The sequence below is a fragment of the Oncorhynchus nerka genome, linkage group LG10 (assembly GCF_034236695.1).
Source record: "Oncorhynchus nerka isolate Pitt River linkage group LG10, Oner_Uvic_2.0, whole genome shotgun sequence".
Classification (NCBI taxonomy): domain Eukaryota; kingdom Metazoa; phylum Chordata; class Actinopteri; order Salmoniformes; family Salmonidae; genus Oncorhynchus; species Oncorhynchus nerka.
In genome coordinates, this window is record NC_088405.1 from 76,566,871 (window position 1) to 76,790,296 (window position 223,426).

General features: G+C 42.9%; 2 protein-coding genes across 4 annotated transcripts; one reads left to right on the forward strand and one right to left on the reverse strand.

The window, feature by feature from the left end:
• The first annotated feature begins 38,695 nt into the window (after positions 1–38,695).
• On the forward strand, positions 38,696–160,930 carry LOC115136013 (roundabout homolog 2-like). 2 transcript variants are annotated; one of them, XM_029671338.2, is made up of 27 exons: positions 38,696–39,268; positions 65,149–65,475; positions 105,007–105,164; positions 107,344–107,464; positions 107,670–107,808; positions 107,962–108,089; positions 117,215–117,339; positions 121,444–121,615; positions 134,844–135,046; positions 138,196–138,277; positions 139,757–139,925; positions 142,741–142,907; positions 143,202–143,323; positions 143,806–144,022; positions 144,654–144,778; positions 145,463–145,640; positions 145,951–146,187; positions 147,089–147,128; positions 147,514–147,653; positions 154,342–154,629; positions 154,981–155,131; positions 156,774–156,998; positions 157,388–157,584; positions 157,879–157,995; positions 158,238–158,384; positions 158,760–158,908; positions 160,156–160,930. In XM_029671338.2, exons 1-27 carry the CDS (start codon positions 39,205–39,207, stop codon positions 160,165–160,167), a joined length of 4,200 nt encoding a protein of 1,399 aa, XP_029527198.2. In that variant the 5' UTR covers positions 38,696–39,204; the 3' UTR covers positions 160,168–160,930. The 2 variants fall into 2 exon arrangements, with proteins under 2 accessions (XP_029527198.2, XP_064879827.1); XM_065023755.1 differs by having other exon boundaries at positions 154,345–154,629.
• A 5,040-nt stretch (positions 160,931–165,970) lies between these two features.
• Positions 165,971–218,788, reverse strand: LOC115136014 (roundabout homolog 1-like). Of its 2 annotated transcripts, XM_029671340.2 has the most exons (19): positions 218,462–218,788; positions 188,702–189,034; positions 186,317–186,474; positions 185,755–185,875; positions 185,327–185,465; positions 184,632–184,759; positions 184,047–184,162; positions 182,514–182,745; positions 182,175–182,296; positions 181,385–181,556; positions 177,152–177,352; positions 175,437–175,479; positions 175,139–175,254; positions 174,444–174,746; positions 174,239–174,340; positions 173,781–173,928; positions 171,212–171,436; positions 170,550–170,911; positions 165,971–167,886 (listed from the first exon to the last, which is right to left on the reverse strand). In XM_029671340.2, exons 1-19 carry the CDS (start codon positions 218,661–218,663, stop codon positions 167,633–167,635), a joined length of 3,477 nt encoding a protein of 1,158 aa, XP_029527200.1. In that variant the 5' UTR covers positions 218,664–218,788; the 3' UTR covers positions 165,971–167,632. The 2 variants fall into 2 exon arrangements, with proteins under 2 accessions (XP_029527200.1, XP_029527201.2); XM_029671341.2 differs by lacking the exons at positions 165,971–167,886; positions 218,462–218,788 and adding an exon at positions 213,688–213,998 and having other exon boundaries at positions 169,558–170,911.
• Between the last annotated feature and the right edge of the window lie 4,638 nt (positions 218,789–223,426).

A 223,426-nucleotide genomic window follows, 5' to 3' on the forward strand; every position in this document is an offset into this window, starting at 1 on the left:
CACTGAAGCTATGTTGCGCTTGGTGACCTCTGACTGTTTCATCCTAACATCGTTGGTGCCGACGTGGATAACAATATCTCTATACAGCAGGGTAGCCTAGTGGTTAGAGAGTTGGACTAGTAACCGGAAGGTTGCAAGTTCAAACCCCCGAGCTGACAAGGTACAAATATGTCGTTCTGCCCCTGAACAGGCAGTTAACCCACTGTTCCTAGGCCGTCATTGAAAATAAGAATTTGTTCTTAACTGACTTGCCTAGTTAAATAAAGGTAAAAATATACTCTCTACACTCGCCAATTTTAGCTTTAGCCAGCACCATCTTCAGATTAGCCTTAACGTCGGTAGCCCTGTCCCCTGGTAAAGAGTGTATGATCGCTGGATGATTTGTTTTAAGTCTAATACTGGGGGTAATGGAGTCGCCAAATGACTAGGGTTTTCAATTTATCAGAGCTATTGGTGGGAAGCTTCAGCGTATCAGATCCCGTAACGGGAGGAGTAGAGACCAGAGATGGCTCGGCCTCTGACTCCGACTCGCTGCTTAATGGGGAGAACCGGTTGAAAGTTTCTGGCGGCTGAATGAGCGACACCGGTTGAGCATTCCTACAGCATTTCCCTCCAGAAGGGAATGCTCCAGGTCATCTATAAGTCTATGCTAGGTAAAGCTCCACCTTATCTCAGCTCACTGGTCACGACAACAACACCCACCCGCAGCACGCTCTCCAGCAGGTATATCTCACTGGTCATGCCCAAAGCCAACACCTTCTTTGGCCACCTTTCCTTCCAGTTCTCTGCTTCCAGTGACTGGAACGAATTGCAAAAATCGCTGAAGCTGGATACTTATATTTCCCTCACTAACTTTAAACATCAGCTATCTGAGCAGCTAACCGATCGCTGCAGCTGTACATAGTCTATCTGTAAATAGCCCACCCAATCTACCTCCTCATCCCCATATTATTTTATTTACTTTTCTGCTATTTTGCGCACCAGTATCTCTACTTGCACATCATCATCTGCTCATTTATCACTCCAGTGTTAATCTGCTAAATAGTAATTACTTTGCTACTATGGCCTATTTATTGCCTACCCTCACGCCATTTGCACACACTGTATATAGACTTTCTTTTTCTCTATTGTGTTATTGACTGTACGCCTGTTTATTCCATGTGTAACTCTGTGTTGTTGTTTGTGTCACACTGCTTTGCTTTATCTTGGCCAGGTCGCAGGTGTAAATGAGAACTTGTTCTCAAGTAGCTTACCTGGTTAAATAAAGGTTAAATAAAAAAAATGTTCTAAACAATGTCAGAGATTTTGTTTATTTATGCAACAGATTAATGTATTATGACTGTGCTTCATCTAATAGTAGAACCAAGCGGCCTGGATTGCAGTTGAAATTACATTAAAAGTACATGGTGCAAGTGATCAAAACTGTTTGAGATTCTGCAGAGATTATTACAGCAATTGTAAAGATCTCCACAGACCTGTGATGACCTAGGTATGCTATCTTGAACATGCACACTCTATATGACAATGCAACCAAATATCAACATTCAAATGATTTGTATCTACTGCTTAGATTGAGCCACTGACTTAATCACATTCTTTAACTTTTATTTTTGGTTGAGTTGGAGATGTGAATCCAACATATACTTTCTTAACCTGTCAACAAGTTAATAGGCTATTTATTATAATTGAAAAGTGATGTTGAATTGTGTTTGGTTGTCATCACAAAAACAGCTCAAATAATTGAAGAGAAACGACAGTCCATAGTTATTTTAAGACATGAAGGTCAGTCAATATGGAACATTTCAAGAACATGGAAGTTTCTTCAAGTGCATTCACAAAAACCTTCAATCGCTGTGATGAAACTGTTCTCATGAGGACCGCCTCAGGAATGGAAGACCTTTTCTGCAGAGGATAAGTTCATTAGAGTTACCAGACTCAGAAATTCCAGCCCAAATAAATGCTTTAAAAGTAACAGACACATCTCAACATCAACTGTTCAGAGCAGACTGTGTGAAAAGATGAGACATTAGATGGACATTAGACTGGTGGAAATGTGTCCTTTGGTCTGGAGTCCAAATTGGAGATTTTTGGTTCCAACCACCGTGTCGTTGTGAGACGCGGTTTGGTTGAACGGATGATCTCTGCATGTATATTTCCCACCGTGAAGCATGGAGGAGGAGGTGTTATGGTGTGGGGGTGCTGTGCTGTGCTGGTGACACTGTTTGTGATTTATTTGGAATTCAAGGCACACTTAACCAGCTAGGCTACCACAGCATTCTGCAGCGATGCGCCATCCCATCTGGTTTGGGCTTAGTGGGACTATGATTTGTTTTTCAACAGGACAATGACCCAACACATCTCCAGGCTGTGTAAGGGCTATTTTACCAATACGGAGAGTATTGGAGTCCTGCATCAGATGACTTGGCCACAATCCCCTAACCTCAAACAAATTGAGGTGGTTTGGGATGAGTCAGACTGCAGTCAGACTGAATGGGTAGTTTTCTTTGGACCGGTGGTGTACATGAGCTGGTTAAGCAGCTAAGATTTAAAGTGGGTTTTGTCTACAGAAACAGATGGTGCCTTTCTCTAAGCAGTAGGACCAGATTATTCAGTCAACCTTTTATCTGTTCTTGATTGTGGTGATATTATTTATCTAAGTGCAGCTGCTACTACTCTTAAACCCTTGGATGCCATCTACCATGGTGCCCTTCGTTTTGTTACAGGTGACAGTTTTGATACTCATCACTGCATCCTTTATCAAAAGGTTGGTTGGACTTCGCGAAAGACCTGTAGATCACTACATGACTTATTTTTTGTTTACAAGGCACGCACACACACACACACTACCCTCGGAGGACGGCAGCCAGTCAACTTATCATTCCTTGGACTTAGAATGTATTCCATCTTGGAGAGACAAGAGTGAGAAACGAGTAGAGAAAGAAGAGAATAATGAATAAAAAATATTACTTTTTCCCCTCGGTCGGTGACCTTACAAGACCGTCCAACACGCCTTTACATCCGGCCGACAGCTCCAGCAATTGAAACTGAGGAGTTTGTCTCTTGTCCTCCTACAAATGAAACTGGGGACGTCATGGCACTTTGTTACATGGACCTGGTACACAATATTGGATGGGGGATGGAGGTAGGGAGGTATGGAGGGAGGAAAGACAGAAGATAGGTTTTTACGTTATTTATTTGGGTCTGGAGGGATTATCCACATGAGTTTTCAGTGTCTTGAGATGTGTGTGTGTGTATGTGTGGTGTGTGTGTGTGCGTGAGTGGAGGTGTGAGTGACTGCCGACATGTCTGCGTGTCCCATCTCCCCAGTGAAGGATAGACATAATCAATAAAGGCCATTAATATTGCATGATAGCTGGAGAAGAGGCAGTCACCGAGGTCCCTCCTCCTTACACCCACCACACACCCACACACACCCACGCACACCCACGCACACACGCACACACACAAAAAAGTTGTTATTTAAAAAAAATTGGGTTGAGTTTGATTGTGTCCCAAATGTAACCATATTCCTTATATAGTGTATTATGCCCTGTGGGCCCTGGTCAAAAGTAGATCATAGGCAATAGGATGTCATTTGGGACACAATCAAACTCAACCCACATTTCTAAAATAACGACTTCTTAAGATCCTCTTAATCAGGGGCCCTGTTTCGAAGACGACGTGTTTACGAAACGTCTTTACGATCGTGCTTAGTATCCTTTGATCTGTCTGTCTCACATTTCCCGCTCTACCAGCCAACAATGCCGTGTAGAAAAGCATAGTTTTTCTCCATCTTAACACGTTTCATAGCAAGCCTGTTCCACTTCAGGCAATGTGCACAGACAGCTATTTCTATTCCTTGCCATTTCAGGCAGGCAGGGCGGAGGGAGGCTGAATGGGGTCCTTGGTGGAGTCACACTTGGGAAATGCTACTGGGAGACTGTGAGCTCTGATGTTTAGTTCCGTGTTGTGAAGCTGACACTTATTGGATTTATTTAGAGGTTTGTTGCTTACTGGCTGCTTGAAAGTGGGGCAGCGCGCATGATGAGCTGAACATCTCACATTAGACTCACAAGCAATTGGCGTGATTGAAGAGTAGCACTGACACGAAAGAGAGAGGGGAAGAGAGGGAGAGAGAGACAGAGGGAAAATGTGTGTCTCTGGGTGGAATTGGAGATTTAACCCAAAGGGGAAACTCACACTGAAAACACACACCCATGCGCACACATAAAAGCATACATGATGCCTACACAAGTGAGCAAACACACACTTCAAACACAACACACAACAAAACCAACTCAATCAGACTAATCATGTCAGACAGACAAAGACCACAGAGACATACAGTGTACATTCCTAGGCTACATGCAAATAGAGTCAGACAGATGCACGCTCGCACGCACACACACACACACACACACACACACACACACACACACACACACACACACACACACACACACAGCGCTCAACCCAAATGATTATTTTTATATTCCCCAGTCAGTGTGTACTCCCTACTCCTCTCAGTGAACTCTTCTGAGCGAACAACCCCTTCTCCCTCCCTCTCTCCCTGTCCCCCTCTCCAACAATGTCTTTCATCTGTAGTACCTGTGTGCACATACTGAAAGAGGATCCCCTGGTCATTGGCCAATAGCACAAGGTCACCTTCTTCCATCACGTCTTCCATCGCAGCGGTTTGTCAAGCTGCAGTCATTTTGAACCATACCGCTCTTTTTTCTCTCTTCCCTTTTCCCTCACACTGACCTGTCTTTTGATAGACTTGCCTGTAAGAACTCATTAAAGAGATTGTCTAAGAGCTGACATATTGAGCAGGTTAAAGAAAAAGATCACTGGGTCTAGACTACTCTGTAGCAATGGTATAATTGAGCGAGCAATATATTTGCCGAGGAGACAGACTTTGTATACATAGCTTTGTAGAAGAAAAGCATGCTACAGTACAAATGTGAAAAATAAGCATATGCTCATGTCACGTTCTGACCTTAGTTCCTTTGTTATGTCTTTGTTTTAGTATGGTCAGGGCGTGAGTTGGGTGGGTTGTCTATGTTCCGTTTTCTATGTTGTGTTTTTGCATTTGGCCTGGTATGGTTCTCAATCAGAGGCAGGTGTCGTTAGTTGTCTCTGATTGAGAATCATACTTAGGTAGCCTTTTCCCACTTGTGTTTCATGGGTGTTTATTTTCCGTGTTAGTGCCACACGGGACTGTTTCGGTTTGATTACTTCACGTTTATTGTTTTGTTCAGTGTTCATATCTTTATTAAAAAACATGAACACTTACCACGCTGAGCTTTGGTCCTCACCTTCTTCTTTTATTGCATGACATAAGTATATTAATATTTGCTTCAGAAACCTTTGTTTGCAATTACAGAGATCATACGTTTCCTGTAGTTCTTGACCAGGTTTGCACACACTCCAAAGATTTTCTATTGGGTTCAGGTCTGGAGACTGGCTAGGCCATTCCAGGACCTTGAGATGCTTCTTATGGAGCCACTCCTTAGTTGCCCTGGCTGTGTGTTTCGGGTCGTTGTCATGCTGGAAGACCCAGCCACGACCCATCTTCAATGTTCTTACTGTGGGAAGGAGGTATTTGGCCAAAATCTAGCGATACATGGCCCCATCCATCCTCCCCTCAATACGGTGCAGTCGTCCTGTCCCCTTTGCAGAAAAGCATCCCCAAAGAATGATGTTTCCACCTCCATGCTTCACAGTTGGGATGGTGATCTTGTGGTTGTACACATCCTTCTTCTTCCTCCAAACATGGCGAGTGGAGTTTAGACCAAAAAGCTATATTTTTGTCTCATCAGACCACATGACCTTCTCCCATTTCTCCTCTGGATCATCCAGATGGTCATTGGCAAACTTCAGACGGACCTGGACATGCGCTGGCTTGAACAGGGGGACCATGCGTGACCTGCAGGATTTTAATCCATGACGGCGTAGTGTGTTACTAATGGTTTTCTTTGAGACTGTGGTCCCAGCTCTCTTCAGGTCATTGACCAGGTCCTTACGTGTAGTTCTGGGCTGATCTCTCACCTTCCTCATGATCATTGATGCCCCACGAGGTGAGACAGTTGTTGCCTTCTCACCAAGCTGCTTGCCTATTGTCCTGTAGCCCATCCCAGCCTTGTGCAGGTCTATAATTTTATCCCTGATGTCCTTACATAGCTCTCTGGTCTTGGCCATTGTGGAGAAGTTGGAGTCTGTGTGATTGAGTGTGTGGACAGGTGTCTTTTATACAGGTAACGAGTTCAAACAGGTGCAGTTAATACAGGTAATGAGTGTAATGAGTGAAGAACAGGAGGGCTTTTAATTAAAGAAAAACTGTGAGAGATGGAATTCATACTGGTTGGTAGGTGATCAAATACTTTTGTCAGGCAAATAAAATGCAAATTAATTACTTTAAAAAATCATACAATGTGATTTTCTGGATTTTTGTTTTAGATTCCGTCTCTCACAGTTGAAGTGTACCTATGCTAAAAATTACAGACCTCTACATGCTTTGTAAGTAGGAAAACCTGCAAAATCGGCAGTGTATCAAATACTTGTTCTCCCCACTGTATATGTATATTCTCATCAATCTACACACAATACCACATAATGACAAATCAATAACAGTTTTTATACATTTTGCAAATGTATAAAAATATTTAAATATTCAACCTTTTACTCATTACTTTGTTGAAGCACCTTTGGCAGTGATTACAGCCTCGAGTCTTCTTGGGTATAACACTACAAGCTTGGCACACCTGTATTTGGGGAGTTTCTCCAATTCTTCTCTGCAGATCCTCTCACGCTCTGTCAGGTTGGATGGGGAGCATCGCTGAACAGTTGTTTTCAGGTCTACTCCAGAGATTTTAGATCGGGTTCAAGTCTGGGCACTGGCTGGGCCACTCAAGGACATTCAGAGACTTGTCCTGAAACCACTCCTGCATTGTCTTGGCTGTGTGCTTAGGGTCGTTGTCCTGTTGGAATGTGAACCTTCACCCCAGTCTGAGGTCCTGAGCACTCTGGATCAGGCTTTCATCAAGTGTCTCTCTGTATTTAGCACCGTTCATCTTTCCCTCGATCCTGACTAGTCTCCCAGTCCCTGGCGCTGAAAAACATCCCCACAAAATGATGCTGCCACCACCATGCTTCACCTTAGGATGGTGCCAGGTTTCCTCCAGGCATGATACTTGGCATTCAGGCCAAAAAGTTTAGTCTTGGTTTCACCCGACCAGAGAATCATGTTTTTCATTGTCTGAGAGTCCTTTAGGTGCCTTTTGGCAAATTCCAAGTGGGCTGTCATGCGCCTTTTACTGGAGAGTGGCTTCTGTCTGGCTACTCTACCATAAAGGCCTGATTGATGTTGTCCTGCAGAAATGGTTGTCCATCTGGAAGGTTCTCCCATCTCCACAGAGGCACTCTGGATCTCTGTCAGAGTAACCATTGGGTTCTTGGTCACCTCCCTGACCAAGAACCTGGATGGCCAGCTTTAGGAAGAGTTTTGGTGGTTCCAAACTTCTTCCATTTAAGAATGATGGAGGCCATTGTGTTCTTGGGGACCTTCAATGCTGCAGAAATGTTATGGTACCCTTCCACAGATCTGTGCGACACAATCAATTCCATCAGCCTCATGGCTTGGTTTTGACTCTGATATGCACTGTCAACTGTGGGACCTAGTATAGACAGGTGTGTGCCTTTCCAAATCATGTCCAATCAATTTAACTTACGACAGTTCTACTCCAATCAAGTTGCAGAAACCTTTCAAGGATGATCAATGGAAACAGAATGCAAGAGAGCTCAATTTCGAGGCTCATAGCAAAGTGTCTGAATACTTATGTAAATACGGTATTTCTGTTTTTAATTTTTAATACATTTGCAAAAAATTCAAATAACCTGTTTTCACTTTGTCATTATGGGATATTGTGTGTCAATTGATGAGGAGGGAAAATTATGTAATCAATTTTAGATATGAGGCTGTAATGTAACAAAATGTGGAAAAAGGGAAGGGGTCTGAATACTTTCCGAATGCACTGTATTTCCCAATGTACAGCATATTTCCCTTTAGAGATAAGACTGTGCATAGTGAACAGTGGGGATGGTATGTTGATGTAAGTTCTCCCAGGTGTCTATTTTTTTAATCACCCATTTAAAGTGACTGGGATGGATCCATTCCCTTTAATTAGATTTAAACAGCGACTGCCCCTAAAAAGCAACTTCTTGTTTTGGCTTAAATGGCATCGATATGAGTCAGAAAAGTATATTCTCGTGTCAAAATTGTAAATAGGATAAAACTGAGATTTATGAGATGATAGGAAAAAATTATTATGTCACAGAATTACGGGTAATGTAGAAGTTATCATCTCTCTCTCTCTCTCTCTCTCTCTCTCTCTCTCTCTCTCTCTCTCTCTCTCTCTCTCAACCACTCCTCCTATTTAGCTGGAGGGGGAAAGAAAGGAGGAGGAAAAACTGTGAACAAGTTAATTGCATCTTTTAATTCAATCCCAGGAGCATTTTGAGGCCCGAAGGTGATTGGAATCAAATAGCAGAGTTGCCTGTGTTTTTCCATTCTCCTAAATGCTTCAGAAAACCAACGGCTGGAGCGAAGGATTCAATCAGTTATGAGGTTGTGTAACAAAGTCACAGCACCCTCCACCACCTTCCAGCTCTATGAACCTATTTCTATTTTGCTCCAGCCCTCTCTACCTCTATCCATCACTATCTGTATATCTCTCCTTCCCTTACTGTCCTCCATGCAATCCACTTTGCTCATTCTCTCTCTCTCTCTTCTTCATCAAAGCCTTGTCGTTCCTACCTTCCTCCCACCGTCTCTCCACTCTCTTTCTCTTCATCACAGCCTTGTCATTCCTACCTTCCTCCCACCATTCCTCCTCTCTCTTTCTCTTTTGCTTGTGTAGCACAACTTTATTCCCCTCACACCTCCATTTCTTTTGGAACAACATATTCATTGACCAGCCCGCTGTGCCCTACATCTGCTGTTTCCCCTCTCCCTCTGTTTTTCTCTCTATCTGTCTTTGTGTTCCCCTCCCTCCCCCTCCCCCTCCCTCTCCTCTCCCTCTCTCTCTTGGTTCGGCCTAATTAGGGAGATGCCTTCCTGATCAATAGGCCTTCCTCTCGGGAGAGGGAGCAGCCCAGCCAGTGTGGAGGGTGTGTTTGTTTGTGTGTGTGTGTGTGTGTGTGTGTGTGTGTGTGTGTGTGTGTGTGTGTGTGTGTGTGTGTGTGTGTGTGTGTGTGTGTGTGTGTGTGTGTGTGTGTGTGTGTGTGTGTGTGTGTGTGGAGGAGTTGGAGCCAAGGGGGTGGCATGTAGACAGTCCACCTAGGGGACAACAAGGCTCTGTACACACATGCTTGCTTTCATTTGTACTCGACAAACACACCCCACTTCACGGTGAGGACAGACATACACACAGAAACACGCATACAATGGTGTATTCGTTTCTTATCTCCCTGGTTCTCGGTCTCTTGTTTAGTACCAGGTGTAAGACAAAGAGCTAGCATTGATCGGCTAAAGTGACACCATGCTATCTTATCAGTAACTTATGTTTTACAGCTGCTGTCAAATGAGGGGTCAGGGGTTATCAAGCTGATGACCTTGTGGCTTTGTTGGTTCAAGACCTGCGTTGTTCAATTGTTGTAGTGTCCTAGAGAAAGGTAAGTTAAGAACAAATTCTTATTTACATTGACAGCCTACTGGTGAACAGTGGGTTAACTGCCTTGTTCAGGGGCAGATTTTTACCTTGTCAGCTCGGGGATTCAATCTAGCAACCTTTCGGTTTCTGGTCCAACACTCAAACCACTAGGCTACCTGCCACCACTGAGAGCGAGATAGTGTGTGTATGTGTGTACATGCATGAATATCTTCCATGCAGACAATCTGTGAACAAGTGTGTCTCAGGGTAAGTATTATTATGGTCATATTCATGTGTTTCACCATCAGTATTTTATCCTGTATTTACATGAGAACATAAGTGTGTGTGGGTAGCCTACACAACTGATGGTGCAGCCTCTTTAGACTGATTACCCCACCGCCTGGAGGTAGAGCGCTATCATTTGGGTTATTTAATGAGCAAAGTTTAATTGGACTGAGAGCAGGGTGCATGGCCAGGGCGTGTTCCTCCTCTTAGCTACTGTAGTCTGGAGGCACCGGAGGAGATGGCCAAAGGTGAGCAATTAATACAATTAATTTCAATGTGTCACCTTAAGCCTCACAGTAGGTGGTGGAATTTCAAAAGATTCAAAAGATCCCATTGGCACCTCACTGGAAGACATTCAAGTCTTTGAACCGTTTATCAATGCCCTTTGAATATGGAGGGACAAATATTCTTGGTTGATATTGTGTTTTTTATATGTTTCTACAAAATTAAGGACAATCCCCTGAGCTTTGAGCTCATTAAAGGGATACTTCAGGATTTTGGCAATGAGACCCTTTATCTACTTCCCCAGAGTTAGATGAACTCATGGACACCATTTTTATATTTCTGTGTCCAGTATGAAGAAGGAAGTTAGAAGTTTCTTTTGTGATACAATGTTAACTAGCGTTATTGCAATGACTGGAGGTATAAGGGTATTTACTAGCATGCTAGCAGATACCCATGGAATTCCATAGTCATTGTGCTAACGCTAGTTAGCAATTGCATTAGCGCTAGTTAGAATTCAAATAACTCAGTGGCAATTACACGACCAATACCGACCTATTTATTTATTTTATATTTTTATTTCACCTTTATTTAACCAGGTAGGCTAGTTCTCATTTACAACTGTGACCTGGCCAAGATAAAGCATAGCATGTGAACAGACAACAACACAAAGTTACACATGGAGTAAACAATAAACAAGTCAATAACACAGTAAAAAAAGAAAAAAGAGTCTATATACATTGTGTGCAAAAGGCATGAGGAGGTAGGCGAATAATTACAATTTAGCAGATTAACACTGGAGTGATAAACGATCAAATGGTCATGTGCAGGTAGAGATACTGGTGTGCAAAAGAGCAGAAAAGTAAATAAATAAAAATAGTATGGGGATGAGGTAGGTCAATTGGGTGGGCTATTTACCGATGGATTATGTACAGCTGCAGCGATCGGTTAGCTGCTCAAATAGCAGATGTTTAAAGTTGGCGAGGGAGATAAAATTCTCCAACTTCAGCGATTTTTGCAATTCGTTCCAGTCACAGGCAGCAGAGAACTGGAAGGAAAGGCGGCCAAATGAGGTGTTGGCTTTAGGGATGGTCAGTGAGACCTACCTATTTACAAATAGAAATATCGGGTCTCACTATGGGCAGAAAAAGAGATTAACACTACCGGTCAAATGTTTTAGGATTTTCCTTTATTTTTACTATTTTCTACATTGTAGAATAATAGTGAAGACATCAAAACCTACGATATAATACATATGGAATCATGTAGTAACCAAAAAAGTGTTAACCTGTCTGGGAACGGGGTTCTGCTCACCGTTCTGCTTTTAAAGATAACATTTGTGTTAATCCAGCCACAGTGTCTGATTTAAAAAATGCTTTACAGCGAAAGCTCCACAAACGATTATGTTAGGTCACCACCAAGTCACAGAAAAACACAGCCATTTTTCCAGCCAAAGAGAGGAGTCACAAAAAGCACAAATAGAGATTAAATGAATCACTAACCTTTGATGATCTTCATCAGATGACACTCATAGGACTTCATGTTACACAATACATGTATGTTTTGTTCGATAGAGTGCATATGTATATCCGAAAATCTCATTTTACATTGGCATGTTATGTTCAGTAATGTTTTGCTTCCAAAACATTCAGTGATTTTTCAGGGAGCCACATCAATTTACAGAAATACTCATTATAAATGTTGATGACAATACAACTGTTAAGCATGGAACTTTAGATATACTTCTCCTTAATGCAACCGCTGTGTCAGATTTCAAAACATTACGGAAAAAACATACCATGCAATAATCTGAGTACTGGGCTCAGAGCCAGAACCAGCCAAAAGAAATATCTGTCATGTTGCACAGTCAACATTAGTGGGAAATAGTATTATAAATATTCACTTACCTTTGATGATCTTCATCAGAATGCACTCCCAGGAATCCCAGTTCCACAATAAATGTTTGATTTTTTCGATAAAGTTCATAATGTATGTCCATATACCTCCTTTTGTTAGGGCGTTTGGTAAACAAATTGAAACGCATGTGCAACTTCCAGGGAAAGGTCGGAAGAAAATTCCAAAAAGTTAGATTACTGATCGTAGAAACATATCAAATGTTTTATAGAGTCAATCTTTAGGATGTTTTTATCATAAATGTTCACTAATATTCCAACCGGAGAAATCCATTGTCTGTAGAAAAGCCACGGAACGAGAGCTACCTCTCATGTGTCAGAGTTTGTGGCACTCTGCCAGACCACGCCCCTGCTTTACAGTAGAAGCCTCAAACAAGTTTCTAAAGACAGTTGACATCTAGTGGAAGCCTTAGGAAGTGCAATTTGACCCCATAGACACTGTGTATTCAATAGGCCAAGCTTTGAAAAACTACAAACCTCAGATTTCCCACTTCCTGGATGGATTTTTCTCAGGTTTCTGCCTGCCATATGAGTTCTGTTATACTCACAGACATCATTCAAACAGTTTGAGAAACTTAGAGTGTTTTCTATCCAAATCTACTAATAATATGCATATATTAGCATCTGGGACTGAGTAGGAGGTAGTTTACTCTGGGCACGCTTTTCATCCAAAAGTGAAAATGCTGCCCCTTATCCCAAAGAAGTTAAAGAAATATTTATATTTGAGATTCTTCAAATAGACACTCTTTGCCTTAATGACAGCTTTGCAAACTCTTGGCTTTCTCTCAACCAGCTTCACCTGCAGTGCTTTTCCAACAGTCTTGAAGGAGTTCCCACATATGCTGATCACTTGTTGGCTGTGACATATAAAGGGCAGGTAATCAAGAAGGTGATGGAGTCCAGGTGAGTGTCATTATGCGCGTAACGCTGGTGACAGGTGTGTACCCTAACGAGCAGCCTGGTGACCTAGAGGTCGGAGAGGGAGCACACATGACAACAACTGATTGGCTCAAACACATTAAGAAGGAAAGAAATTCCACAAATGAACTTCTAAGAAGGCACACCTGTTAATTGAAATGCATTCCAGGTGACTACCTCATGCAGCTGGTTGAGAGAATGCCAAGAGTGTGCAAAGCTGTCATCAAGGCAAAGGGTGGCAATTTGAAGAATCTAAAATGTCAAATATATTTTGATTTCTTTAACACTTTTTTGGTTACTACATGATTCCATATGTGTTATTTCATAGTTTTGATGTCTTCACTATTATTCTACAATGTAGAAAATAGTGAAAATATGAAAAACCTTTGAATGAGTAGGTGTTCTAAAATGTTTGACCAGTAGTGTAAGAACATGAGAATATGAGAGCAACTAAGTTCAGTCACTCACATCATCATATCTTTCTGAGATCAATATTGACAATCAACTCCCAGAGCCAGCTCCCCAACAGTGAGGCAAACAACACTTCTTTGCTGGAAGCAATGTTCTATCTGTTAAAACAATTTCCTTTAATGACTTTCCCCTGGATCAGTGTTGAACAAATCCCTCTTAGGTATTTCTATTAATTCCCTCCTCTGGCTCTAACCTCTTGATAGGAGCTCAGTGTGTTGTAGCTAGCATAGCGCTAAAGCCAGGCTGGCGAGCAGAGATAACAGCTATTGTTCACATTAGCTTAGTTACTGATGCCCAGACAGATGTCGACCCTTGTCATTGCTGTCACTCCTCTAAACGGTTGGCACACGCCAACCCTTTCAGTGTCATCAAATCCCTGACTGTTGGGGGGTTTAGCATTAGTGCCAACTAATGGTAACTGAGACCCAACCCCCCACGGTTTGCAGGTCAACCGGTGGCTACGCTAAGAGTTAAGCCCGTGCAGATGGACAAGCAATTTTCCATCTGGAAGCCTGTCAGACAGTTCCGGCCCTCCAATCAGCACCTCTCCTCCATTTCCTCTCTCCCCACCCCTCCAATAGAACTTGCTCTGGAGACAACCGAAAGACCTTTGTTTATGACTAGTCAACTCACCAGCCCCTCGCTTTTCACCATCCAAAACGGAAACTGGCTAATTTCATAGCTGGGATGTTTTCTGTCCGGTGAAGAAGAAACTCTGTGAAGTGTGTTGAACAAACGAGCCAGATGCCAGCATGTCTTTGTGATGTTGTATTCTGAGAAGAAGCCGGAAGCTAGTGAGGCTCAATGGAGTTAGAGGAGCTAGCCGTTAGCGATGAACAGATCAATGTGATTCGATATGACAGTGCAGTCCTTCTCTTGAGTGAAGAGGCCGGTACTGAACTCAATATTGGTTCCAAGTTCCTAAGGCAGATGTCCCTTAGGGTGACGCATTAGAGTCACTTCATCCCAACTCAATGTTCAATTGACCTCAAACAGACTCTGTGGTCATTTTAGGGCTCGCTGCCCGGCTGTGTTCAATTGTCTTGTCTATGTCAGAGTTCAACTGGCATGAAAGAGCAGACAGGTTCTGGGGCTGTTTGAAAGACACTAGAATTCTGTTTTTGGTATTCTGAAGTCTACTCTGCAACAAAATTGTTATTAAAAACAGTCATTGAAACCCAACTCAATATGTTCTCACATAGTGCAATTCTAATGATCCATAATGGTTTGAACTATGGGGATTCTATACTTTTGTCACATAATGGAAGTATATCTGGCTAACAAATGCTTGAGTTTACTGTATTTAATCCATTCTAACCATAGGCCATAGGACTCAAAGGGAGAGCTGTCAGTACCTAACATGGTCACTTTGGCTGCGGGTAAAAGACCTAGCATTTGTTCTTCTTTTGGCGAGGTTTCAATGAGGAAGCACTGATGACTGACCAGACCAGGGAAAGATGACACACAAGCAGAGAAGCAATGTGTTCCGGCTCCTGCTCGACTTTGCTTTTTTATGGCTATTGTCATTTCCTTTATGTTCGTATTTGTATTTTTGTTATTATTTTTTATTGTTGTTACATTGTCGAGAAGGAACCTGCAAGTAAACATTTTATTGGACGTGGATGTGTGCCATGCATATCCAGTACATAAGACTAATAAAACTTGAAACTTGTGTGTGTGTGTGTGTGTGTGTGTGTGTGTGTGTGTGTGTGTGTGTGTGTGTGTGTGTGTGTGTGTGTGTGTGTGTGTGTGTGTGTGTGTGTGTGTGTGTGTGTGTGTGTGCGTTTAGTGTATCTGTTTGACTGATGTGTAGCCAAGTGTAAACATGTGGGTCAGTGATGGGCAGTGGGCAGCTGGCTCCCAGGGCCCTGTCTGTGTAAGTGGACTGAGGCTTTAAGAGAGACAACATGAGGGGAAGTCTGGAGACACACAGGCCAGACAGCTGAACATCTCAACCACTCACTGACCCACACTGACAAACACAGCAAATCCCCCAAGACGCTGTCTTCAAGACCTCCTAGTACCCCGACCTAACCGCTATGTCCTTTTGCACTACAGGCCATTTATTTTGTTCTAGCAGACAGCATAGAAGCAGTGCAGACCACAGTTTCCTTGCAAGTATTCTGAGAAATAACTTTGTATTTGTATAGTAGCTAGTATACACTAGCATTGAGAACATACAGTATGTCTGTTTTCTTTTTTTTTGTGGCCTTCAAGGACATAGTACCTATGAGCTGGGCTGTTGCCATCAAATTGAAACTTTATAACAATATTCATATTTACTTTACACAATGTTCCCTGTTCTCCAATATATGTGTCACAAAGCTCACATTTGCTGAAATTTTCCTGATGCATTTCCAGGTATTGAATGCCATATAATGTTTGATCGTGACCCACTGAGAATTCTACTGGGTAGCAATTCGAGGAACATCCTCTGTTATCTAGGCCCCCACTGCCACCCACTATCCCAGCCATTCAAACTCCCACAATACCTTTCAGGTAAAAACATGCCATGTGTTTAGCTTACATTCACACCTCTCAAGATGCACCTCTCTTTTCACAAGGACCGTCAGAAAAGATGAGATTGTGCAACTTGTTCGTTTGAATACATCCGCACCCACACAACTTGTCCTTGCCGCCAAGGTTGAACTAAACTCATGACTTATTCAAAGATGTGGCTGTCTGTTTCTCGCTTGGTGATGGGGTGATGAGGTTTTGTGCTTCCCCAAGCCCTGGCATTTAAAATATTTTTCCCTCTCTCTTGTTCATTTCTCACTTTCCCCCCGCCCTGCTAACTTTCGCTTTTTTGTTGTCAGGTTTCTCTCCATCAATGTTGACCCACACCCAGCTGCCTCTTCACGAGGTAGTTTGTGCTGACTGATACCCAGTAAACTGTTGAGTGCAGTTCTGGTTCCAGGCATAAACGACATACACATAAGCGGTCGGGCCCCCAAACCTATAAGCAAAATTGGCTAATTTCAAAGGTAATTGTCACAAAAAAAATATATATTTATATATATATATATATATATATTTCACTGATTAAGCTAAATTACTTGTCTTTCCCTTGCCGAGCTGAACTGCTGAGCCAAACTGTCTGGCTATATGACATACAAGTGGTGTATTTTCTCTTAAAGAGACAGCACACATTTTTATGATAGAAGACAATAGCCTACTACTCCTATGAAAATGTTGTTAATCAGTAGTCCGAACATGTTCCCAAATGAAAGGGAACCAGATTCTTTGTCATCTGTCGCTCCATAGACCACTGAAATCAGACAAAAGGAGCTCAATAACTCAATGCATGCACATAGTCCTATTGAATATGAATTCACCTGTATTGTGAATAGGCTTATGCCAACTTGATTTAACCAGTTGATCAAGAGATTTACCAGTCAAATAAATTATTACCATTATGTTGTTGTGTAGTTAGCTAGCTAATAATATTCACTTATACAAATGTTTTACTTGAACCCAAAATGGTTCTCAGGTAGATTACTAAGAAATGCTCATCCTTTGTTTAAAAGTTCTGGTATTGCCCTATAAATAGCATTGTTGGGAGATTTGGAGAGACCTGGTCAGTCAATTACTAATATACTAATACTCTTAGTAAAAGTACTTATCTTCAACTCTCAATCTGTGGATTCTATTCAATTAGATAGATTCAAATTGTATGGTAAACATTACAGCATCATTATCTACCTAGAGAGATATCATCTGTATTTTTCGGAGCTGTCTACATACCACCACAGACCGATGCTGGCACTAAAACCGCACTCAATGAGCTGTATACTCCCTGTTCACTCATGACTGTACGGCCAGGCAGGACTCCAACACCATCATTAAGTTTGCCAATGACACAACAGTGGTGGGCCTGATCATTGATAAAGATGAGACAGCCTATAGGGAGGAGGTCAGAGACCTGACCTTGTGGTGCAAGGACAACAACCTCTCCCTCAATGTGATCAAGACAGAGGAGATGATAGTGTACTACAGGAAAAGGAGGACCGAGCACGTCCCCATTCTCATCGACGGGGCTGCAATGGAGCAGGTTGGGAGCTTCAAGTTCCTTGGTGTCCACATCACCAACAAACTAACATGGTCCAAGCACACCAACACAGTCGTGAAGAGGACATGACCCAACAGGTAACGATTTCAAACAGGTGCAGTTAATACAGGTAATGAGTGGAGAACAGGAGGGCTTCTTAAAGAAAAACTAACAGGTCTGTGAGAGCCGGAATTCTTACTGCTTGGTAGGTGATCAAATACTTATGTCATGCAATAAAATGCAAATTAATTACTTAAAAATCATACAATGTGATTTTCTGGATTTTTGTTTTAGATTCCGTCTCTCACAGTTGCAGTGTACCTATGATAAAAAATTAGAGACCTCTAGATGCTTTGTAAGTAGGAAAACCTGCAAAATTGTTCTCCCCACTGTACATGTACATATTACCTCAATTACCTCGACACCGGTACCCCCTCTATAAAGCCCCGCTATTGTTATTTACTGCTGCTCTTTAATTACTTGTTATTCTTATCTCTAACCTTTTTTGGTATTTTCTTAAAACTGCATTGTTGGTTAAGAGCTTGTAAGTAAGCATTTCACGGCACATGTGACAAATAACATTTTAATTTATTTTATTTGATCGTTGATAGAAATCTGAAGAGGGTGGCCAGCAAAGATAGGTGGAATGGGCTGAGGTAAACTGAGGGTTGGAAGGTGGAACAGGAGACAAGTGGGAGTGAAGTTGCTGGGCGGGGGGTAGAATGACGGTTAAAGGTATATACAATGCATTCGGAAAGTATTCAAACTTTTTTTCCACTTTTTCGTTATGTTACAGACTTATTCTAAAATGGATTAAGTACTTTTTTCACCTCATCAAACTACACACAATACCCCACAATGAAAAAGCGAAAAACACATTTTTAGAATTGTTTCAAATGTATTACAAATAAAAAACAGAAATATCTTATTTACTCAAGTACTCAGACCAGTTGCTATGAGACTCAAAATTGAGTTCAGGTTTCCATTGATCATCCTTGAGATGTTTCTGCAACTTGATTGGAGTCCACCTGTCGTAAATTCAGTTGATTGGACATTATTTGGAAAGGCACACACCTGTCTATAATATGGAACCGAGGACAACTAGACCCTTTCTGTATAGACCTGGTTGGATCCGGACCTGGTCCGATCCGAGTGAGGAAAGCAACATTAACCAGAGCTGATAAAGTGCGAGAGGAGGGAGAGACATGGGGAGGAGGGAGGGAGAGACAGCAACTAACAAAGCCGACTTGCTGCCATAGCTGCCAAAGCTAGGTTATTTATCATCAAATATGATTATGCAGTACCTGTCTTAACTGCATCAAACCAGGAGAAGCGGATTACTTAGTACCTGTCTTGACTGCTTCAAACTGGGATATCTACTTAAGCTAGCTAACATTAGCTAGCTAGGCTAACTGAGGCTGCAGTGCATGCACTTTCTCTTCCTACTGTTACAAATAACTACAACTCCATTCAGAATATTAAGTAGCAGCCTGACTCCCTGTTGGCTCTTGGTCATTGTAGTCTATCCTTTTCCTTTAACTTTTAATTCTGTTTATTCCATCGATTGTGAGGCTCTATTTCTGTACCCTATTGCCACTTTGATTACTTACAGTGCATTTGAAAAATATTCTGACCCCTTGACTTCTCCACATTTTGTTAAATTACAGCCTTATTCTAAAATATATATACTGTATATATATATATATATATATATATATATATACTGTATATATATATATATATTACTAATCTTCACACAATACCCCATCATAACAAAGCAAAAACAGGTTTATATATTTTTTTAACCAATGTATATATATATTTTTTAAACATACCTTATTTACATAAGTATTCAGACCCTTTGCTATGAGACACGAAATTAAGCTCAGGTGTATCCTGTTTCCATTGATCATCCTTGAGATGTTTCTACAACTTGACTGGAGTCCACATGTGGTAAATTCGATTGATTGAACATGATTTAGAAAGGCACACACCTGTCTATATAAGGTCCCACAGTTGACAGTGCATGTTGGAGCAAAAACCAAGCCATGAGGTCGAAGGAATTGTCCGTAGAACTCTGAGACAGGATTGTGTCGAGGCACAGATCTGTGGAAGGGTACCAAAAAAATTCTGCAGCATTGAAAGTCCCCAAGAAGACAGTGGCCTCCATCATTCTTAAGTGAAAGAAGTTTGGAACCACCAAGACTGGCGGCCCGGCCAAACTGAGAAATCGGGGGAGAAGGGCCTTGGTCAGGGCCAATAACCTGATGGTCATTCTGACAGAGCTCCAGAGTGCCTCTGCGGAGATGGGAGAACCTTCCAGAAGGACAACCATCTCTGCAGCACAACACTAATCAGGGCTTTATGGTAGAGTGGCCAGACAGAAGCCACTCCTCCGTAAAAGGCACATGACAGCCTGCTTGCCAAAAGGCACCTAAAGGACACTCAGACCATGAGAAACAAGATTCTCTGGTCTGATGAAACCAAGAATGAACTCTTCGGCCTGGCACCATCTCCACGGATAATCATGGTGGTGGTAGCATCATGCTGTGGGGATGTTTTTCAGCGGCAGGGACTGGGAGACTAGTCAGGATCGAGGGAAAGATGAACGGAGCAAAGTACTGAGAGATCCTTGATGAAAATTGGCTCCAGAGCGTTCAGGACCTCAGACTGGGGGTGACGATTCACCTTCCAACTGGACAGCAACCCTAAGCATACAGCCAAGACAACGCAGGAGTGGCTTAATGACTTAGTCTTTGAATATCCTTGAGTGGCCCAGCCAGAGCCTGGACTTGAACCCGATCGAACATCTCTGGAGAGACCTGAAAATAGCTGTGCAGCGACACTACGCATCCAACCAGACAGATCTTGAGAGGATCTGCAGAGAAGAATGAGAGAATCTCCTCAATACAGGTGTGCCATGCGTAGTGTCATACCCAAGAAAACTCGAGGCTGTAATTGCTGCCAAAGGTGCTTCAACAAAGTACAGAGTAAAGGGTCTGAATACCTATGTCAATGTGATATTTCGTTTTTTTGTTTTTAATAAATTTGAAAACATTTCGAAAACATTTAGAAAAACCTGTTTTTGCTTTGTCATTATTGGGTATTGTGTGTAGATTATTCTAAGATTTAATCAATCTTCAATAATAAATCAATCGTAATAAAATGTGAAAAAAGTCAAGGGGTCTGAATACTTTCTCAATGCACTGTGTGTATATATATATATACACACTGCTCAAAAAAATAAAGGGAACACTAAAATAACACATCCTAGATCTGAATGAATGAAATATTGTTATTAAATACTTTTTTCTTTATATAGTTGAATGTGCTGACAACAAAATCACACAAAAATGATCAATGGAAATCAAATTTATCAACCCATGGAGGTTTGGATTTGGAGTCACACTCAAAATTAAAGTGGAAAACCACACTATAGGCTGATCCAACTTTGATGTAATGTCCTTAAAACAAGTCAAAATTAGGCTCAGTAGTGTGTGTGGCCTCCACGTGCCTGTATGACCTCCCTACAACGCCTGGGCATGCTCCTGATGAGGTGTCGGATGGTCTCCTGAGGGATCTCCTTCCAGACCTGGACTAAAGCATCCGCCAACTCCTGGACAGTCTGTGGTGCAACGTGGCATTGGTGGATGGAGCGAGACATGATGTCCCAGATGTGCTCAATTGGATTCAGGTCTGGGGAACTGGCAGGCCAGTCCATAGCATCAATGCCTTCCTCTTGCAGGAACTGCTGACACACTCCAGCCACATGAGGTCTAGCATTGTCTGGCATTAGGAGGAACCCAGGGCCAACTGCACCAGCATATGGTCTCACAAGGGGTCTGAGGATCTCATCTCGGTACCTAATGGCAGTCAGGCTACCTCTGGCAAGCACATGGAGGGCTGTGCGCCCCCCCAAAGAAATGCCACCCCACACCATGACTGACCCACCGCCAAACCGGTCATGCTGGAGGATGTTGCAGGCAGCAGAACGTTCTCCACGGCGTCTCCAGACTCTGTCACGTCTGGCACGTGCTCAGTGTGAACCTGCTTTAATCTGTGAAGAGCACAGGGCGCCAGTGGCGAATTTGCCAATCTTGGTGTTCTCTGGCAAATGCCAAATGTCCTGCACGGTGTTGGGATGTAAGCACAACCCCCACCTGTGGACGTCGGGCCCTCATACCACCCTCATGGAGTCTGTTTCTGACCGTTTGAGCAGACACATGCACATTTTTGCAGGGCTCTGGCAGTGCTCCTCCTGCTCCTCCTTGCACAAAGGCTGAGGTAGCGGTACTGCTGCTGGGTTGTTGCCCTCCTACGGCCTCCTCCACGTCTCCTGATGTACTGGCCTGTCTCTTGGTAGTGCCTCCATGCTCTGGACACTACGCTGACAGACACAGCAAACCTTCTTGCCACAGCTCGCATTGATGTGCCATCCTGGATGAGCTGCACTACCTGAGCCACTTGTGTGGGTTGTAGACTCTGTCTCATGCTACCACTAGAGTGAAAGCACTGCCAGCATTCAAAAGTGACCAAAACATGAGCCAGGAAGCATAGGAACTGAGAAGTGGTCTGTGGTCACCACCTGCAGAACCACTCCTTTATTGGGGGTGTCTTGCTAATTGCCTATAATTTCCATCTGTTGTCTATTCCATTTGCACAACAGTATGTGAAATTTATTGTCAATCAGTGTTGTTTCCTAAGTGGACAGTTTGATTTCACAGAAGTGTGATTGACTTGGAGTTACATTGTGTTGTTTAAGTGTTCCCTTTATTTTTTTGAGCAGTGTAGTTGCAGAGAGTCCCTGTAGTCCTAGATTCAGTTCATTCAGGCGAGAAAAAACATCACCCAGATAGGCCAGTCGTGTGGGAAACTCATCATCATGCAAGCGGTCAGAAAATGATTGTCATTAAAGAAAAGGTTAATCTCGTCTCTCAATTAAAAAAAAAAAACGTGTCAATACTTTGCCCCTTGATAACCAAAGCGTTACATGGTCATTGACCATATCATTGCATAATGCAGAAAATATACCCGAGTTCAGTGGCCTTGCTTCAACAAAGTGAACCATTTTCACTGTACAGTTGTGTCCAAAACGTAATTCAAGCTGTCAGGCATTCCCTTGGCAGCAAGAGCCTCTCGGTGGATGCTGCAGTGTACCCAAGTGGCGTCGGGAGAAACTGCTTGCACATGTGTTACCACTCCACTATATCTCCCTGTCGTGGCTTTTGCACCATCAGTACAGATACCATCTTGACTGCCAAAGTCCATTTTATATCACAAAGCTGTCCAGTAGTTTAAAAATATCCTCTCCTGTTGTCCTGGCTTCCAGTGGTTTGCAGAAGAGGATGTATTTCTTAATTGACCCCCCATAAACGTAATGGACATATACCAGGAGCTATGCCAGGCCCACCATGTCTGTTGACTGATCCAGCTATAACGCATGGAATTCACTGGCAGGTATGCGAAGCAGTAATTATTTCAAAACATCTCCTGCCATGTCACTGATGCGTCGTGAAACAATGTTGTTTGATGAAGACATTGTCTGTATAGTTATTTTGGCCTTTTCCCCCAGCATTGTCCCAGCCATATCTGGGGCAGCAGGAATAATTAAGTCCTCCACAATAGTGTGGGGCTTGCCTGTCCTAGCCACTCGGTAGCTCACCATATAAGACGCTTCTAGCTCGTTCTTATTAATTAACCTGTCTAGGACACAGGTCCGGTAACGGAACCCCCCCCAACATTCCGCTGAAACGGCAGCGCGGGAAATTCAAAAATATTTTTTTGAAATATTTTACTTTCACACATTAACAAGTCCAATAAAGCAAATGATAAATAAACATCTTGTTAATCTACCTATCGTGTCCGATTTTTAAAATGTTATACAGAGAAAACACAACATACAGTATATTTATGTTAGATCACCACCAAATCCAAAAAAACACACAGCCATTTTTCCCAGCCAAAGATAGAGTCACAAAAGGTGAATTAGAGATAAAATTAATCACTAACCTTTGATAATCTTCATCAGATGATACTCATATGACATCATGTTACACAGTACATTTATGTTTTGTTCGATAAAATGCATATTTATATCCACAAATCTCGGTTTACATTGGCTCCATGTTCAGAAATGCCTCCAATATATCCGGAGTAATTACAGATAACAGAAATAGTCATCATAAACTTTGACGAAAGATACATGTTTTACATATAATTAAAGATACACTGGTTCTTAATGCAACCGCTGTGTCAGATTTTTTTTTAAACTTGACGAAAAAAGCATACCATGCAATAATCTGAGACGGCGCTCAGACGTAAATATATTTCTCCACCATGTTGGAGTCAACAGAAATACGAAATTATGTCATAAATATTCCCTTACCTTTGATGATCTTTCATCAGAATGCAGTGCAAGGAATCCTAGTTCCACAATAAATCGTTGTTTTGTTCGATAATGTCCATTACTAGTGTCCAATTAGCTACTTTTGCTAGCACATGTCCAAAAGCTGGCGCCGGTCCAGGCGAACTCGGACGAAAACTTTAAAAAGTTATATTCCAGGTCGAATAAACTGGGCAAACTAAGTAGAGAATCAATCTTCAGGATGTTATTATCATATATGTCCAATAACGTTCCAACCGGAGCATTCGTTTTTGTCTAGAGTAATGGAACGCAAGGCGGTATAATAAGTACTGTGTGTAACCAGGAACTGGAATTCTGCCAGACCAGTCACTCAAATAGCTGCCATCCGGTCCCACATCAAACTAGTGGCTTCATTCTACGTTCTACTGACTGTTGACATCTAGTGGAAGGCGTAGGAAGTGCGAACAGATCCATATCTTATTTGGATGTGAATAGGCAATGAGTTGAAAATCAACCAGCCCCAGAATTTCCACTTCCTGTTTGGACGTTTGCCTGCCCTATGAGTTCTGTTATACAGACATAATTCAAACAGTTTTAGAAACTTCAGAGTGTTTTCTATCCAATAGTAATAATAATATGCATATATTAGCATCTGGGGCAGAGTAGGAGGCAGTTCACTATGGGAACGCAATTCATCCAAAGTGAAAATGCTGCCCCCTTGGTATCTGTTGCTTTTATACATGTCTTACTAGTCAAAAGTCATCTTATTTCTGCTCAAAAAACTGCTGTGGCTTGCTTGGCTACATACGGACCGTTAGTGGAATTCCCACGAGAGAGTAACGGTTAATGTGATCGGACGTTAATTATTTGACTGGACTACCTGAATTTGACATTGTGTTGTTAATTCGCTTAACACTAGATGGTTTCATTTTATTTTTGGCAGTGAAGCTAGGCTACCTAGGTGAGAAAAAAAACTCACCCAAATGTATAGCCCTGTTGGAAAATATAAATGGACTGTTTGAAAATGTGAAGAAAAAATGTTTTTTTAAATGTTATTATTATTTTAGACTTTAAAAAAGTGTGGATCACATTTGTATTTGGCGTACCTCCAACGGAATTGCGAGGAACCCCATGAAGAGCACACTTCTCCAGCATGCCTGTGGCCATCAAAGGGGAGTATTTGCCCACTGGAGTTGGTGACGACGCCAAACTGCAGTCAGGTCATGACTCTGGTGAGGACAACGAGCACGCAGATGAGCTTCCCTGAGACGGTTTCTGACAGTTTGTGCAGAAATGATTTGGTTGTGCAAACCCACAGTTTCATCAGCTTTCTGGGTGGCTGGTTTCAGATGATCCCGCAGGGGGAAAAGACGGATGTGGGGGTCCTGGGCTGACATGATTACACGTGGTCTGTGCTTGTGAGGCCGGTTGGACCTACTTCTCTAAAATGGCTTATAGTAGAGAAATTAACATTCAATTCTCCGCAGAACAGCTCTGGTGGACATTCCTGCAGTCAGCATGCTAATTGCACGGTCTGAGGGACTTGAGACATCTGTGGCATTGTGCTATGTGGAAAAACTGCACATTTTAGAGTGGCCTTTTATTGTCCCCAGCACAAGGTGCACCTGTGTAATGATCATGCTATTTAATCAGCTTCTTGATGTGCCACACCTGTCAGGATTATCATGGCAAAATTTGAGAGAAATAAGCTTTTTGTGCTGATGGAACAATTCTGGGATCTTTTATTTCAGCTCATAAAACATGGGACCAACACTTTACATGTTGTGTTCATATTTTTGTTCAGTATAGTTTCTACTTGACTATTGCTTTTCAAATCACCTAGCAGTGCTATTTGAGGTTAGTTTAAGGTAAATGTGATTTTTCAGCCATTCCTGAACCTTCAACAAAAATATCTACTTATGGGCAGTACCAAAATATCTAATGATTCTGCCTCTTCACAGCAAAATCTGCAGAGCTGGGATGATTTTATGCCCCATAACATTCTAATTAAAAAACTAAGTTTTGAATCAGGTGTTGTTTTCTCTATCCGTTCATAAACCATGTGCCATGGAATCGGCAAAAAAAAAACTCTTCCCAACTATTTTACAACCGTTATGGCGCAGCTGTCAATTTTTTGGTCCATAAATGGAACTGGTATAATTTTTTATTTATGTTACTTACTTTATGTTTACTTATTACTGTTAGATGTGGACTGGGTCTGGTTATTTTTGGGCTCATTGTGGTTTGATTACTTAGTATTAAAACATCACATGGTTCGAAATTAAAATATCTCTCGATTCATTCCTTAATTTTTGTTTTTTACAATGAAGGTGAATTCATCAGCATTAATAAACAATCAGAGTTCATAGGGAAACCATGTCCAAGCCTAGGCTGAGATGACTATTGCTGTGTCATCAATACACTTTTAATTGCCTTGTGGACTGGACTGCAAGACCAAGATGTTTAACATGCTGATTTATGATTTATTAGCAGTAATTAAAGATTCAGGACTGAAGTAGCTCTCTACCAAAGTGCAGAGCTGACTTTTGGCCCAGGACATGAGGAGGGAACATGGGATTTGACGCTTTCCCTTGTGTGGAGGCCTATAGGGAGGAGGTCAGAAACCTGGCAGTGTGGTACCAGGACAATAACCTCTCTCCCTCAACGTCAGCAAGACAAAGGAGCTGATCGTGGACTACAGGACACAGAGGGCCTAGCACGCCCCCATTCACATTGACCGGGCTGTAGTGGATTGGGTCGACAGCTTCATGTTCCTTAGTGTCCACATCACTAAAGATCAATCATGGTCCACATACATCAACACAGTCGTGAAGAGGGCACGGCAATGCCTTTTCCCCCTCAGGAGGCTGAAAAGATTTGGACAAAAGGCCCTCAGACCCCTAAGAAGTTCTACAGCTGCACCATTGACTGGCTGCATCACCACTTGGTATGGTAACTGCTTGGCATCCAACCGCAAGGCACAACAGAGGATAGTGCGTACGGCCCAGTACATCACTGGGGCCGAGCTCCTTGCCATCCAGGACCTCTATACCAGGCCGTGTCAGAGGAAGGCCCTAAAAACTGTCAAAGACTCCAGCCACCCAAGTCATTGACTGTTCTCTCTGCTACCATAAGGCAAGTGCTACTGATGCAAGTCTGGAACCAACAGCACCCTGAACAGCTTTTACCCCCAAGCCATAAGACTGCTAAATAGTAGGTCTGGTTAGCTATTTGCTTAACTATTTAACTATCTGCATTGACCCTTTTTGCACTAACTTTTTTGACTCATCACATACGCTGCTGCTACTGTTTATTATCTATCCTGTTGCCTAGTCACTTTATTCCTAGTCATATCTACATATCTACATATCTACATATCAGATCAGATGCACACACAGATGCACACACAGATGCTTACTATATCTTTATCTTTAGCAGATTTATCTTTAGCAGATTTGTTCAAGCAGATTTTGACCATTTAATTGTGTCTTGTCAATGAGAATAATTGATTGAAATAAAATACACAGTGTGTCCCTCATTTGTCAATGCAGGTCAGGCTCTCCAGAAAACATAACCCATGTCTAGTGGTTCATTCCATGACCTTCATCACTTGAGCAAAATTCCCCTATGTGCACATACTCATGATGATGAAATGACCGCAACAATTCTGGAGTTTAAGGGGGAGATGATGGGGTGGTCTGCACAACAGTTGATAGAACAGGGCAGCTGAAAAGTTCATTTACATCTATGACAAGGCCATTGGTGTTCCACAGGGTTCTGTTCTGGGCCCCACTGGATTTGCCCAGTACTCCACAACAACTACTCCCTAGCGATTGATCTCTATGAACTCTGGCCTGATAGACGCTGACCTTTGACCTCAAGGTTGTACACCTGCTCTAAAACACAGCAAAACAGGTGTGGGGGCCAGTTAGTGTTGCAGCCACTGACAGTCTGTCTGGGTTACAACTCCAATACACTATTACCTGTTAGACCTTTGCTAGGTACATATCCAAACTTACTAACATATACATTTTTTACTCCCAGTTGCTCTATCATAATATTGTAAATATGTCTGGTGTTTGTTTTTGATATATATCCCATTATCCACCCTGTTGACCATTCATTCAACTCAACAGATGGCGCAAATTTTTTAACAAGCATTTATTTCTCACATCATGTTTGATCGGAAGTTAATCCCTCTATCCTCTAACTCAATCAGGAGTACAGACATCCTGCTTTGAGGAACCATTAGTGGTCTTATATCCCAACAACACCACAGAACAACAATACCCAACATTTGACGCATCCCTGAGGGACTGTGTCAGACAAGCTAGCAACGCTCATTGTCATGCTCAGTGGGCCAACCCTCATGCCCCCAGCCCAGAATGTAGCCATTATTCAGTTGAAAGTCCTGATAGACCTTGTGTGCTTTCTCATGATAGACCCATTCACCCTAGGTTCAACCCAGCTGACTCCCTCAGAGTGATAGGCAGGGGCCATTGTCTCCTGAGCAGCCGAAGCCGCGACGCGCTAACCGCTATCCGCTAACTCTGCCTTGGGTTCCCTCCAGGGAGAGACTTTCCCTCTGTCTCCCAAGCCAAGACTGTTCCCTCGGGCACCACACATCCCTGGCTGAGCTGAAGGTATCATAAATACTTCCCCCATCTCCCCCCCTCGTTTCCATTCCTCCCCATAGGCCACTGGGGCCATTGTAAATCAGGGACAAACCCGAACCGAGGGGAAAAGAAAGGCAAAGCGACATTAAAGTGAGAACCAGGCCCAAGACCTGATGTAATGATTAAAAGGACAGGGGCAAGGACATGGGGAGTGTGGGAGACAAAGGCAGGAAAGGACAAGGATTAAGAGGGAGAGAGAAAGAGATACATACATGTGCATGCACACAGACCTGACAGTCTCAGCTGGGGGTAGGTTTAGCTATGACAACACTAGCACAAAAATTTGGGGAGAAAGGCTAATGAACAGGTGATCTTTTTCATTTCCCCCTGTTGCAGAGGAAACACAAAGTTATTTGCAGGGACTTTCTGACTATGTGCCATTTCATAGCAACCCCTTACTGTACCTACCTACCCCCACCCACCAACATCCTTGTATTCACAGGAATAAAGGCCCCTCACTCTCCTGCAGTACAATGACAGAAAAATGTATACGAGAGGTGATATGTGAGGTGAAACAGTGATGAGGAATGCTTTGCTATTCTTCTGTGTGTGTGCGTGTGTGACTTATTGGACTCTCCCTGTCCCTCGCTAAGGGATTGTCATACCCTCCATGCACAATTAGCAGTTACACACAAGACTACTGCATGTGTGTGTGTGTGTAAAAACACCAGCCTGCAACATAATTGGCCCAACCGTACCCAGGTGTCCCCTGGTACGCTGTTATCCTAAAACCCTGTTGGACTGGTACAGTATATATACAGTGCCTTTGGAAAGTATTCAGAACTCTTGACTTTTTCCACATTTTGTTACATTACAGCCTTATTCTTAAATGGATTTCATTAAAATCCTCAGCAATCTGCATAGAAAATAAAACATTTGCAAAGCTGAAACAGGTTTTTAGAAATTATTGCAAATATATAAAAAATTCAAAACAGAAATATCTTATTTACATAAGTATTCAGACCCTTCGCTATGAGACTCAAAATTAAGCTCAGGTGCATCCTGTTTCCATTGACCATCTTTGAGATGTTTCACACACCTGTCACACACCTGTCTATATAAGGTCCCACAGTTGAAAGTGCATGTCGGAGCAAAAACAAAGCCATGAGGTCGAAGGAATTGTCCGTAGAACTCCGAGACAGGATTGTGTCGAGGCACAGATCTGTGGAAGGGTACCAAAACTGTTCTGCAGCAGTAAAGGTCCCCAAAAACACAGTGACGTTTGGAACCAGAAGACTCTTCCTAGAGCTGGCCGCCCGGCCAAACTGACCAATCAGGGGGGAAGGGCCTTGATCAGGGAGCTGACCAATAACCTCATGGTCACTCTGACAGAGCTCTATTGTTCCTCTGTTGAGATGGGAGAACCTTCCAGAAGGACAACCATCTCTACAGCACTCCACCAATCAGCCCTTTATCATAGAGTGGCCAGAGTTTGCCAAAAGGCACATCACGACTCTCTGGTCTAATGAAACAAAGATTGAACACACACACCTAAAGACTGACGTCTGGAGGAAACCTGGCACCATCCCTGCGGTGAAGCATGGTGGTGGCAGCATCATGCTGTGGGATGTTTTTCAGCAGCAGGAACTGGGAGGCTAGTCAGGATCAAGGGAAAGATGAACAGAGCCAAGCATAGAGAGATCCTTGATGAAAACCTGCACCAGAGTGCTCAGGACCTCAGACTGTGGAGAAGTATCACCTTCCAACAGGAAAATGACCCTAAGCATACAGCCAAGACAATGCAGTAGTGGCTTCGGGACAAGTCTCTGAATGTCCTTGAGTTGCCCAGCCAGAGCCTGAACTTGAACCCGATCGAACATCTCTGGAGAGACCTGAAAATAGCTGTGCAGCAATGCTCCCCATCCAACCTGACAGAGCTTGAGAGGATCTGCAGAGAATAATGGAAGAAACTCCCCAAATACAGGTGTGCCACGTTTCTAGCGTCATACCCAAGAAATCTCGATCCTGTAATCGCTGCCAAAGGTTTTCAACAAAGTACTGAGTAAAGGGTCTGAATACTTATGTAAATGTGATATTTAAGTTTGTTTTAAATATAAATTAGCAAAAATTCTAAAAAACCTGTTCTTGCTTTATGACTATAGGGTATTGTGTGTAGGTTGATGAGAGGAAAAATAACAATTTAATACATTTCAGAATAAATCTGTTACGTAACAAAATGTGAAAAAAGTCAAGGGGTCTGAATACTTTCCGAAGGCACTGTATATAGCCTAACCTCTCCTCTCACGTTATTAATCCATTCTGCCATGGCAGTTTGACTTAGTAGTAGATTACTTTGCTCTCGCTCTCTCTCTGTGACATTGTTTACCGTCTCTATGATGGTCTCACACACCACTAAACAAGCTTTTGCTATGTTTTGTCCTCCACCCCGGAACAATTCTTACTCGCTCACCCATCATCTCACTCATCATCTCACATCTCACATTTTCCCCCTGAGCGGTTGAAGGGGAATGTTGACAGCCTAGGTAAGGAGGAGAAATTGTAGTGTTGCTTTCAGAAGACTTGCCACATTTCTACACCTGACATTCAAGTAGAGGGAATGCACTGAGATACCTTTGAAGAATATAGTAGAATAGTTGGCTAGAAATGATATTCAATTCAATACATAAACCTTGAATGAAAGGGATTTCCCTGTTTGTGCCGAACCCACCCTTTTCAGTGTCCTGTTAAAGATTTGACAATCTCAACATTCATGAATAGCCTGATAGAACCATCACTGTACTGTGTTCACCATAGCCTCCATAAGGGTAATTTACAAAAGCAATGTATTGCTAAAGCAACGGTTTCAAACTATGGTTTGAAATTGCCAGTATTAAAACCAATGCCAAAAAAAATACACTTTAAAGGGACCATCTGAGATTGGACAAAGCAAAGCTCCCCTCCACTTGTTTTGGTAAACAGCTGAGGGATGGTGCTGTAGAAATGTACCCGCTTTTAGATGCATAGATACTGTATGTAGAGTTATGGATGCAAGAACTTTCCACCCATGAGACCAAAATTATAGTTTCAAACATGATTTAAAGTTATACAGTTTTGGTTCACAATGACATTATTTACAAACCATGGAGTAAAACCAGCTTATATTTTGGGTTCTGACAGGGTACAACAGTTGAACTAAGTTCATAAGGCATTTCACAATGTGAATTCTTCCAGAATCAATGACTATACTGTATAGCCTATCATTAATCATTAACCTTGCCATCTTTTTGGAAGTGTTTAAATGACAAAAGTTTAGAGGAAATTGGAGATAAATGAACAGCTATTCCAGTTGATAAAAGCGCTCATTAACTCCTATTGGCTTTTTTTTTGTATTGAAAGGAAAAAAACAGGGTAAGTTTTAATTTAATGCTTAATCACAAAGACCAGGGCTATGTGCCTGATTCATTTAAGAAACACTTTTATACAAGCAGTATCTAAGAATCATGCAGAGAACAGCTTTGCAGTGGTTTACTACTGAGAGTGCAATAGTTTGGTTTCTATATACTGTTATATACTGTTTTCAATAACCTTTCAAATTCTCCTGGCAAACTCGATGAATGAATTCACGAAAACACTCATTATTCTTTCACACAAATTCCCAAGCATAACTTGTTTTTGTTTATGATACAGATTTTCATAAGAAATATCAATGGACAATTTGCATTATTGAGCGTGGCTGAAGTAATAACCGGAATAACCAACATTAGCTCTCTTTCTGCAGTGCGTTAAGAAATTAAAGGGGCTAAATTCAATGTGGGAGAATGCAGCCTCGGTTGCTCGCTTCCAACAATCAGAGCCCAAAACATTCAATTGCCAGATCCACGTGCAGATAATTACTCGCCAAGTGATTGTGATGAACACCAGTGTGTGGGGATGAGTCATGGCTATATGTAATTTCCACTCCGATTTCAGCCTCTTACTGACTGTCTACGTCCCAAATTGCACTCTGTTCCCTATTTAGTGCACTACTTTTGATCAGGGCTATTAGCGCTCTGGTCAAAAGTAGTGCACTACAGTATGTAGGGAATAGGGTGCCATTTGCAGCCTCTGTTTGCATATTTCATACTGCTTGACCTGGACCTGAAAATGGTCAGAGATGTACTTTTACTCAAAGTTATCCATAGGAAACATTGTTGCATAAATGATTGAAAATACTAGTATTAGGTGCAGACATTAGATAAATAGGTGTTGAATGTTATTCTTTGGTGATACTCATATATACATAATATTATGGAACATTGACATTAGTGCTACATGTACACATTACATATGTGTTGTGGTGACAGAGTGGGTTAGATATAGAAGAATACTCCATATCACTGCTTTTAAAAAAAGGCTACGTTGAGCACCAGCATGCTTTCCTATAGCCTATAGCCCAGTTAAAGGTCTTGAAAGGGCCAACCATCTTGAATGGCTGTGCCCGAATCGCACCCGACATCCCATAATCAGAAGCCTAGAAAACCAGGGCAGCCTGTTAACACTGGGAGAGAATCAAAATCAAGTCAGGGCCTCAGTGTAGCAGTCAGACAAAACACAGGCAGCTTTGTGGGAGCAACTTTCCCCCATCACTGTTAGGATAGTGTGGGGCTATAATTGCTGTCATCTCGCCTTTCGGAGCCCAGGCACAGACTGTGGGAATTGGAAGAGTCATTTAATCACCAGGGAAACAAAATGATGGGAGCTCCAATTTGGCCAGCAGAAGTTGAGGGAGGGAAAGAGGGGATGTGGAGCGCGTCATTAGAGCCTAGGACCTGCACACAGTCTGGGGCCAAATTACTGAGCATGCAGGCGCTTGCTTTGGTCCTAATACCCTCTGTGACTGTGGAACCAGGCAAGGCGTCCATCTTGAGATAGATTGACATTCAGGCTTGACCATCACTGACGTCAACCACAATATAATCAACAACACGTACTTCCTGTAACCTCAAATACTTTCTGAGGGATATGCACATCTTGAATGGTCTGCTCAGTCATGTACAATCACAAATTAACCAACGCTGTGTTTGCATGCCAAAATGAATCCTTCATTATACAATTAGCGGTTGAAACCAGTTTAATATCTGCCCTTTTAATGGTTAAATCCCATTGGATCCCATTGAAAGACAAAGAGTTAATGTCGCCTTTGGCTCTCAGGTCGTCTGCCATATCATCATTTGGGTGTCAAACAGAAGGCTGGGGTCTCAGCACCTTTTCTATACACCAATTTCCTTCCTATTCACAGAGAGCACGGGAGAACAGAGGGATGTTCTCGCTTCACAGCCCAACAATTAACGTTGGGGCCTCACAAAAAAAGGCTCAAAAAGAGAGCGAGAGAAGGAGAGAGAGAGAAAGAGAGAGAGAGAGACAGAGAGACCAAATCAAGAGAAACAGGAAATTGGACGTCCTCAGAACAGCATCCCTTGCTTTCTCTTATTCTCTACCTCTCCTTTTCTCTCCCTCCCTTAGGGTGGTTGGGTAGCAGCCAATCTAATTGAAAGGCAGATCAATGAAGAGATATGTTGTCATTTTCCAGCGCCACCCTCTTAATCAATTAATCTATAATAGAATCCGAGGAGCCCCTTAAAGGGCCAGCGGCTCCATTAACAGGTGCTGACAGATATGGGCTTGATTATTAGAGATGGAATAGTGAGAAACAGAGAGTAAGAGATTTGCACGGGATTCATTTCAAGAAATTTCCATAAATTACATGGAAATATGTGACTTACAAAACAATACGCTTTGTGAGTTATTTTCGTCTTTTACAATGTCCGGTCAATCAGATAATGCACTTCAGAAAAATGACTGGGATTGGTTAATGGCAACATACAGTAGAGGCTTGATGTACTTACTATATGTTGCTGACGTTATCTTAATGCACTTGCAATTTTGTGTTTCCAAGCCATTTAGAGTAGTGCGGTGGCTAAAAGAACCACATAATAGACTTCCCATTATGATCTGGAATGCCAGTAGTTTAAAGCTACTTTAAAATAAGAGTCATAAAGCGACAACTCACTCACACAATAAAATGTGTGTTTGTGAGGAAGAATGGATAAATCAAGGCAACAGCTGGGCGAGTGTCGACTTCCGACCAGGGATCTATACCTTAAAGGCACTGTGTTCTCTCTGAGGAACCACAGATCAAAAATAACTACACCCCAAAGATATTGGGTGGGTTAATGAAACGAATGGGCCCCGTGTTCGCCAATTATATGCTTTGTAAATAAGGGAATAGTTATAAATGTGTATAAATGCTTTGGAAAGCTATTATCAACATCTTCACAGAGAGATGCTAACTTTACCTCAGAAATGTTGAATAGATGTGCAGTTACCACCTAAAATACAAGTTATTAAGTGTATGTGTGCTTTTGTCCTAAACCACACCAATGTAGGCTCAATTAAAACTTGTATTGTAGTATTTATGCAGTAGCAGTAGCATTTGGACATACCTTTTCCCAGAAGTAACGTAAAATCCATGAACAGTTTTTTGATGCTATAAAAACAGCTGGAAGAATCCCCTCACATGCAAAAGCTTCCAGTTTTCAATATATGACAGGTAGCTAGCATGAAGCGATGGTGTAAACAAAACATTTGTTTTATACATGTTACCCTTGCAGAGTCATGTAGTAAACACATAAATAAAATGGCAGGTCATTTGGAAAATGAAACACTGAAGAGTGGCTCATGACATTTGCATATAATATACTTAACTCAATGGCATTAACAGAATTTCCAGCAAACGTTTAGAGCAGTTTGTGAAATGCAGTCAAGTACTATTCAGAGGCAGCGTTTTTGATCAGTCTCCATGGCAATCACAGTTTGATCCCTCTGCAATATGTGTGGACACTTGAGTTGTTGGATAGCAGTGAAAAATAATGAAATGGCAAGGCTTGACAGAGGCAGATATGCAGTATTTACAACAATGAGGCCCATTGTGTCAACGGGTGTATAAGAGGCGAAGTCAGGTGCAGGAGAGTAGCGTGAGGTAAACAGGCACACTTTTATTTTAGTTCCAAAACGAGAGCATTACATAAATCAAATGCGCTCAAAACATGGAACATAACAAAAGTAAAGCGCGTAATAAGACACCACAATAACATGAAACAATTACACACAAAAAATGATGGGAAACAGAGGGTTAAATACAAGTAGATTGATTGGGGAAATGAAAACCAGGTGTGTATGGAAACAAGACAAGGCAAATGGATATATGAAAAACGGAGCGACGATGGCTAGAAAGCCGGTGACTTCGGCGGAAGTCGTGACACTTTGTGAAAGGGTGAACATTTGCAAGCTAAAAAGACACAGCTCAAATGAAGATGAAATAGATTGTGCAACAGAACTTCAATAATTTGAATAATTCTGTATTATTGCTGTGTCATGCAAAACAACTATTTTCCACATTCCACATAGCATGTGATCTTGCTTTGGCGTGCCACAACCAAGGGGCTATATGCTCGAAAGACTTGCTTGGCCAAAGTCCAATTGGAGCTGTCAGCTTTAATGGTGAGTGGTTGATCTGGGGCAATAAATCATGATACACTGGCACATGTTGAAACCCAGTCCACAGTCATTGGATTAATTAGCCATATTAGCCATATTGTCACTTCTGAGCCGGGCCATGTGATGGTCATGTGTGTTGTGTGATGTCCTGGGGGTTGTATGGATGGTTCATGTATACGGTTCCAAGTTCTTGTTGACGATGTCTGTCTTTCCAGCAATCATTATGTATGGCTAACCGTGTTGCGCAAAGTAATTAACGTTAGTTAAGCTATTTGCATTCTGATCACAGTTCACAATATTCTGAGAATATCTTTTCCAGTTTACACTTTCAAGGCTAGAATGAACTTTCAACCAGATCTCAGGGCAATTTGTAGGATTTGGTATGTATGACATATATGTTAGGTTAGGATACATTATGAATGGAATAGTGGTTGGACAATATCATACGAATTGGATGACGTAACGTATCATACATCTTGGAGGATGTATAGTATTATTCGTCTAACTCTGTTGCGTCTTTCTCTGTTACCAACAAGAGAGAATTACTGGGAGAATTGGTGGTTAGGAGAACTAACGACAAAGGTTAGGAGAATTTCCATAAAAGGATGCTAATGGCGAAAAGAAAGGAGGGGAGAGAGAGAACCCCCAAAGGCGTCTCGTCAAATATTCCAAAAAGGTCATGCTCATCCGTTTCAGCATTTGTAATCCGCAATGATAATTTACTTCAAACAGCAAGGCGTGACAAATGAAGCAGAGGCACAGCAATAGAAAGATCACCCGCTAAAAACTGAAGTACCTCTAGGGCCGAGACACAGCATCCAACCATGTTGATAAGCTGTCAGCCATAATACCACATCTAATGCCGGATAATTCATCTAAATTCATTGACTGCACCATTTCGCTGACAGCTTGGCCAAATGTTTGATGGGGGCCCCAAACTAGCGGCATCCGTCACAGATGAGCTGAAATGTATTTAGGGACTGCATCATCATGTTTTATTCAATTACGCACTGGAGCTCAATGAATCAGTTTTTGCAATTAAGTTAAACATGCACATGCATGAAACATGAGGGCGATATCAAGGGTATTCAAAGTTAGGGTTGCTTTCCTTGGTTTTGTTGTGCTTTAGGAGAAGGATGCATTTCAAGCTAAATGTTGTTAGATTGTTTAGATTGTGTTTGAATGCATGGATTTGTAAGTTAGGAATTTACAACAGAAACACTTTTTTTGAGAAATCTACAATGGTGGCCTACACCAGAATAGCAAGGAATTCTGATAACATCGCAGTCCCTATGCACAGGCAGATCAGTAAATGCCATCTCCAGAAGCATTTCTATGAATGTCAAGCACCGCGTTTACTTGGGTATTTTGCAATAAGTCATATTTATTTGGCCAAGCTGCACTCTATCAAATCACTCCGTATTATTGTCCACTGTGGCACTTGATGGGTCCTACTATGTCCTGCTCTGTTGAGTCTTATACTCTGCAGTTTCCCCCTGTTCAAGCACATGTAATATTGCCTTTCACATTCCATCAAGTCAAGACACAGCCCTTGTTCAGATAGGTATAGTGACATTTTCTCAGCACGGTGGGGTTTGTTAAAATTCTAGAATGGTCTATTTTTATTCCCTGCTCTGTGTAAATAACATCACATCGGCCTAATGCCTACTCAATGTGATTGTGAAGCCTGGTGTGTGTCTTTTCATATAAGGCATATGATACGTTTACATTTGAATTCATTCCATGATCACGTGATTGATGCCAGTATCTCAAGGTAAATGTTATGGCAGGCTAAATGAAATGCACATGTTGAATAATGTATGCATTTTCATGGGAATATTTTGAATCAACATACCCCATATAGATAGAAAACTATGATTATAGGCCTAGCATTCTGAAAGCATCTTATTTGAACCCTCTAACTGGCAATACAAAATATCCCTACAACCTTATTAATTAACACAAATTGTTCGACTGATATATGACATTCATACAATTTCAAGTGAAAATATTATCCTGACACTAACTGACCTATTTTTGTGAAATTAGTTGAGACCAGTACACTCTACTGATCTGTAGACCATATTTTAAAGGTGCAATATGCAGAAATCACTCTGCCATTTCTTGGTTGCTAAAATGTTAATAGTTCACCTAATTCCAGTTTATGTGACAAAACAAGCAGTCATTGTGTAGAGAATCATTGCACCATCTAAACCGCTGTATTTTTAGCTGTTTGAAGCTGGTATACAAAACTGAAAGTAAAAGAAAGTAAAATGTAGACCGGGAAGCATAGAAATAGTGCACATAGAACAGATATACAGCTTCTTAGACTTGCTTTCAAGTCTGGTTGGGTCATGGAAAAGTTTTAAGGTTATTTCCCATACCTGATTGATTTGTATACACTGAATTTTCTTATACAACTATTTGGTCTATTTATTGAAACATTTTTATATAAATGTAGATTGAAGTAAAGGCATTGGCGTAATTATACCTACAGTCTCGAAATGCGCAACATGGTGTGTGAAATTTGTGTGTAATTTTGGTCAGTTCTAAAAAAAAAAGTCATACAAAAAATATTTATTCACTGTCTCTTTAAGTGTTCACTGTTTCGACTACTATACATAAGAGCTAGGGGGTGGGCTTTAGCCACGAGAGCGTTTTGCAGATAACAGGACTTCTGTTCATTCAAGAGTGAGGAGGAAATGGGAGACACAGAGAAAGGATGAAAGTCTCTATCAAGAATTAAGCTGCACATACTCTATCAGAAGAATACATTTTTGATGAGGAAGTTGACTCTCAATACAGAGGGACGGAGTTATGAAAAATTCCCATCAACAATACGGGGACAGTGGCAGAGAAAACTAAGAAAATAGCGCCGACCATATCCAGACGCGTAATTTTGCCATCCTTCCGCGCCTGTTGCAGGACATTATCAGAGGAATACATGATATAAAGTAGAAGCCGAAAGGAACGAATTCTTCAGAATGTATTATGTAGGTTTTTTTAATCAGTTGTAATGCTGTGTGGTTAGGTGGTGGAAATTGTCCGAAAATGTGGGGCTGACTTTCCAAAGTTGTCGGATGCCACTTCTGTAGACTTGACCGACCATACCCACATTTGGATAATTTAGATTTTTTGGGGGGATACCTTTGAAGACAACTTTATCATACACCAGAGGGTAATGGAGTTTCGCCTCACGTTGGATACCCTATTGGTTTTTATTGTGCTTATTGGTTTGGTTTTTGGTAAGTTCAATGCATGATACAATTCTACTATTTCTTATATGTTATGCTCAATGTGTTTGACTATAAATGTGTTATCCATTGTGATGCATTTGTTTTTGGTGACACTCTCGGTCCATTAACCAATTAAATGAAATGTGGGGTTTATTTTTGCGCGCAAGCCTTCTGTGACAGACGCGCATTCACTTACACTCCTCTCGGTATAGGCCAAGTAAAAAAAATATTATGGAGTGATCTTGAATAAGAAGATAATATGACAAATTGGTGTATTTTGCTCAAAACATTGACAATTGAGAAAGTTGATTAAGACATTATAAACAATGCCCTTTGATGCGCATCCGTTTCTCAGCTAAACGCAGACGACTGGCTGTACCTATAAATGAGGAAAATATATCAGTGTACCTTTTTAAATGAGGAAAAGATATCCGTGAGGGGAAAAATGTTTAGGTCTCTGAGGCCACCTTGACAATACTTGAGCAATCACAGAAATAACTATTCAGTGATGCCACTGGGTTCGACACCACTTAAATTATGCAAACGAGTTTAAGAGAGGAAAAATGGATGGCATGGGGACCTTGGCAACATGTTGACCTCTGTTGTGACTGTGTCTTCTTGAATAACTAATGAGAGGAGATAGGGCCAGAATTCGAACAGCTGAATGTTGCAGTTGTAAGTAATACAGATAGTAACAGTATGTCCCAATCACAGTATAATTTCTTATTCGAAGTTTCACTGAGTTTTGTAACAGAAGGTGGATTGTTCTCAAGGGAACTCAGCCTGTTGATTAATACAACTAAGTTACCATAACTCGCTATCCCCATTGCATGTCCTATGGCCACAGGGAGGATTCCCGGTCGTATGCTGGTGCCAATTTAACAGGAATTACTGGGATTTTGTCATTTTCCGACAGCATGGAGTCTGGGACCCTGCCCTATACTGCTGAGCTGGCTTTTACGAGGCTGTAAACATAGGCTATGAACCCAGACCGTGACAGCATCTGCGAAAGCACTCCTTCAATGACTCTAGATGCTCCAATGCGGCCACAAGGCTACATTGAATGCACACTCATTCACAGCTTTGTCAAATCTTCCTAATTCAATGTTCCCATAACCTCAAATCGAATCAATGTCATTTTCCACCAGATTTTCCTCTCTAAGTCCAAATATAATTTTTATCCTGTGTCCATGTTAAGATGCAAGCTGTTTTCCACTGTACATATCACCTTTCAACAAAAAGTCTCCACCAACCATTCCCGCTATGCGGTGAAGGTCCATCCTGCTATCGTCCATTACTTTTTCACACCTGATAAGAGCCTTAAATGGGGGCCAGGGTTGAGTTTCAAGGTCTGGCTTCAGTTTGTCAGTAAGGTGACGTTCAATCAACCCAGTTGCTAGTTTGTCCACCCTGTTTTCAGTCTCCTGAATGACCGAATGGGAGAGGGCCATGTGTTTGCTCAGCTCCTTTTAAAGTCACTGGAAAATGGCCTCAGAACAGCTGTCAGTTTTCTCATGACTGTCCCCAAACAGGCCTTTAATGAGGCCAAAAAGCCAGGATGAAACCTTTGACGTAATTACAGTACACACATCCCAGAACAGGCCTGGGTGGAGAATGGCTTATGTTATTGGTCTAGAGTGCGTGCAGCTACAATAGAAACCACTAGCTAAGCTATGCATCTCTCTGTCATCACCATTACTCAGTGAGTCATTTCCAAAATGGTGACGTGAATAATGGAGACGTTTGATGGGTAACAGGGATCCCTCACTAGGCTACCATAGACCAGGCTTTTCCTGTTTGTCTGTTGTAAACACTGTCTAAGACGTCTGACTGTCACCAGCCCATAAAACATACAGTAGACAGAGAGCTGCATCCCCAAGTGAGGACACCAGACACCTTAATCATCTCGGTTCTGATCTAAAATCGTCACTTTGATAAGATCTAAAAAATTGTACAGACAGCGAGACACACCAGAGAGACAGACAGACAAACAGTCAGAGAGAAGACAGAGGGAGAACGTTAGGTAAGACACAGTCAGAACCCTCTCTGTCAGAGGCGTCATGCCCATAGGGCAGGGCACGTGCCCCTCAGATTATTAATATTATATTTTATTTTTGCTTTTGTTGTTTCTCTGTAATAGTACTAGCCACCTAGCAATTTTATGAAGTTGGCTTTAGCTAGCCCAGATAGGTTCTCAATCTCCCAACCTCATAACTAGCTGGCATCTTAGCTGGCATGCCTGCTGGCAAGGTTGGTAGACTTTAGAAAAGCAAGACATGACTAAATGTACTGAATAAAACTCGCATTCCTTTCAATCTTTTACCCAAGTCAGGAGTAAACAGACAGCTCAAGATGTATGCTTAGATATGCAGACAAATACACTTTTTTCCCCTTATTTTTCTTACATAGAAATAAGTATAATGATTAAGGCTGTAGATTGCAGGAAAAAGAAAAGCTGTTTCAGGTGTTTGAAAAATGCAACATTCTCCAACAAGGACCGCCCCCCAGCCATCCTCATATACTTTGTGCCCCGTTAGATTTTTGCGGTGAATGGCGCCCTTGCTCTCTGTTACCTCTCAGATAACACACACGCACACAAACACACACACACACACACTGGGGCCAAGCTTCCTTCCATCCAGGACGTCTATACCAGGCAGTGTCAGAGGAAGGCCCCAAAAATAGTCTCCAGCCACCCTAGTCATAGACTGTTCTCTCTGATCCCGCACGGCAAGTGGTACCGGAGCTTCAAGTCCAAAAGGCTCCTTTACAGCTTCTACCCCCAAGCCATTAGACTGCTGAACAGTTCATCAAATGGCTACCTGGATTATTTGCAATGACCCTGCTTTTTTTTACGCTGCTGCTACTCGCTGTTAATTATCTATTCATAGTCACTTTATCCCTACCTACATGTACTGCACATATTACCTCAATTACCTTGACTAATCTGTACCCCAACCCATTGCCTTGGTACCGGGACCCCCTCCATATAACCTCCTTATTGTTATTTTATTGTGTTACTTTCTTTTTTTACTTTAGTTTATTTAGTAAATATTTTCTTAACTTTTATTTTTCTGAGAACTGCATTGTTGGTTAAGGGCTTGCAAGTAAGCATTTCACAGTAAGGTCTACTTACATCTTTTGTATTTTCCGCATGTGACATACAATGTGATTTGATTTGACACACTAGCAGTCCCCCTCATCGCTCCTATCTTCGTCTGTTATCATGCAGATCAAAGAAACTGTCAATAACTTGGGAAGCGTTGGCATGAGCTGTAGAGTTGATCCATCACCCATAGCGTGACTCCGCTAACCAAGCATAAAGACATGTTCAAAATCTAAATCACTCACTATTAAAGACGATCATGATATTCCTCATGTGTCTGCTATTTGTCATCAGCCAAAGTCCGTTATCATAAGCGCACACTAAAATACCCATGAAGAGGCACAAAGTAATTTGAAGGTCGGACACATTCTTATTCCGAGGGCTAAAAAGAGGCACTCTAACCTGTTTGCCACTGCCAGATAGGGCTGAGGTATCCAGTTCATCCGGTCATCAAAAGAAACAAACCAAACCACAGGGGACATTTTTTTAACAGTGACTGCTGACAACACCTCTCTCCAGACTTTGAAGAGTTCCAGCGCGGCTGTCCGAAGTGAAAAGGGGCCACAGGGCCCTCAACAATACCAGCGTGGCATAAATCTGACGGGCCCCTGGGCCCCAAGTCGCAGACGGCTTAATGGCCGGGGGCATTAGTTCCAGTAGTCCAGTGGTTGTATAGACGTTGATAAAATGTTGCGTGGACGCTGACCCCTAGCGCTGGTCACGCACTAAAATGGGCAGAGAAAGAGAGGGAAAAAAAGAGAGCAAAAGTGACAATGTATGACTGTTACGGCTTTGTGTTTCTCTGTATTTTTTTTCAGTTTTACCATAAAATATATTCTATGCATTGTATTTCTATGTCCTGTTGCTGTCGGCATAGGAATATAATTAATATAATGTTCTGTCTGTCTGTCAGGAAGTCACACAAAGAGGCAGCATGTCTAGGGTAGTCAAATGGAAGACAGTTTGTTTGGTGTAGATGTGTCTGAATGCACTGTGTGTTTGCTCTGTATGCGTTTGTCCATGAGTGTATGTATGCCAATTTTATGTGGCGTTGTGTGTTTTCAAATTCAATCAATACTCTTGGTGTGTTTCAAGTTTTAATGTCACGTGCACAAGTACAGTGAAATTCCTTTCTTGCAAGCTCCAAACCCAACAATGTGGTAATCAATATCAATGTAGCACTAACAATAACATAAGGTAGAACAAAAACACACAAGAAATAGAAATAAGAAGAACACGAGAAGTAAGAAGCCATTTCCAATACCATATTTACAATGTGCAGGGATACTGGAGTGATAGAGGTAGATATGTTTTGGGATAAGGTGACTAGGCATCAGAATATATGATAAACATCGTACCAGTAGCGTGAATGATGATTGTATGTGACTGTGTGTAGAGTCAGTATAAATGTGTGTGCATGTTATGTGTGTGCTGGAGTGTCAGCATGCATAAGTGTGTAGAGCCTTCTGAGTGTGCAAAGAGAAAGTGCAAAAATAAAATACAAGGGTGAACTCAGATAGTCCGTGTAGCCATTCTGTTAGCTATTTATCAGTCTTATGTGTTTGTGTGTGTGGGGTTGTGTGTCCACCACTTCAGCCCGATATCATCCTGATGTTATCTCGTGAATTGAATAACTTTGTGAATGTGGGTTCCACTCTGACAAAGAAAATCAGAAGAATATATGGAAATCCCTGTGATCACGTTAAGGGACATTTCCCTTCTGCTTCAGTTTGATCCACCTATTGTAATGGAGGTGATGGAGGTAATTGATCATTTAAAGAGGCAGGTCATGATGAGACTGGTACCTCTTTGGTGAATTCAGTGTCTTCCTCGATTAAAGTACAGAATATCTTCACCAAATCAATGCAAACTGATATCGTTCCTCAAGATTTAAAAAAAAAATGCCAAAGTTAACCTCACTATACATCTGGGGATCCAAGATCTTTTACAAATGATCGACTAATATCTGTACTACCATGTTTTTGAGAAACTGGTGTTTGTAAAAAAAACTACACTGATATGGCTCTTTTACAACTTGTAAATAGACCTTTCTCGATGTATCCAAAGTGTTCGACATTGTTGATCATGAAATATTACTTGCTAAATTGCATTATTATTATGATTATACATATAAATGGCTACGTAATTATGTTTATGATTGAGAACAATTTGTATACGCAAATGGCCCTGCATCTACCAGTGCATCTACCATCTACTAAGATATCCTGTGGAGTTCCACAGGGTTAAATCATTGGACCTTTGTTATTCCTAATCTCCCCACTGGCACACCTCACATAGTCAATTCTCTATCAGATACAGAGGATCTATACTCTGGAATTCCTACCTTCATATTGCCAAAACATGATCATCCCTCAATAGCTTCAAGCGTAGACTAGGGCCTGATGAACCAAACAACCCAGTAGTCTCCTCCATGTAACCTAACTCTTACACTCACACACAACATGCGCACACACACATATAAAAACACATGTTTTCGGCATTCAGATTTTCATATCGTCATACCGTCCGTCTCACCCTGGAATTTACGGTATTACCTACTTAGTACACAAGGGCGCCAGAAAACACAAAAAAAGACCATTGGGCGTCTATTATCAGAATGCTAACAAAAGTAGCGCAAGTATGAGCAAATGTCCATAGAGGCTGCTAGCTACAGTTGAAGTCGGAAGTTTACATACACTTAGGTTGGAGTCATTGAAACTCGTTTTTCAACCACTCCACACATTTCTTGTTAACAAACTATAGTTTTGGCAAGTCAGTTAGGACATCTACTTTGTGCATGACCCAAGTCATTTTTCCAACATATGTTTACAGACAGATTATTTCACTTATAATTAACTGTGTCACAATTCCAGTGGGTCAGAAGTGTACATACACTAAGTTGACTGTGCCTTTAAACAACTTGGAAAATTCCAGAAAATTATGTCATGGCTTTAGACGCTTCTGACAGGCCAATTGATTAACTCAGTGCCTCTGCTTGACATCATGGGAAAATCAAAAGAAATATTGTAGACCTCCACAATTCTGGTTCATCCTTGGGAGCAATTTCCAAACGCCTGAAGGTACCCCGTTCATCTGTACAAACAATAGTACGCAAGTTTAAACACCATTGGACCACACAGTCGTCAAACCGCTCAGGAAGGAGACACGTTCTGTCTCCTAGAGATGAATGTACGTTGGTGCGAAAAGTGCAAATCAATCCCAGAACAACAGCAAAGGACCTTGTGAAGATGCTGGACGAAACCGGTACAGCAAGGAAGATGCCACTGCTCCAAAATCGCCATAAAAATGCCAGACTACCGTTTGCAACTGCACATGGGGATAAAGATCATACTTTTTTGAGAAATGTCCTCTGGTCTGATGAAACAAAAATAGAACTGTTTGGCAGTAATGACCATCGTTATGTTTGGAGGAAAAAGGGGGAGGCTTGCAAGCCAAAGAACACCAACCCAACTGTAAATGGATATATTGAAGCAACATCTCAAGTCAGGAAGTTAAAGCTTGGTCGCAAATGGGTCTTCCAAATGGACAATGACCCCAAGAATACTTCCAAAGTTGTGGTTAAAATAGCTTAAGGACCACAAAGTCAAGGTATTGGAGTGGCCATCACAAAGCCCTGACCTCAATCCTATAGAAAATTTGTGGGCAGAACTGAAAAAGCGTGTGCGAGCAAGGAAGCCTACAAACCTGACTCAGTTACACCAGCTCTGTCAGGAGGAATGGGCCAAAATTCACCCAACTTATTGTGGGAAGCTTGTGGAAGCCTACCCAAAACATTTGACCCAAGTTAAACAATTTAAAGGCAATGCTGCCAAATACTAATTGAGTGTATGTAAACTTCTGACCCACTGGGAATGTGATGAAAGAAATAAAAGCTTAAATAAATCTTTCTCTCTACTATTATTTGGACATTTCACATTGTTAAAATAAAGTGGTGATCCTAACTAACCTAAGAAAGGGCATTTTTACTAGGATTAAATGTCAGGAATTGTGAAAAACCGTATTTGACTAAGGTGTATTTAAACTTCCAACTTCAACTGTATTTGCACGTCTCTGATAACTCTATTGAAGGAAAAAAGCAGGGTTGACTTTCAATATAAACCGCGACCACTGTCAATACACAGCTGGACTCACCTGCTCCCGCTTTCTCCGGTTGTGCTATTTATAAACAAATATGTGACTGGCTCAACTGTTCTGGGGAATATGTAACCTCTTGGGGCTAGGGGGCAGAATTTTCACTTTTGGATAAAAGGCGTGCCCAATTTCAACTTCCTGCTACTCATGCCAAGAATATAAGATATGCATATTATTCATAGATTTGGATTGAAAACACTCTGAAGTTTCTAAAACTGTTTGAATCATGTCTGTGAGTATAACAGAACTTATGTAGCAGGCAAAACCCCGAGGACTAACTATTCAGATTTTGTTTTGCCTCTCTCTGTTCCCTGACTTGTCATTGCCAAGGGATATTTCTTAGGGACTGTTTTCAGTTCCTACCGCTTCCACTGGATGTCACCAGTCTTTGGAATTTGGTTGAGGTTATTCCTTTGTGCAATGAAGAAGTAGGCCAACTAGGAACTGGGTACACTTTAGTGAGTTGCGCAAGACGTGAAAAGTGGCGCTGGTTTGTTTTCATTCCTGTATTGAACACAGAAAGACCCGTCTACAATTTGATCGATTATTAACATTTAAAAATACCTAAAGTTGCATTACAAAAGTAGTTTGAACAAACTTACAGTATATTTGTATATTGGTTTTCGTGTCATAGTTTTCATATTATTATTCCAAGATGGCGTAGCAGTCAGACGTCTTTGTCCTTCGTCTTGTCATGTCCCATGTACAGTGGGGCAAAAAAGTATTTAGTCAGCCACCAATTGTGCAAGTTCTCCCACTTAAAAAGATGAGAGAGGCCTATAATTTTCATCATAGGTACACTTCAACTATGACAGACAAAATGAGAAAAAAAATCCAGAAAATCACATTGTAGGATTTTTAATGAATTTATTTTCAAATTATGGTGGAAAATAAGTAGCTTGCTAGCCCCGGTCTGCTAGCTGTCTGAATCGCCAACCAGCCCAACCACTCACTGGACCCTATGATCACTCGGCTACGCATGCCTCTCCCTAATATCAATATGCCTTGTCCATTACTGTCCTGGTTAGTGATTGTTGTCTTATTTCACTGTACAGCCTCTAGCCCTGCTCAATATGCCTTAACCTGTAGTGACACCCAGCCCGTGAACGGGACCATTATCATCATCTGACACTAATTAGCATAACGCAACGGACATAAATCTTCCTAGAAAATCTTCCTATTCATGAAAATCACAAGTGAAATATATTGGAACACAGCTTAGCCTTTTGTTAATCACCCTGTCATCTCAGATTTTCAAAATATGCTTTGGCTGAGAAATCGCCCGGAAATTGCGGTCACCACAACGCCGAAAAATATTCCAAATTAGCTCCATAATATCGACAGAAACATGGCAAACGTTGTTTAGAATCCATCCTCAAGGTGTTTTTCTAATATCTATTCGGTAATATATCCGTCGGGACAATTCCTTTTTTCTCTAGGACCGATTGGAGTAATGGCTACCTCTGTACTTTACGCGAGAATCTCTCTCGGAGCCACCATGTGACCACTTACGCAATGTGCCCCCATACGGCTATTCTTCAACAGAAATGCATAAAACGACGTCACAGTGCTGTAGACACCTTGGGGAATACGTAGAAAGCATAAACGCGTTGATGGTACATTCACAGCCATATAGGGAGTCATTGGAACGCAGCGCTTTCAAAACCTGGGGCACTTCCGGATTGGATTTTTCTCAGGCTTTCGCTTGCAACATCAGTTCTGTTATACTCACAGACAATATCTTTACAGTTTTGGAAACGTTAGAGTGTTTTCTATTGAAAGCTGCATATTCTAGCATCTTTTCCTGACAAAATATCCCGTTTAAAACGGGAACGTTTTTTTCCCAAAAATGACAATACTGCCCCTAGAGTTCCAAGAGGATATTATTAAATAAATTGTGAAAAAAATAAATAAATAAATATAAGCCCTTTTGGGTTTCAACCTCACCTGCAGGCTGTTTTTTTAAACATTTTTTTTATCGGTTCTGTTTTGTCTTATATTTGTTTTCTTTGGTGCAAATAAATACAACCTAATCATGGTCTTCTTATATGGTGTTGTATTTGGATAGTTCCCCGCTAAGTAAACTAGTTGCCAACTTAGACCCCTCTGAATGGCACTTCAAAAGTGCAAAGCATTGGCCCACTGCCATGTGTACACTCCCATCAGGAGATCTCAGTCTAATGACTTTGAGCACAGACACACTTCCTCACCTCCACTGTTGACTTTGTCATTTAACTAAACTCATACTTTCTATCTCCTGTCACTCTATTACTACTACTACTACTACTATTAGGGAATAGACTCCTAGCTAGTCTTACTTGCCAAGAACAGTAGTCTGTATGTTGTACTGGTAGTAGCTTTATCTTAGTTCCATTTCCATTAACAGCATAGTATTCAGTGGACAGTTATAATTGCTAAGCATTCTGGTGAAGGTCAGATGAAAATGTTACAAATAAACAATACATATATGGCATATGATAAAGAGGATTGGAGATGGAGTGAAGTTATCAAGCTTCTGTTTCTCTCTTCCCCCTTAGCTATTCTCTGAAGTCTAACAACAGAGATTTGGTTTTCATTAGATGAGACAATTTACTTGCGAAAAAGTGTCTATTCATTGACGGACTTGTCTGCCTGTCATGCAGCTTTGAAGCAGCTCAGGTAGTGGTTCCACAAAAGTGCAGCTAAATTTTCAAATTGACTGTCAACAACCAAAATGATATGCGTAGTAAAAGTGTGATTCCTCCCGATGTCTAATTGTCACCCGAAGCAGCTGGCAGAATTCTACAAATTGGCTGGGAGACCATTTGGTATTTCTCAGGTGCCAGACATTGCAGACTTGAGCACTTCGAAAGGCTCAGGCAATTGTTTGATGATTCATAATTTACCGTCCTCTGTTTCTCAAGGTGACTGGTTTCCTGTCAGTGTAGGGTATAATTTGTCAGCTGCTGTCATCGATTTCTTGACTTTGGCATCTGTCATTAGGATAAGTTCCTGTCAGATTTCCACTGAATATTCCTGTCGTCTCAAATAGGAATGTCAATATGGGAGAGGTAGTGAGAAGTAGGTACAGACTAGAAGGGAAGATCTTTCTCCACATAGAATTCCTCCCCTGGTTGTTTGCTCCATTTCCTGTTGTGTCCATCCCTTATCACTCTAGGACACATCCCTAGTGCCTTGTATTGCCTTCGTTTTGTAAAGCAGTATTGACAGTTTATAAGAAACTCTAAGGAGTACATCTCTAATGTGAATTTTGCAGAATGAGTTTAAAACTAGCTATGTTGCATACTTTGCCTTGTTACCTTTATTCTTTTGTTGTTCAGGCAGGCGTTAAGCGCCAAATGCACAAAGAGAGGCCTCTGACTGAGCATAGGGATGTTAGCCTGACTTAATCTGCTGCGGATAGCAGGAACAGGCTCTGCAGCCAGACATTTGATATCCCCCCTACTACACCATTCAACATATGCCTTGATAATATCCACCAAGTTCACTTTGGGCCCCTTTCCTCTTCTGTGGTGATATGTGGGGTCTGTGGGTCAGACAGGATATGAGTTAGGGGCAGTTTGTGTGTGCACACGTGTATGTCTGTGTCTTCAGTTCCGGTGGGGTCTCTAATCCAGAAGAATGTTGAGACTGTGCCACTGTGTGTAAACTGCTGCTATCTCCCCCAGCTGTGGTGGTGGGCTGGCCTCAGTGGAACCACCAAACCAGGAACTCACTCTGGGATACAGTCTCACACGCCCCAGTGATATGATACAGCTAAGCAGGGGCTCCACTGTTGCACTCACTGACAATTTATTAGTGATCTGCCTTTTACACCCCTGCCTCTACGCTAAGTAAAATTACTGCCTGTAGTCTGAAACAGACCGCTCTTTGTGAAACGTGATCGGTTGCAAAGTTGTTTTCCAGATGTCGCTGTTGTTTGGTTAATGATTATAAAGAAATAAGAAAATACTTGTTAGCATCTCTCTGAATTAGTTTTCAGTGGGATCAAATGTAGAAAGAGTTAAGCAGAGGTAAAACTTGAGGGTGGCTTGTGCATCGCTGTAGCCTTCATGCAAAGTGACAACCCCTGGAAAACTCAGCACATGAAGCATCAATATCTTGCTTATGATTCCACTCTCTATTCTCCCCATCCTCCTCCTCCTTTCCCTCTCTCATGTACAATTGACAGTGTTAGTAGGGGAGAGTGGGGCATGTTGACCCATTTCTTTTTAACATTCAGCATCACTACTTCAAGGAAAATATAGTATTATTTCTAACAAAGCTGTCTACGTATATTTCAGGATATAATCAGAATTCATGTAAACATTACTGAAAACAAAGTGGTCCCACAACTTACCCCAGGTATGGGGTAAATTGAGAATAAGGATAGGGTAAGTTGAGCCCCCTTGGGGTAACATGTTACACTTCTACTAATTTCTGTACTGAATTGTGTTTATTTCACAAACACAATCACAATAACATTTTTGGCTTTTAGGCAGTGACCCTTGCCAAGGATGTGACCTCTGGTGTCCAACATGATAGATGTTGCGGTTTCTTGAATAACTTGAACCAATAAAGCCCTAGAAAAAGGATGATGAGGTTAATTCATGGATGGGGTTGTGGTATATTGTACATCTTAAATGTATGCCTACATTCATATTCTTGCTGTTCAATATCACTTACCCACTCCAATTCGTAGGCAAGCTCTCTGCATTTGAGGCTTCTAAAGGTACGGACATGCTGGTAGTGTTTGCCGGCCGAGAGTACTTAGCACCTCTGAACAGAGTGCAGGTAATTTGCAAACCAAGTGCAAACCGATTCTACATGTCTCTGTGAACGAACAGCAGATGAACGGTAGACCGTCATTAGGTGCAATGTGTTTTCTCCTTAATACTAGAACGGCTGAGCCTCGAGGGACCCCCATTCAAGCTAGTGAGCAGTCATTCTTACTGCAACATTCTAACAATGTAATTAATAGATGTAATATTTGCTATCGCAAAAAACATAATTTGGTCATGTTTAGAATACGATTTTTTATGTTGTTCAAAGAACACAATAGTATTTGCCTTAGTTTATGTTACTGTAGGCTATATGTAAAAACAAAAACAAAACAAAAAATATATAAGTTCAAGTGTTCAATCAATTTTATCCATGGAGTGCATTTGGTACAACTTTGAAACAGAAAGCATATGTTAGAACATGGTAACAGATTATTTTTTATAATTACAAAACAAAATAAATACCCCAACCACCAATATGCACTGTCAGCAAGACGTGAGGTCAAATTATGTATACGGTAAACTAGTCTTGCTAGCTACATTTTCAGATATTACACATTTCTAATTTTGACAGAAAGTTGTTTTCATTTCAAGTGTACTGTTAGCTCACTATCAATATGTATGTATGTATGATCTTATTATTCGTATCTCAGAGCCATTTTCTTTGCTAGTTATAGCCTAATGTTAGCTAGCTAATATTGAACCTGGTTGGTTAGCTACCTGCAGATTCATGCAGGTTATGGTTCATTGTTTACCTATGTCTTGACGAAAGACTCCACTATGCAAGTAACCATTTCAATAGAATGTCACTGGGACAGCTGTTGATAGACGTAGCTAGTAAATTCGCCCTGTAAATTGTTGCCAGCAGCACAGTTGCAGTCACCAACGCGCTGGATAACATAAAAACAGCCTAACCAGCTCTGCTAGGGTGAGTAAAATGTTAATTGATCTGTTCTCTCATTTGTGTCTGGAAGTAGATAGCAAGCTATCCAACATTGGCCAGTTAGCTTTGGTACTTGACTGCTGTTGTTAGGACAGAACGCTCAGATCAACCCTTAAAGAGATGGGTGGGGCTAAAGCTTAAGAGGGTGTGAACGAATGGGTCCATTTTCTCAAAATGTGTTCTTCAAATGCAGTGTATGATATGCCATTTTGTGTCTCTGCTTTTATCCAATGTAAAAAACACTTTTTCAAATTTTGCTACATAAGACCGAATCAAGGCGTACACTTCCTCAAAATAGTCAGAAGTAATCTAAGATAACTCAAGAAATCTGTCAGTTAATTTTTCCTGAAGAGATCGTAGTCACACAATTTTATATCTAAGTAAGATGTTTGGTGCAGTATTTCTCAAGTGCAAATTTTGGCATGAAAACTGAGTTGTCTATCGTTGAATGAAAACAAACACTTCATTGAAGAAACCCTACTGTTGACCAATGACCAACAAAGGGGAGTATACTTCGGCTACTGACTTCGGCTACCGACTTCGGCTTGCCTCGAAAAAATGTGTGCACGAACAACCCTTGCTGAAGACCAAAACAAACATAACGTCACAAAATGTTTTCATAATAATATGCACAAACTGTTTGGAACTGTTTCGGATGGGAAGCATGCAGATGCCTTGAGAAGTCCCCTCTCAAAGACAGAGAGAGAGCCTCCGGTCATGATCCCTCTAGCCCCAAGAGCGAGAACGAAACACCAGAGCAATTTCCTTTCCAGAGTTGACCCTGGCTTATTTAGTCACTCACAACCAACAGAAGCTCAATTTTGAAGACCACTTTTTGTTGTACCCCGGGTCAAAGAGTAGGCGGTTGGAGAGAAAGCACCCACTCTCCGCCCCCTTCCCTCTCCCAATTTAACATAGGGAAAGGATTGCCCATTTGCAAATAAATTCCCAGGCTTTGGCGAAAGAGAAGAGGAGGAGGTGGAGGAGGGCTGCTGTAAAGCAACACACTTCAGTGTAGAGGGAGGGGAGGGCAGTCTGGTAAAAATAATTGCAGATGAGGGAGTAATAAGAATGTTGGTGGTTTTCTCTTTCTCTTTCCCCTCATGCCTCTCCTCTTGTCCTAATACCTCTGGTTGATAACCCCCTTTAAACTCTCATATGGCGGTCACTTCTATAGTAGCCACTGTACTGGAATTACAATGTGAATGGCTCCTTCCAGCCGTGGAGACTTGAAGTCAGAAGTTTTATTTGAGAGAGTTGCGGGGAAGCGGGGCTGAGTTGAAGCAGGGGGTTGATTTAGCTGTGATTTCAAATGGTAAGCCAGTGCATAGATTAATCTTCCCTTTTTAGACTTTTGAGGATTTGAGGTGCTATGTTCTGATAGGCAGCCCATGCCTGATTAAATCTCAAGTTCCTCAGGTGGAAATGAAAGAGATTTTTCACAGTGTCAAAATGTCTGACTCCGACTCAGCTAAGATGTCATCAGTGTTTTATGCTCAGGTTTGCCCCGCAGGGAGATGAAAGCAGGGTCTTCTCACATACTTTACCTCATGTGTCATAACTGCCATGAGAGTACTTTGGAGGTATGTGGAGGGGTGGTTAGCAAGCTAGCTAGTTGTGTGGGGGGATGTTTAGCAAGCTAGCTGTATCAATTAGTCTTCTGTACGTTGGTGAGTGTTGACCTCAAGGCTTTCTCATGTGCTTTATTTTCAATTATTCAATTGACCTCTAATGTCTTAGGGGGGTTGAGCCTGTTGAAATGAAGATTTGAAATTGAACTTTTTTCCCAGGTCAAACCAAGATAGAATTGCCAAATGCCTCCAGGGACCACATGTTAGTTGATGTGGTGAATTTGTGTGGTAAAAGTGTTTATCCATTATTTAATTATATTTTGACTACTAGAAAGCACAAAGAAAAGGTTTAATATGATCTTCGTTCCATTTGTGAGAAGTTACGCTAAATAGCTAGTGTCTCTTTTAAATCTTGAACAATGTTAGCCCTGTGCAAATTATTTGTCCCCCTCGGCCCGTCTTTCATCAGAATGTCAGTCAAGTCAGTACTTAAGTTATTTGTGGGAGTTGGGTGATGTGCAGATTGAGTTAACTTCCCCAGAGAAGTTGATCAATCTGCTTAGCGGGTTAAAGCCCACCAGGATAGACATTGTGAAATAAATAGTGGGGGGAGATGGCATGGAGCTGGAATCCACTATGGATGCTGGTACCGTCTCTTTTTTCAGATGACAAGGTCAAACCAATCCTCTCGCTAACTTGAAGAAGAGAAAAACGGACAGCCACAGCAGTTTTTCATTCTCCAGTATAGAATGATATTTGAAGTCTGAACAAGACTATGTTCCTGTACTAAGGCCATTGTGTTACTTTCTCTCTCTCTCAATTCACTTTATTGGCATGGGAAACATGAAATGGATGTGAAATGGATAAACAAAAGTGAAATAAACAATAAAAAGTTACAAGTAAATATTACACTCACACAAGTTCCAAAAGAATAAAGACATTTCAAATGTCGTATTATGTCTATATACATTGTTGTAGTGATGGGAAAATTCTCTCTCTCTCTCACTCAGACTTAGACTTAGATCTACTCTCCAGCTCAGAAAGGTCTGTCTAAGATTTGGAATAAAGTATTTTTTCTTGTGACTGTGCATTTATGCCTATTCACTCTAATAACATTGACACAGTCCTGATGTTTCGTGCTGATGCTGATCGTGCATCAGTTTATTAGTTTAGCATTTGTCCCTGTCATTTTGAGGCTTACCCGACGAACATGTAATACTCAAATTTACTCTCATCCTTTGCTGTTAATCAGTCACGGTAGCTTGCTGTGGAGTCTTAGTGGGTATGACAATATTGTATAGCATGTTCTTCTCATGAGGCTATTTGTATGTTTAAAAAAAAAAGTTGTAAAAAAACGATACACATAGCCCACATTGCAGTAGCCTACATTGCACTTCAAATGCTCCTCAGGTCAGTTAAGGAAACCCAAACCATTGCACATCTTTCTGCCTTTGGACTAGGGCTGTAGCGGTGACCGGATTACGCCACACCAGCAGTCATGAGTCATGACCGCAGTCAAATTCAATGTGACAGTTGAGTCACCGTAATATCCTCTTATACACTCTGGACATGCGTTGGTAGTACGCAACTTGCTAATGACGTTGCTAATGGCTTGGTACTAAGCACTCTATTGTCCCTCTAACCACTCTGACATCAATGCAAATGCAATCAAAAATCACATCAAACACTTATCATCAAAACAGAATCATGCTTTTAAAACTCACCTCACTGTGATGATCAATTTGAAGAAAGAAGTTCAACACCAGGTTAAAACTGAGTGGAAAAAGCATAGGACTATATGAGCCCAAGCTCCCCCAAAACAGAAGTGAAATAATGATTGTGTTGTTATACAATACATAGCCTAATAGCCTACAGCATATAATACATGGCAGAAAAACAAACAAAAAACTGATTTAAGATGTCTTTGGTACACAACGGGTATATAATCCAAAATGTAACAAATTCTAGTAGTAGCCTTTGAGTGTGGACTGTATTATTAGGCATACAGGATGGACTGTTACCTTGTGCTACGCTTCCTTGAGTCTGGGGGAGAATGTATAAGCCTAGGTGATGCTGTTGGTTCATTGATTGTGCAGGGCGGCTCACAGAGTTAGCCTATCATTATAGTGAGTTTGTACTTGATTTTGAATAGCCTAGTAATAGGGCCTTTTTATATTTTCATAATGAATAGGCTGTCATATTACCGTTAGCTACAGAATATCTCACCACTGTGTGTTTCCTTCGCTTCTCTTCTCTCTCCTCTTCATTCCTTTCTTGAGAGAGGGGCTGTCAACAGTTTAATGAAATATGTTTAGTTGTGACAACATGTTACTTTTGATGTTCCTGAACAGATTTCACTTGGTTTCCCAAATTAAGCACAGTTAGCTGCAGGAACAGGTTTGGCGAGCCCATGTCATACAGAGTTTGGATGGAATATCACCTGCCGCGCAGAGAGAGGCTGCATGTTCCTCAAACAGTGGTTGATTCATGGGGTGAAATATTCAAATTATGATCAAGTTTATTGGTCGCGTACACAGATTGGCAGATGTTATTGCAGGTGCAGCAAAATGCTTGTGTTTCTAGCTCCAATAGTGCAGTAATACCTTGCAATAATAATCATTAAAAAACTATACACATATAATCCAGAAACAATCCAAATAAAGAAAGTACATACGGATGATATGCCTTTTTCCCTTGACCCTTTTCCTGCCCATTGTCATGTTCTGACCTTAGTTCCTTTGTTTTGTCTTTGTTTTAGTATGGTCAGGGCGTGAGTTGGGGTGGGCAGTCTGTTTGTTTTGTCTTTGTTTTAGTATGGTCAGGGCGTGAGTTGGGGTGGGCAGTCTGTTTGTTTTGTCTTTGTTTTAGTATGGTCAGGGCGTGAGTTGGGGTGGGCAGTCTGTTTGTTTTGTCTTTGTTTTAGTATGGTCAGGCGTGAGTTGGGGTGGGCAGTCTGTTTGTTTTGTCTTTGTTTTAGTATGGTCAGGGCGTGAGTTGGGGTGGGCAGTCTGTTTGTTTTGTCTTTGTTTTAGTATGGTCAGGCGTGAGTTGGGGTGGGCAGTCTGTTTGTTTTGTCTTTGTTTTAGTATGGTCAGGGCGTGAGTTGGGGTGGGCAGTCTGTTTGTTTTGTCTTTGTTTTAGTATGGTCAGGGCGTGAGTTGGGGTGGGCAGTCTGTTTGTTTTGTCTTTGTTTTAGTATGGTCAGGGCGTGAGTTGGGGTGGGCAGTCTGTTTGTTTTGTCTTTGTTTTAGTATGGTCAGGGCGTGAGTTGGGGTGGGCAGTCTGTTTGTTTTGTCTTTGTTTTAGTATGGTCAGGGCGTGAGTTGGGGTGGGCAGTCTGTTTGTTTTGTCTTTGTTTTAGTATGGTCAGGGCGTGAGTTGGGGTGGGCAGTCTGTTTGTTTTGTCTTTGTTTTAGTATGGTCAGGGCGTGAGTTGGGGTGGGCAGTCTGTTTGTTTTGTCTTTGTTTTAGTATGGTCAGGGCGTGAGTTGGGGTGGGCAGTCTGTTTGTTTTGTCTTTGTTTTAGTATGGTCAGGGCGTGAGTTGGGGTGGGCAGTCTGTTTGTTTTGTCTTTGTTTTAGTATGGTCAGGGCGTGAGTTGGGGTGGGCAGTCTGTTTGTTTTGTCTTTGTTTTAGTATGGTCAGGGCGTGAGTTGGGGTGGGCAGTCTGTTTGTTTTGTCTTTGTTTTAGTATGGTCAGGGGCGTGAGTTGGGGTGGGCAGTCTGTTTGTTTTGTCTTTGTTTTAGTATGGTCAGGGCGTGAGTTGGGGTGGGCAGTCTGTTTGTTTTGTCTTTGTTTTAGTATGGTCAGGGCGTGAGTTGGGGTGGGCAGTCTGTTTGTTTTGTCTTTGTTTTAGTATGGTCAGGGCGTGAGTTGGGGTGGGCAGTCTGTTTGTTTTGTCTTTGTTTTAGTATGGTCAGGGCGTGAGTTGGGGTGGGCAGTCTGTTTTTCTAGGTTGGTTTTGAGTTTGGCCTGGTATGGTTCTCAATCAGAGGCAGGTGTCGTTAGTTGTCTCTGATTGAGAATCATACTTAGGTAGCTTTTTTTCGCCTGTGTTTCGTGGGTGTTTATTTTCTGTTTTTGTGTGTATTCACTAGACAGGATTGTTTCGTTTGTTCGTTCTTCCTAGTTGTTATTTTGTTTAGTGTTCAGTTTTGATTAAATTAAAAATCATCACCTTCTTCCACCGACGACGGACGTTACACCCATTTGATAATGGGCCATTCTAAATCAAAATAAATGTTACATATTAGTAAAGACAAGATTAAATTGAGGATAGTCTGATTGGTGGAAATATGATCACTTGATGAGAGAACAGAGTGTGCAGCCTGAGGCAAGGAACAGAGCGCAAGATTTTTTTGCAACTTTTTCAAATAATCTCAGCCTATAGTCACATCATGCAGCCCATACTGTATACAGTGCATTCGGAAAGTATTCAGACCCCTTCCCTTTTTCCATATTTTGTTACATTACAGACGTATTTGAAATTGGATTACATTTTTTATTTTTATTCTCATCAATCTACACACAATACCCCATAATGATGAAGCAAAAACAGGTTTATAGAGAGGTTTATAGAAACCTTATTTACGGAAGTATTTAGACCCTTTGCTATGAGACTCAAAATTGAGATCAGGTGCATCCCGTTGGTGGCAGGTAGACTAGTGGTTAGAGCGTTGGGTGAACCGAAAGGTTGCTGGTTCGAATCCCCGAGCTGACAAGGTAAAAATATGTCGTTCTGCCCCTGAGGAAGGCAGTTAACCCACTATTCCCCGAACACATGGATGTTGATTAAGGCAGCGCCCAGCACCTCTCTGATTTAGAGGGGTTGGGAAAAATGCAGAAGACACATTTCAGTTGAAGGCATTCAGTTTCCACCCCTTTCCATTGATCATCCTTGAGATGTTTCTACAACTTGATTGGAGTCCACCCATGGTTAATTCAATTGATTGGACATGATTTGGAAAGGTACACACCTGTCTATATAAGGTCCCACAGTTGACAGTGCAAGTCAGAGCAAAAACCAAGACATGAGGTTGAAGGAATTGTCCGTAGAGCTCTGAGACAGGATTGTGTCGAGGCACAGATCTGTGGAAGGGTACCAAGAAAAACGCTGCAACATTGAAGGTCCCCATTAACATAGTGGCCTCCATTGTTCGTAAATGGAAGAAGTTTGTAACCACAAGACTCTTCCTAGAGCTTAAGCCTAAACTGAGCAATCAGGGGGGAAGGGCCTTGATCAGGGAGGTGACCAAGAACCTGATGGTCACTCTGATAGAGCTCCAGAGTTCCTCTGTGGAGATGGGAGAACCTTCCAGAAGAACAACCATCTCTGCAGCACTACACCAATTAGGCCTTTTTGGTAGAGTGGCCAGATGGAAGCCACTCCTAAATAAAAGGCGCATGACGGCCTGCTTGGAGTTTGCCAAAAGGCACCTAAAGGACTACCAGACCATGAGAAACAAGATTCTCTGATCTGATGAAACTCTTTGGCCTGAATGCCAAGTGCCACGTCTGGAGGAAACCTGGCACCATGCCTACGGTGAAGCATGGTGGTGGTAGCATCATGCTGTGGTGATGTTTGTCAGCGGCAGGGACTGGAAGACTATTCAGGATCAAGGGAAAGATGAATGGAGCGAAGTACAGAGAAATCCTTGATGAAAATTTTCACCAGAGCGCTCAGGACCTCAGACTGGGGCGAAGGTTCACCTTCCAACAGGACAACAACCTTAAACACACAGCCAAGACAATTGGGACACGTCTCTGAATGTCATCGAGTGGTCCAGCCAGAGCCCAGACTTGAACCCGATTGAACATCTCTGGAGAGACCTGAAAATAGCTGTGCAGCGACTCTCCCTATCCAACCTCACAGAGCTTGAGAGGATCTACTGAGAAGAATGGCAGAAACACCCCAAATACAGGTGTGTACTGGCAAAAGGGTCTCATTTACTTATGTAAACGTATATTTCAGTTTATTATTTTTAATAAATTGTCAAACATTTCTAAAAACCTGTTTTTTCTTTTTCCATTATGGGGTATTGTGTGTAGATTGATGAGGATAATTAAAAATAAAATGTTGAGTAAGGTTGTAACGTAACTAAATGTGGATAAAGTCAAGGGGTCTGAGTACTTTCTGAATGCACTGTATGTTTAGATTTTTTTGACATTCTAAGATTCGTATCATTCAAAACTATGGTTGCCAGATAACTCTAAATCTAGTGTATAGGACCTGTTTCAACTTATCACTTTTATGGTCAACATAGCCACATCACATGCGCACTCGCTCTGGAATGTGAAAAATATCCTTTCTGTTTTATTCAGCAATGTTAAATTATGTTTTTCTTACTATAAAATCAAATAATATATACTGAACAAAAATATAACGCAACATGTATAGTCTTGGTCCCATGTTTCATTAAAGATCCCAGAAATGTTCCATAAGCACAAAAAGTGTATTTCTCATGTCTCTTTATACCTGTCTAAAATAAATGATGGATTCATTGTGATGGTGTAATTTAAATTGATTTAGTATACTTTTTTAAATGGAGATATTCCAAAGGAGAGCATCATCAACTTGTATGTGAAGAGGCCTGGAGATGCTAAACATATTTATGCTAATTAACAGTCAATTACAGCACTACTACACAAATACAATGCCAGCATAACGTTCAGCCACACAAACACTATCTAGATACTATCCAACCCTGTTTACATGGGTAGGGTCAGAATTTGAACTGGCTTTTTTACACACACAGTCCTTCCTATCTACAGTTGAAGTTAGAAGTTTACATACACCTTAGCCAAATGCATTTTAAACTCAGTTTTTCACAAATCCTGACATTTAATCCAAGTAAAAATTCCCTGTTTTAGGTCAGTTAGGATCACCACTTTACTTTAAGAATGTGAAATGTCATAATAATAGTAGAGCGAATTATTTATTTCAGCTTTTCTTTCTTTCATCACATTCCCAGTGGGTCAGAGGTTTACATACACTCAATTAGTATTTGGTAGCATTGCCTTTAAATTGTTTAACTTGGGTAAAACGTTTTGGGTAGCCTTCCACAACCTTCCTACAATAATTTGGGTGAATTTTGACCCATTCCTCCTGACAGAGCTGTAACTGAGTCAGGTTTGTAGGCCTCCTTGCTTGCACACACTTTTTCAGTTCTGCCCACAAAATGTCTATAGGATTGAGGTCAGGGCTTTGTGATGGCCACTCCAATACCTTGACTTTGTTGTCCTTAAGCCATTTTGCCACAACTTTGGAAGTATGCTTGGGGTCATTGTCCATTTGGAAGACCCATTTGCGACCAAGCTTTAACTTCCTGACTGATGTCTTGAGATGTGCTCCTTTAAGAGTGTGCTCCTAATCTCAGCTCATTACCTGTATAAAAGACACCTGGGAGCCAGAAATCTTTCTGATTGAGAGGGGGGTCAAATACTTAGTTCCCTCATAAAAATGCTAATCAATTTATAACATTTTTGACATGCGTTTTTCTGGATTTTTTTCTTTTTATTCTGTCTCTCACTGTTCAAATAAACCTACCATTAAAATTATAGACGGATTATTTCTTTGTCAGTGGGAAAACGTACAAAATCAGCAAGGGATCCAATACTTTTTTCCCTCACTGTAGCTAATTTAGCTTAATCAACAACCTGACTCAAACAGAGGAATGCTATTTATGATAGCTAGTTGGCTAAGGCTATCCAACATTGGATCTCTTCCAAGTCAAGGTATGCTTTCAGTTTTATTAAAGTATGTGGACACCTGCTCGTCGAAATCATGGACATTAATATGGAGTCGGTCCCCTCTTGGCTGCTATAACAAACAGCCTCCACTCTTCTGGGAAAGCTTTCCACTAGGTGTTGGAACATTGCTGCGAGTACTTGCTTCCTTTCAGCCACATGAGCATTAGTTAGGTCGGGCGCTGACGTTGTGCGATTAGGGCTGGCTTGCAGTTGGTGTTCCAAATCATTCCAAAGGTGTTCGATGGGGTTGAGGTCAGGGGTCTGTGTAGGCCAGTTAAGTTTTTTCACACCGATCTCGACTAATGATATCTGTATGGATCTCGCTTTGTATACAGGGCATTGTCATGCTGAAACAGGAAAAGGCATTCCCCAAACTGTTGCCACAAAGTTGGAAGCACAGAATCATCTAGAATGTCATTGTATGCTGTAGTTTTAAGATTTCCCTACACTGGAACTAAGGGGCCTTGCCCGAACCATGAACAACAGCCCAATACCACTATTCCTCCTCCACCAAACATTACAGTTGGCACTATGCATTGAGGCAGGTAGTTGTCATTGCAGCCGCCAAACCCAGATTCATCCGTCGGACTGCCAGATGGTGAAGGGTGATTCATCACTCCAGAAAACACATTTCCACTGCTCTTGAGTCCAATGGAGGTGAGCTTTACACCACTCAAGCCAACGTTTGGTATTGCGCATGGTGATCTTAGGCCTGTGTGCGGCTGCATGGCCATGGAAACCCATTTCATGAAGCTCCCGAACAACAGTTATTGTGCTGAAGTTGCTTCCAGAGGCAGTTTGGAACTTGGTAGTGAGTTTTGCAATCGAGACAGACGATTTTTACATGCTACACACTTCAGCACATTTCCACTTCACAATAACAACACTTACAGTTGACTGGGGCAGCTTTAGCAGGGCAGAAGTTTGACTAACTAACTTGTTGGAAAGGTGGCATCTTATGACGGTGCCACGTTGAAAGTCGCTGAGCTCTTCATTCTACTGCCAATGTTTGTCTATGGAGATAGCATGGAAGTGTGCTCCATTTTATACACCTGTCAGCAACGAGTGTAGCTGAATTAGCCGAAGGGGTGTCCACATACTATATATAGTGTAGCTATGTTGACTATGATGGTAACAACAATGTAGGCTGTGTGTAGTGGCTAGTGGTTATGGTTTGAAGGTTTGGGTTACCAACTCAGTGGCCTCAGCGGTTAGAGTATCCACTCTGAGATTGGAAGCCTGTAAAGATGGGACCTGATGTGTCTCTGCTTGGCAATCAACATTTAGGAGGTAGATTGGGGGTAAGACCCTGCGATAGACTAGCGTCCTGTCCAGGGTGTGTATTTCTATGTCAAGCTGCCTCATGCTACAGAAACAGAAGATAGGCTCCTGCCCTATGATTAGTTCCGGATCGCACAAGGGAAGGCAACTTAGGAAGGTTTGGAGAGGTTTTTTCACCTGGTCACAGACTGCACTGAAGTCCACAAGCAAAGGGAAAAGGTGAGAGGAGGAGGACGCGTAGATGCAAGAAGGAATTATACAACGAGCAATGTGATGATGCTGTTTGTATGTGGCTGCTATGAAAGTGAACTGTGTGTGCGGATGATCAGGTGTGTGTTCATTCTGATTCCGATTCTGTTGGAAAAGGTTTCTTAAGTGGTGCAGTGGTCTAAAGCACTACAGACACCCTGGTTCGAATCCAGGTTGTATCACATTTGCCTAATATTTAGCTAATTTCAAGTTGAGCAAAATAATGTATTCTTCTCCTTTAAAAACCTTTGCATAACATTTTGCTCCATTTCCTGTTAGGTGCTTGGTTGCTTTAAAAATGCCCACATAACATTAGCTCAGTCTCAGACCACAGTCCCTTCCCCTTTAAAAACCTTTGCTTAACGTTCCCACATGGGCTGCTCTGACAGGCCTGGCCTGTAATATTTATGAAGGAGCTCTTAAAGCCCGGTCATGCTGTGTTTCCCGACAACCTTCCACCAACCCCCTCAACGTAAATCTGTCCAGCTTTTCTACACCCTAAAAGCTATTAGCTGAGTATCAGTTGGTCCTATACTGTTCTTCTGCAGAGTCTGCCCTAGAGGGAAGACAACCACTCTCCACAAACAAATGGAGAGTAGTTTCTTGTTTAGTAGACCGTCAGATTCCTTGTTATACTTGGTTATAGGCATGAGTAGACCAAGCTCTGCTGGAATACAGGTTATTTGTGCTCTTCAAGAGACAGTATTCAAGTTATGATTTAGCAACCAGTTCAAGGATTTGCTTAGAAAGGCCTATCATTCTCTATGATAACGATCCATGATACTCTAAGATATTAGCCACTAAATAAGGTCAAGCTATCACATTTGCTGTTTAACATATGATTTGAAATTCCATCTACCACCATTTCCTTTACATCAAGATTCCACACATTCCTTCTATAAGAAAGTAATAGGTTTGAGCGAGGGTCCATCACTCAACACAATCATCATGTATCTCCTCCATCAACTAAAAGCCATCTACATTTGACTTGTTAATCCTATAACCCTGGAGGATTCGACCGTGGAGGGAAAGGCATTCGTCCAGTGGATACGAAGCCGCCCTCTTATCAGTTGTTATCAGACATAATTTGAACCTACATTCTCACACCTAGCTCTGCGGAGAGGTCTTGGTGTCAGCCAAGATGGAAGAGATGGCTGGAGAATAGCACTGTATAGCACTGATAGAAAATAGAGGCAATCTTCCTGGACTGGGTTCATTATTGCGAATAAGTGACAGCTCCATCTTGGTTTGCTGACAAGTCAACTCGGCTCAAAAAACTTGGGGTTTCATCAAAAATCGGCATCGGGATGCATCTCCGTAATTATTCTGACAAATACAGTGAGAAAAACACAAAAAAAAAACACTCTCGTGCTAGTGTTTCTGCTCCTGTTGCTATTCATCCATAATTGTCCCATCAACACACTGTTATTAAAACTTGGGGGAATGACAAGGAAGCAATTTCTAAGCACTACAGCATCAAAACCTGCTGGAATTATTCTCTCTCTCTCTCTCTCTCTCTCTCTCTCTCAAAAACGCTTGGCGGTAAATTCTAAATATAGAGCATGTAATTTCTCAGCCATCAAGTTGATATGATTACGGAATAGTATCACGAGAACAATAACTCAACATGTCCCAGTTTCCTCGGGACCTATGTTGTTGTTTTTTTTTTTTTCAAATGTTGTTGACATTTGTTTGAGCCAGAATTGAATGTTTATGTTGACTTGTTTATTCTGTTGTTTGCAACCCTCTTCCATCCTCTCCTGTAGGCGTGTGCATACTGAAGGAGCCCTATCCCCTCTCCCCTCCAGAAAGTTAGTGCATACTCAAGGAGGCCTATCCCCTCTCCCCTACAGAAAGTTAGTGCATACTCAAGGAGCCCTATCCCTCTCCCCTCCAGAAAATTAGTGCATACTCAAGGAGCCCTATCCCCTCTCCCCTCCAGAAAGTTAGTGCATATTCACAACATAGAAGAGTATTCACCCTCTTCAATCTCTCTCCTGCTTTTTCCTACTTACTGACAACAAGTCACACAACACTGTACACTTTTAACCCGTTACCCCCTCTCTCTCTATTCCAGGATCCCGGCCCAGGTTAGAGGATGCCCCCCCGCGGATTGTGGAGCACCCCTCTGACCTGATCGTGTCCAAGGGCGAACCAGCCACCCTCAACTGCAAGGCCGAGGGGCGTCCCAGCCCCATGGTGGAGTGGTACAAAGATGGCGAACGAGTGGAGACAGACAGGGAAGACCCGCGCTCCCACCGTATGCTGCTGCCCAGTGGCTCCCTCTTCTTCCTGCGTATTGTCCACGGTCGACGGAGCAAGCCTGACGAGGGGGTCTATGTGTGCGTGGCACGCAACTACCTAGGCGAGGCCGTCAGTCGCAATGCATCGCTGGAGGTGGCAAGTAGGTGCCTTTGCTTTTGTCTGCCATTTTGGCTCTTGGTGTCAGCCAAGATGGAAGAGATGGCTGGAGAATAGCACTGATAGAAAATAGAGGCAATCTTCCTGGACTGGGTTCATTATTGCGAATAAGTGACAGCTCAAGCGAATAAGTGCCATTGGAAAGGGAAAGTGTAACAAGAACAGCCAATGGTTCCTGTTTCCAGGTGTTAGCCCCCGAAATCATCTCACACACACGCACCCACTATAGAAAACCCTGTAAGAATGGAAAGCAATGGAAGTTGGCGCCTAGCAACTTTCCACAATAGGACACTGCTGATATCTGTTCTGCTGTAATGAAATGTGGACGGGCCAATTTGATTTCACTATTAGATTAGCCAATGCGCTATTGCATTAGGATTTCATTATGTAATTCCGTTCTACAACAACACGGGTCATTTGAGTATTTCAGTACTTAAGCACTTTTATTACGTACTTCAGTACTTTTATTACGTTTTTCCTGATATGAGTTGAGGATGGTTTCTTCGTATGTATTGTTGCCTGTGAGGCTACAGTTACCCAATTCCTCAGAATCTGTTATAGGATGATGTAAGCAGTTGGTTGTATACAGTATTGATAGCAACATACACATATCTATTAGAGCTAAATTCTTGTGAAGGCTGTCTTTACCCCATGACTAACTGTCCCCCCTCAAATTAGCCCTGAAACACAGAAACTGTTTTTACTAAGGTAGCAGTGAAAGTCCAACGCTTTCATCCATCCTTTTGTGGAGTGTATATTGGAGCCAATATTGCTCACCTTAAAACTTGCAAACATCTCAGGAATTTCTAAATTCTTCTGCCCTTTGCTCAAACCCCCCATAACATGAAACTCACCTCCCGATGCAGTAATAAGAAACAGCTGAAGAGAAGAGTCAATGAAACTCTAGACCCTCTTACAACACCTCAGGTCCTGCGTCCTGTTTTGGAAGGCTCCAGCCCTATAACCTAATCTTCAAGCCTAATTTCACCCTGACTGCTTCCACGGAAACACTAACATAAATTAGTCCAATGCTTGTTCTTTGGCGGGGTCGTTAAGGCTTACGTCGGTCACCTGAACTGAGAACATAGCTCCAAGGATTATCTTTTTACTTTGTCTTGCTCTCATATCCCGATGCCTCAAATAGCTACATGTTTTATGGGATTAGCTGTGAGCAAGCAGATTGGAGTTGTGTTCTTGGCCATTCAGAAGGGTGTACTTTCAGCAGTAAAGCCTTAGGAGGTAATCGTTTGAGCTAGGGGAAATGGAGTAGGCTGCAGAACACAGGACACTTTGGGAGCTGAGGAATAAGGCAATGTGTAGTGGAAATGTTTTTGTTGGAATCATGATTTGTCTGACTAGTATTTTCAGCCTTATATGCCATGATGGTATTTTTGAGGCGGGCTGCTTATGTTAGCTCTAAGACTGGTGCTGGTTTTACAGAAGACATGCCCTTCTTTTACCAGGGTAAGTTGATTGAGAAGACATTCTCATTTACACTGTATGGTCTAAGGAAGAGTTGCAATGGAAAGTGGTTGACTGAGCCACAGATGGCTCTCAACTTCTCTCATCTCTATTTGATGCTGGTCTGGTTTCACTAAGTCAGTGCTATACAGGTTTCTCTCTTGCTTCACTGAGTCACTCCTAATCCAATGGCCCTGAGGTACTGGCATCCTGACCTAGTCTCTGGAGCCCAGTGTCTCCGCTGGTCTCTGAAGCTAGTATCTCTGAGACCAATGCACCCTGCAGCTGGCTTTCGACTGAGAAACACACACACGCACGCACCGAACGCCTGCTCCGACCCTCAGGGAGAGGACACCCCTCCCCCTCACCAACACACACATCCCTTACTACAACACACACCCCCACACACTGCCCATTGTGGATCAGTTGCTCTGCTCATACCTCCCATCCCCTCTCCCCAGAAGATAAGGATCCCATGTTTCCTTTTTCTCTCAGTCTGCAACCTCATGGTTATATGAGTGTGTGTGCGCACACATCTGACTTTTGGATCATTGGCCCCAGGGCTGGCTCATGGCTGGGGTCGCCTAGAGAGGAACTGCTCCTCTCCATCAGTGGGCGCGTGCCAATGGTGCCTGCATGATGATGGTGATGCTTGAAATACGACCCTGGATGCCAGGACCCTCTGTGCCGCTTTGCCCATGCCAGGGGCACAGCATGGCATCGGTGTGGCGCGGGTATGGGGCAGGCATGGCAGTAGCCTTTCAATGGCTCTTTGCTATTTAGTGAGCTGGGGGTAGGAGCCAGATTGCTCGGTGGGACGGCTCACTCACAGGTTCAGGGGGTTTAACCTCTAGTTGCTCCATCTGCTACCAGCGGAGAGGCACTGAGCAGCACAGATGAGCGGTGGTCTAGAGACCAGACAGGCACTGTTCATACTGTGAGTGTGTGTGTGTGTATGTGTCATTGTATATATAGTACATTAGTGTGTCTGTGTTGAATGTGTTCGCCTGTGTGTGTGTTTCGTGGTTGGCATCCACATCAAAGACCATATCACATTTTACGGCTAAAAATGCAACGTAATAGCCATCGCTGTACAATAGACCCAACTGAAAAGAAGCTGTTTGAAATTCAGACTGCCTTTCCCCAGGTCGCCAGTCCATTGTTTGGGGTTTTATATTGCTCTGAAGGTTTTATGACCCTGTCTCTGTCTCTACCGCTGCTTTTATGGTTCATGAATATGTTTGAGGAGACGAGGCATGGAGGTGTACCAGAGGGGGACAGGGTCAGTCCCTGAGATACATTTGAAATAGGATTGCCTGGGGTAACTTGGGAGAGAGGGGGGTCCAAAAAAGAGCCTGAAGGTCATGTGGAGGTCAGCTTTGGTTTCCAGGGGAACTGGTGGGGGCAGGATGGAAGCTGCCGGGGGAATTCTGGGATTCCACAGGTGAGGGGAGGATCTGACGACACTGTCCTCTCTCCTCTATCTGGTGTGTGTGTGGTTCGGTGTGTGTGTGTGTGTCTCTGTTTTTTATGCTTGTGTGTGTGTCTGTGTTTGTATGTGTGTGGCAGGAGCAGGGCCAACTTTATCACCCGTCCTAATCCAGGACGGCAGTGTCTGAGAAGCAGCTGAAGCACACACACACACGCACACAAACACACACCCCCACCCATCCTCCAGAAAAAAATATTGAGGTTTTAGGGGATTAGGAACTGGGAGGAAGGGGGGACTTGGCAGATAAGGGTGTCTGAGTTGCCTCCCTCCATTTTGAAATGGCCAAGCTGCTACAGGGCACGCTCTCCTCGGGCAGCTCCAGGATGGTTTCCCTCTTTGTTATTAACCCTGGTCAGGGCCAATATGGGGCACGTTTCTCCATAACTGCTTCACACTCCTGACTGAGCTTTTTCCAACCTCATGTCTAGCTAGGAGCAGAAATCCTGAAATATAGGCCTGGGCCCATAGTCGCCAGCAGAGATTAGGGACATCAGTGGTTCCAAGGGAATTTGCCACTGTATTTGAGTCAGACTGTCTCTGAGTTGGTCAGTCTCTGAGTTGATCAGTCTCTGAGTTGGTCAGTCTCTGAGTTGGTCAGTCTCTGAGTTGACCTCTCTGAGTTGACCTCTCTGAGTTGACCTCTCTGAGTTGACCTCTCTGAGTTGATCTCTCTGAGTTGACCTCTCTGAGTTGATCTCTCTGAGTTGACCTCTCTGAGTTGACCTCTCTGAGTTGACCTCTCTGAGTTGACCTCTCTGAGTTGATCAGTCTCTGAGTTGGTCAGTCTCTGAGTTGACCTCTCTGAGTTGGTCTGTCTCAGAGTTGGACTCTCTCTGAGCCCTCCTGTGTGTCCAGGCTTTACTAATGAGATCAGTGGGCTGGCGGCCAGGCTTGTGCAGGCTGAGGACGGGGCAGAGGACAGGACCAAGGGGGCTAAACACAAAAGGAGGGGTCAGATGGCCCGAGGTGAGGCTGGGACTCTGGCTGGCCACTCTTGTCCCCCTTCCCTCTGGTGGTCATCGAGCCGGCCCCAACGGCCAAATCTGACCTCCTCATAGGATCATGAATTAATTAGACCAGTTAGGGGCTAACGAGACCAAGACCTGTACTGGTGGCCTGGGGCCAGTGATGTGTGTGTTGTGTAGAGAGAGGGATGATGGGGGTCAAGAGGAGATGACAACAGGTGGTGTGAGGAAGAGCTTTATAAAAGTACTCTCTCTCTCTCTCTCTCTCTTTCTCTTTCTCTCTCTCCATCTGCCCCATGCTAATGAAAGTGGGGCATCTGCAGGGCCATTGTGTGCCCTGGGTTATGGCAGAATCACGCAGACCATCGTGGAGAACAATAAAAGCCCGCTCCGACCGTTGTGACTAATCACACTACATAATGTCTCATAGCTACAGATCACTAGCACCGTCGGCTACACCGCCACACTGTCAAATCCACCAGACCCTCCCACTGACCTCCACCGTCTGTCAGATTCTGTTAGTTCCCAAACTGTTATGCAATAGTAGGAGTGCTAATTGGAGTCCTGTAACCTTGTTATACTGTGATCACAGAATTCCTCAAATTTGTTCGGATATATTTCAAAAGCATGTTGTTCGGGAATAAGATGCGGTTCAAAAATAGATCAACTCCCATTCTTGTCCCCAAGGTGACTCCTGTGGGGTCAGGCTCGTTGAATATATTGCTGTTTTTAGGTTCTACCAACGGCTGCTTTATTATTCCGTTCATTTTGTTGCATCGTCCTCTTCCCCGGGAGCCTTCTGCCTGCCAGACGAGAGGCTGATTCAAAGTCAAGTTTTCGCTTAATTGACTCTGTTTTTAACCCACCACAAATGGTAAATGACCAAGCAAATGACCGTTTAAACTCTCTAAGCTGAAATTCACCTTAAGATGACCACCGCTTCAGAGTTGGAAAGGTCAGAGAAGAGCTTAAGTCATTTGACTGGATCTAAATGGATTTAATCTCAGATGGAGTTTGTTGGAGTTTGTTGACGTGGGGAAAATGGGTGCATTTGAACTCCACACCCTCCTTTATCTGCCACGCTTGAGGGAGTTGTTTGGGAGTTTTCATAAGCAGAGCACATGAATGGGCACTGGATAAACGACACTCAACACATTTGACAGAGCACTGGGCACCGCGGTTTGCAGAAAGTCAGTAAAAAGCGCACCTTCGCCATCTGTTCCTGGACCAATTGTTCATCGGGAGCTCCCACACTGCCCCTACGTCATGAATGGACAGACACAGTTGGACACTTGTCCGCTTAAACACACAGTCTTGACCGTCTCCGAGATGAGACAGAAGTGTCAGCAACCGACAACAACCACACAATGCACAAAATCAGGAAAGCTGACATTGCCAATCTGACTGACCGCCATGTGGGCAGTGAGGACACATGCAATCGTACCCTGTCAAACTCACCGTCCCCAGCCAGAATGAGACAGAAGTGACCGAGGCGTGTATGTGTGTGTTCTCTGTGGAGATTGCTGACACCGAACACACACAAACCACCTCCTATTCAATTGGCCTCCTATCCTATCTCTATCCAATATAAAGAGCTGATAACATGACATGTACCTCGATTACAGGAATAGCACAAAATTGAGAAGGAACCAACAGTGTAATAGTTGGCGCATGCCAGTAGATGCTACAACAATGTGGTGTCTGGCATTGTCTCCGTCCTTGCCGTGTTTGAGTAAGCATCTATTCTAAATCTCCCGACTTTTCTCCTCTTGTCCAAGACAAGTTAAAAAAAATTGTCAGACAAGAAGAATATAGATTTAATAAGCTGTCCGAATTGACAATTTTTACAAAATCTGATAAATCACAATATCAAACAATTAAGGACTATTCCGATCAGAATTGGATGTTGGTGTTGGTGATGTTGGTTGAGCGAGCAGTGTGTCAAGCAGTGTGTCAAGAAACAGCGTCATGTTTCAGAGCAAGCAAGACTGTTGGGGAGTTGCAGCGATGAGACAAGATCGTAACTACCAATTAGATGTCATGAAATTGGGGAGAAAAGTGCTTAAAAATATATATTTTTCCATGTAAATCAATTTTAAAAAACACGTGTCAAAGTGTAGGTGATATGCATATTGTCTACAGCCTCATGTCCAGACCGATCCTGACATGAGGGAGACGCCAGAAAATGTAGCCAAACTTAAATGAGACTTTTAATTTCATAAATATAGGCAAAACGCCAGTCATGTTTGACAAATTGATAATTAGCATCTAAAGACTTGATTCTGTTGACATAGCCTACTGAGGCAACATTCACCCAGATCAACTGGTCACAAGACCGGAGAGTGAAGGGCCGTGCCTGTTGCGCACCGCACATCACCCACTTTGAATCTAAGCGGAGGCGGTCAGTATTTTGAAACTATTTAACCATAAACGTAATTGTTTAAAACCTGGACATTTTATGTAATTTTATAAAGCATGTCTTACCTTGTTTCAAAGTAGCCTAGCCAATATATGACCATATAAACACGTAATAGGCCATTGAAACCAGCATTCTTCTCATGTTCTATTGGTTTTCAAATCAACATTATTTTATTGTCCAGCAGCCAAAGGCATAATCATAGTGATTTGAGCTTTTGGACAAGTAAAAAATCTGTCCTACATGTCCAAAGGACATGGACCTGGAAATGAGCACCGATAAACAGATTGAAAACGGGCCTGGTTTTTATCACCGATGTGTGCACCCAATACAACTCTCGCTCTTGCTCACTGCCCAGTCCCAGTCCAGATTTCTGCATTTCAGTCATGTCTCTCTGCTGTTGTGTGTGCATGAGTCATTTCGACTATGTTCAGAACTAACCCCGCATTGGCTCCTGAGGGAAGGTGGATAAAGAGGCGTATGGGATTTGGCAAGCTGTCCCACATTGTAAGGTGGGCACCAAGAAAGCTTTCGAGGTGCAAAATAGAATATTTCTCTTCAGGATACTAGATACTACATACTATATCTACCATTTTGGTTTTTGGCAATGCTGCTGCAAAATTCTATCTTTCTTCAATTAAGCTTTTTATGTTTTGTTATTGTCCATTTTATGGTAATTTTATTGTCATACAGCTTTTAGAGAAAAGGCTGAGATATTTTTATGTTTGACCACTCATCAACTCCTTGTTTGTGTGGAACGACAATGCCTCCGGGCTGCATTCTCAAACTAAACATCACACCGGCTGAACCCTAGCCCCCCTATACCTATTTTACACCATATCTATCCCCAGGCTGTGATGGTTGGTTGGTTGGATGGTTGGTCGTTTTTTTAGAAAGCCATAAAACACTCTTCAAGAGATCAGTTGGGAATCTAACTCTTAAGCACCTTTTGAAACCTAATTTTCAATTATTCATCAGACTTCGCTTAGTATTCAGAAATCTTCATTATCGTACTGAGATACGGTACCTTAAAAAGAGGGCTTGGGGGAGGTGGAACCAGAACTACCCATTCTAATCTTCCCTTCTCATCTCATTGTGATAGTGTGGGGACATAACAGTTTCTCCAGATGGCTGGCGTACAGTAGACAGACTAGAGAGGGTCAGTGGGGGGAATTTGGGAGAATGGGGGCAATTGCCCCTCTAGACAATGGGGTTCCTTGTGGCCCTATGCTCCCCTTCCATAGTGCAAGCAGACCATTACTAGATTAAAGTAACCCTCTTCCAGGGCAAACAATGTTTCTATTAGCTGGGCACACGCATGGGATTAGACCTACATCAGTAATGGATTTATTGTTGGAGGAATCTGCATACAAAATGACTATGCTTGGGGGCTGAAAGGGACAGGACTCTCCCCCCGTCAGCCCTGCCATCAATACTGCCCAGTCCCCTCGTTCTTCTCGTCCCTCCTCCCTCTCACCATGCTTCCTCTCTTTGTTTTCACCATTCAGTTGTTTTGGGTCAGACCTTTATTCCAGTGGCGAAGGGGTGTATACACCGCTCGCAAACATCAAGTGGTATTTTAATATGGCCCCTCTTGACTTGAAGTACTGTATGGCTGTGTTTCAATCAAACTGGCCCACTATGACTGTTGGGGTGGGGTGGAGATGCACGCAAAAGAGGGTGGAGGCCAAGCCAGCCCCTGTATAAACGACCCTCCCCTTCCTCCCTCCAACTCACTGTTATGAAGGAGTATACTGGCCTTCTCTACACACATATACTGTAGGCTGCACGTTAGGAATTGTATTCATTTTCCACTCTTTGCTGGCCTTTATATAACATAGTCACTCATAAGGAGCTGTTATGAAACAAAGTGTTTTCATTGTTATTCATTGTGGAAAGAAAATATATTATATAAGTTAAGATACTTTTCTTGGACCTATTAGTTATTTAGGTAACATCTAGCCCTCCGTTGGTGCTGTTTTCACATTCTCAGACAGAGACATAGGATGCATCCCAAATGGCACCCTTTTTCCTTTATAGTGCACTACTTTTTATTAGGGCCCATTTGGAACATGGCTTCAAAACTGGCTTCAGTCAGAATGCTCCAGTGTGACGGCAGAGATGTTGGAGAGGGCTTCTTGGCTGGCAGCAGACATGTTTCCCTATCGTACTCTCCTTGAATTATGGTGCTCAGCTAAGCCTAGCTGCCTGGGGGACTGTAGCCCAAATACATACATATGCACACAGGCACGCACCCCCCCCCAAAAGACACATACAGGAAAGGTGTGTGTGGGGGATTAACCTCTTGCCCCTGGTCGGATGAGCACAGCCAGAGCAGGACCACCGTTATAGGAGATGGGAATGGGCCATGGAGCGAGACACTAGGTGAACACTTCCCATGGTATGGGGGATTGGAAGGATTTACACCCCAATGAGGTGTGTGTGTGTGTGTCCACAGGCTGCTTCCCAAGGCTGAAAGAGACCTGTGATGCTTTTGTGGGAAGAGGGCTAAGGAGAAGGGGAGAGAGGAAAAGAAAGGCAGAGGGGCAGAGGGGAGTGTGATAGTGTGATGGTGAGAAGTAGTGGGTCGGACTGGTGTCAGAACATTCCAGCTGTCCAGTATTTTAATAACGCCCCTCTTGACTTGAAATATGTCTGTGTTTCAATCAAACTGGCCCAGTAGGCCTGAGACATGGGGCAGACCTTTGGGGGGCGGAGGTGCATGGAGGAGAGGATGAAGACCAAGCCAACTACTACATAAACTAACCTCCCTCCCTCCAACTCACTGTTACAAAGGAGTTTACTGGCCTTCCCCACACACATATACTGTAGGCTACACATACAGCGGGGAGAACAAGTTTTTGATACACTGCCGATTTTGCAGGTTTTCCTACTTACAAAGCATGTAGAGGTCTGTAATTTTGATCAGAGGTACACTTCAACTGTGAGAGACAGAATCTAAAACAAAAATCCAGAAAATCACATTGTATGATATTTAAGTAATTAATTTGCATTATATTGCATGACATATGTATTTGATACATCAGAAAAGCAGAACTTAATATTTGGTACAGAGATCATTTACAGAGATCATACGTTTCCTGAAGTTCTTGACCAGGTTTGCACACACTGCAGCAGGGATTTTGGCCCACTCCTCCATACAGACCTTCTCCTAATCCTTCAGGTTTCAGGGCTGTCGCTGGGCAATACGGACTTTCAGCTCCCTCCAAAGATTTTCTATTGGGTTCAGGTCTGGAGACTGGCTAGGCCACTCCAGGACCTTGAGATGCTTCTTATGGAGCCACTCCTTAGTTGCCCTGGCTATGTGTTTTGGGTCGTTGTCATGCTGGAAGACCCAGCAACGACCCATCTTCAATGCTCTTACTGAGGGAAGGAGGTTGTTGGGCAAGATCTCGCGATACATGGCCCCATCCATCCTCCCCTCAATACGGCGCAGTCGTCCTGTCCACTTTGCAGAAAAGCATCCCCAAAGAATGATGTTTCCAACTCCATGCTTCACGGTTGGGATGGTGTTCTTGGGGTTGTACTCATCCTTCTTCTTCCTCCAAACACGGCGAGTGGAGTTTAGACCAAAAAGCTCTTTGTCTCATCAGACCACATGACCTTCTCCCATTCCTCCTCTGGATCATCCAGATGGTCATTGGCAAACTTCAGACGGGCCTGGACATGCTCTTGCTTGAGCAGGGGGGGACCTTGCGTGCGCTGCAGGATTTTAATCCATGACGGCGTAATGTGTTACTAATGGTTTTCTTTGAGACTGTGGTCCCAGTTCTCTTCAGGTCATTGACCAGGTCCTGCCGTGTAGTTCTCGGCTGATCCCTCACCTTCCTCATGATCATTGATGCCCCACGAGGTGAGATCTTGCATGGAGCCCCAAACCAAGGGTGATTGACCGTCAACTTGAACTTCTTCCATTTTCTAATAATTGTGCCAACAGTTGTTGCCTTCTCACCAAGCTGCTTGCCTATTGTCCTGTAGCCCATCCCAGCCTTGTGCAGGTCTACAATTTTATCCCTTACACAGCTCTCTGGTCTTGGCCATTGTGGAGAGGTTGGAGTCTGTTTGATTGAGTGTGTGGACAGGTGTCTTTTATACAGGTAACGAGTTCAAACAGGTGCAGTTAATAAAGGTAATGAGTGGAGAACAGGTGGGCTTCTTAAATAAAAACTAACAGGTCTGTGAGAGCTGGAATTATTACTGGTTGGTAGGTGATCAAATACTTACATGTATGTCATGCAATAAAATGCAAATTAATTACTTAAAAATCATACAATGTGATTTTCTGGATTTTTGTTTTAGATTCTGTCTCTCACAGTTGAAGTGTACCTCTGATCAAAATTACAGACCTCTACATGCTTTGTAAGTAGGAAAACCTGCAAAATCGGCAGTGTATCAAATACTTGTTCTCCCCACTGTATACACACATCTATACATATACAAATATGAACACACACAGGCAAGGTTTCGCTCGCTCTCATATGAGGCCCTGCAGGTCACAGTCACCCTCCACATTGAGTAGTGCGGTCGCCACACACTCATTTATTACTCCAATTTGTACCCTGGCACTTCTGTCTGTGAAAGGCTGCTGAGGAGGGCCAGGCATGGCCATTTATGACCACTTAAAAAGGCCTGAAATGTTGCACCTTGACAGCTCACCTCGTCTATCTGTCCCCCCCGTCTATGCTGGCCTCCCCCAACTATTTTCATGGCTGTCTGAGATTTTTATGTCATATAAGGTTGAATTACGAACGTTACAGTATTTCTACATTGCGTTGTTATGAGTCGTGCTATGAGTGAGTTTTTATGAGGTGCTTCGACCAAAGATGATGAGTTTTGAGAATCTTTAAAGAAGTGTATGTTTTCTGTCATGCATCCCTGGGTAGAGTTGGAAAATGGAAGTGAAACCTTATTTGTAAACAATATTACCTCATATAGTTGCCCAAACTGACACACTACTTTAGCAGACATGCAAACATTGTTTGTTTTATTGTTTCATAAAAAAATACATTTAATGCAACGCAACAAAGACAAAAGGAAGAATGCTTAAAAAGCAGTATTATAATGCATGGTGGTGTATCAGAACTCCAATCAACCTGGAGAGTCCTATGCATTTTCTTTGTCATAAAGGAAATCATTTTTAATGCCCTGTCACCACCATGGTGGGGCCAGCTGCCTTTCACCCATCAGTCGCCCAAAGGCCAGAGAGGTTGGCCTAGGGATGGGGTTCTGTGAGGGGAAGGGGAGGAACCCCCAGCTGTTGTGTGTTAACAGGACTCAGGTGACGGGCCTAACCAGGGGAGACAGCTTCTAAATGAGTGGTGCGACAAGGACAAACACGCATCATAAACAAAAGAGGGGGAGAAAATTAGGAGAAATGAGGGAAGGGGAGAAAGGAGAGGAGAAAACACGCCATCAGGGTCATATGGCTGGGGGGGTGGAACCCTCCTGGACTGGACCCTCCTCCCCCCAACCTCCCCTGCTCCCCCCTTCTCATTTCCCTATCATCCCCAAGGCAATATCTGTCTGGGTCCGTCAGTGGTTGCCTCACCATACCAGTCCCAGTCTTCCCTACCACCATCAACCAGTCTCATTATCCAGAGTGGGCCTTTCTTTGATCCCTATCGGGAGTTTGGAGATGATGAAATGTCAAGGAGAGAGCGTGGAGGGAGGGGTGGGTGTGTGTGTGAGGGGGCTCTGGGTGGGACAGATGTCCTGGCCGCAGGTGTCTCTAAGCACCAAACAACTCCCTCCTCTCTTCGTACACACACTCACACACAAACCTCCCCTCAAACCACCCGTCCAGCTCATGCCACCAACCCCCCCAACACCAAACACAACACACACACCCTCCATGACAGCTGTGGTTCCAGCAGTAGGACAGACAGTGCTGTCTGTCTGAGTCCCAACACTAATACCCTCTACATTATGAGTATGAGGGGTAACTAGAGATCATCTGCCCCTCAGGTACACATTCTCACACACACATGCGTGTGTGTTTTTGTCAATGTCACTCAATGTGTGTATGTGTGGCCACATGTGTGTTCGTGTTTTAAGCGAGAATTTATAGGCCAAACCACAATTTTCTTATCCTAGTCTCATCCTAGTGAAAGTATGGGGCCCCCATGGAGAGGCCCCAAAGGCATACCTCCTCCATCCCCCTACCTCCCCTCCCCTCCGCCATTAATGAACTTTTATTGATCACCAATTTGGGGACCCACCAAGACACTCAATCCCCCACCCCCTATACATCTGCCTATACATCTGGTGTCCAAGGCAAAATAAATATACAGTCGTGGCCAAAAGTTTTGAGAATGACACAAATATTCATTTTCACAAATTCTGCTGCCTCAGTTTGTAAGATGGCAATTTGCATATACTCCAGAATGTTATGAATAGTGATCAGATGAATTGCAATTAATTGAAAAGTCCTCTTTGCCATTCAAATTAACTGAATCACCCAAAAATATGTCCACTGCATTTCAGCCCTGCCACAAAAGGACCAGCTGACATCATGTCAGTGATTCTCCTGTGTTTTGACGAGGACAAGGCTGGAGATCACTCTGTCATGCTGATAGAGGTCGAATAACAGACTGAAAGCTTCAAAGAAGGGTGGTGCTTGGAATCATTGTTCTTCCTCTGTCAACCATGGTTACCAGCAAGAAAACACGTGCTGTCATCATTGCTTTGCACAAAAAGGGCTTCACAGGCAAGGATATTGCTGCCAGTAAGATTGCACCTAAATCAACCATTTATCAGATCATCAAGAACTTCAAGGAGAGCGGTTCAATTGTGGTGAAGAAGGCTTCAGGGCGCCCAAGAAAGTCCAGCCAGCGCCAGGACCGTCTCCTAAAGTTGATTCAGCTGCGGGATCGGGGCACCACCAGTACATAACTTGCTCAGGAATGGCAGCAGGCAGGTGTGAGTGCATCTGCACGCATAGTGAGGCAAAGACTTTTGGAGGATGGCCTGGTGTCAAGAAGGGCAGCAAAGAAGCCACTTCTCTCCAGGAAAAACATCAGGGACAGACTGATATTCTGCAAAACGTACAGGGATTGGACTGCTGAGGACTGGGGTAAAGTCATTTTCTCTGATGAATCCCCTTTCCGATTGTTTGGGCATCCGGAAAAAAGCTTGTCCGGAGAAGACAAGGTGAGCGCTACCATCAGTCCTGTGTCATGCCAACAGTAAAGCATCCTGAGACCATTCATGTGTGGGGTTGCGTCTCAGCCAAGGGTCACTCACAATTTTGCCTAAGAACACAGCCATGAATAAAGAATGGTACCAACACATCCTCCGAGAGCAACTTCTCCCAACCATCCAGGAACAGCTTGGTGACGAACAATGCCTTTTCCAGCATGATGGAGCACCTTGCCATAAGGCAAAAGTGATAACTAAGTGGCTCGGGGAACAAAACATCGATATTTTGGGTCCATGGCCAGGAAACTCCCCAGACCTTAATCCCATTGAGGACTTGTGTTCAATCATCAAGTGGCGGGTGGACAAACAAAAACCCACAAATTCTGACAAACTCCAAGCATTGATTATGCAAGAATGGGCTGACATCAGTCAGGATGTGGCCCAGAAGTAAATTGACAGCATGCCAGGGCGGATTGCAGAGGTCTTGAAAAAGAAAGTTCAACACTGCAAATATTGACTCTTTGCATCAACTTCATGTAATTGTCAAATAAAGCCTTTGACACTTATGAAATGCTTGTAATAATACTTCAGTATTCCATAGTAACATTCTACAAAAATATCTGAAGACACTGAATCAGCAAACTTTGTGGAAATTAATATTTGGCAAAACTTTTGGCCACGACTGTACAACTTCCTCATACAGAAAATGGATATGCAAAACCATAAGGGGGGCTAGGCCTACTTAATACAACACACAGGAGATGAGGCATAGATTGCATACATTGACCTTATCATCATAGGCACTGGCCGCTTTCATTGAATGTCAAACACACGCCATCAATACAGCACACATTCATAGTCAGCTATGAATAAATTCAAATTAAATTATATTTACATAAGTATTCACACCTCTGAGTCAATACATGTTAGAATCACCGTTGGCAGTGATTACAGCTGTGAGTCTTTTGGGGGTAAGTCTAAAAGCTTTGCACACCTGGATTGTACAATATTTTCCCATTATTATTAATACAATTCTTCAAGCTCCATTATATTGGTGGTTGGTCATTGCTAGACAGCCATTTTCAAGTCTTGTCATAGATTTTCATGCAAATTTAAGTCAAAACTGTAACTAGGCCACTTAGGAACATTCAATGTCACCTTGGTAAGCAACTCCAGTGTATATGTGGCCTTCTGTATTAGGTTATTGCCCTGATGAAAGGTACATTTGTCTCCCAGTGTCTGTTGGAAAGCAAACTGAACCAGGTTTTCCTCTATGATTTTGCATGCACTATTCTGTTTCTTTTTATCCTAGAAAATATCCCTAGTCCTTGCTGATGACAAGCAAACCCATAACATGATGCAGCCACCACCACCATATTTTTTATTCCGTACAAGCTTCCTTCTTTTCACTCTGTTATTTAGGAGTAACTACAACGTTGTTGATCGATCCTCAGTTTTCTCCTATCACAGCCATTTAACTATGTAACTGTTTTAAAACCTCATGGTGAAATCCCTAAGCGGTTTCCTTCCTCTCTGGCAACTGAGTTAGGAAGGACGCCTGTATGTTTGTAGTGACTGGGTGTATTGATACACCATCCAATGTGTAATTAATAACTACACCATGCTCAAAGAGATATGCAATGTCTGTTTTTACCATCTACCAATAAGTGCTCTTCTGAGGCATTGGGAAACCTCTGTGGTCATTGTGATTGAATCTGTGTTTGAAATTCCCTGCTCGACTTAGGGACCAGAACGATAATGGTCCTGCTTTAAATTATGTTCAGCTTATAAAGGCTTCATAAAGCCTTCATAATGCGTTCATAAGCACTACATAAATGTGTTACAAAGCATCTATGACCATATGTCATGCTTTACAGAGATGTGGACTCAAATCAAGTCTTGGATGCAAATTGTGCAACTTGAGACTTGACTTGGCAAAAAGAAAAAACACTTGCGACTCGACTTGACCATATATGACTCGTGACTTAACTTGGACTCGTTTTGTCAACTAGCGCACTATGCACTATGTAAGCCTGTCTGTCTTTTATATCAGCGCTGTAGGTTCTGTGCGTTCTGTATCTTGACCAATCTGATTCATGGAAATCACAGGTTGTGCAGGCAGGGCAAATGCATGTCATCTAGCAAAGCGCAAAGTGCGCGCCATGCCACTGTCCTCTGGTATTTATTTAGCAAACTTGATGATACATCACTCCAGACATACAGTATACGAGCAAGAACTCTTCACAGAAATGTTGCAGCAGCCTACACCTAAACTGTATTGAACTTCTCAGTCTGATCAACTAGGCTACTGATAACAACCGTAGCCCACAGCTGCATAGGCTACAGCCAATGCGCCCTGTCCTCTCTTGCCCTCTGGCCAGGGTAATGTTAATAATGCTAATAATGTTATGTAGCCTATTTATAGCACATTTATTTGTTAGGGGAAAATGTGATAAAATGTAATTTGGCTATATTCAATTTTGGCTGGCTAGGGCTACCTTGACCTTTTCAATCCAAAATGACTGAAATTACTCAAACAATACCGATTACATAAATATATTGTGTGCGTTACTTTTTAATTGCAGTTGCATAGGCCTATACAATGCAAACCTGCATAATGCAAACTCAGCCCTGTGAGTTCTATTGTCCAATTGCAGTGGTTGTGTCTGTGTAAAGGAAAGTCTAGTTTTAAAATATAATTAATATTAACACGTACTAGGTTGCTGCAGTTTGACAGGGTTTTCACCCTCCCTAGAGCCAGATGTTTTACCAGAATAAAAAAACAACAACATGTGACCTGTTTAGAAAATATCTGTATACCAGGTAGCCTAGTGGTTAAGAGCATTGAGCCAGTAACTGAAAGGTGAATGGTTTGAATCCCCGAGCCGACAAGGTCTGTGTTCCCTTGAGCAATGCACTTAACCCCATGAATCTGGTCCCACTCCCACCATTGCCAATATAAATACCATTTTACAACTAGTAACGAATCACTGTCAGACCCAATAGGGTCCTGATTTATACCTGGTAAGGTTACCAAATTAGGAAAAGCTCTGGGCCCCAGGGAAAACAATTTGCTCCACCACTCTGGGACCTGTGGTGTCACCTTTGCATCAGGGCATCATCGGATCCAAAAATCATTGCTATCGGTTTCAATGAAATTTCAATGAAATTGGCATAAAACACTTAACCATTGACTTGAGGACTCGAAACCCAAAATTAGGCACTTCTGACTTGACTCGACCTGAGCTGTCGAATTTAGGACTTTACTTGAGACTTGCCCATTATTACATGGGACTTGAATCGAGACTCGAAGGTTAAGACTTATAAAAGGTTACATGTTGTGCTGAAGGATGACTTATAAAGAGCCATACCATGGTGGGCTGGGCCCAGTGGCGTCATTAGGCCTTGGCTTCCGGGGCTTCAGCCAGATGTTTTTAATCCAGCACCGAATCTTTTGATGTTATTTGTTTGTTCTTACATTTCAGTCTGATATGATTTTCCATAATCACACATCGCAAGCTGGATTGACCAGCTTGTTGACTTTCTTCCTCTTGAAAAGCTCACTTAAGACCTCCACAAGAGACAGCCCAAGTTTGATAGACTCTGGTCTCCACTACTCCATTACACAAATTGGAAAGAGTGAATGGGCAGATGCATGTGCCACCCTAGTCATAGACTGTTCTCTCTGCTACTGCACGGCAAGCGGTTCCGGAGCGCCAAGTTGTTACTCTCTGTTGTTATTATCTATGCATAGTCCCTTTAATAATTCTACCCACAGGTACATATTACCTCTATTATCTCAACACCGGTGCCCCCACACATTGACTCTGTACCGGTATCCCCTGTATATAGCCCCGCTATTGTTATTTACTGCTGCTCTTTAATTATTTGTTATTCTTATCTCTTACTTTTTTTAAGGTATTTTCTTAAAACTACATTGTTTGTTAAGGGCTTGTAAGCATTTCACTGTAAGGTCTACACCAGTTGCATTTGGCGCATGTGACAAATACAATTTCATTTGATTTACGACTGCACTTGAAGAAACTTTTCAAAGTTCTTGACATTTTCCGGATTGACTGACCTTCATGTCTTAAAGTATTGATGGACTGTCATTTCCCTTTGCTTATTTGAGCTGTTCTTCAATAATATGGACTTAGTCTTTTACCAAATAGGGCTATCTTCTGTATACCACCCCTACCTTGTCACAACACATCTGATTGGCTCGCATTAAGGAGAGAAATTCCACAAATTAACTTTTAACAAGGTACATCTGTTAATTGAAATGCATTCCAGGTGACTACCCCATGAAGCTGGTTGAGAGAATGCCAAGATTGTGCAAAGCTGTGAAGAATCTCAAATATGATTTGTTTGACACTTTTTGGTTACTACATGATTCCATATGCATTATTTCATAGTTTTGATGACTTCACTATTACTCTACAATGTAGAAAATAGTCAAAATAAAGAAAACCCCTTGAATGAGTAGGTGTGTCCAAACTCTTCACTGGTACTGTAAACAAAAGCATTCACTGTGAAAGTTGATAGGCTACACGTAGGCCGTTCATATATAGCTTATTCACAGCACTTAGTTAAATTTCTCGAATGAGTTATTGTTTTTATACGCAAACCGAGAGCAACACCTGTCAAACTCAGATATTTCTCTTAAAACACAAGGATGTCGATTCGCACGGGACTAGTATTATCAGATGACTTTGGAGTTTGCCAAAAAACAGTAGGTTATTCTGGTTGGAATTGTTTACACTCTTGCCATTTAAAAAATTACTGAAATGGCAGGTTCGGACGGGACAAAAATGACAGATGTAAAACTGATCCCGTCCGAATAGGGCACAATAGGGCCTGACCTATAGTCAGGGTTGCTCTTTGCCGTTCTGCTGCCATAGACGAGCCCGAAAATGCTGCCCCCCAGCAAAACTAGAATAGTCCCAGTAAGTAAAATTACATTGGAAAGACGTCTAAAATACGTATTTTCTAGACATTTAAGTTCGGTTCAATTTAGGTTCTGAATGAAAGGTGAAAAGGTATTTTCCGTATGTTTAAAATATATATTTTCCAGCACACTGAACATGCATATTTTCCGGACGTTGAAAAATACGTATTTTCTGGATGTTGAAATCAGGCTCATTTTGTGTTCTGAATAAAAGTTGGAAAGAAGTCATATATAGACATTTATGTTTTTACCAAATGTTTTTACCAGATTAAGGCTGGTCCAGTCCGGATCGGACCAAAAACCAATGTCCGTGGATGTGGAAATCAAGTCCGGATCTGCACCAAAAAAGACGTCTAAAAGGCTTTGGCGTCGGTCCTTGCTTACTGAGGTGTAGCCTACAGTGTTGCTTTAAATAGAATTTTATGAAAGCCCATCTATGTGGTAGGTCTACCGTTTGTAAAACACCAAAGAACTACTCCAGGACAGGACCAAAAAACACGTCCAAAAGACATTGGCTCGTGCTTACTAGGGCATAGCCTACCATGTCCGCCTGCAATGGGATTTTATGAATGCCCCTGTACAGTATGTGGTAGGCCCACCATTTGTAAAACAGGCCATTGCATTGTCTTAATTAGTCCTGATTCCTGTGACTAATCAATTTGGCTATTTATGCTCTGAATATCAGTTACCCAACTTTATCAGGAGCTATTGCGAGAGTATGTGTTTACACAGTGGGAAATCCAAAAGTATTAACTTTTTCGCTCTATATGATCAGCTTGTGAAAAAATGGTAGGATACAAACTTTCCTAAAGAAAAAATATGCAGTAAAGGTGCAGTAACTGCAGTTGACCGATGCCAGCACCTTTCAGATGTCTTTTTTTGGTGCAGTTCCGGACAGGCCTTTATTTGGATGCAGTAATTGCGGAATAACAGCAGTGTACTGTAGTTGTATTGCACTTTAACTGCAGTTACACTGATAAATTACTCCTGTGAAAAAAACAATGTTATTTTGGATGAAGTATTTTCAGGATACTGCAGTGTACTGCAGTTATACTGCATTCTGACTGCAATCTTTATCGCAAGGGTTGAAACCACTGATCATGACAATGGGTTGAAACTCCTGGACAGCAGTTGTGATTGTCCATCTTACTTTGACCTGTCCTGTTTGAAGGATATGTTGCTTTTCTAACATGACAGCTCCTTTTTTTATTTGATTGAGTGGCATTTGGGTTGGGCTTGATCGGAGAAACCTGCATGATGTAAAACGTGTCCATCTCATTACATTGTCATACATTTTATCTCCAGCCTGTAGGCTTCAGAAAAGGCCACATACTCTTTCTACCATATCCTATATCTGTTACATGATTTATGTTAGATATTTTTTTGGGACTGAATGTTGGTGGAGCACTGCAGAAATGCATCTTTCCAACAGCACCCTGGAGAGGAACGCTGGGAATGGACAAGCAAAATATTTTGCAGCCCTGCCTTTGACAAATGGAGCACCTTAAATTTAATTTTGGGCAAAAAGGAAAACTCCTCTCCATCGTTCATTGAATCAGATGGCTCATTCATCACCAAACCTACTGATATTGTCAACTTTCATTGGCAAGATAAGCTAACTTAGGCATGATATGCCTGCAAAAAACGCTGACACTACACCTCCAAGTATGTCTGACCAAATTATGAAAGATAAGTATTGTAATTTTGAATTCCGTAAAGTAAGTTTGGGAGAGGTGAAAAAAAATTATTGTTGTCTATCAACAATGACAAGCCACCGGGGTCTGATGACTTGGATGTAAAATTACTGAGGATAATAGCGGATGATATTGTCACTCCTGTTTGCCATATCTTCAATTTAAGCCTACTAGAAAGTGTGTGCCCTCTGGCCTGGAGGGAAGCTAAAGTTATTCCCCTACCTAAGGATAAGTAAAGCCCCCTTTACTGGCTCAAATAGCCGACCAATCAGCCTGTAACCAACCCTTTGTAAACGTTTGGAAAAATTGTGTTTGACCAGATATAATGCTATTTTACAGTAAACTAATTGACAACAGACTTTCAGCACACTTATAGAGAAGGACATTCTACAAGCACAGCACACACATGACAGATGATTGGCTGAGAGGAATTGATGATAAAAAAGATGTGGGTGATTTTTTTGTTCAGGGCGGATTTTGACATTATCGATCATAATCTGTTTCTGGAAAACATGTGTCATACCTTTACACCCTCTGCTATATTGTGGATAAAGCGTTACCTGTCTAACAGGACACAGAGGGTGTTATTTAATGGAAGCCTCTCCAACAAAATCCCGGTAGAATTAGGAAATCCCCAGGGTAGCTGTCCCCTTACAATTTTTATCTTTACTAACAACATGCCACTGGCTTTGAGTAAAGCCAGAGTGTCTATGTATGCGGATGACTCAACACTATACACGTCAGCTACCACAGCAACTGTGTCACGAACTTCGTCAGGGAAATGAAATGACCGGACCAAGGTGCAACGTGGTGAGTGTACATTTCTTTTTATTAAGAATGTTGCCAACAGAAACAACGACGACCATGACGCTTACTAGGGCTATACAGGCCACCAACAAAGTCAACTACCCACAACTAAGGTGAAAAAAAACAGGCTGCCTAAGTATGATTCCCAATCAGAGACAACCATAGACAGCTGTCCCTGATTGAGAACCATACCCGGCCAAAACATAGAAACAGAAAACATAGGAATAAAGAAACTAGAATGCCCACCCAAGTCACACCTTGGCCTAAACAAAATAGAGAATAAAAGCCTCTCTATGGCCAGGGCGTGACAGACTGAAATGACTGCAACACTTAACAAAGAGCTGCAGTTAGTTTCAGAATGGGTGGCAAGGAATAAGTTAGTCCTAAATATTTCAAAAGCTAAAAGCATTGTATTTGGGACAGATCATTCACTAAATCCTAAACCTCAACTAAAACTTGTAATGAATAATGTGGTAATGTCACGCCCTGACCTGAGTATTTTTTGTTTACTTTATATATTTTGGTTAGGTCAGTGTGTGACATGGGTGATGTATGTGTTTTTGTACTGTCTAGGTTCATGGGGTTGTTTACCATCTAGGTGTTTATGTATGTCTGGTTGCTTAGATTGGTTCTCAATTAGAGGCAGCTGTTTATCGTTGTCTCTGATTGGGAACCATATTTAGGCAGCCATCTTCTTTGGGTATTTCGTGGGTCATTGTCTATGTGATGTTGCATGGTTTTTTTATTTTTATAATATGTTTATTATTTTACAATAAAAAAGACAGCAATACTAACAATGACATTCATTGTACTGTTGAATGGGATGGCCAATTTAGAGGACAAAACAAAACTTAACTCACACATACACAAAATAAAACAAAACCCTATTAGGTGGTGCATGTATAAGAAGACAGCATATAGTCATTACAAGCAGTGTAGTTAAGCCAATAATAAATATTGAGTGGAGTACAGCACAGAGTAGAGGCAGATCGTCAACCCAGTTATGAAGCGGGACTAGACCATTTATCCAGTATCCGCTGACATATTTTGTAAAATATTGAACATCTATTGGAGGTATTGTATTGAATCTTTTCCATATGTATTACATTCCCTAAATCCCGTAACCACATTTCAAAGGTAGGTACAGTCTCCAATTTCCAAAATTGCAATATGAGCCTTTTGGCTAGTAGAGTACAAAGAGAGACAGCTTTCCCTTCGTGGTTATTCCCATCAACTGTACCAAACAGAGCGGTCAATGGGTGTGGGGCTAGAACTCTATCAAAGGCTCTAGATAAGTATTCAAAAATGAGAGCCCAGTAAACATGTAATTTAGGACATGTCCAGAATAAGTGGGTCAACGTCCCCTCATCCTGCTTGCACCTCACACACAGTGGTGAGGTGTCCGGGAATATTTTATGCAGTTTTACTTTTGAGTAATGTAACCTGTGTATCACCTTAAACTGTACAAGGTTGTGTCTGGCATTCACTGAACTGTGGTTTATATTCCTGAGAGCTTCTACCCAGTCCTCATCTGAGATTTCCGACCCAAGTTCTTGTTCCCAAGCCCTTTTAATGGTGTCTGTGGATACCTCTATGTGGGCCTGTAGCACTTTATACAGTCTAGAGACCGACCCTTTTGAATGGGGTTTGACAAGGATGAAGCTATTTAATGTAGGACTATTTGGCTTCATGCCATACTGTGGGATATGTGTCCTTACGAAATTCCTGATTTGGAGGTATCTGAAAAAATTTGTTGTTGGCATGTTGAACTTTCCCTGTAATTGTTGAAATGAAGCTAACTGACCATCTATGTATAGATTTTCCAATTGTTGTGAGCCCCTTCTCCCTCCACTGTGAAAACACCACATCATCCAATGCGGGGTGGAAAGCATGATTCAGGCAAATCGGGCTGTCAATGTATACAGTGGGTATGTTAAGGAAATGCCACACAGTGTTTGCGGGAGTTTGGCATTTTCTTTGGAGTGTTTAAACATTCGCAACATAAGTGGAGATAGACTGGCGCAGTACTTCTTATAGAATTCTATTACATATCCACCGGGCCCAGGGGCCTTGCTGTTTGGAAATTGTGCTATTGCTGTGTTAAGTTCCTCTAAAGTTATCCCTGCATCGAGTGCAGCAGCTGCCCCCCTGTCTAGTTTAGGAAGTTCACATTCAGCGAGAAAGCGTTCCATCGTTTGTGGATCAGTTACATCGCATTTTGATTGCTATAGCTCTGAGTAAAACTGCGCAAAGCATTTATTAATATCCTGCGGATGTGTTACTATTTTACCCTTCTTGTATTTTATTTTGTGAATAGCTCTAGATGCCTGTACCTGCCTTAGCTGTCTTGTTAATAATTTATGTGGTTTGTCACCCAGTTCAAAATAACTTTGTTGCGTTCTAGCAAGGAAAGAGCCCACCCGTTTCGAAAGGATGGTAATTGAATTCATATTTTAACTTTGTGATCTTCTCAAGGACTGTATACGAGGAATTCGTCCTAAAAACGTTCTCCTGTTCCCCTACCTCTCTTTCAATTTCTCTTAGCCTAGTATTGGCGCGTTTCTTCCTCTCTGATGTATAAGAAATAATGTGACCTCTAATCACAGCCTTTAGAGATTCCCAAAGAGTGGAGTCGTCAACATCCCCCGTGTCTTTAGTTCTGAGGAAAAAGGCAATCTGCTCCTTCAAATACGGACAAAAAGCCTCATCTTTCAGCAGGTATGCCTCTAAGCGCCAAGGTCGCCAACCTGTTGACATATTGTCGAGTTTCAGCACCATGGACACAGGAGAGTGGTCCATAATTAGAATAGGGTGATAGGTAACCGACTCAGCTGCTGAAATTAGTTTGGAGTCCAACAAAAAATAGTCAATTCTGGAATATGATTTATGAACTGATGAAAAGAAAGAATAATCCCTGTCTGTTGGGTGCGTCAGTCCAAATATCGACAATGTTAAGGTTTGTCATCAATGTATTTAGACAGACACTGGCATTTGATTGTTGAAGTGACCTTGATAACTGTTTATCTAAAAGAGGATCTAACGTACAGTTAAAGTCCCCTCCAACAATAACACTTGTATCTGAGATATTTGGTATGTCCTTAAATACCCTTTGAAAAATAATGGATCATCGAAGTTGGGTCCATATAAATTGACCAAGGTTACTGGTTTCGAATTCAGTGTACCAGCCACAAAAATATACCGACCATTGGGATCTGAAATCGAGGATGAGTAAACAAAAGGAATGTTTTTCATTATCAGGATTGCTACCCCTCTCGCTTTTGCATCAACGTTAGACTGGTATATCTGACCGATCCAGCCGAATCGTAGCTTGGCCTGAGCGGAGCGTTTAATATGAGTTTCTTGAAGAAGCACTATGTCAGCACTCGTTTCACCACATGCCCTAAGCCATTACAGTTCCAGCTGACTATCTTTATTCCACCTGGTCTACTCTGTGCTCTGTTACTATGTGGCATTTCTTATTTTAGAGCAAATTGTTGCTGTCATACAAAACTCAGAAGAAAAACGTCCCGCCGTGCGGGAGCTTGTCATGCCACCTGTACTAATAGTAAACGTGAACATAAAACACAGACCCCATCCCCCCTCCCGTCCCTTTACTGAGTGACTTCCCCAAACGAAGCACTCCTTGGCTAACACACTAACCTTAGGGTGTCTAGATATACAGCTTGAACTAACTCGTCATCTATAGATGCTCTGCATATACGCTAATATTAAATAACACTTAACACTTAACTCTCCTGTTAGGGGGTGAGTGGCGCTAAAACATGATGTGCTAAACAATGCTATATTAGCCACAACATCTCACCTATCATATAAGTCCCAATTTCTGATCTTCTAATCGAAAAGACATTGGCCGGAAATCCAAACACATTCCTGGCCTGTATTTGGTCATTTAGCCGACTGACACAGCCGTTCTGTATCCTCAGCCAGGGAGCTTGCTTGTCAAGAACAGTTCGGCCTCTTTTGGGTTGTCAAACGTACGTGTTGATCCTTCGACTGTCACCTTAAACCGGGCTGGGAAGAGGAATCCATATCGGATGTTGGCCGCCCTGCATTGGTTGCATACCTCATCATACTCTTTCCGTTGGTTCCTCACCTCCAAGGTAAGATCTGGGTAGGAAGCCACCCTGGCTCCGTTGAAGTTAAGGGGGAACTTTTGACTAGCCAGCTTGAGGATGAGATCCCTGGTCTGGGGATAGTGCAGCCGTACAATGAATGGCCTTGGTGGGCAGCCCTTGGCCGGCTTCGTTGCCTGAGATCTGTGTGCGCGGTCGATCAGGATGGCCGTTTTGAAGTGTTCACTCCCCAGCAATGCCTGTATCAGCTCTGAGACAAATTCAGTGGGTGTCCCTTTCTCAGTGTCCTCCTGGATCCCACATATTCGAATGTTCTGGCGTCTTGAATGCAACTCGAGCATTTCCAGTCGGGCTTTCAGGGTTTTGTTGTCATTTTTGAACGTTGCGCACTGTTTCTCTATGTCCTGTAGCCTGGCCTCGTGATCGACTGTCGTCTGCTCAACCTCATGGACCCTTCTCTGAGTTGCCTTCACAGTTTCGGCCAAAGTCCCAATACTCTTTGAGATATCAGCCAGCCTTGTGTCCACCTTCTTGCTTAGCGAGTTTATGGCAGCGAGTATGTCACTTTGCGTAGGCTCTGTGGGGATCTCTTGGAAGCTAGCCTCTTCAGCTAACTCCTCGTGGGTTGGCGACGTTGAAATTGGTTCGTTGTCTATCTCATTCAAATTATCTTGTTTAGTGCTCCCTTTTTTGGCGCCTTTTCCCTTTGTCATATTTGTTTGAAGTCGTGAGAGGTTAAGATATATACTAATTTGTTTCAAAATGGAGCGGAGCTCTAGCAAAGCACGTCTACTCCATAGCACGCACTCTAGCGCCCCCTCGATGTTGCATGTTTGAACTCAGTTTTGATAGCGGTCATGTTCGTCTTGTTATTTTGTTTGTTTGTTTAGTGTACTTCGTGTTTTTTCGTCTTTCATTAAAAATATGTATTCATATCACGCTGCGCTTTGGTCTCCTCACTACAACGATCGTGACAGAATAACCCACCAACAATGGACCAAACAGCGTGGTAACGGCCAGCAGCAGGAGCGGCAAAGAACGTAGGTCTCATGGACTTGGGAGGAGATTCTGGACGGCGAAGGACCCTGGGCACAGCCAGGGGAATATCGCCGCCCCAAAGCAGAGCTGGAGGCAGCGAAAGCAGAGGTGCCGGTATGAGGAGGCAGCACGGCAGCGTGGCTGGAAGCCCGAGAGGCAGCCACAAACATTTCTTGGGAGGGGGCATACGAGGAGTGTGGTGAAGCCAGGTAGGAGACCTGCGCCAACTTCCCGTGCTTACCGGAGAGAGAGAGGGACCAGCCAGGACCCGCCAGAGCCGTCAGCCTGCCAGGAGCCGCCAGAGCCGTCAGCCAGCCAGGAGCCGCCAGAGCCGTCAGCCAGCTAAGAGTTGGCAGAGCTGTCTGTCAGCCAGGACCCGCCAGAGCCGTCAGCCAGCCAGGACCCGCCAGAGCCGTCAGCCAGCCAGGTCCCGCCAGAGCCGTCAGCCAGCCAGGACCCGCCAGAGCCGTCAGCCTGCCAGGAGCCGCCAGAGCCGTCAGCCTGCCAGGAGCCGCCAGAGCCGTCAGCCAGCCAAGAGTTGGCAGAACTGTCTGTCAGCCAGGACCTGCCAGAGCCGTCAGCCTGCCAGGAGCCGCCAGAGCCGTCAGCCAGCCAAGAGTTGGCAGAGCTGTCTGTCAGCCAGGACCTGCCAGAGCCGTCAGCCAGCCAGGAGCTGCCAGAGCCGTCAGCCAGCCAGGACCTGCCAGAGCCGTCACCCAGCCAGGACCTGCCAGAGCCGTCAGCCAGCCAGGAGTTGCCAGAGCCGCCTGCCACGCCGGCGATGCCGGAGTCGCCCTCCTGTCTGGAGCCGCCAGAGTCTCCCTCCTGTCCAGTGGTGCTCTCTACGATGATCTTCAGTCCAGGGCCTGCTGTGAGGGTCCCCGCTCCTGAGGCGCCACCTAAGTGGCCCAAGACTGAGGTGGTAGAGCGGGGTCCACGTCCCGCACCCGAGCCGCTGCCGTGAAAGAGGCCGACCAGGACTCTCCCCTTTAGATGAGTTTTTGCGGCCGGAGTCCGCACCTTTGTGGGGGGGGGTACTGTCACGCCCTGACGTGAGTAATCTTTGTTTTCTTTATATATTTTGGTTAGGTCAGGGTGTGACATGGGTGATGTTTGTGTTTTTGGACTGTCTAGGGGTTTTGTAGGTTTATGGGCTTGTTTGCCATCTAGGTGTTTATGTATGTCTATGGTTGCCTAGATTGGTTCTCAATTAGCTGTTTGTCGTTGTCTCTGATTTGGGAACCATATTTAGGCAGCCATCTTCTTTGGATATTTCGTGGGTTATTGTCTATGTGATGTTGCATGTTTGCACTCAGTTTTGATAGCGGTCACGTTCGTCTTGTTATTTTGTTTGTTTGGTGTACTGCGTGTTTTTTCGTCTTTCATTAAAAAGATGTATTCACATCACGCTGTGCTTTGGTCTCCTCACTATGACGACCGTGACAGGTAATTGAGCAAGTTGAGGAGACTAAACTGCTTGGAGTAACCCTGGATTGAAACCAATTGATACAACAGTAGCTAGGATGGGGAGAAGTCTGTCCATAATAAAGAGCTGTTCTGCATTCTTAACAGCACGATCAACAAGGCAGGTCCTACAGGCCCTAGGTTTGTCGCACCTGGACTACTGTTCTGTCTTATGGTTAGGAGCCACAAAGAGGGATTTAGGAATATTGCAATTGGCTCAGAACAGGGCAGCACGGCTGGCCCTTGGATGTACACAGAGAGCTAACATTGAAAATATATGTCAATCTCTCTTGGCTCAAAGTGGAGGAGAGATTGACTTCATCACATGTTCATTGCACCAAGCTGGCTGTTTGAACTACTGGCACACAGCTCGGACACCCATGCATACCCCGCATGACATGCCACCAGAGGTCTCTTCACAGTCTCCAAGTCCAGAACAGACTATGGAGGCACACAGTAATACATATAGCCATGATTACATGGAACTCTATTCCACATTAAGTAAATCATGCAAGAAGTAAAATTAGATTTAGAAAACATGCATACAAAACACACGATAACATACGCGCTATACACACACATACACATGGATTTTGTGTTGAGGATATGTGGTAGTAGAGTAGGGGCCTGAGGGTACTTTTTTTTGCAGACATTTACTGACACTGGCCATATTCAACAGGTGTTGTACACAGCCAGCTAACATTAGCTAGTTAAACAACAATGAACAAAGTGGCAACAATGCCACAGTGCTGGGTGATAACAAACCAGGTCCAATGTTAGCTAGTTAACATTAGACTCTAACTAGAAAAGCAAACGGCTCTGGGAAAGAAATAATATCAGCTAGGGAGCCAGCCAGCTAACGTTAGCTAGCTAGCTAAGAGAGCACTTTAGCTTGAAATGAAACCACTTTCTGTCAAAATGTGAAATGTGTAATATATAAAAATGTACAGTAGCTAGCTAACGCTAGACTATCTCACCTGCATACATCAACATGCATCATGGACGTATCTCCCTGTCAGGAATGCCATACCACAGTTGCCCTTAGTTTGAAGATGTAATTCAGAGACTTTAGCTATCATACTCTAATTCCACTGATTTCAAAACTTGATCCTCCAGAAAATGGAGAGCAACAATTATGCAGCTCCACTACACAATACATTTTTTTTAAAGCCACATTCGATAGGATTACCAACAGACTGACAAGCTCAAATAGACAGATGCCTTCAAAATGGCAGACCAATCCGAACTTCTCTCTCGGCATGTCCAGCCCACTCATCTCAGCCAATCATGGCTAGTGGGAAGGTTGCTGTCTTCTCTGTGGCTTAATTAACAATTGTATTCATATTTACAGATGGCATACAAATGTGTTATTAAGAAACATGAAGGTTCACATGGTCGAGAAGGCATTTCTGCCAAAAGAAACGCATTTTGTTAAAAAAATATTTTTTACGTTCAAACGGCTCTCCTGTGAAGTGGTGACTTGCGACATACGCCTAGTTTCCTGAATTGGGTCACAATTGGGGATCCATAATAAATGCAAATACAACTACAAACTGGAAACAGAGGCAGGATCTGTCTTATTTCTGTAAATATACTGATGATTTATAAAGCCAGGGCCATTTAACAGTTAGGCTATTGATTATAGACCTAATTAAGTTTGGGTTTCCTTTCTCCTCACTTTTCTTAGACAATAAGGCAAGAGCTGTTTTCTCATCTCCTCATTCTGCTAGTGCCTCCGCGGCATTGCTCTCAACAGCTGGTTAACATTCCTAATGTGCACATATCAACATGGTCTAGGAAAAGGTGCCAATTCAACAGCGCGCTGATGTGTTTTAGAACCGTGGACAGCAGCCACTATCCAACGAGGGAGAAAGTGCATTTGTTATTAAATAATATAATTTGTATTAGTTTAGTTTTGCACTATTGTTTATGTAATACCACCATATACAAGTTCAGTATCACGTCTTATACTGATGGACTGTGCCATCCCTACGGCCTACAGAATTGATCAGTCCACTCAACGCGAATCAGACTGTGTCTTGTACACCACAATATAAATATATTTTTTTGGGGGGGGCTACTGCTCGACTAAAGAAATCTCAGTCGACCAACAGCCTATCGACTAAACAATCGACCAGTTGACTAAATGGGTGTCACGCCCTGACCTTAGTTATCTTTGTTTTCTTTATTATTTTGGTTAGGTCAGGGTGTGACGAGGGTGGTATGTGTGTTTGTCTTGTCTAGGGTTTTTTGTATATCTATGGGGTTTTGGTATTGTCTAGGTAAATGTAGGTCTATGGTGGCCTGAATTTGTTCCCAATCAGAGACAGTTGTTTATTGTTGTTTCTGATTGGGGATCCTATTTAGGTTGCCATTTTCCATTTTGGTTTTGTGGGTTATTTTCTATGTGTAGTTGCATGTCAGCACTCGTTATTATTAGCGGCATGGTCATTTTGTTTTAGTGTTCTTCGTAAATAAAGAAGAATGTATTCAAATCATGCTGCGCCTTGGTCTCATCGTTACAACAAACGGGACTTGTTTTTCTGTTTTTCTGACTGAAGCACAGCCAAGTGACACAGTGCCCCCCTGTGGACTGAAGCTGAACTTAACAACATTATATTTAACCCTATTTAAAATTAGCAATGTTGAGGTGGTAGAACTGACAGTCTTCTAAGCTATTCCATACTTGGTTCATGTTTGTTATTTCCATATATAACAATTTGTATTTAAAAATATATATATAAATAAATGAACTGCTCATTATTAAATTGGTGAAATTACTGAATTAAGCTTTTATATTACTATTTTTATTTATTTAGCTACATACCTTTCTTATTGTTGCTACATTGTCAAGAGGTTAACCTGCAAGTAAGCATTTAATTGCACTGTGTACTCCAAGCAAATCATGTGTATATGACAAATAAACAAACTTGAACTTAGAAGGGAAGGGGGATGGCAGCCAGAAAGAGAGGGGAAAGAATTGCCAGCTTTGTGGTTAGACTGTTTGTGAACAAAACATAGAAAATACGTAATAAGTCATGTTTCCTCAAGTGTTATGTAATCTAAAAACCTCACATTCGCTGACAAAATGAATCATAAAGGTCTTATAACTTAATACATTTTTTAGTTTGCAAGCCCTGCCACATTCGACAAGCGTCGGAGCCGGTGCAGTAAGATTCGATCTTAGTCCTGTATTGAAGCGTTGCCTGTTTGATGGTTCGTCGGAGGGCATATATAAGCTTCCGTTTTAAAGTCCCGCTCCTTGAAAGCGGCAGCTCTACCCTTTAGCTCAGTGCGGATGTTGCCTGTAATCCCAAAGGTGTTTGATTTAGCTAATTTAGCTTAATCAACAACCTGACTCCAACAGAGAGGAATGCTATTTATGTTAGCTAGTTGGCTAAGGCTATCCAACATTGGATCTCTTCCAAGTCAAGGTATGCTTTCAGTTTTATTAAAGTATGTGGACACCTGCTCGTTGAAATCATGGACATTAATATGGAGTTGGTCCCCCCTTAGCTGCTATAACAGCTTCCACTCTTCTGGGAAAGCTTTCCACTAGGTGTTGGAACATTGCTGCGGGGACTTGCTTCCTTTCAGTCACGTGAGCATTAGTTAGGTCGGGCGCTGATGTTGGGCGATTCGGGCTGGCTCGCAGTCTGCGTTCCAATTCATCCCAAAGGTGTTCGATGGTGTTGCGGTCAGGGCTCTGTGCAGGCCACACCGATCTCGACAAAACCATTTCTGTATGGACCTCGCTTTGTGCACGAGGGCCTTCTCCAAACTGTTGCCACAAAGCACTTGTATGCTGTAGCATTAAGATTTCCCTTCACTGGAACTAAGGGGCCTATCCCGAACCATAAAAAACAGCCGCAGACCAATACTCCTCCTCTACCAAACTTCACAGTTGGCAGGTAGCGTTCTCCTGGCATCCGCCAAACCCAGATTCGTCCATCGGACTGCCAGATGTTGAAGCATGGTTCATCACTCCAGAGAACGTTTCCACTGCTCCAGAGTCCAATGGCGGCGAGCTTTACACCACTCCAGCCACGCTTGGCATTGCACATGGTGATTTTAGGCTTGTGTGCGGCTGATCGGCCATGGAATCCCATTTCATAAAGCTCCATACGAACATATATTGTATTGAAGTTACTTCCAAAGGCAGTTTGGAACTCTGTAGTGAGTGTTTTAACCGAGGACAGACAATTTTTACAAGCTACGCTCTTCAGCACTCTGCTGTCCCGTTCTGTTAGTTTCTGTCCTGCCACTTTGCGGTGGAGCCATTGGTGCTCCTAAACGTTTCCACTTCACAATAACAGCACCTGCAGTTGACCAGGGCAGCTCTAGCAGGACAGAAACTTGACCAATGACTTGTTGGAAAGGTGGCATCCTATGACGGTGCCCATTTGAAAGTCACTGCGCTCTTCAATAAGGCCATTCTACTGCCAATGTTTGTCTATGGAGATTGCATGGCTGTCTGCTCAATTTTATACACCTGTCAGAAACAGGTGTGGCTGAAGTAGCCAAATCTGCTCATTTGAAGGGGTGTCCACATACTTTTCTATATATAGTGTAACTTTTCTATATACTGTATAGTGTAGCTTCTTATCTGTCATGTTTGTGTAAAGGACATCACGCTGCTTGCTTTGTGAGGACCTTTTCCTCCCAATTTCTCCCATACCTGTCGCAAACTCGGGACCTCTGCCTTGCTAGCACACGTGACCACCCTCCTGAAGCATCTTACCAGTTGGCTCCACACGAAAAGCTACCTATTTGCTGGAGCAAGTAGGGACAGTTCAGGCTGAGTAGTAAGTTTTACATCCGCATGTGTTACATTTGGAGTTGTGTTGTGCAGACACCTGCATTTTTCTTTACAGTGGATTTGATCTGGTCGTGTCAGTTTACAATAACTTTAAAGAGCAACTGACCCTAAAAACAACTTCTGTAGAAAACAACCTATGTGGCATAGATTTGAGTCAGACACATTTATTCTACTGTCAAATAGGATCATTTTGGTCATAAAATCAATCTCGTGCTAAACTGAGTTTTGTTAGACTTGTGGTTGTGACTGCATCACAATGTAAATGAAGGTTGGGTTTGTTTAAATCCTGCCCATGTAACGGATGTTTTCAAGCATGGTGGTGGCTGCATCATGTTATGGCTATGCTTGTCATCGTCAACGACTAGTTTTGACGTAAATCGTCTTCGAAGTCTCTGGCAAGACTTGAAAATGTCTGTCTAGCACTGATCAATAAACAACTTGACAGAGCTTAATGGGAAAATTTCAAGGTCCATGTGTGCAAAGCTCTTAGAGACTTTACCACCCCCCAAAAAATTACAGCTGTAATCGCTGCCAAAGGTGATTGTAAAATGTGTTGACTCAGGGGGTTGAATACTCATCTAATCAAGATATATTTGTGCTTTATTTTCCTTAAATAATGTTTTTGCTCATTGGCAAAATATTACACAACAGAATGTGGAAAACATCAAGAGGTGTGAATACATTCTGAAGGCATTGTACATAGGGCAGCAGTCACTAAGGTGCAGGGTAGAGTATCGGGTGGTAGCTGGCTAGTAACAGTGACCTAAGTTCAGGGTTGGGTTCTGGGCGGAGGCCAATGACTGTGTGGCCATACACGTCTACAACTCAAGTCATCAAGTTTGCTGATGACACAACAGTGGTAGGCCTGATTACCAACAATGACGAGACATCCTACAGGGAGGAGGTGAGCCCAACAATGACGAGACATCCTACAGGGAGGAGGTGAGACCAACAATGACGAGACATCCTACAGGGAGGAGGTGAGACCAACAATGACGAGACATCCTACAGGGAGGAGGTGAGACCAACAATGACGAGACATCCTACAGGGAGGAGGTGAGACCAACAATGACGAGACATCCTACAGGGAGGAGGTGAGACCAACAATGACGAGACATCCTACAGGGAGGAGGTGAGACCAACAATGACGAGACATCCTACAGGGAGGAGGTGAGGGCCCTGGAAGTGGTACCAGGAAAATAACCTCTCCATCAACGTCAACAAAATGAAGGAGCTGATCGTGGACTTCCAGAGAAAGCACGACCCCATCAACATCGACAGGGTCGCAGTGGAGAGGGTGAAAAGCTTTTAGTTCCTCAGCGGGCACCTCATTGATAACTGGAAATGGTCCATCCACACAGACAGTGTGGTGAAGAAGGCGCAACAGCACCTCTTCAACTTCAGGAGCTGATGAAACTCTGCTTGACCCCTAAGACTGTTACTTTAGGTAAATCCACAGTCGTATAACGTATTAGAATTTCAATCTCTGGAATCATTTCACAGCCGTCTGGGGGGCTTGTAAATGTGTGTGTTATGTTTTGTTGGTTCTAAATCAGATCAATGTTTGAGGTTGATAAAACGCAGCGATTAGTGTGTGGAGGCGTAGATGACCTGTGCGTGCGCACATGTGTGTGACAGATTGCCTCACATCAGCTTGAGATGCAAGTGGACAGATTGACAGATGACCGCCGCAAACCCCCACACAATAGAGCCTGAAATGGAGACCTAGTCTCTTTCTCTCTTCCCTCCACCTTACTCTGTCCCTATCTTCCCCGCTCACTTCTCTTCCCTCTCTCTCTTCATCTCCCTCCTTTTCTCGCTCTCTTTTTACCAGTCTGAGATGATCTGTCATTCTCTGTCTCTCTTTCTCTCTAAACTCTCCGTCATCTATATGAAAATGTATTCATGAATAGAGCTGCTGTAAATTACTGACGCTTGTCAGGTGGAAAGAACACACACTAGCCTCTTCCTGAACATCTGATGAATGTGATGAACGTTTGATGAGCATTTGATGATGACAATAAAGTGGACTTTTAATTAAAAGTGAGCCACCTGTCTGCCTCAAGCGTTTACTTCAAATCAGGAGCACAAACGATGCACATATATATTAGTGAGGTCCTGACATTGAAAAGTGTTGTTGTAGTGGGGACATATTAGAAGCATGACATTGCAAGAGTAATTCGCTGGTCACTGGGGAAAAGTTTGATTCCGTAAATACACAGCTGATATTGTTGATTATGTTTATATGCGTGGCTTATTATTTTTGTTAGATTCAATGTAATGGACATGTTTGCATGTAGATGACAGAGTGGTAAGCTTAGACTTGCTATTTGTCATTTTGTGTGACTAGTATATTTGTCATTGGTGTAGACAAACAGCTACGTTGGATGAGAGACGCGCATTGACAGCTAACTCAAACAGACGTGCTGCGTGATTGTTGACTCTGTAAAAGAGCTCACTTAAAAACAGAAAAGGCTTCTGAGATGAGAAATTGATTCATGGTAGCTGATAGATGGAATAGTGTTGCCTTCATTAGGGTCTACCTCTCTCATGAGATGTGTTCGTGTGGATCTGTGTGTGTTTATGTGTGTGTGTATGTAAATAAAAAATATCTGTGTGTGTGCATGTCTCTCTGCATATGTGTGTGTGTGTGTGTGTGTGTGTCTCCCCCTCTTATTTGAAGTGGACCATGCAGGCCTGGTGGTAGGGATTATGCCTGGCTTTTTTGAGGAGCTTCCCCCGAGGGGCATCAGCACTGGCGGGTCAAGGTTCACCTGCTTAATCTGGTCCCCCAAGTGCTTTATGGGTAATTGCCAGTGCCTAATCAAGTTTCTGTGGAGCCCCTTTTCTCAAAGATGCTGGCCAGTCAGTGGCTGGGTCCCAAAGGGCACCTTATTCCTTATATAGTGCACTACTTTTGTCCAGATCTCTATGGGCCCCTATTAAATGTAGTGCACTAAATAGGCAATAGGGTACCATTTGTGATGCATCCAGTGAAGCAGAGGCAAGTGAGAAGAGGGATCCAGGGAACTAGGATCAAGGGCCCCTGGCATCGGGTGTGACAGGTCAACACAAGCTTTCCTTAACCTTGTGGCACTCCAATCCGGACCCAGGATGTAGCAAGCTAAATAGGTTCCCTGAAACCACATGCCATGACTGGACAGGTCCCTGAGTGATTTTGGTAGTGCACTGTTTTGGTCTTGATTAATGGTGGTTGGGGTAAGGTTTGAATGAGATTTATATAAGGTCAAGGGCTGTGTGTGTGTGTGTGTGTGTGTGTGTGTGTGTGTGTGTGTGTGTGTGTGTGTGTGTGTGTGTGTGTGTGTGTGTGTGTGTGTGTTTCAGGCCCTCAGTTGATGTGCCGATGGGAGAGTGTGGGTCCCAAAGGCTGTGTGGTCCACTCCAATGATTGGAGTCTAGGGAAAGGGGTGGTAGTATGGGATCTAACATATACCGTATGGGCAAGTAAGCACACACATGCCCTAGGCAAGGGCTTAGAAATAGCAATGATATACTCATAACAAAGGCACTACAATTTACTATCCTCAAGGAAACTGAGATGTGGAGCGTTTTAACATCAATCTCAACAGTTCATTTACTGTTCATTCATCCCAGAAAACATCTCTTCCAGCATATACTGTATCTCCGTGATACTGCTACTGTTGAAGGAAATAAAAAAAGATCCCCCATTCTTTCTCAATCAGACACTTCGATCTGGCATGACCTTGCTTATAAACTAAACAGGCTGATGTATGGAGACACAGACACACACACACACACACACTGAACGCCACGCTATCTTGACATTTGGAGAAATGATTACAAACATAAGCGGGATGAGAGGGCCCCATTGACAGAGATGTGGAGAGTGAGTCCTCATAAGGAACGTAACCCATCAGTAGAGATAAGGTGTCCTCATAATGGATGTTAGCCATTGACAGAGATAGGAAGTGCCTTCATAAGTTCCATAAAGGATGGTTATGGTAATGTCCTCAGGTTTTGTTGGCTTTTCTCAACCTTCATTATAGGAGTGAGTTGTCATTAACCAGATAGACTAAGCTCAGAACCACCCTGCTCGGTTGACATTGTGAGGACATTAGCACTGTAATTCAGCCCCTAATACCCAGTTAATGGATAGTGGTGCTTTTTGGAGTGTGACAAAGCTTTTCATTGGAATATCTGAATAATAGACAATATAATGAATCAGTGCTGTTGCAATTAATATAGGGTAAGGACTTCCATTTTTTGGAGGAAAACCTAACATTTGACTGGAAGATTTGAGAGTTTCACACTTTCCATACACTCATGAGAGAATGTTCAGTGAGAATGTAGTGAGAACGTCCAAGCATTGATATTACTAATCAGGTCATCATAAGATATGCAACACATCCACCCCCATAACACTCTCACACATCAATAAATCATCCACCATCATTGATGTCCGAATCTCAATTCACTCTAAACTTCAAAGATGAGTGGCCGATTTTGTGTAGAAAGTTGAGTAACTTTAGAAGCCGAAGACACCCAACATTTTCACAAGTTTCCCATTTGGCTAACCGTGGGACAGAAGCTGATGTGAAAGGGAATTTTGGGAGGGTACAAATATGGGGCGTTATTTGAGGATAGGATCCTGGGGTTGGACAGTGATCCCTCTCAAATACCAACTCCACTATTCTCATAGTTATTTCTAACGCAATGATACAAGCTACTGCCATTTTCCAACTGACTCCATTCAGTTTAACAGCAGTCTGGTATTTCAGTAGATCAGTGCTTAATTTGTAAATCGGGAGGTTCCGGAACAAAAAGTGAGCAGGAGAGGGGGGTGACCTGGGGAGTTCTAAGGTACCGGAATGCATGAGGGGGAAAAAAGAAAATCCCCTTTACAATAAAGCATTGCATGCACAGCATCACATTTGTGTAGTGACATAGAGCAGTAGAACAGAGGCCCTTAAAAGAAGTTGCACACATTGGGAACATTCTATTAACCTAGGGTCTTTTATAAATGCATTACATGCAATTCTGTCATTTTACATGACTGGAGACTTTTTTAATACATCACAAATTATTAAAATGACAGGCTTTGACATTGACAAACTGAAAATCTGAGCTCAATGAAAACGACCTCGTCTTGAATCCATCAATAGCCTAGGCCTAGGTGTGTGGAGACATATATTGTAGGCTACAATGTGAGGAGGAAATTATAGTCCTAAAAATGCTTTCCAGTTTCTCTGACTCGCCCAATGATGCGCAGCACACTAACTGATGATGGCAAATGTGCTCGTGCCAAAGTATCTCTCTTTCTTTTGTAAAACAATATTTGGAAGTTGATCAAATATTTTGGTAGCCTACAGTAAAGAGTCTCTGCTTTTCAGCAGGAGCCATTTGCTTTCCAACCTGTGTTTTCCCTTGATTTTATTTGAAATTTTGAGAATGGCCTGTTTTGTCTACATTATATTCTTTCACTGACAAATTTGCCACACGTTCCCAGGTGTAGCCTATTCCTTTATATTGGGCTACAATCAACAGCTGGGCTATTTTTTTAAATAAGCAAATGATCCTCTGGGGCTAAATTATAGGCCTTCACATGATGTAGTAGGCTATTCTGAACGATTTCATTAACAGACAGCAGGAATTCTATTATTCAGGCAAATGTATTTCAATTGATCAGGGGTGCTGCAGTTCCTTCAGAACCCTTCGCACGGCTATGATTCTATAATGAAATGAATGATGAAGTGCAACACTGGATAGATGACAGTTGCAGGCTCATGTCTATCAGAGCAGAGAGCTCATACAAGTTGAATTCATTCTAGTTATGTGAGAGATACTGGTGCACTTCTCACACAGCCACAGCCTTGCGTTGATCTCGAACATACAGTAAATTACAATGTTGAGCAGACCATAAACCCGAGCCTGGCCCAAACCAAATCAGCTCTTAGAATATTAGGCCCTGGACGAATATTTTTTTTTTCACATAACATTTTTTGTGGGGGCAGGATAATTAATGAAGAGGCAACTCGAATGAACTTTGATCGCTTTTATAATAATTTTTACATTGAAAAAAGTTAATTATTTTTCATGCCACAAGAGGTACAGGAGTCCAAAACAAGAGTTCCAGCTCAAATTAAGCACTGCAGTATATTGAATCGAGTGCAAAGCAATATCACAAAGCCCTTCTGCTCATAAACGTAAGGCCATATCCAGGCACCAATTGCAGAGTGGCAGAGAGAGTGAAATAAAGAGGGGGGGTGTGAGAGTGTAAGTGTGTTTGTGCGTGATCGTATATCAGTAGGCTTTTGTCTCATGTTCTGTGCGCAACTATGTGTTTTAGTGTATGTCTCTTTAGTATTTTCAAGTGTTTGTATTTCTGTCTCATGTACAGCACGTCTATATCGTGTGTGTGTGTGTGTGTGTGTGTGTGTGTGTGTGTGTGTGTGTGTGTGTGTGTGTGTGTGTGTGTGTGTGTTCGTAGTGTGTGGGTCTGATTGAAGAACTAATCCACTTTGTGCCAGAAAGGAGCCGCAATAACACACACAAGAACACACGCACACTGTGTCAATGAAGACCATAGGGAGGAACCAGACGCACACGCACGCGCAAGCAAACACAGTCATTTCATTATCCCAGTATTGAAGGGCTTTGGGTTATAACATTAAATCACACATTGAGAGTTGCTCTTGCTTTCTGAATTTCATCTGTTTTGCATTCATCTCTTATTTAGACTTGAGACTTGATAGTGGAGGCAGCACAAAACTTTATGGCATACAGTTCCTACTTACAAATTAAACTTAGCCTACATTATAAGCTACCCTGCACAGTGAAAGATGTGCTAGACTAGCCTTACTTTAGAATTTTGATGTGGACTTCCACGGCATCTATGTCTCTCCCTTACAGAGGAAAAGGCAGAGCTATTATGATCTTGCTATTACCTATCAAATCATATTACATCAACAAAATGCTTAGGGGGTTAGGGGTTGATTTGGAATTGGGCAGTAGGCGTAGTGCTCTGTATCTCCCTCTCTCTATTCAATTCCATCTGTGATAGTGCTTTTTTGGCAAGAAATACATGTGTAAAATGACCTAGCAAATGATATTGAGGAATCATTGCTGTATAATAACCCCCCTTCACCTCCCTCTCTCCAACCTCTCTCTTACCTCCAGTCCTGAGGGATGACTTCAGGCAGACACCCAGTGATGTTGTGGTGGCGGCAGGGGAGCCAGCTGTCATGGAGTGCATCCCCCCGCGGGGCCACCCGGAGCCCACCATCTCTTGGAAGAGGAACAACATGAAAGTCAACGACCACGACGAGAGAATCACCGTGAGTCCTTTCTGTCTGTCTATAGAAATATGCCTCTGTTGCATCCTTCAATAATTGTATTGTTGTGGCTATCCAAAAAAGACCTGCAGGCCTGCATATTTGTCTATCTATACCTGCAGTACCACTCAAAAGTTTGGACACACCTACTTATTGGATTTTTCTTTATTTTGACTATTTTCTACAATGCAGAATAATAGTGAAGACACCAAAACTATGAAATGTCACATATGGAATCATGTACTAACAAAAAAGTGTTAAATAAATATTTTAGATTTTAGATTCTTCAAAGTAGCCACCCTTTGCCTTGATGACAGCTTTGCACACTCCTGGCATTCTCTCAACCAGCTTCACCTGAAATGACCTGAAATGCTTTTCCAACAGTCTTGAATGAGTTCCCACATATGCTGAGCACTTGTTGACTGCTTTTCCTTCACTCTGCAGTCCAACTCATCCCAAACCATCTCAATTGGGTTGAAGTCGGGTGATTGTGGAGGCCAGGTGATCTGATACCGAACTCCATCACTCTCCTTCTTGGTCAAATAGCCCTTACACAGCCTGGATGTGTGTTGGGTCATTGTCCTGTTGAAAAACAAATGATAGTCCCTCTAAGTGCAAACCAGATGCGATGGCGTATCGCTGCAGAATTCTGTGGAAGCCATGCTGGTTAAGTGTGCCTTGAATTCTAAATAAATCACCAAGAGTGTCACCAGCAAAGCACCCCCACATCACCTCCTCCATGCTTCAGTGGGAACTACATATGTGGAGATCATCCGTTCACCTACTCTGCGTCTCACAAAAACACGGCGGTTGGAACCAAAAATCGCACATTTGGACTCATCAGACCAAAGGACAGATTTCCACCAGTGTAATGTTCATTGCTCGTGTTTCTTTGCTCAAACTGTTTTTTGGCCCAATCAAGCATCTTCTTCTTATTGTTGTCCTTTAGTAGTGGTTTCTTTGCAGCAATTCAACCATGAAGGCTTGATTCATGTAGTGTCCTCTGAACAGTTGATGTTGAGATGTCTACTTGAACTCTGTGAAGAATTTATTTTGGCTGCAATTTCTGAGGCTGGTAACTCTAATGAACATACCGTCTGCAGCAGAGGTAACTCTGGGTCTTCCCTTCCTGTGGCGGTCCTCATGAGAGCCAGTTTCATCAACATGGTTGAACATTTCTGCATTGACTGACCTTGATGTCTTAAAGTAATGAGCTGTTCTTGCCATAATATGGACTTGGTATTTTATCAAATAGGGCTATCTTCTGTATACCACCTCTGCCTTGTCACAACACAACTGATTGGCTCAAACGCATTAAAAACAAATGAAATTCCACAAATTAACTTGCATTCCAGGTGACTACCTCATGAAGCTGGTTGAGAGAATGCCAATATTTAGCAAAGGGTGGCCACTTTGAAGAATCTCAAATATAAAATATATTTTGATTTGTTTAACACTTTTTTTGGTTACTACATGATTCCATATGTGTTATTTCATAGTTTTGATGTCTTCACTATTATTCTACAATGTAGAAAATAGTCAAAGTAAAGAAAACCCCTTGAATGAGTAGGTGTGTCCAAACTTTTGACTGGTACTGTATATGCAGATAGACAGACGGACGGACAAAAAAATCATTTAATTTAATCTATTTGAAGGTGTAATGACCAAAAACTGAACCCACCAGTACAATAGACCACCTCTCTGCTCTCTCTGAGGCCTAAAGCACTCAGATACACACAACACAACACAAACTACAGTCACTTATCTGTATAGAAGGCTTTGGGTATATGTATTCCACATCTGTCTGTGGAGGTTCTCTCAATGTCAAATACAACCACATGAATACGAGGAATAGTCAGAGGGGGGATGGGAGAGAGAAAGAGAGAGTGGAGTGGGGTGAGGTTGGAGAAAGAGAGAGGGACAGAAACAGAAAGAGATAGTGACAATTTGATGCTAGGGGTATGGAGAAAGAGAGATAAACAGACACAGATGCCTAAATGTGTTGGTTGCTTAATAAACAACATGATAGAGTGAATAGGCTTGGGGACATGACAAGCACATCACCATGCTTCTTTCCCCCCTGCTGTGTCTTTTAAGGGGACTTAATGATTTAGTCTCTCTCTCTCTCTCTCTCTCTCTCTCTCTCTCTCTCTCTCTCTCTCTCTCTCTCTCTCTCTCATAGATTCGAGGAGGCAAGCTGATGATTTCGAACACAAGGAAGAGCGACGCAGGCATGTTTGTGTGTGTGGGCACCAATATGGTGGGGGAAAGGGACAGCGACCCAGCAGAACTAGTGGTGTTTGGTGAGTGGAGTTTACATTCAGATGACCTTGCTTTCCCTGGTTCTGTGTTTTCTCTGGTCCTCTCTATTTTCTACTGTGTATTTATCATATTTTCCCAACTTCTGTCACTCTCCAATCTTGTCCTCCTTTTCTTTTTCTCTCTATCTCTCTCACTGTACGTTGTTTTCTCTCTGACCATATCGCTCTCTAACTCTCGGTCTGTCAGAGCGACCCATGTTCGTTAAGCGTCCTGTGAACCAGGTGGTGTTGGCTGATGACACGGTGGACTTCCTGTGTGAGGCCCATGGAGACCCCGCCCCCACCATCCGCTGGAGGAGAGAGGAAGGAGAGCTGCCCCGTGGCAGGTGAGGAGAGAGAGAGAGAGAGAGAGAAAGAGAGAGAGAGAGAGAGAGAGAGAGAGAGAGATTAGTCACCAGACATCAATGAGAGTGAATGGACCCCATGTACAGTAGGATATCATTCTATATATTCACCCTGGTCTGTTGTTGTTGTTGCAGGTCAGATATCCGCAGTGACCACAGCCTGCGTCTGACCCAGGTTCGGGCTGAGGACGAGGGCACCTACACCTGTGTGTCTGAGAATAGCGTGGGCAAGGCAGAGGCATCGGGCAGCCTGCAGGTCCATGGTAAGACCAGGCACAACACACATGAATATGGGCATGAGTGACACACAGTTTCTTATGTAAAGCTGACAGGCAATTTCAATTTCGGTAGCATTTGACTCTATCAGTAATGACTTAGGTCTCCTGCACTTTTTGACAATTTACTTTTGGAACCCTCCACACACACACATGCGTGTGCGCATACACCCACACAAGTAAAGACACAGGTGCACACACACGCACCAATAGGAGTTTATGGCATGGAATTGCATGGAGATTGTTCTGTGTGAATTATGGCAACATTATTTAGTTTGGAGAGTGCAGCTGCAAAATTAATGGGGTATGCTAGTGTGTGTGTGTGTGTGTTTTTTTTAAGTATAGCCATCAAACCGTAATACCTAGCCATAGCAGGGGATGAGTTCAATTTAATTTAAATTCACTCAATTCAGAAGATGAATAGAAATTCTGTTAGAAATTTTAAAATTGCATTTATTTATTTCTCACTTCCTGAATTGACTAAATTGACTCCAACCGGAACCATACTACAACCCTCCAACCAGAGCCATACTACATAAAGCATAATCTAATGATGATACACTAAATCTTGAATCTTGGTTCACTGGACTGCACTGCCCATTAAATCAAGTCTCAACTCAACCCATCTCATTTTCATTCATCTCTTTGTTTTTTCTCTCTGCTCAATTTTTCTCCATCTCTCCATTCCAGTGGGTCCATTCAGTAAGTACACCATTTCATCTTGTGTGTGTGTGTGTGTGTGTGTGTGTGTGTGTGTGTGTGTGTGTGTGTGTGTGTGTGTGTGTGTGTGTGTGTGTGTGCGTGTGTGTCGGGAGGAGGGCAAGGAATTATCTGATTCCATGTGGTTGTCATACAGATGTAGGATCTTAATTTGAGCCAGTTAAACCCCTCGTTTGCTTTTATACTGTATGATTGGGGGGGAAAAGTCAATATTCATTAAGTCCCCCTGGCAGACATGTCAAATCATACTCTGACAATACCATATGTACTGTATGTTGTTGTAGGTGTACAGAAAAGGCTAGCTTTACGTGCATCAATATCATGGACCAGTTTGATCCAATTGCATTCTTTGGCATTTTAATGTTTATGGTTGAGGTGTCAATGGCTGTTGCTGTATTTATAGTGCAGACTATCTATATCTATCCCCATAACATGATGCTGCCACCGCCATGCTTCACGCTAGGGATGGTGTTAGACGGGTGATGAACTGTGCATGGTTTTCTCCAGGCATAGCACTTAGCATTCAGGCCAAAGAGTTACATATTTGTCTCATCAGAATCTTTTGCAAACTCCAGGCGTGTTTCATGCTCCTTTTTTCTCAGGAGTGGCTTTTTTCTGGCCACTCTCCAATAAAGCCCTAATTGGTGAAGTGCTGTAGAGACTGTTATCCTTCTGTTGTTCTTCCATCTCAGCCAAGGAACTCTGTAGTTCTGTCAGACTGGTCATTGGGGGGCCTCCCGAGTGGCGCAACCGTCTAAGGCATTGTAGTGCTTGAGGCGTCACTACAGACCCGGGCTCGATCCCACAGCCGGACGTGACCGGTAGACCCATGAGGCGGCGCACAATTGGCCCAGCGTCGTCTGGGTTAGGGGAGGAGTTGGCCAGCTGGGATTTCCATCGCTCTCCAGCGACTCCTTGTGGTGGGCTGGGTGCCTGCAAGCTGACCTCATTTGCCAGCTGGACGGTGTTTCCTCCGACACATTGGTGCTTCTGGATTAAGCGAGCAGTGCGGCTTGGCAGGGCGGTGTTTTGGAGGATGGATGGCTCTCGACCTCCCCGCTCCCAAGTCTGTAGGGGAGTTGCAGCGGAGTTAATCAGCTACTTGCATATTACCTCAGTTTACTTGTTGAAATGATACAGGTGAGTTCAGTTATGGGGGCCCTATCTGGGATAGACAAACAATCTTAAATGATATTTTTTTTATCATGCCCGCAGCACGAATAAAATCATGACATAATCTCAATGTGCTATTTCCTAAACTGCCCTGTGTATTAGCATGACAATAGAGGGATAAATATGCCGATGGGTGAGTGAGTGAGTGAGTGAGTGAGTGAGTGAGTGAGTGAGTGAGTGAGTGAGTGAGTGAGTGAGCGAGTGAGCGAGTGAGCGAGCGAGCGAGCGGGCGGGCGGGCGGGCGGGCGGGCAGGCAGGCGGACGGACCAGTAGCGATTTGGTCTGTTCTATCAGCATCTATTATCATTATTTTTTTTAAACATTTTTATAAATGTAAAAGATGGCATCCATTTTATCAGCAAAACATCAGTATGCAATGATAAGTCCACTTTCATCTTCCAAATAAAATGTGGATAAAACATGTTGTGGACTTCAACATGCAAGGGTTTTCGTATAAACATCTGTTTCAATTGTTTTCTTCTGGGAAATATATTAACAGCGTTTGGGTGCGTTTTTAATTACAAGTGGGTCTACTCCAGCGCATGTGTATGTGTCTGTCTGCGTCACTGTGTGACTGTGACAGCTGCCTGTCACTCTCTTCCCCTGAGGAGGCTCTCTCCGAGGACACGGCTGTGCTTTGTTACTGTGTCTGTGTGTCTGTGTGTGTGCATATGTAAGACAGCTTGAGAAGGAGAACTGACTGTTCTTGTGTGTATGTGTGTGTGTGTAAGATAGCTTGTTTGCATTTGTCTATTTGAGTTTGTGTATGAACATCACAAGAGCAATGACAAGCGCAGATGACTGCTCGACAGACTATTGTCTAATTCGCTCCACTATGTCCATCTGACTCATGTGGAAAAGGAGGGTGCAGAAAAAGCTGAATCGGCCAAGGTTTGACATCAAAAGTCTGGGTGATGCCAGAAAATGACAACATCTCCAGACTGTTATAAGTGCAGAACTGTTAGAATAATATCCTAAGGATATTGAAACACACTGGAGCATGCTCAAGTCCACCATCCTTAACGCTTGCAAGGACACCCTCGGCTATAAGACCAAAAAGCAGAAGGACTGGTTTGATGAGAATGACTCTGAAATTGAACAGCTCATTGAGAACCTTCTGTGCCTGGCAGAACGATATCAACTGCAGGGCCACAAGAGAAGCTCATGCCAGAGCGAAGGCAGTTGTCCAACACCAGGTGAAGGAACTAAAAAACAAATGATGGACAGAAAAGGCCCTGGAGATCCAGCAGCTGGCAGACACTGAAGATTCCAGACACTTTGAGGAGCTCCTCAACAGAAGTACAACAGTTGAGATAGAGGTCAATGATCACGTCCCTCAGCGACCAACAAAGGAGAAATACATGGGAGAACCACCTAGCCTGCAGGAGGTGAAAGATGCCATCAGGAAGAGGAGGAACAACAAAGCCACCGGCCCTGATGGGATTCCAGCAGAAACCATGAAGGAATACATACAGTACCAGTCAAAAGTTTGGAAACACCTACTCATTCAGGGGTATTTCTTTATTTTGACTATTTGCTACATTGTAGAATAATAGTGAAGACATCAAAGCTATGACATAACACATATGAAATCATGTATTAACCAAAAAAGTGTTAAACAAATAAAAATATATTTTATATTTGAAATTCTTCAAAGTAGCCACACTTTGCCTTGATGACACCTTTGCTAACTCTTAGCATTCTCTCAACCATTTCTTTCCTTTTTAATGCATTTTAGCCAATCAGTTGTGTTGTGAAGGAAGGGTTGGTATACAGAATATAGCCCTATTTGGTAAAAGACCAAATCCATATTATGGAAAGAACAGCTCAAATAAGCAAAGAGAAACGACAGTCCATCATTACTTTAGAACATGGTCAGTCAATGCGGAACATTTCAAGAACTTTTACATTTCTTCAAGTGTAGTCGCAAAAACCATCAAGCGTTCTGATGACACTGGCTCTCATTAGGCCCGCCACAGGAAAGAAAGATCCAGAGGTACCTCTGCTGCAGAGGATAAGTACATTAGAGTTAACTGCACCCCAGATTGCATCCCAAATAAATACTTCACAAAGTTCAAGTAACAGACACATCTCAACATCAACTGTTCAGAGGAGACTGCATGAATCAGGCCTTCATGGTCGAATTGCTGCAAAGAAGCTACTACTAAAGGACACCAATAAGAAAGAATCAAGAACAATGAACATTAGACTGGTGGAAATCTGTCCTTTGGACGAGTGAGTCCAAATTAGACATTTTTTGTTCCAACCACCTTGTCTTTGTGAGACGCAGAGTAGGTGAACAGATGATCTCCGCATGTGTGGTTTCCACCGGGAAGTATGGAGGAGGAAGTGTGATGGTGTGGGGGTGCTTTGCTGGTGACACTGTCTGTGATTTATTTAGAATTCAAGGCACACTTAACCAGCATGGCTGCCACAGCATTCCGCAGTGATACGCCATCCCATCTGGTTTGTGCTTAGTGGAACTATCATTTGATTTTCAACAGGACAATGACCCAAAACACACCTCCAGGCTGCGTAAAGGGCTATTTGACCAAGGAGAGTGATGGAGTGCTGTATCAGATGACCTGGCCTCCACAATCACCCGACCTCAACCCAACTGAGATGGTTCGGGATGAGTTGGACCGCAGAGTGAAGGAAAAGCAGCCAACAAGTGCTCAGCAAATGTGGGAACTCCTTCAAGACCTTTGGAATAGCATTCCTCATGAAGCTGGCTGAGAGAATGCCAAGGGTGCAAAGCTATCATCAAGGCAAAGGGTGGCTACTTTTAAGAATCTTAAATATAAAATTATAAGATAAAAGTTAAAGAATGGATTTTCAGAAATATATCAATATTAGGATGAGCAATGTTGGAGTCTGGAGTATATATACAGTATATTGAAGTCGGAAGTTTACATACACATAGGTTAGAGTCATTAAAACTAGTATTTCAACCACTCCACAAATTTCTTGTTAACAAACTATAGTTTTGGCAAGTCGGTTAGGGATATCTACTTTTTGCATGAAACAAATATTTTTTCCAACAATTGTTTACAGACAGATTATTTCACTTATAATTGACTGTATCACAATTCCAGTTGGACAGAAGTTTACATACACTAAGCTGACTGTCCCTTTAAACAGCATGGCTTTAGAAGCTTCTGACAGGCTAATTGACAGAATTTGAGTCAATTGGAGATGTACTTGTGGATGTATTTCAAGGCCTACCTTCAAACTCAGTGCCTCTTTGCTTGACATCATGGGAAAATCCAAGACCAAGACCTCAGAAAATAAATTGTAGACCTCCACAAGTCTGGTTCATCCTTGGGAGCAATTTCCAAACACCTGAAGGTACCACGTTCATCTGTACAAACAATAGTACGCAAATATTAACACCATGGGACCACGCAGCCGTCATACCCCTCAGGAAGGAGACGCGTTCTGTCTCCTAGAGATGAACATACTTTGGTGCGAAAAGTGCAAATAAATTCCCTAACAACAGCAAAGGACCTTGTGAAGATGCTGGAGGAAACAGGTACAAAAGTATCTATATATTATCCATAGTAAAACGAGTCCTATATTGACATAACCTGAAAGGCCGCTCAGCAAGGAAGAAGCCACTGCTCCAAAACCGCCATAAAAAAAGCCAGACTACGGTTTGCAACTGCACATGGGGACAAAGATCGTACTTTTTGGAGAAATGTTCTCGGTCTGATGAAACAAAAATAGAACTGTTTGACCATAATGACCATCTTTATGTTTGGAGGAAAAAGGGGAAGGCTTGCAAGCAGAAGAACACCATCCCAGCCGTGAAGCACAGGGGTGGCAGCATCATATTGTTGGGGTGCGTTGCTGCAGGAGGGACTTGTGCACTTTACAAAATAGATTGCATCATGAGGAGGGAAGTTTTGTGGATATATTGAAGCAACATCTCAAGACATCAGTCAGGAAGTTAAAGTGTGGTCGCAAATGGGTCTTCCAAATGGACAATGACCCCAAGCATACTTCCAAAGTTGTGGCAAAACGGCTTAAGGACAAGAATGTCAAGGTATTGGAGTGGCCATCACAAAGCCCTAACCTCAATCCTATAGAAAATGGGTGTGCAGAACTGAAAAAGCGTGTGCGAGCAAGGAGGCCTACAAACCTGACTCAGTTACACCAGCCCTGTCAGGAGGAAAGGGCCAAAATTCACCCAACTTATTGTGGGAAACTTGTGGAAGGCTACCCGAAACATTTGACCCAAGTTAAACAATTTAAAGGCAATGCTACCAAATACTAAGAGAGTGTATGTAATCTTCTGACCCACTGGGAATGTGATGAAAGAAATAAAAGCTGAAAGAAATAATTCTGACATTTCACATTCTTAAAATAAAGTGGTGATCCTAACTGGCCTAAGACAGGGAATTTTTCTAGGATTAAATGTCAGAAATTGTGAAAAACTGAGTTCAAATGTATTTGGCTAAGGTGTATGTTAACTTCCGACTTCAACTGTACATGTACTCTAAACAGAGTAGATAGGGACGGCAGGTAGCCCAGTGGTTAGAGCATTGTGCCAGTAACTGTATATGTGTGATTGGATTTTTTCTACCTTCACTACCTCGGGGCGGCCCGGCCTAGGTCCAGGACCCAGTTGCACAGGGCGGGGTTCAGCCCTAGTGCCCCGAACATAATGATGAGCTTCACTATGGTGTTGAAGGCTGAGCTGTAGTCAATGAACAGCATTCTTACATACAGTGGGGCAAAAAAGTATTTAGTCAGCCACCAATTGTGCAAGTTCTCCCTCTTAAAAATATGAGAGAGGCCTGTAATTTTCATCATAGATACACTTCAACTATGACAGACAAAATGAGATTTTTTTCTCCAGAAAATCACATTGTATGAAGAAACTAATGTAAGCATTAGTTTCTTAAAACGTGTAGTAGGCGGAAGGCATTTCTTATTTCTTCCTTATGACATCTGATACGTTTTCTCAATTCTGGTGTTATGTATATTTTAGATCCACCATTACAGTGTGTTCCCCAATGTGCTATCCCATGTGAGAACATTAAATCTTCTCCATTTTTCCTGCCTCTGAAGCTCAGTGCGGTAGCGCTGTGCCCTTTATGGCTAATTATTTATTGTAGCCATAGGCGATGTGTGAGTGAATGTCTCTTCAAATCAAGCATCGACATTGTTATTCTCAAGATGGAGCTTCGGCGGGGAAAAAGACCCAGTTAAAAAAAACACTACAACTAGCTGGGTTTGTGCTTAGTCAAGTTGTCTTAATCAAACCCCTTGTCTAGTGTGGACTGGATTTGTTTTGTTGGTATTGTTGTCGATATATATCTTTTTTATTTTATTTATTACCTAGGCAAGTCCGTTAAGAACAAATTATTATTTTCAATGACGGCCTAGGAACACTGGGTTAACTGCCTTGTTCAGGGGCAGAACGACAGATTTGTACCTTGTCAGCTTGGGGATTGGATCTTGCAACCTTTCGGTTACTAGTACAACACTCTAACCACTAGGCTACGCTGCCGCCACATACAAGTGTGTTGTCTTTGTGTGTGTGCGCACAAGCCTAGGGTGAGGTAGCATAAGATGTGGTTATTACGCTGCGTTTCTGCACTACTTCAGTGCTTTCATCAACCGTGACAATGGGATTTAATCAATAGGAGCGCATGCTCCAGAGATAGCTACGTAGACAGAAAAGAGGGATACATAGATTGTTGTTTTCTGGTGTTACTTTTGTTTGCTAGCTAGCTAGCTCTTCTGCCTCACAGCCCCTAGCTCAAATGACAGACAGTAGGGGATGTGTTTCAGATTTTAACTTGTTGACCTTTGGGGTCAGCATGTGGTGCCTCATTTGACCCCTGAACACGACCCTCAGCGACCTCTGCCCGGGGTCTATTTTGCGGATGATTTATCCGGTTGTTGACATGCCGACCACACCCGTCCCACTATGTGAAGAGCGAGTGTGACAGGAAGAAGGGGTAGCTTTGTCTATGGTGCGTCGATAGGGAAAAATGAAAGCTTGTGGTAGGCCTACACACTTCAGAAATAGAGCAACCATCCTGAAATAAACACACCTCCAATGTGAAAATACTCACAGGGCAGTTAACTAAAGGTGGTAGCTTTTCTGTTAGACTAACTGCTCTAGGTGGGTCGATAATGATTGCTGGGGTCTGGCTCCACTATTGGTTTGATGAATTGAAAGGAAATGAAAGAGGAGATAAATAGGATGCAACCCAAAGGCACTATTAATGTGCTCTGTCAGGACCTTCTCTCTACCCATATTCCTCTCTACCCCTCCTTCTCTTCACCCCCTGGCCTTCATCTCTGTCTGCTCTCTAATTGAGAGTGAAATAAGAGAGGTGGATCAGCCAGAGAGATGAGAAATCAATTAGGCACTGCAAGGCCAAAGGTGACATCATTACACAATCAGTCCCTCTGCAATAATAGACAATAGCTGGTTGTGTGATCAATAGCAATCAAGAAGCTGTGTGTGTGTGTGTGTGTGTGTGTGTGTGTGTGTGTGTGTGTGTGTGTGTGTGTGTGTGTGTGTGTGTGTGTGTGTGTGTGTGTGTGTGTGTGTGTGTGTGTGTGTGTGTGTGTGCGTGTGTGTGTGTGTGTGTGTGAGAGAGAGAGAGAGATTATGAGGATGAAGTCTCATTCTCCTCACCCCCATTGTATTATTTTCCTCCTTCAAAGACATCTGAATACAAGGTTCTAGATCAAGAAGTGACCTCCAAATCTCCAGATGTGTGCCCCAGTTTAAGGTGTACATGACTGGGTAGGATGGAGAGGGAGGGTGGGCTCCTCTATATGCACCACTGAGCATGTAGAAAGCCAAAGAACCCTAAAATATGTAAGTGCTAGATTGGTAGAGTTGTCAAAGTAGTGGTCTGTATTTTATTCACTCTAAACAGAGGTGTGTGTGTGTGTGTGTGTGTGTGTGTGTGTGTGTGTGTGTGTGTGTGTGTGTGTGTGTGTGTGTGTGTGTGTGTGTGTGTGTGTGTGAGCACAGCGTGCTCTGGTGGGCCTCTAAGCATTCCACGCATGCACAGTGTCAATGGTGACAGCTTGGTGGACACACACACCGCTTGCAGACACACTCACAAGAAGACAGGATAGCAAGTGCACACCAAACACAGGCATGCACACACACACACACGTGCACACACAAAGAAACACAACATGAACATATTCTGGATGTCCTAACATACTCTTCCCTCTCTCTGCAGTGCCCCCTCAGATTGTGGTTCGGCCCCGGGACCAGATCACAGCCCAGGGTCGCACTGTAAACTTCCTCTGTGGAACCAAGGGCAACCCTCCACCTGCCGTGTTCTGGCAGAAAGAAGGCAGCCAGGTAAGGCACCCACCATATAATACTGTATCAGGTCAACACAGTTGTTCTGTATACACCAATATGACCACTTCACTGTGGAAACTGATGTTCAGTCAGTGTGGTTCTGGCACAAAATGGCTGCCATGTCAATGGCAGGCCATTGGTCGAAAATGGGTCATTGGTGAAAGAGGACAGAGGAGGCTGACATGAATTGTGCAGAGCATCAGACAGGCTAGAGTTAGTCAACTAACAGTACAATACAACATTGGTGACCAATTAAAGAATTGGAGTTTACACTACCATTCAAAAGTTTGGGGTCACTTAAAATGTCCTTGTTTTTTAAAGAAAAATAAAATTGTCCATTAAAATAACATAAAATTTATCAGAAATACAGTGTAGACATTGTTAATGTTGTAAATAGTACCCACAAAACACCAGTCTCAACGTCAACAGTGAAGAGACGATTCCGGGAGGCTGACCTTCTAGGCAGAGTTGCAAAGAAAAAGTAAAAAAAGAAAGATTAAGATGGGCAAAAGAACACAGGGTATTGGACAGAGGAACTCTGCCTAGAAGGCCAGTATCCCATAGTCGCTTCTTCACTGTTCACTGACGTTGAGACTGGTGTTTTGCGGGTACTATTTAATGAAGCTGCCAGTTGAGGACTTGTGAGGCGTCTGTTTCTCAAACTAGACACTCTAATGTACTTGTCCTCCTGCTCAGTTGTGCACTAGGGCCTCCCACTCCTCTTTCTATTCTGGTTAGAGCCCGTTTGCTCTGTTCTGTGAAGGGAGTAGTACACGGCATTGTACCAGATCTTCAGTTTCTTGGCAATTGCGCACATGGAATAGCCTTCATTTCTCAGAACAATAATAGACTGACGAGTTTCAGAAGAAAGTGCTTTGTTTCTGGCCATTTTGAGCCTGTAATCGAACCTACAAATGCTGATGCTCCAGATACTGTAAGTCTAAAGGTCAGTTTTATTGCTTCTTTAATCAGGACAACAGTTTTCAGCTGTGCTAACATAATTTCAAAAGGGTTTTCTAATGATCAATTAGCCTTTTAAAATTATAAACTTGGATTAACTAACACAACGTGCCATTGGAACACAGGAGTGATGGTTGCTGATAATGGGCCTCTGTACGCTTATGTAGATATTCCATGAAAAATCAGCCCGTTTCCAGCTACAATAGTCATTTACAACATTAACAATGTCTACACGGTATTTCTAATCAATTGTATGTTGATCAAATGTGCTTTTCTTTCAAAAACAAGGAAATGTCTAAGTGAGCCCAACTTTTGAACGGTAGTGTATATTATAAGCTCATAGAAAGTAACACATGTGTTATCCTTTCTATGCGCTTATAATGTAAACTCCAGCGCAAAAGGTACTGTTTACTTGATCATGTCAACACGATGTAACAGCATTTATTTAAAAAAAAAAGTTTTTATTCCTCTCCCCCAGTTAACATAAACTGTTTTGCTTTATTTCCCATGGGATTCACCTGAGTACTCCCTAGTGGCTGGAATACAACTGCAATAAGCCCCTTACAACACCAGTATCACCAGCAGTACATTTACCTTTAATTCCCATAACTTCTAATCTACATTTGTTTGGTTACGGTATTTTCCGTTAATAATAATGATATATTGAATGCATTACAGTCTTACTGTTGTCTATGTAGTAGTGGACACGTTGTTTGTAGAGCGCACAACCTAAGCTACACATGTTTATTTCATTCCATTTACAAGTTGTCAATTTATTCATTGTCTTTTGTTTGGAGTGCTCCTGTCAATCTTGAGTAAGGACACACTTAATTACGTATAGAACTAGGCCTAGGCTACCTGGCCTGTGAGCAAATGTAGGCTTATAAATGTGCCCATTTGGGGATCTGATACCATTTCTCATTGTCTTAACTCACCGTCACTGTGTAGATTCTCAAACTCATTTTTCTTTGACTCAAACAGTAAGTAAACAGTATTTTTCACATCCATTGAGATTGTCAATAGATCCTCAACGTCGCCTATTTGAAAAATATTTCCAGCTCCCTCCCTTTCGATAACCACTCAGCATGAAACGGAAAGAAATGTCATGCTCTGGTCGGCTGGAAACGTCATAAAATAGGCCTACCTGATTACGTCTTATCCCTTGCACAAAAAGTCTACAGCGGTGTCTGTCTGTCTGGAGCTCATTGGCACAGGAAACTCTGAGGGCCCAGAATATTTGATACAATGTTGCAAGTTTGTTAGCACCAGCTTCTGGCTGACCAGGTTAATGGTTGATACAATGTTTCAAGTTACTTACAGACAGGCCATGCATAGCCAATGTGGTTTATAGTATTTTTATTTTTATCAGGATATTTTCTACCTGCGGGCTGCAATGTTTATTTTTATTGGCTTTATGTAGGCTATTTTTACCCATTGGCAATGGCAATAGAAGTTACTTTTAGATTTGTATCATTTTCATCTAGATAGTTTTGATTAACCACATGACATTGACTTTGAGATAGGAAGACCTTTTTATAAATAAAATGAAACCGTTCCATGAAAATGTGCATATGAAAATCATAACTGTCATGCAGATCAGTAGAAATGGTACGATAACTTGGCACTCCAAATGGAAAAGGATGCCGACCACTGGTGTAGCCTATTACTGGAACTTCAGGAGTTTAAAGGCAGAATCTGCAAAGCAGCGGGCAGCAGGAGGAGGAGGATCGGAAACAGTTTTTTTCCTTCTGGTTAGGTTATATCGATCTCTGGCTCCCTCTTTAGTAATTTGTCCTCACACGCACATGCGCTCAAGTGCACACACACATTTTGAGGCAGTGGGAGGTGAACCCTGGTGTTAGTCTATGGTGTAAATGTGCAATATACTTCTCATTTTAGAGCAGATCTCACCAGGAGTACACAGGCTCTTTAAGCAAGATAGAAAATAAGTGTGTGTATGTGTCTGCGAGTCACTGTGAGAATACAGAGAACTCTGTGATGCATCACAGTCTGCGGCAACATGCTGTAAGGCTTGATGGGAGTGTGTGCGTGGGAGCCTGTAGCACCACTCTCAGGAACAGAAGGAGGGAGGGGGGTGATGGAGAGAGAGATATGAAGAGAAGGTGGATAGAGGGAGAGAGTGGTTGGTATAGTGGGTAGAGGGAGAGGTAGAAACCGAAAAGGGAAGATAGAAATGGATAGATGCTAATGTAAAAGAGGGGAGAGGAATGAGAAGTTGATGTAGAGAGCAAAGGATTGTATGTGAGAGTAGGAGGTGCAGAGAGAGAGAGAGAGAACCCATTTGTAGCCCTGCCATGGCTGTTAGATAACACCAAACTGCCTGGCTCTAAATAGCACAACAGAGGGCTTCTCTTTGGTTTAACTAACTATTCCCACTATACCTTCGTCTATCCCTCTGCGCCCCTCTCCTCCCTCTTTCCCTCCCTCTGTGCCCCTGTGGCCCTCTCTTTCTTCCTTCTTTGCCCTTTCCCTCTATTTTTCCCTCCCACTGTCCCTCTGTGCCCATTTTCTCCCTCTATCCCTCCCTCAATCCCTCTGTGCCTGTGTCCTCCCTCTCTCTATCACTAAACGCGACTGTGGCCCTCTCCCTTTTTCACTCTTTCTCTGCCTCTCACGCACACACGATTATCCCTTCATCTTTTACCTCTAGCCATGGGCTGTCCACCAACCAGCTTTAAGCCTCTTAGAGGACAGAGTCAATGAGCACCGCACCCCTGCAACCCCCCAAAATACACATTAGAGGTGACGAACACCACACACACATACATACACTGCATGCATTTAGCAAACAGCCATGCATGCACACACAGGCATTTTCTCTCTCTCTCTCTCTCTCTCTCTCTCTCTCTCTCTCTCTCTCTCTCTCTCTCACATGTGGCTGAATTATCTTAAGTGTATCCACTGCTTTACACTTTCAAAATTCCACTCGCAAAATACTATTCAGTTTTACACAGCCAATTTCTATCAGGGTGGTTAATTAACATTCATAATAATGTGGTGTTGTGATATGCTTTACCTATTGTGTGACAACAGTTGATGTAATGTTTTGTCCCCCTGTGCTGACTGGTTTCAGCCTACTTGTTATGTGACAGTGTGTTGTGTCATTTCCTGCCCCCCCAGATCCTGCTGTTCCCCATCCAGGAAGCTGCCCAGTCGGGACGGTTCTCTGTGTCTCTGAGCGGGGAGCTGACCATCACAGACGTCCACAGTGAGGACTCGGGATACTACATCTGTCAGGCTATCTCTGTAGCTGGGAGCATCCTCACCAAGGCCCTGCTGGAGGTCGAGAGTGGTGAGTGTCTGTGGGAGGAACACAAACTCTAGAGGGCTTCACAGATCCACATATACCCGAGACCTGATCTGGGACACAAGCGGGTCCGAATCCACATATTCCCGTGGGGCGGCAAGTAGCCTAGTGCTTAAAGCGTTGGGCCAATAACCAAAAGGTTGCTGGATTGAATCCCAGAGCTGACAAGGTAAAAATCTGTCATTCTGCCCCTGAACAAGGCAGTTAACCCACTGTTCCAGTTAAGAATATGTTCTTAACTGACTTGACTAGTTAAATAAAGGTTAAATAAAAATCTCTAAATAATGTCACGGGTCTCAGTTGGATCTGATATGATTGTCTCGGGTGTGTGTAATTTTAACTGACTTGCCTGGAATGTACAGGTCTGAATGCGATTTCTGCAATAGAGACAGAGAGAGACATTTTATAATTTATGCAGCTGCTCTTGCTTTTCAAGAGAGAAGAGCGTGGCGTGTGTAGCTTGTTGTTTGCCAATCATAGAGTTCCTTCGGGAAGTATTCTGATGCCTTGAATTTTCCACGTTTTGTTATAGCCATATTCTAGCCCTAACCCTAACCCTATAATGACAAAGCAAAAACAGTTTTTTTGAATTTTTTTGCTAATTTAAAACTGATATTTCACATGTACACAAGTACTCAGACCCTTTACTCAGTACTTTGTTGAAGCACCTTTGGCAGCGATTACATCATTGAGTCTTTTTGGGTATGACGCTACAAGTTTTGCACACCTGTATTTGGGAAGTTTCTCCCATTCCGCTCTGCAGATCCTCTCAAGCTCTCTCAGGTTGGATGGGGAGCGTTGCTGCACAGCTATTTTCAGGTCTCTCCAGAGATGTTCGATTGGGTTCAAGTCCAGGCTCTGGCTGGGCTGCTCAAGGACAATCAGAGACTTGTCCCGAAGCCACTCCTCCATTGTCTTGGCTGTATGCTTAGGGTCATTGTCCTGTTGGAAGGGGAACCTTCACCCCAGTCTGAAGTCCTGAGCGCTCTGAGACAGGTTTTGGTGGAGTGCTGCAGGGATAGTTGTCCTTCTGGAAGGTTCTTCCATCTCCACAGAGGAACTCTAGAGCTCTGTCAGAGTGACCATCGGGTTCTTAGTCACCTCCCTGACCAAGCCCTTAGCCCCTGATTGCTCGGTTTGGTTGAGCGGCCAGCTCTAGTAAGAGTCTTGGTGGTTCCAAACTTCTTAAGCCTCCAAACTTCTCAAACCATTTAAGAATGATGGAGGCCACTGTGTTCCTGGGGACCTTCAATGCTGCAGAATTTATTTGGTACCCTTCTCCAGATCTGTGCCTCGACATAATCCTGTCTCGGAGCTCTTCGGACAATTCCTTCGACCTCATGGCTTGGTTTTTGCTCTGACATGCACTGTCAACTGTGGGACCTATATAGACAGGTGTGTGCCTTTCCAAATCATACCACAGGTGGGCTCCAATCAAGTTGTAGAAACATCTCAAGGATGATCAATGGAAACAGGATACACCTGAGCTCAATTTCGAGTCTCATAGCAATACTTATGTGAATAAGGTATGTGTTTTTATTTTATTTTGAATACGTTTGTAAAACATTCTAAAAACCTCTTTAAACTTCATAGTTATGGGGTATTGTGTGTAGATTGCTGAAAAATATATATATTTATTCTATTTTAGGATAAGGCTGTAACATAACAAAATGTGGAGAAGTCAAGGGGTCTGAATACTTTCCAAAGGCACTGTAAATAATCAGTGGCAATCGGCTACAGAAATAGAGCCTCACTACATGTGTGGCAAAAGTTAGGAGAGACTGTATCTAATCAATGGAAGATGGAATTAAAATGACAGAATTAACAGTTAAAGGAAAAGGATAGTCTACAATGACCAATAGCCAAAAGGGAGTCAGGCTGCTACTTAATATTCTGAATGGAGTTGTTGTTGTTTCTAACAGTAGGATGAGAAAGTGCATGCACTGCAGCCTCAGTTAGCCTAGCTAGCTAACGTTAGCTAGCTTAACTAGCTTCTCCTGGTTTGAAGCAGTCAAGACATGTACTAAGTAATCCCCTTCTCCTGGTTTGAAGCAGTCAAGACAGGTACTGCATAATCATTTTTGATGATAAAAACCTTTGGCAGCTATGGCAGCAAGTCGAGTTGGTTAGTTGCTGCTGTCTCTCCCACCCTCCTCCCCATGCCACTCGCTCACAGTATGGCCCTTCTCCCCTGCCTTCTAGAGCGGCACCTCTCTCCCTCCTCTCGAGTTTTATCAGCTCTGGTTAATAAAGTAGCTGAAAAAATGTTCCTTTCTGTTGCTTTCCTCACTCGGACCGGGTCTGGATCCAACCATGTCTATACGGAAAGGGTCTAGTTGTCCTCGGGTCCATTCAGAACAGGTGTCTATAATTAAAAAATGTATGCCTATCGGGTCCGGAAGGGTGGGGTGGGGGGTCTGTACAGTACTCCAGCACTTTAGATTTGAAATGATACAATGACTATGAGGTTAAAGTGCAGATGTGGATGCTACCATGAATCCTTAATGAATCAAGGAATAATGATGAGTAAGAAAGTTACAGACGCTGTCACGGCCGTTGAAAGAACTGGACCAAGGTGCAGCGTTGTGAACGTACATATTATTTTATTTAAAAAAGACACAAAACAAGAAACACTACAAAACCAACCGTGAAGCAAAAGGCTATGTGCCATAAACAAAGTCAACTTCCCACAAAGACAGGTGGGAAAAGGGTTACCTAAGTATGGTTCTCAATCAGAGACAACGATAGACAGCTGTCCCTGATTGAGAAACCTAACCGGCCAAAACATAGAAATACAAATAATAGAACATAGAATTACCCACCCCAAATCACACCCCGACCAAATCAAAGAGAGACATAAAAAGGATCTCTCAGGTCAGGGCGTGACAGTATCACTGGAGGCTTCGTGCCATGGATCATCACTGGAGGCTTCGTGCCATGGATCATCACTGGAGGCTTCGTGCCATGGATCATCACTGGAGGCTTCGGGCCATGGATCATAACTGGAGGCTTCTTGCCATGGATCATCACTGGAGGCTTCGTGCCATGGATCATCACTGGAGGCTTCGTGCCATGGATCATCACTGGAGGCTTCGTGCCATGGATCATCACTGGAGGCTTCTTGCCATGGATCACTGGAGTGGAGAGACACACATGAGGCCTGGCTCTGGGAGCAGGCACAGGACTCACCAGGCTGGGGAGACATACAGGAGGCTTAGTTCTTGGCAGAGGCACCGGATACACTGGGCCGTGGAGGCGCACTGGCGGTCTTGAGCGCAGTGCTGGCACAACCCATTCTGGCTGGATGCTCACCCTAGCCCAGCAGATGCAGGGAGCTGGAATGTAGCGCACCGGGTTAAGAATGAGTACTGGAGACACCGTGCGCTCCACCGCATAACACAGTGCCTGACCAGTACGATGTTCGCCACGGTAAGCACGAGGAGTTGGCTCAGGTCTCCAACCTGACTCAGCCAATCTCCTCGTGTGCCACCCCAAAAAACATTTGGGGAGTGGCCTCCCGGTCTTTAGTGCCAGCCGTGACCCTGTGTAATCCTGGGCCCTCTTTCTCGCTGCCTCCGCCTTGCTCTCTGCTTCCAGCTGCTCCCACGGCAGGCGATCCTTTCCCGCCAGGATCTCCTCCCATGTCCAGGATCCCTTGTCATTTAGCATGTCCTCCCATGTCCAGTCCTCCTGAACACGCTGCTTGGTCAGTTTGTGGTGGTGGGAAGTTCTGCCACGGTTGTTTTCTCGTTTGTTGTTTTGTTGGCTTTATTTTTTATAATAAAATAACATTTACGCTCACCACGCTGCACCTTGGTCCACTTCCTTCAACAGCCGTGACAGACGCACAAATATCCTACCCCTTATAAAAAATTCTAACCTCCCCTGTTATAGTAATGGTGAGAGGTTAGCATGTATTTGGGGTATGATATGTGCATCATTATTGACGATTAATTTAGAACCATCCGTTATCACAGTAGCATCCACATTACTATAGACATGTTTAGAAACACATTATATTCTTTTTCACCATAAAAGTGTCCTCAAAATGACAATGGATAACTTTCCATACATATCTATTGGGTACAAAATAATCTGAAACACATCCTTAAACAAAAATCAAATGCATCCAACAAGTTTGTAGAGTCACAAGCTTGATATAATCATTGCGTGTTAGGAATATTGGACCAAATAATAAACTTTCTACTATTTTAGTACACAAGTGAGTTTGTTCCAATACCTTTGGTCCATTAATATAGGGGGGACTATGTACAAAAAGTGCTGTAATTTCTAAACGGTTCACCCGATATGAATGAAAATACCCTCAAATTAAAGCGGACAGTCCGCACTATAACCTTATTGTTATTGTATAATTTCAAATCCAAAGCGCTGGAGTACAGAGCCAAAATAACAAAACATTTGTCACTGTCCCACTACTTTTGGAGCTTATTGTATATCAGTCCATCCAGGATTCCGCAATTCTGCGATCGCATGTTTTTTGGTAAAATCAACAAATCCATGCATATTATGCAAGGCCTTGCAAATTTGACCAATCAATGCACTATTTCCGCATAAAGCAGTCAAATCATTACATTTACATTTGACATTTTTGTAATTTAGCAGAAACTCTTATCCAGGGCAACTTTCAGTAAGTGCATTCATCTTAAGATAGCTAGGTGGGACAACCAAATGTCTCAGTCATAGTAAGTACATTTTTCCTCAATAAAGTAGCTATCAGCAAAGTCAGTGCTAGTGGCGGGGAGTCAAGTGCGAGTGTTAGGAGTGGGTACTGTGAGATTATTTAAGATACTCTTTGAAGAGCTAGGGTTGTGTTTTTTGGAAGATGGGCAGGGACTCTGCTGTCCTAGCTTCAGAGAGAAGCTGATTCCATTGGGGTCCCAGGACAGAGAAGAGCTTTGACTGGGCCGAGCGGGAGGTGCCCTCCCGTAGGGGATGGGAGGGCCAAGAGACCAGAGTTGGCAAATCATATCAATATTATCACATAAAACTGACCCATCACCACAGTACAAAAAGAGGGCTCACAATTTCAACCAATCACTGCACATTTTATAGGATTGTATGGTTCAACCAAGCCACACGTCAACAAACGTTTTCCCTCGTCAGAGCATTTTCAGGACAAATTTGACAAAATCAGGGCATATTAACATGCAAAATGTCAGATACTGTATATGGTTGCAAAGGGAGATATAGGTTTGCAAACTTTCTAAGTTTACCAGTAAACTGCCAGAATTTTGGTATCTTTCAAGGATTTTCTATAATCTATCACAAGACATCTAGTGGCCCTTTTGGGTACTTTAGATTATTACAGGTGTCTGTAATTAGCTCTGGCCCTCTGTGTGGCCTTATCAATGTAAAATATATTACATAATTAAATAAGATGATTTTAAAATAAACTAAAAAAGCATTATCCTAATTATAAACCATCAATTTAGTGAATACCTTTGGTGTTTAATATGAGTTTTCCAGCATGGAAAATCCTTTATTATTACACGTCAATATGTATTTGTTGTCAATGTTTTGGTGTCAAACTGGTGGCAGTTGTGAATAAAAGTCAATATTTGGAAGAGTTGCAGAGTTAATTGTTTCATTAATTAGGCTATTTTCTCATTAACCATGTGGTCTATCTACTAGAAACTCATGGACAATATGGACACAGATATAAAAAATTAATACTATATATGAATATTCTTTTGTTAAAGTTATTAGAGTATAAATTACCAAATTTACAATAGATTGCCATAGATTTTTTGTTAATTAACACATTTACTGAAGATTCTCGGGACTTGGTAAATTACCAGTACCTTTGCAACCCTAGTCAGAATTGCTAAGAACACGAGCATTTTTTTAATGCAAATATCCCAAGAAATCACCAGGAAATCCTGTAGGGATGATATACATTGATATATATTGTATATGTTGATATACGTGATATATATTGTATTTTGTTCATACACAAAAGTCTGGGACAGACAACCACATGCTAAACACACACACAAATCAGGAAATCATGGCATATTTTAATCTCCCACCTGCCTGAACATTGTCGTTAAAGAATGGATTCCCACCATCCCATAAATTCAGAGGCCTCCAAAACAGTTGTTTGCACCGTCACAGCTTCTTAGTGTGTGTGTGTTTCAGTTTGTTTGTGTGTGTATGTGTATGTATGCGTCAGAGATGGGAGGAGCTGATGGGAGGAGCTATTGGAGGGCTCCTTGTAATGGCTGGAATGGAGTTAATGGAACCGAGTCAAACGTGGTTTCCACATGTTTGTGTTTGATACCATTACATTTATTCCATTCCAGCCATTACAATTAGCCCATCCTCCTATAGCTCCTCCCACCAGCCTCCACTGGTGTGTGTGTGCATGTGTGTGTGTGCTTGTACATTCCTGTGTGAGTGAGTGTGTGCCAGTTTGTGTGTGTATGAAAGCTAATCTGTAAGGATAGAAACCTAGCGTGAGTTTCCCTGGAGTTAGTGATCCCTAGGGGGTTATCAAATCAAATCAAATTCCTTTATATAGCCCTTCGTACATCAGCTGATATCTCAAAGTGCTGTACAGAAACCCAGCCTAAAACCCAAAACAGCAAGCAATGCAGGTGTAGAAGCACGGTGGCTAGGAAAAACTCCCTAGAAAGGCCAAAACCTAGGAAGAAACCTAGAGAGGAACCAGGCTATGTGGGGTGGCCAGTCCTCTTCTGGCTGTGCCGGGTGGAGATTATAACAGAACATGGCCAAGATGTTTAAATGTTCATAAATGACCAGCATGGTCCAATAATAATAAGGCAGAACAGTTGAAACTGGAGCAGCAGCACGGCCAGGTGGACTGGGGACAGCAAGGAGTCATCATGTCAGGTAGTGCTGAGGCATGGTCCTAGGGCTCAGGTCCTCCGAGAGAGAGAAAGAAAGAGAGAAAGAGAGAATTAGAGAGAGCACACTTTAAATTCACACAGGACACCGAATAGGACAGGAGAAATACTCCAGATATAACGAACTGACCCTAGCCCCCCGACACATAAAATACTGCAGCATAAATACTGGAGGCTGGGACAGGAGGGGTCAGGAGACACTGGCCCCATCCAACTATCACACACACAGCCAATAACCAATATCCTAAACCCAACCCAGGGCTTTCCTCGTACAAACCCACATTCATATCCCATTACCATCTAACACTTTGGATGCATCCTAAATGGCACTGTATTTGTTTTATAGTGCACTACATTTGAGCAGAGCCCTAGGTCAAATGTAGTGCACTATAAAGGGAAAAGGGTGCCATTTGGGATTAGTCTATTTCCGACTACCTAATTATAATTTTTTATGCTGATATATGTCATGGACTGCTGTTTTAGCCAATGGACTAGACCCCCAGTAACCCCCACCCCACCCCCGCCTCCCCCTCACCCTCCATCACTTCCTTCACAATTGTTTAAACCCAAATCAATTAAAGATTCTTCAAAGCCATCAAACATAAAACATTGTCGCCCCCCCCAGTCCCCCAAATGAACAAACAGCAGGAGGTAACGCGAGACGTAGTCAAAAAGCACAAGTCAGAATGGCGCTATTGCAAATGAACTTCGCCGGGAACACATGCTCCCATCGTCCCGCCGTGCCAAATAGGGAAGGGGATAAACTGTTGTTTAGATGCATTTGTGCTCCGTGTTTGCCTCAAAGCACTGTACCTTAGCTAGAATATCGTAGCTTAGCATACAGACAACAACCTAAGTGTACATTATGCTTACAGCTCAATGGTAAATATTTTTTTCACATTTTCCCCTTGTCATAGTTCAGCCATGGTGTTTGAGTTCATAAACCAACAATATCACTAGCTATGGCTTCAGCATAAAAAATGTATTTCTGGGTCCTGTAGAAAGACATTTGTCTCATGATGATACAATAAGTCTGTAGTTTTGATATACATTTTGAGGTACATTTTGTGTTAATGATTTGTTTTGGCGACATTGGCTGGGGTACAATCAAAACACCCAATTTAAAAAAACTTTAAAAAATGATATATGACTAGATGTCATTGAGCAGACTTCATGTCAATAGACTACACACTGAAAGTGAGGTACAGTGGTACTTAGGTGACGTTGAAACTGTATGTTGTTCTGTAAGATGTCAGCACACACACAGTAATGTTTACGTGATGGTGTACACACAGACGTACAGAGTTGGCATAGACAGACACATATATGTCCATTGGCTTGCTTCTGTTTGCAGGGCAATGGTGGTTTAGTGAGCCTATAGCCAGGGCCTGTGCTTCACTACAGGATGGACAGTCTATGGAGGGATGGGATTTAGTGCCAAGGGGCAAGGCGTACACTATTGATGTAAACTGCATACTGTACTACTTATGTTCTATATTACTCAATAAGAGTCAATGCAGAGAGTGCCAATGCAATTAAAACGATAATTATACTGTTCATCTGTGGACACTGTTCACTATTCAGGCACAGGCCCACACATATAAACACTCATGCACACAAACACTCCGCTCCTCCTTCCCATATTTCAGCCTCCATGAAGGTAGATTGACATGTATCCACTTACGCCATACGGCTATTTAGCACACAAAAAAAGCCACATAGTATCAATGCCACACCAGTACCAACTCCTCTGTAAACTGGTCATCTCTGTATACCCGTCGCAAGACCCACTGATTGATGCTTATTTATAAAACCCTCCTAGCCCCCCACTATCTGAGATATCTACTGCAGCCCTTATCCTCCACATACAACACCTGTTCTGCCAGTCACATTCTGTTAAAGGTCCCGAAAGCACATACATCCCAGGGTCGCTCCTCTTTCCAGTTCGCTGCAGCTAGCGACTGGAACGAGCTGCAACAAACACTCAACCTGGACAGTTTTATCTCAATATCTTCATTCAAAGACTCAATCATGGACACTCTTACTGACAGTTGTGGCTGCTTTGCGTGATGTATTGTTGTCTGTACCTTCTTGACCTTTGTACTGTTGTCTGTACCCAATAATGTTTGTACCATGTTTTGTGCTGCTACCATGTTGTGTTGCTACAATATTGTTGTCTCTACCATGCTGTGTTGTCATGTGTTGCTGCCTTGCTATGTGTCCTTAGGTCTCTCTTTATGTGGTGTTGTGTTGTCTCTCTTGTCGTGATGTGTGTTTTGTCCTATATTTATATATATTTGTTTAAAAAAAATGTTTTATCCCCCGTCCCCGCAGGAGGCCTTTAGCCTTTTGGTAGGCCATCATTGTAAATAAGAATTTGTTCTTAACTGACTTGCCTAGTTAAATAAAGGTTAAATAAATAAATAAAATAAATAATATGTGATGTGGCAAATGCAGGAATTGTGTCCACAATCCTGGTGGTATGTTGTGAATTATTATGTTTCCTTTCCAATATGTTATTTCATAAAAGTATCCCCTTTGCCTCTTGGAATGGAGTCCAATATCTCAAACCCAATTTCAGCATGTACTGTACACAATCCCAGCAGTCCAACGTCCTTGGTTTTACCATTAGGACTTTTAGATGCATTGGAGGGGGAATGGTAAATGCCAAAGTAATTGACTCGTCAATGACTTATTCATGGTCCTCCGCCTCCCTCACGCCGCTCGACACAAAAATAGTTTTCCAGGTCTACACAAATTAATATTTAATTATTCAGTGCTACTTTGGCATGTTAAGCCATAACATTGCTGTCTAATGGGAGAAAGCAATATGAAGATTTTTTGGTAAATGTAACCGATCAGCTCGATTCGGTCTTATGTAGCAACATTTGAAATGGTGTTTTTTCACATTGAATAAATGTAGCGACTCAGAGCTAGAAAATGGTATGTCACACACTACAGTTGAGGAACAATGGGAAAGTAATTCTGCTTGGAAAACCTAACTTTTGAGAAAATGGCCTTTGAATGTTTTGGTACACCTATTGGAGAGCTCCTCTTTGTCTACACCCATTCAGCATCGTTCACACCCTCTTAAGCTTTAACCCCAACCATCTCTTTAATCCGAGCGTTCTGTCCTAACAACAGCAGTCAAGCACCCAGGCTAACTGGCTAACATTGGCTAGCTTGCTAGCTACTTCCAGACACAAATGAGAGAACAGCTCACTCTGACCATTTTCTCTGCCCTAGTAGAGCTGATTAGGCTGTTTTTATGTTATCCAGAGCGCTGGTGACTGCTGGCAACAATTTACGTTTTTTTGCCCACGTTTACTGACACCGGCCATATTCAACGGGTGTGGAGCGTTGGTAAATTCGTCAGTTATTCTGCACTCTGGCACACTCAGACGAGAGTGCTCTGAAATCGGAGTAAAAAGCCAGAGCAAATTTACCAGCTATATCTATCAACAGTTGTCACAATGACATCATTAACATTCTATTGTAATGGTTACCTGCATAGTGGAATCTTTCGCTAAGACATGTAGCTAGCTAGCTAAACAATGAACCATAATCCCAACTCATGACATTACTACTTTGCATGAATCTGCAGGTAGCTAACCAACCAATCTCAATGTCAGTTAGCTAACATTAGGCTATAACTAGCAAAGTAAATGGCTCTGAGAAATTAATAATATTACAACACAGATCATACACGTAATGTTAGCTAGTTGACCTAACAATAGCAGTCAAGCATCCAAGCTAACTGGCCAGCGTTGGCTAGCTTGCTAGCTATTTCCAGATACAAATGAGAGAACAGCTCACTCAGACCATTTTACTCGCCCTAGCAGAGCTGGTTAGGGTGTTTTTATGTTATCCAGAGCGTTGGTGATTGCAACTGTGCTGCTGGCAACAATTTAATTACGCTTTTTTGCCAACGTTTACTGACACCGGCCATATTCAACGGGTGTTGAGCGTTCTTAAATTTGACGGTTATTCATACACGTAATGTTAGCTAGCGAGCTAGCCAAGTAACAATAGCTAGTGAGCTAACAGTACACTAACTTGAAACGTGTAATATCTGAAAATGTAGCTAGCTAGACTCTCTTACCCGTATACATGGATGGACACTTCTCCCTCTCCCTCTGTCACGGATGCCATGGTTGCCCTTAATTTGAAGATGTAATACGGAGACAGGGCTCCTTAACTATCATACTCTAATTCCACTGATTTCAAAACTCGGTCCTCCAGAAAGTGGAGAGCAACAACACGTATGCAGTTCTACTACACGATATATATACAAAAATTAGCCAGGTTAGACAGGATTACCTACACATACTGACCAGTTCAAAAAGACAGAAGCGTGCTACAAGGCAGACCAATCCGAACTCATCTCTCTGCATGTCCAGCCCACTCATTATCTCAGCCAATCATCGACTTACTGTGAATAAAGTGCTTTGAACACACAAATGTATCGAGTAACCGGAGCCCACAGATTTACATCATCATCGCGGCGTATAGCCTGAAACTATGTCTAACCTGGTCCTTGGCCAGTTGAGGAAACTTGATTTGGTGGTTTTCTCCTACCATTGTTCAAACAAAACGGAACCCAACAGCTTTTCGGCATCTTAGCTATAAAAGCAGGGTTAGTTATTACCATTAGCTAGTGTGAGTCATCAGGCTACTTATCAGCCTCACAGCAGTCAAGCAATGCATTCCGCCAAGAGTCGTTCACAATCTAGTCCGGTTGCAGCCACAATTAGACCTCATATTTGTTTGCCTAGCAATTATCAAATGTACATTGTTTAAATCACACATTTACAAGTCTCAGTCAAAATGACAGCTCCAATAAGCCCCCTATGGTGTACGACATGTGAACGAGAGGCTCATAGAACCATGACTCTTTCAAGTTTCCAGTTCATCATTCACCGTTAGGGGGTCCTGCAGTTATACTGCACTGTAACTGCAGTTCAACTGCAAAATTATTGTAGTAAAAAGTTATAGTTATAATACAGTGTACTGCAGTTATACTGCACTCTGACTGCAAGGATGTGGCTATCTAGCTAGTATCAACAAGGGCTTTCTACGACCCTGCCAAGCCGCACTGCTCACTTACCCCAAAATCCAGCCGCACCAATGTGTCGGAGGAAACATGTCTGTCTGATAGTATGATGGTCAAAGATAAAGTATAAAAAATGAAGTCAAAATAAAACATAATAAAAAGTAAGTTTGAATGACACTGAGGGGCAGTGTTTTTACAGCTAATGCCTGTTTGCCTGAGGCTGATGCCGTGCAGGTGTTTGTACACATGCATATACACATACTCTCATTCAAATACACACATGTAAATAGTGCCAGACATGTACTCAAACATATACAGTTGGCCTTGTTGTTATGATTTTAGTTTGTCCTTGATGTCCTTTGTTTTTTTTGCATTCTTGTTTTCTGTTTTATTTTGTCCATTTCTTTTTCTCATGAGTTCATTTTCTTGGTTTGTTGGTGCATTGGGGGGTTCTTGGGGGTGGGGAATGGAATTAATTTTTTTTATTGGGAGAGGTGACTGTGGGAGTGGTCTCGGATGGTTGAGGGACAGCTATGGGGAACTGTGGGGGGATCGTGGAGGGTTGGCGTCCCCGTTTATTTTGGCCTTGTGGGAGATCTGTTGACGTGCCCTTGAGCAGGGCGTTGACCCTGGATGCTTCTGTGTGTCACTCTGAATGGGAGTCTGTTGGATGGCTGGTATGGTGTAGTTGTTGAACAGCTTCACTGCAAGTATATTGTATGTTTTGGATATTCAATAAAAATAAAAATAAATTAAAAAGTAAAAAAATCACAGACCAGCTGACGACTGAAGTGACCTTACAGGCGCCCGGCCCACCACAAGGAGTCGCTAGAGTGCAATGGGACAAGGAAATCCCTCCCCTAACACTGACAATTGTGCGCCGTCTCATGGGTACGGCCGGCTGTGACACAGCCTGGGATTGAAGTGACGCATCAAAGTGACGCGATTCAGTGCCTTAGACCGCTGTGCCACTCGGGAGGCCCCTGGATTGGAGTATTTTAACAAGGCTGAATGACTGGCGGCTTCAAGGTTTCTCCATGCTGCAAATGTTTAGGATACATTAACGTAACATGCCATAACTTTTACGTTAATTAACTATTACGATTCATTTATGTATATTAGTTTTTCTATGATCTCTAAAACAGCTATCTCATGAATATATAGCAATGTGTTTGTATTCTGTAGCTGGTTGGTGGAGGATGGTCCTCCAAGAGAACACACTCAACTACCCTCTCTCGTAACGTATCTCTCTCTCCTTCCCTCCCCCACACAGCATCCTCCGACCGAGTCCCACCCATCATCCGCCAAGGACCGGCCAATCAAACGCTGGAGCCGGGCTCCACGGCCCATTTACAGTGCCACGTGATGGGCAACCCTCTGCCCAGCATTCAATGGGAGAAGGATGGCCAGAGGATCCTGGGAGATGAGCGTGTCAGCCTGATGGAGAACGGAATGTTCCAGATCACCAACCTGCAGGTACCTGGAAATAACTTAAATAGAACGTTCCCAATAATTCTTAAGAACATAGAAAGAATGTTCCCAATAATGCTCATGAACGCTGCAAGAATGTTCCCATTGATTCTCTTTCCATCCTCCTTCGTAAATGCCATCACTCCCTGGATATTAGTAAATGAAATTAAACGCTTCACATTTCCTCTCAATTGCACTCCAAGTCTCATCATGGCCAATCTTCTGAGCTAATTCTCCTAGGTGATACTAAGCAACCGCATGCAGTCACAACTGAGTGCTGTTTCCAATGCAATCCAATCAACTTCTCAGCCTTAATGGTATTTAGCTTAAATTCATTCATTGTACTATTATGACTCACTGCCAGTCACAGCAATAGGCATAGCAGTGTTGAGATGCCACGGCAAAGCAACCTGTCCATTTGATATATTGGGTATTTACTCATTGAGCGTCATACAGGTCATAGTAGCCGTCCACTCTAAAACACAACTCAGCAATCTAATGCAATCTAATTGAGAGGCAGATATTAATATTGGAATACTGGCAGAGTGGCTTTTTTATGGTTTATGGGTGAGTCAGTGATTTAGTGATTGGTGGTCGAGTTTCTGTGGCGTCATAAAGCTTGGCGGTGATGCATACTCGCCAAGGTAATGAACGAGTGCAATCGTTAGTGTTTGTATATGCACGGATAATGATATACATTCTACCAAAAGCTCTCTGGGGTTGCGGGCTGCACCTGCAACCCGCAGGTTGTGTGTGTGTGTGGCGAGCTTCGGGACCAGCTGACGCGTTAATTAATTGATTGTTGGGCCCAGAGTGATTAACGATCGCCATGACTTTAATTAAATCCTTGTAGGGGTTTTGAGAGAGGCCGAGAAGGAGAGACCAAGAGAGAAAAAAGATTAAGTCAAGCATCTCAATGTACCAAAACATTTTTCATGCACTCAAGATGTAGAAAACACTCTTTGGTACTTCCTCTAATGACTGTATTAGAGAATTTCTCACATCTCGACTTGCCTCGACTAGATGGACTGTACTTATGGCCAATTCTATCTTTTTGAAACTTGGACACTGTCCCTGTTTGTTTTTAATTGCTCTCCTTCCCTTTTATCAGGGCGCTCATCTTTTAACTAAAGCAGAGTGGGGCACAGGAAGTTGACTTCTGGTGGAGGTAGGAGAGGTGAGAGAGGAGGGTGGGGTGGAGAAGAGAGGGCAGGGGACCCGACAGATGGTCGGTTTGTTCCTCTCTGTGACTGAAGAGATGCCCATTACCCCGGGACCAGAGCAAGAACGAGGGGGATGGAAAGAAAATAGATGAGAAAGAAAGACAGGATATTGAGATGAGAGAGAAACAGAACAAGTCAAGGAAGATGCTACAATATAGAGAAAGAGTGCACTCGAGATGATATCAGAACAGCGAGGATGTGGAGAAAATAAAAAAACTCTTGCCTCCTTCATACATTTTTAACAATCTGTTTAGCGCAGCACCCAAAGCTGCCAACCATGATTAATAGTTAGATGCCCGGCCATTTACCCCTTCCCACTGCTCTCCTCCAATCACCAGTCACCAACATGGACCTGCCGCCACAGACAGCCACATCCTTGGCTGCCATACAGGTCCGTTCAGGGTCAGCCGGCCTATAGGAAGAGAGAAGGAAGAGTGATGTACTGTTCGACTTGGAGTCACCTCTCCTGTCTCTCTTGGGGCTTTTAGACAGGGCACTTAGACTTGTGTAATGCCATCGCCACTGCAGCTGGCCAGCCACACACACACACACACACACACACACAGAGAAGTAGTGGATGGCATCCAAGCACCAACCACATTGCATTATATTGATTGCATTGTGTTGTCTCGCTTTGTGTTTTTGTAGTGTGCTTTGCATAATTAATTAGCTTTGTTTTGAATAAGAATGGTTTTAAATTAACCAAAAGGTCTGAAAACCTAGTTGTTAGTTTGAAATCTGTGTTTGTGTGATTGTGTAGCCCACTAACCTGCAAGCGGGTGGCCGTGAGCTGTCACCATCATTAGATCCTTGTCTGCAAATTAAAGTCTCTACATCTTCCACTGTTGTGAGCAATTTCTAGCCCCTGTCTAGCTCTGAGCTTCCCAATGAATTTTTAATGACCCACACTTAGTCTCTCACACACACTCACAAACACACAGCCCGTATTGCTGCTTACTGTTGAGTGCTCAGTATGCAGCACAGTCAGAGCCACAGAAATAGGAAGTGCTGTATGAGCCGCAGAAGTTTGCAGACCCCTCTGGTTACATATTCCACCTCTTTTCAATGTCATGTTCATTATGCCCAGCACAATACCATTGTCTACATAATGTGAACAGTCCTTTAACCTCCTTTAAACGTTGGGGTACAACAGTTGAACTAAGCTTATGAGGCATTTATAAGTTAGTGTTCTTTAAAAATCAATTGGTAGATATAATACATTTATAAGTCCAAAAATGTATCTAGCAATGGCAGATTGCCCCTTAAAACTCTCACATTGGTACCAAAGGATCAGGGCCCATATTTATAGTCTTTCATTGTAGGAATGCTGATCTATTATCAGTTTTGCCTTTTAGATCTTAATGAATACAATAACATGGACAGTGGGGACCTGATCCTAGATCAGAAACTCTAACCCGAGACGCTTTATGTGCACAGGCCCAGAGGTACTATAGTAAAGAAAACTAAAATAACAGCACATATGCTCCAAACCCTTTTTGAGGAACTGTGGTTTCTCTATTAAGGGATTAGCTACCAGTGTTACAGCTACATGGGAGACTTCATTGACAGCAAAGCGTAATGTTACTCTTTATTAATGTTCATGGGGCCATATGAGCGCAAATGTACATATCCAACAACTATGTTCCAATAGACCATACTGTAAATAGAATAGTTCCCCATTAACCATTATGAGAATAGTACTTATTAGATCAGAGCAATAAAACATATGGGTATCTTTGGGGAGATACACAGAATTGTTATACATAGTTAACAGTCTTTGGAGACTACAGATAGCCCATAGATTCTAGGTAGATGTTCATGTTGACTTATCTGGAAAGATTTGCTCCAGTACACCTGAATGTGAAAAGGCAAAGGCATTGTGCTTCTGTGCATATACACTGATGTTAACTAGGCCCTCTCTCTTGTTGCCAGGAAACCGACTCTGGAGCCTATACCTGCGTGGCTTCCAGCTCCAGCGGAGAAACGATGTGGAGCGGTGTACTCACTGTTAAAGGTAAATGCCCACACACGTAGACACGCGCGCACACACACGCATGCACACGGACACAGTGAATGGTAAATCTACTGTAATAAACTCCTCCCTACAGTATTAGATTGCCTCTGCCATGTCATTGTCACGTTGGCATGAAGGATCGGGAGACAGACGCAGGAATGCGTAATAGTTTTTATTACTAAGCACAAATTACTGCGTGCCGTGTAAAGGCACGGGGGGATCCGTGACAGCAGAGCAACGACACCAGCATCGAGGACAATCACAGGAATGCATTGCAGGTCGATCAGGACCCGATGCAGCTGCTGAAGTTGCGTCGGACGGGCCAGTTGCTGCTGCCAAAGTTGCGGCGGCATTGGACGGACCAGTAGCAGTGGCGCCGGACAAACTAGTTGCAGCATCGTCGGACGGGCCAGTTGTAGCTGCCGAAGTTGCAGCAACGCCAGATGGACCAGACGCAGCATTGTCGGATGGGCCATTCCCGCTGTCTCCCTTAATGGTCGATTATTCTGTCACGTTGGTAACAATGATTTGGGAGACAGACGCAGGAATGCGTAATATAAAATACAAAAATGAAGCACAAATTCCGGCGTGCCATGTAAAGGCATGGGGACGAAGACCAAACAAACACGTAACAGAAACACAGGGTAGAAACCCAAACAAAAAAACTAGGAGTACCTTGAATAAATAAAACATGCACACAATGATTAACACATGGGACGAGACCCGTAATCATCTGCGCAATCCACAAGGGCACGAAAGCCCAAAACACACAGCACAGGTACTCACACGCACCAACTGACATTGTAACAATAATCAACCCCCAAATGGAAACCAAAGGGCAAATATATACAAATACAATCAGTGGGAATAGGGGCCAGGTGTGTCCCAGAAAGATCCGTGACAGTCATGCCCATATAAGATCATTGAATCAAGAAATAAGGCAGAGGTCTTGTGATATTGTGGTTGAAATCACACCTAGGGGCGTTGCTTGGCCCATGGCGAAGCAGAGGGATGCTGAGTTGGAATAAGTAGTGTCTTATCGCTGTTATGAAATGCTAATGTTTGATGAAGCTTGATAAGATGGTATTTAGTGCCTCGACCTGCAATCGACCTGCAATGCATCGTAAACCAACCAAACAGAAACTCTGATAATTCACAACTAAACTGTTATTCAGCCAGTCCTTCAAAGTCAGTTACTGTGATCAGGGCCAGGGTGTCGGTTCCATTTCAACTCCTTATTGACAATAATGTTGCTTTTCAATTCGTAATTACAGAATTTAAATGGAATTGACCTTATTGCATGAATTATTTATTCGTAACTCTTTAGACCACAAAAGGGCTTCCAACAACAGTTATATTGAGAATGGTACTACTAAATATAGGAGATTCACTACCATCCAGCTACCCTCTCATCCTCTGTCTCTATTGTCTCTTTTTAAATGCATTTTAAATAAAGTTTGATTTGATTGTGATTTTCAGAGAGTGGAGGTTCGTCTGTGCCCCAGGCATCAGAACCCTTCCAGCTACCGGGACCTCCCCAGAAGGCTGTGGTGACCGACGTGACCCGCAACAGTGTCACCCTCACCTGGCAGCCCAACGCCCATGAGGGGGGGGCTGCCGTCACCTCCTACATCATCGAGGCCTTCAGGTGGGTAGAGTCGACAGTAGAAGATAGACCTGGGCTGCGTTCTGTAGGGCTCAACTTTGTGGTACATTCTGTAGAACAGACAGAAAGAGAGATTTGAAAAACTGTTTTTTCTTAGAAGTAACACGAATCATCTGAAGACACACTTTCCCTAACACACATTTTCTATCCTCCAGCCCACTGCCCTCTCTCTAGCCAGAGGTTGCTGTGTGCAGCCATCCCTCATCGTTTCTTAATGGTGTGTCAGCACATGAGCCGTGTTAGCCGGGCATGACAGGCAGGAGGGCTCACCCCCCCCTGCAGACACCCAGACTCTGGCACCTTTCACATTCTAATCAACCCTAGCTAGGTTGGCAGCTGGCCCATGCTAAGCCACTCCCCAAATCTCCCAGCTGCCTCCACTTTGCTTTTATTCCACATCAAACAAATCAAAATCAAATCACATTTTATTGGTCGCAAACACATATTTAGCAGATGTTATTGCGGGTTTTACGTCCGTGGTTAGATGAATGAGACCAAAGCACAGCGTGGAAAGTGTTCATGATTTTTAAAACTGAACTCCGACAAAACAACAAAATAAAAAAAGGAACATAAAGTTCTGCAGCGCTAGACAGCAACTATGCAAAAACAAGATCCCACTATCTAAGCTGTGAAAAAGGGCTGCCTAAGTATGATCCCCAATCAGAGACAACGATAGACAGCTGCCTCTGATTGGGAACCCTACCCGGCCAACAAAGAAATAGAAAAACTAGAATGCACACCCAAATCACACCCAGACCGAACCAAATAGAGAAATAAAAAGGCTCTCAGAGGTCAGGGTGTGACAGCGGATGTAGCGAAATGCTTGTGTTCCTAGCTCCAACAGTTCAGTAATATCTAACAATTCACAACAATCTAAAAGTAAAATAAAGGAATGAAGAAATAATTAATACTGGATATATATTATTTAAAATATTAGGACGAGCAATGTCAGTGTATGTGCATGCGGCAGGTAGCCTAGTGGTTAGAGCATTGGACTTAATCCCCGAGCTGACAAGGTAAAAATTTGCTGTTCTGCCCCTGAACAAGGCAGTTAACCCACTGTTCCTAGGCCATCATTGAAAATAAGAATTTCTTCTTAACTGACTTGCCTAGTTAAATAAATGCAAAAATAAAATAAATATATACAGTACCAGTCAAAATTTTGGACACACCTACTCATTCAAGGGTTTTTCTTTATTTGGACTATTTTCTACATTGTAGAATAGTAGTCAAGACATCAAAACTATGAAACAGCACATATGGAATCATGAAGTAACTAAGAAAGTGTTAAACAAATCAAAATATATTTTATATTTGAGATTCTTCAAAGTAGCCACCGTTTGCCTTGATGACAGCTTTGCATACTCTTGGCATTCTCTCAACCAGCTTCATGAGGTAGTCACCTGGAAGGAATGCATTTCAATTAACAGGTGAGCCTTGTAAAAAGTTAAGTTGTAGAATGTCTTTCCTTCTTATTGCATTTGAGCCAATCAGTTGTGTTGTGACAAGATAGCGTTGGTATACAGAAGATAGCCCTATTTGGTAAAAGACCAAGTCCATATTATGGCAAGAACAGCTCAAAAAAGCAAAGAGAAACAACAGTCCATCATTACTTTAAGGCATGAAGGTCAGTCATTTCGGAATATTTCAAGAACTTTTAAAGTTTCCTTGAATGCAGTTGCAAAAACCATCAAGTGGTTTGTAATGACACACACATAAACACACCGTGATCAATTTATCGCGCCTTCATGGAAATTAGTGGGGTAATCTAAAATGGTAATGAATTTAAATGCGGATGGCACAGACAGACAAGTCCTTAGGCTATTGTACGCTGAGAGGAATTTTGCCCCCTCCCAACCTGACTCACTAGCCCCCTCATCCCTCTTCTCTCACCTTGCCCCCTGGGCAGTAGTTAGCACTGTGCCAAGTGGGCAAAATTGTGCTGGGGGCTGTGGGGGTGGGAGTGTCCAGGGAGAGAGAAGTGGGGATGAGTGTGTGTGTGACAATGGGGAGATGGAATCCAGACACATTGTTACTGTATGAAGAATGGCAGATGTACCATTCTAAAGGACATGCATGTTTATTGGGAAAGAGTGTATGTTTACGTGTGTATCTGTGTTTTCCTGTGTGTGTGTGCGTCCCACGCTTCAGCCTTTCCTCCGACAAAGTGACCTTAGATTTATCACTACCAGTATTGGGTGGTCTGCTAGAGGAATATTTATGGCTCGCGCAGCTTTTATATGTCTGTCGCCTAATTGCGCAGGTTAGCTGTAAAGTCACTAGTCTGCTGCTGTCTCTGGCAAGATGAAGAAAATAAAAAGTGAACGAATGGAGAGAAATGAGAAAAAATAAAAAAGCGAGGGGTGGAGGAGGTTGTCATGTGACCATGCCACTAAATAATAAGAGGTGACATTTAATCTAAATAAGAAGAGTCAGGAGAGGAAAATGCGGGACCGTCAAAGCCAAAGAAGCTCAACATGTTTCCCTCTACCTTCATCAGATGCGTTGTTCACAAGATTTATCACAGAGCGAAATAGTATCATTATGCAAGTGATCTCACACATTTTCATAAAAACAAGCAATTTTAAAAGGACAAAAAAAAACATAAGACTTGACAGAAACACAGCTCGAATTATTGTTATTGTAATCAGAATGAAGACAGTGAATAATAGTTTATCACTATAGAGTAATGACATCGTTGTCACTACAGGGAATAAGGAAGGCTTGCCCTGCACAGTAACTTTACTAACATAAGTGGAAATGACACGACATCATTGTCTGTGGTCTCTTGCTCTAGCCAATCAGCAGGCAGTATGTGGCAAACGGTGGCTGACCTGGTAAAGTTGGAGAAACACACTGTCAGCGGTCTCTTTCCCAACACCATCTACCTGTTCATCGTCCGAGCGGTCAACGCCTACGGGCTGAGTGACCCCAGCCCCATCTCTGAGCCCGTCCGCACACAAGGTCAGTACCTGGGAGGGGATATAACAGCTTTACTGGACATTTACTATGAAAGACAATTGAAAAAAAATGTAAGCATTACAAGGTGGGTGTTAGTGTAGAGAGAGCGTGAAAGTTTGAAAGTGAAAACTTTTTTTCTCAAATTTTGAAGCATTTCATCATGAAAGCATGGCGATTTGAAGGCTTCATAAAAAACTATTTAGATTATTTCAATCAAGTGTATATGAGCTACAGTAAGCATCTACTATAGTTTTACTGTTATTGTGTTTCTGATGTTTGTTAATGTTGTGTTTGCAGATGGGAGTCCTACAGGTCAGGGAGTGGACCACAGGCAGGTCCAGAGAGAGTTGGGAGAGGTGGGTGTTCATCTTCAGGAGCCTGTCACACTCACTGCCTCCAGTGTTCAAGTATCATGGATGGTGAGTACCCTGACCTGAGTTTTTACATATTCTTTCACAGGAGAAATACCATCTGTAACGATGTGCGCTGAGAGTCGGGAAGAAAGTTCAGGTAGTGAGTGTTTAATAAAAATTAACGGAACATAATACAAAACAAGAAACACTAACAGCACAGACAGGAAACTGAAACCGAAACAATGACGCCTGGGGAAGGAACCAAAGGGAGTGACATATATAGGAAGGTAATCAGGGAAGTGATGAGTCTAGGTGAGTCTGATGACCTGCAGGTGAGCGTAACGACGGTGACAGGTGTGCGCCATAACGAGCAGCCTGCTGACCTAGAGGCCGGAGAGGGAGCACACGTGACACCATCAGTTGTACTTTCACACTCTGGAATGTTTTGTTTTTTTGACTGTATATCCATTTCCAATGGCAGTAAAACTGTAATTCATAAATGTCTCTTTTTTTCTCTCTTTCCACCCTTTTCTTCTGTCATTCCCCAGGTAGACCGTCAGTCCCAGTACATCCAGGGCTACCGGCTCCTCTACCGGCCCAGCGGTGGCACCTGGCAGCTGCAGGATATCAAGGCCCCGTCAGAGCGCCTGGCCGTGGTCACCAACCTGCTCACAGGCACAGAGTATGAGATCAAGATCCGGCCCTACTTCGACGAGTTCCAGGGCAAGGACAGTCGGCTGCTGCTGATCAGAACAGCAGTGGAAGGTAAGACTGGCTTGAAGCTACTGATACTCACAACTTCTGATGAGACTGACACAAGCCCTTTTGAGACCGAGGCTCTCCTAATATGGACATGGTACACTTGAGATCGCCTATGTCCATAATGGAGGGAATGGTGGGTAACAAGGGTTTTAAAATAGGTTTTTCTCAATGGGACTTCCAGGTTCAAATAAAGGCTTTTAAAGTGGCGATTGATTGGTCATACTCAGACGTTGCTGTCAAAGAAAATGTGCCCTCAGTCAATTCACCCAGCAAAATAAGGGTGAAATACAAAATACATTCTAGAAGTGGTTTTTAAATAAAACCTTTTAGTACTTGTCTTGAAACATTTTGAGGACTCTGGCTTTTTGAAAATAGCTAGCTGTTCAGGAGCCTCTAGGAGTCACATTACAGTCGAAGCAATTGGATTGCAATTCCCAACACCTGTGTGACCTTTACATCCTGTTATGAAGACGAAGCACTGTTTATAGTTCAATAACCATTTGATGGCATTTGATGGAGTCGGCCATTTTCATCATTCTCAAATCATATTTTTGCTATTTTGCCAAATGTCCCTATTTCATTTTTTCATATCAGTTTTTTTTTTCACACCTTGCTCGTATCTCTTCTCCTGCAGTCCCGAGCGCCCCTCCCAGAGCAGTCAACGTGGTTACAGTGAAGCTGAGCAACAGCTCCAGTATTAGTGTGTCCTGGGAGCCTCCTCCCGCCGACATGCAGAATGGAATAATCCAGGAGTACAAGGTATGCTGACAGAGAAAATGGCATGATGATTGGATCTGTCCAAAAAGGTGCATCTACGTTTTTTGGAATTTTTGTATAAACAAAATGGAAATGACATAATAATAGTTACATAATTACGACATAGTTTATTTGGGATTCATTAAAACAAGTAATGGGAAACAAAGGAGTAGCTATGAATTGTTTAGATTTATTTGAAGCAAGTATCAGAAAGTACCCAGTTACCAAATAAGTTATTTTCTAAATAACAAAATATAATGTAAACACCAGCTCAAACAGGACTGTAAAATAAATTGTGTCTATATAATGACTTCCTCAGAGTCACAACAGGCAGTCCTAATAGCATGTTGACGTTTACTGTCATGAGTCTCGTCCTGGAGGCAGAACTGAGTGATTTCTTCTTAGATAGGCCAGCTACAATATCAAAATTGGCTATATTGTAAAAAAATATATATAAAAACTCAAATTAATTTTTTAAAATCTTCATTTAAGGTTAGGCTTAGCAGTGTGGTTAAGGTTAGTGTTAGGTTAGGTTTAAAATCAGATTTTATGACTTTGTGGCTGTGCAGAGCTGCCTTCAGAACAAGATTCATGACGGAAAAAACGCTAACCTGCGTCCTAATTTGGACAACGCAAATTTGACCTCTTCCATCTCACACCAACTCACCGTCCTCCAACCATCAACAGGTGTGGTGTGTGGGCAATGACACCCAGACCCGCTACCACATCAACACCACCGTAGATGGCACTGTCCTCTCCACCGTACTCAAGGGGCTGCTGCCAGGCATCCTGTACCAGGTGGAGGTGGCAGCGGTGACCAGCACCAGAGTGGGCATCCACAGCCAGCCTGTGTCCGTCCTCATCAGTGAGTCCCCTCAGAACCACAAGCTAGCAGAATTAGACATTTCAGTTCTGCGATATCAAGGAGATAGTGGGGGTAGCTAAAATTACTGAAATTATTGCACAGCATTTCTTTTATTACATTTAAATGTTTGGTCATTTAGCAGACGCTCTTATCTAGAGCGATTTACAGGAGCAATTAGGATTAAGTTCCTTGCTCAAGGGCATATTGACAGATTTTTCACCTATTCGGCTAAGGGATTCGAGGTTGGTTATAATACTTAACAGGTAAAAGTTCAATATCCCTCCACTAACTACTTGCCGCTTTCCTTCAGAGCTGCCAGTGGAGGCACCGTCAGTGCCCGGTACCGGGGGGGGCGCGGAGGGTGATGAGAGCAGCGTGAGCCTGGCCGAGCAGATTACTGATGTGGTGAAGCAGCCGGCATTCATCGCTGGGATCGGCGGGGCCTGCTGGGTCATCCTCATGGGTTTCAGCGTGTGGATCTACTGCCGCCGCAAGAAGAGGAAGGAGCTTAGTCACTACACTGCATCGTTCAACTACACGCCTGCTGGTACTTGACACTTTATATGATGCAATCTTTACACACCACTAAATGTTACTTTACCACAATATCAAAGAAGTATGTTGTAACCCACCTTACCATATCAAGTATTCCACTGCACTTTACAAAAGGCTACTATTAGACCTTAAAGTTACCTAACAAAATATTTACTTATTGCATTCTAATATATTGGCAAACTTGCACTTTACAATGGAGTGCAATGGAGTAGAAACTTCTGTTTTCTCTTTTCAAAACTGGTTGAATGACTATTTTTACCCTGTAGGCACCTGAAACTTACCCAAAGTGACAACGAGAATCACCTGCCTCCAACCAAATTCATTTGAATTCTTCTGAATTCGTAATACTTTTTTTTTTTAAATCTACATTTCAGTTTAGATGTTTTACTTTGTGCAGTTGTAAATCAAACAAATCCTTGTGTGAACACCAAAATAGTCTTTCAATGCATTAAAGGGGCCATCTGCAGTTGCTACATCCATTTTCGGGCTTATAACTTAATGATATGTACCCATTGATTCTTGAAGAATATAACATATACAGTAAATGCCTTGCGAGCTTTGTTCAACTGTCATACCTCATCAGAACCCAAAATATAAGGTTGTTTTACTCAAATGTTTGGAACAAAGCAAATGTAAACAAACACTATACAGCCTGAAAACATGGTTAGAACTATAATTTTGATATCATGGACGGTCAGTCCATAGCTTTGTCTATAAATTTGAGTGGTTACATTTCTCCAGCCCCATCTCTCAGCTTTTTACTGAAACAGAATATGAATGCGCTTTATTTTTTTCAAATGCTGATTCCTGCTTAAGGGTTGCCAATATATTACAGCGAACTGTACCATACTGCACTGTGGAAACCTTACTGTATTTTACCTTGCCATTCGCAGTTGGCTTTCCACATGGAGAGACATCTGGACTTAGTGGAAGGTAAGGATCCCTGTTTATGTCATTTCAAGTTGATTTTCACATTCTTATATTAGTCCTTTTTTTGTAATGTGATGAGAACAAAGTTGTGGATTGACATCAGATATGATCATAGTGTGTGACTACCTACATGTACATATTACCTCAATTACCTTGTCTAACTGGTGGCCCCGCACATTGACTCTGTACCGGTACCCCCTGTGTATAGCCTCGCTATTGTTATTTTACTGCTGCTCTTTAATTATTTGGTACCTTTTATTTCTTATTTCTTGTAGGTATTTTTCTTAAAACTGCATTGTAAGTGTTTCACTGTAAGGTCTACTACACCTGTTGTATTCGGCGCATGTGACAAATAAAAATGGATTTGATTTGATTAATTGTGTTTTAGGCCTGGCATGCTGGGTGGCAACATGGGCAACTACCCATGGCTGGCAGACTCTTGGCCCACCACCAACCTGGTCCACGGTGGCAAGGAGGCTGTCAAATGTTGCACCTCCAAACATGACACGGCAGAGAGATACTACAATGGTATGAGACACGGCATGATTCTGCTCACGATGGCCATTTTGTTTTGTATAAACATGAATGGTATACTACGGGGCTGCCAACTACGCAATTCTCTGTCCATGTACGCAGGTACGAGTTCCGGGTTAAAAGTATGCAGAAATGAATAGGGTCTGATTTTTTTGTTTTTTGTTTTTACATTTTAATAAAAAATAAATCCACTGAGTAAATCTAACAGCAGTTCACTCGCATTTGCTAGTGAAAGAAAGAATACCCTCTTGCTAGGGACAGAGGTCCCAGGCAGAGCCAAGTAGCGCCTTGCTAACATGGCAACATGAGGGTATATTAACTCTTTGGTCTTCCACCATGTAAGTGGATCAGCATCCAGGGGACTACAGTCCACTTCCCTGTATGAGGTCACCTCCTCCTCTATGACCTTGACCTTTGACTTGGGTCCCTGCTCCTGGGTTGTGAACAACTCTCCAAAAAGCTCAGTCATGGCAGACTTGTTTTCTGGAGGAGAACCCCTGTCACCTGCCGTCTCTGGAGAGGGGTTAGCTCCTGTGGTATCTGTGGCTTGACCCTGCAGAATTAAATTAGATGAAAACACTATCTGTGAAGTGGCTTTAAAAATATGATTTGATGTTAGAAATATATATCAGACACTATTATGACCATTACAATTATTACCTTATAATGAATTGTTCAATCACTAATTAATAAATGTCACATGAACAAAATAATTACAATACCTGTTGTATATTGGTCACAATCTCTGCTGTGAGTTCATTGTAGACTCTCAGACGAGCAGCAGCATCCAGGTACAGCAGGGACTTGAACCGGGGTCCGAAGCGGTGCTCTTGTGTAAGAAGTCTTGGACCAGGGTCAGCATATCTAGGCTCCAGGTTAACTCTGATAGCAGTCTTGACATCCCTTACTGCGGGTTCATCTTCATCAGATGCCACCATTGATTTCAGGACCATTGTTTTCATAGGCAGGACCATGGAAACTGATGGAAGGCTCTCAGTGCATATCAGTGTTGTGACTGTTTTGAGAGGTTTGCACACTTTGATAACTTCCTCTGCTAGTCTTATGTTATTTTCAGACAGTCACAATATCTTTCACATTCTTCCTCACAGCTTGATCAGTCAGTGTAGAATGCACAGTAACTTTCTGCTCAAGGTGTCTCTCAACCATGTCATGGCTTGAATTCCATCTAGTAGGGACATCTTGGATTAATTTGTGGTTTGGCAGCTCCAGCATCTCCTGATTTGTCTAAAACATGTGCAGCAGTTGTGCTTTTATGAAAGAGGGATACCACCGTCCTGATCTTTGCTAGGAGGCAAGAGATTGGATTCACTGACATTGCTTTTTGAGATGCTAGATGAATAACGTGAGCAAAGCATCCTGTGGCCCCAATCCAGTTAGTCCAACGGCATTTACAATATTTCTAGCGTTGTCAGTGTTCACAGGAATTGTTACGTTATCCCCCTCCAACTTCCACACGGCAACTACGTGACTCTCAAGGGGACGTGTTTGAAGGAGATGGCTTTTTATCTCCCATTCTGCCGTAATGAAATGAGCCGTTACAGTATGGTAGCTCTAGACGTCCAACTGTCTGTTGTTAAGCAACAGACCTCATTCCTGACAACTTGCTCTCAAGTAGTTTTTTGGGGTTTAAATAAGGCAATCATTAATGTCTGGGCAAGATGTGTACAGGAAGGAATAGTGAAGCGCGGCTCGACCACTTTAAACATGTTTCTGAACCCTGCATTCTATACCACAGAGAAGGGTCTCATATCCGCCGCTATGAATTTTGCCTTCGCTCCGTTGATTTCTTTAGCCCTACCGGAGTCAGCCACATATTGTTGCCTGAAGGCTGTGGGGAGAAGTGGTTGCCGTTTCATTTTTTCACCTAGTCACACTGATTGGCACTTTGGGGTGATGTCGGCGCAAAAGAGTAGTCATGTTACTCATATTGAAACTCGAATAGGCTATCAGCAATGAACAGAGCCTAGATGTTGTAGATGTTGTATCCACCACTCTAATAGGCTATCAGCAATGAACAGAGCCTAGATGTTGTAGATGGTGTATCCACCACTCTAATAGGCTATCAGCAATGAACAGAGCCTATATGTTGTAGATGGTGTATCCACCACTCTAATAGGCTATCAGCAATGAACAGAGCCTAGATGTTGTAGATGTTATATCCACCACTCTAATAGGCTATCAGCAATGAACAGAGCCTAGATGTTGTAGATGTTATATCCACCACTCTAACAGGCTATCAGCAATGAACAGAGCCTAGATGTTGTAGATGTTATATCCACCACTCTAACAGGCTATCAGCAATGAACAGAGCCTAGATGTTGTAGATGTTTTATCCACCACTCTAACAGGCTATCAGCAATGAACAGAGCCTACATGTTGTAGATGTTATATCCACCACTCTAACAGGCTATCAGCAATGAACAGAGCCTACACGTTGTAGATGTTATATCCACCACTCTAATAGGCTATCAGCAATGAACAGAACCTACATGTTGTAGATGTTATATCCACCACTCTAACAGGATATCAGCAATGAACAGAGCCTAGATGTTGTAGATGTTATATCCACCACTCTAATAGGCTATCAGTAATGAACAGAGCCTAGATGTTGTAGATGTTTTATCCACCACTCGTTGGCAATCCCCGTTATAGTTTACAGGGATACTGAAATGTTCCCAGAAGGCAGACCTGAATGATACTGGGGCGTCTTCTAGTTGTGGCTCGCCAATGCTTGCCATGTTGCTCCCCTGCATTTAGCTAACTGCTAATTCCTTCATAAGCTAATTGCTGCTACGACGGTCTCTCAGCTCTGTTCTCGCTGGAGTGAAATAACTAATGAGCGGAGCTGCAGACAACTATCAACTACTTTATTACTATGTGGATATTTTTCCCACGCTAATTTATACGTCATTGGTTTATGCAATAATATTATTTTTACAATGAAATATATATACATATATAATATATGATTCATGTATTGTTCGGTTCGCAGTACGTACCGAACCGTGCACCGTGGACCCTGTACCAAACTGTTCAATACGAATACATGGACCTTTTCACCCCTAACTGTAACTGTAATTATGATCCACGTCACAAAAAGCATTACAAAAGTACAATCAAAAATAAATATTAACATCTTGGCATTAAATGGAGTGGGGAGTTTAGAAGACTGCCTGATGAAGAATGGATGACTGTATTAGCTATAGAGGCAATGCTTCTAAAATGCCTTTGGCCTAGATTTGAGATTTTATTCATTTTGAAAATCTGAAATGATGTATGCGCTGCAAAGAAATACAATAGGCACCCTTATATAGTCTGAAACAGCAGACTTTTCTTGGCGAACAGCGTTCAGATTCCCTTTGCGGAAGCCTACTTAAGCTTTGTGTAGCCAGTTGGCAGTCTGTGTCGATGCAATCATTTGTTTTTGTTTTTATGTTTTTCAAAATGATTTTGCTTTTGGTGTTGATTAGGAACCGTGTCTAAAAAGCCAATACTTGTGAGCTGGTCCTAGTGATTGGGCCTGTTTGAGAGGCGACAAGCGTTCCTCTACTATAGAGACTAAACTTGGGGGCATGTGCTAAGAAAAATATTATAGATAAGCCCTCACCTGGCTCCTCTTGAAGCAAAGTCACACCATCCTCCATCAAATGTGGACCTACTGACAAAACCTTCAACTTGACTCAGTATCTGTTCAAGCAAGGGGATATCGGAGACATAGGGGCAAAACAAAAGACAGAAAAGAAGGAAAAAGAAGGAACAAAAGATCTTACAAAAATTGAGAAAGTCCTAAAATGTCTCACAGATCCGGTATCAAAACTCCATGCATACTTTTTACAGAGTATACACAAATATACACAAATATATCTCTGAACCTCATAGTTATCTATCTAGTTTCAAATGGGCCCAAAGAACCTCAAAAATTATTCACATTTTACTGTCAACTTTAGAGATGCAACTGCAGAAACTAATGTCCTACTGCAAGCCAGACACTGTCACTAACATGATGGCAGAAACGAGTAGTGGTGTCAAGCCTACACTCTACCTGGCGAGACAAAACCAGCTGCCTGAGGAGGAGCTGTCCATTGGCCAGGACACCCGCAACTACATAGGAAGCCAAGGCAAGCTGGATCTGAAGACCTATGCAGATGTCAGAAACTTATTTTCTTCTGCAGTAGACTACATGTTGCTGAAATTTCCATTTGGAGATGTGCTCCTCCAGCATGCAGTGGTCGCTGACATTGCCAACAGGCTGACTGCCAAGTTCTCATCCCTCAACTTTGTCATGGCACGCTTTCCCTGCATTATTCCTGAGGGAGCCGCTGTTCATCTGTTGGAAGATGAGTTTAGACTCTATCAGTCAACAACATTTGAGCAGAGTCTGGTCAACATGCGCAAGAATCAGGCCTGAACAGAAATCAGCACAATTATTAGGGGGGGGCAACCTTTTGGCTGTGATGCTGGGGATATTGGTCATATTCCACAGCAATGCAGACTGCGAACGAATATTCAGTCTTGTTTCCAAGAACAAAACCTAGTACAGCCTCCCTCAGTACAGACATGCTGAGTGCCCTCATTACCAAGAAGGTTTCAATGATTGCCAGAGGAACTGTTTGCCACAGAGAAGTCTACCCTGATGCCATGCTGCGTAAGGCTAAATCTGCTAGCTACCAGGCAAAGCTGTCTAGGAAATGATTTCCTGAACATTTGAAGGTCTCCAGAAGATTTGTTCTCACCCACTGTTTCCTATCATAGCTTTTTTGTTTTTTATTATGGATAACGTGTCTATTTGACACTGATGCACTGCTTCAAACATTTGTTATTCTTATGAGTTAAAAAAAGATGTTTGTACGTTTTGTACGTAAATAAATAACTTATTATTGTTTGTTTGATCAAATAAAAAAGAAGAATAAAGGCCCTTTGTGTGTTCGTTCAAATTAGATGGGGTAGCAGGTAACCTAGTGATTAGAGTGTTGGGCCAGTAACCGAAAGGTTGCTGGATTGATCCCCCAGCTGACAAGTTCAAAATCTGTCATTCTGCCCCTGAACAAGGCAGTTAACCTACTGTTCCCCAGTAGATCAATGTAAATAAGAATTTGTTCTTAAGTGACTTGCCTAGTAAAATATATTGTTAGTGACTTTTACCATATGTGTAAATGGAATGCTGTCAAGAAAGAAAGTATTCCAAACAAAAGAGCGTGCTACACGCGTGAGTTGATTCTTCAATTTCCTGCATGCGTCTGGTAAAATGCTGGACAGGGTTGGCAGGTCTGAATATCTTCTGCAAACCAAACAGGTTGAATTGTTGTACTTTTATATTTTCTTGTGCTTAACTAACTACTGTATCCTGTATACAGTGCATTCGGAAACAGACCCCTTCCCTTTTTCCACATTTTGTTATGTTACAGCCTTATTCTAACATGGATTAAATCATTTTATACTCTACAACTTGATTGGAGTCCACTTGTGGTAAATTCTATTGATTGAACATGATTTGGAAAGGCACACACCTGTCTATATACACAGTTGACAGTGCATGTCGGAGCAAAAACCAAGCCATGAGGTAAAAGGAATTGTCTGTAGAGCTCCGAGACAGGATTGTGTCGAGGCACAGATCTGGGGAAGAGTAGCATTTTTTTTTCAGCATTGAATGTCCCCAAGAACACAGTGGCCTCCATTGTTCTTAAATGGAAGAAGTTTGGAACCACCAAGACTCTTCCTAGAGCTGGCCACACGGCCAAACTGAGCATTCTGGGGAGAAGGGCCTTGGTCAGGTCCCCGATGGTCACTCTGACAGAGGTCTAGAGTTCCTCTCTGGAGATGAGAGAACTTTCCAGAAAGACAACCATCTCTGCAGCACTCCACCATTCAGGCCTTTATGGTAGAGTGGCCAGACTCAGTAAAAGAAGGACAGTGGCTTTGGGCACCTAAAGGACTCTCAGACTGATGATGTCCTTGAAATCAAGATTGAACTCTTTGCCTGATGCCAGAGTGTCACATCTGGACTTGAATCCCTATGGTGAACATCTCTGGGGGTGTTTTTCAGAGGGACTGGGAGACTAGTCAGGATCGAGGAAAGATGAACGGAGCGAAGTACTTAAAAGATTCTTGTTGAAAACCCCAAAGTCTCAACCTCAGACAGAATTTAAGAGGATATGCAGTGGCCCATGCCAGAGAAGAAAAGAATTGGGGAAACTCCCCAAATACAGGTGTGCCAAGCTTATAGCGTCATACTCAAGAAGAGTCAAGGCTATAATCGTTGCCAAATGTGCTTCAACAAAGTACTGAGTAAAGGGTATGAATTCTTATGTAAATGTGATATTTAAGTTTTTTATTTCTCAAAACCAGAGGAGTGGCTTCCGTCTGGCTTTGCTTTGTATTGTGTGTAGATTGATGAGGGGAAAAACACATTTGAATCCATTTTAGAATAAGGCTGTAACATAACAAATGTGGAAAAAGTCAAGGTGTCTGAATTCTTTCCGAATACATTGTATGTCATGGTAACTGTTTTGGGTAATACAAGAATCGCTTAACTCAAATAACAATACTAACTCTGCAGTCGAATAACAAATTAATTCTCATGACCATAAGTCAGTTACCACATAAGTTACCACCTGTCACCTGAATCTGACTTCTCACTTCTTCTGACCGCTCTCACCACCAGAAGCGGGCATCTCTAACTACTTGAACCAGACAGAGAAGTACAGCACGGGCAGCTCCAATGAAGGTCCTATCTACAGCACCATCGACCCCAACGCCGAGGACCTGCGTAGCTTCAACAGCCCCTACTCCTCCACCACGCCCTACGCCAGCACTCCCATCATGCCTTTCACCAACCAGGCACTCCAGGGCTCTCACAGCCCCACAGAGCAAGATGGCAGCCACTGGATCACCCAGCCCGCCGGACCCTCTTCCCAGTACGCCCAGCCCGAGCGCTGCAGGACGGACTGCGGTAAGACAGTGTTTAAGATGGTGTTTCCATTGGTAAATGGTTCAGGGTGGGGCACCAAGACCCCAAAGCAACATTCACAAAATGTAAACATAATAACTGGAGGCACCTTGACATTTTTGGAGCCATGAAACTGTATTATGGTACCTACTAGCTAGCAACAAGAGAGGTAGCGGTAGCTAACCTACTGTGTAACACTGATTCATGTCTCCAAAAATGACAAGGGATCTCCAGTTATGTTTCCATTTTGCGGTTTGTGACATATACCCTTTTCAAGAATATTAAAATTAATTTAGAGACCTTAGGACCTCCATTGAACAGCACTAAACCAGCTCTTTGTGTGTCTATGTGTAGGTAAACCCAAGCAGAAGTCCATGGGGAAGGCAGTGAAGACCCCCTCTCTAAAATGGACTGAAGCCCTCCCCCCACCCCCCTCATCTGGGGAGCTGGAGCAGTGTGTGGTAGAGGATATGCCCATGGATGACCATGAGGACATGGAGCTAGGGTAAGCACACAGACACACATGACTACACATAAGTGTGAACACGTGCACACACACACTCTTACGATGTCTGGCATAACACACACCAACTAAACATACACTTACACATCAGTTACACCATCTTCTTGCTAACTTTGAGGTCAGACTGATTGAGGTATGGTAGCTCTCTCATGTAACCTCTGTGAACAATCTTTAATAGGTCTGTATACTGTCCTATTGACCTTTGACTCTCTCACACTGTGTTTCTCTTGGTCCATGTCCTTGCACTCTCAGGCCCCACTGACACATAGTGGTGGGCCAGGGCTTTGTGTGGAGGTTAATGACGTTAGCCTTACGTTGCCTTTCTGTCTGACAGGACAGTCTCTTCTTTGGTCTCTCTCTGTTAACCCGTTGCTAGCTCTGGACCTCAATGCACCTTTTATTCCAGGTCCCCGCTGAACCACATTACTGTCACACTGCAAAATGGATACACACGCATTCGCCTACACACATAGTCACACATGCATGCACACACACACTTCATATAACACAGTATTGTCAAGGCCAGCAAGTCAGTATTCATAACATTCTGGCAAAGGGAACCATTCACTTATCGCTCCTAAATGACACTCACTCCTCTAGAATAGGCTAGCAGCTCAACTAAAGCAGCCATGAGGCTTAGAAACTTCTACCTCTAAGCATTTCTGACAGCTAGATTACATTGGCACTATCCATGAATCTAGCAGGCAGTTAGAAATTTAGCCACCATTCCCAAGTCCCAACCCTCTTACACATTGACCCCGTTAGCTAATGACATTGGCCTACGTTAGCCCGTTCCCCTTCTCATGTTCTTTTCTCCTGGTCACCAGAACAAAGTAATCATTCAGCAGCCTTCTCATGCACCGCCCTCCCTGCGGTTAGCCGTTAGCAGTTAGCAGAGATTGGTGATGAACCCACGATAACAGCGTTAACCTATGAGTTAGCCCCTGTGGCTAGCTGAGAGGAACGTTGGCCTGGCATTATGACATTAACTAGCTTACTCCCTGGCCTCGGCCATTTCCTCCATGATGTACACACACATGAACGCACTTGGCACTCACACACGCGCACACACATACTTCTCTGCCAAACACTAATGTATAAAAACTGATTCCATGCACACGTATGAAAAACATAGCTGAAAAACATTTCCCATGTTGTGAAGAAGCCAGTTCAGTTTGATGGAAATGCCTTGGGCATAGAAGGACATGGAATGTGATTTTTTTTCACCCAGGTGAAGTCTCTTGTTCAGACATGGCCCTCAGCAGACTTGTAACAGGTGTAGTCTTCCCTGTGGGCAACACTGTCTAATAATGCTGTAGAGCAGTGGAAATCAATACGGTGCAGACAAATACTGTAGGCATTAGAGAGGGAGGGCCACCCATAGAATTAGGAATTAGAATAATTAATAATTGAATAGGATCTTATTGGAGCCACCATCGTGACTGTTTTATAATGGTCCAGATTGAAATTGCCCTCAGACACAGATCTAAGAACAGTTTATCCTACCCAATCCTGACCATTAATAAGGAAAATGTCAAAACTGACCATTAATCATTTTCTCTAAGGTCCACATCATCCTCCTCTGTCTAAAGTGAACCTATGGAATAATTACATTTAATCGCAGGTCTGATGAGGAAGAGTGGTGCCCGCCCCTTCCGGAAAGAACCTATCTGATCGAGGGCTGCGAGGCAGGTCCCGCCCCTCCCCTCAGGGGTGACGCCTCGTCCCCCGCCACCTCCTATAGTCACCAGTCCACCGCCACCCTCACGCCGTCGCCCAGAGAGGAGAGCCGCCATCCACCCCACAACACAGCACGCCTTCACCACCTTGATGGGCAGCAGCTAGCATGGTATGACATGACAAAACAGTCCAATTCTAAAAGTCACATAATTTATGTACAAACACAAGGTTTGATGCCATTCCATTTGCTCCATACCAACCATTATTATGAGCCATGCTCCACTCAGCAGCCTCGACTGATACTAATGGGGATGGCAGTGAATATCTCCTGTTCACATTAATAAGATGGTAATAAAATAGGTATAATCATTGCTTTGGTATGGTAATTGCCCAATGTCATTAACAGCAGATAACACAATGCTCATGATATGAGCAGTAAAATCCCCACTCAAATAAACAAAACAATAATTCAATTGTGTAACACTTTCATCGTCGTAAAATATCAGAAGTATGTCATTGCTATTGCTAACCACCCACTCTTTCTTTGCCGTTATACAGTAGGTTACCTTGCGGTCCCGTCCCAGTGCCCCGGGCGCCCAGCCCGCCCCTCACGCAGTCCAACCCCAACCTCTCAGCCCAGCAACACGGTGAGGGCTCCGAGGTGGGTACACCGCTCCGCAACAGCTTGGCCCACCGCCGTGACCTCAGCCAGGGGGCAGCACTGAGTGCCGACAATGTCAGCTCCAGCACACCTGGTCAGTGATGCTTACCTACCGCTCTGTGCAAACACACACGAGTGAATGCACCACATACGGATGTGCATAAACACATACATTCAAGTCAGAAGTGCACGCACATGCATGTACACACACAGCAAATGTATTACATTTATATCCAGTATGTAATTCATGTTATTCGTAACACCTAAACAATCAGCTGAAATTACATAAGGCATTGCAATGTTGTTATTTATCCATGTATAGTGCTTCAAAGGACCAATGTCCAATGACCTTCTAGTAATGTTTTCTGTCTTTCTGGCTGACCTACAGTGAGAGCTCAGCCCTCCCCAGCTGACAACACACACACTCCCCCCGGCCTGAAGTCTCGAGTGAAAAAGAAGACTTCCAAAAGCGGAGCTTACAGAAGAGAGGTGCTTAACCAAGGAGGTGAGTGTGTGTGTGTGAGCATATATTCATTGATTTGTTTGTTCACACACACGCACGCACAGACGCAAACACACACACATGTGCGTGTGTGTGTGAGTGAACAAACAATCAATGAATATATGTTGGGCATGAGCATGTCTCTGTGTGCGTAAAGCCTACATTATTGCCTATATGTTTATATATTTACTGGTCTTCCAGTGCAGTCCAACCCTTACCTGTTGTCCATGTGTCTTCTCCTCAAGACCTCCCTCCTCCACCAGAGCCACCTCCAGAGAATGGAGCAGTGCGGTGCCCAGCAAGGGCTGTAGACTGTGGCCAAGCATCCCTGGACAGAGAGGGAGAAAGGAGCACCCCTTACAGAAAGGGATCAGGACAGAGACGCCGAGATGGTGAGTGGTGTGGTGTGCAAACTCACACACATGCACAGTCTCATATTCACAACACACACACAAGCACAGCCAGAGCCTTTGCAGTTGCCTATTAGCACTGACTCCCAAACAGTCACTCTTTCACCCAGAAAATACAAATTCACACAAATAATAATACATAAATCAATTATGCTCATAAACCCGTTCTCACACACACACAATAACATATGAATACATTTAATTTCACAAATCCATCCATTAAAACTCTTATGACTTCCTCTTTCCTTCAAGACCCTCTTTCATCAGTAGAATAGCCATTTGTCTCACTCTCCATTCCCAATATGGAAATCCCTGACCCTAATTCTCCCCTTTCCTCCAATCCCATCTCCTCCACAGATGAGGACCTGATCCCGTACAGCAAGCCCAGCTACCTGGCGGGGCGGGGGTGTCAGATGTCCAGTAACTGCTCCACTACAGGAAGCTCCTCGTCACGGGGCTCCACGGGGTCACGAGGGGGTCCCGGCTCAGGCAGGAAACGCAACGAGGTGAGACAAGGGTTCTGGTTCTTGGGAGCCACAATATCTGTTGTTTTTTCTTCTCTCTGGCATTTCGTTTAGGAATAGTTGTAATACAAGGGGACCATTATTGGTTCTAGTTATTGGGAGCTACAATGTCTACTGGAGTTCAGTGGTTAATAGAGGGGTGACTGGGGAGCCAGTTGCGGGTTACCCCTCTTTCTGTCATTGTGCTGAGCCTTATGTTTCCACTTGGACAGATCGGTTGAATGGGGTATCTGTGTGATTGGGGAGGGAGTTGTTCTTTATCCCTTCAGTGGGGGATACGTTTTGTGTGACTCCCTCAGATCTTGACTTCCTCGATTAACGGCCAATCCCTCGGGTGATTACAGAGTCAAGTAATCTATGAAGGACGAACCAGAGCTACTCCCATAGGGCGGTTGACTAGCGTTTGGGTTACAGTGAGATAGAGCTGAATAGGGTTTTGCCCTTTTCTCCCAAAAGTGTATGCTTAAAAGCAGCTGAGTAAAGTACTTAAATAAAAAATACTTTAACATACTACCTAAGCTGCTTTTCAGGGTATGTGTACTTTATTTTATCATTTATATTTTTTACAACTTTTGCTTTTACAACATTTTAAAGAACATTTATGTGCTACATTTTCTCTGACTCCCAAAAGTACTATTTTTTTTACACTTAACGGGACAGAAAAATGATCCAATTTACACACTTATCAAGAGAACATCCCTGGTCAAATTACTGCCTCTGATCTGGCAGACCCCACATGCTTCGTTTGTAAATTAGGATTGAGTGTGTACCTGCCTATCTGTAAATTAAAATAACAAGATAATCGTGGTGTCTGGTTTGCTTATTATAAGGAATTTGAAATGATTCATACTTTTACTTTTGATACTTAAGTATATTTTAGCAATTACATTTACTTTTGATACTTAAGTATATTTAAAACCAAATACTATTTTTTATATTAAAGAATCTTTACTTTCACTCAAGTATGACAATTGGGTACTTTTTCCATGACTGCTTAAAAGCCACCTCCTTAGGTCCTGTCATTTAGTTTTGTATCTGGTTATGGGTTCTGTTTTGAAAATAAATGGACAAATAAATACATGTTGTTATATTCAAAACTAGCGATGTAGACTACCATTTTGATTTACGAGACATGCTTTGTGAGAGCTCCTTAATGTTATGTGCAGATAATCATTTCTGCGTTTCCCCCCTTTTATTCCTATTTTGACACGTCTGTCTGTCTGTTGCAGGAAATGAGATAAGTGGATACCGGAAGACTCGCAGAAAACAAAACACCTTTGTCATTCGACGTTCCTTTGATGCCTCCCATGTTCTTTCTTCGATCAAAGCAAACAGAAATAAATGAAGATCACTTTCTGAAGAACAATGGAATAAGAACAGATTTTCATAAATTGTTTTATATTATTATGATTATTTATGACTCTCGGGCTCTGCCCATATTCATTTGCAAATAGCCATTGCTGTACTGTTTTTACGTGGACTCTGGAAAAAGGGAAAGAAAAAGTATATTGTATTTATAAGGAAAAACACATGTATAAAAAGGTAATGTCTTGAATGTGCCAATGTCATTTTGTAGAACTGTATACCGTTCGGAAAGCATAAAGACTATTGCACTCTTGTTGTGGTGGAGAAACAACAAATATGAAGCACAAAGTGTGTTCATGTCAGGCAGCCGGCCGGACAGATGAACCTGCAGGGGTCCTCGTCCACTCAGGACGACTCTGCCTATCTTCTCTGGATCCCTATCGCCCGTGGTCCAATGAGAATATTATTTTCAAAGTTTTGTTTTATTTTATTTTTTTACAGAGGAAGCTAGTTGTGAACCGACAGACCGACAACGTTGTGAAAAGATTGTAACCATCACTTTTGAAGGACTGTTGCTGCGATTGTGCGACGACTTGCATATTCTGTTAAAAGAACCAAAATAATCTGTTCTGTCAACTAACTTTTTGGTAGTCTTGTTGTTTTGTAATAATACAATAAAATACATTTGTTGAACAATAATTGGGAACTTTTTTGGACTTTACAAGTCATGTTTCATAAGAATGTCTTGAAATAAGTTTACTGTGTACGACCCCCCCACCCCACCACCACTTCTTTCCAAGTTAAATGAAAATGTAAAAGCTTAGCTGAAGTCATGTTTTCTTTATTTTCTTCCTGAGGCCTCTGACTATTCACAGTACATTCCACCTGGTTGGTTCTGCATGGAGAAGAATGCAATTCCCAGTGTGAGGGGCATTAACCCAGAACAATAAATAACATGCACCCTCTCCTCTGCCCACCTGAGACATCACACACAACCATGAGGTTCCACACACACACAGACAAACACACACAAGATAGTGTCCTGGGAGTACTCTCATTGTGCCCCAGCAGTGAACTGAAAAAGGGCATGATGTGTTGTCTTTGTACTGTACTGTAGCCTACTGTTGTGCCCTGGAAAAACAAGGCATGTTGCAGATCAAGGAGCTGGATTAAGGAGTAATTCAAATGGGAGTGGGAATGGGACTGCTCTCTGTGTAGTTAATTGGGATGCACTACTATGCAAGTCAGGTCACAAGGAACACAGACAAAGACAGGAGACACACAGGTTTCCGAATTAACATATTCCGACCAACTCATATACCTATTATAGCTCAGCTCGACAGAGACTACCCTAAACAATGATGTACGACTGATATAAAGCACTTCTACCTTTATGTATCCCTAAACGCTGAATCGACTTTTGAGAACAAAATATACTGAGCTATCGCTGACAGACTAGCTCACAGGTCCTCTCAACGCACTGTAGACAGGGAAGAGCCTCTAGGACTCGCCCTCAAACCTCACCCCCACTTATCTCCCACCTTCATGGCATCCTGGAAGGACCCTTTCCCGCCTTCAACCCCCCCCCCCCCCCATTTCTCCCCTGTTGCCATTAATCATCCAGCTCATTCATTAGGCCAGTGTCAAGCCAGAAACGCCCACTAGAGAAAGAGAGAATAGCCTGAGAAAGAAAGAGCAAGATGGAAGGATGAGGAGTTGGGGATTGGGTGGGTCATAAAAACCCCTGTCCCATCCAACATGTCACATTCCAATTTCCATGTTAATTGCATGGCAGAGAAGAAATGGATGCTTTTGACTTTTAGGCAGACGTCTGTATGCAAAATGGGTCGCAAATAAAGCTGTATGCAGTCAAGAGGAAATGTGAGCAGAAGAAAATAATATTTATGTATGAATGTAAACTTTTGGGGATTGAACATTAGTTGGTTGAGTTAGTATGTTTCAAGAGAAGAGTAGAGAAAGGAGAAGAGACGAGAGGAAGCTGGAGGGACCCTTCTGTCTAATCTGGTCCAGAACAGATCTGGGTCACAGAAGGCAGGCTCCCATGGGGTCTGACCAATTCACCATAGACTCTGATCACACAATGCACAGGAAACACCACCAACCAGGGCCAACCAAACACTCCCAATATGACACCACCACACAGCACTGAGTGTTGGGGGCAGCAGGTAGAGGGCAGCAGGTAGCCTAGTGATTAGAGCGTTAGACTAGTAACCGAAATGGTTGCAAGATCAAATCCCCAAGCTGACAAGGTAAAAATCTGTCGTTCTGTACCTGAACAAGGAAGTTAACCCACTGCTCCTAGGCTGTGATTGAAAAGAAGAATTTGTTCTTAACTGGCTTGCCTAGTTAAATGAAGGTAAAATTAAAAACATTTACAGTTGACGGAAATTGGAAAATAACATACACTTAGGTAGGAGTCATTAAATCTTGTTTTTCAACCACTCCACAAATTTCTTGTTTACAAACTATAGTTCTGGCAAGTCGGTTAGGACATCTACTTGTGCATAACACAATTAATTTTTCCAACAATTGTTTAGAGACAAATTATTTAACTTATAATTCACTATATCACAATTCCAGTGGGTCAGATGTGAACATACACTAAGTTGACTGTCCCTTTAAACAGCTTGGAAAATTCCCGAAAATTATGTCATGGCTTTAGAAGCTTCTGATAGGCTAATTGACATAATTTGAGTCAATTGGAGGTGTACCTGTGGATGTATTTGAAGGCCTACCTTCAAACACAGTGCCTCTTTGCTTGACATCATGGGAAAGTCAAAAGAAATCAGCCAAGACCTCAGAAAAAAAATCGTAGACCTCCACAAGTCTGGTTCATCCTTGGGAGCAATTTCCAAATGTCTGAAGGTACCACGTTCATCTGTACAAACAATAGTACGCAAGTATAAACACCATGGGACTACGCAGCTGTCATACCGCTCAGGAAGGAGATGCGTTCTGTCTCCTAGAGATTAACGTACTTTGGTACGAAAAGTGCAAATCAATCCCAGAACAACAGCAAAGGACCTTGTGAAGATGCTGGAGGAAACAGGTACAAAAGTATCTATATCCACAGTAAAACGAGTCCTATATCGACATAACCCAGAAAGGGTGCTCAGCAAGGAAGAAGTCACTGCTCCAATACCGCCATTTTAAAGCCAGAATACGGTTTGCAACTGCACACGGGGACAAAGATTGTACTTTTTGGAGAATTGTTCTCTGGTCTGATGATACAAAAATATAACTGTTTGGCCATAATGACAATCATTATGTTTGGAGGAAAAAGGGTGAGGCTTGCAAGCTGAAGAACACTGTCCCAACCGTGAAGCATGGGGTTGGCAGCATCATGTTGTGGGGGTGCTTTGCTGCAGCAGGGACTGGTGCACTTCACAAAATAGATGACATTATGCAGAAGGAAAATTATGTGGATATATTGAAGCAACATCAAGACAACAGTCAGAAAGTTAAAGCTTGGTCGCAAATGGGTCTTCCCATGGGAAAATGGGATAATGATCCCAAGCATTAGTTGTGGCAAAATGGCTTAAGGATAACAAAGTCAAGGTATTGGAGTGGCCATCACACAGCCCTGACATCAATCCCATTGAACATTTGTGTGCAGAACTGAAAAAGCGTGTGTGAGCAAGGAGGCCTACAAACCTGACTCAGTTACACCAGCTCGGTCAAGAGGCATGGGCCAAAATTCACCCAATTTATTGTGGGAAGCTTGTGGAAGGCTACCCGAAACGTTTGACCTAAGTTAAACAATTTAAAGGCAATGCTACCAAATACTAATTGAGTGTATGTAAACTTCTGACCCACTGGGAATGTGATGAAATAAATAAAAGCTGAAATAAATCATTCTCTACTATTATTCAGACATTTCACATTCTTAAAATAAAGTGGTGATCTTAACTGACCTAAGAAATGGAATTGTTACTGTGATTAAATGTCAGAAATGGTGAAAAACTGAGTTTACATGTATTTGGCTAACCTGTAGGTAAACTTCCGACTTCAACTGAATGTGGGTTTGTGTGATGGAGGTGAGCTGGTTCCATAGTATTGACAGACATGCAGAGTGGATATGGATTGCCCATGTGTGCCACATTGATTTCCAGTTAGTTAAATCATTGTCACTTTAACACGCAACTGTAAATACATTTGTCACAGTTCAGTGTACAACTTTTAATTGCAATTTTCCCTCTGCCCAGATGGTTGTGGGTGTGCTTTGAAAGCAAGGAATCCCACAAAAAACACACACAGAAATGATATTCAGTTAATACGCAGCATTCTCTGCCCAGAGAGGTGGGATGTAAGAAAATGACTTGTAATAAATTCTGTACAAGCAGAGCCACTGAATATTATTGTCCAACGATCCAGTCAAATCTAACTGGACATCCAAGTCCAAATACACGAGGAAGCATTGGATTACTTCTCTCTCATTCAAAGTTATACTCTCTAGAGAAAGCAGTGACCAAACACAGATGGCATAATGTAATTGTTCTCCAAAAATGCCTAATCCCTCTGGTGAAATGGCAGTTATGACATACAAATTGATATGTAAATAAAAACAGACAGAACGTGAGATAAAAAGTACAAAACAAGCATCAAAGCAGACCTGGTTGATTTTTTTTTTTTATAATTTCAAATACTGCAGCTGTGTTTGAGCAAGCATGGCGAAATGGAATCAAAAGAATACTCCCAAATGTATACATCTCGCACATTTGACACTCGAGGCAGGCTAAAGCAAACACTCAAAGTATTTAAAAGATTGCACATTATATTTGAACCCAGGTCTGCTTTACGGCAGACATTGGAGCACAGTTTCTGTGTTCTCTGTCCGGGCCAATAGATTACCTACAGGCTATAAAAAGCTGCCATTTTGGCACAGGCCTAACCCAGCGGTACCATGTGTTTGTGTGTAGGGGGAGGAAGAGTGTGTGTGTGTGTGCAAATGTGCATGAATTAAGTGTGTGCATACGCTTGTGTGTGTGTGGGTGGAGTGGGGACTGGTAGCTTTTTGTGCTGAGCATATGGCCGTGGGGTAGTGAGCACTGTGATATGAAGGCTAATCCCTCTGGATGTGTAGCCTACACATACGAGGAAAGATGAAGACACTGTTGTGTAATGTCATGTGTTTGTTTGTAGTTGTGGGAAATGGGAATTAACACTAAGTAACAAGACTAAAGCAGCAAACTCTTTCCTTGCCAAAGAAGCTATTGACCAAAGCTTAACACACACACACACACACACTTAACCAAATGTGAGGAGAGGCAATACAGAGCGATCAGCAGTGATCTGAGACCAGATAGGCCAAAATGTTAGACATTGACAAGGATGATCTTTTCCTTTCGTTTTAATAATATTTTTTAAATGATTATATCACCCTCCTGTTGATCCTCTACATTACAAGGACATAATCTTTTGTAAAAAGCCACTGAATATTACATTTTATTTAAAGGTTTAGTGTCACTTTAGGATTGAACTGGATGTAATTTGGAGTTGGATACCAGTTGGTATCAAAATATTTGAATGTGATTGGTAGTCTCAAAATATAATTAATTTGTCTTGGTTGGCTGGTCTGTTTTTGCTTAAGCCAACTTGTGGTTGTCTTACCAAACAACTGGCAAATTTAGAAAGGCAAGGATGAAACACTAATATCCACTGCTACTTGAGAAAGACTTCCTGGATTAAATATGAATTACTAAAAAGAAGTTATCAGACTGAAATGTATACGTTTTTATTCTCAATAAGGCCACAGTAGAAGACACTTAGTTAGTTATGCTTCAAATAGTATTATTAAGTCATGCATAAACATTTATATCAAATGAATAATTATTCCTCCTCTCCAATAATACACATTAGTCCAGTCCTACTGAACCTATTCTTACAGAAGTTACATCATGAGAAAAACATTCTACTTATTGCTAAATGTATACACATTTCATTTAGGTACATAAGTACATAGGGATAAATCCTAACTTCTGACATGGGAGTGTGTTTGTCATGTAGTCATGTATTAATGTCAAAGGGAGAATTGCGAGAGAGAAAAAGTTGAGTGATGCACACACATCTGAAGTCATGACTCAGCCCTTAATGTTTAGCTTGAAGTCAAAGGGAGAATTGCACACACATCTGAAGTCATGACTCAGCCCTTAATGTTTAGCTTGAAGTCAAAGGGAGAATTGCACACACATCTGAAGTCATGACTCAGCCCTTAATGTTTAGCTTGAAGTCAAAGGGAGAATTGCACACACATCTGAAGTCATGACTCAGCCCTTAATGTTTAGCTTGAAGTCAAAGGGAGAATTGCACACACATCTGAAGTCATGACTCAGCCCTTAATGTTTAGCTTGAAGTCAAAGGGAGAATTGCACACACATCTGAAGTCATGACTCAGCCCTTAATGTTTAGCTTGAAGTCAAAGGGAAGAGAAATTAAACTAAATCTGAAACAGAACACAACTACATCGTCCAAATTCTAGTGTAACAACTTAAATGTTTAGCTCTCATTATAAAATCAATAGAGACAAAAGCACATTTAATAATAATGAAAAACATGATAAAACTTTAGACTGTCTTTTGTGAACAAAGGATGATAAAAAGAAGAAGCAGAAAATGGGTTGGAAAGTCACAGTGTTCATGGTTCATTAAATAAAATCAGTCGCGTATATTTACATTCTATTGCAAATGAATGATCAGTGAATGTTCTGTATAAATTCTCTCGTGTTGTTTTCAATACACTCTAATATGGTAGGATCATAGCCTGGTTAAACCAGACTGAATGCTACGCCCATCATTGTGCTTTCAGTTCAGTCTTTTTTAACCAGCAGGATCATGGCCCATGGAAGATTCTGGAAGAAACTAAATGCACTACATTACAGTAATAGTGCTAAAATCATAACACTCCAAACTTTTTAAAAGTTGTTTTTGGGGCTGGCTGCGGTTAAACTCTTGGAAAGACCATCCCAGGTTAGGACAAATGGAGAACACAAATTGGAGGAGGATCCATAGAAATAGAAGATGCCTACTCTAGGAATTCTATTTTCATGGGAGAGACTGCCCTGAGGTATTGTGGGAAACATAGTTCAGGTAACCAATAGTGGTCTGGATGGGAGAGGTTGAATGGTCAACTTCATTTCATTCCCAATTACATCTTCTACTCATGACTTGTTGTAAACCACTCACAGGAAAACAAAGGCCACTTCCTAATTCATGGATGAAACATAAAATTACATCGTTTTTCTCCTGATTTTCTATGAGTACTTTACAAATCATGAGTAAATTAAATGCATGTCTTGGCATTGAAATGGACTTCACAAAAAATGTATCATCAATCCAATCATCGCTGTGAGGTTGTCCTTGACCCACCCCCTCGTCCTCGTCCTCAAACCCTACCCCCTCCGGTGGCTCGGCGGTCCTCACAGTGACGGTCAGCACGACAATGCCCCCGGGTGTTGCAGGCGGGGGGTGCATCTGCCTGGGAGGTGTACTGGGCGCGGTACTGCGCCTCCATCTCCTCCACCCAGGTTGTACTCCAGTCCCAAACGGGCATGGGATCCAGCTCCCCGAAACACTCCGCTCCTTCATCTGGAGCCGGAGGGAACAGGGCACTGAGGGGCGACGCCGGGGGAGAGAAGTCTGGAGAGGAGAACCAAACTAGAGTTATCACACACACAGATGCATGATACCATGACGCACCAGCAGACACCATGTGGAGAGATATATATGATACCATAATACAAATAAATATATGATACCATGATAAAGAGATACATGACAACTGATACCATGATAAAGACAGATATGACAACTGATAGTTTGGACACACCTACTCATTCCAGGGTTTTCTTTATTTTCACTATTTTGTAGAAAAATAGTGAAGACATCAAAACTATGAAATAACACATAAGGAATCATGTAGTAACCAAAAAAGTGTTCAATAAATTAAATGTTATAGTTGAGATTCTTCAAAGTAGCCACCCTTTGCCTCGATGACAGCTTCGCACAGTCTTGGCATTCTCTCAAGCAGCTTCATGAGGAATGCTTTTCCAACAATCTTGAAGGAGTTCCCACATATCATGAGAACTTGTTGGCTGCTTTTCCTTTACTCGGTGGTCCAACTTATCCCAAACCATCTCATTTGAGTTGAGGTCAGGTGATTGTGGAGGCCAGGTCGTCTGATGCAGCCCTCCATCACTCGCATTCTTGGTCAAATAGCCCTTACACAGCCTGGAGGTGTGCTTTGGGTCATTGTCCTGTTGAAAAACAAATGATAGTCCCACTAAGCGCAAACCAGACGGGATGGTGTATCGCTGCAGAATACTGTGGTAGCCATGCTGGTTAAGTGTGCCTTGAACTCTAAATAAATCACTGACAGTGTCACCAGCAAAGCACCCCCACACCATCACACTTCCTCCTCCATGCTTCACGATGGGAACCACACATGCGGATATCATCCGTTCACCTACTCTGTATCTCACAAAGACACAGTGGTTGGAAACAAAAAAATCTAGGACAGATTTCTACTAGTATTGTGTTTCTTGGCCCAAACAAGTGTCTTCTTCTTATTGGTGTCCTTTAGTGGTGGTATCTTTGCAGCAATTCGACCATGAAGGCCTTATTCACGCAGTCTCCTCTGAACAGTTGATGTTGAGATGTGTCTGTTACTTGAACTGTGTGAAGCATTTATTTGGGCTGCAATTTCTGAGGCTGGTAACTCTGATGAACTTATCCGCAGCAGAGGTAACTCTGGGTCTTCCTTTCCTGTGGCTGTCCTCATGAGAGCCAATTTCATCATAGTGCTTGATGGTTTTTGCGACTGCACTTGAAGAAACTTTCAAAGTTCTTGACATTTTCACTATTGACAGACCTTCATGTCTTAAAGTAATGATGGACTATTGTTTCTCTTTGCTTATTTGAGCAGTTCTTGCCATAATATGGACTTGGTTTTTTACCAAATAGGGCTCTCTTCTGTATACCACCCCTACCTTGTCACAACACAACTGATATGCTGAAACACATTAAGAAAGAAATTCCACAAAATAACTTAACAAGGCATATCTGTTAATTGAATGCATTCCAGGTGACTACCTCATGAAGCTGGTCGAGAGAATACAACCTTGCAGACTGTTGGCAATGGCAAAGGGTGGCTACTTTGAAAAATCTCAAATATATTTTATATTTGTTTAACACTTTTTTGGTTAGCACATGATTCCATATGTGTTATTTCATAGTTTTGATGTCTTCACTATTATTCTACAATGTAGAAAATAGTACAAATATAGAAAAAACCTTGAATGAATAGTTGTGTCCAAACTTGACTGTACTCTATATGACAACTGATACCATGATACAGAGATATGACAAATGAGACCACGATAAAGAGAGATATAACTTCTGATACCATGATACAGAGAGATATTACATGACAACTGACATCATGATAAAATAGATATAACAGAAAGGTGACACACACACGTGGCAATCCAATTTGTATAATGCACAGTGCACAATCAGTACTCTTTTTCACTGTGGCAACACTCCTGTATTAAAAATAACAATTGGGCAAATGGAATAAAGTTGAATCTGCCGTATGCACATTTGGAGAAAGGACAGAGTGATTAATTAAATGACAGTCTGAGAAAGATTACTCGCTAGCGCCTTCAATTTCCTGAGAGCTCCTAAGTAATCGGCAGTTGCCACCCCTGAATCCTGAGTTTACCCCCTACCTCACATACGTGCGCGCACACACACACACACACACACACACACACACACAGTGTGTGTCTGTGAGATACACTCTCACCTTAATCACATCGATCTGTCCCATAGGTCAGTCTCAGTGGCCACACAAGCACTGACATTTCCCACATGTAGTCCTCCCAGAATACAAGACCACTGCTTAACTCTAGGCTACATCCCCAAAACTGGTGACACCTGATCGTGTGGTCAATTGCTTTTCAATTCCTTTACCCGGGGGAATAAACTACAATTCCATTTATGAGTTGTAAAGTCATTGTTAAATACTATAGACAATTTTCCATTAATGAATAAACATAACCCTGATGTAGCATCCACCAAAAAATCTTCTCACATAAGTATATCATGACCAAACTATAGAGGCTAGATGTAAAAGAGGAATCTATTGTAAATCTGACTCCAAGGCAACATTTTAGGATCATACAGTATGGTAAGAGTTCACCACCTAGTGGTAGTTGGTGACAAGACAGCTCAATCTCAAGTAACCTGTTAAAGTATGAAATATAATTCATGTGTGAGTACATTTTCTCTAGTAGTCTTGCCTGAGAAAGAGGCTACACTCATGGACTCTGCGGCCACAGTGGCCAGCACGCCGGCAAAGTTGGCATCGTTCATGAATGAGCCGTCCGACGAGCTGATGAAGCTGGTGCGGGCACTGTTAGCCATGTTGCCCTCTGACACCGACCCCCAGCCATTCCACAGCGAGCCCTCCCATTCACTGCAGAGCGACAAGGGTGTGTTCTGGAGCCGGGCCCGTCGAGAGCCCATTGGCTGGGACTCCTGGTCGTCAGTCAACCTGTCCTCCAGTTGGTCGGAGGGGAGGAGCCCACAGATGTATCCCAAAGTGGGAGTGGGGGAGAAAGGGCGGGACAGGGAGGAGGAAGGAGGATTCTCTGGCATTGTGCTGGAAACAGGAAGTGAGGTAAGATGAGAGGTGAATGAAGTAAAAAACTACTGATTCCGGTAAAGCAATACTGTACTAAAATAACAAACATTATTGTAATATCCAACACTATTTTACTAATAAAGAGACTGGCTATTCAAATATTGAATATTACTGACAATAATTTGGGTTGTCTTTAAATGCCCTTATCAATCGATGTAGTAGAATAGATAGCGTCAACGCACAGCCCCTCAATGACTCTGACAGTAACACTCTCACCCTCTTGTATTTGCCACCCCTTGGTTTCCATGGCAAACCTACCTGCGCCTTTCGGCCTTGGGGCTGAGCTCCAGGTACTGGGTGACTTCCTGTGAGGTCATTGTCGTGTCCTGCTCCTCGTCTAATGACAGGCAGTAAGAGGCAGTGGACAGGCGGCTGTAGGAGGGGAAGCCCGTAGGGTTGGATGGGGGGCCACGGAGACCGGACGCAGCACACACAGACTGGTGAGACCCGTCATCCACCATCAGTTTAGTGGACCTGCTGGACCTAGGTGTGACAAATAAAGCTCAAAGGTCATTTCCAATAATTCAGACTAAATTCATGAGACATTTATAAGTTATATTCTTCAATAATCAACTTGTGAATCATAAATTAATGAACAAAATGGCTAAATCACAGATTGGGCCTTTAAGCCCAAATATGAGCAATTATTTATATTAGGTATAAGCAAAAGCTTAAACCCTAGTGCATGAGAAAATCATGCAGGTATTTATACTTTGTGCTTAGTTGCCTAAATGTACTGTACAGTCGTGGCCAAAAGTTGAGAATGACACAAATATACATTTTCACTAAGTCTGCTGCCTCAGTTTGTATGATGGCAATTTGCATATACTCCAGAGTGTTATGAAGAGTAACCAGATGAATTGTAATTAATTGCCAAGTCCCTCTTATTAAGTCCCTCTTATTAACCCCCTCTTATTAACCTCTTATTAAGTCCCTCTTATTAAGTCCCTCTTATTAACCCCCTCTTATTAACCTCTTATTAAGTCCCTCTTATTAAGTCCCTCTTATTAAGTCCCTCTTATTAAGTCCCTCTTATTATTGAATTTTTGTACTTGCTCTGTCAACCATGGTTACCTGTAAGGAAACACGTGCCGTCATCATTGCTTTGCACAAAAAGGGATTCACGGGCAAGGATATTGCTGCCAGTAAGATTGCACCTAAATCAACCATTTATCAGATCATCAAGAACTTCAGGGAGAGTGGTTCAATTGTTGTGAAGAAGGCTTCAGGGTGCCCAAGAAAGTTCAGCAAGCGCCAGGACCATCTCCTAAAGTTAATTCAGCTGCGGGATCAGGGCACCACCAGTACAGAGCTTGCTCAGGAATGGCAGCAGGCAGGTGTGAGTGCATCTGCATGCACAGTGAGGTGAAGACTTTGAGGACGGCCTGGTGTCAAGAAGGGCAGCAAAGAATGGTACCAACACATCCTCCGAGAGCAACTTCTCCCAACCATCCAGGAACAGTTTGATGACGAACAATGCCTTTTTCAGCATGATGGAGCACCTTGCCATAAGGCAAAAGTGATAACTAAGTGGCTTTGGGAACAAAACATTGACATTTTGGGTCCATGGCCAGGAAACTCCCCAGACCTTAATCCCAATGAGAACTTGTGGTCAATCCTCAAGAGGCGGGTGGACAAACAAAAACCTACAAATTCTGACAAACTCCAAGCATTGATTATAAAAGAATGGGCTGCCATCAGTCAGGACGTGGCCCAGAAGTTAATTGACAGCATGCCAGGGTGAATTGCAGAAGTCTTGAAAAAGAAGGGTCAACACTGCAAATATTGACTCTTTGCATCAACTTCATGTAATTGTCAATAAAAGCCTTTGACACTTTTGTCAAAGCCTTTGAAATGCTTGTAATTATTCTTCAGTATTCCATAGTATCATCTGACAAAAATATCTAAAGACACTGAGGCAGCAGACTTTATGAAAATTAATATTTGTGTCATTCTCAAAACTTTTGGCCACGTCTGTAGTTACAAGAAATTCCCATTTATTTTGTGATAATAGTACTATTCCTTGCAAGAGAATATAGTCGTACTATAACTCGAATTTAAACGTTTTCTTTGTTAAAACTGTGGTTACATGTCATTCATGGTCATGTAAATTGGCGCATGTTGGTTGCTGTTCTATGAGCCGTGTCAAGGCCCTGTCATCGAGGCTAAGAACAGGGAGGAAGTACAATCATTTTCCCCAGCGGGAGACATGAAACCAGTTCAGGCCATCCGGTTTGACTATAAATGGCAGAGGAAACGGAGGGAAGCGGAGCGCAGTGGCTCATTAGAGAGTGGGGAATGGGAGAAACTGTGATAGATTGGTGTCAGGAAGAGGTTAAAAGGAAGTAAACAAGGGAGCCCCTGTGGCAGAGCGTGAGAAACACACGGCTCATAGATGCTAATATGTGCTCAGATGTAGTGTAGATGACTGGTCTTATTGATTCAAGGGGCTAAATACAAGGTCCATAAGGAAGAACCCTTTGATTCTTGGTTATTGTTCAGAAGTATGTCTCTGAGAGCACCAATCATCAACACACTACAGGAGAGTTATTAATATAATGCTACAGCCAATGAAAGATGTAACAGATGGTACCTTTATTGAGCTCAGTTTGATGAGTATTCTCTCATGTGTCATGTGTGGTAAGTGGTAAGTGTGTGGTAAGTGTTAGTCGACATCTTGAACAGTGGCACAGAGAGAGGGGGAGCAGGATTGGGGAGTCTTGCCAATGTCTGTGTGTCTCTGTTTGGATGTGTGGGTGTCTGTGTGGGTCTGTGTGCGTGGGTGTGGTTATGTTTGTGTGTACATGCATGCGTGTGTGTTCCTCACCCTTCCTCTGAGGTGAGGCTGTGTGTGTCAGTGGTGTCGTCCATGGGCAGTGGGGGTGGGGTGGGGAGCATGTCCACCAAGTGCAGTGAGGCTGAGTGGTGCAGGAAGCGGGACGACGCCAGGGGCTTGACGCACTCGGAGCGCCCACCTGGAGGAAGAATACACACAGGATCCAAGGTCAATACAACAACACTGTCAAGGACAGTGGTTCTGTACCATCCATTCCTGGGGGAACCTTCGGGGGTGCACATATTTGTTCTAGCCCTGCACTAACACACCTGATTTAAGATAAGCAGCTAATTTCCAAGCCCTTGATTAGTTGAATCAGGTTTGCTAGTGCTGGGATAAAACAAAAACGTACATAACGGGGGTTCAGTGAAAACACTGGTCCCAATTGTCCCTGAGCATTAAAAGCCTTTAGGGTATGAGTGGTGTAAGATGACAGTACAGTACAGTACCTGATGGGAGATGGCTGAGCCTCTGTTTGTAAGGCACTCCCCTCACAGCCAGCGCCTGGCTCCTCGATGACACCAAGGGGGCGCTGTTCTCTGCATGGAGCTCTGAGGGAGGAGACAAAGTATGTGATTCAAAAGTAATTACAGATTGATGTTAACCAAGAGCAAGGACATCAAAACCATTTAAGAAGGCCGCATTAACTATCACCTCGTTTGTAATTCTTCTCCCATGACTCCTTGAGCACGCCCATCTTGGGCTGGGCTGGGGGCAGGGCCTGTCCATCCTTGACCAGCATGGTCTTGACAGCGGTACGCACCGCCTCTGTGCCGTACTGGGAGTAGTGTGAGGAGGAGGAGGTGGTGTGGCAGTGGGGCCTCTTGGGGCATCGGGTGGGGCTGTTGAAGGTCTTGAGGCCGTTTCCCGTCAGGTCCACGTAGAACGTCCCATAGACACCGCAGCTGTCGGGCACGATGGGGACAGCCGAGTCCAGGGAGCCAGGGTCCTTCTTGGCTGTGATTGGCAATTATGGAATAAGAAGAGGACCAATATCTGTTATCCTCAATGATTTTAAATGCTGTGCATCCACTTGTGTGGCTGGAATTATTTTTGAGTTATCAATATAAGATTGGAGAAATTCTGAGGCAGAATGGATCAAGTGTATTGTTTAGATAGCAGAGGTGGTTCACTGAGCTTCCATAATGAATAGTAGAGGTAGCAGATGAATAGCCTCAGACCTAAAAATATATGTTAAAAGCCTACTCTTTTAGCACACAGGGCAAACTGAGTACAGAGTTGTATTATCAACTGGTCCAGGGCCAGTCTTTTTATCCATCTCATAATGCTTACATTAAGAACTGTGGTAGGATGAACTGATTCTAGACAAGCTGTAGAGCAAAACTCACTGGTCTTCCTGAAGCCGGGGTTCTCCTGGCTCTGAGCCCACATGCCCTGGTACTTCTCGCCACTCTGGGCCGGTCTCCACGCACCCGAGATCCATGGCGAGTCTGGGGCTGCCATTCTGCAGAGACACAGGACAATCAATCAATCAGTCAGTCAGTAAATCAGTCAATCCCATGTATTGCGTATGGTTAAAATGGCAAACCTAGGGGGCACATACAGTGGATCAGATCATATTATAAACATTACAAAACAAAAAAGTAGTGAAATCCTTTTCAATGAGCGACACGGTCTTCCACCTACCGGTGTTTGATGATTAGGTCCTCACTGGCCAACCTGTACAAACCTGCAAAACCCAGAGTAAGTCACTTGGTTTATTTCACAATGAGGTGTCACAGTTTATATAGGAACATTGGAGATGTTAAATGGTAATCCTGTCATTCAACACTATCAATCAGATTTATAAAGCCCTTTTCACATCAGCTGGTGTCATAAAGTGCTATACAGAAACCCAGCCTAAAACCCCAAACAGCAAGCAATGCAGATGTAGAAGCACACGCTTCCAGATCATTATAGCATCACTACAACGATATAGATGCTAAAGTGTCCTTAATATAAATTCTCACATAGCATTTTCTTTGAATGATGAGAAAGTCAAACGTAAAAACCAACCTAAGTAAGTAAAAGCATGCCTGCTACTATACAACCTTGTGGTGTAAATCTCTAGTTATACATCATATACAGTGGGGAAAACAAGTATTTAATAACCTGAAAAATCAGCAGTGTTTCCTACTTACAAAGCATGTAGAGGTCTGTAATTTTTATCATTGGTACACAAAAATCCAGAAAATCACATTGTATGATTTTTAAGTAATTCATTTGCATTTATTACATGACATAAGTATTTGATACATCAGAAAAGCAGAACTTAATATTTGGAACAGAAACCTTTGTTTGCAATTACAGAGATCATACGTTTCCTGTAGTTCTTGATCAGGTTTGCACACACTGCAGCTGGGATTTTGCCCACTCCTCCATACAGACCTTTTCCAGATCCTTCAGGCTTCGGGGCTGTCGCTGGAAAATACAGACATGCGCTGGCTTGAGCAGGGGGACCTTGAGTGCGCTGCAGGATTTCAATCCATGATGGTGTAGTGTGTTACTAATGGTTTTCTTTGAGACTGTGGTCCCAGCTCTCATCAGGTCATTGACCAGGTCCTGCCGTGTAGTTCTGGGCTGATCTCTCACCTTCCTCATGATCACTGATGACCACGAGGTGAGATCTTGCATGGAGCCCCAGACCGAGGGTGATTGACCGTCATCTTGAACTTCTTCCATTTTCAAATAATTGCGCCAACAGTTGTTGCCTTCTCACCAAGCTGCTTGCCTATTGTCCTGTAGCCCATCCCAGCCTTGTATCCCTGATGTCCTTACACAGCTGTCTGGTCTTGGCCATTGTGGAGAGGTTGGAGTCTGTTTGATTGAGTGTGAGGACAGGTGTCTTTTATACAGGTAACGAGTTCAAACAGGTGCAGTTAATACAGGTAATGAGTGGAGAACAGGAGGGATTATTATAGAAAAACTAACAGGTCTGTGAGAGCCGGAATTCTTACTGGTTGGTAGGTGATCAAATACTTATGTCATGCAATAAAATGAAAATGAATTACTTAAAAATCATACAATGTGATTTTCTGGATTTTTGTTTTAGATTCCGTCTCTCACAGTTGAAGTGTACCTATGATAAAAAATGACAGACCTCTACATGCTTTGTAAGTAGGAAAACCTGCAATATCGGCAGTGTATCAAATACTTGTTCTCCCCACTGTAGCTACAACCTCTCTTGTTTTAGCCAAATAACACTCAAACATTAAAACCTGATTAGCAGCTAACGCTGATTACGTAGCCATTACAACACAGTTGACTAGCATAGCATGACATATCCATGCTAAGATAACCTTGCTAAGCTTATACTAAAGATACAACACATAAGCTAGCCCCCACTTCTAGCCCAGACAGACCTTTAGCCTTGCCGTGGCCTCGTCCCAGGTGGTCGCCGGGTCGTGTGTGGCGGCGGTACAGGCAGAAGGCCGTCACCATTAGGATGCAACACAGGAGGGCGCCAACGCTTCCGATGAACACAGGGTTCCTCAGCACAGAAAGGACCCGAGTCAGGTCCCTACTGGGGCTGTCTGACTGGGGGGCCCCGGACCTCCGGGAGTCTGTAAGAGGGAGGGAAGGGAAAGAAAAACAAGACATAAATAAAATAATTAAAACACAGAGAGAGGAAAAGAGACAGACAGAAATAAAATAATTAAAACACAGAGAGAGGAAAAAAGACAGACAGAAATAAAATAAGGCAGAGACAGAGAATATGAAAGAGGGAAACACTATCACACACATGATTGGCAATGTGGGCGCACACACACACACACACACACGTGGATTTGGCTATTTCAGTGCTGTTATTGTGAAGTGGAAACATTTAGGAGCAACAACGGGGAAGCAGCGAAGTGGTAGACCACACAAGCTCACAGAATGGGACCGCCGAGTGCTGAAGTGTTTAGCATGTAGAATTGTCAGTCCTCGGTTTGCAACACTCGCTACCGATTTCCAAACTGCCTCTGAAAGCAACGCGGCTGCTCGGCAGCCGCACACCAGCCTAAGATCCACATGTGCGATACCAAGCATCGGCTGGAGTCGTGTAAAGCTCGCTGCCATTGGACTCGGGAGCAGTGTAAATGCATTCTCTAAAGTAATGAATCACACTTCACCATCTGGCAGTCCAACGGATGAATCTGAATTTAAGGTCATTGAGGTTAAACAGATAGTGGTCCTCTTCTTATTTCAGCATTGCCAATCACAGCCAAGAAGGACCCCGGCTCTATGTTCTTTTGCAAAGAAAAAGCCGTATCTCAGACTGGCCAATAAAAATAAAAGATTAAGATGGGCAAAAGAACACAGACACTGGACCGAGGAACTTCCCGGACAGCATCCCGGAGTCGCCTCTTCACTGTTAAAGTTGAGACTGGTGTTTTGCGGGTACTATTTAATGAAGCTGCCAGTTGAGGATTTGTGAGGCATCTGTTTCTCAAACTAGACACTCTAATGTACTTTTCCTCTTGCTCAGTTATGCACCGGGGCTTCCCACTCCTCTTTATATTCTGGTTAGACCAGTTTGCACTGTTCTGTGAAGGTACACAGCGTAGTACACAGCGTTGTACGAGATCTTCAGTTTCTTGGCAATTTCTCGCTTGGAATAGCTTTCATTTCTCAGAACAAGAATAGACTGACGAGTTTCAGAAGAAAGTTCTTTGTTTCTGGCCATTTTGAGCCTGTAATCGAACCCACAAATTCTGATGCTCCAGATACTCAACTAGTCTAAAGAAGGCTAGTTTTATTGCTTCTTTAAACAGGATAACAGTTTTCAGCTGTGCTAACATAATTGCAAAAGGGTTTTCTAATGATCAGTTAGCCTTTTAAAATTATAAACTTGGATTAGCTAACACAACGTGCCATTGGAACACAGGAGTGATGGTTGCTGATAATGGGCCTATGTAGATATTCATTTTTTTTTATCTACTGTTTCCAGCTACACTAGTCATTTACAACATTAACAATGTCTACAATATTTCTGATCAATTTTATGTTATTTTAAAGGACAAAAAATGTGATTTTCTTTCAAAAAGAAGGACATTTCTAAGTGACCCCAAACTTTTGAATGGCAGTGTGTATATATATATATATATATATATACTGCTCAAAAAAATAAAGGGAACACTAAAAATAACACATCCTAGATCTGAATTAATGAAATATTCTTATTAAATAATTTTTTCTTTATATAGTTGAATGTGCTGACAACAAAATCACACAAAAATGAACAATGGAAATCAAATGTATCAACCCATGGAGGTCTGGATTTGGAGTCACACTCAAAATTAAAGTGGATAACCACACTACAGGCTGATCCAACTTTGATGTAATGTCCTTAAAACAAGTCAAAATGACGCTCAGTAGTGTGTGTGGCCTCCACGTGCCTGTATGACCTCCCTACAACACCTGGGCATGCTCCTGATGAGGTGGCAGATGGTGTCCTGAGGGATCTCCTCCCAGACCTGGACTAAAGCATCCGCCAACTCCTGGACAGTCTGTGGTGCAACGTGGCATTGGTGAATGGAGCGAGACATGATGTACCAGATGTGCTCAATTGGAGTCAGCTCTGGGGAACAGGCGGGCCAGTCCATTGCATCAATGCCTTCCTCTTGCAGGAACTGCTGACACACTCCAGCCACATGAGGTCTAGCATGGTCTTGCATTAGGAGGAACCCAGGGCCAACCGCACCAGTATATGGTCTCACAAGGGGTCTGAGGATCTCATCTCGGTACCTAATGGCAGTCAGGCTACCTCTGGCGAGCACATGGAGGGCTGTGCGGCCCCCCAAAGAAATGCCACCCCACACCATGGCTGACCCACCGCCAAACCGGTCATGCTGGAGGATGTTGCAGGCAGCAGAACGTTCTCCACGGCGTCTCCAGAATGTCACATGTGCTCAGTGTGAACCTGCTTTCATCTGTGAAGAGCACAGGGCGCCAGTGGCGAATTTGCCAATCTTGGTGTTCTCTGGCAAATGAAAAACGTCCTGCACGGCGTTGGGCTGTAAGCACAACCCTCACCTGTGGACGTCGGGCCCTCATACCACCCTCATGGAGTCTGTTTCTGACCGATTGAGCAGACACATGCACATTTGTGGCCTGCTGGAGGTAATTTTGCAGGGCTCTGGCAGTGCTCCTCCTGCTCCTCCTTGCACAAAGGCGGAGGTAGCTGTCCTGCTGCTGGGTTGTTGCCCTCCTACGGCCTCCTCCACGTCTCCTGATGTATTGGCCTGTCTCCTGGTAGCGCCTCCATGCTCTAGACACTACGCTGACAGACACAGCAAACCTTCTTGCCACACCTCGCATTGATGTGCCATCCTGGATGAACTGCACTACCTGAGCCACTTGTGTGGGTTGTAAACTCCGTCTCATGCTACCACTAGAGTGAAAGCACCGCCAGCATTCAAAAGTGACCAAAACATGAGCCAGGAAGCATAGGAACTGAGAAGTGGTCTGTGGTCCCCACCTGCAGAACCACTCCTTTATTGGGGGTGTCTTGCTAATTACCTATAATTTCCACCTGTTGTCTATTCCATTTGCACAACAGCATGTGCAATTTATTGTCAATCAGTGTTGCTTCCTAAGTGGACAATTTGATTTCACAGAAGTGTGATTGACTTGGAGTTACATTGTGTTGTTTAAGTGTTCCCTTTATTTTTTTGAGCAGTATATATATATATATTTAAAAAAAATATATATATATATATATATACACACACACTGCCATATGCAAATACTTTTTCACGGCACTGTACAGCAAAGGCTGCATTTACACAAGCAGTCTAATTATGATATTTTTAACATGTAGTGGTGTTTTAACCAATCAGATCAGATCTTTTTATCTATATAAACACTAACCAGTCGTATAAAGTACTTAAGTAAAAATAAATCGTTTTTGGGGGTATTTATAACTTTTACTTCACTACATTCCTGAAGAAAAGAATGTACTTTTTACTCCATACATTTTCCCTGAAACACAAAAGTACTCTTTACATTTCGAATGATTAGCAGGACAGGAAAATGGTCCAATTCATGCACTTCTCAAGAGAACATCCCTGGTCCTCCCTACTACCTCTGATCTGGTGGACTAAATACTAAACACAAATGCTTTGTTTGCAAATTATGCCTGAGTGGAGGAGTGTGCCCCTGGTTACCTGGAAATTTAAAAAACAAGAAAATCGTGCCGTCTGGTTTACTTAATTGTGAAATGAGTTATACATTTACTTTTGATACTTAAGTATATTTGATCAATTACATTGACATTTAATACTTAAGTATATTTAAAACCAAATATTTTTTATTTTTACTCAAGTAGTATTTTGCTGGGTGACTTTCACTTGAGTAATTTCTATAAATGTATCTTTACTTTTACTCAAGTATGACAATTGGGTTGTTTTTTCACTACTGACACTAACACATACAGTGTTATACACATCTGTTTCATTCATCTTCAAACCTTCCAACCCACATTGATGCTTTCAATGAACTGGACTGCAAATTGCACAAAACTACTTATTGTAGTCTTGTTTTATGTAAGGTTTCGTAACCCTGTGGTGTTTGGTTGACCATACAGATATCTGTGGCGTGTTGTCACTGACCTATGACCAGTCTATGGGGGTCACTCTGCACCCCGACGCCAGCTCCGTTGACTGCTGCCACCTGGACCCAGTACTCTTTGTCTGGGTACAGAGGGTTTATTTCCAGACTGTGGGTCCCACTGTCCACTGTCCAGTTCAAGTACTGCTGCTCCTCCAACTGCACACACCACAACTGGACAGGACAAACGCACACACACAGCTCAAAGAGGGAACCAAGGAAGCATTACAGAGAACTGTGTGTGTGTGTGTGTGTGTGTGTGTGTGTGTGTGTGTGTGTGTGTGTGTGTGTGTGTGTGTGTGTGTGTGTGTGTGTGTGTGTGTGTGTGTGTGTGTGTGTGTGTGTGTGTGTGTGTGTGTGTGTGTGTGTGCACTCAGGTAACAGCTTCCACAGCAGGGATACTATGAAACTCTGGTCAGGGAAAGCAGGCTTTTGTTACACCCCACACCTTTGATTAATCTTATCATGGTCTTCTATCAGGACTGCTAAGTTGAATCAGTTATTTTGCACTTGAACAAAAGATTGCACACCAAGGTTGCAGAGGACCCCTATCAATACAATGTGTAATTAAATGGTGAATTTAATATGGTAAACACAGTACAATGTTATTGAAAAATAGGATTTTTTCAACACACAACAGGCATATAGAGAAAATAAACTCACCCTGCAATTTCTTGCATGCTCTCAAAGATGTCATAAAACACATTGTGGAGCATAGAAGAATGCTAGGTGCTAGATTTCTCAGGCATATATACAATAAGGTAAAGGTGTAGGTAGCCATCTTATTCTTACCTGGTATCCCTGGATGATGCCGTTGTGAGCTTTGTGGGGTGGAGGCTCCCAGGTCACATAGACCGTGTCATTGTGGTCAGGGGACCTTGTTATGGAGACGGCCTGAGGTGGGGCGCTAGGCACTGCAGGAAGGTGGAGTGTCATGAAAATAACAATACATGTGTAAAAAACACACAATGACCCATCTTGATTCAAATCATTGTTTTTTTCATCTTCATAGTACAGATTCGCGCAAAGGACCACCTTTATTCAATAAAGTCGGACTACCTACAGTATATTTTCATACTTTTTGGTTTACAGTTGATAACAGCCTGCTAACTTTTTTGAACCCTTCCTTACCCGTTTCAGGTACACGCAGGTGCCTGGTGTTGCTCTCCCGGCCATACAAGCTGCTGCCGTAGGGACGCACTTTGAAGTCATACTTGTAGCCCCTCTTGAGCGGGCCGACCAGCGTTTGAAAGTTGGGTAGTGGCACTCTCTTAGCAGCCCAGTCCGAACTGGCGGGCAAGAGAGAGCGACAGAGGACCTCGAAACCATCCAGGTATTGAGGCTGGGTTGGGAAAGACTGGAGCTGAAAGAAAAAGAACAAAAAAGAAAGACAGTTATCAAGCATTAATGAGATTTGCGCTTTTGAGTGTAGAAACCAGGGTTGCAATGGGAGGGTATATTACTGGTAACATTTGAATTTTACCAGTAAACTATCTATAGCCTTCTTCTGTGTGGCCTTATCACATGTCAAATATATAAAATAATCAAATACGATTATTTAAAAAAATAACAAATACACTGGCAAAGCTGTAAAACATTAGCCTAAATATAAAACCATAGACTTTGTGAATACCATTGGTGTTTAATATGTGAGTTTCAGCATGAAATATATATATTAAAAAAATTACACACCTTTATTTATTTTACTATGTCAATATGTCTTTTGTTGTAAATCTTTTGCAGCCAAACTGGTGGCAGTTATGAAAAAAGTAAATAGTTAGAGGAGTTGCAGAGTTAATTGAAAACAATGCCAGTTGATTATATTATTTTTTCATTAATTAAGCTATTTCCTCTTTAACCATTTAAATGTAAAAACATTTTTTATTTAACCTTTATTTAACTAGGCAAGCCATATGGTATATCCACTTGAAACTCATGGATAATATGGACACAGATATAAAAAATGAATACTAAATATGAATACATTTTACAAAATAAATGTATTCAGGTATAAATTGCCAAAGTTAACATAGATTGCCATTGATTACTTGATAATTACAAAAATGACGGAACATTATGGCAGTTTTGAATTCTTTGAATGTTATCTGTAGCTAGATTTCCATCCAATTGGAGACAGATTTTCATGTGAATAGTCTAAAATGCGCATAAAGAAAATATGTGCATTTTGCCACCAGTGGTGTGTTTCCACCAAACGGACTTGTTGCGGATATAAATCAGTGCGTGATGACATAGACGATTTTGTGTATATTAATATTTGCTCATGAAGGCATTTCCATTTCTCGCATAATTGATTTTAGAGGCACAAAAAGATCCCACCATGTCAAACGAACAAATGATCTGTCGTCATTTATAAAATTGTCCAGAAACTTCCTGTTTCCATCACAGCTGTCATCATTTTTTTTGACAAACGGTTTGCCTTTACTCGCATAAAAAACAGGATGGAAATGTGGTTTGTGACATGAAAATATTGTTCTAAACAAACAAAAAATGTCAGGACAAAGGTAAATTCCTTATATTAGGAGTTCACTATTGAAGTGTTAGCTGGGGGATACTCTCTCAACGTCTTGATGCAGTCATCTGTTATGTGAAAACAGTTTTCATAGAAATACATGAACCTCCATGTGACGTGTCTGATGTCTGTACCTTCCACTGCACTTGGGACATGTTGGAGTTTGGAGTCAGCACCGTCACATTCTCCAGAGCTATGCGCAGGTCCGACAACTCTCTGTGAAGGTCCCTCTGTCTGGTGCTTGCAGCTCCTGTGAAGGATCGAGAAAAATCTTCATAGAAAATAATGTTGTACACTTTTCTATTCATAAATTGAAATTCCCTACTGGCACTGAAATTGACACAAACTAAACTCCATGTAACGAAAAGTCTCATAGTGCTCCTAAAAACGGTTTACTTTGAACCACACTCATTTCCTTCACCATCTCACAAACATCATACAAAGTAATGTTTTTGTTTGTGTTACATCCTGCAAATATTGTGAATAATATGGTCCTTGTTTAGCATTCCAGTAGAGTTTTCTGTATTCCCCTGGGAGAAAGAAATACATTCTATTCTAGCTGTAAGGAAATAGGATAGGATCAACTTTAATTTCCCTCAGGGGGAAACTGTCTTAGACAAACAGTACTGCTGTATGCAAAATAAACATGGTACATTACACATTCAACAAATACACAACACATAAATGTAGTGGTGAAGGCTCAAGCTAAGTACTCTTACCCTCCACCACAAGCTGTGCGCTGGCGGTGACCACCCCCACGTCGTTGACAGCTGTGCAGGTGTACCTCCCAGAATCCTGTGGTGTCACGTAGTGGATCTGGAGGCTCTGGTCAGGATTCACTAGATACCTACAAACATGACACAGCAACCAACACAACATTCACTATAGAAACTGTATGAAATGATTAGAAATCAAAGAATTACTTATTAATATTAATATTATTGCATACTAATAATGCATGTTATGACACATGTACTGACTGTACAGAAGAATAGCTCAAAGAGACACAAAGATTACACCCCCAAGACTTTTGTCTACTTTAATACACAAGTGAATTTGTCTAAATAATTTTGGTTCCTTAAAACGGGGGTGACTATGTACAAAAAGTGCTGTAATTTCTAAACGGTTCACCCTCAAATTAAAGCTGACAGTCTGCACTTTAACCTCATAGTCATTGTATCATTTCAAATCCAAAGTGCTGGAGTACAGAGCCAAAATAATATATATATTGTCACCATCCAAATACTTTTTGACCTCCTGTATATAATAATATAAGCCATTTAGCAGACGCATTTATCCAAAGCGACTTACAGTCATGCATACAAACCACATGTTGTAAACCTCATGTCAAGAACAGTTTCTAGTGTAGATTTAATGGACAATAAAGTTTTTTTTGTTGAATCAAGAATCAGACCTGCCGTTGGGCAGAGGGCCCTGCACTCGGCTCCACTCCACAGCTGGCATGGGGTCTCCTTTAGCCTCGCAGTAGAACTGGGCAGACTCTCCTGTCCCCACCGACACATCCTGAGGCTTCAGCACCAACACTGGCTTGGCTGGGGATGGAGAAAGCATGGGCAAATACACAAATTATGGTTATTCATATCATATCTCTAAGCATTCAATTCCATGCTATCCCTTATATCAATAGCAAACACTGACATACCTTTTTCACCCTGATGTGCCGACCCAAACTGTACTGTGTGGACTCTGTTCTTTTCACATTTTCATTTCCAGCAACTATGGTGGATGCATAACCAGGCCAGCAAAGTACAGCTTGGCTCAGTATGGTAAAAAAGGTTATTGCTGAAATGGTCCTGTACATGGAGTCAGGGTTCATCTTACCTAGGACAGACAGGCGGGCGGCCCTGCTCTCTCTTACTCCCACAGTGTTGGAGGCCACACAGATGTACACGCCAGAGTCATTTTTCTGGGCTGGGGCGATTATCAACTTCCCATTCAGTTCCTATAGATCACATGGGGATCATGCACATACAGTTACAAATAAACAAGGATTTTTGGGGGGATAGTTCTTCATCCAAGGTGACATGTCCTCTTTTATTAATAATGGAGGAAAATGTCTGAAGCAGCCTGTGGTTTTAATCAAAATGTTGTACAACAGTGCCCTCTGTTGGCAATACTGTGTTACCACCGATTTGATTTGAGAAATAAGTATTCAAAACAGTATGCATTTCAGCTCCTGCCACCTCTGGAAATTAGTTCAAAAAATGAATTACAATAATATAGAACATCTGTTCCATATTATGGAAAAACCATAGGGTCTTGAAAATACATTTACTGCACAGAAATGCACACTGACAACTGTCCCATTGTCAATTTCTAATTTCAAGAAGCATAGAAAGAAAGCCCTACAAAGCATGTCGCTATGTTATAAAGGAGGTCTCACAGTGTAGTGCGGATTGGTGTTGTTGATGGGGACCCCGTCTTTTCTCCAGGTGGCATTGGGCTCGGGGTGGCCTACCGGCGGGCTGCAGTTCATCACCGCTACCTCCCCCACAGCCACCTCCACGTCACAGGGCTGCACCCGGAAGTCCTCACGCAGAGCTGAAAGAACACACAGAGGTCGTCCATTCATAAACAGTGGGTTTGAGACTAGCTGGTGCACAAGGCCATAACATTACATTGGATAACAAAGTCAAAGTCAGTCTACAAGCCTGTAGTTAATAAACATTGCCTGGGAAACATGTGCCCAGCACCACACGCACCACACGCACCACTGTCTGCTTGACTTGACTTTTGACCACCGAAAATTTGCAAGGCTTATAATAAACTAATCTAATGATTTATCTTATTTCACAGTACCATTACCACACCATATCACACTATACGTTTTGGGCCACATCGCACAGCTCTAAATATCCATATATTTTATACACGGAATACACAGTGCTTTTGTCCAGTGTAGCCCCATCAACAACCTCATATATTCCCCAGAGGTCCCAAACAATTCATACAGCAAATTTGACCCGTCTACATTGATATTAACACAAGTACATGACAGACAAGCCTGACGTCTTTGCAGGGACTTGTTTACTCAATCGTTAAGAGTCACTGTGAAACATTTCAGTTGAAGGTCTAAGGAGCTCCCTTCCATTATATCCAAAAGGACAGAGACAATGGTATTTTCCCCTTGCATGTGTACATTACCACATGTTTAGGATGTCTGTTTAAATCTTCACTGATGTCCTAATGCAATACCTATGTTATGACACCACATGGAATCATGAGACAAAAAGTATTTGGCGTCTACTTGGTCACATTTATGGTTACAATGGTCTAGTGCCATAAACTACTACTGGAATATCTCCACTCTTCATCCAAGGCTGGACTTCTTTAACATGTATTACGGGTATTCTTGAACTCAATAATTGTCTAGCTATGATAGAGAACTTAGCACAACTCTTGAATTAACAGTGCTGCATGGTTCATGACTGTAGAGGCTACTAACCGAACCAATTCAACTATAACTTATAAAAGGTCACAATTGCACAATTATCTTATTGAGACTAACCTGGATAAATAAAAGGTTAAACGCAAACTATACTACAATCGATCTGCTTCTATAACTCAATCGAAAGTAAAGTGCCAATGGCTCCATGCCTCCACCACGTACTGCTCCAGGGAAGTCCCCCCAACAAGTCAATCAGCCACTAATTATACCAGCCAGCTCAGGAATCCAGTGCTCTGTGGGTGACCCTATTTTGTGTGCAAACAGAGGCTGGGCGTTAGGGGTAAATTAGCAGTGTTTGTCCCGGGAATGTGGTAAACATTGATTTTGGACCCCCTTTAATTTCAGTTTGCTGCAGCTAGCGACTGGAACGAGCTGCAACAAACACTCAAACTGGACAGTTTTATCTCAATCTCTTCATTCAAAGAAAGACAATCATGGACACTCTTACTGACAGTTGTGGCTGCTTTGCGTGATGTATTGCTGTCTCTACCTTCTTGTCCTTGGTGTGGTTGTCTGTGCCCAATAATGTTTATACCATGTTTTGTGCTGCTACCATATTGTTACCATGCTGTGTTGTTGTCTTGGGTCTCTCTTTATGTAGAGTTGTGTTGTCTCTTGTCGTGATGTGTGTTTTGACCTATACGTATATACATATAAATATATATATTTTTAAATCCCAGCCCTGGTCCCCACAGGAGACCTTTGGCCTTTTGGTAGGCCATCATTGTAAATAAGAATTTGTTCTTAACTGACTTGCCTAGTTAAATAAATGTTTTTAAAAATATATTTATAATAATAATTCTACTCAGCAATCACACGGACAATCTCAATGTCTCTCGCTTTCTCTCTGGAGCAGGGGTCTGTGGTTACTGCGGGCTTTCTGTGGACCTGAAGGATAATATATCAGCTTGATATCACATTTAAGATCAGCATGGAGGGAGAGAGGTTAATGGGACAGGATGTAGGAGCCACAGAGTGCCATCCAACCAAGACAACAGAATGTATTCTAAGGCCAGATTTTCATATGCATCTGGCATAGTGTTTTTAAATGCTTAGAAGGCAGCTGTGTGTGGCTTTGGTTCCATCTCAGTATGAGCACACCTGAGTCAGCCAATCAAGCCCTTGAGTGGTTTATTAGTTAGTCTGCCCACTGCTGAGACTGATACATAGTCTCTTCACTCACATGATCTATAACAGTGGGACCTTTTTATAACATGGTACCTCTCCATCCTACTGTGCAATTATTTCTGCATGGCATCTTGGAATTTATAACAAGATACGCATGTCCATCTAATTTGAAAGACATCCCCATAGTCTTACCTGCGATATAGAGGGAGGCGTTGCGGCTGGTAGCCTTGCCAGCGCTGTTCCTTGCCATGCAGGCATACACGCCCTCATGTGACTGACTCCGCCTCCCTGGCACCACGCTGAGGAAAAAAAGGCTGCCCTCCGATAGGACGATGGGCCGCGATTGGCTGTCCAGCTTGTCCATCTCCAGGGGCTGGCCATTGCGGAGCCACTCAATGGAGGGCTCGGGTGTGCCGTCGGCGCGGCAGGAGAGGGTGGCGGGGCTGCCTACCTTGACCACCACATCTGAGGGGTGGTGGACAATCCGCGGGCGCACCTCCACCACATCCGTCCTCAGTCTGGAACCTGGAGGGAACAAGAACAGTGGACGGAGGAAAGATGGAGAAATTCAGGTTCTGTCAAAGTAGGCTATTGCGTCTGTTAATTCACAGAAGATCTGAAAATAGTTTATTACTATTACAATGCATACTATGCATTTAGCATCGAATGGGATCCAAGACGATTAAGTCATAGTTGTTTCCCATAGATAGGCCTAAAGCTAACAAATAAAACCAGTAGAAAAAAATCCTGCTGAAAATGCAGGTTCTTTCAAGTTCAAGTTGTATTAGTCGTATGTACGGGATTGCTTCAATATATCCACATAATTTCCTACCTCATGATGCCATCTATCTTGTGAAGTGCACCAGACCCTCCTGCAGCAAAGCACCCCCACAACATGACGCTGCCACCCCTGTGCTTCACGGTTGGGATGGTGTTCTTCAGCTTGCAAGCCTCCCCCTTTTTCCTCCAAACATAACGATGGTCATTATGGTCAAACAGTTCTATTTTTGTTTCATCAGACCATAGGACATTTCTCCAAAAAGTACGATCTTTATCCCCATGTGTAGTTGCAAACCGTAGTCTGGCTTTTTTATGGCAGCTTTGGAGCAGTGGCTTCTTCCTTGCTGAGCGGCCTTTCAGGTTATGTCGATATAGGTCTCATTTTACTATGGATATAGATACTTTTGTACGATTTCCTCTAGCATCTTCACAAGGTCCTTTGCTGTTGTTCTGGGATTGACTTGCACTTTTCGCACCAAAGTACGTTCATCTCTAGGAGACAGAACGCGTCTCCTTCCTGCGTGTTCCCATGGTGTTTATACTTCCGTACTATTGTTTGTACAGATGAACGTGCTCCCTTCAGGCGTTTGGAAATTGCTCCCAAGGATGAACAAGACTTGTGGAGGTCTACAATTATTTTCTGGGGTCTTGGCTGATTTCTTTTGATTTTCCCATGATGTCAAGTAAAGAGGCACTGAGTTTGAAGGTAGGCCTTGAAATATATCCACAGGTACACCTCCAATTGACTCAAATTATGTAAATTAGCCTGTCAGAAGCTTTAAAAGCCATGACATAATTTTCTGGAATTTTCCAAGATGTTTTTAAGGCACAGTCAACTTAGTGTATTTACACTTCTGACCCACTGGAATTGTGATACAGTGAATTATAAGTGAAATAATCTGTCTGTAAACAATTGTTGGAAAAATTACTTGTGTCATGCACAAAGTAGATGTCCTAATCGACTTGCCAAAACTATAGTTTGTTAACAAGAAATTTGTAGAGTGGTTGAAAAACGTGTTTTAATGACTCCAACCTAAATGTATGTAAAACTTCTGACTTCAACTGTATATATGGGATCATCAGAACTCAGACATCCCAAATGGGCACTTTCCTAAATTTGCATGCAGCAGTCCAGGTACTTCTATGCGTGCTCAGATGTGCACGTTGCCTGAACATTATCAGGACAGAGAAACCAGACAGAGACATGCTCATTGTGTTATGCAGGTGAGTGAGGACCCAAAAGCGGTTTAACAGAAACAGAGTCTTTTAATGTCCAAACACAGGGAAGACATAAATCCTCTTCAGATGTATCGGTTGACAAAATAGACAACCCGCAGAGAGGGGGACAAATAAATCATAAAGTCCTCTGATCTTTACAGGAGAGTCCCCTTCTAGCAGCAGAGGAGAATAGCAGGGTTAGCGGCAACAGACTGCTGGTCTCTCCGGGTAGGCGCGGGTTGTAGAGGACAGAGGTACCTGATCACACGTAGCATCTGATGAAGAGGCAGATTACGACAGGACGGGACAAGGGTGAAGCAAACGAGAATCTGACAAAGACAGAAGCAGAAACAGAGAGAGAAATAGAGACCTAATCAGAGGGAAAAAAGGGAACAGGTGGGAGAGAGTAAACGAGGTAGTTAGAGGAGATGAGGAACAGCTGGGGGAAGGAAAGGGAGAGAAGGTAACCTAATACGACCAGCAGGGGGAAACGAAGTGAAGAGAAAGAACAGGAACAAGACATAACATGACAATACATGACAGTACCCCCCCACTCACCGAGCGCCTCCTGGCGCACTCGAGGAGGAAACCTGGCGGCAACGGAGGAAATCATCGATCAGCGAACGGTCCAGCACGTCCCGAGATGGAACCCAACTCCTTTCCTCAGGACCGTACCCCTCCCAATCCACTAGGTACTGATGACCACGGCCCCGAGGACGCATGTCCAAAATTTTACGGACCCTGTAGATAGGTGCGCCCTCGACAAGGATGGGGGGAGACGAACGGGGACGCGAAGAAAGGGCTTAACACAGGAGACATGGAAGACCGGGTGGACGCGACGAAGATGAAGTCGCACTGCGACAGGATTAATGACCTGAGAAATACGGAACGGACCAATGAACCGCGGGGTCAACTTGCGAGAAGCTGTCTTAAGGGGAAGGTTTTGAGTGGAGAGCCATACTCTCTGACCGCGACAATATCTAGGACTCTTAGTCCTACGCTTATTAGCGGCTCTCACAGTCTGCGCCCTATAACGGCAAAGTGCAGACCTGACCCTCTTCCAGGTGCGCTCACAACGTTGGACAAAAGCCTGAGCGGAGTGGACGCTGGACTCGGCAAGCTGGGACGAGAACAGAGGAGGCTGGTACCCGAGGCTACTCTGAAAAGGAGATAGCCCGGTCGCAGACGAAGGAAGCGAGTTGTGAGCGTATTCTGCCCAGGGGAGCTGTTCTGCCCAAGACGCAGGGTTACGAAAAGAAAGACTGCGTAAGATGCGACCAATAGTCTGATTGGCCCGTTCTGCTTGACCGTTAGACTGGGGGTGAAAACCGGAAGAGAGACTGACGGAAGCCCCAATCAAACGGCAAAACTCCCTCCAAAATTGAGACGTGAATTGCGGACCCCTGTCCGAAACGGCGTCTGACGGAAGGCCATGAATTCTGAAAACATTCTCAATGATGATTTGTGCCGTCTCTTTAGTAGAAGGTAGCTTAGCGAGGGGAATAAAATGAGCCGCCTTAGAGAACCTATCGACAACCGTTAGAATAACAGTCTTCCCCGCTGACGAAGGCAGTCCGGTAATAAAGTCTAAGGCGATGTGAGACCACGGTCGAGAGGGAATGGAAAGCGGTCTGAGACGGCCGGCAGGAGGGGAGTTACCGGACTTAGTCTGCGCGCAGTCCGAACAAGCAGCCACGAAACGACGCGTGTCATGCTCCTGAGTGGGCCACCAAAAACGCTGGCGAATAGAAGCAAGCGTACCCCGAACGCCGGGGTGGCCGGCTAACTTGGCAGAGTGAGCCCACTGAAGAACGGCCAGACGAGTAGGAACGGGAACGAAAAGAAGGTTCCTAGGACAAGCGCGCGGCGACGGAGTGTGAGTGAGTGCTTGCTTTACCTGCCTCTCAATTCCCCAGACAGTCAACCCGACAACACGCCCCTCAGGGAGAATCCCCTCGGTGGAGGCTACTGAAGAACTGAAGAGACGGGATAAAGCATCAGGCTTGGTGTTCTTAGAGCCCGGACGATAAGAAATAACGAACTCGAAACGAGCGAAAAACAGCGCCCAACGAGCCTGACGGGCATTAAGTCGTTTGGCAGAACGGATGTACTCAAGGTTCCTATGGTCAGTCCAAACGACAAAAGGAACGGTCGCCCCTTCCAACCACTGTCGCCATTCGCCTAGGGCTAAGCGGATGGCGAGCAGTTCGCGGTTTCCCACATCATAGTTACGTTCCGACGGCGACAGGCGATGAGAAAAATACGCGCAAGGGTGGACCTTGTCGTCAGAATGGGAGCGCTGGGAAAGAATGGCTCCCACGCCCACCTCTGACGCGTCAACCTCGACAATGAACTGTCTAGAGACGTCAGGTGTAACAAGGATAGGTGCGGATGTAAAACACTTCTTGAGGAGATCAAAAGCTCCCTGGGCAGAAACGGACCACTTAAAGCACGTCTTGACAGAAGTAAGGGCTGTGAGAGGAGCTGCCACCTGACCGAAATTACGGATAAAACGACGATAGAAATTTGCGAAGCCGAGAAAGCGCTGCAGCTCGACACGTGACTTAGGGACGGGCCAATCGCTGACAGCTTGGACCTTAGCGGGATTCATCTTAATGCCTTCAGCGGAAATAACAGAACCGAGAAATGTGACGGAGGAGGCATGAAAAGAGCACTTCTCAGCCTTCACATAAAGACAATTCTCTAAAAGGCGCTGGAGGACACGTCGAACGTGCTGAACATGAATCTGGAGTGACGGTGAAAAAATCTGGATATCGTCAAGGTAAACGAAAACAAAGGTGTTCAGCATGTCTCTCAGTACATCATTCACTAATGCCTGAAAGACAGCTGGAGCGTTAGCGAGGCCGAACGGCAGAACCCGGTATTCAAAGTGCCCTAACGGAGTGTTAAACGCCGTTTTCCACTCGACCCCCTCCCTGATGCGCACGAGATGGTAAGCGTTACGAAGGTCCAACTTAGTGAAAAACCTGGCTCCCTGCAGGATCTCGAAGGCTGAAGACATAAGGGGAAGCGGATAACGATTCTTAACCGTTATGTCATTCAGCCCTCGATAATCCACGCAGGGGCGCAGGGTCCCGTCCTTTTCTTAACAAAAAAACCCCGCTCCGGCGGGAGAGGAGGAAGGGACTACGGTACCGGCGTCGAGAGCTACAGACAAATAATCTTCGAGAGCCTTACGTTCGGGAGCCGACAGAGAGTATAGTCTACCCCGGGGGAGTGGTTCCCGGAAGGAGATCAATACTACAATCATACGACCGGTGCGGAGGAAGGAGGTGGCCCTGGACCGACTGAACACCGTGCGCAGATCGTGATATTCCTCCGGCACCCCTGTCAAATCACCAGGCTCCTCCTGTGAAGAAGAGACAGAGGAAACAGGAGGGATAGCAGACATTAAACACTTCACATGACAAGAGACGTTCCAGGAGAGGATAGAATTACTAGACCAATTAATAGAAGGATTATGACACACTAGCCAGGGATGGCCCAAAACAACAGGTGTAAAAGGTGAACGAAAAATTTAAAAAGAAATGGTTTCGCTATGATTACCAGAGACAGTGAGGGTTAAAGGTAGCGTTTCACGCTGAATCCTGGGGAGAGGACTACCATCCAAGGCGAACAAGGCCGTGGGCTCCCTAACTGTCTGAGAGGAATGTCATGTTCCCGAGCCCAGGCTTCGTCCATAAAACAGCCCTCCGCCCCAGAGTCTATCAAGGCACTGCAGGAAGCTGCCGAACCGGTCCAGCGTAGATGGACCGACAAGGTAGTACAGGATCTTGAAGGAGAGACCTGAGTAGTAGCGCTCACCAGTAGCCCTCCGCTTACTGATGAGCTCTGGCTTTTACTGGACATGAAATGACAAAATGATCAGCGGAACCGCAATAGAGACAGAGGCGGTTGGTGATTCTCCGTTCCCTCTCCTTAGTCGAGATGCGAATACCCCCCAGCTGCATAGGCTCAGCACCTGAGCCAGTGGAGGAAGATGGTAGTGATGCGGAGAGGGGGCAACGGATAACGCGAGCTCCCTTCCACGAGCTCGGTGACGAAGATCAACCCGTCGTTCTATGCGAATAGCGAGTTCAATCAAGGAATCCACGCTGGAAGGAACCTCCCGGGAGAGAATCTCATCCTTTACCTCCGCGCGGAGACCCTCCAGAAAACGAGCGAGCAAAGCCGGCTCGTTCCAGTCACTGGATGCAGCAAGAGTGCGAAACTCTATAGAGTAATCAGTTATGGATCGATTACCTTGACATAGGGAAGACAGGGCCCTGGAAGCTTCTTCCCCAAAAACAGAACGATCAAAAACCCGTATCATCTCCTCCTTAAAGTTCTGATACTGGTTAGTACACTCAGCCCTCGCCTCCCAGATTGCCGTGCCCCACTCACGAGCCCGTCCAGTAAGGAGAGATATGACGTAGGCGATACGAGCTGTGCCCCTGGAGTACGTGTTGGGCTGGAGAGAAAACACAATATCACACTGGGTGAGGAACGAGCGGCATCCAGTGGGCTCCCCAGAGTAACACGGCGGGTTATTAATTCTGGGCTCCGGAGACTCGGAAGCCCTGGGAGTAGCCGGTGGATCGAGGCGGAGATGGTGAATATGTTTCGAGAGGTCGGAGACTTGGGCGGCCAGGGTCTCAACGGCATGTCGAGCAGCAGACAATTCCTGCTCGTGTCTGCCTAGCATCGCTCCCTGGATCTCGACGGCTGAGTGGAGAGGATCCGAAGTCGCTGGGTCCATTCTTGGTCAGATTCTTCTGTTATGCAGGTGAGTGAGGACCCAAAAGCGGTTTAACAGAAACAGAGTCTTTTAATGTCCAAACACAGGGAAGACATAAATCCTCTTCAGATGTATCGGTTGACAAAATAGACAACCCGCAGAGAGGGCGACAAATAAATCATAAAGTCCTCTGATCTTTACAGGAGAGTCCCCTTCTAGCAGCAGAGGAGAATAGCAGGGTTAGCGGCAACAGACTGCTGGTCTCTCCGGGTAGGCGCGGGTTGTAGAGGACAGAGGTACCTGATCACACGTAGCATCTGATGAAGAGGCAGATTACGACAGGACGGGACAAGGGTGAAGCAAACGAGAATCTGACAAAGACAGAAGCAGAAACAGAGAGAGAAATAGAGACCTAATCAGAGGGAAAAAATGGAACAGGTGGGAGAGAGTAAACGAGGTAGTTAGAGGAGATGAGGAACAGCTGGGGGAAGGAAAGGGAGAGAAGGTAACCTAATACGACCAGCAGGGGGAAACGAAGTGAAGAGAAAGAACAGGAACAAAAAAAGAAAGAACAGAGAAAGAAAGAACAGGAACAAGACATAACATGACAATACATGACACATTGCTCACGCCAAACAAAAGACAATTGCAAAATTTACAAAACTTATAAATGATGGTTATGAAAAAAAAACTACTGGTTTCTCACAAGTGTAGCAGGTTTTGAACTCTGCAAACTATGTTTCACACGGTAAATTAATAAATGATACATGCATTAACAGAAATCAATGTAACCAAATGACAGGTATTAACGGTACAATTACTTGGCCTACTGGTGACATACAATACCAGTCAAAGTATGGACACCTACTCAGTTTGGACACCTACTCATTTCAGGGTTTTTCCTTATTTTTACTATTTTGTAGTTTGTAGAATAATAGTAAAGACATCAAAACTATGAAAAAACACATATGGAATCATGTAGTAACCAAAAAAGTGTTAAACAAATCAGAAACATATTTTGTATTTGAGATTTTTTTTCTTCTCACCTTAACCAGCTAGGCCAGTTGAGAACAAGTTCTCATTTACAACTGCGAGCTGACCAAGATAAAGCAAAGCAGTGAGACAAAATCAACAACACAGAGTTACACATGGGATAAACAAATGTACAGTCAATAACACAATATAAAAACATGTGTACAGTGTGTGCAAATGAAGTAAGGAGGTAAGGCAATACATAACCCATAGTGGTGAAGTAATTACAATTTAGCAATTAACATTGGAGTGATAGTTGTGCAGATGAGGATGTGCAAGTAGAAATACTGGTGTGCAAAAGAGCAGAAAAACAAACACAAATTTGGGGATGAAGTAGGTGGTTGGTTGGATGTTTTTTTTGCAGATGGGCTATGTACAGCTGCAGCGATCGGTAAGCTGCTCTGACAGTTAGTGAGGGAGATATAATTCTCCAACTTCAGTCATTTTTGCAATCCGTTCCAGTCATTGGCAGCAGAGAACTGGAAGAAAAGGTGTCCAAAGGAGGTGTTAGGTTTGGGGATGACCAGAGAAATATACCTGCTGGAGTGCGTGCTACGGGTGGGTGTTATTATGGTGACCAATGAGCTGAGTTAAGGCAGAGCTTTGCCTAGCAAAGACTTATAGATGACCTTTAGCCAGTGGGTCTGGTGACGAATATGTAGCGATGACCAGCCAACGAGAGCATACAGGTCGCAGTGGTGGGTAGTATATGGGGCTTTGGTGACAAAACGGATGGCACTGTGATAGACTGCATCCAATTTGCTGAGCAGAGTGTTGGAGGCTATTTTGTAAATGGCATCGCCAAAGTCAAGGATCGGTAGGATAGTCAGTTTTACAAGGGTATGTTTGGCAGCATGAGTGAATGTTGCTTTGTTGCGAAATAGGTAGCTGATTCTAGATTTTTATTTTGGATTGAAGATCCTTAATATGTGTCTGGAAGGAGAGTTTACAGTCTAGCCAGACACCTAGGTATTTATAGTTGTCCGCATATTCTAAGTCAGAACCGTCCAGAGTAGTGATGCTGGTGCAGGCAGTGATCGGTTGAAGAGCATGCATTTAGTTTTAATAACATTTAAGAGCAGATGGAGGCCACGGAAGGAGTGTTGTATGGCATTGAAGCTTGTTTGGAGGTTTGTTATCACCGTGTCCAAAGACAGGCCAGATGTATAAAGAACGGTGTCATCTGCGAAGAGGTGGATCAAAGAATCACCTGCAGCAAGAGCGACATCATTGATATATACAGAGAAGAGTCAGCCCAATGAAACTGGCTCTCATGAGGACCACCACAGGAAAGGAAGACCCAGAGTTACCTCTGCTGCAGAGGATACGTTCATTAGAGTTACCAGCCTCAGAAATAGCAGCCCAAATAAACACTTCACAGAGTTCAAGTAACAGATACATCTCAACATCAACTGTTCAGAGGAGACTGCTTGAATCAAACCTTCATGGTCGAATTGCTGCAAAGATACCACTACTAAAGGACACCAATAAGAAGAAAAAACTTGATTGGGCCAAAAAACAGGAGCAATAAACATGATTCTTTTTTTAGGTATTTTTCTTAAAACTGCATTGTTGGTTAAGGGCTTGTAAGTTAGCATTTCACTGTAAGGTCTACACCTGTTGTAATCAGTGCATGTGACAAATAACATTTCATTTGATTTGATTAGACCAGCGGAAATCTGTCCTTTGGTCTGATGACTACAAATGTGAGATTTTTGGTTCCATCCGCCGTGTCTTTGTGAGTCACAGAGTAGGTGAACGGATGATCTCCGCATGTGTGGCTCCTACCGTGAGGCATGGAGGAGGTGTGATGGTGCTTTGCTGGTGACACTGTCAGTGAATTACTTAGAATTCAAGGTACACTTAACCAGCATGGCTACCACAGCATTCTGCAGCGATGTGCCATCCCATCTGGTATGCGATTAGTGGGACTATAATTTGTTTTTCAACAGGACAATGACCCAACACACCTCAAGGCTGTGTAAGGGCTATTTTTTATTTAACCTTTAGGCAAGTAAGTTAAGAACAAATTCTTATTTACAATGACGGCCTACCCCGGCCAAACCCGGACGACGTTGGGCCAATTGTGTGCCGCCCTATTGTGCGCCGCACTATCAAACAAATTGAGATGGTTTGGGATGAGTTGGACGGCAGAGTAAAGGAAAAGCAGCCAACAAATGCTCAGCATATGTGGGAACTCCTTTAACTAGTTGCTCCTACCCTCTACTTTTTTGAACATTTTGTTAAAAATCGCGCAACATTTCAGCGCCCTGCTACTCATGCCAGGAATATAGTACGTTCATATGGTTAGAATGTGTGGATAGGAAACCCTAAATCACGACTGTGGCTATAACATAACGTGCGTTACATCGGAAAGCGCAGGAAAACCTGATCACAGAAAATGGAAATAAATATCCTTGCGCCACTTCCAGCAATTGTTAACAGTGAGCCGAATTAGATAAGACCGAGCATTCAACTCCCACAGCATCCCCATGTTGTCTAGAGTCTTGTGAATTGAATCATCTTTGATTCTTGGTCGAACCGAAACAGGGGCACCACTTACCTCCGGTCTCCGCCCAGATCATTCCGGAAGAGCTCTCTCGTGAAATTTTTTCCAAGACGACAGCTAATGATTTTTACATCGCCTACGGATGATTTTTATCGCTTATTAACGTTTACTAATACCTAAAGTAGCATTACAAACGTATTTCGAAGTGTTTTGTGAAAGTTTATCGTCTACTTTTTGAATTTTAAAAAATGACGTTACATTGTGAAATCGCTGTTTTTTTCGTTTATCACACAGTCTACATATAACGATATCTTGGCTTTATATGGCCCGATTTAATCGAAATAAACACCCAATAGTGTTTATGGGACATCTAGGAGTGCCAACAAAGAAGATGGTGAAAGGTAATGACTGTTTTCTATTTTTATTGTGCGGTTTGTGTAACGCCGAAATGCTAATTATTTTGTTTACGTCCCCTGCTGTGCTTTTGTGTTGTAGTGTATTGGTGCATGCTATCAGATAATAGCTTCTCATGCTGTCGCCGAAAAGCATTTTAAAAATCTGACTTGTTGCCTGGATTCACAACGAGTGTAGCTTTAATTTGATACCCTGCATGTGTATTTTAATGAACTTTTGAGTTTTAACTAATACTATTAGCATTTAGCGTAGCGCATTTGCATTTCCAGAGCTCTAGTTGGGACGCAAGCGTCCCAAGTAGAAGCAAGAGGTTAAGACTGTTGGAAAAGCATTCCAGGTAAAGCTAGCTAGCTACAGTATTGCAGGCAGGCTAGCTCAAATGAACTGCTAACATAGCTAGCTATCTAGCCACCTTTACATACTGTATAGCTAGCTAGCTATGTGAATTAAATAAATCACCAGATAGCTAGCTAATATGAAGTTAGGTAGCTATCTTGTAAATAAATGTAAAACCCACACTCCAAATATATTTGTAGGTAGCTAGCTAGCTAGATAGCTAACAGCAATGGAAGAGGGTGAAAGGATTAGCAGCTCAAGCTGTCAAAGAAGGGAGAGAGTAGGCTACTCTGGATAGGGCAGGTACTTTTGTGTAGTTTCAGTCCTTCGAGAGAAAAACTGAGGACAGAGATAATAGCAACATAATATTCAGTGCTTTCTAATTTCAGTATACTGAAGCCTGTTTCTTTGTGATGTTTTCTGTCCTCAGATACAGAGAGCTGTGAAAACCTGTCTGCGGATGAAGAGGTCCCAATGAATGTCCCAAGAGCAGTGGTTCTCAAACCTGGTCCTGGAGACCCAAAGAGGTGCACATTTTGGTTTTTGCCATAGCACCACACATCTGATTCAAACTCACCATCAAGCTTCAAGTGATATTTATGTATTCATTTGCGATGCCATCCTTGATATGATCCTTCGGTTGTCACATGCACGTGTGCGCACATGCATCTATCTATCTATCTATCTATCTATCTATCTATCTATCTATCTATCTATCTATCTATCTATCTATCTATCTATCTATCTATCTATCTATCTATCTATCTATCCAATGTTATCATTTGTAATGAGAGATATTTCCCAACCAAGGGACAGGTATGAATTCCTCCATGGTCAGGGCCTCAGATGGCACCCTGGACCTTCCCGAAGACAGCCTGATTCTAGGAGCAGAGCACCCGGGACCCCAGCCAGTACCAACGAGTCATCGGGGTCCACCCTACTAACGCAGAGGCGTGTGAAGGCTACATGTGTCCTGCATCCTGTAACTTCATGAGGATGGCCACGAGGACTCAGTGCTGTGTGCGAGAGGAGATGTCTGCTACTCTGCAGGATGATGCAAGGATGGGGGCCTACAACGCAGCACGGGAGGCAATCCCTTTGCGGGAGACCGTCACCTCCTACTTCTACGAGGAGGGTGCTGTTTCCCAGGCAACATCTTTTGCGATAGACTACACATTGCACAACCAAAGTCTCTTTTAAGAGCAACGCACATTGCAATAAGAGTATTCTTCCATTTACTTAGCAATTCCCAGTTTCCCTCCTTTTGATTTCTACTTCTCAGGTTAGCATACAGTTCAAAACAGGCTATTTTACGAGTTACCCATATTGAAAAAATGTAGAACACCAAGACGCCCTACAACCCATACCTGCATCAATCTGATGAATTGATTGTGTTCTGCAGTAAGAAGGCTCAGGTGTATAACTGTGTGGGCTGTGGCTCCTTCCATTTTAGTTATTTAGCAGATGCTCTTATCCAGAACACCTTACAATAGTGAGTACATACATTTTCTTTCTGGTCCCCTGTGGGAATCAAACCCACAACCCTGGTATTGCAAGTGCCTTGCTCTACCAACTGAGCCACAGGGGACACCCAATCAAAAGATCAGAGAATTAACTAAGCACTGAAAGCATAAGGTACAGCTAGCTAGCACTGCAGTGCATAAAATGTTTGCCACAAAGAGAAAGACAATAGTTTAACAGTTTTGAACAAATTAATTTCTCAAAAAATGAAGCGAAAAAGCGAGAGAGCAATAGAGAGAGCTAGCCATATTTTTTTCACTTTCATTTTCACTTAATTAGCTAGCGACTGCAGCTAGCTGGTTTAGCCTACTCAAACACCCGCTTATTATACAAAATGTACACAAACACTTGAATGAGAAAAGGCTGATCTGAGAACTGGTAAACTAAACACTGACTATGGGTGAATATCTGCCTATTGTAAAATATGTACAATGTCTCCCCCTTGTGGGAGTAAGAATACTTTGGTAACTTTATGACCAGTATGTGTTTGTTTTTTGTTGGAGGTTAATAATGGGATGGAAATCCTTTTGAGATACTTATACTTAGGAAAATCTTATATTAGCATAACAAGGTTGTTGGTTGAAGTTTATGTCTTTATCTCTTTGATCAATTAATGTCAGGGGTATTCATTATTTACTTAAACATAAGGCTATTTTCCTGTATTGCAAATTGTTTAATGCAGACTTTTACTTTCTATAAGAGACTCATGCTTGTTCCTCTGATCTAGCTTTTTGGAAAAATAAATGGGGTAACAATATCTGGTTATCATATGACAACAACCACTCTGCAGGTGCAGCAGTGTTAACTTCTTGATGCACCCATCCCGTTAGGGGGATCATTTTCATCCACCACCGCTGAATTGCAGAGCGCCAAATTTCAAATTAAATCACTAAAAATATAAAATTTTCATGAAATCACAAGTGCAATATAGCAAAACACTGCTAAGCTTGTTGTTAATCTACCTAGCGTGTCAGATTTCAATAAAGCTTTTCGGCGAAAGCTATCCAAGCGTTTATGTGAGCACATCTCTCTCAGTCGGCAAAATATTACAAACAGCTAGCAGCCAAGTAGATTCTGACTTTTGTGACCAAAAGCAATAAATTAAATCACTTACCTTTGATGATCTTCGGATATTTGCACTCACGAGACTCCCAGTTACACAATAAATGTTCCTTTTGTTCCATAAAGACAAACAAATCCAAATACCTCCGTTAGTTTGATGCATTATGCCCAGGAATCCACCGGAAATAGCTACTTCCGGGTTGGAGCGAGCGGTCGCATCTGCACTCGGTCCGCAGGTAGTATTACATTTCATTACATTTCATTATAGTACAACGGTTTGATTTGTCTAATCTTAGCAATTTCTTCTTAGCTAGCTACATAGCCGTCTTTGTATCATAGATAATTGCGTAATTATCGTATTTCGTCATCCTAACGCAGTCTACACTGCCCTGCAGCTAGCCAGCTAGCTAACGTCCACCGTTAGCTAGTCCACCGTCTACCGATTAGCAGCACAACTATTACACTCAACTGAACGACTTGATTAGTGTAGTGTTAGCTAGCTACATAGTTGTCTTTGCTGTCTTCGTATCCAAGATAATTGTGTAGTTTAGAGTGTGTAGTTTTAGAGTGATTATCTTAATTTACCGAGGTTAGCTAGCCAGCTATTTGTCGTCCTTAACGTAGGAGACACTGCTAGCTAGCCAACAGCTAGCCAACGTCTACCGAACAGAACTTCCGCACTCAACAATCCGGTCGCATTTCGCTTCGCTCCACAGGTAGTATCACATTTTTCATTTCATTTCATTACAGTACAACGGCTTGATTTGTTTGATCGTAGCTAGCTACATAGCTAGCTACATAGCCGTCTTTGTATCAAAGATAATTGTGTAGTCTAGAGCGATTTCCTAGGTTAGCTAGCCAGCTATTGTCGTTCTTTTAACGCAACGTAACGTAATCAACACTGCTAGCTAGCCAGCTAGCCCCGAATAGCAGCACAGTAGAAACTATTACACTCAACGGAACGACTTGATTAGTGTAGTGTCAACAACGCAGCCACTGCCAGCTAGCCTACATAGTCAACAACGCAGCCTCTGCCAGCTAGCCTACTTCAGCAGTACTGTATCATTTTAATCATTTTAGTCAATAAGATTCTTGCTACGTAAACTTAACTTTCTGAACACTCGAGACGTGTAGTCCACTTGTCATTCCAATCTCCTTTGCATTAGCGTAGCCTCTTGTGTAGCCTGTCAACTATGTGTCTGTCTATCCCTGTTCTCTCCTCTCTGCACAGACCATACAAACGCTCCACACCGCGTGGCCGCGGCCACCCTAATCTGGTGGTCCCAGCGCGCACGACCCACGTGGAGATCCAGGTCTCCGGTAGCCTCTGGAACTGCCGATCTGCGGCCAACAAGGCAGAGTTCATCTCAGCCTATGCCTCCCTCCAGTCCCTCGACTTCTTGGCACTGACGGAAACATGGATCACCACAGACAACACTGCTACTCCTACTGCTCTCTCTTCGTCTGCCCACGTGTTCTCGCACACCCCGAGAGCTTCTGGTCAGCGGGGTGGTGGCACCCGGATCCTCATCTCTCCCAAGTGGTCATTCTCTCTTTCTCCCTTACCCATCTGTCTATCGCCTCCTTTGAATTCCATGCTGTCACAGTTACCAGCCCTTTCAAGCTTAACATCCTTATCATTTATCGCCCTCCAGGTTCCCTCGGAGAGTTCATCAATGAGCTCGATGCCTTGATAAGCTCCTTTCCTGAGGACGGCTCACCTCTCACAGTTCTGGGCGACTTTAACCTCCCCACGTCTACCTTTGACTCATTCCTCTCTGCCTCCTTCTTTCCACTCCTCTCCTCTTTTGACCTCACCCTCTCACCTTCCCCCTACTCACAAGGCAGGAAATACGCTCGACCTCATCTTTACTAGATGCTGTTCTTCCACTAACCTCATTGCAACTCCCCTCCAAGTCTCCGACCACTACCTTGTATCCTTTTCCCTCTCGCTCTCATCCAACACTTCCCACACTGCCCCTACTCGGATGGTATCGCGCCGTCCCAACCTTCGATCTCTCTCCCCCGCTACTCTCTCCTCTTCCATCCTATCATCTCTTCCCTCTGCTCAAACCTTCTCCAACCTATCTCCTGATTCTGCCTCCTCAACCCTCCTCTCCTCCCTTTCTGCATCCTTTGACTCTCTATGTCCCCTATCCTCCAGGCCGGCTCGGTCCTCCCCTCCCGCTCCGTGGCTCGACGACTCATTGCGAGCTCACAGAACAGGGCTCCGGACAGCCGAGCGGAAATGGAGGAAAACTCGCCTCCCTGCGGACCTGACATCCTTTCACTCCCTCCCTCTCTACATTTTCCTCTTCTCTCTCTGCTGCTAAAGCCACTTTCTACCACTCTAAATTCCAAGCATCTGCCTCTAACCCTAGGAAGCTCTTTGCAACCTTCTCCTCCCTCCTGAATCCTCCTCCCCCTCCCCCTCCTCCTCTCTGCAGATGACTTCGTCAACCATTTTGAAAAGAAGGTCGACGACATCCGATCCTCGTTTGCTAAGTCAAACGACACCGCTGGTTCTGCTCACACTGCCCTACCCTGTGCTCTGACCTCTTTCTCCCCTCTCTCTCCAGATGAAATCTCGCGTCTTGTGACGGCCGGCCGCCCAACAACCTGCCCGCTTGACCCTATCCCCTCCTCTCCTCTCCAGACCATTTCCGGAGACCTTCTCCCTTACCTCACCTCGCTCATCAACTCATCCCTGACCGCTGGCTACGTCCCTTCCGTCTTCAAGAGAGCGAGAGTTGCACCCCTTCTGAAAAAACCTACACTCGATCCCTCCGATGTCAACAACTACAGACCAGTATCCCTTCTTTCTTTTCTCTCCAAAACTCTTGAACGTGCCGTCCTTGGCCAGCTCTCCCGCTATCTCTCTCAGAATGACCTTCTTGATCCAAATCAGTCAGGTTTCAAGACTAGTCATTCAACTGAGACTGCTCTTCTCTGTATCACGGAGGCGCTCCGCACTGCTAAAGCTAACTCTCTCTCCTCTGCTCTCATCCTTCTAGACCTATCGGCTGCCTTCGATACTGTGAACCATCAGATCCTCCTCTCCACCCTCTCCGAGTTGGGCATCTCCGGCGCGGCCCACGCTTGGATTGCGTCCTACCTGACAGGTCGCTCCTACCAGGTGGCGTGGCGAGAATCCGTCTCCACACCACGTGCTCTCACCACTGGTGTCCCCCAGGGCTCTGTTCTAGGCCCTCTCCTATTCTCGCTATACACCAAGTCACTTGGCTCTGTCATAACCTCACATGGTCTCTCCTATCATTGCTATGCAGACGACACACAATTAATCTTCTCCTTTCCCCCTTCTGATGACCAGGTGGCGAATCGCATCTCTGCATGTCTGGCAGACATATCAGTGTGGATGACGGATCACCACCTCAAGCTGAACCTCGGCAAGACGGAGCTGCTCTTCCTCCCGGGGAAGGACTGCCCGTTCCATGATCTCGCCATCACGGTTGACAACTCCATTGTGTCCTCCTCCCAGAGCGCTAAGAACCTTGGCGTGATCCTGGACAACACCCTGTCGTTCTCAACTAACATCAAGGCGGTGGCCCGTTCCTGTAGGTTCATGCTCTACAACATCCGCAGAGTACGACCCTGCCTCACACAGGAAGCGGCGCAGGTCCTAATCCAGGCACTTGTCATCTCCCGTCTGGATTACTGCAACTCGCTGTTGGCTGGGCTCCCTGCCTGTGCCATTAAACCCCTACAACTCATCCAGAACGCCGCAGCCCGTCTGGTGTTCAACCTTCCCAAGTTCTCTCACGTCACCCCGCTCCTCCGCTCTCTCCATTGGCTTCCAGTTGAAGCTCGCATCCGCTACAAGACCATGGTGCTTGCCTACGGAGCTGTGAGGGGAACGGCACCTCAGTACCTCCAGGCTCTGATCAGGCCCTACACCCAAACAAGGGCACTGCGTTCATCCACCTCTGGCCTGCTCGCCTCCCTACCACTGAGGAAGTACAGTTCCCGCTCAGCCCAGTCAAAACTGTTCGCTGCTCTGGCCCCCAATGGTGGAACAAACTCCTCACGACGCCAGGACAGCGGAGTCAATCACCACCTTCCGGAGACACCTGAAACCCCACCTCTTTAAGGAATACCTAGGATAGGATAAAGTAATCCCTCTCACCCCCCTTAAAAGATTTAGATGCACTACTGTTCCACTGGATGTCATAAGGTGAATGCACCAATTTGTAAGTCGCTCTGGATAAGAGCGTCTGCTAAATGACTTAAATGTAAATGTAATGTAAATAGCGGTCACGACAACGCAGACAAAAATTCAAAATTATGTCCATAATATCGACAGAAACATGGCAAACATTTTCTATCATCAATCCTCAAGGTGTTTTTCAAATATCTATTCGATAATATATCAACCGGGACAGTTGGCTTTTCACTAGGACCGGGAGGAAAAATGGCTACCTCTCTGTTTTGCGCAAAAATCACACAGAGCCAACAACTGACCACTTACGCAATGTGGACGTTTACGCTCATTCTTCAAAATAAAGGCCTGAAACTACGTCTAAAGGCTGTAGACACCTTAGGGAAGCCACAGACAAAGGAATCTGGTTGATATCCCTTTCAATGGGCAATAGGGATGCATAGAAAGACAGGGGTTTCAAAATAAGAGTCACTTCCTGATTGGATTTTTCTCAGGCTTTCGCCTGCAATATCAGTTCTGTTATACTCACAGACAATATTTTTACAGTTTTGGAAACATTAGAGTGTTTTCTATCCTAAGCTGTCAATTATATGCATATTCTAACATTTGGTCCTGAGAAATAGGCTGTTTACTTTGAGAGCGTTATTTTTCCAAAAATAAAAATAGTGCCCCCTAGCTTCAAGAGATTAAGGAAGAGTGTTTTGAATACTGATGTTAACCTTTCTGGAAAATAGATCATCCAAAGGTGGGGGAGTGGCAATCTTTACCAAGGATCCCCTTCAGTGCTCAGTTGTCTCCACCAAGTCTGTCCCCAAATAATTTGATTTGCTGGTTTTAAGCATTAAACTTTCAAATAGCTCTTTGTTGACTGTTGCTGGGTGCTATCTTCCTCCATCAGAACCAGCCCATACCTTACCTGCCCTAAGCTCTCTCCTGACCCCTTACACTAAGTCTGAATTTGTCCTGCTATGTGACTTAAACCTGGACATGCTTAAACCATCTGACCAAGTCCTAAAGCAATGGGACTCCCTAAATAGTTCTCACATTATTACCAATCCCACAAGGTATGACTCCAAACACCCCAAAAAAAGGCTAGTCTCCTCGAAGTTATCCTCACAAATAATCCTGATAGGTATCAGTCTGGTGTTTTCTGTAATGACCTTAGTGATCACTGTTTTACAGTCTGTGTTCGCAATGGCTGCTCAGTGAAAGGACCTGTCCTGATTTGTCATAGACACTTGCTAAAAAACTTTAATGAGCAAGCCTTCCTTCATGAACTGGCCTCTGTAAAATGGTATAGAATCAGTTTGATCAGCTCTGTCGATGACGCTTGGACCTTCTTTTTTATATTTTCAGTGGTATTGTTAACAAACACACCCCCATAAAGAAAATGTGAATTCAAAACTGGTTCGACCGTGATCTTGCAGAGTTACTCCACCTTAAGAATTACATTTGGCGAAAGGCTCAGCACACGCATACTCAGGTTGACTGGCTATCGTTCAGGCAAATGAGAAATAAGTGCACTCAGGCTATCCGGAAGGCCAAAGTTAGTTACTTTAAGGAGCAGTTCTCTCTCTGTAACCCCAAGAAGTTATGTAAAACGGTTAAAGACCTGGAGAATAAAGCCTCCCCGTGTCACAGCTGCCCATGTCCCAGCTGCCCATGTCCCTTAATGTTGATGATGTGGTTGTTACTGACAAGAAGCACATGACTAAGCTCTTTAATCAACACTTCATTAAGTCAGGATTCCTATTTGACTCAGCCATCCCTCCTTGCCCATCTAACATTTCCTCATCTCCCACCCTTTCTAATGCGACTATCCCCGATGCTTCTCCCTCGTTTTCACCTGCCCCGCTACAAAGTTTCTCCCTGCAGGCAGTGACTGAGTCCGAAGTGCTAAAGGAGCTCCTTAAACTTGAACCCCAAAAAACATCTGGGTCAGATGGTTTAGACCCTTTCTTCTTTAAGGTTGCTGCCCCTATCATCACCAAGCCTGTATCTCCTTTCTGGGGAGGTTCCCATTGCTTGGAAGGCAGCCACAGTTTGTCCTTTATTTAAAGGGGGAGTTCCAGCTGATTCTAAATGTTATAGACCTATTTCTATTTTGCCCTGTTTATCAAAAGTGTTGGAAAAACTTGTCAATAATCAACTGACTGGCTTTCTTTATGTCTATAGTATTATCTCGGGTATGCAATCTGGTTTCCACTCAGGTTAGGGATGTGTCACTGCAACCTTAAACGTCCTCAATGAGGTCACCATTGCCCTTGATTCTAAGCAATATTGTGCAGCTTTTTTTATTGACTTGGCCAAAGCCTTTGATACGTTAGACCATTCCATTATTGTGGGCCGGCTAAGGAGTATTGGTGTCTCTGAGGGGTCTTTGGCCTGGTTTGCTAACTATCTCTCTCAAAGTGTGCAGTGTATTAAGTCAGAAAATCTGCCATCTCAGCCACTGCCTGTACCCAAGGGAGTACCCCAAGGCTCGATCCTAGGCCCAACACTCTTCTCAATTTACATCAACAACATAGCTCAGGCAGTAGGAAGCTCTCATCCATTTATATGCAGATGATACGGTCTTACACTCAACTGGCCCCTCCCTGGATTTTGTGTTAAATGCTCTTACAACAAAGCTGTCTTAGTGTTCAACAAGCTTTCTCTACCCTTAACCTTGTTCTGAACACCTCCAAAACAAAGGTAATATGGTTTGGTAAGAAGAATGCCCCTATTTCCACAGGTGTTATTACTACCTCTGAGGGTTTAGAGCTTGAGGTAGTTTCCTCTATCGTAATCGCTCCTCTTTCATCCTAGCTGCCAAACTAACCCTGATTCAGATGACCATCCTACCCATGCTAGATTACGGAGACATAATTTATAGATCGGCAGGTAAGGGTGGTCTCGAGCAGCTAGATGTTCTTAACCATTCGGCCATCAGATTTACCCCCAATGCTCCTTATAGGACACATCACTGCACTCTATACTCCTCTGTTAACTGGTCATCTCTGTATACCTGTCGCAAGACCCACTGGTTGATGCGCATTTATAAAACCCTCTTAGGCATCACTCCCACCTATCTGAGATATCTACTGCAGCCCTCATCCTCCACATACAACACCTGTTCTGCCAGTCACATTCTGTTAAAGGTCCCCAAAGCACACACATCCCTGGGTCGCTCCCTCTTTTCAGCAGCTAGTGACTGGAATGAGCTGCAACAAACACTCAAACTGGACAGTTTTATCTCAATCTCAAAGACTCAATCATGGACACTCTCACTGACAGTTGTGGCTGCTTTGTGTAATGTATTGTTGTCTCTACCTTATTGCCCTTTGTGCTGTTGTCTTTGCCCAATAATGTTTATACCATGTTTTGTGCTGCTATGATGTTTTGTTGCTACCATGTTGTTGTTGTTGTTATGTTGCTACCATGCTGTGTTGTCATGTGTTGCTGCCTTGCTATGTTGTCTTCTTCGGTCTCTCTTTATGGAGTGGAGTCTTGTCTCTCTTGTTGTGATGTGTGTTTTGTCCTATATTTGTATTGTATACATTTTTTATTCCAGGCCCCCATCCCCGCAGGAGGCCTTTTTCCTTTTGGTAGGCCATCATTGTAAATAAGAATTTGTTCTTAACTGACTTGCCTAGTTAAATAACGGTTAAATAAAATAAAAATATAAACATACCTGAATTTGTCCAATAGAAACTCTTGTTTGCAACTGACTAATGATTACAGCCTAGATCAGCTAGATACAGGCAAGATTGTGCAAGGCAGTATTGAATGTGTCAATGACCGTCACCTTGATTACTCAAATTTCTCTCGACCTGTGCACCTACATTTTAAACTTTCATTCATAGGCTAGGTTGTAGCAACCTCATGATAGGTATAGGGAAAATGAGTGTCATGTAGAAGCCTAAACCTATTGATGTTACGTTGAGCTGGGTGAATGGAATATGAATGACAGTCATCCAATATGCTGTAATAGAAATAAGGCCATGTTCATAACAATAACAATTGTCCTCCCTAATCTTAAATGGCACCGACCGCCACTGATGTGAGTGTGTGTGTCCGTTTTTCAGTATAAAGTACTCTGTAGCCACTTAGTGTGGACACTGTGGACCCCAGATGGGGACACTGACACAGAGATTCCTGTTGAACACTTTGTGTTTAACAACCTTATTTTGTCAATAACAGTCTCCCTCCCTCACTTCATCTTTCTCCCCCCTTCTCTCTATATCAGCTGTGTCGGTGAACCCCTCCCGCATCCGAACTGCCTGCCTTACTTTTACCCCTACCCACATGTACACTGAACAAAAATATAAATGCAATGAGCATTAGTGAGTATTTTTCCTTTGCCAAGATAATCCATCCACCTGATAGGTGTGGCATATTAAGAAGTGGATTAAACAGCATGACCATTATACAGGTGCACCTTGTGCTGGGGAAAATAAAAGGCCACTCTAAAATGTGCAGTTTTGACATACAACTAAATGCCACAGATGTCTCAAGTTGAGGAAGTGTGTAACTGGCATGCTGACTGCAGGAATATCCATCAGACCTGTTGGCGGAGAAATTAATGTTAATTTCTCTACCATAAGCTGCCTCCAATGTTGTTTTAGAGAATTTGGAAATACTTCCAACTGGACTCACAACCGCAGACCAAGTGTAACCACACAAGCCCGGGACCTCCACATCTGGCTTCACTTGCGGGATCGTCAGAGACCAGCAAACCGAACAGCTGATGAAACTGTGGGTTCACAAACGAGGAATTTCTGCAGAAACTAACAGAAACCGTCTGAGGGAACCTCAGGATTTTGATCTGACTGCAGTTCGGTGTCATAACCAACTTCAGTGGGCAAATTATCACTAATCCACGCCCCTACCTTTTCTTTTAAGGTATATGTGACCAACATATGCATATCTGGATTCCTAGGTCATGTGAAATCCATAGATTAGATCCTCCAGGGTTTAGTCGGGGAAGATGAGAACCTTTTGGCCTTTGTATTCCATAGCTCGTTGTCGTCCAAGTCGTAGAATGAGCTCCTTTTCCTGAAAGCGATGTACCCTTGCAATTATGGTCCGTGGCTTGGCACCGGGTGAGGGATTTGCCTGTAGAGACCGGTGTGCACGGTCAATGATGAGAGGCTTTGGGAAGTTGTCGTCGCCCAGCAGCTTAGGAATGAGCTAGGACATGAACTCTGTGGGTTAACCTTGTTCTTCATCCTCCAAAATCCCCACAAGTTTGATGTTCAGCCTGCAACTGCTGCCTTCTAAATCGAGAACCTTGGCTTGGAGCGCCTTGTTCTTCTTTCTAAGCCTGCAACTGCTACCTTCTAAATCGAGAACCTTGGCTTGGAGCGCCTTGTTGTTCTTTCTAAGCTGTGCGCAGGTGGTTTCCAGGCCTCCGATCCGGGTGTCATGGTCAGACAAGTCCTAATTGGCTGTGTCCATGCGGCTCTTCAGATCGGCCTGTGCTGTCTTTAGAGACTCAAACTTTGTTTCGAGCCTGTCAAAATGATCGTTGATAGATTTATTACAGCCTCTTTCATTTGTTGACACATTGAATCTTGTTGCTGGGTATTTGGAGAGCTGTCACCTTCAGTACTCAAATGGAGCTAGCTGCTGCTTGTTGGGCCTGTGTAGATTTTGTGTTAGCTGTTCTGTTGGTTTTCGTCACAATATTTCACTTTTTTTGCTGCTAGTTAGTGCCTGGGAAACATACTAAACAATGTGTATATATTTTTTTGCAAACTTGAAACTAAAATGGTAACAATTAAAGATTTTAAAATAAGCGGAGAGGAGATTTGAAGGAACGCTTCTACTCCATACGCATGAGCACTAGCGCCCCCGATCTTGGGTCAGTTTTGAAGGCTAGATACAACAATTGGGAGGCTCCCCAATGCTTTTCATACCATAAGCAACTCCCACCTTCAAAAATGAGTTTTACTGTGATGGAGACTACATTGTGGTACAGTATGACTCAGAGGCTAATGGCAGATGAAGAGATGAACAAACTCAAAGTGGAGCAAGAGTATACTTAAGAGTCAGTAATAGTGAACTTTTACAGTACAGAGACACCACACCCAGAGGGTGCCCCTAGTCCAGGGTCAGCTCACACAATTAAGTAAGAACACCCAACACAAACAAGCAGAGACTCCGGCTAAAACCAGTCGAAAGCCCCCCCCCCCTCCCCCAATAAATGATGCAACAAAAGCGCATTCACACAAACAAAATCAAGAGGGCTCAAAGGGAAATCCGTCACCTGTACGCTGAGCGTTGGGCAGTGGCAGTGTACCCATGCTATTACTGGCCTGTCAACAATGCCCTTATTGAATGGCAATGTCAAAACATGTCAATCACATGGGCCAATGGGAGGGACTTGGGAGGATGATACCCTATTGATTCTAAGGCTTAATTGCAGATATGTACTATTGGATAAAAATCACAAACTTTGGCCATTGAGCTGCGATGGGCTATATGTGCCTGTGTTGATTTTTATATTAAAATATTGCAACTAGAACAGCTATCTGATGGATGCTTTCATCATGCATGAGAGGACATGCTTTCAAAGACTGTCAAGATCTTTTTCATAGGTTTTCAGATGTAATTTGCAACACTAGGCTAGCCATAGGCCTACTCCTGATCATAGGATAAGATCATCTTGTCTGTGGCTTGCCATGTAAAGTCTATATTCTTTCGGACAGAGCTATTTCGTGAGGAAGAAACATCTCAAAATCCTACAACTATTTTTTGAAATCGAATATTATATTTTTACATGTTTTTTATTTTCAAAATCTCTAGAGTAGTCTAATAAATCTTTCCTAAATTGTCACTTCCATATTGATTGGAATAACAATAGTGTGTCACACAGATGGGCTGACTTGGCAGGTGCTGTAGGTTAGATCAAGTGTTGATTATTTACTAAACAACAAAGTGCCATTGAAAAGTAGGACAATTAAATGTAAAAATACATTTGTTCCTCTCTTGTTGAAAAAAGTAGGGGATTAAAAAATAAATCAGTAACAGGCGATAACTATATTAACTATTGATCATACAGTTAAGCCTAAAGTCTGGCTTTAAAAAGCTAAGCCTGTCAATAAACAAATGGGGGCTCTGATACCACTGGAGTCTCTGTTTGTAAACTGTTGTTGAGATAAAGTTATTTTGTTGAGAGAGAAACTTCTGTTGAGAATGAGTTCAATTCATTCAATAGCTCACAAACCAGGCAACAATAACCCAGCCAATATAGGCTACAACTACGTTATTACAAACTTTATTTATTTCATTGATAGCAATAATGAGAATTAAATTAACACTAAATGCATTATCAGATATGGCATACAATCGATGTTTACCATAGATAGGCCTACATTACATATATCATATCAAAATAAAAGCCTTACCTGCAAGGTTGCCAAGAGTTGCGAAAAATACCAACAATCTTGTAAACACCTGTTCCGTCATTTTAAATGTTAGGTCACCAAAACACAGCATGTAAACAAATTCTTATTGCATCGTTGACCTATCTGGTGCATATTATTTCACTTGAGGACGTTCGTTTCCTTTCAACTTTTACGCACGAACCAAATTTCAATTTGAGAAATGTCTTATCAAGATTGAAGAAAATTGTTCAGATATTTCAATGTTTGTTTCGTTTGCCATTCCGTCACACAATGACTACCGCTTTATCTAGATCCAACAAAGCGCCAACGCAATTAGGAATAGTCCCTCGTGACTATGATACGGACAGAATTGAGGTAGGCGAAGCCGCAACAAGTCACTGCTTTAAAAAAGCGACACTCCCACGTTAACTCCCTGGCTGGAAATGACTTTAATCGCATGAGGGGCTTATGCCACCGTTTTAACACCTGCTAAGCATTACAAACATAAATGGCAAGAAATAAAAAGGACTGCCACTGCATACATAGGCTAAACAGGATATATTGTGGTCCTCTTTGAAGATAAATTGTTTCCTGAAACGCAATAATAAGATCATTTGCTTCTGGGGCACTTTAAAGCCTACCTTATTCGTTTACATTTATTTACATGTTCCCTTATTTGAAGTGCCAATTTCAGGGTTATAAATTGTGGTACCCTACAGCAATATTGATCCTCATAAGCTATATTGGTTGCCTATATGTTTGGTTTCCAGCATTCTTAGAAGCTTATAATACAAACAGCCATGTGGACTGGTCTTCAATTTCCATGTTTTCTTCCATGTTTTCTTATTTGTAGCAGCAGTTCTGTCAACCCTACATGGCGAGGCAGGAAATGTGGAGGCTCCCATGTTTCTAAACAATAGATGTAAATGATATGATCTCATCTCTAATGAACTGAAGAGATTTTACAGTTCTTGCAATCATGTCATATCTCATGGTTTATCATTGCATTATTTCATCTAAACCCGAAAAGATGTTGCACAACAAGGAATTGGAAATGCAAGGATTTGTTTTGTAGAGAGATGCAATCACAATAAATGCTAATATCGACAGCCTTATTTTTCAACTGAATTTAAATTACTTATGGAGAGGTTTGACTTGCTCTAGCCTACAGTTTCATGCAGAGTAGCTCTAAAGAATAACATATGCATTCAAATGTTCTTTTAGTATTTAGAGTTTTAATTGAGACAAAATGGATCTCTCTTTTTTCCATCCTGCTACAAATCCACTCAGATGTCATCACCACCAAGTGATCCATTACAGCAGAAACAACAAGGAGGTCCTGCTAGAGCATAGCTGTGAAGAGAAAAGAAAAACAACTTCAGGAGCTAATAGTTACTTATCCCAATTACCCAAGATCCCCTGTGCAAACAGGGCTCTCGGAGGGAGAAAAGAGAGATAAAAGGCGGAAACTGCCACTGGTAGTTAATTCCCTCCCAAAAACCAGATAGATAAAGTGTTGTTTAGTGAACCTGCCATTGTGTCAGTCTAGAAAGGCCCAGTCGAGGTGATGGACGCTTATATTGATCCAAGAACTCGGGCTAGATGGCTGTGGCATTGGCCAGATGGCCGTGGCATTGGCCAGATTTCAGCCATGAACAAAAGGTTTGGAGAGGCTGAAGGAAGATGGCTAGCCCTAAACACAATGCATGAAAATGGTGGTGGGTTAAAGATGTGCTGAGGGATGGCTTTAAAATTGACCTCTTTTAATTTTATGAAGTCTCAAAGGTCAAGGAGGTGTTGGAATGGGTGAGAGAGATGAATGGAATGAGAAAAATAATGTGTTTAAAAAGAGGGACTTAATGCTAAAAGCTTTTGAAGTGTTTTTTATTTTATTTCAAGCAAGCTAGAAATATATATACTTGCAACAGGTGCCTTTTAAGATGAGGATGATATTTTTTTCATGAGCATGGCCTTATTTATATTACAGCATACAGCATATTGGATGACATTCATATTCCATTCACAGAGTTCAAATGTAACATCAATAGTTTTGTTTTTGTTTTATTTAAAATTTTACCTTTATTTTACTAGGCAAGTCAGTTAAGAACAAATTCTTATTTTCAATGACGGCCTAGGAACAGTGGGTTAACTGCCTTTTCAGGGGCAGAACGACAGATTTGTACCTTGTCAGCTCGGGGATTTGAACTTGCAACCTTTCGGTTACTAGTCCAACACTCTAACCACTAGGCTACCCTGCCGCCCCAAGGCGCTAACATTTTCCCTATACTCATGAGGTTGCTCCAACCTAGCCTTTGAATGAAAGTTTACAATGTAGATGCACAGATTGAAAGAAAAATTGGAGAAATCAAGGTGACAGACAGTGACACATTCATTACCGCCTTGCACACTTTTGCCTGCGTCTAGCTGATCTAGGGTGTATCATTAGTCCAACCGTTGCAAACAAGAGTTTCTATTGGACAAATTCATGTATGTTTTTCCCAGTTTCGTTTCATTTAAGAAATGTTTTTCAACAGAATCGGCGGAATGAATACACCCCTGATCACACGGTAAAGACAGTTCACTTTCATAGTAGCCACATACAAACAGCATGAACATTTGGCTCGTTGTATAATTCCTTTTCGCATCTATGCACTCTTCTCACGTTTACCCTTCGCTTGTGGACTTCAGTGACAACACATATCAGCTCTCTTTGACCAGACGAAAAAACCTTTCCAAGCCAAACCTTCATATCATAACCGCTAGACATCGTTGTCACCATATTAGCTAACAACGTTAGTAACGTCATAGTCAACCTAGCTACTAAAATAACGCGTTAGTAAACCCACTACAATCATGCAGTACAGTGTACATTCAACAAGCAGCTTAGCAGTTACACCGGCAGGCCCTGGTGGCAATAAATTAATAAAACCAAAAGCTTACCTTGACTTGGAAGAGTTCCAGTGTTGGGTAGCCATAGCCAGCTAGTGAAACGTGAAAAAAATACAACAAAATATAGCTAGCTCTAACTCCCTCTCTTTCTTGCTTCTCCTTCATTTTTAAAGAAATTAATTTGTTCTAAATGGTTAAACTATTGTCTTTCTCTCTCTTTGAGTCAACTACTCACTACATTTTATGCACTGCAGTGCTAGATAGTTGTAGCTTATGCTTTCAGTACTAGATTATTTCTCTGATCCTTTGATTGGGTGGACAACATGTCAGTTCATGCTGCAAGAGCTGTGATATGTTTGGAGGACATCCTCCGGAAGCTGTCATAATTACTGTGTAAGTCTATGGAAGGGGATGAGAACCATGAGACCCCTAGGTTTTGTATTGAAGTCAACGTAACCAAAGGAGGACGGAAACTAGCTGTTCTCCTGCTACACAATGGTGCTACCCTACCGAGTGCTGTTGAGGCTTCAGTAGACCTTCATTGCAACACAGTGTGTTTTAATCAATTATTTGGTGACGTGTGAATATATTTAATATAGTTTTATCTAAAAAGGTTAACTTTAATGTTTCACTATTTTTCTGAAATTCTCTGAGTTGTTGGTCCTCCCCTCCCTCCTCTGAGGAGCCCCCACTGACTTGCAATCTCCGTTGAAGGACCACTACACAAATGTATCTTCAAACAGAAGCAATCCAGTGCTACATCATTTTTATAGTTATACACTGAAAATCAGGTCAATGATCACAAAAAGTCATTAGATTGAGGATATATTATTGTTTCATCAAAGGTACACTGTAAATCCCAATGTGCTGTTATTACTCAAAACCTTCGTGGAAACCCGTTGCACTACCATAGCAGAGTACAGTTACAGTTGATTTTGTAGGGGGTCCAGATTTGAGTTGTGTCAGGTTAAACATTTTGAGTAAGTCAAGAAATGTTTGAAGTACATTGATCTTTAAGCTCATTGTTAATTACAAGCTACACTTAGTGTATTGAATGCTAAACAGATGTGTTAAGAAATTGTTTTGTAAATCAATATATTTTGTTACACAAACATAAATAAATGTTTATTTTCACGCTGCTGTTAATCACACGTTAGTAGATTAATTTCTAAACATGAAGAGATTCCAAGTCATCTGTTTGAGCAACAATTGTTCCTTAAAACAAGTTGAAAGAAGAACGACATTCCAAACTTTTTGGCTGCAGTTTGAGGTTTTCAACAATATTGATGCAAATACAGCAACAAGAGTCAACGCTGGTGAATCTGACCCAAGTCATCTCATACTGGTTTTCCATCAATCGTCCAATACATTTTTCAGTGTTTTCCATCTTAAAGATGTCACGCATTGGTCCTCACACTGAGACACATGCTGAGTGCAATGTTTCTCATAACAGCTTGGCGCAGGCATAGCGGTCTCAGGCTACAATTAAATAATACACCAAACATGCAAATGACAACCTTAAATAATTCATATATAACTGATAATTTTTCATATGTATTTACATTTTCATTAGTAATTGGATAGAAAATATGCATGCATATTGACCAACATTAATTTGACTTTGTATGCAAACTTGATGTCTTTCTGTACTGTTATATAATTAGTCAATAGATTATAAAATATCAAATATATTACTTAATCAGTAATGCATTATAAATTAAGACACCAAATTGCATTATTAATTAATTATGTAGCCTAACTCCACAACTTCTATCCTGCACATGGAGAACATGGAGAACTGTCTAGGCTATTAGCATCAGCACTCATCAATCATTCTTTGCTATGGTACAGGTTTCCCTCAAAAGATGTCTGAGGTAGGTCAGGGGGAAGGAAGGGGGGTGCTTACCTTTTCTCCGGTGTGGCTTGTCCCTGTGTGGCCGATGCTGCCGGTGTTCCAATCGATGACGGTCATGCTCCTTGACCGCTGTCTTTGACCCCTCGGCCAGTCCCGGCTCAGGTATACAGGTGCATTGGCATTGACACTGGCGTGACCCTTCCGCCCAGATATAGAGCCAGGTCACCCAGAGCAGCCACCTGCCAATTTGCATCTTCTAGCCTCCGTGTCTTCCCTATCTGGATGACACAGCTCTACACTGAAGCTCCTAGCCTAAGGCACCATGCCTTACCATGATAGACTTTGAGCCCAAACAGGCACAACTCAACTAGTCTCTCCCCTGACAACTCTTGGACCTCCCTGCGTTAAATTATTGGAGATTGTTATAAAGAATGTTTTTTCTTTATATTCCTTCCACCCCAGCTTTGTGATGCCCTTCCCTCCCTCCCTCTTTCTTTTTTGCCTCTCTCCTTGCTCTCTCACTCTCACCCTCCTCTTTCTCTGTGCTTCTTTTTTCTTTGGGGGGTAAAAGAAGTTGGGGGGAAACAATGATTGAAAAACAAGTTTCAGGCCCCATGCTGGGAGAGGAGGGCACGGAAGGGGACCAAATGGGTCCTGTCTTCTCCAACAACATCTGTGCCATTCGTTCTGCACGGAGCGGGGAGACCGAAAACAAGGCCTGGAGGGGGAGGAAGAGGGGAAACGAGTTTGGGCAGGGGGTGGGGAGATACAGAGAAGCCTGTTTCACCTAAGCTATACTGAACAAAAACATAAACGCAACATGTAACTATTTCAAAGATTTTACTGAGTTACAGTTCATATAAAGAAATCAGTCAATTTAAATAAATTCATTAGGCCCTTATCTATGAATTTCACATGACTGGGAATACAGATATACATCTGTTTGTCACAGATACCTTAAAAAAGGTAGGGCCGTGGATCAGAAAACCAGTCAGTATCTGGTGTGACCACCATTTGCCTCATGCAGCGTCACACATCTCATTCTCATGGAGTTGTCCAGGCTGTTGATTGTGGCCTGTGGAACTGAACACGCCGTCATACACGTCAATCCAGAGCATGCCAAACATGCTCAATGGGTGCCATGTCTCGTGAGTATGCAGGCCAATGGAAGAGCTGAGACATTTTCAGCTTCCAGAAATTGCGTACAGATCCTTGCGATATTGGGCCGTGTATTATCATGCTGAAGCATGAAGTGATGGCGGCAGATGAATGGCACGACAATGGGCCTCAGGTTCTCAGCACGGTATTTTTGTGCATTCAAATTGCCATCGATAAAATGCAATTCTGTTCGTTGTCCGTAGTGTATGCCTGCCCAAACCATAACCCCGTCGCCACCATGGGGCACTCTGTTCACAACGTTGACATCAGCAAACCCCTCACCCACACAATGCCATACACATGGTCTGCAGTTGTGAGGTTGTTTGGACGTACTGCCACATTCTCTAAAACGTTGTTGGAGGCGGCTTATGGTAGAGAAATGAACATTCAATTCTCTGGCAACCGCTCTGGTGAACATTCCTGCAGTCTGCATGCCAATTGCACACTCTCGCAAAACTTGAGACATCGGTGGCATTGTGGTGTGTGATAAAACTGCACATTTTAGATTGGCTTTTTATTGTCCACAGCACAAGGTGCACCTGATCATGCTGTTTAATTCGCTTCTTGATATGCCACACCTGTCAGGTGGATGGATTATCTTGGCAAAGGAGAAATGCTCACTAACAGGGATATAAACATATTTGTGCACAACATTTATTTAATCTCATGAAACATGGCACCAACATTTTACATGTCGTTTATATTTTTGTTCAGTGTAGATCAGTTCCATTAATAAAGTGTCTACCAGCTGACTGATCACGTCCAGCACAATACCAGACAATACCACTTTCTCCACTCCATCAAAGGAATTTGATATGCATTGCTTCCCCACACCCATTGGTTTGTGTTCTGAGATTATTTCTTCAAGGGTGACTCACTGAAGTAGGCAGGCGGTATCTGTTACTGTGTGCCCCCCTTTCTTGCCCATAGTGTTTTAGACCGAATACTGGAGAGGGAGTGTTTCCAAACAAGTCTGACCCTCTCTGATAACTCTAAATGCATTAATGCCAAGAAAGGGCAAGCCTTTGTTGGAGGATATTCAAGCTTTTCCGACAAGGAATATTACAATATGCCACGAAAAGTCAAATGCAAGATGAAAAAAAACTAGACATCAAGCCTGCAGCATTCTCATTTGTTGAGGTGGAGATAATTCATTTTCACTGGTGACAATTTACATTTTCGGAGCTCATGTATCAATTATCTGGCTGCAAGACAGCCAGTTCCCTTTGATGAGGAATACGTAAAAGGGAAAAAGGACCACAAAGGGTTCTTTTTTCGCCTCTCGATCTTCCTTTAACAAGGCAACTCAAACCCCCATTGCCCACCCCCCACTAGCGCAACTAGCCAGGCAAATTTGTAGCTGCCTGCACACACAGTATGAGCCCTCATACATCATCTTGGCTCAGCAATCACAATCAGACAAAAGTTTTTTACAACGACCTTGTCGAAACATTCTAGTCCGATGTTTCACTATTCAGTCCAGCTGGTTGGATACTAGAGAGGCCTTGGGGGGAAATAGGTAAAAGAGGTACCGTGCTGGGCTAACACATCAGACCTGATCTTGGGTTTAACCCAACAACCTCGACTGTTTTTCACTTTGTGCCCTGTAACTGCTAATGGACAATGACAGACTTGACTTTGATGAACTAAAAGTCACTATGACTGGTCTCTTCTGCTGTATGCATCTCTTCCAGCAGTGAGCAGTACACATTAGAACACATAGCTAGCTGGATAGGAGACCAGATGCTGCTGGAAGTGGTGTTGGAGGAACTCATTCCTCTGGTCAAAAAAATAATATCCCAATGCCCCAGGGCAGTGATTAGGGACATTGCCCTGTGTAGAGTGTCATCTTTTAGATGGGATTTTGAAACGGGTGTCCTCACTCTCTGTGGTCACTAAAGATCCCATGGCACATCATACGAGTAGGGGTGTTAACCCTGGTGTCTTATCTAAATTCCCAATCATCGTGGCCACCTAATCATCCCCAGCTTCCAATTGTCTCCTTCCTCCCATCTGTAACTATTCCCCAGGTCATTGCTGTAAATGTGAATGTGTTCTCAGTCAACTTACCGGGTAAAATCAAATTAGATTTTAATATCTGGTTGGCAACAACATCTCCCTAGTGTGAATTCAGCTCCAAAGTCAAATTATTGAGTTGAATGAGCTATCACTATTCCATTTCAGGAGCATTTCTCTGCCAAGTCAATAGTACAAACACCTCGTTCATCATTAGCCATTTCTTCAACACATTCATTGAGCATGTGATACTATTTAAATGAAAATCACTCTTTGACTCTGATTGATACAAAGAGCAAGACCAACAGGTGTGTCCTGTGACAGTCCTCCCTGTGTATGAACTAAAAACAGACCACCACGCAAACATTTTATCCTACGTATCAGATATTTTTTGGGGTCCAGTGACCACCCACTACAGACAACCCATCTCTATCTCCATAATTTTGACCACAATCTTTCTAAAGCCTGACACTGTAGCCCCTTCCCCGGGAAGTGGCCCATGTTCGGACATCTTTCCCCCACAGGGACGCCCAAAGAGCCACGCTTCGCCCGCGATGGGGCGTCGGGTCCTAGCTGCCAGTGGGCCATTGGAGAGCACTCTGACCTCTAAATTGGGCCTTCATCTTCCCCCCGGGAGGAGCGGCTTTGGGGTAATCCCCTCCTGAGAAAGGAGTAAGAGGCAGAGGCGACGCCTGGTCCTGGGACTCGAGATTTGTCACCGGGTGTGTGGGGCACTGACAGCACCCTCTGGCCTCGCACAAAGGGGGTAATGGAGCGAGACCAGGGCGGCAGTGAGAAAATCCACACTCCTCGGCCCCAAAAATACATCAGCTGTTACCGGGGCAACCCGGCATCAAGCTAATTTCTACCCCCCCAAACAAAACAAAAATCCCAGCTCTGGTGAAGCAGCCAGTCAAGCCAGGGTAGTGAGAGGACTCACTGGAGGTTCGGATGTTCCCACAGTTCCACTCGTTGGGCAGGGAGTCCTAGTTCAAATTAAACATTTAGAAGCAGCTCACACATTTTTTGACGTTCCCCTGTATAAGCCCTCGTCAAAAAATGTCTTACGTTTTGAAACCTATAACAAATTAGCAATGGAGGCCTGCTGAAAACTTGCTAGCTGAGTGGATCTAAGATCTATCGTCAATACTGCCACTGCTAAACAATGAGCTCGTCTCCTATGAAACAGCATGGATGGGATGCTCTAACCTTGGGTCAGGATATTGGAGTACTGATAGAGGGTCTTCAGGGTTAGCTTGAGTGAGAGCAGAAAGGCTTGGTGAAACTGGCCATATCGCACAAGGAAGAGAGAGGGTGGGGGTGTGAAAGGCAGGAGTTCTGCTTGAGTGGATCTCAATGAGGATCTAGTGAGGAGGAGCACCCTCCCCTGCTTCAAAACCAAGCACCCACTCCCACATCCTGAGCTTTGCACACACCTCTTTGCCCCCACATCTCTCTCCCTCTTTTTTTCTCTCTCTCCAGTCTCCCCATCTCTTTGTATGTCCAGCTGGCTGCTACACAAAGGCTCTGGATCGAGGATCCAAATGAACCTCAAACCCCCAGACACTTTGTTCTGCCCATTTTCCCACTCCCTATTGGGAGTTTGTAAACCAAATTGAAAATGAAGAAGGGATAAATCAAAAAGAAAGAGCGAGAAAGAGTTATGTTTTTTAAAAGGTAAAGCATGGAAATGCACTAGGATCGGCTGGAGCAAAGAAGTTTGGGCTTGCATTTTGGACAGGCCTTGTAACTGTCAGATTTAGAGCCTGAGGCATCTGAAAGATGTGGTGGTAATCAGTGGCATCTGCTGCATCGCGACCTTGAAATACCAACTGCTGTTGC

What these genes read in the sequence shown, in the direction of transcription:
- LOC115136013 (XM_029671338.2), top strand. Translation starts at nt 39,205, where the DNA reads ATGGAGTTTCGCCTCACGTTGGATACCCTATTGGTTTTTATTGTGCTT. An exon ending in GGCAGAAAGAAGGCAGCCAG is followed by an intron (nt 117,340 to 121,443) that starts GTAAGGCACCCA and finishes CTGCCCCCCCAG; the next exon opens with ATCCTGCTGTTCCCCATCCA. An exon ending in TACATCATCGAGGCCTTCAG is followed by an intron (nt 139,926 to 142,740) that starts GTGGGTAGAGTC and finishes CTCTTGCTCTAG; the next exon opens with CCAATCAGCAGGCAGTATGT.
- LOC115136014 (XM_029671340.2), bottom strand. Translation starts at nt 218,663, where the DNA reads ATGCAAATTGGCAGGTGGCTGCTCTGGGTGACCTGGCTCTATATCTGG. An exon ending in CGCCTCCCTCTATATCGCAG is followed by an intron (nt 186,475 to 188,701) that starts GTAAGACTATGG and finishes GTGTTCTTTCAG; the next exon opens with CTCTGCGTGAGGACTTCCGG. An exon ending in GCATCATCCAGGGATACCAG is followed by an intron (nt 181,557 to 182,174) that starts GTAAGAATAAGA and finishes TGTCCTGTCCAG; the next exon opens with TTGTGGTGTGTGCAGTTGGA.